At 40.1% G+C, this 288,358-nt stretch overlaps 1 protein-coding gene, 1 non-coding gene and 2 pseudogenes across 6 annotated transcripts; 3 read left to right on the top strand and 1 right to left on the bottom strand.

Moving 5' to 3' along the window:
• Nucleotides 1-57,342: 57,342 nt before the first annotated feature.
• LOC101597181 lies at nt 57,343-58,261 on the top strand (annotated as a pseudogene).
• Nucleotides 58,262-81,849: 23,588 nt separating this feature from the next.
• On the top strand, nt 81,850-197,945 carry Mbnl3 (muscleblind like splicing regulator 3). Of its 5 annotated transcripts, XM_045140031.1 has the most exons (9): nt 81,995-82,095; nt 82,994-83,193; nt 161,093-161,257; nt 177,760-177,951; nt 179,221-179,457; nt 182,210-182,360; nt 184,846-184,881; nt 187,466-187,560; nt 190,398-197,945. In XM_045140031.1, exons 3-9 carry the CDS (start codon nt 161,204-161,206, stop codon nt 190,407-190,409), a joined length of 777 nt encoding a protein of 258 aa, XP_044995966.1. In that variant the 5' UTR covers nt 81,995-82,095; nt 82,994-83,193; nt 161,093-161,203; the 3' UTR covers nt 190,410-197,945. The 5 variants fall into 5 exon arrangements, with proteins under 5 accessions (XP_044995967.1, XP_044995968.1, XP_044995966.1 ...); XM_045140032.1 differs by lacking the exon at nt 82,994-83,193 and having other exon boundaries at nt 81,850-82,095; XM_045140033.1 differs by lacking the exon at nt 82,994-83,193 and having other exon boundaries at nt 81,962-82,100.
• Nucleotides 197,946-218,203: 20,258 nt separating this feature from the next.
• LOC123456575 lies at nt 218,204-260,849 on the bottom strand (annotated as a pseudogene).
• LOC123456904 lies at nt 228,147-228,255 on the top strand. The gene has a single exon (XR_006634769.1). It is a non-coding gene; the product is annotated as a U6 spliceosomal RNA (small nuclear RNA).
• Nucleotides 260,850-288,358: the final 27,509 nt, after the last annotated feature.

Genomic DNA, 288,358 nt, shown 5'->3' with positions numbered 1-288,358 from the left:
CCTTGCGCTTGCCTCACCTTTGTGCATTTGGCTTAAGGGTTCTTAGGCTTCACAGGCAAGCACTTTAACCTCTAAGCCATTTATCTCTCCAGCCCTCTATCAGTATTTTTATAAAGTTTGCTTTTGGTATTGTACATAAAGTCTTATTTTGGAAATAATTTGAAGTATACAAAAATGCTGCTGAAATAAGAACAGGGTAAAGTACACCTATACCACATTTACTTAGATTAACATATATATTATTTTTTATTTATTCATTCATTAACTTGAGAGAGAGAGAGAGAGAGAGAAAGAGGCAGAGAGAGAGAGAGAGAATGAGTATGTCATGGCCTCCAGCCACAGCAAATGAATGAACCCCAGACGCATGGGCCACCTTGTGCATTGGATTACGTGGGTCCTGGGGAATCAAACATTGGTTATTAGGCTTTGCAAGCAAGCACCTTAACCAAGCCATCTCTCCAGCCCTAGACTAACTTCTTATTAACTCTTTACCTTATTTGTTTTATTTGCTTCTCTCCTTTCTCAGTTATTTGAGAGTAAATTATATGCATCATGCTTTTCACATTTAAAAATTTCAGTGTCGGGCTGGAGAGATGGCTTAGCGGTTAAGCACTCGCCTGTGAAGCCTAAGGACCCCGGTTTGAGGCTCAGTTCCCCAGGTCCCACGTTAGCCATATGCACAAGGGGGCGCACGTGTCTGGAGTTCGTTTGCAGAGGCTGGAAGCCCTGGCGCGCCCATTCTCTCTCTCCCTCTCCCTCTATCTGTCTTTCTCTCTCTGTCTCTGTCACTCTCAAATAAATTAATAAAATATTTAAAAAAAATTTCAGTGTCTGCTTTCTAAGCATGTAAATTGAACAAAAGGGCTTCACAATTTTTAATGACATATTACTTTTATCTAATCTGCCATCTATATATCCATACTGTCCATTTTTCTTTTGGCCTAAAAATGTCTTTATAGCATTTCCCATGTCCAGTACACAATTTTATCTAAGGTCAAGCATTGCACTTATCTGTCCTATTTCTTTGTAATCCTTTAATCTGGAACATTCCATAAGCTTTCGTCATTTTTGTGATGTTGACACTTTTGAACTTGCTTTTTAGGGGCTTTTTAGATGTTTCCTCATGATTAGATTTCAGCAATGCAATGCAAGCTGGCTTCTCAGGGCATCACAGCTGAAGGCCCTCATTGTGAATTTGCCCCTCATTAGTGAGGTTAATTTTGATCACCTGGCAAAATAGTTATCCAGTTTCCCCATCGTATAATTGCTCTTTTTTTCTTGGCAACTGATACTAGGCAGTCAATGAGGAAAAATTTTAGTAGCATGCACATATCCTCACCAAGATTTCCACCTGGATTGAACATCCATTTATTTTTGCTTTAGAAATCTCTATGATGATGCTGGCAAAATATTCATTTCAACCCCATCACTTCCTTTCCATTGACCATTCAGTATTCAGTATGTGGTCATCCATAATCAAGTACTTTTTCTTCTCATGTTATTTATGATTGATATGAGTTCATATCCATAATTCCTCACAATGTTTAATAAGTATTACTTAAGTATTTCAATGCTTGCCCTCCACACATTTGACCAGTGCAAGCACCTCCAAATTAGCTCCCATGCCTCTGAGGCCTGCCCCCATCACTTTTCAAGAATTTCACCCCCAATTCTCATCTGAAACTTCCTTTCCCTCACTCTGAATTCAACCAGCTGTCTGGACTGCCCTAGTTCATCCTGTTAGGTGGAGAACAGTGTTAACTTTATATTTTTTCTTCATTTATTTATTTATGTGAGAGCGACAGAGCGAGAAAGGCAGAGAGAGAGAGAGAGAGAGACAGAAGGGGCACACCAGGGCCTCCAGCCACTGCAAATGAACTCCAGACACACGTGCCCCCTTGTGCATCTGGCTAACGTGGGTCCTGAGAAATTGAGCCTCAAACCGGAGTCCTTAGGCTTCACAGGCAAGCACTTAACCGCTAAGCCATCTCTCCAGCCCCCAGTGTTAACTTTAAACAGACAGAGAGAGATTGAGCTGGGTGTAGTGGCACATACCTTTAATCCCAGCACTCAGAAGGCAGAAGGGGGAGGATCTCCATGAGTTTAAGGCCACCCTGAGACGCCATAGTGAATTCCAGGTCAGCCTGGGCTAGAGTGAGATTCTACCTTGAAAAAAAAAAAAAAAGAAAAGAAAGAAAATTCCAGGTCAGCTTGGGCTAGAGAGAAACCCTACTTTGAACCCCTCCCCCCAAATACTAATGGTTTTAAAAGTTTTTCAATATTTATTAGCGTGAATCCACTCCTTTATAATTGCTAAATCTGAAGCACCTTCTTGGAGAGTTACTAGGCTAAATGATTGTGTAACTTTTACTTCAAAGTATGTCTTATACCTTAGGTAGGCTTTTTTTGTTTATTTATTTATTTATTTGAAAGTGACAGAGAGAGAGGGAGAGAAAGAAACAGGTAGAGAGGGAATGAGCACGCCAGGGCTTCCAGCCACTGCAAACAAACCCCAGACACGTGCGCCCCCTTGTGCATCTGGCTAACGTGGGTCCTGGGGAATCGAGCCTTGAACCGGGGTCCCTAGGCTTCACAGGCAAGCGCTTAACCGCTAAGCCATCTCTCCAGCCCTTAGGTAGGCTTTTGAAAGGAATGCAGTTGCCCTGAACTGGTTGCAGTGTGATCTGCGGACAGAGTGTGAGAAAGCAGAACTGAATGAATGCTCTGTGATTCGCTGCTGTCTTGTCATCTTTCTTCCCAGGTGATGGAACTGAAGCTCAGACAAGGAAAGAGTGTCGCCCAAGATCATCAAGTTCGCCAATGACGTCATCTGCTTTCTATTTTCATGACATGTGTTATTTGCTATTTTTCCCTTCCCCAAGATCATAATCATATAGTAATCTATTATAATATATAGGGTGTTTGTGTATGTGCAGGTACATTAGCATCCACGTGTGTGTGGAGACCTGAGGACAACTTTTAGTGTCATCCTCAGGAATGCCATCTACTTTGGGGAGATAGGGTCTCTCATTGGCCTGGAATTCTCCAGGTAGGTTAGACTGGCTGGCAAGCTGGCTGCAGGGCTCCACCTGTATCTATCTCTCTAAAGCCACCATGCTGGGTTTTTTTTAAGAAAATATTTTTGTTTATTTATTTATTTGAGAGAGACAGAGAGAGAAAGAGAGAGAGAGAGAATGGGCACGCCAGGCTTCCAGCCTCTGCAAACGAACTCCAGACGCGTGCGCCCCCTTGTGCATCTGGCTAACGTGGGACCTGGGGAACGGAGCCTCGAACCGGGGTCCTTAGGCTTCACAGGCAAGCGCTTAACCGCTAAGCCATCTCTCCAGCCCATGCTGGGCTTTCTAACATGGATTCTGGGTGAACTCAGATCTTCATCTTGCATGGCAAACACTTTACTAAATGATCAATTGATTGATCTATTATCGATCTATCTGTCTGTCTATCTGTCTATCTATCTATCTATCTATCTATCTATCTATCTATCTATCTATCTGTCATCTATCGTTTGCAAGCAGAGAAGAGAGCCAGAATGAGTGGGCACACCAGGGCCTCCAGCTCCTGCAAACAAATTCCAGATACATGAAGCTCTTTATGCACCTGGTTTATGTGGGTACTGGGGAATTGAACCCAAGTTGTGAGGCTTTGCAGACAAAGTACCTTAACTGTTGCCCTTTTTTTCCAGCCTCTTTTTAGCACATATTAATTATACGAGGTAATGAGTTTCCATACACGCATAATAATGTGGTGGTATTTTTCAAAGATCTGAATAACAAAACCCCCTGTTAATTCTAAAGTACCTTAAAGACTATATGCATATTAATCGCTTACACACCTTGATCCAGTATGGGTGTCGTTGTCCACTGAGGGCTCTGTATTAAGCAAAACTTTTTTCCCTGCCCTCACCACCCAGTGAGCTAAATATTTTTAGTAACATTATTAATGATTTTTAAAGAGGAGGACAACCATTCAAGATCATTGTAGCCTTTGGAAAACATATGTCCACAGCCAGAATTTTAATTAGCTTAGCCCCACAGCAATTTGTCAATGACTTCAGCTTTTGTGTACCAAATAAGAGGCAGAAACTCAGCAAGCCTAAGCAACTTGTTTAAGATCTACGTGGACAGTGATAATGATCAACATTTGAGGCGAAGCCTGGCGTCTACATTCTTAACCCTGGAACTGGCTTCCTGTGGCTCACCTCTGCAGCGAGAGGAGGGGTCTCATAGGATACCCTTGAAATGACTGCATGTATTCGCTGAGAGAAAAGCAGCAGGCTGGAAAAAATGAGGGAAAAAAAATCCCACGTTACTGCCTTTGGCTGACACAGATGTTTGCAGCTGGCAGGGAGCCTGCAATGGAAGAGTTATTAAAGGCTGCAGTGTTTGCAAGCCTGTGGAAGTCTTTTTCCTGGAGGTGCTTGAGATAGATCATATAATCCCCGCCGTGTACTCCAGCAAAATGTATTTGCAACGAGGGATTCACCAATAACAGTTCTCAACTCTGGCTAGAAGAGCTCTCAGAGTATAGCAGGTGGCAACTTATGGGTTGTAGCAATCGCCTGTTGCTCGTCTATGGCCCATCTATATTTTCTGGCCATTGAATAAATCTTTCATCTCTCACATATCTGGACTCCTCTATGAAAAGTATCTAGATGGTATAATTGAAACCATTGTTCCTGGCTCTATCTTCCCCACCTGGGCATTTTCTCATTCAACATGGAGCGCAAGTTCAAAATGCTATTATTGAGGATTGACAGTCTTCTCGTGCTTAAGGTCAGTGTAAACCGGACTGTACAATCACCGAAGTTTACTTAGGCAAAAAAAAAATCAGAAACGATTTTGGGATAATTCTGCAGAATCCACTTCTACCTCTGAAATAGAAAATAAATTGTCCAGGGCTCTGCAGGATCAGAAAGACAAAACAAATGAGACTTCTGAAAAGTGCAATGGCATGATTAAATGAGGGATGGATTACAGAGACTTCTTATAAAAGAAATTGAAGTGGACATGAGTTTGAATAAGTATTAGCCAGGGGATAAACAGGGAGGGGATGGTAGATAGCATAATGATTACCTGGGAGATGTGAATGCCAAGAATAGAGAAGTATTCATTTGCTGCATCTGAGGTAGAAGTAAGCTAGCCGCGGGGTCACAGCAAGGAGGGGTAGGAAGTTTGCATTTCCCACAGGTACTTCCAATTGCACAGTGATCATGACACAGTAAAGTCCAGAAGAGAAAAGCAATGAGTAAATCCATTGTGCATTCAGTATTGGTAAGGGCAAATCATGCAGAAAGTGAACACAAAGGGGAAAATATCCTAAAATGTAGTCTTTAAATCCCACAATTTTCAGGGTGTTTGGAGGCTGTTAAATGCAACTTACTCTTGGAAGTTTAGTACAAACCTATGCAAGAGTTCAAAAGTACCATATTTTTTCAGAAAGCCCTATGTAGGATTTTTTTTAAATAAAATACACACAACATGAAATTGATCATTTTTAATGTTTTAAATGTATAGTAGTGTTAGGGATGCTCACGCTGGGAAGTAAAGCTCTAGATTTTTTTCTGTCTTGCAAATCTAAAGCAACTGCCATTAAACTCCTTTTCCCTTTCCCCCATGTGATGGTGATAGCTTGCCACTTTCCAATCTGCTTCTTAGAATTAGAATAATACAATACAATATGTACCTTTTGCCCTTTTTCTTTTTTTAAACATGTCTTTAATTTTTTTTGTTTATTTTTATTTATTTATTTGAGAGTGACAGACAGGGAAACAGGCAGAGAGAGAGAGAGAGAGGGAGAGAGAGAGAGAGAATGGGCACACCAGGGCCTCTAGCAAACGAACTCCAGAAGCGTGCGCCACCTTGTGCATCTGGCTTACTTGGGTCCTGGGAAATCGAGCCTCAAACTGGGGACTTTAGGTTTCACAGGCAAGCGCTTAATGGCTAAGCCATCTCTTCAGCTGCAATAGGTACCTTTTAATATACATTTTTGGTGACTGGCTCATTTCCCTCAATGCAATGTCCTCAAGGTTTCTCCATGCAACACACGAGAGGATTTCCCTCCTCACTTGTGTATGTGTGGATGTGTATGCATGTATTTGTACATGTGTGGGCACTCATGTGTGGGATGCCAATGCACTGTGTACACATGAGTGTGGAGGTCAGAGTTTGATGCTGGCTGCCTTTCCTACGTTGCTCTCCAGTTTATTCACTGAGGCAAGGTCTCTAATTTGAATCCAGAGCTCATTAATGTACCAAGTCTATCCAGCCCTCATGCCCTGGCTTTATAGGTTGGCCACTGTACCCAATCAACATTTACACAGGTGCTGGGGACCTGAACTCCAACCCTCACACTCACAAAGCAAGCACTTTATCCCTGGAACCATCTTTCCAGGCCCCTGCCTTCAATGATAAGGCTCAATAATATCCCATTGTATATATCTGCCACATCCTATTTCTCTGGTCCTCAGTGGTGCATCTACATCTTGGCTGTTGTAAATCGTGGCTGCAGTGGGCTGATAGGTCACTCATCAAAACAGTATCTTAAGTTTACTGCTCCACGTTGAAAAGAGGAGAAGATTATGCTCAAACAAAACAGATTTTAAAAATACGTTTCTCAGGCTAGAGAGATGGCTTAGCCGTAAAGCGCTTGCCTGTGAAGCCTAAGGACCCCAGTTCAAGGCTCGATTCCCCAGGACCCATGTAAGCCAGATGCACAAGGGGGCACATGCATCTGGAGTTCATTTGCAGTGAGTGGAGGCCCTGGCGTGCCCATTCTCTCTCTCTCTCTATCTGCCTCTTTCTCTCTCTGTCTGTTACTCTCAAATAAATAACTCAAATATATTTCTCATCAAATTCTTAATGATAAAGCAGTGGGATAACATAGTCTACATAGAACACAGGACTTTTGGCACTTCCTTTCTTCTACAGCAGTGATTGCCAAGCCTGATCAAGGAGGAGAATCCTATAGACATCTTATAGACAGATACTCCTCATTTGCATTGCCTGGCTGCTAAATCAGCAACTCCCAGGTTTGGAAGAGCTGTTTCATTTTCATCTCCATGCTTTGATTAGAATGGACCAGGTGAGTCATCAAGCAATCCACTTTGGCTATCCTGGTGCTCCGCAAGTGCTGCCAAGAAGTCTCTCTTCTTATCAGCCACGGGTATCATAATTTCATCTCTCCACGGTCCAAAGCATTTCTGGGGCCCCTTCCTGTTCAACACTCACCACTCTCGACTTCACTTTCAAAGACAACTGCCCATGGTTCTCTGCGGTCATCCTGGCCATATGTTATTGCTCCCATTATCACATCCTCTGTACCCTTTGTGTATCAGAGCTTCTAGGATTCTCAGGTTCTTCATTGAGGTGTGCTAATGGGCCACCCCTTTACTTCCAAGTGACATCTCACTTCCATTGACTGTGAGTTTGGTTTTAGAATCTCTCTCTCTCTTACACACACACACACACACACACACACACACACACACACAATCACAATCACAACCCGTGCCATTTTTGTTGCCTCATCTGGGAAATATATGCTGGCATAAATAAAGAGAGAGAGATTTAATATCCCTCTCATTATGCTTTAAATAATCAAATCCCTGGCCTCCACTCATCCATACCCAGCTACAGATGTTTTCTAAATTGTTACATGTTTGTCATCTTGTCCCTCTCCCTAAATGTTCCCAAACTAACAGGACATTAAAGGAGAAAATGCTTCTCCATAAAATTTGCTCATTTTACTATTTGTCCCCCTCCAGTCACAAACCCCCGGGAAGGGTCTTCATTGGTCATTTACATGATTAAAGACGGAAGAAAATGAGACACTTCGAAGAATAGAAGTGTTTTAATCACTTTCAATTTGAATCTCTTCTCACCACCTACCCCCTACCGACGTAATATAGCAACGATCACTACCTTCACCCTTTCTCTGACAGGAAGCTTCAGATTTCCCCTATGCAATGCAGTTGTTTTCACTTATTAAGGATGCCCGGAATATGCCAGATCATTAAGCCCAATGGGAATCCCTATTCTGGCTGAAATAGGAAGATCACCATGGATACATCTCTGCTGCACGTCAGGCTTGGCAACAGCTGTTGAGCCAAGCTTGGGAACCCTCTCAGACTGCTTATCCCACAAATTACATTAGGTAAAACCATACATGCCACATCTCGGTGTCATAAGAATCAGACATCTTCCAGTAGCTTTGTGTGAAAGCAGAATACTCAGCACTTGCCACGTGTTCTCATAATTAGAAATTCCCAATTAGAAATTCCCTAGCCGCTAATGACTACCTTTACTATCAAGTAGATGAATAGATTTCCTCTGTACTGGACCTTTCTCCAGAACTTCAGCCCAGGCCCGGGGGTTATTGGGTGGGAAATACCAGAAGACAGCTAAATGTCCTTGTTTCCATGCGTGTGTGTGTGTGTGTGTGTGTGTGTGTGTGTGTGTGTGTGTATGTTATGTATATAGGAAGCATCTGCCAAATGTATGTATGTATCTGCCTTACTCTATGATGTGCTGGGACCCACTTGCCTTCCAAAATAATGTGATGATTATGAAATCTGAGGTGACTTGACAGCTTACAAAGTATCAAGGGACCTCGGACGTGCCCTGTAGATTTGACAGCTCTGACTACATCCCCTCCCCCAAGAGGATCTCCAGCCTCAGGCTGCCTGATTTGTAAGCCTCACACTCATGCTGTACCCTGAGCAGCTTGAGCTCTGCTCAAAGTGACTTTGTCTTGTTTGTAAGGGAAGACATGTCACCAAGAAGGAAAAAGAGATTGAGGTCATCTCAGCCATACCGAGTGAGTGAACCTCTAATGCAGAATGAAGGTAAACTCTTAACAACTTACAGAGCTTGGCCTCAGACTTAATATGAAGGCACACTCTGAGCTCTTTGCAGTGAAGAGCATCTGTTATAGGCGCACTTCTTGTTGTGATGAAATAGTTCACAAAAGCACTTTGAGGAAGGAAGACCTGGGTTTTGGCTCAAAGTTTGGGAATGTAGCCCGTCATGGTGGGGAAGGCATGATGGAAGGAGAATGAGTCAGGGAGCAGAGACTGATGAGCGCTGCTGCTCGGCTCAACTTGTTACCTTTCTTTTCGTTTTGTATTTTCGAGGTAAGGCCTCACTCTGGCTCAGGCTGACCCAGAATTCACTATGGAGTCTCAGGGTGGCCTCGAACTCTTTGCAATCCTCTTACCTCTGCCTCCTGAGTGCTGGGATTAAAGGTGTGCTCAGCTACTTTTTACTTTTCATTCAGTCCAATACTCCAGTCCATGGAATGGTGCAGTGGGTCTCCCACTTCATTGAACCCAATCTAGAAAATCCCTCAGACATGCCCAGAGGTTTTCTCCTAGATGATTCTAGATCCTGTCAAGTTGATTAACCATTGCTGCACCCTACCCAAATTTTCTGATAGTAGTGTTCCCAGAGAAGGTCTTTCTAGAAAAAACACCATAGCTAGAGCTACCTTAAAGCAACTCTTTCCTGATAGCCAACTACCTGTGTAAATCCTTCTTCCTCCTCTTCTTCTCCTTCTTCTTCTCCTTCTTCTTCCTCTTCCTCCTCTTCTTCTCCTCCTCCTCCTTCTCATCCTCTTCCTCTTTCTTCTTCTTTTCTGTCTCTCATATTTTTGAGACAGGGTCTCATTTTAATCCAGGCTGACCTCGCTGAAGCAATATTCTTACTGTAGCCTCCAGAGTTCTGGCATTAAAGTGTGTGTCATCAAACCTGGCTTTGTCATATGCATTTTCCATGTCTTTAAAAATGACACAAAATTAAAAAGTTTCCAAGTAATCAAGATATATAATGTGGCATTATTTGTGTACCCAGGCCAAGAAAAAAAAAATAAGAAAGTGCTAAATACAATAAACCTTTAAACAAACAAATCTATAAATGGAAAGGCCAGTGAAGAATATACGTTAGCAGGGAAGTGAGAACTCTTCAGTAGTCTCTATGAATAATGCAATCGGAGGCTTACCCAAGTGAATTTTCCAGTGGTAACAAACGTGTAAGTTACAAAAGCTCCTGAGAGAATAATAAGATGTAAAAAAGCCCAACCTGTTATATAAAAACTTTAGCAGTTTCTCAATCTAATTATTGATTAGTTGATGAGAACAAACTCAGATTTTTGAGGCCTTAACAATGCAGAAATTGAGCTATGTATGGAGGTAGCATTGAGGTGTAAAGGAATTTCCCAGTTTCAAAGTCCAAAAAGTAAATATCACATGTTTTCTCTCATATGTGGAATTTAGATTTAACTACAAATGGCATGAAAGTAGGACTCTTTTTTTAGTATTTGTGTTAGTCCTTATTAAAACATCGGAAACCAAAAAAAAAAAAAGTTCTTTTATACGAATATCATACTAGTATAGTGTTATTGTATACCACATCCAAGTGTTTACATTCATGGTGTCACGGACTCAGTGGGGAGGGAAGGGAGCAGCGGGAAAGACACCAGGAATGTTTATTAAGAGACAAATATTTCAAGTGAGAATGACAAACATGTACACAGTGTCCTAACGATGCTCATTATTTTGGCACTAATGAAAATAATACTAAGAGACAAGGATCTGAGAAGTAGATCTAAACTTCATTTCAAAACACCTCAACAATTTTAACAAATGAATGGTTGCATATATTCCTTAATTTTTTTTAAAAGGCAGAGAAAACTTCTATGCATTTGATTATCAAGCTGCTTAGCTCAAATCTTCTGAGTCGAAGGAAGAGAAGTCCCCCAAACAGCAAGCACGTCCTGCATGAGGCTGTCACATCAAACCTCATGGCGCACACCAGGGACATTTTTACAAGGTTTTTAAACACTGAGATCAAAACCAAAAAGCTGAACCAAAGCACAAAGGATTAGACTCAAATAAGCATATTGCTCAATTTTCAGATATAGCATAAGAGACATGAGGAGGAGGGCAAGGAAGAAAAGAAGGAATGAAAATTCCAATCTTTGCATCTAACAGAAAGAGGGCATTTTACCTACAAATTTCTGTCCCCCACATTGGGATTCTGCAAAGCTAAGAACAGGGCTTGATTAAAGGGTAGGAGACATATGAACTCACACAGGGTTCCCATATCAAAAATGGCCCTTGCCGGGCATGGTGGCGCATGCCTTTAATCCCAGCACTCGGGTGGCAGAGGTAGGAGGATCGCCGTGAGTTCGAGGCCACCCTGAGACTCCGTAGTGAATTCCAGGTCAGCCTGGGCTAGAGTGAGACCCTACCTTGAAAAACCAAAAAATAACATAAAATAAAATAAAATAAAAAGAAAGAAAGAAAATGGCCCTGCCCTTGGTCTCATGTTCTGCTGTGTGTTTGTTGAAATTCTTAAGGATTTGTGAGCAACAGATCCCTGGTTTTCATTTCGTTACTGGAACCAAGAGGTTATGTGTCCAGTCCTGACTATGAAGCCAAGGATTTCTTTCTTTCTTTCTTTCTTTCTTTCTTTCTTTCTTTCTTTCTTTTTTTTTTTTTTGAGAACTATGGAAAAAAGAAGCAAAGCAGAAAAAATTTGACCTGATTTAAAATTTTTGTTTGTTTGTTTTTATTTATTTATTTGAGAGTGACAGAGAGAGAAAGAGGCAGCTAGACAGAGAGAATGGGCGCTCCAGGGCCTCCAGCCACTGCAAACAGACTCCAGACCTGTGCACCCCTCGTGCATCTGGCTAATGTGGTTCTTGGAGAGTCGAGCCTCAAACCAGGTTCCTTAGGCTTCATAGGCAAGTGCTTAACCACTAAGGCATTTCTCCAGCCCTGACCTGATTTTTAATAGTCTTAGAGAGGTAGCCAATATTTCAGTCTTCTGATTTCTGTACTACTTCATGAAGCTACTGGTCTATGCTTTAGAAAAGTCCTCTCACATTAAAGATATTATTGAGAGATTTCCTCATTCTCTCAATGTTAGAAGCTTTGTCATGTACAATTTTCTTTTTTATGATGCACACTTCAAATTCAAGTTTCAAATATTCTGGGGACTAAAAATTGAATATACAACCAAAGATTATCGATACATTCTTTAAAAGATATTTGGTATAGAATCCACAGTGGGAATGGAAATGATTGAAAACATCCTAGGACAAACAATTCAAGAATCTCTAAAGGAAATACCTGATGTGGTTGTCTTACAAGAAACACACAGCAAATTGTCCTTTCAACCACTGCTGAATTATAAGTAGTTTAAATATCAGTGTATTGTTTCACGGATCTCAAAAGCAAGAGGTGATGCCTTTCTAATTGCTCAAAAATTCTCGTTTGGTGTCCAAGAGCTTGAAATAGAGCCAGATAGGTAATCTTATCTTAGCTGAAGGCAATCATTTAACCAAATCATTAACAAGGTGCTTTAAATGATATGTACACATGGAGGGTAGTTCTCAGCCCAATCCTTTGAAAAACTACATTAAATTTGGCAAAGGGTGATGGACAACTAGAAGACTCCTTGGTGTCCTGTTGAATACCAAGATGGATCCAACCTCCTTGTCTGCCACTATCGTGGAATGAAAGATGTGGAGGTTCACACACTGCAAACGTAGCTGCAAAATGTATCAGCTATCTACAGGGGAATGTGTTTTTCTTTAAATTCAACCAGCAAAAAAAAAAAAAAATCACTCAAGATTGCATTCGATTTTAATTTTCTCCTCATCCTCCTCCTCTTTCTTCCTCTTCTGAGTGCATGTGTGTTGGCTGAGATATGAACAGTGACGCCTACCCGCACTGCCTGGCTTTCTTACAAGCTTTCTAGAAACCAAAACATGCCAAAGGCTAAGAAGGGAGGTGTCCCAAGTCCATTTTTTGAGGTGACACAGTAGCAGTCAAGTGGTCAGTAACAAGCGCCAGTGTTTTCTGTGATTTACCATGTTCTGATCGCTTAAGATGCAGGTAGTGGACTATTTGAGGTTCTGCACTATTATAGCTTCTGAATGTGTCAAGTTCCGTGAAAAAAAAAGAAATCTTTCTCTTCTTATGGTCTGATTGAGTAGCAGCTAGAGAGAATAGCAGCGGGACTCCCTTATAATTATTCATGATGGTAGAAATAATAGCCAACATGTATTTTGCGCTTTAACCCATGTCAAATACTGTATGCTTTATTTTTGTGGAACTGTGAAACCTGTCTTTACAAATAAGGAAGCCAACATTCAGAGAAGACACATTGTGACCAAGTGCCAGAGCCATATGAGAAAGCCAGTCTAACACCAGAGCCAGTCTTCCCTTGCCAGACTGCTTTACAGCTGTATTGCTTGTTAGCAAGTGGTTACCATGACTAGAAAGACAGAAGTACACTGTAGTTTGAACATGGTCTGTCCTCCAATTGATGTATGAATTTAATCCCCAAAGTCATATGTCAATGGTATGAAGACAGCAGAAATCTATGTTTACAGGTAGAGAGTCTTTGAGGAGCCATTAGGATTAGATAAAATCCTTACGATAGAGCCCCTATAATTGGATTTTGGTATATTTATAATTACAGTTAGAAAACTCATGTGTACATGTCTCGTCCCTGTTTCTTTCCATGCAATGCTCTCAGCTGCCGCAGGACTCTGATTACAAAAATAGCATCACACTGCAGGACACTGAGGAAGAAATCAAGCTGGAACCAACTGAAAGCCTCCTTTCTGCTAGGGCTGAGTAGTGCTGTGCAGGTTTCTCTGGGTGAAATGGCTTCATCAGTCTTTCCCAGCCATAGACCCTGAGAGCTACACAACCAAGGCCAGGAAAGATGTGCCTATGGTGCACTAGTGCATGAGTATGCCTGCTATAGGAATAACATTCGGATTGGACATGAGACTTGCTCCACAGGTGAGAACTCATGCCTGGTACTGTAAACATGGTCAAAAGCCCATGGCTAGAGTGGCCATAAAGCCTAGGGAGAGGGCTGGAGAGATGGCTTAGCGGTTAAGCGCTTGCCTGTGAAGCCTAAGGACCCCGGTTCGAGGCTCGCTTCCCCAGGTCCCACGTTAGCCAGATGCACAAGGGGGCACACACGTCTGGAGTTCGTTTGCAGAGGCTGGAAGCCCTGGCGCGCCCATTCTCTCTCTCTCTCTCCCTCTATCTGTCTTTCTCCCTGTGTCTGTCGCTCTCAAATAAATAAAAAATAAAAAAAAAAAAGAAAGCCTAGGGAGAAAGCCACTACTTTTGTTTGGCTACATAGATATGTTGTGCCCACCTAATTGCCTCCTCAGTATTTCTACTTGTGTCCATAGATTAGTGCTGCTATCACTTTGGGTCAGAGAAGATTTTTGCAACTTGACCGTAACTACTGAGAAGACTCAAAAATCATCAAAGTACTGAGAATAAGTGACTGCCGAGTGTCAAGAAGTAAATAAGAAAACTATATCACCTCCCTCAAAGCTCAGGGAACATTGTATATGAGGGGGCAGGAAGAATGTAACAGCCAAAGAGTGGAAAGGATTGCTTTGCAACACTGTCTTCCTGACACGTAGTTGCATTCATGACCTCATAGCAGCTGTTGTTACTGGCAACAGACCTATACAATATTGGGTCCATCAATATTCTGTCATAGCTGATTGAGCAGGGCAAAAAAGACATCAAAACAGAAGAAGGACTGGTTAGAAAGAAGAGGTTCCTTGAGGGGGATGAAAGGGGGACAAAGGAAGGTATTCAGAAGGAATTATGATCAAAATGCATTATGTGCGTTTGTGAAAATTGTCAACACAAATTTTAAGAATGGCCATCAGAGGCTGGAGAGATGGATTAGCAGTTAAGTGCTTGCCTGTGACGCCTAAGGACTCAATAGCTGCATTTTAATCTAGCTCCATAGAGATACTCATATAGTCTAGGTACTGCAGATCAATATTCTATATATACACATGATTTTCTGGACATGAAGTTTTTTATTCTTTTTGTTTCTATTTCTACACTGAATATTATGGTAATAGTTGGCACACAAAGAAATTGAGAATGTGGCCTTAAAATTGGTTCAGTTTTCCATAAACTCAGAGCCACAGCCATAGTGTGCGAATGAGAATATCAGGTTGGAGTGAAAAAGCCAAAGGCAGCAGATAAGGGAAATACATGTTTGCTGAAGAGTACAGAAACCTTAGTCACAATTGAAAAAGTTGGAAAGTATCCAGTAATTTATCTGTTTCTAAAAATTTTTAAACAATCTTTCTTTTGAGGCAAAAGTCATTTTTAATGGACAACTTCCATAATTATAGACAATAAACCATGATAATTCCCTCTCCCCTCACTTTCCCCTTCAAAACTCCACACTCCGTCATATTCCCTCCCCCTCTCAATTAGTCTCTCTTTCATTTTGATGTCATGATCTTCTCTTTCCATTATGCTGGTCTTGTGTAGGTAGTGCCAAGCACTGTGAGGTCATGAATATCCAGGCCATTTTGTCTCTGTAGGAGCACGTTATAAGGAGTCCTACTCTTCCTTTGGCTCTTACATTCTTTCCGCTACCTCTTCTGCAAAGGACCCTGAGCCTTGAAAGGTGTGATAGAGATGTTTCAGTGCTGAGCACTCCTCTGTCACTTCTTCTCAGCATGACAGTGCTTGTTGAGTCACCTCAGAGGTCACTGCCATCTGAAAAGAGAAGCTCATCTAAACAAGAGTGAGAGTAACATTAATATCTGGGTATGAACATTAAGAGAAGTGCTTACAGGGCAGTTTGGTGAGCATAATGTATACATTTAGCCAGATACCAGCAGGTGTTACACCTCTAGGGCTCATGACCTCCCGCCCATCATAGGTTTTCAGCATCAGGCATGTATTCCCTTTTGTGGAGTGGGCCTCCAGTCAAATTAGAGGGTGGTTGGTTTCCCCCATAACAGACATACCACTATTGCACCTGTGGCTCATTTTGCCTGGCTGGTACAACACAAGGCTTGAAGTATCCACTATTGGGTATCTTCCATTGAACTGCATGCAGTGTAGCTTTTTCCAGCTTTCTGTCAGCAGGGCTACATGGAGGAGATTTTCAGCTCAGCTCCAGCAGGATTTCTGAGTGACCTTGAAGCCCAACCATGTGGAGTCTTCATCAATAGGGTTTTCCCATCTATTCCTGGTGGGAAACCAAGAGCGGTGGATATGGCTGGTGATGTTTTGGAGGCATCAGGGACCTCCTTGGCCAACAACTCACTGGAAGGCACTGAAAATTTTCCCTTAACCATCTATGGCTTCTGGGTGTGTCATTGTCCAAAAAGGTAGGTTTCCATATGACTTATCCATACCTTCTTAGATTTTAATGGGCCTGACCCCACACTTCCTTTACTCAGTGTCTTCCCCTGGCCTCACTAAGGCCCTTCCACCTCCAATAATCCATTCTTACACCTATAGGTATACAGTGCCATCTCCTTAAGTCCTACCCTCTCCTCCCTCTGCTATGGCCCGCTTTGAGCTTGCTGTCCTCTGCCACAGAGTCCTATTCCAGTTCACATGCAAGTCCAAAAAGTGTTCTACATCCTTTGCCATCAGGGAAATGCAAATTAAAGCTACTTTGCAGGGCTGGAGAGATGGCATAGTACTTGAGACGCATGTCTGCAAAGCCTAAGGACTCAGGTTCCATTCTCCAGGTCCACATAAGCCAGATGTGTGTTGGTTGTTAACATATAGGAAGGCTACTGATTTCTGTGTGTTTATTGTATATTATGCTGCATTACTATAAGTGTTTATCAGCTCTAACAGTGTTCTGGTAGAGTTTTTAGGGTCCTTTATGTATTGAATCATATCACCTGAAAATAATGATAATTTTATTTCTTCCTTTCCAATTTGTTTCCCTTTTATGTGTGCCTCTTGCATTATTACTATGGCTAAGTCCTCCAGTACCACATTAAATAGAAGTGGATATAGGGGACACCCTTGTCTTGTTCCTGATTTTAATGGAAAAGCTTCAACACTTTTTCCATTTAGTATTATGTTGGCTGCAGATTTGCCATAAATATCCTTCATTACATTGAAATATGTTAATTGTATTTCCAGTTTCTGTAGGACTTTTATCATGAAGGGATGTTGGATTTTTTCACATGCTTTTTATTTATCTAATGATATGATCATGTGATTTTTGTCCTTTAGTCCACTTATTTAATGTATTATATTTATCAATTTGTGTATGTTGAACCATCCCTGAATTTCTGGGATAAAGCCTACTTGGTCTGGGTTAGTGATCTTTCTGATATATTCTTATATTATGTTTGCAAATATTTTGTTCAGAATTTTTGCATCCATATTCATAAGGGAGATTGGTCTGTGATTTTCTTTTGTTGTTCTGTCTTTGTCTAGTTTTGGCATCAGAGTGATGCTGGTTTCATAGAAGGAGTTTGGTATGATTCCTTCCTTATCTGTTTTATGGAAAAGTTTGAGAAGCATTGGTGTTAGTTCTTCCATGACTGTCAGGTAAAATTCACCAGTGAATCCATGTGGGCCTGGACATTTTTAGTTGGGATATTTTTTATAACTGCTTGGATCTCTGTAAATGTTATACGTCTATTTAACTGGTTAATCTCATCTTGATTTAATTTAGGTAGGTCATATAAATCAAGGAAATCGTCCATTTCTTTCAGATTTTCAAACTTAGTAGAGTATATGTTCTTAAAGTTTGCCCCTATGGTTTTCTGAATTTCTTTGGTATCTGTTGTAATGGTGCCTTTTTCATCTCCAGTTTTTTAAATTTGTATCTGTTCTCTCTTCTGGTCAGATTTGCTAAGGGTTTATCAATCTTATTTACCCTTTCAAAGAACCAACTCTTTGTTTCATTGATTCTTTGGATCATCTTTTTGATTTCTATTTCATTAACTTCTGCCCTAAATTTTTACACCAAATCTTTTATTATCATCATCAACAACAACAACATATTTTGTATGGATGCATCATAAGTTGATACCCTCTTTTCCCTCCTCTATACCTCCATTCTGTTGGGGATGCTCTTTCATGGGGTTGCAGGTATTCCCTATGGGGTTGTGGTTTATGTGTTGTGGGAGCAGAAGTCAGTTATTTTGGAAGGAAGGGAATATCTCGGGGCATGATAGCTCAACCTTTGGTTCTTACAATCTTTTCTGCCCCCTCTTTCGTGAAATTCCCTGAGATGTGGTGGGTGAGTTTTAGGCCTACTTCTGTTTTTTTTCCCATCTACTGGGTTTTGATTTTCCTTCCTCTTCTTTTTACAAGGCCTTAAAGTGAAGCATTAAGTTGTTTACTTATGACCTTTCTAGTTTCCTAATATAAGCACTTAATGCTATAAATTTCCCTCATATGACTGCCTTCATTGTGTCCCAAAGGTTTTGGTATGTTGTGTTCTCATTATTATTTGATTCTATGAATTTTTTGATTTCCTTCTTGATTTCTTCATTGACCCATTCATGATTTTATAGAGTATTGTTTAATTTCCATGATTTTGTGTTTGCTGTATAGCTTTTCATGCTATGGTTTTGTAGTTTAATCCCATTGTGATTAGAGAGTACAAGGAATTATTTCAATTTTCCTGTATTTGTTAAGATTTGTTTTGTGTCCTTATATAGTCTATTTTAGAGAATGTTTCATGTGGTGCTGAAAAGAATGTGTACTCTATAGCATCTGGACAAAATTTTCTATAGATATCTGTTAGGTCCATTTGTTCTATGACCTCATTTAATCCAGAAGCTTCTCTATTTATTTTTTGCCAGTATTACCTGTCAATTGATGAGAGTGGGGTGTTGAAGTCAGTCACCCATTACAATTGTGCTTGGTGCTATCTATAACCTTGATTCTAATAGTGCTTGTTTGATGAAATTGGGAGCCTCCATGTTAGGTGCATATATGTTTAGGCTTGTAATGTCCTCCTGTTGGAATTTTCCTTTAATCAATAGAAAGTGACCTTCTTTATCTTCCAAATAATGTTGGTTTGAAGTCTACCCTGTCAGATATTAGGATAGTGAAACATGCTTATTTTTTAGGTCCATTTCCTTGAAACACTATTTTCCAACATTTCTCCCTAAGATAGTGTCCATCTTTTGTGGAAAGGTGATTTTCTTGTAAGCAACATATAGAAGAATGCTGCCTTCTAACCCAGTGTGCAAACTTGTGTATTTTGGTTGGGGCACTGAGTCTACTGATATTAAATCTTATTATTGAAAGGTGTGTATTTATTCTTGCCATTCTTGTTTTGTAGTTCTTCCAGTTTTTCCTTTGCTCTCTTGTATTAACTATTATTTGAGTATGTTTTATTTTTTCCTGTTTCCTTATGTGTGTGCTTTTCTCTGTCTTCAGCATGGAAGATCCTTTCAAGTATTTCCTGTAGAGCTAGGTTGGTCATATATTCCATTAGCTTGTGTTTTTGGGGTGGGGGGTGTGGAATGTCCTCATTTCTCCATCAATTTGGATGGATAGCTTTGCTGGATAAAGTAGTCTTGGTTGACAGTTGTTGTCTTTCAGAACTTGGAATACATCATTCTAAGCCCTCCTAGCTTTTAAAGTTTGTATTGAATAATTTGCAGTTATCCTGATGGGCTTGCCTTTGTATATGACTTGACTTTTTGAACTGCTTTCAATATATTTTCTTTGCTTTGTGTATTTTGTAGTTTAATTTTAATATGACGGTGTGAGATTCTTTCCTGATTTTGTCTGTTTGGCATTCTATGGGCTTGCTGTGCCTGTATTGGCATCACTTTCCCTATTTGGGGGAAGTTTTCTTCTATGATTTTGTTGGAAATACCTGATATGCCTTTGGAATGCAATTCTTCTCCTTCCACTAATCCTGAATTCTTACCTTTGATCTCTTCATACTGTCCTAAATGTCTTGAAATTGCCATTCACACCTTCCTATTAGCTTGTCTTTCTCTTTGTTAGACTATATTAGATCTTCCACCAGGTTTTCTAGTTTAGATATTCTGTTCTCTCCTTCATCCATTCTACTGGTGAGACTTTCTACCGAGTTTTCTATTTGACTTACTCTGTTTTTCATTTATATTATTTCTGATTGTTTTTTTTTTTTCATTATTTCTATTTCCTTACCCATACATTGTATTGGTCTCCTTATTTTTTTAAGCTTGTTTCCTGTGTTCTCCTTCATTAGTTTGTTTTCTTCTTGGATTCCTTTGTTTTCTTTGATTCCTTTAATTTATGCTTTGATTTCTTTGAACACAGATATAATCTTTTTTTAATCCTTTTCAGGCATTTTGTCTAAAACAGTCTCAGTGCAAGTCATTTCTGGTGGATTTATAATTTTTTGTGGGATTGTATTGTCTTGATTTTTTATGTTTCTTGTATTATAATGCAGAGATTTTTGCATCATGAGTTAATTTGATGCTTGTGTTTTCTAATTATCTGAAGTGTTCTTAGCCATGTAATTTCAACTTTATATATCTTTAGGGTAGAAGTTTAAGGTGCCAAGTGTAGCCCTTATACTCCATGAGAAACACCAGAAGTAACCCTAGGTGTTGAGTTTGCCTTCTATTCAACTACTCTAGTTGACTGGGTGGAGCAATTTACTGGCAAATTCTAAAATCCAACTGAGAAATATACACATTCAATCAAAACCAGCACAGAGTATTTATGTAAAAGTGGAGATCCAAACCAACAGATAATCTACTAAAGCAAAAGTCCCTAAAGGTGTATATTGCCCCATGCTCTTAATCCTGTCAATTGGAAGGTTGAGATTTCTGTTCTTAAATGTGTTCACAATCAGCCTTAGTTGAGTCAGACCCTGTCCTCAATAATGACAGAAGAAAAATAAAAAGCCCTAAAAATAAAATAAAAAAAATCAAAGGCAACAATAGTCAACCCCCAAATACAGATTACCTGATAATGGTAAAAACCAAATGAGAGTAGGTAGCACAACCTGTCCTCACATGGAAAGAGAGATTAGCACTTCCAGTGCAGGCCTATGTACCAGCCTTTGTGTAAGCAGGTCCTGTTACCTTTCGGGACAGCTTCCAATCTCACCAATGCTCAGTGCCCACTTCAATCCCTCTCTCTTGTGCTGTGGATCTGGTATTCTCATCAGCTGTTCTGGATGCCATGCAGCTGGAAGAAGAGGGTGAAAAAATTCTCCAGTGGTTTGTGGCACTGGAGATTGGGGAGTGGGAGGCTGTGCAGGATGCCTGGAGTTGTGCCACAGCTGCTCAGCTGGTCCCTTTTGTGTTCTCCTTCAGCAGTTGCTCAACTTCTTGCTATCTTCCTCTTCAGGCTTCTTGACTTTACAAGAAGGCTTATGTGAGTAGAAAAATCTCTCCACATGATTTTTGATCCTGCAGCTCTGTGCTGACAAGGCAGGCAAGCAGGACAATGTGATGCGGACCAGGGCTGCTGGTGCTTTCGTGGGATTCTGGCCAGGTTCCTCCCTTCTAGAAGATGTGAGTCTCTCCTTCTGTCCTGTAGTTGATAATAGCTTATACACCTCTAGTTTTTGTAGAAGAGTGTATTTTGCTGTTTTTCTGCTTATTTCTCTCCCTCGTCTGCTTTGGTGTGTTCTGAATTATCCATTTCCCGAATCCTCTGCTGAAAATTCAGAGTACCTTACTCTAGGCACATCTCCTGCTTAGGGTTTTTTATTATAGTAATTTTCAAACATAATGCCTCCTCTTTAGTGTGCTTGGTTTCAGGTTTCATGATCTACATCATTATAACATCCATCTTAGCAACTAGTAGGATGCCTTTCAAAATGAAGGCAATTCAAAAATACTTTAATGTTTATGGGACATTGATAAGTTGTAAACTGAAATCTATAATGTACTTGGACAAATTCTAAAACTGTTAAATTAGTTAAACAAGGATATATATTTATTCATTAATCTTAGAGAAGAAAAAAATTTGTAGTGTTCCTAATGGAACCCTGGGCCTTATGTCTGGGACCAAAAAAAAAAAAAAAAATTATAACCCTGATCTATATCCTCATTCCAATAAATTTGTGTTCATGGCTGCAAATTTCCACAAGCTATATAAACACTGAGGAATCTGTACATAAATCCAGTTCAACAAGATGTATTTTTTAAAAATATGAGATAAACACCCATTAGAAATTAAAGTATGCTTGTAACTCAAAATATGATGATGATTTCTTAAAATGTGGCTTTATTTAGCAAGATGTCATTTGCAAGAATGTATGAAGGTAATCTATGTCCTATAAATATGTCAAAGTATGATGTTAACAGGATTTAGTATCATGAAATAAGATGAGACATAAATGACCCCTGCATTATGTTCACTGTACATCATGGGGCTAACATTGTTGGAATTGTTGAGGTATGTTAAGCAACATACATTGTTCTATAAATAATGTGTGTGTGTTTGCTTGTGTATATATGTGTGCAATATAATTTTAATGGGAATATGAAGGTATCTTTGGTATTTTCCTCATGAAATCACTTGTATTATATATATAAAGTAGTTATATTCTACCATAATGTTTTTCCTTTCATTCTAGAGAAATACAGTAAGTTATTCAAGAATACTGTTACTTTCATGAGTGCAATATATAGGACAAATTCAACAATAATGAAATCATAAAGTTTAGCCTTTTTATTGCCCATTATTGTTTGGAAGCATCAGGCTGTAATTTGGAGATCTAAAGTCTTTTGTGTCAAGAAGTGAAAATTTGCTATAGATAGACTGTAACAATTACAAAAAAGATTAGAATCCTTACTCTTCAAGTAGATCTGGCTCCTACCAGGGGTTACTAGGGGATCTTGGAACATGGACATATAAAAGTATGGAAGTCATGAAGTTTCCACTGGGAATTCAAGAGGAAAGTACAAGTTTCAGGAGCTCAGATCTATGAAGGCTGAAGTTATCTATTAAGTGAAATATTTTGAATCCAAGAGTCTGTTTACATTTCAAGTTGTGTAGTAAATTTTACAAGCAACCCAGGTGGCATGTATTAAAATTGTAACAGTACCTTCTATATCTGGAGTAAGAGATCAATAATTAATTTTTCATTTAAAATATACATAGAGTCTTTTCTTTGGAATAATAAACATATTTAAAGGAATCTTCAACCCATTCCTCAGAAAACATCTTTGTGCATAGCAGAGTTGGGTTCTTCAAAAGTTTGAAGGGACTGCTGAATTTAAATCACTACTACCAAGGGCAATAAGGTAATGCAGGTCTGAAAATTACATAAAACTTTGATGATTAGATGAAAACTTTAACTTGTAAGGAAGAAATATGGGATAGGTAAATTGTGAGAGTGAGATTGGTGGAGAGGGATATGAGAACTTGATAGGACAGGAGTGAGAGAAATGATAGTTGAATTCTCAGAGACAACTTCGGCTAGCTAGGTACAATGGGTAAAAAGCAAGTGCGAAATATAAAATGGAGATCAGCATTCCAAACCACACTTACCTGTTTTTCTTAAAACCTAATTTTACTCAGGGAACATGATAGAGAGAATACAGAAAGAATGGGAGAGTCAATGTGTGAGAGGAGATCTTTGAGACACTGACCTACAGTCATGAAGTGACTCATACGTTCATAACCTCATAGTGGTTGATGAATGTCATCACCTTTACAAATATTGCACAATATTGAGCCAAACAACATTTGGACATGGATGATGGAAGAAGGCTAACAGAAAAATGTATCAAAATAGAAGAAGTACTAATTGGAAAGAAGAGGGGTTTATTGGAGTGGGAGTGGGGGAGGGGGATGAAAGATGGTCATGGGAGGGGAAAATGGAGTTCTACTGAAGAATAATTTTCATAAAGTAATATTCGCCCTTTTAAGGTATACTTATATAACATCTAAATAAGCAAGTCATTATGAGGCAAGAACTATTTATAACATCTGGAACACATCCTAGAACATACCAGGCATTATGTGTTAAATGTAAAAAAAAAAAAAAAAAAAAAAGTCTGTTGCAGTTACCCTCTCATTGCTGGGACAAGCCCCCAAGCACAAGCAGCATATAGGAGGAAATGGTTTCTTTCAGGCTTACAGATTCCAGGAGAAGTTCCTAAATGGAAGAAGATGCTGGCTCACTTCCATACATCCATATCAGAGAGAGAAAAACCAACACCAGCAAGCACAACCATATACAGCTCAAACTTGCTCTTAACACACCTAGTAGAGCTGGACTCAAGATCCACCCCAAATGACATAGCTCCTCCAGCAGGGCTCTGCCTGTGGAAGATTTTAGGAAGTTTAATCTTATTCAAAAATCCCTGAGGATACAGGGAACAAACATTTGCATCCAAACCACCACAAAGTCATATTAAGGATTTTGCTTTTCTAATTTCAGTTAATTTTAATAGCATGCATTTTAACATACAATTTCAAGATCTTGTTATTTCAAGACATACACAGTCACTTCATTACTGTTAAGGGCTAAGATGCATAAGAATGTCCCATGCTTTTTTCTTTGCAAACAATTCCATCAGAAACCACATTTGGTTAATGTTGCAGTCAGGTTTGCATTGCTGGTAGAAATAACCCAACCAAGAGAAGCTTCTTGGGCAAAAGAGGTTTATTTTGGCTTATAGGCTCAAGGGGAAGCTCCATGATAGCAAGAGAAAATGATGGCATGAGCAGAGGGTGTACATCACTCCCTGGCCCACATAAGGTGGTCAATAGGAACAGGACACTGTGCCAACCACTGGCATGGGGACACTGGCTATGACACTTATAAGCCCGCCCCCAACAATTCACTCCCTCCAGGAGACGTTAATTCCCAAATCTCCATCAGCTGGGAACCTAGCACTCAGAACACCTAAGTTTATGGGTCAAACCACCACATTCTGCCCCTGGCACCCATAAACTGATAAACATCCATGATGTAAAATGCAATGCATTCAGTCCAACTTTAAAAGTCTCCATAGTTTTTTTTTAATTAATTTCAATGATGTTCATATATCCCCATAGTCCATGGTCTTTTAACTTAGCCACAATACCAAAAAAAAAAAATTCCCAAAAGCCCATAGTGGCACAGAATAAACATTCATACTGAAAAACATGGCATTGGGCATGGCAAAGAAATATTCAACCGATACAAGATTTAAAACAACCAGGGCAAACATCAAACTCTGTAGGTTCAAGTCCAACAACTCGAGTTAGTGACAAATCTCCAAGTCCGATAATTCTAAATAGCAACAAGTCTCTGGCATTCCAATTCCACCCCTCCAGCTAGGCTAATCGCAGTCCTGGAAAACTTCACTGGGGCCGGCAGCTCTCCTTGGTAGCCATCTTGTGGTCGCGGCATCTCCACTGGGTCTCCACTGCAAGCCACGGTTCATCCTCATGGCCCCATGGGGTCTCCATGCAGGCAACCAGCAAATCTGCTTCACACTGCCCATGGCCATTTCCAAAACATAAGACCGTGCTGCAAACTCAATGACCCTCTTTTTTTAACTGCATTTATTATACTCCATAATACCAGGTAGGGTACCAATTTGTTAATCCAAGGGGAAATAAAGCAGACTTTGAAGAACAGGACACTTCCTGGGCACTCCGGCCCCTCCAAAAAAGTCTACATTCTTCCTGTTGCCCCAGTGCAGGTCAGCTGTCCTAATCTCAATGGTTGTAATCTCTCAAACAATTTACAGGTGAACAGGCAGCAGTTTAGGCCCAAAGATTTCTTTTTTTTTTTTCTGTGCCATATCCCTCTGCTCATACCAGTTCATTTCTACACAACTTCTCATAACAGCAAGCTTCCCACACAAACTGCTAGCGCAGTCCAGGCACAACTCTTTCTCACCCTCATAAGCCAAACCTCACAGTCCATAGTTCTTACTGCATTCAGGTCTTTCAACTCTGACCAGAAGAGGCCATCAAGCTGTACTTATAGCACTGTAAGACATCTCCTAGACTAAGGCTTCAAATCCTTCCACATTCCTCTTGAAAATCAGCTCCAAAAGGCCAAAGCCACAAAGTCAGGAGTCTAGCAGCAATCCCACTTCTGGTGCCACTTTACTGTTGCAGTCAGGTTCACATTGTTGGTAGAAATTACCCACCCAAGAGCAGCTTCTGGGAAAAAAAGAGGTTTATTTTGGCTTACAGGCTCGAGGAGAAGCTCCATAGTGGCAGGGGAAAATGATGGCATGAGCAAAGGGTAGAGATCACACCCTGACCCACGTAAGGTGGACAACAGGAACAGGAGAGTGTGCCAAACACTGGCAAGGGGAAACTGGCTATAACACCCATAAGCCCGCCCCAACAATGCATTGCCTCCAGGAGACTTTAATTCCCAAATCTCCATCACCTGGGCACCTAGCATTCAGAACACCTAAGTTCATGGGGAACACTCGAATCAAACCACCACAGTTAGCTTTATATTATTTCCTTGCCACTTCCTCTCCTGAAGCAAATAGTTTCCCTTCATATATATTTGCCCATTTAGAATATAGGCTACCATATCTAAATGGATAAAAACTGTTTATCTTATGTTAAAGTTAGAACAGTGTGGAGTAGTAAAATAATTGATGCATGTTTTTGTTAAAGTCATGATTGCAAAAATAGACTCTGACTATTTGCCTTATCTTCCTAATGTGATTCAAAAGAGTTTGTTAATATCGTTTGGAAATAATAAACACAGAAAAACAATTTTGGAAAGTGTAACAATTGCACACTCATGCACATACACACAAGTCTAAAGCCATTCTGAAGTAGATAACAAGACCCTATTGAAAGACAGAAAAAGGATGGGAGGGGAAGGAAAGAAAGGAACAAAGGAACAAAACAAAGAATAATATTGGTTCAAATTAGTCGTCACAGGGCTGGAGAAATGGCTTAGTGGTTAACGCATTTGCCTGCAAAGCCAAAGGATCCCCATTTGATTCCCCAAGAACCATGTAAGCCAGATGCACAAGGGGGAGCATGTGTATGGAATTTGTTTGCAGAGGCTGGAGGTCCTGGTGTGCCCATTCTCTCTCTCTCTCTCTGTCTGTCGCTCTCACATAAATAAGTAAAAATAAACAAAAAATTAAATAAATAACTAAATAAAATATATTTTAAAAATTACTCATCCTGGGTTGTACCTTAAGAAACTGGAAAGAAGCCGGGTGTGTTGGCACACGCCTTTAATCCCAGCACTCGGGAGGCAGAGGTAGGAGGATCGCCATGAGTTCAAGGCCATCCTGAGACTACATAGTAAATTCCAGGTCAGCCTGAGCTAGAGTGAGACCCTACCTGGAAAAAAAACCAAACTGTAAAGGGAATACGTAGACAGAAAAAATAAATAATAATGATATGAGTGCCAAATGATGAAACAAAAAGAGAAGAATGGTGCATAAAAATGTATTTAATCAAAATCTGGCTCTTTGAATAAATACATTTGATAAATATCTAGCAACACCCATCAGGAAAATACTAAAAAAAGGCTAAAATTATTAGTATCAGTAGCTGTTGTGTAGCTGAGTACCAGTGAGCTTGCCTAGCACACTATTATTAAAATTAATATTAAGGATGAGAAAAATGATGTTACCATACACAGTACAGGTATTTGCAGCATAATAAACTATGAGCAGTTTTATAGTAAGATGTTTGTGCGTTAAAATGAAGTAAACCAACTTTTAAAAGCTACAAACTATCAAAATCATTTAAAAATTATTGATAGCCTTAATGTGTACTAAATATGTACTAAATAAATGGAAGTTGTAGTTTTAAACCTTTTCACAAAGAAAACTCAATGGGTTCACTCATGAATTTTATCAAACAGTTTAGGAAGGTATATACCAAATGCATACAATGTCTTCCATGAAATTGAAAATAGAAAGCAAAATATTTTTTTCAACTAATTCAACAAAACCAGAATTACCCTGATTACTCAAAGAAACACAAATGGCTAATATATGCTTGAAAAGTATTCAGATATTTTTGTCCATCTGAGAAATGCATATTAATGCTACTTTGAGAGTCCATTTGATACCAGTCAGAAAGACTAATGTTGAGAAAACAAATCAACAAATGATTGCAAGCATTGGAAGAAAGAGGAAGCCTTAATTGCAGTTGGTAGGAGTGTAAATTCATATTGTCACTATGAAAACCAGGGTGGATGTTTCTCAATACCACACAAATTGAACTACTATAATGTCCCAATAAAGGGCATCAATGTAAAAGGGGGAATAGTTGGGAAGAAGAAAAAGATTAGCAAGAATGTGAGGGAGCAAGAGAGGATGACAGATGGAGAATATGATCATATATACATGTATGAAAATGTCATAATGTGATCCATTATTATGTATAACTAATATATGTTAATAAAAACATTAAAAGTAGTAATGCATGACAGCCAAATGGGATTTATCCTGGGAACACAATAGGGTTTTAAAATTCAAAAATCAGTCCAAGTAATTCACCCAATAAGCAAACAAAAAAAGCCAAACTACTATAGGAGAATTTCCATATATGCATTAGGTTTTTTTTTTCCCAAAACCCAGCTTCCATTTTTTCCAACTCTCATTTTTGATTGAAAGAATAATCTAAGACTAGACGAGAACTTCTTCATCTTGACTAAAACATATATAACAATTGGCATTTAACATCAAAGTTCATGAAAAAGACGGCCTCATTTCTTCCTGATACCTGGATAAAGACGTGTTTTGTTCTCTCATCACTTCTATTAAGTACTGTACTGGAAGTCTATTAGGTGTAACAGCATAAAAAAATGGGATGAAATGCATGCATACTAGAAATAATGAAGGGGGTCAGATGTCATATCTTATGCCTTCAATCCCTGACTGAAGTAGAAGCACTTTTCTGACTTCAAGACCAGACTGAGCTATAGCTTTGTGTGTTCTGGGTCAGCCTGGACTACTAGAGTGAGACCTTGATTCAAAATAAGAAATAAAACGTGAGGTGTGTTAGCACACACCTTTAATGCTAGCGCTCAGGAGGCAGAGGGAGGAGGATCACCTTGAATTCAAGGCGACCTTGAGACTACAAAGTGAATTCCATGTCAGTCTGGCTAGAGTGAGACCCTACATCAAACAACAACAACAACAACAACAAAAAGATAGAAGACAGGTGTGGTCGTGCACACCTTTAATCCCAGCAGTCCAGAAGCAGAGGTAGGAGGATCACCGTGAGTTTGAGGCCACCCTGGGACTACATAGTGAATTCCAGGTCAGCCTGAGCTAGAGTGAGACCCTACCTTGAACCCCCCCCCAAGAAAATAGAAAGAAAGAGAGAAAAAAGAAAGAAAAGAAAAAAGCAAATAATAGAAAAAAGCAAATTATGCAGAAAATAAGCTGGAATCTACAGAATCTACTGGAACTAATGAGTGAGATGAGTAATTCTTCAGAATGAAATGTCAATATATAAAAACAATTATCTTTTTTTTAAAGGTAAGGAAAGAACCCAAGGCTTCACATATGCTAGCCTCTACTATTAAGCTACATTCCTAGCTCCTTGTCTTTCTATATATTATCAACAAATAGCATGAAATTTAACACTTAGAATACCATTAATAATAGCATCCAAACAGAAAATGAAAATAAATTTGAAAATGGCACTGTAAAATATTTGAGTAAAAATAAACTAAAAACACGGGCTGGAGACATGGCTTACTGGTTAAGCGCTTGCCTGTGAAGCCTAAGGACTCCGGTTCAAAGCTCAGTTCCCCAGGACCCATGTTACCCAGATGCACAAGGGGGCATACGTGTCTGGAGTTCATTTGGAGTGGCTGGAGGCCCTGGTGCACCCATTCTGTTGCTCTCAAATAAATAAAAATTAACAACAAAAAATTTTTTAAAAATAAATAAATAAACTAAAAACCTTGGTAGAGCCAGGTGTGGTGGCACACTCCTTTAACCCCAGCACTTGGGGGGCAGAGGTAGGAGGATAACTGTGAGTTTCAGTCCAGCCTGAGATTAAACAGTAATTTCCAGGTCAGCCTGGGCTAGAGCGCGACATTACCTCAAAAAAAAAAAAAAAGGGTAGACATAACTGTGGGCTAACTCCAGATTGCATGACCCATGCACCTCAACAAGGAGGGGCCAGGGGGAGGGGGAAGGACATGGATGAGCCTAACAATGGTACCAAATTGACTGTATGTATTTGCTGAGTACAAAACTAATTAATTTTAAAAAAATGAAAAGAAGGGTAGATATGTTCATGAGTTGGAAGACTCAATTTTGTTATCATGTCAAATTGCTCAAAATTAATTTTCAGATTTAATGTGACCCCAGGGCTTCAGTGGTTTTTCATAAACTGAATTACAATTCCCATGACATTGCAGATAACTTACAATGGCCAAAAAAAAAAAGTGGTTAGCTTACTTGTTTTAAAGTCTTAATATAAAACTATTATGATCAAGGGCAGGAGAGATGGTTTAGCGGTTAAGCGCTTGCCTGTGAAGCCTAAGGACCCCGGTTCGAGGCTCAATTCCCAAGGACCCATGATAGCCAGATGCACAAGGGGGCACATGCATCTGGAGTTTGTTTACAGAGGCTGGAAGCTCTGGTGCGCCCATTCTCTCTCTTTCTTTCTCTCTCTCTCCCACTCCTTCTCTCTGTTGCTCTCAAATAAATATACAAGCAAAAAAAATTAAAAAGTAACTATTATGATCAAAATAGTAGGGTATCGTTTTTTAAGTTTTATTTTTGTTTATTTATTAGAGACAGAGGGATAGGGGGTGAACCAGGACCTCTATTAACTACAAACAAACTCCAGACACATGCGCCACTATGTGCCTCTGGCTTATGTGGCACCTGGAGAATCGAACTTGCTTCCTTAGGCTTCACAGACATGCACCTTAACCTCTAAGCCATCTTTCCACCCCAACATCATTTTTATAGAGAATATATGGTACTGGCATAACTATATACAATTAAACCAACGGAACACAATAGCCTACAAATAAACCTACATATATGCTGCATTGATTGCCAGAGATGCAAATGTAATTCAGTGGGAAAAGTGAGGAGTTTCAACAAATAGAACTGGACCAACTGAGTATTTAACTTTTCTCTTTATCTTGCACCACACACAAAAATCAACTCAACATAGTTCATTGACGTGACTATGGAACCTAAAACTTTTGATCAACATGTGGGAGTGATTACTAAGGGCCTGGCACAGGCAAAGATTTTCCAGAAGCCAGTGGGCATGATGGCAGACCCCTTATTGATACTGGACCAACTCAGGTTTGCAGCCAGTCTGTGCTGCTTGGAGAAAGCCTTGCACAACAAACAAACAAGCAGAAACCCAACAGCCACAAAAAAGGTATGCATCACGAAATGACAAAGAGATAAACCAAACTTCATAAAAATTTGAAATTTGGGCTGGAGAGATGGCTTAGCGGTTAAGCGCTTGCCTGTGAAGCCTAAGGACCCCGGTTCGAGGCTAGGTTCCCCAGGTCCCACGTTAGCCAGATGCACAAGGGGGCGCACGCGTCTGGAGTTCGTTTGCAGAGGCTGGAAGCCCTGGCGCGCCCATTCTCTCTCTCTCCCTCTATCTGTCTTTCTCTCTGTGTCTGTCACTCTCAAATAAATAAATAAATAAAAATTTAAAAAAATTGAAACTTTTGCTTCTCAGAAAAAAAACAAAACCAGATTTAAAACAAAAACAAACAAACACGAGGATTAAAAACCACTGAAGAGATCTGGGGAGATGGCCCAGAATTTAAAGGCACTTCCTTGCGAACCTGCCAGACTGAATTCCATTCTTCAGTACCTGTGTAAAGACAGATGCACAAAATGGTGCGTGCATCTGGAGTTCGTTTGCAGCAGCAAGAGGCCCTGGAATACCCATACCTTCTCTCTCTTCACCCCACTCTCAGCTCACAAAAAAAATATTTTTAAAAAACAATCACTGAGTAGAAGGAAATACTTGCAAATGAAATTTTACCAAACTACATTCAGAATAATTACCTAGATCTGTCTGTCTATCCTTATTTCTACCTATATACATGAAATTCCACCAGGAGAAAAGAAAGATCCCAACCAAAAGATGAGCAAATGGAATGTAAGCAAGGCAAGTAAGTCATGATCATGAAAATATGTTCACCGTTGTTACCAATTAGGGAATTGTGAGTTAAAATCTCATGACAATACAGGAAACCTCAAAATTAAAAACACACACAAACACAAGGGAAAAGAAGAAAATTGAGTACAGAATAGAGGAAAGTGAAGGAAAAGAAGAGAACATAAGAGCAGGAAGCAGAAAAGCATAACAGGGGCTGGAGAGATGGCTTAGCGGTTAAGCGCTTGCCTGTGAAGCCTAAGGACCCCGGTTCGAGGCTCGGTTCCCCAGGTCCCACGTTAGCCAGATGCACAAGGGGGCGCACGCGTCTGGAGTTCGTTTGCAGTGGCTGGAAGCCCTGGTGCGCCCATTCTCTCTCTCTCCCTCTATCTGTCTTTCTCTCTGGGTCTGTCACTCTCAAATAAATAAATAAATAAATAATTAAAAAAAAAAAGAAAAGCATAACAGGTGAGGAGATCAAGAAGGCTGGCAAGGGTTGGAGAGACAGCTTAGCGGTTAAGGCCTTTGCCTGTAATGCCAAAGGACCTCAGTTCAATTCCCCAGGACCCACTTAAGCCAGATGCACAAGGTGGGCGCATGCATCTGGAGTTCGTTTGCAGTGACTGGAGTCCCTGGCATGCCCATTCTCTCTTAAATAAACAAATAATATATAATATAATATAATATTTTTTAAAACAAATAAAGAAGGCTGGCAAGAGGAGAGGAACAAGATCATTTGGGTCTTGGCAGCCTGTAGAGAGCAGTGAGCTCCAAGGCTCTCCATCCTCCTGTATAGTAGGATTTGCTGAACTCCTCCTAATCTCCCCATTGGGATTCCATTGTAAAATGATGGGTCCAAACCTTTGTTGAGATTCCCAGCACCCTCAACTGGGGATGGTGCTTCATGCCAGCATTCTCAGTACTCAAGAGGCTGAGATGGGAGGACTGCCATGAATTCGAAGCTAAGCTAACCTATGCTTACCTAGTGAGTTCCGTGCCAGGCTAAGCTACAGCGTAAGATTGTCTCAAAAAACAAAAACAAAAACAAAAACAAAACAACCACAACAGAAGAGTTTACAGCCTGTAGGGAGCGATATAAATCAATCCTTGTTGAGCAGTCATTTGTGCTTGTTAGTTTCCAAGACGAAATCAATTAGAATATAAACAAGGTATCAAATGCCTTCATTTGATTAGACAAAAAGCTAGATAAGCCTCCTGCTTGAATTAACAGTGCACATCTTAGATATATGTAACTCTTCTTCATTACACATCTTGATATTTTATTCTCTACGGTAGGACATTTCTCAATGAGACTTTAAAGGAGCAAAGAAATCCCATAAAGCTGAAAATAAAGGCAGAAAAATGCCTTGAATGTAGAAGGGATGTTTAATAGTTTTCTTTCCTTTGCTTGATCCTCCTTCAATAGGATAAATGTTGGATATCTTTCATTAATGGTCACCAAATTTCATTTTGGGCTTGTCCTTAAGCTGAGTTCTATGGTGGATAGCTACCCTTAGCTATTCTCTACACATGCCCATATCACATTTTTTTTTAAAAAAATACCCTTTTTTGGTTCCTTGGGCTTCACATATGCTAAGCAAGTCCTGGACTTTTTTTTTAAAAAAGTATTTATTATTTTTGTTTATTTATTTGAGAGTGACAGACAGAGAAAGAGGCAGATATATATATAGAGAGAGAGAATGGGCGCGCCAGGGCCTCCAGCCATTGCAGACGAACTCCAGACGCGTGCACCCCCTTGTGCATCTGGCTAACGTGGGTCCTGGGAAATCGAGCCTCGAACCGGGGTCCTTAGGCTTCACAGGCAAGCTCTTAACCGCTAAGCCATCTCTCCAGCCCAAGTCCTGGACTTCTGAGCCATAATTCAAATGAGCTTCGGGAATTAAAATTTGACGCAAACAGAATGCATCCCACGTATGCAGACCCATTTGATAAAGCAAACAGAACGGAATGAGACCAGCAGCCCTATTTGGTGTTGGATGACACAGATTGGCACATTTAGCAGGGAAGTAGCTCTCAGTATGAGAGTGCGTCCTGAGGTCCCGTTCAGATGGAAGCATTGCTTCAGCATTGGGCTTTCACTGTAATGTCTTCTTGGGCTCTCCTAAGTCAAACAGCTGCTCTCCCATTTACCCTAGCCTGGGAGAGGTTCAGAAGGCTGAGCCCTGGTAATATGACCCTCCTGTGATTTCATCCTCATGGATGTAACTTGAGTGTGGCTCTGGGAAGCTTCTGTGATAGTCTGCTCTTCACTCTGAGAGATCCATGCAGAAGCTCCCCAGACCTCTTGTGTGAGCAAATGCTTACAGTAACTTGCCGGCCAACCATCCCATGAATGAGCCTCAGCTCTGCTCTCTGGGAATGACAGCAAGAAGCCCTTGAGTCCTTGAGGCAGACACACATGCTCTAATGTTAGGCGAGCAGAGAAGGGCTCTCCTTGGATGGACTGGAGGGGTCTCCGTTGGCTCACTGCTACTCTCAGGTAGAAAGCTTTGGAAAAGCAGCAGACCTTACCCTTTGCACAAAAGGGAGACATTTCTGCGGCGACTTAGCTGAATATATATAGCTTTAAGAGTAATGAGCAAACAAACCCAAACTGTGGGTTAGTTACTTTTAAGTCCCTGGGATCAAAATGCCTGATAGAAACCAAATGAATGAGGACACGTTTGTTTTGGCTCATGGATTCAGAGACATTTCAGTCCATCATAGTGGACAAGGCATGGTGGCGGGGGTGACACTGTACCTGTGACAGGAAACAGAGCCTGTGAATGGCCAGAGTCAGGAGCAGGGATCCTCCTCAGTGGCCTCTCCCTAGGAGAGCTGCTTCTGTCAACTATGACTTACCTTCTGCAGTCTTGATGCCCTTTCGAATAGGGATGACACCTGAGGTCTGTCTATGCATTCAAACATGAATCTGTGGAAGGTAGTTCCAATTCAAGCCATAACCAGTGCCATAGTGATGAACAGCATTAAATTTGAAGCTAGCCTGTCTTGGCTCATACGGTTTATATGCCAACTGCTTGACCATGGGCAAGTCTCTTAGCTTGCCTGTGCCACCGTATCCTCATGTTCACGGCGGGAGCAGTAGTCATAAGTGAACATTTAGTAGCAGATTAACTAACACATTCAGAACTCAGTCTAGAGCCTCGACGTTCTTCTAAATCTTTATTAGAATGATCTTTGGTGACTTGTCCTGACTCTATGAACTTTCAAGGACAAATTGAGTACGCTCCTCCCCATACACACACGCATGCACGCACGCGCACGTGCGCACACACACACACACACACACACACGCATACACACACTCCTTCTTTTCACTCTGAGAAGACTTCAAGGCTTCAGGCTCATACTGGTTTCGTGAGCACAGGTCTGAGCGTGGAAAATGAACTGTCAGCTTACAGCAACACAGCTATGCTGTTCATCGCTGACACAGAGCAGTTCCCGTGGGCTGAAGCACAGGGCTCTGCATTTCTCTTCTAATGGAATGAGGTTACTGTAGCCCAGTCATAACACACTTAGATGGGACAGATTTATGGGATTGCTTACGTTGGGGAGGATATGAATCTTTTAATACACTTACATAAAACAATTGCCCTTTGAACCCCAGGCTACTAATTTAGTGAATTACTTTACTATTTCTAGATGCCCTGATAACAGAGGTTAATGGGATGACCACACAAATAGGCAAGAAGCAATGGAAGTGGGAACCTCAAATTCGCAAACCGGGACAAAATGGCCAGTTATCTAGACTCTATCTACCTCCAAGGCAGTTTTGCCTTTGCAATATTATGTAAAATAGTAAGTTTAATACTAGGTGAAGCACACTATTATGTAAAGAAGTAAGGATGTGCGTCAGCTGCACATCATAACAGGTTAAGAGATATCATCAAGGAGCAAGAAACCAAGCAACAATCTACAGAGCAGCAAGTGGGAACCTGGAAACCAACTGCTCTTTAGCAGCTAGTACACCAAGAGGGAAAGCAATGGCTGCAAATTGAGTCCCTGTTTCAGTACCAGGCTCTATATCCATCTGGAGATACAGTCTTTAATAACAGTCTAGACACCTATGCCATGCCATTGTGCAGACTCAAGAAGTGAGGTTCAGAATGATTATTCATTCTGCCCTGAGACTTTCTACTGCAAAACTGGACAAGGTCACTCTCTTAAATTATATTTGATGTAACCACTTGGATTCTAGTTCCTGCACTACATCTCTTCCCAAGTTAAAAAGGGAGGGGGGCTGGAGAGATGGCTTAGCAGTTAAGCACTTGCCTGTGAAGCCTAAGGACCCCAGTTCGAGGCTCAATTCCCCAGGACCCACGTTAGCCAGATGCACAAGGGGGCACATGCGTCTGGAGTTCATTTGCAGTGGCTGGAGGCCCTGGCATGCCCATTCTCTCCTCTCTCTCTCTCTCTCTCTCTCTCTTTCTCTCTCTCTGCTTCTTTCTCTCTCTGTCACTCTCAAATAAATAAGAATAAATAAACAAACAAAAAGGTACACCAATGCTCATCATGGAAGTTTAAATCTATGGGTGACTTCTTGGTAGAATCATAGTTCTGGAAATTTCACCACTGCCCAAAGATCTCTCTTAGAGTATATGAAGAGGAGTGCATGGAGATAAAGTGGAAAGAGAGACGCACAAGAGAAAAGGCATCAACAATACTGGGAAATTACTTGGCAACACATTGCTGCAGTGAAAAAACTGGAAATTGGATGACTGAGTTTATCCACATCTAAACCACTTATCTGGAACACATGTGCTCAATTAGCTACCACACAAGCAGGAATGTCAACCACTGACTATTTCATTTAGAGTACTTGAAATAATGGGAAAATTTGAATTTAAATACCAGTACTAGTGTGATCACTGCTATAGTCAATCTCCAGTTTGTCTGTGTTCGGTTTCCCTATTAAAAATGAGGAGAGGGCTGGAGAGATGGCTTAGCGGTTAAGCCTTTGCCTGTGAAGCCTAAGGACCCTGGTTCGAGGCTCGGTTCCCCAGGTCCCACGTTAGCCAGATGCACAAGGGGGCGCACGCGTCTGGAGTTCGTTTGCAGTGGCTGGTAGCCCTGGCGCGCCCATTCTCTCTCTCTCTGTCTGTCACTCTCAAATAAATAAATAAAAATAAACAAAATTTTTTTAAGCGGAGGATAGGCATGATTTCTGGAAAGATAGAATAAGGAGCTGCAGAAAAAGTGTAATTAAACTAGTGAAAAATTACATAAAGCAATTATTTATAGTCTCTGAAGGGACTGGAGAGAAGGCTCAGCAGTTAAAGGTGCTCGCGTGCAAAGCCTGACAGCCCAGGTTCAATTCCCAGCACCCATGTAAAGCCAGATGCACAACGTCTTTGGTTATTGTCCTAAGAACATACAACAAATAGAAAGATGTTCATTCAAGTACATTTACTAAATTTTGGTGAGAAGAAGAGCCTGGCCAGCTGCTTTTCTAGTTCTGAGCTAGGGTAACTGTAACCTAGGACACACGTCCGAGGGAAGGTTTCTTTTTTTTTTTATGGCCTTAGGCTGGCTTTGAACTCTTTTTATTTATTTATTTATTTATTTATTTATTTATTTATTTGAGAGCGACAGACACAGAGAGAAAGACAGATAGAGGGAGAGAGAGAATGGGCGCGCCAGGGCTTCCAGCCTCTGCAAACGAACTCCAGACGCGTGCGCCCCCTTGTGCATCTGGCTAACGTGGGACCTGGGGAACCGAGCCTCGAACCGGGGTCCTTAGGCTTCACAGGCAAGCGCTTAACCGCTAAGCCATCTCTCCAGCCCAAGGTTTCTTTTTTGTTTTAATTTTTATTAACATTTTCCACGATTATAAAATATATCCCATGGTAATTCCCTCCCTCCCCACTCCCACACTTTCCCATTTGAAATTCCATTCTCCATCATATAACCTCCCCATTACAATCATTGTAATTACATATATACAATATCAACCTATTAAGTATCCTCCTCCCTTCCTTTCTCTACCCTTTATGTCTCCTTTTTACCTTACTGGCCTCTGCTACTAAGTATTTTCATTCTCACGCAGAAGCCCAGTCATCTGTAGCTAGGATCTACATATGAGAGAGAACATGTGGCGCTTGGCTTTCTGGGCCTGGGTTACCTCACTTAGTATAATACTTTCCAGGTCCATCCATTTTTCTGCAAATTTCATAACTTCATTTTTCTTTACCGCTGAGTAGAACTCCATTGTATAAATGTGCCACATCTTCATTATCCACTCATCTAAGGTTTCTTTTCCTTCTTCTCCACAGTTTCCAGGCAGGGCTTCTGGTTTTTACCCTGGGAAGGGCTCAGGTGGAGGAACTTTGTCCCCTCCCACCATGTTGCCGAAGTTGCATTCCAAGCAGGTGTGGTGAAGAGGAATGCACCCCTTTTCCTCCATAAGACCCCACTTGTAAAATGGAGGCCTTACCTAGGTGAAAGAAGCCAAGAAAACAGGCCTGAATTCCTCCATCTTGGCTTGCTTTTGAGTCCAAGGCTGCATGCCAGGAACAAGCACAGGAGACCGGGATTGTCACCTCCTCTCAGGACAGTTTCCTAGGGCAGGATTGTCACTTCAGGAAAAGCTCATCCTCTGTCTCCAGTTCCAGAGCAGTAACATAGGGATTCTGCCCTGGAGAAAAGTCAGACTATAATAGTTAAGGACTCTGTAGCTTGACCTGAAGTAGTTAATATTATTCAGAATAGCCTGCAGAGGACATCCTGTGTAAGGGTGGTGTTGATTTAAAAAAAAAAGAGGAGAGCTGGGCATGGTGGCACATGCTTTAATCCCAGCACTCGGGAGGCAGAAGTAGGAGGATCGCAGTGAGTTCGAGACCACCCTGAGACTACATAATGAGTTCCAGGTCAGCCTGAGCTAGAGTGAAACCCTACCTTGGAAAACCAAAAAAAAAAAAAAAAAAAAAAGATCTCGGTATAGATCAGTTTAGAGAGGCTAAGCCAGGCCTGGTTGCAGTGGTCTATCATCCCAAAGCCGGATTTCAAGTTCAAAGCCAGCCTGGGCAACTTAGTGAGGTGTCCAAAAGTACGAGGAGAAAAGAAAGTCTGGGAACATGGCTCAGTGGTATGGTGCTTGCCTAGTGTGTGTATGGCCCTGGGCTCAATCTCCAGTATGAACATGGGGTGGGGCATATGCTAGTCACACTATGATCTGAGCTGCATAGCAACCCCACAATAGAAGCCTAGGAGGTCAATGCCAGGGAGAGCCATCTTAGCACTGTAGTCACCTCGGCTGAGTGGGGAAAGCTATGAACCGGTGATTAACTGCACCACTTATGAGCAATCACACAGGGAAGGAGCTTCTCAACATGGAACAGAAGTTTGACTGGTACAAGGGGCTTAAATATACCTCGGCCCAAATTACATAATAACCTACTCTGACCCAGCAGCCATCCCAAGAAACAAAATAGTCCTGAATATATAATACAGTCATCCCCAGAAATTCAGATACATCCTCAAAGCTGTGCCCTTTCCAAAATGATTTAAGAGGAAATCTTCAAGCTGGCAGTAGCACTGGGGAGGCAGAGATAGGAGAACGGCTGTGAGTTTGAGGCCAGCCTCAGACTATAGAGAGAGTTCTGGGACAGCCTAGGCCAGAGGGAGACCCTACCTCCAAAAAATAAAATATAGGGCTGGAGAGATGGCTTAGTGGTTAAGCGCTTGCCTGTGAAGCCTAAGGACCCTGGTTCGAGGCTCGGTTCCCCAGGTCCCACGTTAGCCAGATGCACAAGGGGGCGCACGCGTCTGGAGTTCGTTTGCAGAGGTTGGAAGCCCTGGCGCGCCCATTCTCTCTCTCTCCCTCTATCTGTCTTTCTCTCTGTGTCTGTCGCTCTCAAATAAATAAATAAAAAATTTAAAAAAAAGATACCCTGGAAGTTTCTCTCCGCTCCTCCACTTGTATTATTTGTATGTGACTCTTGTTTTAAAATTCACAGAATACCAAGAGGAAATCAAGAGCTTTGAAAACGAAATCATTTAATCCTTATATACATGTACAAGAATGTCAAAAATAAAAATAAAATTTAAAGACATAAAGACGTACCACTTAAGTACAGTTCATTATCTGTCATCAGGTTAAATAAATTCTTCAAGTGACTGATAAAGGGTGAAGATGTGGGTGGAATTTGAGGAAACATACATTCGTGGTGTATCTAGACATGTCATCCCAAAGGCTCATGTGATAAATGTTTAAGTCCCTTGAACCTGTAAGTGGCTATTGCTCACCCAGTGATGAGTACTGTGTAGGTCAGCTAATTTTTTTTTTTAATCTGATGTCAGAGGCTGCATGTTGTTGAGGAAACAATTTGCTGAATGAGTGAATTCACTAAACAAATAAGCAACTGACCTAGCAAACTATAAGAAAGTAGTAGGGGAACTACAAAAAGAGAAAGGGAACAATACCAGGAGTTTGGTATGCTGATCTATATGCGGAGTTGCCAAAAGAAGTTATTTAAACTAAGTGTCTTCAAAAACAATCACAACGTATGCAATGAAACACGAAGTTGTGATCTATACCCACGAGAGAAGATGGAAATGACTTTTGAAATGAATATGATACTGGCTTTAGTAGACTAAGATACTAAAGTCTCTACTATAGCTATATTCACAAAATTAACCAGTAAACCTTAGAAAAAAAAACTAAAGAAAAGGGTTGGAGAGATGGCTTAGAGGTTAAGCACTTGCCTGTGGAGCCTAAGGATCACGGTTCGAGGCTTGATTCCCCAGTACCCACGTATGCCAGGTGCACAAGAGGCCCTGACGCATCCATTCTCTGTCTCTGTCTGTCTGTCTGTCTGTCTCTCTCTCTCTCTCACTCGCTCTCTCTCCCTCTCCCTCTTTCTCTGTCTGTTGCTCTCAAATAAATAAATAATAAAACAAATGTACAAAATAGCTGAAGAAACACATGCTTAAAGAGTTAAAGGAGGTTATGTGGATAATGATTTGCAAGCAGAAAATATTAATAAAGATAGATTATTTTCAAAACCTAGGTGGAAATTCTGGAGCTAACAAAATAATTGGGATTACAAAAACAGTAGAGGAGCTCAGTGGTAGGTTTGAAATGGTAGAAAAATAGAATCAGTGAACTTGAGGACAAGTAATAGAAACTGGACAACTTGCAGGAGAGATAAAGAAAGAAGGCAAAAATGAATAGCTCTCTGGAGAAATCCGAGCCATCATTTCAGCATACCAAACTCCTGTTATTGTTCCCTTTCTCTTTTTGTAGTTCCTCTACTACTTTCTTTTTGTGCTGGTTGCTTATTTAACAGTTAGGATAAAAATATAGGCAGTCACAAGTCCTAATTTCCCCCAAACTGCTTCATAAAAGACTTAAGTGCATTTGTATGTTGTTCATAGATAGCATTGCCTCATAGATTTCTCAATTGTTCAGTTGATGGTGAAATCCATTAAAGGAATCATTAAGTTGCAGATTTCTGAAAGTTAGCATTTTGAGACCAACTTGACAAAATATAATTCACATTTTAAAACTTGAGGTAAGTCACAAACTTCTGTGCCCCAGAATTGCCTTATAAACTCCAAGAATTATCGTGTATATCACTTTTCCAGAAGTTATTTAATGTTTTAAACATACAGACTTGAGAAAACAATTAGAATGATAACAATCTAGTTTTAACTTTAAAAAAAAAGAAACACATTGCTGGGTGTGATGGTGCACACCTTTAAATCCAGCACTCGGAAGGCAGAGAGAGAAGAATCACTGTGAGTTTGAGGTCACCCTGACACTACATTGTGAATTCCAGGTCAGCCTGGACTAGAGTGAGACCTCGAAAAAACAAACAAACAAAAAAAAAAACAAGCAAGCAAGCACGCAAACAAACAAACAAACAAAAACAACACAAACAAACAAACGAACAAAGAAGACACCCCTAGGAAAAACATGATGGAAGGAAAGTATTATAGGTTCCTCCTAAATCACTTTAAGAGTCCTGTTTTCAAATGTGTGTTTGTCATTTGTATTTCTTTCTCTGAGAACTGCCTGTCCAGTTCTTTGCTCCATCCAGACAGTCAGCGCGTCTATTGCCAGAAGGTGCTACATGGGCGACTGGGGGAAAATGACCAATATCTGTAAAAGCAACTTATGGTCTAACCTACTTAGCAGCAAACAACCTGTTGTGATGCTCACACAAGTGCCATAGTGGTACACAGCCATGGTGGGAATCCAACTGCTCTTGATTTGGCTAGCTGATCCCCTCTGTGGAACGGGACCCATAGCTGGAGCTGGGAAACAAGTCAGAACCATATCCAAAAATGAGCCCGCTCTCCATTATCAAGCTTCCACCAATCGTGGGCTACAAGAGGGCCTACACCTATTAAATTCTCTCTTAAAAAGTAATGGTCATCCCATTTATCTGGTGCTAATTTTACTTTGTGTCAGAGAATCTGCTTCTCTTCTTCAGATAGACACAGATCCTAAGGAGAGGATCACTCTATCATACTTCAAAAGAGTCCCAGCTGAAACTAAAAATAATTGGTGAAATAAGCAAGAGTGCTGTTTTCTTGGTGAATCTGGTACCAGCACAAGGGTGAAGGAGATCGACAAAGAGAACAATCAACTCCTACCAAATCAGATACCCAGAGACACAGAGGCCCCCAAGACCTCATCACTGAAGCAGACCCAAAATGAACCTAGCATGGCTCAGGGAAATTTGTGGGAGATGGGGCAGAAAGAATGTCAGAGCCACACTTTGGGTTATTATGCACAGAGATATTTCCTCCTCCCCATAACTGTGGGTTAACCCCACAATGCAAGACCCATATACCTCAAGAAGGAGGGTCCCTGAGGAGAGGGAGGACAGGGAGGAGGCTAACAAGGATAACAACTTGACTGTATTCACTGAGTACAAAACTAATTTTTTTAAAAAAAAAGAGCCCCGTTTTCATAGACATCTAGAGACAGGATTGAGAGGATCTGTTGTTTTTAAGGAAGGCTACCTACAAGCTCTGTCCCTGAAATTGCTGACCAATGGCTTGTCATTTGCAGAAATGGAGTGAAAAACATTGTGCTCCATTTAGACATAAAAATCATTATTCTGCATCATATATGGACCACTATGTCCAGTTCTGGGGAAGATTCAGAAAAGCATTTCCTCAGAGATTTATATAAGAGCAAGAACAAAATGATATAAAACAGAAATGTCTCCCTCAGTATACAAAGAAAATTAGGGTATAAAAATTATATAAACTCAAGAATGGTATTGTGTTAAGTAGTTTATAGAGGACTATTGTGGAATGGTTACTTAATCCTACAAGATTAGTTCTCTAATGCCTCTTAAAACCCAGTAAAGGAAGTGACAGGTACATAAGCTTAAACTGGAGTAGCAAAAGAAATGACATTTGGCCTAGTGTATTAGTAAAAAAGGAAATGGACTAACTTACTTCTCTGTGACTATGAGCAAGTTACTTGTCTTCTCTGCTCTTCAGTTTTCCTACCTGTAAAGCGGAGAGAGTAACAATGCTGCAATGGTTAATCTTTGTGTGGGGATGGTTTGAGACAGTGTTAGTATATAGCCCAAACTGGCCTCAAACTCATAATTCTCCTCACTCAGCTTCAGAGCACTGGGATTGTAGGCATACAGTACCATGTCAAGCTTGCAATGGTTAATGCCTTTAAAAAAATATTTTATTGGGTTGGAGAGATGGATGAGCGGTTAAGACACTTGCCTGCAAAGCCTAAGGATCCATGTTTAACTCCTCAGATCCCATGTAAGCCAGATGCACAAAGTGATGCATGCACAAGGTCGCACATGTGCACAAGGTGGTGCACATGTCTGGAGTTTGATTGCAGTTGCTGGAGACCCTGGCATGCCAATTCTCTCTCTCTCTTTCATAAAAAGGCCAGTCTGTTGGGCTTGCCTTAAAAAAAATTATTAATTTACTTACTTGCAAGCAGACACACACACACACACACACACACACACACACAGAGAGAGAGAGAGAGAGAGAGAAAGAGACAGAGACAAAGACAGAGACAGAGAGAAAAAAATGGGTGTTCCAGGGCCTCAAGCCTCTGCAAACAAACTCCAGATACATGCACCATTCACGTAGGTACTGAGGAGTCAAACTCAGGTTGTTAGGCTTTGCAGGCAAGTGCCTTAACTGCTGAGCCATCTCTTCAGCCTGCAGTGGTTAATCTTGATGATCAAATTAATGGATTCCAAATTGCTTGGGAATTTACTAAAGCTTGATTCTGGGTGTATCTGTGAGGAAGTTTTCATGAGGGCCCTGAGCAATTGAATGGATTAGTCTGTTGAGGTCTAGTATGATAGAATTATTGGGAGGTGGTGACTCATAGGGCATGAGGCCTTCCTGGAGAAAGTAGGTCAGATGGGTCATAATCTGGGGGGTCTGTATCAAACCCTGACCTATTCCTTTATTCTCCTTCTCTCTGCTTTTTGTCAGCCAGGAAAGGAAGGGCAACAAAGAACCCTCACATGGTCCTGCTCCCATGATGTCCCCTCAAGTTCATGAGGCCAAGAAAACGTGGACTGAAGCTAAGAGGTAAAATAATCCCTCATCCCTGTGCTTGTTTCTGTGAGGTATGGTGCCACAGGAGTAAGAAAAGACATAAAATTAATGACCCCAATAGGGTAGCTAGAAGATCAAATGACTTCCTATTGCTACACAATGAGAAATATGGAGGTATTTATGAAAATGAAGTAATAAATTTAATAATGATGGTTGCACTTTTGCAGAGGCTATTAGGGCTCACACATATCATGTCAATCTTCCATGAAACACTTTAGTTAAGGTGATAGTAATCAGATTTTTCTCATTATGAAGCAACTGACATTCCCCTTTAGAGTCAACAAGATTCTAATTGAAGAGATACTGTAAAACTAGGCAAATACCCCACTACTCCACAAAATTTTAAACAATGGCTTTATTTGAATCTTGACTGGAGCAAGTATTACTCTAATAGCTGCAAATAATGATTTTTTTTTCTAATTCCATTATTGCTTCTACATTTGTTAGTTGGTACCTACTTTAAGAAGAATCTTAGGCTGGAGAGATGGCTCATAAGTTAAGGTGCTTACCTACAAAGCCTAACCACCTGGTTTCAATCCCCCAGTGCCCACGTAATGCCAAGTGCACAAAGTGGCACAAGCATCTGGAATTTGTCTGTAATGACTGGGGTTCACCCGGCACCTACTCTCTTTCTCTCTCTTCTCTCTCTCCTTGCAAATAAAGAAATAAATTTCAAAAATAATTTTTTAAGAAGAATCTTTCCTTTCTCTACTTTTATTTATCATATAATTACAGATTCTTGGATCCTTTGTTGTTATATTTTTGTGTGTTTGTGGTGGATGTACATACAGTATGTACATGATGCATGTATGTGTGCAGATGGCATGCACCCTCTATGCACATGTGAGAGGCTCCATTAGAACAATTGGGCCCCTTCAGTTTGAAAAGCTAGAAAACCAGGCTGGAGAGATGGCTTAGCAGTTAAGCGCTTGCCTGTGAAGCCTAAGAATCCCAGTTCAAGGCCTGTTTCCCCAGGACCCCCGTTAGCCAGATGCACAAGGGGGCGCACGCATCTGGAGTTCGTTTGCAGTGGCTGAAGGCCCTGGCGCGCCCATTCTCTGTCTCTCTCTATCTGCCTCTCTCTCTCTCTCTGTCACTCTCAAATAGATAAAAATAAAAAAAAAAAAAGAAAGAAAGAAAAGCTAGAAAAGCCGTTAATTTGTGCATTGTGTATAACCCCATATACATCTCCTCTATGGTTCTTTGGCTTTGTTCCTTGAGACACAATCTCTCACTTTTTTACTGAACCTGGAGCTGTCTTTTTCGGACTAGCTGACCAGGCAAGTCCCAGTGATTCACTGAGGTCCATCCTCCCTCGGAACCGGGCTTCCAGGCATGGCACATAGGATGCTTTGCATGAGGGCTGAGACTTGAACTCAGGTCGTAGTGCATGTACACACATGCTCTTACCAACTGAGCCACCTTCTCAGGCTCTCCTTACTCAGTGGGGTGTAATCACTAACTATCATTTACTTAGACGCTCAAATTACCCATGATTTAATCAAGCAGAAGCCTCTTAAAGACGACTCCTGTTTTCTTTTGACATTTCTCTATCGGGCTTTGCGCAGTCTTTTACTTTCTGGCACACCTGGATATTCAAGATTCAGAGTGCTCTTTTCCGGTCTTAATCTTGACATGAGATATTTCTCCAAAGAGCCATGATTTGTTTCAAAACCAAGATCAGGGTACTAGGCTCATTGCTACTAGACCCTTTCAGTTTAAACATTTATAAAAACAGATTGTACACACGTATATATTAATATATGCTCATGAACATCTAGATCTACATCTGTTTCTAGGGTGGTTTGTTTACTTAGAGACAGGGAGTTATATAGCCCACGTTAGCCTGGAACTACGGATTCTTCTGAGTGCTGGGATTACAAATTGGCACCACCACACCCAGTTTATGTGGCGCTGGGGATCAAAGAATTTGTGCATATTAACCAACCATTTTTCCAACTATGCTATATTCCTGGTATCTAACTTCACTCTAATGCTTGCAAATCCAGTACAGCACTTCCGGTTAGTTTCGTTTTCTTACTTTTTCTACTGGTAGCTCCCTTCTCTGACAATAAAATTCGGAATGTCTTTATTTTTTTAATGTTTCTCCGTCCATAGTGATAGATTTCTTTAAAAAATACTTCCCTTATTTATTTTGAAGGGGAGAGAGGGTGAAAAAGGGAGAGAGAGAGAGAGACAGAGAGAGAGAGAGAGAGAGAGAGAGAGAGAGAGAGAGAGAGAGGAAGGGAGAGAGAGAATGGCCACACCAGGGTCTCCTGGCACTGCAGACAAACTCCAGGCCCATACACCACTTTATGCAATGGGCTTTACGTGGAACTGGGGAATGAACCCCACGCTGACAGTCTTTGCAAGCAAGCACCTTTAACGTCTGAGCCCAGCCCGTGGATTTCTTTATCCACAATATTTTGGCTTATTTGGTCAATTATAGAATACAAAGAAAGTAATTTCAGTGTTGCTGACCCACTCTTTTGAGAAAAAGTATACCAACTAGAGTTCAATATTATTTTACAGGTTTTTTTTTTTTTCAACTATAGCCCAAGGTCAAATTATTCAACTACTGTGGTCCAAGGTTATTAGAGGGTTGGGAGGACCAGCAGTGGCCCAGCAGCCTAGCTTAGCAATGAAAGAACCCAAAAGTAGGGCTGCAACATTTGCCAGGGAAATTTGTGCCTACAAATGAGGACCAGAAGCCAAAGGGAGAAGGGAAACCAAAGACAAGTGGGTTGAAGAGGCAAATGGAAAAGGTGAAGAATTTCTGCCAGAGACAGAGAGTTCAAACCAAGCTGCTTCTCTGGCAGTGCAAGAAAAAAGAGACAACTCTGGTTGTAAAAGGTGTGTTTTCCTCAACTGTTTTGGAAATGCAAGCTTTTTTTTTAGTAGCTCCAGCTACTAAAAGCCAACGTTTTTATTTAAAGGGTGGAATCCTTTGCCAGTTGCTATCGTGTTTTTTGAGTTTAAGCCTTATTGTAACAAAAGAGAGAGGGGGAGATAGAGAGAGAGAGAAAAAGGAGGAAGAGGAAGAGGGAGGGGAGGGAGGAGAGGAGAGGGAGGCCCCAAGAATAGACGTTCAGAAGGAGAGGGAAGGACAGGAGAGAAGGGAGAGGGGTGTACGCACCTAGAATCAGCAAAGCCAAAAGAAACGCCTGAGACTTTAAGTTTGGGGAGCCTTTGATTATTTAGCATGTCAAGGCAACCTTGCATAGGTTTGGGGATGCAGGTTTGCATCCTCATCCACACCTACCACAAGGCCACTGAGAGTCGCAGCCATAGTTTCGTAGGGCCTGAACCGTCAAAGTGTTTCTATTCCTAGGTTGCTTTCCCATCAAATTGTTTCTTTAAAAGCACCTCTCTGTAACCTTGGCTCGACTCGTCAGAATTGTGTGCAAGTTGTGACACCTTTGCTTGTAGTAGTCTAGTTTTCCTAAGGACTCATTTAGGTGCAAGGAAAAGATAGCAATCTGCATAGGTAAAATACATGGGATGAAGCAATGTTCAGTAGGGCATGCAATGTAGCCACAGGCATTTGAAGGCACGAGTTGTTAATATCCTCATAAGGAGAACTCTCCTACTAATTTTGAGCTGTGAAGTCATTGCAAAAACTGCAGCTTCCAGATTTTCAGTTAGAAAGCCACCAAAGTAACTGTTTAGAAAATAATCACACCTACCTAGCTTTTTGGATTTTGGGGGTATATACATTAAAATTAGAATATAATATTCACAATGTTTGTGTACTGCTCCTTAAAATAACCAATAAAACCTTAAAGATGGAAAATAATTATTTGAGCACATTTTCCTTTTACACGCTTCAGGGCAATTATGCTATTCACTTAAGTAAAGAGCTCCTTTTATTTGGTCCTGTTAGTGTTTAGAGTCAGGAATACTCCCAAGCCTTTTAGGATTTCATTCATCTTTTTGGAAGCATATGAAACATTAACATTAAAGTTAGAAGTGTTCAAAAAGGAATATTGGGAGAAATGTTAGACATACTCCATTTCTAATCATCTTTGCTACCACGTTCCCACACACACACTGTAGGAAACAGATGGAGTTGGTTTCTAGTTTATATTTCCCGTGTGTTTTGTTTTGGCACAAATGAACAGATGCCTGAGATTTTCTTGTTTCCTATTTTCTTTTAAACAAAACGCACTACTGCAGATTGCTATACTTTTGGTACTTTTTTGGCCTGACCTTATAACCTAGAAATAACTCCACACCAGTTCTTAGAGAGAGAGTCTTCATTCTTCCTTTAAGAAAAATTATTATACATTCAAGTTTGGTGGCATATGTCTCTAAAGGCAGCATTGGGGTGGCTGAAGTAGGAGGATCAAGAGTTTGAGACCAACCTGACAAACATAACAAGGGCAAAACAAGCCTGGGCCTTGTGGTAAGATCCTGCCTCTCTCTCTCTTCCTCTCTCTCACACACACATATGCATACAGACAAACAAAAGAACAACCAAGCAACAAGAAAGCAAAAATAAAGCATTATTCTATAACACTGCATAGTACTACAATGTATGGATATACCACAATTAATCCCACACTGCAGTATTTTGCCATTACAAGCAATTCAGCAACAGATATCTTTGTTTGTTTGTTTTTTCCTTTGTTTGTTTTGTTTTTTTTTTTGAAGTAGGGTCTCACTGTAGCTCAGGCTGACCTGGAATTCACTCTGTAGTCTCAGGGTGGCCTTGAACTCATGGCTATCCTCCTACCTTTGCCTCCCGAGTACTGGGATTAAAGGCGTGTGCCACCATGCCCAACTAAATATCTTTGTTCATATCAAGTTTTGTATTGGTGAAGAGGACTCAAGGGAAAAGTCGGATTGTTAGGAAATGCTTATGTAGGTTCATTTCGTGCTGACAAATTCTCAAGTGTTGCACTGATCTTTCTGACTGGCAATGGATGTGAATACCTATTTACCTATCAATTCATTGCTAGAGTCTTTTGTTAGACTTTCCAGTCTTTGCTAATCTGGTACATGAGAAGTTATATCTCAGTGTTGTTTTACTTTGTATTCTACCTATCGTAAAGTAAACTGATTCTTTGCCAATGTTTAAGGGCCATTTCCATTTTCTTAGTGAATTGTCTAAGTTATTTTCTCGTTTAATTAGTTTTTGCATATTTACTAATTTTTTTCCAGTCTTAGGAGGAAAGCTTTAATTATTTTGCCATTAAATTTCATGTTCACTGTGGGCTTTTCATAGATGTCCTTTTCAGCTTAAGGAAGTTCATTTTCATTCTCATTCTGTTGAGTGGCTTTATGTGAAACACTCAATTTTGTCAAATGCATTTTCTTTTTACATTGAGATGAATATGTCTTTTCTCTTTACTGTAGGAATAGGACATCCTACATTGGGTATATGTTGAATTAATTTTGTAATACTGATATATATCCTACTTACTCACAATGTTATAAGTAACACCTTCTATATGCTGCAGGACTGTTTGCTAGTAATTTGGTGAGGAGTTGCAGCTATGTTAATGGGAGATGTTAGTCTACTGTTTATTTCCTTGCGATGCTTTGTTTACCTTTTTTTATAAGGATAATACTGGTTCATAAAATAACCTGGGATATTTTCATCTGAGGTTTTTGAAAATTTGTTCAAAGTTAGTGCCGATTTTTCTTGAGAAATTCCACTAGTGAAGCCATTTATGAGCCCAATGAACATGGGCTTGTTCTTACTTTTTTAAAATTTTAAAAATTTTTTTATATGAGAGCGACAGACACAGAGAGAAAGACAGATAGAGGGAGAGAGAGAGAATGGGCACGCCAGGGCTTCCAGCCTCTGCAAACGAACTCCAGACGCGTGTGCCCCCTTGTGCATCTGGCTAACGTGGGACCGGGGGAACTGAGCCTCGAACCGGGGTCCTTAGGCTTCACAGGCAAGCGCTTAACCGCTAAGCCATCTCTCCAGCCCTGTTCTTATTTTTTAAATAATCTTTATTGGTAACTTTAATATACAAATTTCAAATCAGTCACATTCTCATTGGGTTATTCTCTATTGTTTTATATTGGCATTTCAAATCTATTTACTATATGTGTATTCAGATTCTATATTCCTTGTTTGAGTTAGCTTCTCTGCTTGTGTCTTATAAGAGTTTGTCCATTGCATCTACTTTACAATTGTTCATACCATCCCTTTACAATCGTTTTTATTTTGTGAGGTTGTTAGCAATATCCTTCTTTGTTTTGTTTATTTTACAGTGCTGGAAATGGGGTCGTAGGTCTGCATGCCTATTTCCAGACCACAATATTCTTCTTCTAATGATGGTGTTAATAAAATGAACCTTTTTCTCTTGAGCAATGTACCTGTGGCTTCATGAGTAAAACAGCCATGCCATTTCTGGAAGACAGCATTTCACAACCTCCCTCCCCTTCCTCTGGCTCTTACATTCTTTCACTCTCTCTTTGACAGTGTTCCCTGAGACTTGGAAGGGGTGACATAAATGTCCAGTTGAGGGATGAGTACTCAACAGTCACTTATTCTTCACACTTTGACAAGTTGTGACAAGTTGTTTGACAGAATTTTGTAATTAATTTTTGACATTATTTCATTGTAACCTAAGAACAGATTTTATAAAATTTCTTTTGTTAATTGATGCAAGTGTTTCTATTAACTTGGAGTTTTAGAAGTAGGAGAAAATATAACTAGCTGAACTTTAAATTCAATAATATCTGAAATGTATTTCTTGCTAAAAATATGTCATATACAGAAAAATCATCTTTCTTGGGCAATGTAGACATAGACACTACTGAGTACAATAGAACATTTCTACAGTGGTTGAAGATTTTGCAATGGTCAAAAGCTATTATTTGCATATTGGTATTAGTGTCAGAGACTAAATTCAAACACCAGCCATACCATTACTATATAATCTTGGCTTGTTAACTGAACTTCATGTCCTAGTTCAGATTGCCATATACCACTATGTTGTGTGAAACATTTTTTCCCGGGGAGATGCAAACACACATTTATTCACCCCAGCTAGGGCACAAGCAATAGCCCAAAGTACTATTGCACCAACATGAGTTTAGTGAACCAATGAGTTTATTGGGGCTACATACACAGCAAAGGAAGGGGATGCTTACAGGAGCAGTGGGTGACTCAAATGCAGCTACATCACTGAAAAGCACACATGACAACTGGAAGCTGTATCATCTTAGTCAAAGAGTCTCTAGCACACAACATGACTTATATGTAGCTTGATAGGGCAAATGGGAAAGTCTTCCCCCAAACAGTTGTTTCACCTTTGCATAACCTTAGCAGGGTCTTGTAACCTTTCCCTCAGATTTTGTAACCTCTTTACTCCCGCCTACCTTCAGGAGGGAGTATTCAATTCCTACACAACAGTGGTCAGTCTAACCCTAAACAGTTTTTTACTATACCAATATCCTTGGGTAGTGGTTGTGTGACCTTTTAAGTTTCAGTTATCACAGACTTGATGACTTCTTGACTCTCTCCTCCCTTCCAAAGGAAGTATTTTAATTCAGAGGAATTTGTTATATAACAAGCTAATTATTATTTTTTCACATGTCAGCTTAAAACATATTGAAGTTTTGCATGGTTGTCATGATTACTAAACAAGATGAAATGTCTAGAATGATTGGAACCTGATATATAGGAAGGAATAAGTGTACAATGTTAGCTAAGGTCAGCATATAAATATATTGGCATTTCACTAGACCATGAGTTGCTTGGACAGATATTGGTCATTTTCCCCCAGTCGCCCATGTAACACCTTCTGGCACTAGACGTGCTGTCTGTGGACTGACTCTCTTCCAGCTTCCAGCCATGTCACTCCATGTTATGTGCCAACAGCATATGGTGTCTTCAGCAGTAGGGTCTTACCACTAACCTTGGGTGGGTCATCAAGTACTCTGACAGAAATTTGTCATTCTTTTACTAAACCTTGTAGGTCTCTCTGATCAAAAGCTCATTGTGGATGATAGTCACCTGCTGGTACTGGGAGTTACAGGTCAGTGCCTATGAAGAGAAGGAAGAAAAAGATAAGCAATGTAAAAGAGATAGAGAGGAAAGGGAGAGAGAGAGAGAGAGAAGCAGTAGATTAAGGTCAGTCTTCATCATACCCTCTCCAGGGCCTTGTGATTAAGGTGTTCCCTCTAAGGGCCTGGTGAAGGTTCAACCATTTAATATGTCATTTAGGATGTATTGGGTCCCACACCCCCTTCCTTACCCTCCCTCCCTCCCAACCCTCCCTATTGTCTGGTCCTTGAGATGTTTATTAGGTATGCCAGCATGTCGGGTAGATTCAGGTTAGGAGCTATAGATGAGTGAGACTATGCAGCGGTTATCTTTCTGTGATTAGGTAAATTCACTGAGAATGATCTGTTCCAGGTTCTACCATTTTTCTTCAAATTTCATTGTGTCATTTTCCCTTACTGTTGTGTAGAATTCCATCATGTAAATATACCACATCTTAGTTATCCTTTCATATAATGATGGATATCTTGGTTGATTCCAACTCTTAGCTACTACAAATTGAGCAGCTATAAACATGGGTGTGCAAATCTCTCTGAACTGAGGTGTGGAGCTTTTAGGCTACATGTCCAGTAAGGGAATAACTGGGTCTGTTGATAACTCTATATTCAACTTTTTTAGACAAGTGCAATAGTGGCACACAGCCATGGTGGGAAACCAACTGCTCTTGATTTGGCTAACTGATCCACCCAGTGGAACGAAACCCATAGCTGGAGCTGGGAAACAAGTCAGAACCATATCCAAAAATGAACCCACTCTCCATTATCAAGCTACCACCAATCGTGGGCTACAAGAGGGCCTATGTTTATCAAATTCTTTCTTAAAAAATAATGGTTATCCCATTTATCTGGTGCAAACTTTACTGTCTGTCAGAGAATCTGCTTCTCTTTTTCAGATAGACACAGATCCTAAGGAGAGAACCACCCTATCATACTTCAAAAGGGCCCCAGCTGAAACTAAGAATAATTGGCAAAACAAGCAAGAGTGCTGTTTTCTTGGTAAACCTGGTACCAGCAGAAGGGTGAAGCAGATAGATACGGAGAACAATCAACCCCTACCAAATCAGATATCCAGAGACACAGAGTCTCCCAAGACCTCATCACAGAAGCAGACCTAAAATGAACCCAACATTGCTCAGGGAAATTTGTGGAAGAGGGGGTGGAAAGAATATCAGAGTCACACCTTGGGTCATGACATGCAGAGACATTTCCTCCTGCCTCTAACTGATGGCTAACCCCACAATGCATGACCCATATACCCCAACAAGGAGGGTCCCTGGGGATGGGGGAACACAGGGAAGAGGCTAACAATGGTACCAACTTGACTGTATTCACTGAGTATAAAACTAATAAAAAAAATAGTGATGTTGATTGGAATGTTTGAAGATGCTTCAGGGAAGAATTCTGAATAACAAGTAAATATGTCAAATAAAAAGTGTTAAAAATAAAATAAATAAATAAAAAGGTATTGGAGCTTGGGAAGTATTTCATAAGCTATTTTTCATCTCTATTCCCTTATAGAGTTATCAAAGGAAAGTTGTAGAAAACTGGGCTCAAAAGGTAAACCATCCCAGAAGATGTGGTATTATTGTTGACCATATTGCCTGAATTTCACTTGTTTTGCATTTGCTTGCTTCTCTGAATAAACAAAACTTCAGCAACTTGAGACTTTTAGTTGGCTGACTTCTGATTGAGGTTTTTTTCCTATTATTGATCACAGAATTGTCTTCAAGTAGAATAATAATCTCTTGGTCTTCCAAGTATTATTTTTAAAGGTAAAGTAAAATATGAAACTTAATCAGGTAATTTCAGGGTCTGTGAGAGATTCTGTACATGACTCTTTAAAGATCACTTTCTTTTAATTTATTTTGTTTTATTTATTTATTTATTTTAAAAATTTTTTTGGTTCATTTTTTAATTATTTATTTGAGAGCAACAGACAGAGCAAGAAAGGCAGGTAGAGAGAGAGAGAGAGAGAGAGAATGGGCGCTCCAGGGCCTCCAGCCACTGCAAACAAACTCCAGATGTGTGTGCCCCCTTGTGCATCTGGCTAAGGTGGGTCCTGGGGAATGGAGCCTCAAACCGGGGTCCTGAGGCTTCACAGGCAAGCGCTTAACTGCTAAGCCGTCTCTCCAGCCCCTATTTTTCAAGTTTTTATAATTAACAACATCCATGATTGTAAACAATATCCCATGTTAATTCCCTCCCTCCCTCCACTTTCCCCTTTGAAACTCTACTCTTCATCATATCCCCTCCCCCGTTCAATCAGTCTCTCTTTTATTTTGATGTCTTTCTTATAAAAACAGTCTACCAGTGAAATATTCAAATGACCTAAAACTAAAGGTCTTAGTTCATTAATTTAGCTTCTGTTGGGTAAGCGTTTTTGGTGTTAATTACCAATATAAGGAGAACAGAAAGTCTATTGAGAGTAATTTTCATATACCAAGTTCCTCTTTCACTGCATCCAAATGCAGTCCCATTTTTGTGGGTTTTTATGTTTTCATAATAGCATCCTTTGACCTTAAGATAGGAAAGGTGAATCCTTAGGAAAATTCAAGTCAAGTTGTTTTATTTTAAAATCTGCATTCACCTTTCTACTCTTTGAATATAATCAGAGCTGTCCATTGCTCTCATCTCCATCCTATTAAAACCTTCTTCATATTTTCCATGTACACTAAAAGATAGGACAAAATACAGTGCGTTTAATGTGTATTTTGTATATTTATATAATATATGTATAAATATTATATAAATGCTTATATATAATATATATTTTATATATAATATATAATATATGTATATGTGTTTATGTAAATACATCCTACTGTTTATTTCTTTCTGAGATAGGATTTCACTGTTCATCCCAGGCTTGCATCAAACTCATGATCTTCCAACTTGTGCCTCCCAAGGGCTGAGAGTACAGAAATATGGCCCCACCTCTGGCTCTACTTCTTGACTGTGCACTTTGGGCTCCACAAAAATCTATCCACATACTTTATTTCCTTATCACAATTGCCTTTTCATGTGGTGCTGGGGATAAGAACATAAGGCCTTGGGCATGCAGCACACATGTTCTAGCATTGAGTTGCACCCATGAGCCCTTCCTGCTCACAGTAACTTGGTAAAGTCAAGGATTTATCCCCATTGTTGGTTTTAGAAACATGAATGCCTAGATTTTCAAACATCCACTTTAAATTAAGTTTCTGTTCAACACTATTCAAGTACCATTTCATTGTTTTAGTGAAACTATGTGCATTACCTTTGAGGTCTGGCCAATTATTTTCAAGGGGAATCTTCTTCTTTATAAAATACCTGCAGAACCTATTATGACTCTCAGCAGCGCCAAGATGTTGTCTTCTAAGTGCAGATTTTGTTTGTGTAAAATATACATAGGCTACAAAAGCCAAGTCTGAAGCACAATTGGAGGTGGGGTAACCATCAAGCTAGGCAAATGCTGTTTCTTTCTTTCCGTCAATAACAAGATATAGATCTGAAGAAATAATGCGCTTTTAAAAAATATATCTTATGCACTTATATGAAAGAAAGAGAAAGAGAGAACTGGCATGCTAGGGCCTCCAGCCACTGCAAACCAACTCCAGGTGCATCTGGCTTTACATGGATACTGGAAAATCAAACTCAGGTCCTTAGGCTTGGATTGGACTGAGGAATCTCAAAGTTAGGCAGATTGCTTGAAAACATTTACATGGAAAAATTCTGGTTGTATGTAGATTATTACTGCTGTGACAGGGACAGTTACGGAAGTTAGGATTGAACAACACATGGAATCTGTGGCCTTCAACCCCATTTTGATATAGGTGGTCATGGTGTGAAAGCGACTGTGAACAATAGTCCAACAACAGAAGCACACTGAAAGACACAGATTGGGATCCAAGAGAATTCAAAGAAAATTAATAGAAAAGTCACTTCATAAACAGCTTTTAAAAAAATATGCCCTCCAGAAGGTCCTCTACTACAAGTCTACCAAACTGGACCAGGAAGGAATAACAAGCCAGTGCATGGACCTTTTTTGTTTATTTCAAAATATTTTGATTTATTTGCAAGGAGAGAGAATGAATGGGAGCACCAGGGCCTCTAGCCACTGCAAACAAGCTCCAGACACATGCACCACTTTGTGCATCTGGCTTTCTGTGGGTCCTGGAGAATTAAATTCAAGTCCTCAGGCTCTGCAGGCAAGTGCCTTAACCACTGAGCTATCTCTCAAGCTCCCATAAGTAGTTTTAATAAAATTTATGCACTGTGTCAAAATGAGGAACTCTTTTGACTTTCATTGACACTTCAGCAAAACAGTGATAGAGGTAACACCATGGAATCATTCCAGAGTATATTCTAAAGGTAGTTCTAAAATGCTTTATAGTGACAATCCATTCTGTGTTTTTCTCCCTTCACCATCACAGTCAAAACGGAGATGGTGGTCAAAGAAATCATATTGGGGATGATTAAGGTATAATTACAGCTTTAAGAGAACTTTCTTCTTTTCCATTGAAATGTAGTAGGTCTTAGTGCATGCAACATGCACAGTACGAAGAGAGGAATCTTCAATGCATTACCAAAGATTTACCTTTCACATTCTTGTGCAGAAACCCCAATGCTTCTCCTTGTCTGAAAAGAACAAATGTCTAGAAATTGTTCTTATGTTGGTTTCATAGAAGCTACAAACCTACGTCTATCACCACAATGTTTTTCCATTGCATTGTGCAATATCATAATCATCCGGTGTAGTCCTTGGGCCATTGTGCAGTAAAGGAGTATGCAAAGACTTCTCCACAATCATATGTGCTTTCTTTTTTTTTTAAAAAAAAAAAAAAAACTGATTCATTACAGTGCGCCGGAAGGAGAGTCTGTAGGCGCTTCTGGAGTTATGGCGACGGTGGATATCCGAGATAATCTGCTGGGAATCTCTTGGGTTGACAGCTCTTGGATCCCTATTTTGAACAGTGGTAGTGTCCTGGATTACTTTTCAGAAAGAAGCAATCCCTTTTATGACAGAACATGTAATAATGAAGTGGTCAAAATGCAGAGGCTAACATTAGAACACTTGAATCCGATGGTTGGAATTGAATACATCCTTTTGCATGCACAAGAGCCCATTCTTTTCATCATTTGAAAGCAACAAAGGCAGTCCCCTGCTCAAGTTATCCCACTGGCTGATTACTATATCATTGCTGGCGTGATCTATCAGGCACCAGACTTGGGATCAGTTATAAACTCCAGGGTGCTTACTGCAGTACATGGCATTCAATCAGCTTTTGAGGAAGCTATGTCATACTGTCGATACCATCCTTCCAAAGGATATTGGTGGCACTTCAAAGATCATGAAGAGCAAGATAAAGCCAAACCTAAACCCAAAAGGAAAGAAGAACCAAGCTCTATTTTCCAGAGACAGCGTGTGAATGCTTTACTGGTAGACCTCAGACAAAAATTTCCACCCAAATTTGTGCAGCAAAAGTCTGGAGAAAAGGCTGTTCCAGTAGATCAGACAAAAAAAGAAGCAGAGCCTATACCAGAAACTGTGAAATCTGAGGAGAAAGAGACCACAAAGAATATCCAACAGACAGACTGTGAGCACTAAAGGTCCCCCTGAGAAACGAATGAGAATTCAGTGAGGATTGACGGAAAAGAAGCCTGCAAGACTCCTCTTGTCAATTATAATACCTCAGTACTGCGATAGGCTCTTGAGCCTTAAAACACTATCAACCCTCCTTCGTTTGTAATGTGCTTGTGCTTTAAGAAAGGACATTAACCCTATCATGCCTTCTATGTGAATGTTTCTTACAGGTCTTTTGTAACCTTGTCTCTACTGGACTTGGGCAGTAACCCTAACTTACCAAGTGTACCAGTATGTATCATTAAAGACAAAAATAAAGGTAAAAAAATACTAACTATTTATTATTAAAGAGAGAGAGAGAAGGAAAGAGAATATACATGCCAGAGCCTCCTTCCACTGAAAATGAAAACCAGGTGCATGTGTCACTTTGTACATCTGGCTTTAGGTTTGTACTGGAGAATCAAACCCGTGCAGTCAGGTTTTACAAGTAAGCACCTTTACCTGCTGAACCATATCTCCAATCTACATGTGCTTTCTTAAGGGACCTAAAGAACTCTGCATAGTGATGGGGCTAGCCAGAGGGTTCTCCCTTAATGCTTGCTTTAACAGTTATCTTTTATAGCTTTAGTCTAAGACTTAGTCATTCATTACACATTATCATAAATGATTGATGTAAATTATACTGCCTTTCCTCATATTTTTCTTCTTGATCTGTATTTTCTATATCTCTTGAAAGAAAAAGAATTTTTAATAAAAACAGTATTTAGATAACCCAGAAGCTTGGCATGGTAGTACACACTGTTAATCCAGAACTGGGGAGGCAGAGATAGGAGGATTGCTGTGAGTTTGAGGCCAGCTTGGGACTATAGAGAGAGTTCCAGGACAGCCTAGGCCAGAGTGAGACCCTACCTAAAAATAAATAAAATATAAAAAAGATAGCTGGAAGTTTCTCTCCCACCTCCACTTGTATTATTTGTATGTAATTCTTGTTTTAAAATTCATAGAATACCAACAGGAAATCAAGAGCTTTGAAAACTAAACCATTTAATCCTTATATACATGTACAAGAATGTCAAAAATAAAAAAATTAAAGACATAAAAACATACCATTTCAGTACATTTCATTAACTGTCACTAGGTTAAATAAATTCCTCAAATGACTGATAAAGGGTGAAGATGTGGGTGGAATTTGAGGAAACATAACAGTCATGGTATATCTAGACATGTCTTCCCAAAGGCTCGTGTATTCAACGTTTCTAGCCCCACTGGTAACACTGAGAACTGATGGATTAATTCATAGCAGAATGGACCAGTCTGGAGTTTGGGCCTCATTGGAGGAGATAGGTCACTAAGGGCATGTTTTGAAAGGGTATCCCTTGTCCTGACCCTTGTTACAAATCCATTTCTGTTACTGTCTCTGCTTCATGGTCACCATGAGGCAAGCAGCTTTGCTTCACCATGCAGAGCTGCCACCAGAATATTTTTGCCTCAACACAGGCCCACAGCAATGTGTAGATAACAATAGCCTGAAATTTCTAAAATCATGAGCGAGAATAAATCCTTCCTCCTTTAAAGTATTTATTTCAGTTATTTTTTTCATAGCAACACAAAGTCACTAATGCACCTACAATGTCCCCAAGGTCTGTTCTCCAATATAGTTGCCTAAATCTTCAGACATAGTGGAAAGAATCTCAAGTCACTAAGAACTGCTTTACATAAGCCACACGAAGCCACCAGTGATTGGGGAAAAGAAAGTATTCTGTAGCTTAAATTGGCTGACTGTGGATATGGTGTAGATTAGCCTAAAATGGGTTGCATTTATCAATGGAGTTCTATTTCATATATGAACTGTCTTTAAAGGGGTGAAAGATTTTGCTTAGAACATATAGTGATACAGGCTGGTAAAGAAATGTACATATCATTTTTTTTCTTCTCTGCCTTAAAAACAAGTACAAAAAAAAAAAAAGAAATAGAAAAATGGACCCTGGACTAATGGTGCTTGCCTTTAGTCCCAGAGCTCAGGAGGCTGAGGTAAGAGGATCATAGTGAGTTTGAGGCCAGCCCGGGGCTGCAGAGTGAGTTTCAAGTCTGCCTGAGCTAAAGAAAGATGCCACCTCAAATAAATTTTAAAAAAAATTAAAATTAAAAAGACCAAAAAATGTGTTTTAGGGCTGGAGAGATGGCTTAGTGTTTAAGGCACTTGCCTGCAAAGCCAAAAGACCCAGATTCAATTCCCCAGGACCTACATAAAGCCAGATGCACAAGGTGGTACATGCGTCTGTAGTTTGTTTGCAGCAGCTAGAGGCCCCAGCATACCCTTTCTCTCTAACTCTCTCTCTCTCTCCCTCCCTCTCTCTCTCTCTCTCTCTCTCTCTCTCTTTCTTCCTCCCTCCCTCCCTCCTACCCTCTTTCCCTCTCTCTCAAACAAATAAATGAAAAATAAAATATTTAAAAAATGTGTTTTAGAACATAGGATGAAGAGGGCAATGATGACTAAAACCTCAGATAGTATAAAAATATAATGGATTGAAACCACGCTCCTGTAATTTCTTATGTCTTCTATAAATGTATCTGCTCTCAAACCTTCTGTAATTCTGTCTCATGTAACTCTCCTGTCTCCTGTAATTTCTAATGTCGTCTATAGCACATATCTGTTCTCATATCTCCTGTAATTTTCATATCTCATGCAATTCTCATGTCTCCTGTAATTTCTCAAGTCTTCTGTAACACATATCTGTTCTCAAAATTGCTGTAATTCTCATGTCTCATGTAATTATGTTGTCTCCTGTAATTTCTCATGTCTTCTGTAACATGTATTGGTTCTCAGAACTTTACAAAAGTAGTTTCATTTCTCATTTTTTTCTTCTCCAATGACAGATATGTAATCCAGAGCCTCTGGCATGTTCAGCACATGCTCTAACACTGAGCCATACTTTCAGTTCCCTGGATTTGCTTTTAATTGGAGCAGGAAAGTTTTAATTCAGCCCCTTTGAGAGCTCTTAGTAGATAACTGCTGAAAGAACTTTCATGTGCCAATATTTTAAAATTAATTTATTTTTTATTAACTTCCATAATTATGAACAATATCCCATGGTAACACCCTCCGCTCACACTTTCCCCTTTGCAACTTCACTCTCCATCATATCCTCTCCTATCAGTCTCTCTTTTATTTGGATGTCATGATCTTTTCCTCCTCTTATGATGGTCTTGTGTAGGTAGTGTCAGGCACTGTGAGGTCATGGATATCCAGGCCATTTTGTGTCTGGAGGAGCACGTTGTAAGGAGTCCTACCCTTCCTTTGGCTCTTACATTCTTTCAGCCACCTCTTCTGCAATGGACCCTGAACCTTGGAAGGTTTGATACAGATATTGCAGTGCTGCGTACTCCTCTGTCTCATGTGCCCATTTTTCCCTTTCTATAAAAGTAATTAATGCAAATTACCTAGTTCTATATTTTAAGAAAGTGAGTTTAATTTCTCAACCATTCTTCTACAAAATGTTGTTTGTAGCCCCTTAATATCCATTGTTTATGTTGATCATCATTTCCACAGACAATTGCCTACAGAAAGTAGTACATTGGTAGAATTCATAATTTTTCATGGTGAGAAAAAAACAAGAGACTACAAGAATATACATAGATCATTTTCCCTTTGTGTGATAAAATCCTGGAGTAAATGTTAAGGAAATAAAGGGTATACACATTTTACCTTGTGCTTATGTCTACCTTTTATTCTATTATAATTATAATTATAATTATTATTATTATTAAACATTGTTTGTATGGCTACATCACATGTTGGTACCCTCTTTTACCTTATCCCTACCCCCATTCCACTAGGAACTCTTCTCAGGAGGGTTGCAGGTATTCCCCATGGGGTTGTGAATTATGCATTGTGGGAGCAGCAGTCAGTTATTTTTTGGGGGGGGTTGAATGCCTCTGGGCATGATGTCTCAATCTGATGTTTTTAGAATATTTCTGCTCCATCTTCCTCAAAATTCCCTGAGCCATGGCGGATGAGTTTTAAGTATACTTCAGTGATGAGCTCTTAGGAGCCTCTGGATATCTGCTTTGGTAGGTGTTGAGTATCCTCAGGGTCTGTCTCCTTTGCCCTGGTACTGATTATCAGGTTCAGCATGGAAGCAGCTCTTTTGCTCTTCTCCCCAGTTCCTCTATGATTTCAGCTGTGGCTGGGCTGAAGTGTGAGAGGTAGTTTATCTCCTTGGGTCTCACTAACTTCTGAAAACGAGCAGATTCTCCAATGGAGAGTGAAGTCAGCATAGTTTAAATGGGATAAGCATTATTAATTTAGGGAGAATTTGATATATATAACACCTTTTAAGCCAAAGACTAGTGAGAACTTGGCACTGGAGAACATAATATTTGTCTTCATAGGATTCTGACCTGGTTCCCAATTCCAGATATGGGTTCCTTTACACTGAGCAGATCTCCTAGCCAATCAGAAAGCTATTGGTTACCCACCAAGGCTGTGTGCCACTACTGACTTGTGTTGTACATCTTGTCATGGTGTTTAGTTCTGAGTAACTTAGACCGCTAGTTGCTCAGACTGTTGTTGGCCACTTTCCCCAGTAGCTCATGTAGCGCTTTCCAGCACTAGACAGGCTAACTGTCTGGGGACTGGTTGTCTTCTGGATTCCAGCCAGGTCTCTCCATGCTCTGTCAGCAGCATATGGTATCTTCTGCAATAGGGTCTTACCTTTAGCCTCAGGTGGGTAATCAAATGCTTTGACAGAAGCCTGTTTTGTTCTCTCCGATCAACAGCTCATTGTGGGTAGAAACCCATTTCTAGTCCTGGGAGTTACAGGCCAGAGGAGAAAAAATTAAGGTTAGACTCATCCCGCCCTCTCCAGGGACATTTTCAGGTGCTCCCCCTTACTCCTGTTGAGGGTTATATCTTTTCATCTATCTCCAGGGATAAAAGTTGTTATGGTACCAGTTCATTTTGGATTCAGTTTTGTGTTTGTTTTACCCCACCTTCCCTTTCCCCTTCCCCAAACCCTTTCATTTCTATTGTCTGGGACTTGAGTTACCTATCAGGTATGTCAGAAACTGGAGCTTCTCCAGGTTAGGAACTGCAGATAAGTGAGACCATGCGGCATTTGTCTTTCTGTGATTGTGTGAGTTCACTGAGTATGATCTGTTCCAAGTCTGTCCATTTTTCTACAAATTTCATTGTATAGTTTTGTCTTACTGCTGAGTAGAATTCCATTGTGTAAGTGTACCACAACTTCGTTATCCATTCATCTGGCATCTGGATTGATTCTAGCTCTTAACTATAATGAATTGAGCAGCTATAAACATGATTGAGCAAATGTCTCTATAGTGAAGCATGGACAATTTAGGATAAATGCTCAGTAAGGGAATGACTGTGTCTGTTGGTAGATCTATGTTCATCCTTTTCAGGAATCTCCATGTTGGTTTCCATTATGGTTGTATGAGTTTACATTCCCAACAGTGGGTGAAGGTCCCCCTTTATCCACATTCTCGCCAGTGGTTTTTTTGTTGTTAGATTTTTATTTATTTATTTATTTGCAAGTAGAGAGTAAAAAAGATAGAGAGAAGAGAGGCAAACAGAGAGAGAATGGGCACACCAGCGCCTGTAGCCACTGCAAATGAACACACACATTTTCCCCTTGTGCATCTGTCTTATGTGGGTCCTGGAGAATCGAACCTAGGTCCTTTGGCTTCACAGACAAATGACTTAACTGTTAAGCCAACTCTCCAGCCCTGTTGTTAGATTTTTTTAATGATTGCCATCATTACTGGAATAAGATGGAATCTCATTGCTGTTTTAATTTGCATTTCCCTAATGGTTTGGCATGTTGAATATTTCCTAAAGTGTCTGTTATCCATTTGTATTTCTTCTTCTGAGAACTCCCTATTCAGTTCTCTGTCCAATTTTTGGAGTGGGTTGTTTGATTGTTTATTTCATTTTTTGAGATCTTTGTAGATTCTAGATATTAAGCTTCTGTCTGTGGTATAGCCGGTGAAGATTTTCTCCCATTCAGTGGGTATTCTACTGGCTCTGCTTATGCTATGTTTATCTGTGCCAAAGCTTTTTTGCTTCATGTGATCCCATTGGTTGAGTGATTGTTTAATTTCCTGGGCTACTGGGATTTTTTTGATCAGGAAGTCTTTCCCCACTCCTATATCATGGAGAGTTCCTATTTTTTTCATACGGTAGAAGAGCTTCAGGTCTTATATTGATGTCTTTAATCCGCTTGGAGTTGAATTTTGTGTGTGGTGAGATGAGTGGGCCTAGTTTTCATTTTTCTACATATGGTGATCCAATTTGTCCAGCAACATTTGTTGAAGATGTTTTATTGGCACCTTCGTCAAAGAACAAGTAGCTGTATTTACTTGACCTAAGGTCCAGGTCTTCAATTCTGTTCCATTGGTTTATGTTTCTGTTTTTATGCCAGTACCATGCTGTTTTTGTTACTATGGGTTTGCAATATAGCTTTAGATTGGGTATAATTATACCTCCAGAGATGTTTCTTTTGCTGAGGATTATGTTTGGATATCTGAGGTCTGCTGCAATTCCATATGAATTTTGAATTTTTTCCTATCTCTGTGAAGAAAGATGCTGGGATTTTTATTAGCATTGCATAAAATCTGTATATTGCTTTTGGTAGAATTGCCATTTTCACAATATTAATTCTGCCTATCAAGGAGGATGGGAGGTCTTTTTATCTTCTCAAGTCCTCCTTGATTTCTTTCTTGAGTATTTTTAATGTTTTTATTATATAAGGTCATTCACATTATTGGTTAGTGTTATTCCAAAGTATTTAATTTTTTGTTGTTATTGAAAATGGGACAGCCTCGCTGATTTCTTTCTCTGTATATTTGTCCTTTGCATGTAGAAAGGCTACTGATTTTTTGTGTTGATTTTGTATCCTGCAAATTTACTGAAGGAATTAATCAGCTTTAGAAGTTTTGACTTTGAGATTTTTTGGTCACTTATATATAGGATCATGTCATGTGCAAATAGGGCTAATTTGACTACTTCCTTTCCAATTTGTATCCCTTTTATTTTCTTCTCCTGTCTTATTGCTTAGGCTAGGACTTCTAGTACTATGTTGAAGAGCAGTGGTGAGGGTTGGCACCCCTGTCTTGTTCCTGATCTCAGTGGGAACTCCTTGAGTCTTTCTCCATTAAGTATTATTTGGGCTTTTGGTGATGTATGTATAGTTTTTATTTTGTTAAAATATAAACTATACATGCCTATCCTCTCCAGAATTTTGATGATGAAGTGCTGTTATATTTTGTCAAAGGCTTTCTCTGCATCTATTGAAATGGTAATGTGGTTCTTGTGATTCAGTTTGTTGATGTGGTATATTATGCTGACCAATTTTAGTATGTTGAACTACTCGTACATCCCTGGAATGAATCCTGCTTGATCCAGGCAGATAATGCATTTGATGTGTTGTTGAATATGGTTTGTGAGGATTTTGTTCAGAATCCCTGCATCTAAGTTCATCAGGGATGTAGGCCTATAGTTTTATTTTCTTTTTGTACCACTATGTGCACCTGGCTTACGTGGGACATGAAGAATTGAACCTGGGTCCTTAGGCTTTGCAGGCATGCACCTTAAGTGCTGAGCCATATCTCCAGCCCAGATTCCCTGTTTTCTGATCATGAGAAACATATTTTAGAAAAATTGGTTTCAGTTCTTCAATGAAGATTTGATAGAATTCAGACAAGAAGCCATCTCATCCTGGACTTCTCTTTTGGGGGAGGTTTTTTATTACCTTTTCAATCTCAGTGAATGTGATAGGTTTGTTTAGGAGATTAATATGCTCTGAGTTTAGTTTTGGTAGGTGGTATGTGTCTGGCAATTCACCCATTTCTTACAGATCATCCAATTTTGTGTAATAGAGGTTTGGGAAGCATGCCCTGATGATTCTTTCAATTTCATTGATGTCTGTTGTGACCTTTCCTTTTTAATTTCTGATTTTGTTAACTTGAGACTTCTTTTTTTGTTTGATCAAATTGTCCAAGTGTTTATCAATCTTGTTTATTTTTTTTCAAAGAACCAACTCTTTGCTTCATTGATTTTTTAAATTGTTTTCTTAGTTTCCAATTCATTAATTTCTGCTCAGATCTCGATTATTTGTTTGTAGCCAGAGCTCTTAGGGTTGGATTCTTTTTGTTTTTCCAATGCCATTAGATGAGTGATCAGGTTATTGATTTAGGATCTCTCTGTCTTTGTAATGAAGGCATTTAGCACTATGAATTTTCCCCTTAGGGCTGCCTTCATTATGTCCCATAAGTTTTGGAAGGTTGTGTTTTCATTATCATTCAATTCTTGAAATTGTACAATTTATTTTTTATTTCATCCATAACCTATTCATTGTTTGAAGTGTGTTGTTCAGTTTCTAGTGGCTGAGTTTCTGATGTGTCTCTTGTTAATTTATAGCTTTAAAGCATTGCAATCTGATTATGATGTAGGAAATTAAGTCAATTTTCCTGAATTTATGGAGGTATGCTTTATGACCTAATATATGATCTATTTTGTAGAAGGTTCAATGGGCTACTGAGAAGAATGTGTATTTTGTAGAACTGTGGTGGAATGTTCTTTAGATATCCATTAAACCTAGTTGGTCTATGGTGTTGTTGAGCTTTATTGCTGATTTTCTGCTTGTATGATCTTTCTAACGATGATAGTAGGCTATTGAAGTCCCCAACTATGATGGTGTTGGTTTTTGTTTCTGTTTGGTTTACAAGTATGTTTTGTTTTATATACTGTGATGTACCTGTATTTGCTACATATAGATTTATGAATGTGATGTCTTCATGTTGAGTCATTCCTTTGATGAGTAAAAATTAGAAGTCTTCTTTGTCCTTTTTGATTACTGTTGGTTAAAGCCTAGTTTATCAGATATTAATGTAGTAACACTTGCTTGTTTCTTACTTCCATTTGCTTGGGATATCATTTGCCATCCTTTCAACCATAAGGCAGTGTCTGCCTTTAGTGGTGAGGTGGGTTTCTTAAAGACAGTAGGTAGAAGGGTCCATTTTTCTGATCCACCCTGTTAACTTGTATCTTTCGATGGGTGCATTAAGGCCATTAATATTTAAGGTTATAACTGTGAGGTTCGATTTCATCCCTGCCATGATGGGGTGTTTTATGAGGTTGTTGCTTTCTTGTGTTTTGTACTTGAGCCTGATCTAGTTTTGGTTATTGTGATCTTCTTCTTGGAGGCTCTTGAGATTGGTTGTTTGCCTCTTCTGTGTGGATTATTCTCTGAAGTATTCTCTGTAGGTTTGACTTTGTGGTTATATAAGCATAGAGTTGATTGTTTCTTTGATATTGCAGTGATGAGCACTCCTGTCACTTCTTTCCAGCACCATGATGCCTTCTGAATCATCCCAAGGTCACTGCCATCTGAAAAGAAAAGGTTCTCTACCTAAAATGAGAATACCATTAATATATGGTTATGAACATTAAGGGAAGTGCATACTGGGGAGTTTAATGAGCATAGTATATACATTTAGCCAGACATCAGGAGATGTTACACCCCTAGGGCTCATGACTATCCCTATTGTAGGTTTTCAGTATCAGGGATGTATTCCCTCCCGTGGAATGGGCCACAAGTCCAATTAGAGAGCAGTTGGTTTCCCCCATAACAATCATGCCACTATTGTACCCATTGGCTCATTTGGCCTAGCTGGCCAAATTTAAAGCTTGCAGTGTCCACTATTGATTATCTCCACTGGTTATTTTTCTTTCTCCCATTGAATTTCATATAGCATAGCTTTTTCCAGCTTTTTGTCATCTGGTCTACAAGGAAGAGGTCCTCAGCTCAGCTCCAGCAGGATTTCTCAGTGACGTTGCAGCCCAAGTATGTGGAGTCTTCAACTATAGGGTCTTACCATCTATTCCTGGTGGGAAACCAAGAGCGTCATCAATGGCCGGAAATGATTTGGGGGCATCAGGGACATCCCTGTCAACATCTCACTGGAAGGTATCCCGTTCCTGGCACTGAAATCTTTCTAGTAACAATCTAGGTCTTCTAGGTGTTCCATTGTCTAAAAATGTAGGTTTCCATATGACTTATTTATATCCTCTTAGATTTTGATTAGCCCTTCCTCCAGCTTTCCCTTACTCAGTCTCTTCCCCTGACCTCATAGCCCTTTTCTTCCCCATTAATTTGTTCTTCTACTTATATATATACAATACCATTATATTAAGTCCCTACACCCTCCCTTTCTATTCCCTTTGTATCCCCTTTCTAGCTTACTGGCCTCTGCTACTGAGTTTTATTCCTACTCACATAGAAGTCCAAGCATTTGTAGCTAGGATCCACATATGAGAGAGAACATGTGATGTTTGGCTTTCTGGGTGGGCCTGAGTTACCTCACTAAGTATATCTATTCATTTTCCTTCAAGCTTCATAATTTCATTTTTCTTTACTGCTGAGTAGAACTCCATTGTATAAATGTGCCAGACATCTAGGCTGGTTCCATTTCCTAGCTATTGTGAACAGAGTGGCAATAAACATGCTTGAGAAAGTATCTCTAAGGCAGTGAGACAAATCCTTAGGATATATACCTAGGAGTACTATAGCTAGGTCATATGGTAATTGTCTTTTTAGCTGTCTCAAGAACCTCTACACTGACTTCCCCAATGGCTGGACCAGATTGCATTCCCACCAACGGTGTAGAAGGGTTTCCCTTTTTCTGCATCCTCACCAGCATTGATGGTAATTTGTTTGCATGATGGTAGTCATTCTGACAAGAGTAAGATGGAATCTCAATGTTGTTTTAATCTGCATTTCTCTGATGGCTAGGCATGTAGAAATTTTTTTTAGATGTTTATATGCCATCTGTATTTCTTCTTTTGAGAACTCTCTATTTAGTTCTATATCCCATTTTTTAATTGGGTTGTTTGAATTCTTATTATTTAGATTTTTGATGTATAGCTGGCAAAGATTTTTTCTCATTCTGTAGGTTGCCTCTTTGCTATATTCACAGTGTCCTTTGCTGTACAAAAGCTTTATAATTTCTTAAGGTCCTAGCAGTTGATCTGTGGTTTTATTTCCTAAGCATTTGGGGTTATATTCAGAAAGTCTTTGCCAAGACCAATATGTTGAAGGGTTTCCCCTACTTTTTCCTCTAGCAGTTTCAGAGTTTCAAAGCTGATATTAAGGCCTTTGATGCATTTGTACTTAATTCTTTTTGTTACCAAAGGGAAGAAGTTACATGTTTATCTTCATGATTATTCATTCTGAATAGACCCATTTTTACCTTTCAATGAAAGTGCTTAATGCAAATTGCCTATTTCCATTTTTAAGAAAATACCTTTAATCTCTGAGCCATCTCCTTAGCCCAGTTTTTCAAGGAAATTAATATTTATGGCTGATTCTTGATCCTGATTTACCAATCCTCCCTTCCCTCGGTGAGTAGGTACTATCATCGGCTTACTAGCAAAACAGAGTGACTACTATGTAATTACAGACTGTGTCTCAGTTACAATGTAGACTTGAGGTTCCTGGACCATGGCATCCTAGATATGAATGTTATTTACAGCTCTGTGTTCTGTTTCCAAGACTTCTGCTGTCTTTTTGGCACAACACTGTTGAGTGAAAGGGAAAGACTGATAGATTCAATTGCCAAGGCAGACAGAATGGGGACATGTAGTGCCAGGCTCATGGTGTAACTGGTGATCACACCTCACTGGAACCTTGCAACACTCCTTGTAATCCCAGCTGGGCCTCCCTTGAGCAGAGACAGCAATTATGTGTAGTGGTTTTCAGATGTAAACAAATGTTCACAGGGGATTGACTTATAATCAGCCAAGTCATTTCATTTATGGTTTGCATCAAGTTGGAATGAAGGGCTCTGATGAGAACATTCATTTACTGTCTCAGCAACTGTTTTTAGGACTCATGTACATTTCCTTCTCTTTGGAGATATGACTTACAGTATATTCAAGGCTCAGAAGGCACTTTAGAAATAGAGTACATCTTAGAAATAACTCCAAATTTCCTGCTGTACTTAGCTCAAGTACACCAGCGTGAATTTGGTCATTTTCCATTACTATTATTTCTTATGACTCTGTGCCATATGCCTGGAAAGGGACAGTGGAAAATTATATTTTATGGGAACATTGGAGGTACCATATTGTTATACTTCAGCAAATGCTTTAAATGATGAGAGACTAAAATTCAAAAAAAAAAAAAGGAAAAAAACGCTCTAAAGCTTTATATAGAAGTACTTGAGTACTAGAATACCATATCTTTTGGTCATGTGTTAGTTTAAAACCAAAACTGTTTAAAATAAGTATTTTTTAAAGGCCAGGGGCTGAGGAGATGGCTCAGTGGCTAAAAGTGATTGCTTTCACGGCCCAGGTTCAACTCACCAACCCCTGGCCAGAAACATTCCTTGGTAGCAGCAGCAACACACACACACACACACACACACACACACACACACACATGCTTTAAAAAAAATCTTTCGTTCTTTTTAATCTTTACTTATACTGAAGGAAATTTAGTAGTCTTGCGGTATTTTAGGTAGACAGCAGTCATTACAGCTAAAAACCTAGCATATTCTCTGATGAGCTCCATATTATTTCCTTTTCAGTGACCTCATATTCTGAGAAAACAAAACCTTCCATCACTTAAGCCAAGCTGTGAAAGTAGAGGGGCAAGTGTGAAAAATAAGATCCAGAAAATACCAAGGGAGTTTGGAACATTATGACCCTCCATATATACTGGTCCCATTCAAAGGTGTAAGATCACTCACTCTATTGAAGATCATGGGCAGTATTTGAATTTTAAAAGGCAGAGGAAAGGCTAGGAGCTTTGGAGTGTGAAAAGAAGCGAGTAAACTACTGAAGAAGAGGTGGACAAGCTAGTTTGGCAAACAGGATAATGGGGAAGAAGAAATCAAATAAGGCAAGCAGTCTGTGGCTAAAGGTTAAGCCATGAGTCAGAATAGGGAGAGGTCAGAGGAAATTTTCTGGGGAATCCAAGACAGTGAGAAGTCCTGGCTCCATGGAAGAGATGGAAATCATGTTAGCGACCTGGGATTTGGGTGTGGGCTAAGCCTCGCCTCTTTCTCAGTGGCTTCACAGCCTTGATAGACTTGATCTTACCTATTGAATAAAGCACTCCATATGTAACAGCACTTCACTTTATGCTTTGTAAATATTAATTCCTGTAAGCCTTATAATAATTCTTCAAAGTAGCTATTATTATAGGCCTCATTTCTTAAAATTTTTTGTTTACTTTTTATTTATTTGAGAACATCAGACAGAGAAAAAGAGGCAGATAGAGAGAGAATGGACACGCCAGGGCCTCCAGCCACTGCAGACGTACTCCAGATGTGTGTGCCCCCTTGTGCCTCTGGCTAACGTGGGTCCTGGGGAATCAAGCCTCGAACTGGGGTCCTTAGGCTTCACAGGCAAGCGCTTAACTGCTAAGCCATCTCTCCAGCCCAATAGGCCTCATTTTTATTTGATTTCACTTTTTGGTGTGCTGGAGATACAACTGACAGCTTTAAATATACTAGGAAAGTGCTCTACTACTGACCATCACTATCCAAGGTAGTGATTCAGGTGTACCAAAGGGAACTGAGGGAGGAACAGAAAACCAAGATAAGCTAAAAGCCACACAAGACGCAGGAGCCCGGAGCCAGGAGCAAACCAAGTAGTTCGAACCCATGTATGCTAGACTATGCTACATATTTCTCAGCTTATCTGGTGATCAATTATCCATTTATATAAAAAATTCTTTTGGTCCTATTATGAGGAACACATGTGATATGGTCAGTAAAAATCCTGGCACAGAGCTGGGAAGATGGTTCAGCGGTTAAAGGCCCTTGCTTGCAAAGCCTGATGGCCTGTGTTTGATTCCCCATTATCCACGTAAAACCAGATGCACCAAGTGGTGCAAATGCCTGTAGTTCCTTTCTGGTGGCAGGAGAACGATGTGTCCATTCTCTTCCAAATACATAAATAAAAAGCTGGGCATGAAGAGGTTACTTATTATTACAATTTACTCTCCTATTAGTATGTCCGCGGTTTCCTAGTCCTTGGACTCGATACTGCCTGGATACGTTCCTGAATATATGCTGCCTCTCCTCCTGGAGCTTCCGTGCTTGCTTCTGTCTCTCGCTGTCACACTACCCCAGCTGCTTTGCCAAGACTGACTTAGCGCATAGGAGGCTCGGGCTGCCAGTGCCTATAGAGCAGGCAGCCTCCAGATGCTAGCTCCTACTCATGAGTACTTACTGAGCCAGACTTAGTAGTAGCTAAGGCAGGATAGCCATGTCCCTGCAGCAATGAGAGGATTTGGCTTCATATAGGCATAGAGTCACTCAGTAAACAATCTATGACTGACTGTATGCCTAGCCCTGTTCTGGGTGATATCACACACACACACACACACACACACACACACACACACACACACACACACATACACACACGCCTGCACACACCACAGGGGACAAAATAAAATAGGATAAAGAAATCAGGGAAGATAGTAACAGTACAGGAACTTTATGATCCATCCGGGAGACCTGCACAGCCATGCCTGCCTATAGCTTTCATCCCCAGGAGTCCCAAGGCTGCCTCCAGATGTCCTGTCCTTTTTCCTCCCCTCATAGCATCATTTAGCCATCCCTCATATGCTGGCTGCAGAGTCCAGTTCCCAGAAGCTGAGTAATCTGATGAAAGTAATCTCTGCTAAAGTGTTCATCCAGCTAACGGGTTAATGTGTTACTCTTCCTGGGTAATTTGTTCATTTCTAAGAGGGTTTTTTGAAGACATTAAGGCATGATGGCAGGAAATTTCAGGTCTTTTTACAGCCTGCAGTGAAAGAGAGTGGCCCTACCTGACCTGGGCTGTCAGAATTAGCCTCTTACTGGTTGCAGTGGCCTTTTGCAAAGATTTCCCAGTGCCCAAGCCACTTCACTGCCTTTGGATTTTATATATTGCATCCAAGTTTGGATAAAGATGAAACTGCATGATACCCCTTTCTTGTATTTGCAATGACTTCCATGGACCCCTGTAGGAAAACGCCTGACCACAAGAGAAGCTGAGCAATAGGCCTTTAGCACCTGGGCAACAGCAGATAGCACTCCTGGGCTGGTGGGCAGCATTACAAATGCTTTTCGTATGACATCTCATTGAATTCTCACCCCACACCCAAGGAAGTAGGCACTATCATCAGCCCATGTTTCCAACAAAGGACTGAGGCACAGAGAGGCCAAGTCACTTGTGCCAAGTCATACTGCTATTAAGTGAACTCACAGAGCATGACTTCTGATCATTGCGCTATCCCAATCATCATCTCAGGGTCAAAGCCCCTTTCACTACATACCATTAGCAGATAGACCAGGTATTCCATGGCCCAAAGAGACCCACCATTAAGGAACCTCTCTTTATTGCATATCTAGGGTAAAATAGATTACGTTTGGCAGGATAGAGACATGATGCTGATCCGACACTCTGAGTGACCATTGGAGCCTGGGCTGCTTTGAAACTCGTACCATTCCCTTCCTTTTGATGCTGCAACAGATTGACAGGGGACCTCCCTTGGCACTCTTCTTCTCCCATGCCACTATATTCCAAAAGGAGAAGGAATGCCTGGACCTGGTGGCTACCCAGAAGGTTTGCTCAGGAGCAGATGAAGTGTGATTGAACCTGTCTCCCAAAAGTAAAAGGAGGATTCACTAAGGAAACCTTCCAGTATGACATAGCCAGGTTGATCTCCTTGCCAGCCAGCTAGTTCACTGTGCCTCTCCCTCAGGCCCATCGAGCACCCACTAAGCACCACATTAAGGAAACAACAACAAGAAAAGCCTGAAAACTGTACCAGTCTGTCATATTTAATCCCACAATATATCCTTCAAGGGTAATACCAGTATTGTTTTCATTTCTGAGGAAATTAAGAGAAAGAGAAGTAATTTGCCCAGTCACTGAAATACTAATAAATGTTTCCTAGTTTCTCATTCTCTCTGCATTTGTGCAATACCAATCAATTTTGTCCCAAGTTTGGAAATTAGCAACATCCTTTCATTCTGACATGACATTCACAATGATATGAATGTAAAGTAGAATGATATCACTCAGGTTTTGGCATGATACTTGATGGTTAGAGCATGTCTTAATATGATTTAAACATAGCTATTTAAAAATGCAAAATTAGAATAACCAGTTTTCTGTACAAGCAAATGTAAACCCGTCATATTTATGTTCATTATTCTTGCTGTAATGATAAACTCAAAGATATGGACTGTTATCCACAAGACATAGGTTAGGTTCTTCAAGAAGGTTTTGGGGCTGGAGAGATGGCGTAGCGGTTAAGCGCTTGCCTGTGAAGCCTAAGGACCCCGGTTCGAGGCTTGGTTCCCCAGGTCCCACGTTAGCCAGATGCACAAGGGGGCGCACGCGTCTGGAGTTCGTTTGCAGAGGCTGGAAGCCCTGGCGCGCCCATTCTCTCTCTCTCCCTCTAGCTGTCTTTCTCTCTATGTCTGTCGCTCTCAAATAAATAAATAAAAAATGAACAAAAAAAATTTTTGGAAAAAGAAGGTTTTGATTTAGCATTGCCCACACACAAATAATTAAAACACAATTCAATTAGGGTAACTTTTATAAAAGAATTTAAAAATAATGAACTTGGCTAAAATTCATCATGTAAATGAACAAAAGCAATGTTTTTTATAATATATTTTATTTTTATTTATTTATTTATTTATTTATTTATTTATTTATTTGACAGAGAAAGAGGGAGAAAGAATGGGTAGGCCAGCACATCCAGCCCTGCAAATGAACTCCAGATGCGTGCACCCTCTTGTGCATCTGGCTAACATGGGTCCTGGAGAATCAAACCTAGGTCCTTTGGCTTTGCAGGCAAACGCCTTAACCACTAAGCCATCCCTCCAGCCCAAAAGCAATGTTTTATTCAAGAGAAAAATCAAATGATATGCATTCCCATCCCATGTTTTACTCATTAAGAAAAGAGGCACAAAAAGAACTGAGAGTGATAAATGGGGGGGGGGGGTAAAATAAAAGGCACGATAGGAAAGATAGTTAGAATAGGGAAAAACTGAATAAAGATACAAAAAGGCCAGGAAAAGATGGGCATGGTGGCACATGTCTTTAATTCCAGCACTCTAGAGGCAGAGGTAGGAGGATCGCTGAGAGTTTGAGGCCACCCTGAGACTCCATAGTGAATTCCAGGTCAGCCTGAGCTAGAGTGAGACCCTACCTCAAAAAAAAAAGTGCCAGAGAAATATTCATAGAAGTGAAAGAACAGACCTTAACAATGTTAGGAACATGAAAAAGAAATGGCAAAATGGCAGAGAAGTAGACATTAATCATATCACTTTATTAATTCTCTAATTTAATAGTATCTTATTAGATTACCCAAAAATTAAAAAATAATTAGCATAATATCCCCAAATTAATTTAAAAAATAATCTTGATCTTTCCTGATCATTACCCTATCAGCATATTATAACCTTTAATTAATCTTATTTTACTAATATTCAAATGCATGACTCTTCCTGGGTGATTTGTTCATTTGGGTTTCTTGAAGACATTAAGGAATGTTGGCAGGAAATTTCAGGTACTGCAATTTTAATTACAATATTCATACAATTTCATTACATCAGTGTATGCTAAATAGCTTGAACATTTTCCTTTTGCTGATATCTAGGTTGTTTGAAAGGATTTCAAAAATATTTTATTTATTTATTTGAGAGAGAGAGATAAAGAGAAAGCATGCCAGGACCTCTAGCCAATGCAAACAAACCCCAGATGCATGCACTACCTTGTGCATCTGGCTTACGTGGCTACTGGGGAATCAAACTTGGTTTCTTAGGCTTTGCAGGCAAGCACCTTAACCCCTAAGATATCTCTCCAAATATTTTTGAATGCAGTGCCCTCCCCCTCTCTCTCCCTCTCTCTCTCTCTCTCTCTCTCTCTCTCTCTCTCTTCCTCTCTCTCTCTCTCTCTCTCTCTCGCTCTCTATCCCAGGCTGCCTTTGATCTCCTGGCTATCCAACTGCTCTACACTCCTGAGTGTTGGAATTTCAGCCATGAGTTACCAAGTCCAATGAAAGTTTTTTTTTTTTTAATATTCCAACTAAGGTTGCTGAATTTTTTCTTCTGAATTATTGCCTCATGATGATTCCTAGGATTTGAATCCTGGTTTTAAGACTATGGGAATTTTTTTTTATTTTTTAATTTTTTTTTATTTGAAAGCGACAGACACAGAGAGAAAGACAGATAGAGGGAGAGAGAGAATGGGCACGCCAGGGCTTCCAGCCTCTGCAAACGAACTCCAGACGCGTGCGCCCCCTTGTGCATCTGGCTTACGTGGGACCTGGGGAACTGAGCCTCGAACAGGGGTCCTTAGGCTTCACAGGCAAGTGCTTAACCGCTAAGCCATCTCTCCAGCCCGGCTATGGGAATTTTGATAATTGACTCAGTTTGCAATACCTACAGAAACTGGAATAAGCCAGAACCTCCAGGACCTGTATAGTACTGGGTTTCATGAATTGCTAATTTTGCCAACTGTATTAGTGTTAAATGGTATCTCTGAATGTTTCTTTGAGTGCTATGATGATCTTCAATCATTTGAACTTTCTGTATAGAATAAAAGTTGTACAGACATAAATTTACATATGATACACCAAGCATCTCCACAATTTGATATTTGTTTCAAGACAAATTTTACATTGTTGCACTAGGTATGACTCATCTTCTTTTGTAGTGTTTCATATTGTGTTTTTAAAGCCTCATAGTTGAGTTAAATCATGTTATATCCAGAGTTTTGAGCTTTCTTTAAATATTTAAATTTTTTAGCAAGACAGAGAGTTAGAGAGAGAGAGAGAGAATGGGCCTCAGCCACTGCAGTCAAACTCCAGAGGCTTGCACCACCTGGTGGGTATGTGCGACCTTGTCCTTGCCTCATCTTTGCGGTTCTGGCTGACTTGGAATCTAAAGAGTCAAACATGGGTCTTTAGGCTTCATGGGCAAGCGCCTTAACTGTTAAGCCATCTCTCCAGCCCTAAAAGTTTAGTTTTTAGTAGAAATATTACATATGGCTGTTGATAAAAACTTATTTTAATTTTTCTCCATGTTTACAACTAATTACCATAGATGATTTTATTAAACAATACTTTTCCCAGAATGTAGTTGTATTTGGTTCGTCAAAGATTTGATCCATATATTGAATAGGGTTGTGTCCCTGGTCTGTGTTATTTTGTGTATTAATCTATATTTTTGGTTTTCATCAGAGTTTTATTGGTTAAATTTGTGATAGTTTATAACATATTATGATATCTATAGGATTTTCTACTTTTATTTCCATAAGAAAGTCATCTAAATTTGTAACTACAAATTAATGTTTTAAGTTTTACAGTAATCTTCATTTGAATTGTCTTAAATTATAAGCCAATCTGCAGGGCTGGAAAGATTGCTTAGTGGTTAAGGAGTTTGCTTGTGAAGGCTAAGGATCCAGAGTCAATTCCATAGTACCCAAGTAAGGCCAGCTGCACAAGAGGGTGCATGTGTCTAGAGTTTATTTGCAGTGGCCATCTTTGGGATTTATTAAGATGATCGTATTGTTTTTCAATAATACTGATACTTTCATTGAAATTATCATTATATTTTTGGAAAAATCTATCAAGACAAAATTATTTAAGTACTTGTAGTTTAACTGTTGCATTTTGGTCAAAGTCCTCTCACCAATGGGTGACAGTATGGCATACTAGGCAAAGTAACTGTCTAAATTATAATTCAATCAGACCTCATAACAGCTTTATTCTGCATTGTGTGTTAAAATCTTGGGTCTGTCACAAGACAAAGCGGACTGAGTGAGAATCTTCCTGTGCTACTTAGTACGTTCTTGATCTGCTAAGGTGCACTTTGCCTGTTGTTAACATGAGGACATACTAATACTACTTTATAGGAATTGTTGTGAGAATTAAATAAGCTGACACATTCCAAATGTGTTGCGCCACATTAAATGCTTAAAAGTATAATTAGCTATTCCTAAGCTAGAATAGATATTACTTTTTTATTAACATTCTTACCTTTTGTTTATCTTATATTTTATATCATTTTCATCTGTATCATTCTTAGCACATTTTTCTCAGAGGATAATTTCGAAAAATGTACCATATTTTTCAGTAATCAAGAGTAATTCCCTCTAATATATTCTTCAAAGGCTTTGGGGAAAATTGCTTTGTAAATTCATCAGGTCCCAGTGTGTTTTGGAAGACACGATTCTTTAATATTTATCTTGTCTTCTGTATTTATTAAAGTATACCCAGAAAATTTTGATAATTTTATCAAACAGAAAAGTGCTCAGACTGCAGAAATTTTGTTTATGATCCAAGAAGTGTTGATCAACTTATTATCTATGCTTGTAATTATTTCAGCATTCTGCTAGTTGCTGGATTGCCTTATTTTTTCTTTTGTAAGTAATATAGTACACACTATTTCACAAAGGCGTTACCTTGGAAGCCAACATTCATTTAATTGTCCAAACTTAAGAAAAAAAAAAAAAAGAAGTTCTGCTTTTTTCTGTTTCTTTACTTGGAAGCTTTGTGTGAACCCCAAACTCCAAATTCCCAACTCTGAATGAAAAAAGGCTTTTCAGGAAAGAATGAATAATGAATAATGCCAATGGCTCTTGAACTAACCCTCAATGGCTAGAAGCTGCTTTCTGAAATGACCACAAGTGTTAGTGTGGAGCTGCAGCATGAACAGCCTCCTTAGAGCATAGCAGTAGCAAACAGTACTATAGTGGATAGTACAAGGCTGCTGAGAATAATTCCATGGATTCAAACCAAGAAGGAGGTGCCTTGTTTGTTATAGCATGGTCTTGCCCCATGTCCAATAACACAGGTTAATTTTCGTTCTGAGAGAATAATAAGTGATTATGTGGTTTAGCAGAGGAAAAACAGAAGCGATTCTAATAGACTATAATGAAAGCTTCAAAAAGTCCTTAAAAACATGGTGCACTGATACGTGAGGGATTGTAACTTTTCACCTATCCAGCATCTTTTCTGTGTGTAGTATGTGTGGTATCAATGGTGCTGGCAGTGGTGGTGATGGTGGTGTGTGCATGCAGATGCCTTTGCAAGCACAGGGAAGCCCACACATAAATTTGAACGTCTCTCCTTTATCGCTCATCCACATATTTCCTTGAGCCAGAGTCTTTTTCTGAACATGGAAGTGTGGTTTTCATGAGCGCCAGTGATTCTTCGATCTCTGCTCCTCACAGGACCAGGACCTCCAAAGTACAAGATGGCCCCCGGCTATTTCACGTGGGACCTGGAGAATCTAAACCAGAGGCAGTCTCAGACCCTCCTGTGACATTTGCTTGGTGATTGATTACAATAAACCTCCTGTTACTAGATCATTACACAACTGTAAGAATTCTTTCCTGTATCAAAGTTAATTACATTGTATCAGAACATACTACTTGAGAGGTTAATACACTTTGGCCCAGAAGCTTGGCTTTCCATTTTTATGTACACGTCCATTTCAAGCTTTAAGACACAGTCAGAATCTGTGAAGAATGTTCTCGAGGTATGATTAAAAGTTTGTTTACACACCTTCATTTGACTGGCTAGGGAAGAAGAACAAGACTGCAACATTTAAATTCAAGTGTTGCAATTCACTGCCCTTTGAAGACCTGTCAGGATAATGGTTTTGAGAAGATCCTAAAATGTTATGGAAGGAACAGGTATGTGTATTGCAAGACTATAATGTACCCACATAATGTAAATATTGAGAAGCTATAATGAGCATATATTTTGTTAAGAACTCATCCAGTCTATGAGTACGTATACAACCCCGTTTTTTCTTGTTGTTGCCCCCACCTCAGTTCCAAGGAGAAAGGAGGAGCAAATATTGGGTAATACTAACCACTGTAAACTGTAAAGTAATTCTGAGGTGAATCCACCCCAGAGAGCAAATGAATCCTTTAAAATGTTGAGGGGAGGGGAACAGCAATTTCCCACTGACTTTAAAAATACTCCCTAGTGGTTCAGGTACCATGGAATTTCCCACTCTTTACTGATAGAGGTCATACCACCATGGCTAAATGGAAGACAGTAGTTTACCAGGCTAAAATTTGTTTGTCAGGTTCCCTTCCCTCCACTGTGGGAAAGAGAATAATAGAGCCTCATTTGCACTTTTCACTGGCCACAAAATGTTGAAGCTCTGCATCCCAAGGAGGAGCAAATTGACTGAGGTATGTCTTATTTATCATAAAACAGTTCCTTCAGTCACTGTCACACAATAAAGCCGGGCCAATTTGGGGTGGTTTTAGGGAAACCCTGAATGTCTCACAGGAGATGTGGATTGCAATAGTGGACAGAGGTAAGGGAACTAGTGTTGCCCAAGGCTAGTATAAAATGGGGCTCCTTTGTTGACACCCTGCAATAATAGTTCCTCATTTGTTGGATCATTGCGTATAAAGTTATGCAATTCAGCCTAGCCTTCAGCCTCCTGGGCTAGCCAACACCTCTTACCTTTAGCTGTGGTAGTTACCTGACTGTCAAGGTCACTTCCTATATGTCAGACAAATTTGACTTTTACAGCAATGTAGGGAAATTGGCAAGTATGAAAGGAGATGGGGGAAGGGGATAAATGGTTAGGAACTTGTTGGGTAACTAGAATGTCCTGCTCTGTTTCACTTGTATGAGGATTCTTTCCATAACCACATAGTGTTAGACACCGTGCCTGCACATAGTCCTGCAAACTTAAACAATTCATGCTATAAACTCCACTGGGGATTTCCTCGACTCTGTGAAGGGCTGTTTTGTGTCTAGTCTTTTCCTCTCAATCATTACTATCCTACTCCTATTGTCTTACATTTAAGGGTTGATTTCTCGCCTAAAATTAGCTGGAGAATTCCATTTGGATGAGTCCAGCAGAATTAAACAGTAAAATTAGCCCGAGAATCATGCCACATCTCAAGTTAACCACTGCTTGAATAACTCCTGTAATGCCATTGCACTTTTCTGTAGAGTACGTAGACCTCAGTCCTCAGGTGAAGCAGTTGATTGCATGCAGGAAAGCAGCCACGAATTGCTATGAGGTTGTCACTGATGATCTTGCATATGCGTGTGTTATCAACTACAATTGTCCTCATAAAATTGAATAAGAGCACGCGTGTATTATTGTGGGGTTCCAATTAAGGGACAGCTGGTGCTCCTATTACACTTGCATTAAATCGAAACTTGTAATTTAGCTGTCCAGATGCACACTTTTAAATCAAAATATAAAATTGCATTTGCTTTGTCCATTTTCCATTCACAAGTAGCTGGAATCTCACCTCAGGCTCCTCTACCCTTGAAGCAGGGTAAGCATTTCCTCTGATCCACATTTTTCTCTCTGAAGTTCTTAGAAGATTGGGGGGGCGGGAGGCATTGATGGAAAGGAAGAGACCCGGGAAGGCAGATAGTGAGTATTTATCCTTTAGTGAGTAGATAAATGTATTGACTAAGGTCAGGTTTGAATTACCTATTTCACCTCACCTGTCTCTGAAGTGTCTAGAAACCTCTCCAGCTGTGAGCTACAGTGCATTTCTCAACGGGCACTTCAGTTCCTGAAGCTCTCGAAACTTTACAGCCGCCCCCTCCCATCGGGGTGTGTACATGCTCCGTTTGTTTCGCTTTTGTATAGGCCCAGCGTTATGATCCCCCCCCACCCCTTGTTTTAATAGTGCAACGACAAAGGACCTCCGCGGCAGGGGCTGGGTTGCAGGGTTTGGGGGCGAGGCGCCACACCCCCTGAGAATAAAGCCCGCGCTGGGGCGCTCCGCAAACCGTGCTCGAATGAACGAATCACACAAAGACTATATTGCGCGAGGAAACAGCGCCCTACAGGAAGAAAGTGCCCGCACTCGGAGCGTGAGCCCGAGCGCGACTTTTTGGCGGTCTTTGCGAGCTGCCGGAGGGAGGCGGAGGACCGAGGAGTCCCGGGCTGGGAACGGCAATCCCAGCAGCAGCACGCGCCCCAGTTCCCGCGCCTTTCGCCCGCCGGGGAGAGCCCAGGGGGCCAGGTGAGGTGAGCGGGCGCCGGCGGTGGGTGGCGGCTCCGCGGGGGGCGCCAGGCGCTACCTGGCCCGGCCGGCCGGGGCGGGGCCCGAGCGGAGCCGAGGCGCGCGGGGCCCGAGGACCGCGGACGACCGGCTGGGGGGCGCGCGGCTCGGCTGCCCGGCGGAGTTTCCGCGCGAGTTGCCCGGGGATTTTTTTTTTTTTTTTTTTTTTTTTTGGCGCCTAAAGCGCGCCCGCCTCCCCCGCCGCCCGCCCGCCATCGGTCAGCGCCGCGTCCTCGGCGTGTCAGGCGCGGCTCAGCCAGAGAGCCCCGGGTTCAAGGCCACCCGGCGCAACGGAACGGACTTCGCGGGGGGGGGGGGCACATGTGACGGAGGGACAGGGCCTCTCCCCCCCCCACCCCCGGGGGAATGGAAGGCACGCCTTTGCCCTCGGGCCGGGCGGGGTTGGGTCCTGGGTTGCCATGGCAACCGCTAGCCTCGGCGGGAGCCCCGTGCCCGCCCTGCCCGGCCCGCCGCGGGGCTGCGAGGGAGCTTGGGGCGCTCCGAGGTGTGCTCCAAGTGGACTGAACCAAGACGATGGCAGCGGGGGGGGGGAGGGCAGCCCGGCTCCGTGTCCCTTCCCCAACGCCCCCCGCAGACCGGCCCCCGCCAAAGTGCAGGCAGGAAAAATATTCCTTCCCCCCCTTAGCCTGTTGCAATAAGCCAGGGGGGCCCGGGAGGTGTGCACAGGGAGAAGGGGAGCTGAGCGATTGTCGCCTCCGTCCTGAAGTCCCCAAGTGCGTGTTTCTAGACTTGGCATCTTATACCCCACTGAGGCTGACTTGGAGCCGGGTAGCACGTCCCAGCCCTGAAGTTATGTAGGTGGGGCGGGCTTTAATTTGCTTATATCTAATGATTTCAGGAACCTCACTTTAAAATGGCGGCATTCAGTAGACACCCCTGCTAAAGGCTCTCCCGGCACTGGGGCCACCTCCAGCAGCTGCGCTTTTGCTTCTACCGCTAACAGATGGCACGTGCCACTGTCGCTGCCGCTGGCTGCCCCTACCTCGGCCGCTGAGAGCAGGGCCCCTTAGCCTCTGGGGTTTGCGCTAGCATCGGAAGGTAAGGCTGGAGATGAGTTTGGGTCTGTGAGATTGGCTGCCTAGCGAGGACGCAGAGGAAAACCACTACCTTTGAAACTTTCCTTCCCAAAATGGTAAATAGGAAGGAAATGAAACCTGCAACTTGTTGCGATATGCTTTAGAGTTTTAATTCTCTTCCTCCTTCTTTGCTTCTTTTCTTCCTTCTTCAACCCCCCCAACACACACACACACACACACACACACACACACACACTTTTTCATTTAATGGAACTTGCATGGCAGGTCATCTGCAATGCTTTCAGCAACTGATCGTTCCATTTCCATGCGATATCCGGAGCAGAGTCACAGCTTCCTTGCAGAACCACATCTCTTCATGTCTTGGGTCAACACCATCTTTGGGCAGCTTGCTTTTTTACCACCAGGGCTGAAGGGCATGAGGGTAGAGCATTGCAGGAGAGTATTACAAATGATAACTTCCGTTTTGAACCCCCACGCAATATGCTTTTATGGTCAGGAACTGAAATTAAAGCAAGGCTAGTAATGAATTTTGACACGTAGGTGAGTCATTTGTGTAGTTTAAGGATGATTATGGTCTACCTGCTTGTGTTTTATAGAGCACTACTTATTGATTGGTAGACATAGATACAAATATTTACTGTTGTTCGAATTAAAGCAATATGTTTTGGGGGTTCTTTTCTTTTAGATGTTCTTAAGTTGCTGTTTGTAAACTGGGATCGGATCCTCACAGCCTCTCCATATGTGTGTATAGACTTTCTGAAGAAGCATCAATTAAAATAAACCTATTGCAAGATTTGATTTTGAAGTGATTGGTAATTTATCATTGTGTTGGCTTCTTGGTTTAATTAGTAAATTTTTGGATGATGACTGACATAATGGTTGAAAACCAGACTGTTGATATAGCCATATAAATGACTAGACATCGATGCTTAATCTAATTCATCTATTTCCCCCTTCTGATGAAAGGCATATGGACAATGAAGCTTGCCTGAGACCTTGACTTTTTCCTGATTTTAATCACATTTTCACTTTAGCCAATGCGAATTTAGTCCTTAAGTGTCTATAAAGCAAGTAATTCATTAGCAATACTTTGGAGGAATCTGCTGCTATTAACAAAACTTCTCCAAACAGCCTAAATCGACGTTTCTGTATAGCCTGTGTGATCTTATAGTCTAGTCCCATCTACTTTTTACTTTTCCAAGTGCAGTATCAACTACCTGGTTGTCACAAGGTCCTCTGACCAAGCTTAACACTTATCTGGAAAGGAGGGAGTATATTTTGCACTAACAGGTGCTGCAGTCTACCCAGAAACAAAGAACAACTGCTTACAGTGGAATCTACTGTGCACTTAAATTTCCCATGCATCTTCAAGTTATTGTTCAGGGAAGCATGTGGAGCAATATATACTTGCATTAAATTTTGCAATAGGAGGATGATGGCAGGAAACCTCTGTAGTTCTTAGTAACATAGACTGAGACCCCAGCTCCGTAAATTCTGCCTCTGTGTGAGTTACCTTGGAGCTAACTGACTTTGCAACAAAATGCATCATGTTTGAAAATTGAAAATATTGAACCTTGGGTCCAGAAGAGAGAAGGTAAACTGGTGTGAGAGAAGGGGGACATTTTTGCAGTTATCATTCTGCTGTGTGACATAGGTGTCAGATTGGAAATATGAAAATGTAAGTGAGAGGGTTTGTCAGTAAAAACTTTTTTTCAGGGAGAACCCATAGAGTGCTGGGGTAGAGGCGGTGACTGTATGTTTTGCTCTATTTCTAAAAGCTACTTCGTTTCTCTGATTTTCTTTGCTGCTTTAAGCATGCACAGTGACTCCTAAGCCTATTATAAAACTATTTTTCCCCTCCACTGTCCACCACAGGCATTTCATAACAGCTGATGTTTTAAATATTTTATTTTTATTTATTTATTTGAGAGAGAAAGAGGGAAAGAGAGAGAGAGAGAGAATGGGTGCACCAGGGCCTCCAGCCACTGCAAATGAACTCCAGAGGCATGTGCCACCATGTGCTTCTGGCTTATGTTGTCCTGGGGAATTGACCGTGGCTCATTTGGCTTTGGAGGCAAGCGCATTAACCATTAAGCCATCTCTCCAGCCCCACCACCGCTGATTTTTTAAGGAGAATAAAACTTTCTGGGTGACTGAGATAGTAGAATCACTATGAATTCAAGGCCAGCCTGGGGCTGCAGAATGAGTTCCAAATCTGCCTGGACTATAATGAGAACCTGTCTCAAAACAAACAAACAAACAAAACCCCTATGATTATGAATTAGTGGCCAAAGTAGCTCTGGGATTATTTTGCCCACGTCTTATTATACTTAAATAATGTTCTGTGCAGGTAGCCATTTAATAAATATTATGCATAAAAGAAAAATGGAATGTGTCTAAGCTCACAGAGGAACAGATTTTATGTATAGCTTTTAATATAAGCAGAAAGCCTTTTTGTACACTTGTAAGAACCTAAAAAATGTAAAGTAGATTAGAATACATGTTTCCTTAATTACATTCTGTTTGTCACAAATGGGTTCACTTGCTTCTCATTGTACTTCTATGAACTTGTGTTAAGTCATCCTTTTAACAAGTAGGTGTATCATTATATATCCAGCTTGACACTATGAAAAAGTGAAAAGCAGCTTGGGGATAAAAATGGTTTTGTCTGTTGAGTGGCTGTACAATGGCACGCATGTTGGAACAGTGACAGTCTCTTGGCTGTTGTAGAGAGGTTGATAATACAGTTTGAAGTACAGTGCTCTTCTCTACCAAGCTGTCTTTGCGTGTGAGGGAAGAGGGGAGGGAAGAGAGTGAGAAGCCTTCAAGTGACGAAGATTTTCATTCATAAATTTGTACACTTAACCATGCTTCTAGTGCCAAAAGAATTAGGAATGTGGTAAAAATTTCTGTTTGGAAATAAAAGATAATGTGGTTGGATGACAAACAGGGACTGGGGAAAAACAGAGAATACGTTACACTACATGTTTGACAAGTAACTTCATACTGTAATTAATAAGTAAGTAATGGCCACTGCCTTGTTAAAATGATCATGTGTCTGAAATAGATGGCAGGCTTCATTCACATTTGCTTCATCTTCATCTGGATGCTTCCATGTTGTTTTTGTTAGTTTGAGACAGCATTTTCCTACGTAGCCCAAGGTAGCCTAGATCTTGTGATCCACTGCCTTTAGCTTTGAGAGCTGGGATTTCAGGCATGTATCACAACATCTAACTGCTGCATTATTCTATGACAGTGTCTACTGGATTGAGCAGATAGGTTTTCACTGTTATAAATGTGTGCAATATCAAGAAAATAGAAATTTAAAAATGATGTTGCTTTGTGAGATTTGTCGGCCTCTCCCCAGGTGTGATAAGCCTCTGAATTTCAAAAATGAGCTTCAGATAAAATGAGATGAATATTTCCCTTCCAAGTTTTTGTCTGTGAGCAAGTAGTTTAATTGCCAACTAACCAACAGCAATCATAAATCATGTCCAAGCAGAAAGCAATTAGATATATATTAATGTGGACTTTCAGATCTAAAGGGAACCAGAAGGTGACATAGTATCCCACTCTTCCTGGATGCTTTAATATGTCTTCAAGAGGACCATATGACAGTGTTGGAAAGACAACTTTGAGAATTAGGATAAATAAGTTATAAATTACCTTCTCAAATGTTACTGACAGAAAAGGGAAGGTGGAAAGAATTTCTAAAAAAAAAAAAAAATTAAAGGCACAGTAGAAAGCCACCATTTTCTTTTTCTTGGTATAAAATTGAATAACATGGAATTTAAAAGATTGATGAGAAAACATTAAAACCAAGCAGTGGGATCTTATTTTTATTTCAGAAATAAAGGTACTCCCAAATTGTCTTGGAACATACACACAAGTACACACATGTACTGCAGTGCACAAATTAGTGGCCAGTCAAGAATGATTTTTACAGTCATGTACTGATTTCTCTTCTTTGAAAGAATAAGACAAAAATGTCAATGTCAATTATTACCATATATTCCCGACCAACAGTGAACTAAATAAGATTGACTGATAAGTGATGTCTCTGAGACTCAGAAAAAGAGCCAGAGCTCTGAATGTTTAACTCCAGGTAGTTACCATTCAGACAAATGATGTCTTAGTTAGAAGTAAAGAAGCAAGAATGAAATGAGGCCTGATTTAAGAATGTGTGTGCATACACACACACACACACACACACACACACACACACACACACACAGTCTACCTTTCTGTGTGCGTAGTGATTTTCAAGAATTATAGTCATCCCAGAATTATTTAATAAAATGTCTCAAATTCCTATACTCTAACGATTCTGCTACTTCAGCATAAGTTGCTGGGACGACAAGAATTCACCTCCATGCCCAGCATCCCAGAACTCTTCATAAAAGCCATGAAAGCATGAGTTAAGGAAAGAAGGAACCTGATTAGAGATTTAAGACTCAATTAATCATGCATGTTAAAAAGATGTTGTCCACTCTTAAGTCCTTCTTGCATCAGCTTTAAGTTGGCTCATAAGCAGTAGTTGTGTTATGCCCATATAATGAGTAGATCTGTAAAGCCAGAAAGAAAGCGTCCTCATTTGAGAAAAGGCAGTTTATTAGAACTCCTTGGGCAATGGGAGCATCTTAGAGACAGTGTTCTGAATCTGACTTTCCATTTTGGGTTCTTAAAATTGGCTTAAATTTGGCCCCATTAGATTTTCAGAATTCTGAGCCTGTAGATAGTGCCTGCCACTGGAGTGGAAATTTGGTAAATTTGAGGCAAGTTTCCTCCGGTGTTCGTCAATGTACCAGCGGTCTTTGATTGGCAGGCTACTGGATCTCTGTGCCCCATGGGCCCAATGTCTACTATTCTCAGTAAATGTTTGGTAATGACAAAAACAGATCAATCTTTTTAACTTGTTCCTGTATTTTATTAATACTCTTCCTGTGATTTAAGGCATCATTATTTCTATTTTTTTTTGACCAAAAATGAACAACAAATCATCCATCCTAGGTTGACTGTGTAGCTGAGGGCCACAGTAACAACTCAAAATAAAATGGGGGGTGCTGGGAGATGGCTTAGTGGTTAAGGCCCTTGTCTGAAAAGCCAAAGGACCTAGGTTCAAGTCCCCAGGACCCACATAAGCCAGATGCACAAGGTGGCACATGCATCTGGAGTTCGTTTGCAGCATCTGGAAGCCCTGGTGCAACCATTCTCTCTCTGTCTGCTTCTCTCTCTCTCTCCTCTCTCTCAAATAACTAAAAATAAAACAAAATAAAATGGGGGATGATAATTCAATAGCAGATTTAGGGCCAAGTCCTTGAAGACTGACCAGAAAACCTACTGCTACTTAATCTGTCTCCTGAAGTTGCAGTCAGTGTTTTTCCCCAGGGAAATCATCATCAACATGAAGTTAAGAATGCAGAGCTCTTTAAACTGGCTCACCAGATTAAAACAAAAGAACAAAAGAAATACTGTAACTCAAGTGCCTCCTCTCACGTGTAGTTTAGAAAATGAAGAAAGCATGAATGAGACCCAGAAAGGATACTGGAAGCGGTCTCTGTATCAGTCAGGCACTGATTGCCCATTTACAAGTTGGAGTTGCATGGATTTCTATTTACCAGGATAGAAGTGTGAATAGTGCTTCTTTTCACTGTATCTAGAAAGCAAAGCTCACGCAGTGGGAGAGACACGAGCTGCCATTTCGGATCCTCTACAATTATCTTCTGTACCCACAAGAACCATTGGTTTTAAGGTACAGCTCTTGTAGTTTCTCCTTATGTGTCAGTATGAAGAAACTGAACAGGAGAGTGGATTGGAGAGTGGTGTGGTGATTCGAAAACAATTGGAGAGCTTGCATTTCACTTTTTGTTTTGTTGTTTTCAACATTTACACGTGAAAACCAAACAAAACATAACAAAAAAGTCGTGTGATATTAGTTAGGGCATATATATTGTAATATCATTCCTGAGTTGTTTGCTTTACAAATAGGATGAGTTTGTTGCTTTCTCAAGACTAGATTCCTGATGTAGAGAAATAACATAACAGTGAAAGGTGACTAGTGGGGGGGGGGGGAGAATAGGGGATGGGTGAGGGGACAAGAAGGAGAAATAGGAGAGGTGACTATATTCAAGGTACATTGTATACATGTATGAAAATACCACAATGAAATCCATCAGCTTTTACAACTAGTGTGTTCTAATGAGATATTTTTTAAAAGAAGGCAAAAATAACAGGATTAGCTGGGTGTGGTGGCACACGCCTTTAATCCCAGCACTCGGGAGGCAAAGGTAGGAGGATTGCCATAAGTTCGAGGCCACCCTGAGACTAAAGAGTGATTTCCAGGTCAGCCTGAGCTAGAGTGAGACCCTACCTCAAAAAAGCAAAAAAATATAACAGGATTGGAATCATGTATTATAGAGTAGTTCTTCTTAGCTCTATTTAAGTTATATAGCTAAATAGATATAGTTAGTATATATAGTCATATATATATATAGTTAGTTTATATAGTCATATATATATACATACACATATAGTTAGTTAGGTCCTGTTAGTTACTAACAGGACCTGTAGCATGGAGGTGTGGCTCACATTTCCTCCCATACCCAAGTGAAGAGTTTGGAAAAATAGGTGCAGTCAGTTGTGTGATTGTGGATAGAGTTTTGTTAAAGGGTGCACTGATGTTTCTAAAAATTCTTGCTATTTGTGATTGATGAGAATTCTAAAGAAGATGAGGGAAGAAGTGGTTTTCTGGAAAACTCTCCATTCATGTATATCAGCATTCCCTTTCCAAGTATTTGGACAGTACAAAGGGAAAACTTACTGGCTCATCCAAAAGTATGAAGTGAAACATAGTGGACTATTATACAGTTGCGTTTTATGTCTAAAGGCTTCAAAACATATAAAATCTTTAAGGGGGTACTGGAGTGCTGAGCTTGTGTAATTTGATCTGATTTATGAATGCCTGTAGCAGTGGCCTCAGCTGTGCTTGTATCAATAAGCTCTCAAGGGTGTGTAGGGGCTGGACTCAAATTGGCATGCTCCATAAGGGAGTGTAATTTTGGAGAAAATTAGGATTTGGGTAGGGCATTTGACCAACTTTTTTAATATTCTAAGTCTAATTACACCAGCTATACTAACTAACTCTATGATGCCTACCCTAATATGCTTTTTTATGTATTTTATATTCTATTAATACAGTATGTCTATACTTTATTATGTAGAAGGCCTCTTTCTAAAAGAGATGAACTTGGGTTTGTGGGGGAACTCATTTGGATATACGGAGAGACTGTAGCAACAATAGAGCAAACGGGTTTACTTTCTTACTCCTTTCTTCAAAACTTTTTTTTTTTTTTCTGATTGAGAAGTTGACAGGCTAAAAAACCTGTGACCTAGTGCTTGATACTTCACAGTGCTGGAATGTGTTTCGTGAGAAGTGTCATAACTGTTCCTCATTCTCCTTCTCCTCCTCATCTACAGTGTGATTCAGTTAGAAACCTCTCACACATGCATATGCTATAGTGAAAGGGCACAAGTTATTTTGCAGGATGATGATAGTGATGATTTCAATGATGGTGATGGCCATGGTACCCGACAGAATGTGGAACTATGACAAATAGCTTTTTTGGATACTATATCCTGCAATTTATAATACTTTCTGAGGAGAGGCATGAAAATGGTGGTTCCTAGCGATCATCCTAAGTTAACAAGGCAGACCTAGACTCACTTGGGTCTGATTCTTAGTACTTTCAGGAATGGGACATGTTATTCTGGAATTCATTTAAATGTAGCCAAGTGTATGGAAGTACGCCAAGTGCATAATTTTTTTTGGAAAAGTTGCCTTTTTTCACATTTAAGTATAAATCATAGCATAGCCCACCCCATTATTGTCTTATGTCTATCCCCAAAGAAATCTCCATAGCATTTTAAGCCATCTAAGAAAACAATTGAGATAGGAGTGCTCAGAAACAGTGACAAGCAATGACAGGAAATGCTGGTTGCACTGGTCTCCTTCATAACTTAGTGAGGCCCCAGCTGGCTGATTTGCTTTCAGCTTCCTGCTTGAAGGCTATTTGGGTCAAGAGTAGCTGTGTTTTCCATATAGAGATCCTTTTTTTTTTCTTTATTCTGTAAGACCACAATAAATCTGTCACTGGACTGCATGCTTTGTATATTTTATGGACTGTATCATGTGGTTTGAGTTTAATTTGGAAAGCAGTGCTTTTACAATCAAGATTTTACCCCGACACGTGCAGCTTTGGGGTCTGGGATTGCACAGGCCTTCAAAAGTTTATGGCTTTATTTACACGATAGTGATTGCCGAGGAGGGCATTTCCTGCCAGTTAATGACTGGCTGGGAGGACCAACAGTCCAAATCCAGGAAGAGAGGACCATTCATTAAATGCCATGAAGGGGCCAGTCCACCTTTTTCATGAAGTGGTGGAGAGAAAGTGAAACCACATTGCGCCCTTTGAAGAGTGCAGGGCAGGGAGGGCAGAGCTGGGTAGCTATGGAGGTAGGGCCTCATGACATGGAGAATGAAGCCTCTCTTCCTGACAGGAGCATAATAATTCTCTTGCATAGGTTGCCAAACCAGGTCTTGGGTGGGGACAGTATTTCCTTTAGGTTGATGCCCCACTGGACACAGTTCCTGTAAAGCTGAGGTCCCCTGACTTTCTCAGCTCAGAGGTGACTACTTTTAAAACCTATAAAACCATATGATTGAGTTTCCTACTTGGTTGAATTACTGATTATGAGTAGAGTACACAGAAACTTGGACAGGAATGCACGAATGGTGTATTTTCCAAGGTCACTCTAGCAGTATACACACATTGTATTTTAATCCCCTGATATAATTAAGGGAAGTAATATATAAGAAGTGTGCTTTACCTTTAGTGGGAGTGCCTTGGAGGGCTGTAATATAAACCGTTTAACCCATGACATCCCCAGGAAACAGTTTTGTTTCCCCCTGTAATTTTTGCCTGCTGTAAACCAGCTGAGGTGTGAAGAACTTGACATTGATTTAGAGCAAAAACAGAATTAAGACCATGGCTTGGTTCACAACCAGGAATCCCTGACTTCCTGGCCCGCCCTTCACTTCTCTGATTTGCCAAATAGTTCAGTGTTTATAAAGATAACCATCTGTTCTGAGTTCTTTGGGTAGGTATGTCCGTGTGATACTTCCTCCCCCCACCAGAACTTGGCTTAGTCTTTTGCCTTGAAATCTTCATTTCTTTTATATCTTCCAAACTTGGTAGGGGGTGGCCTGGAGCTCTAAAATACAGGCAGTCACTGAAGGCCAGACACCTGGATTTCTTCATGAGATTGAGTAATCGGTCACATGCAAAACAAACCAAATATTAAATTTCAATTTTGAGTCTGGCAAGTGTCACTATAGGCTTTTGAAATATTCAGTAATCCAGGGATTGCTGCTCATTACCAGTGCCCCAAAGTGAAAAGGCTTTCTGAAGTTTCAAATGCTCTACAAATAAACAGTATACCCATTATAGTTGTTATTAGTACATGGTACCTCAAGCAGATTTATAAACACAGAGGTAACAGGAGAACTAAAAAGTATTTATCAAGACATGACTCTAGGTTTTGAATACTTTTGAGAATGACTGTCATGATACACTAAAATTTTTCAACCTTGGATCAAGACACTATTGTTATGAACAAACTTATCTGGACGAAAAGCCAACAGGTTTTCCTAAATGAATGTGCTATTGGTCTGAATATTAACAGTCATTCCAAATTAGCAACACAGCTGTATTTAAATAATGATACAAAAACTATAAATGTAGCTTTTTCTTTAAGTTCAATACTCCTTCCATTTTCCTGACATTAATTTGCTTAGCAAATCTTCACTGTATAGGTAGTCTTAAAAATATCTTTTAAAGGAGAATGGTGGGAGGGGGTTATGATCATGATATTTTGTCTTATGTGTACAGAGGTTATCATTAAGTTAAATAAATAAAAATATATTTCAACGTGATTTAGGTTCATTTACTGCTGTGTGAATTACTCGTGTCAAACTCGAATGTGAATATTCACCTCATTATATTTGGATCTAGCCGCATTACTGTTGCAGTCATGTCTGCATTGCTGGTAGAACTTACCCAACTAAGAGTAGATTGTGGGGGAAAAAAGAGGTTTATTTTGGCTTACAAGCTTGAGGGGGAAGCTCCATGATGGCATGAGCAGAGGGTGGACATCATCCCCTTGCCAACATAAGGTGGACCATAGCAACAGGAGAGTGTGCCAAACACTGGCTATAATACCCATAATCCTGTTCCCAACAATACACTCCATTAATTCCAAAATCTCCATCAGCTGGGAACTTGGCATTCATAACATCTAAGTTTATGGGGGACACCCGAATCAAACTACCACATTCCGCCCTTGGCCCCCATAAACTGATATCCATACATGATGTAAAATACAATGTATTGAGTCCAACTTTAAAAGTCCCCATAGTTTTTATCAATTCCAATGATGTTCATACATCCCCATAGTCCAAGGTCTTTTAACTGGGCCACAATACCAAAAAGTCCCCCCAAAACCCATAATAGCACAGAATAAACATTCACACTGCAAAAGATGGCATTGGGCATAGCAAAGAAACATTCATCCAATGCAAGATTTAAAACAATCAGGGCAAGCATCAAACTCTGTAACTTCAAGTCCAACAACTCTAGCCAATGATAAGTCTCCAAGTCCGATAATTCTAACCAGTAACAGGTCTCTGGCATTCCATTCTGCCCTTCCAGCTAGGCTACTCACAGTCCTGGAAAACTTCATCTGGGGCCAGCAGCTTTTCTTGGCAACCATCTCGTGGTCCTGGCATCTCCACTGGGTCTTCACTGAGATGCACAGTTCATCCTCATGGACCCATGGGCTCTCCATGCAGGCAACCAGCAAACCTGCTTCACACTGCCTATGGCCATTTCCAAAACACAAGACCGTGTTGCAAACTCAATGACCCTCTTTCCTGCATTTCTTATACTCCACAATACCAGGTAAGGTGCCAATTTGTTAATCCAGAGGGAGATAAAGCAGACTTTGAAGAACAGGACACTCCTTGAGCACTCAGGCTTCTATAAAAGTGTCTACATTCTTCCTTTCACCTTAGCACAAGTCAGCTGACCCAGTCTCAAAGGTTGTAATCTCTCAATTGCAGCTGAATGGGCAACAGTTCACCCACAGATTTTTCTTTCTGTGCCATATCCCCCTGCTCACACCAGTTCATTTCTGTGTAAAGCAACCCTCCCAAACTTCTCAGGACACAGGTATAAGAGCAAGCTTTTCACACAAACTGCTACTCCAGTCCAGGCAAAACTCTTTCTCACCCTCATTAGCCAAACCTCACAGTCCATAGTTCTTACTACATTAAGGTCTTTCCACTCTGTCCAGAATAGTCCATCAAGCTGTACTTACATCACTGCAAGGCATCTCTTAGGCCAAGGTTTCAAATCCTTCCACATTCCTCTTGAAAATCAGCTCCAAAAGGCCAAAGCCATATAGTCAGGTGTCTAGCAGCAACCCCACTCTCGGTACAACTTTACTGTTGCAGTCAGGTCCGCATTCTGGTAGAAATCACCCAACCAAGAGCAGCATGTGGGAAAAATTAGGTTTACTTTGGCTTACAGTCTCAAGGGGGAAGCTCCATGATGGCAGGGAAAACAATGACATAAGCAGAGGGTGGACATCACCCCTTGGCCTACATAAGGTGGACCATAGCAACAGGAGAGTGTGTCAAACACTGGCAAGGGGATACTGGCTATAACACCCATAAGCTGGCCCCCAACAATACACTCCCTCCAGGAGGCATTAATTCCCAAATTTTCATCAGCTGGGAACCTAGCATTCATAACACCTAAGTTTATGGGGGACACCTGAATCAAACCACCACAATTAATGTCCTGTTAGAAAAGCCTGTTTGAGCTATCATTGCAGTTATTCAGTGTCAAGCAACTTACTGGCACATAATAATACATTTAGTAGGTCATAATTAGCATTTCTTTGAAACAACATTGCATCAAATATGCAGTAAAAAAATATTGGAAGTTTAGACAATCTGGGGTAGACATTTCAAATCTATACCTACATGTATTGAGTGAAGATATAAAGTGTATTTATGACTATTTGGTGCTGTCAAAAATTTTAAAATCAGGGCTGTAGAGATTGCTTAGCAGTTAAGTACTTGCCTGTGAAGCCTAAGGACCCCAGTTTAAGGCTCGATTCCCCAGGACCCACGTTAGCCAGATGCACAAGGGAGCGCACGCGTCTGGAGTTCGTTTGCAGTAGTTCGAGGCCCTGGTGCACCCATTTTCTCTCTCTCTGTCTCTCTGCGTCTTTTCTCTCTCTGCCTGTAGCGCTCAAATAAATAAATACAAATGAATGAAAATTTGGTTAAAAAATTAAAAATCAGCCAGGTGTGGGGGTGCACACCTTTAATCACTCTGGAGGCAGAGAGAGGTGGGAGGATCACTGAGAATTCGAGGCCACCCTGAGACTACATAGTGAATTCCAGGTTAGCCTGAGCGAGAATGAGACCTTACCACAAAAAAAAAAAAAAAAAGAAAACAAAGTTAAAAGGCAATGGCTTAGTGAATATTAATTCCATTTGGTCCAGAAACTTTTTCCGTGTTATTTTTTTGTGAGGAAAGTGATAAAGGGATGCAGGGGTCTTTGGTGCTGGCATGCCAAGTGATGGTGGTTAAGTGCCTTGATGGTTTTATATCTGTTTTCAAGCACATAGAATAGTCCTTGGAACAATTACTCAAGAAAAGAAGACAGTAACCACACCGCCTTTCCAATAATTGAACCCAACAATAAAAAATAAAAATGTACTCCCCACACCAGATACGACATTAAATCCATTAGGAGATTAGAATCATCTTTAGACGTCTGGACAGACTATGAACATTCCTTTGAATCAAATCATTGTTGGGAAGAAAATATTGTCTTTGGGAGTATTAGTGAAGTTCCAGTATGAACATTAGGATCTTGTCTTCACCCTCCCTTCATCCCCAGCCATATTCCTTCCCACGACAACTACAACCGTTTCCACTCTGGATGTATGGAATTCATTCCTAAAGGCTTCTTCCTGTGGTTATCCTTCAGAGCCTTAAAACAGCTCTGCTTTCTTAGCTCTGAGGACTTGAGATGCAATTAGATGTTTTTTCATAGATATTTAATTATTAAACCTAAGTTACTGCTCTGGAAATAAAGCCATCTATGCACTGATTAATTAGTGACTCAACTCTGGGATTGTATATGAGTTTGTAGCTCCCTCCTCAGAAACACCACATTTAAAAATGAGTTAGGGGCTGGAGAGATGGCTTAGTGGTTAGGCGCTTGCCTCTGAAGCCTAAGGACCCTGGTTCAAGGCTCCATTCCCCAGGACCCACGTTAGCCAGATGCACAAGGGGGCGCACAAGTCTGGAGTTCGTTTGCAGTGGCTGGAGGCCCTGGCGTGCCCAATCTCTCTCTCTCTCTCTCTTTCTCTCTCTCTCTCTCTCTGCCTCTTTCTCCCTCTGTTGCTCTCAAATAAATAAATAAAACTAAACAAAAAAATTTAAAAAATGAGTTAGAATAGAAAGTGATATGTATAGCTAAAGATTGTGTGATTAACAATTTATTCAGTGAGATATGAAATAAATTAATAAACATAATAGAGCTACACCATCACAAAAATAAACAATCCCCAAGCCGTTATATGCGTTATTCTATCCATGCTGATAAAAGATTTTAAATGTTGATGGCTGAGATTGCGTGTGTTTTCAGAATCTGGGAGTGATAGGACCTGAAACACTGTTTAACTGTTTCTAATTCTGTTTGTTAAAGCTGTTTAGAAGGCAAAATTACTAATGTTTGAGGGTCTTAGGCTTCTTTTGCCTATAGCATCTATTTCACTCTAATCAGCATGTACAGAGTAAGTTGAATAAGGAAGTGGAGTCAAGTGTGAGTTATCCAGAAGTTTCAGTTGGCAGCAAGCATGTAGTAGGTCGTGTATTTTAGGCAAGCAAAATTAGTCATTGTTTTGGGGTGTCAACTCAATTTTTCCTTTTAGCCTTCTGGGGCTTTCTTTCATTATGGGCTGCTTGGCAAATTAATGGTGAGAAGCAAAAGGTATGTCAGAGGGTATGCTAAAAGCCAGCTATCATTCTTTTCATGAACTTGTCTAGCTTTTCTCAGTCTGTTTGGGAAACTGTACTGTGGTGATGTTTTGAGATATACCTTCCAAATTATGCACAAAACTTTAAGGTATATACAGAACTCAAATCCTTTGACAGATAAATTTATTTTGTTTCTTATGAATGGAGATTGCCCTCAGGATCCAATGTGACTTTTTTTCTAGAATGGAGGAGAAAGAAGGGAAGGGAAGGGAAGGGAAGGAAAGGAAAGGAAATGGGGAGGCAAAACTTACTACTTTTATTGGCTCATCCTTTAGACCACATTTCTCATTTTTATGGACTATACTGGCTAAAAGAAAGTTCAGGTGTCAGGACTGCTGTTAATGGAGATTTTGAAAACTGTTGTGAGAGGATTATCACTTGGTCCCAGGAATTGCAGCCAGCAATAATTGACCATGAGGAAAAGACAAGCTTGATCATCTCAGTTCATGGCCAGGAGCCCTTGCCCACATCATTCTTCATGTTGGCTAATAACTCAAACAAAACACACACACACACACACACACACACACACACACACACACACACACACACGAAAACCGCTCTTGAAATAAAAGGGTTGCTTTTCAGCAAAACTGAAAATTTGCTTCCTTAGATCCCTCTAGTGGGAATCTGGTGAAGTATGTTTGTAGACTTGGGAGAGTTCCTTTCGGCTCTCTAGAGCAGGACATTCTTGGAGAATAGGAAGTTAGGAAAGGAAATCAGTAATCATTGCTTCTGGGTTGCTCCAGATCCTTCTCTGACTTGCTTGGTGTGAATTCTGGTATACAGTTGAACCATGCAAGACGTTGGCAGCATAGGCTCCCCCTCCCTTCTGAGCGAGGCAGGCTCAGGCATGATGATATTGCAGTACTTGGGTGGCAGCAAAGCCAGTGCTTACAACCACCTTCACCTCCAGGAATGTATTAGACTTTTAAATCAATCTCAATATCTGTATGCAGCAGTTTATATATAGGAATAAAATTTGAACTCCCATTTTCACACCCAATAAAAATGTCCTATAATAGGTGTTTATTTAGAGTCAGCTGACATTTATTGAACAATTACTGCGTGCCAGATGCTCTACTAGGTACTTTCATTTTGTTATGACAAAATTTCCTTTAAGTAATGAAATATAATTTGTTCTAGCCAGCCTGGTCCCCTCTTTGGCATCAAATAATCATCAAGCTAAAAATGGCACACTCAAGTCTTTGCTTACCTTGTACATATACCCTCCTGTACACAGAAGAATTCTTTATTCTTCTACTCATTTTCTCTTCATGATTTCCGGACTGTCTCATAGCCCACCGATCACGTTTCCCATAAGCGAAGACATTTATCTCCTTATAAGTCAACACAAAGCTAATCTCTTATCCATCCTGATATATTCCATGGCTGGTTCAGCTAGTCGGTAGATGGTTTTCTATTATGACAGAAGAAGCAAAGAGGCTTGAGAGGAGCGGAAGCACAGGATGTCCTGAGTGTAAAATGATGTGAACTTGTCCAGAATGTAAAGAAAACTACCAAGGCCAGACAGTGACAGTCAGTTGTTCACCCCTAGGTGTGGCTGGGGCAGCACAAAGTCAGCAACAGAAGAGGGACCTTTGGTGCCACTTAAACAGAGTGCAATGAAAGTTGCTCGAAGAGAGCCATCCAAAATACTATGGGAATTATGAAGCTAAAAGGTATCCATTTGGAAATTTAAAAGGTCCTTGGTCACCTTTGGGGAAACAATTCAGTTTATAGTGAGTTAAGGAGTAAATGGAAAATTTGAGACTGGAAGTGGAAATGATAACTTTCTTGAGATATTTTCATGACAAAAAAAAAAATTAACTGCAGGAAAAGGTGGCTTTCACTGGGTGTAGAGTAAATGTGGCTTAGACGTATTCACTGGCTGGTGAGAAGGAGGCATAAAGCACAATCTATATATTCAGTGGCTACCCTACTTCCCCAACACCTCTGTAAAGATGAATAGTGTGATTTTTGTGCAGTCTGATTAAGTCATCCATAGCAAACTCTGGTGAGCCCAAGTTTGAGGCCCTGGAGTTTGGGGTTTTTTTTGTTGTTGTTGTTGCCCTTAAGGTATAGTATTAAACTTATACATGTGCTGGAATAAGTTTGATCCCAGTTCCTTCCAGAAATGCCAAAGAACTCAGCTACAACAACAGGTAAGGTTGTTTTTAAATGGCTTCAGGAACAAGACAGCACTACCTTGGACTGATGTGTGTGCGTTGTGTCGGTTTTCCACCTCTGGCTTGGTGACAATGAAAGAAGAGTAGGAATAGATTCAGGTCCAGCCTGTGGCCTGTGGTCTCTGTATCCCAGGATAATTGTGAATGTGGCCCAACACTTTTAGAAATGGCAAAGCCATATTGTAGTCAAAAGTTTGGACACCCATGCATGTAGTCTTGCATGTACCTATCAACAGTCACTTGCTAGTCATTTTAGACTAGGTTTCAGTGAGAGAAATTGACCATTTTCCTATCTTCTCTGTTACATTTTCCAGCTTCAGTTTTTCATGGATTTTATATTTCAGTATGTACTTAAAAAAAAATAGACTCTAGAGCCGGGCGTGATGGCACACACCTTTAATCCCAGCACTCGGGAGGCAGAAGTAGGAGGATTGCTGAGAGTTTGAGGCCACCCTGAGAATACATAGTGAATTCCAGGTCAGCCTGAGCCAGAGTGAGACCCTACCTCGAAAAACCAAAAAAAAAAAAAAAAATAGACTATAGGTTCAGATTCAGTTCCTCTCATGTTAATCTCCCTCCCCATGATCTTGTAAAAGAATATATGTTCCCTCCCCTCCCCACTTCCTTTCCCTTCTCAGAAGTAGATACACAGTATCTTTACCTTAGACCTTGAATTTAATGTCTCAATTGGATCTAGTCAAAGAGAAAGTGTTGCTTCTTTGGGTCTCCACAAATTTCTTCTTACTCCAAAGAGAAAAATTATGCACATTTGTTTTACTCATTGACAAACTTAAACATTTTGTATTTGTTGGTTTAATGTTTTCTTGACTGTCTTAAGTAGTTTGGGCCTCTAATTTGTTATGTAGGTGACATTGACCTTGAATGTTTGACTCCTCTGCTTCCTCCTCGCAAGTGCTGGATCACAGGTGAGAACTGCCACACCCAGCGAACTTAAATCTTTGAAGTTATAAATGAACTAATGATGGGAAGCAGTGTTTCATAAAGTGTGTTGCCCCATGTTGCAGAGAGTGACGCTTGCCTAGGTGGAATACCTGAGAACTGATGGTTGAAATGAATACCACATCCTGAGGATCAAAGTGTATTATAGCCATATTTTTAAAGTGTATATGTGTATGTCCTTTAAAATTTCACCTTTTGGATATTTATACTGTTCTTCAAGCTACTGTATAAACATTACTTGCTGATAAGGATATAAGACTGTCGTCAAAATAGTTTAATGACATCTTCATGCCAAGAGGACACAAAATCCACAGCAACTTCAGTTCAAAGATTCCCTCACACCAGGAAAAAATATGTGGAAAATATACTTCTAAAATGACTACAGGAGTTTTGCTTTGAATGTCTTGTTTAAGATCTTTGGTTTAAATTTCTTCTCCTCTGTCCTTCCTTCCTCTTCTAGTCTCTCCTTTCTTTGTCTTTTATTCTTTTCTCCTGATGATCAAACCTAGAGCTTTCCCTTATTAGGTATTTGCTGTACCTCATTTAAATTTTTTTCTTATCATTGCACACCAGAGAACATGGATTTTTATACCATCCTAAATAGAGAAGCAAACTAAATTATCTCATAGCTGAATGGTTTTTTCAAGTGACAAAACTGAGTAGATAATAACTATGAAATAATAGTATGTATGGGCTTATTAAGATTGGGATCAAAGCTTTGCAGCAGTTTGCTTATTAATTGGTAGTGGTCACGGAAGGAAAGTTCATATAATTCATTTAAGTTAAGGCTATTTATTATTTTGAGGAAATATATGTGATAGTCAAGTGTTGTTTTTTGTTTTTATTTCTGAGGTAGGGTCTTGCTCTAGCCCAGGCTGACCTGAAATTCACTCTGTAGTCTCAGGGTGGCCTCGAGCTCACAGCGATCCTCCTACCTCTGCATCGTGAGTGCTGGGATTAAAGGTGTCTGTCGCCACTCCTGGCTTTTTGTTTTGTTTTGTTTTGTTTGGGTTATAATCAAGTTTGGAAGTCTCTGTATCTTTGATTGACTTTGGCTGATATCTCTTTGAAGGCCTTATTCCGTGTTACCAATGGATAGTACCTTGTAGTAATCTCAGCCTCTCTTCCAGGGTTTGCTCTCACATTTCTTTTCTTTTTTTTTAATTTCTCATTATTATGTTTAATTACTAGATTCAATAAAAATTGAATTGATACAAAGATGGTTTTACATTCTTAGAAGCTTATTGCTCAGTAACTTATATAATTATGAAGATTTACACAACAAAATGAAAATAAGTAAAATTGAAAACAAAGAGAAAATGTATTTTCCCAAATATCTTATTGCATTTTCTTTAGAAAGGCATGTAGATACATGCATGTGCACATTTGATTAATACTGTAATAAATACCAAAGAAATGACAAATTGTTTATTGAGCTTGAAGTGGAAAAATTCCAGCAAAGAAGACAAAAGTGAGTGAAGAGAGAGCATTTCCAAACATACCTCTCTTAAAATGACTTTTCAGTAAAAGCCTTAGCCTCCATGTCTGGCCAGCTGCTCTATGTTGAGAGGAACATTTACTATGACATGCCAAATACATTGTCTTCTTTAAAAGTAGGGAAATCTGGGGCTGGAGAGATGACTTAGCAGTTAAGGTGTTTGCCTGCAAAGCCAAAGGACCCAGGTTTGATTCCCCAGGACCCACATAAGCCAGATGCACACGTATTTGTCTGAAGTTTGTTTGCAGAGGCCGGAGGTCATGGAATGTCCAATCTCTCTCTTGCTTCCTCCCTCCCTTTCTCTATTCCTCCCTCTCTCTTTCAAATAAATAAATAAAAATAAAATATAAAAATATTCTTTTAAAGTAGGGAAATCTGCTTTTATAGAACTTTGAGAGGTGCTCCTCACTTCTCCTGATGGAACTCTGGTCAATTCCTCTCATGACCAGAACTCCATGTTGCTTCAGAGTCATGCTTATGCTTACACTTGTCACTGGGGACAGCATCAGTGTTCCCAAGTATCTTTGTTGACCTTTAAAGGTCTATGTTCTCTTTTCTAGCTAAGGGTTTGATTCTTCTAACATTCACAGTGAGGATTCTAGTCTGTCTATATATTGAGGAGTTGCCACAAAGGGGGAGTGGTCATTTACCTGACCCCAGTCAAGAAGCTACTCAGCTTCACACACCAAAAGCAAGTCTTTTTCCAGGAAGAAAAGACAGGCACACATTTATGTTTGCCTTCTGCAAACAAGCTTTTTTATAGGGGATCAATCCTGGCATCTTGCCAAAGCACTCTTTCCCTCTGAACTCAGTAAACCTATAACCTTGGGAAATTGCCTCAATAATAAAACACGTTAGTCACTATGTCTTTTTTGTTGTTGTTTAAAAAGCATATTTGTAGGGCTGGAGAGATGGCTTAGTGGTTAAGCACTTGCCTGTGAAGCCTAAGGACCTGGTTCAAGGCTCGTTCCCCCAGGACCCACGTTAGCCACATGCACAAGGGGGCGCATGCGTCTGGAGTTCGTTTGCAGTGGCTGGAGGCCCTGGTGCGCCCATTCTCTCTCTCTCTCTCTGCCTCTTTATCTCTCTGTTGGTCACTCTCAAATAAATAAATAAATAATTTTAAAAGCATATTTGTAGACTATCTATCTGTAATGGACTTGTAATAGGACATCCTAAGTGCAGAGTAATTTTCCCTCTCTCTTATGACAAGTACACATTGAGTTATACACAAAAAGATTTCTAACTTATACCTCAACCAAGGTTCCATCCATCTTAGCTTGTGTGTGTGTGGGTGTGTGTGTGTAGTCATACTTGTAGTTTGTAGTAGTAGTAGTGGCTGGGAATCCTTTTGATTTTTCCTTTATAGTAAGTGACTTAAAATATATCAGTTAATCAAACCATTTTATTTAAATGTAATATTAATTGATGACTAGTTTTTAGTTTCAGTGTGACTCTAACTCCTAAACAATTCACTAGGGAGAAAAAGAAAAGAAAATAAAAAGTCTAGATATAAGAAAGTAGCAGGAAGAAGTGATGTCATTTTACAGTTATTTTGTATACAAACTGAGTTTCCCTTACTTGAAATGCTTGAGACCAAAAGTGTTTTACACTTAAGATTAATTTTGTGCATTTTGAGTTGTTTGCATATACATAATGAGATATGTTTGGGAATGGACCCAAATCTAAACACAAAATTCATTTCTGTTTCATATATATCCTGTACACATTCCTGGAAAATAATTTTATATTTAAAAAAAAAAACAAACAATTTAATGCACAAGACAGACAATTTGTTAAATTTTCAGAATGCCTTAGTTTTGGCCAAACATGGTGGCACACATCTTTAATCCTAGCACTCTGGAGCCAGAGGTAGGAGGATCACTGAGTTCGAGGGCAACCTAAGACTGCTTAGTAAATTGCAGGTCAACCTAGTCTAGAGTGAGACCTCATGTTGAAGAGCCAAATATGTCTTAGTTTTGGAGCTTTTGGATTCCACATTTTCAGATTAGCAATGCTTAACCTGTAGTAACAGCTACTTACTCTGTGCTAGAGGCACTTTGGTATGCAGTTTACATATTATCACAGTTAGCCTTCATAACACTCTATCGGCTTGGCATTCTTATTTATTTCCTTAGTACAGAGGAGGAATCCTGGGCTATGAAAGCATAGATACTATGCATGGAGACATCCTGATAATCATCAGAAGCATCAGTGCTTGGACTTAATGTTCCAATCTCCAAGGCTATGCTTATAGCCCCCATGGTTACATTATATAGGTATACAAATGTTTGGGAAACTTGAATTTGCTACATATATTTCACATGTGAGACACCTAGGACTGAGCACTGAATAAAGATAGGAAACACTTGGAAGAACAGAGAGAAATTTTGCAGTTTGCTTCTGAGCTCCACAATTACTGACAGACATGGAGGAAGAAAAGCATCTTGCAATTAACAGTACACTTTTGGAGGATAATTATGCTTGATACAATATTGTCAGGAATAGCATCCCAAGTGTTTCAGACTTTAATAATTTATATAATGGTGAAGTTTCAAATTACTTAAAAATGACAGTTACTGATGTTTTTATAAGAATATTTTATTAGGAATTTTAAAATAATTTTAATATATTTTTATTTACTTATTTATTTGTGTGTGTGAGAGAAGGAGATAGATATATATAGAGAGAATGGATGCACCAGGGCCTCTAGCCACTGCAAACGAACTCCAGGCTCATGTGCCACCTTGTCATCTGATTTATGTGGGTATTGGGGAATCGAACCTGGGTCCTTAAGCTTTGCAGACAAGCACCTTAACCACTAAGCCATCTCTCCAGCCCCTATTTAGGAAATTTCAATGAAAAAAGGCGACTGCATAGAGCTTATCCATGTCATGTTTTAAATCACAGGTTAGCCTGATGTGGTGACTGACCCCTATAATCACAGCACTAGAGAAGCTGAGGAAGGAGAATCATTATAAATCCAACCTGAGATAGATATTGACTTCAAAGTCAGTCTGGGCTACATAGGAGATCATGAATCAAAACAATAAAAAATAGCAGGGCTAGAGAGAGGGCCAATGATAAAGGCACTTGCTTGCAAATCCTGCCAGTCCTGGTTCCATTCCTCAGTAGCCACATAAAGCCAGATACAAAAAATGCACCTATATCTGAAGTTTGTTTGAAGTGACAAGATGTCCTAGTGTGCCCATTCTCTCTTTCTCTCTCTCTCCTCTCTCTGTATCCTTCTCTTTCTCTCTCTCTCTCACACACTCTCTCTCAAATTAATACATAAAATTGTTTTCAAAATAAAACCAATAAAAATAAAAATAGGTCATAGATTGATTTTTCTCTGATATTTGACCTTCTGATGACTTTTGTATTTTAATTCTCCTTTCCGTTTGATTATTTTTGTTTTCCTGTATTTCTTGCTCATTCAGAAACTGCTACTAAACATATATTATAAGTCAGCCCTGCTTCTAAGTTCTGAGATATAACCCTGAACCAATATTCAAATGAATATCAGTATGAAGGCAAGGGGCATAGGTGATTTTTGTATATGTTCAACATCACAAAACATTTTTACATTTAATCATTTTTTCATGGCCTTCGTTACCCTAATCTTACTGTATTAAAATTTTATTGACTTTCATAGCAAAAGATTTGGAAATCATCCAAATGTCAATCAACTGGTTACTGGGTATGCAAAAATATGGTATGCTCACGCAATATTAATCAAGAATAGAAAGAAACGACATACCACTGCAAGCTGTAACATGAATGAGGCAGCCACGAAAAGTCACTTACTGGATGATTCCACTTATATGGAATATGCAGAAAGGCAAATCCATGAATGGAGAAAGCCCCTTAGTGCTTGCGAGGTGACAGCTGAAGTGTACGGGGTTTCTCTGGAGAGTGGAGGAAAACTGTAGAACTGATAGGAATGACAACTGAAACAATCTGTAAAGACATAGTAAAACCTTGGAGTTACTATGTTTTATGCTTCCAATTATATGCTACATGCAGTCCATCTCAAAACTCATTAAAGGTTTTAATACAATATGTTGAAAGTTAGGTTATCTACTTTTGAGAATTACAAAAGCTAAATGGAGGAAATTGTTGGTATAGTTTTAAAGCAAGGTAGTGTATTGGAACCGCTTTGTGCTCCTACTTATTCTATGATCTTTGAGTGAGAAATGTGATTTCTCAGCTGAACTCCCACATTGACTATCTCCATTCCCAGCGCTGCTGCTGGATACTTTGCCATGTTGCCTTACATGTGCACCAAACCTTGAGCTGGCTTTCGATGTAGCATATATGTACTATTCCATTGATTTAGCGAGTGTTTGATGAGAACTTATTAACATGAGGAATTGAGCCAGGCGCTGGAGATGAATGTGATATACCCTCATGGTCAGGCAGATAGCTAACTATGCAGCAGTTCCACTAGCATGATGAGCATTGTGTTGGGCATGGATTGGCATCCAGTGTGGAGCTTTGCCCTATGTATAAGAGCACATCCAATAACAAAACAATTTACTTAGTCAGTGGAGATAAAGTGGATTGCTAAATATACCAGACACCCATGCTTTTTGTTGTATTTTTGTTTGTTTTGATTTTTTTTTTTTCACAGTAGATTCTGACTCTAGCCTAGACAGATTTAGAATTACTCGGTAGTCCCAGTCTGGTCTCTAACTCACAATAATCCCCCACACCTCTTCCTCCTGAGTGCTGGGATTAAAGGTGTGGGCCAGTCATGCCAGGCTCCAAATGCCGATGCTTTTAACATCCAATCTAAGATACAACGCAATTACATGTTTTATTTGTAAATACAAGTTAAGTAGAGATACTACCAATTTGATCCCAACTTTTCTGGTCTATAATCTTAAGCCAATTTACTTAATCTATGTGTCACCAGTTTCCTCATCTGTAAAGAAGGGTAATAATGTAACCTGCCTTACATGGTTATTTTGAGCAGTAAATAAATTACTATATGTACGAATGTTTAAAATGGTATCTGGCATGTAATAAAAACAGTGTGCCCATTTGCTGTTGCTTTTGATTCCACTAAAATTTCATGCTTTGTTAGTTTATTCTTCAAAATCATTACATAGTCATCGCCAAATTGCATTCAGATTCTCAAGTACCTGTACTTGGAAGTGAAAAGCCAGCTTTCACATCCCTGTTTGCTCCATAGAGTTTTCGAGGTCGTATTCCTATCTCCTATCAGTGACATTGATGAGGTCTGTATAACTCATATATTGTCCCGTGTCCAAGGATCAGTGCTTGTAAAATGTTTGATGCACAATTAAAAAGACAGAAGAAATAAAGAATAAATAAATTATAAATAAAGATTTATACTTCTTAGCTGGATTGATGCCATTCTTTTTGCCAGCCTTATGATTTAGGCATGCACATTTTTTCAAGCTCACCAATGACATCATTGTCCATGATGTCTAGGAGCCAAAATTTGGAGTGAATTTAGTACATCTATTGTGATAATTTTTTTGACATTTAGGAGTTTTAAATGACCCAAAATGGCATACACAAAGATCAGTAGAATAATAATGAATTAATGTTGTGCTACTGGTTTTGTCTGTGTGTGGGTTATTGCTCCTCTTTCACGTTTCTGTATTGTTTGACATTTGTTATTTCCAGTACAATGATGGTACAGTCATTTGAGACTTGAGCACAAGTGACAATGGTGAAAATGACAAGAAGGAGTAAAGGATGTGGTTTGACCCTGACAGTGGAAACCTCTGGGAACATAATGCTACACTAAGTGCAGCTTAGTCCAGATTCCTAACATTTTCCATGCTCCTTAGCCTTTATGCACCAAGTTGTTAACAATATCCTTATGGTGTGCTGGCCCATACCTATAATCCCAGCACTCAGGAAGCTAAGGCTGGCAGATTGTCACGCGTGAAAGGCCAACCTTGTCTATGTAGTGAGTTCAAAACCAGCCTGGGTTACAGAGTAAGACTGAGTCTTAAAAAAAAACCCAACATTACCAGCATCATCTTTAAATCATCATGTGACTTTTGAAAGCAAATGAAAGCATTTTAATGTTATGCTGACCAGGAAACTTCCTCAGCATCAACAGTTTCTTATGTGTGAGATCATTATTAATGCTCAACTAGAAGTTCTCTGAAATAGGGACAAAATTAAGAAGAACACTTCAAGTACAAAAGCAGTTGAGTTTGGTTTAGAAACCTACCAGCTAATAGTACTTATAACTTGCTATTATTTTCTTTAGAATTCCTCATGTGCTGGGTGACTAACTCTCCAGAGATTTTTACTAGGATAAACAAACAGAAGCAGCAATAGCCAGTTCTCTTATATTCCTCAGTTATTATTATGCCTTTTTAGTCATATTTTAGAGTTAAGATCTCTCTTCCTCCCTCCCCCCACACCTTCTCTCTCTCTCTCTCTCTCTCTCTCTCTCTCTGTCTGTCTCTCTTCTCCTTCCTTAACTATTTCCCCTCCCTCTCCTTTTCTCTCTTTTCCTCTCTGTCCTCTTTCTCTTGATCTCCCTCTCTCTCTTTTTCCTAGGTTTTCCCATTGATGGATCCCTGAAAAAAAAAAAAAAAAAAAAAACTCTTCTTTTCCTCATTGACTCAGATTCAACTAAACTCTTGGATATCCATCCACATTGTGCCTGCGATGTTGAGGGATTTCAGTGTGCAGTGTACACGAGCAAGTACTTCGTACAACTTCCCAGGGTCAAGGGTGATTCTCCAGGAGAACGCTTCACTATTAGGATGTAGCATTCCAATGCTTATTGACGTACTTCCTGAGAAGTTGGGTAGACAGAAGAGAATTCTTTCTTCTGCTCACCTTCAGAACACTCCCATAACTCAGCAACAGGAATGGCAACAGCCCCGATCTGCCAAGGACTGTTCTATAAATGTTTAACAATTTGAACAACAATTTTTGCTGAAGTCAACCTCTTGTATCAATACCTGTGTCATTGGATCTCTGGAACCTTAGGAGCTAGTTATTGGGTCAGTTTCCTCTGATTTCTTCAGACATGTCAGTTGGGATTCTCTAAGAAGTGCTATGTTCTATAAAGAGACAGATTTCTACTTCCAGATCTTCTTCTACCAGGCAGGCACTGTAGGATTCATGAGGGCCATATCCTAAAACTTTCAAATTGGAGTCAGAGATGAGACTCCAAAGGTCCCCTCAAGAGCACTCAACATCCGCCATTAGACACAAGTCTAACACATTTGATTGAATACCTTACCCAGAGCAAGTGTTCGCTACATTTTTTTTTTTCTGATTGATTCTTGCTTTGCAAAACACAGACAATTTAATTGGTATGTTTTGAGGGCCAACAGCAGAGACAGGTGCACACTAAAGTCATAGCCCATGAAAAAGTGAGAAAGAAGACAAAAAGACCTTAAAAACTACACACAAAAATTCAATCAGCCTTTGGAGGTGACTACCAAACAAATCCTTCACACAAACTGCTTCTTTCTAACCATGACCTCAATTTTCAGGAAGAGCTTAACTTTTCTCAGTATCTGATATCTAGGGAGAAAAACAAAAGCATTTCAGACAGATTTCTCTCCAGGTTGATAAAAAGAGGCAAATGTTAATGGATAGGGGTCTTTTGGACTTGTATTGAATCCCCTCCTTGTCTGGCATTTTCCAGTCAATAAGAAGTTACTGTACTAAAACATTAATATGAACTTTTGGCTTCTATAGTTTCTGATGAGTCTGAAATATTAATAAAAATTACTGGTCATAGAAATTTGAGTATTGAGAAAATTATTTTGAAACCATAACCAGCATTATGGCATGGTACAGATTGACTGTCCCTTTAAAATACTTGGGGCAAGAAGTATTTTTGTTTTAGGATTATTTATGTATATATTATGAGATATTGGGGGTGGAACTCAGGTTTATGCACAAAATCCATGTATGTTTCTCACATATATCTGGTACACATAAGCTGAAGGTAATTTTACATAATATCTTTAATAAATTTGTCCACAAAACATGCAATTTTTCACTTGTGGCATCATATTGGTGCTATGCCTTTGATTTGGGGCCATTTTGGAGTTTGAAGAATAAAGGTGAATAAAGTTCAGTTTACCAGAGAAAGTTATTTGAAATATCAGTTTGCTTAGGCGAGTTTTTATTTGCGTATGAAGACTTGCAGATGCTCCGTGTATGTGTGAAGGCTCACAATACCCTGGCTTATAAGTAGAGGAAAATACAATTGAAAATTCCACTTGCCTGTGTTTAAGGGATAACCACACACATTTACAGAATAGCTTTCAAAGTTAAGCTCACTTTTTTGTATCCATGGTGTGATGAGCAACAGAAATGATAATTTATTCAACTCTTACTACCATAACAAAATAAATACATGGGATCTTATATAGTGTGCTTTAAATAGTTTTCTGTGTGTATGTATGTGTATGTGTGTGTGTGTGTATATATATATATGTATATATATATATATATATGTATATATATATATATATATGTATGTATGTATATATATTTTACTAGAGGGAAGCATTTAGGGAGGTTTCATATTAGAATCCAATATTTATGCTAAAACATTTGTGAAAACTTACTTTGTCTTTAGCACTAAAAAGTCTGGTTTGGTCCTGATTTTCATAATTATTTCCTTCTCTTTTCTCTTGAATCTTCCTTTATCAGATAAGCTTCCATCTGCTTTTAGAAAACGGGATTTCTATTGCATCAGGTGGTTTTAAAACATGTTCTTCTTGCCTCTGCTGAGCATAATAAGTATATTTGGGTAGCAAATACAATAGGACATCTTTTATGTGATTCCATCTTTAGTTGACACAGCACCATTCCACAATCACTAATGGTCTTCCTGATTTTCTGTTGTCTCGTTTAATTTAGCAAAGAAATGGCATATGGAATTAACACTTTTTCCAGGGATTCATGTCTCATTTCTGAGTTTCTGCTAGATGTGAAATCAGAAGTCCCTCCATTATTTACTGCTATCTTTTCAACCTTTGCAATTGTGAAGAGCAGATTTTTCCAGTTTTAACCTAGCATTATAAGACATTTAACTTTGAATTTACACTGAAAATCATATTTTGTTTCATCACAGTGGTATCTGCCAATACAATTCCTCAAACACAGTGAAATATTTAGTGGAACTATCTGAACCCCACAGTCAGTAAGAATTCTGTCTGTGTGTGATTTTTTTACAAAATAAACTAGGAATTTTGGGACTGGGAAGATAGTTCCATCAATCAACTACTTGCCTCTCCGTTTGATCGATGGGAAATGCCTGATGTGTTGGCATGCACCTCCAATACCAGAACTTGACAAGCAGAGGCAGGTGGATCCTTGGAACTGCCTGGCCAGCTAGTCTAACCAAAAGACAGTGTGTCTGAAGGATGACACCTACAATTGTCTTCTGTATACCACATGCATCTGAACATGCATGCACACCTACGCCCTCATGCTTATACACACATGTGAACATGCATATACACATGCACGCATACCACACAAGGAGCAATCTGATTTTTACACAGAGATGAAATACAAGAAAATATTGCCAGTTATTTAGTAAGGAGTGAAAGATGTCATTTGATTTTCTGTATAGTTTACTAAGGCACAAATGGACCACTGCTGTTTTGAAAAGATTTCTACTAGAAGTCGTTTTTAGTAATGATGGTGTCAAAATCCTCCAGTATTTTTGTTAATTGAATCTATTTTACAAGTTTACTGATTTCACACAGTAGTGTGCTTTATGTTGCACCAAAGTGATAAAGAAGGACTGAACAGACAGCTTAGCAGTTAAGGCAGTTGCCTGCAAAGCCAAAGGACCCAGGTTCAATTCCTCAGGACTCACATAAGCCAGATGCATGAGGTAGCGCATGCGTCTGGAGTTTGTTTGTCGCTAGAGGCCCTGGTGTGGCCATTCTTTCACTCTATCTGCTCCCCCCTCAAATAAATAAAAGTAAATTGTTTTAAGTTTAAAAAAAATGGTAAAGAAATGCTGGCCTTGATGTCTTCCTTTTTTTGTTATGGTTCTGGACATGAGATCCAGAGCTTTGATGCTAGGAATTATCTCTACAACTGAGCTACATCCTCACTCCTTGTTTTTGTGAGGCAGAATCTCACTAAATCTCCCAGGCTGACCTTAAACTTGTTATGTAGTCCAGGCTGGACTCAAACTTTCTATGTGGTCCATGCTGACTTCCAAACTTATGTCTTCTGCCTACCAGTTATGCATCTGGCTTATGTGAGTCCTGAGGAATTGAACCTGGGTCCTTTGGCTTTGCAGGCAACTGCCTTAACTGCTAAGCTGTCTGTTCAGTCCTTCTTTATCACTTTGGTGCAACATAAAGTACACCAGTTATACTGTTTCTGTGTTAACCAACTGAGCATTATAGTAGTTTAATAATGAGTTAATGTTCATGGGAAAAATAAACCTGAATCGCTTGTGTACTTTATTTAGTTGCTTGGTATTTTATGATGCAGATTTCTTGTTTGTTTTTTTTTTAAATTTTTATTTATTTATTTATTTGAGAGCGACAGAGACAGAGAGAAAGACAGATAGAAGGAGAGAGAGAGAATGGGCGCACCAGGGCTTCCAGCCTCTGCAAACGAACTCCAGACGCATGTGCCCCCTTGTGCATCTGGCTAACGTGGGACCTGGGGAACCGAGGCTCAAACTGGGGTCCTTAGGCTTCACAGGCAAGCGCTTAACCACTAAGCCGTCTCTCCAGCCCAGATTTCTTGTTTTTTTTTTTTTATGTAAGGTTCTGAAAATCAAATTCTTAGTTTCATGTATGCTAGGCAACCTCTGTATTATGGAACGATACACCCAGCTCTCTCATTTGTTCTTACATTGTGTCTACAAAGAGCCTTATTTTTAATTAGCTACTATGCTTGCAATTCTGTTTTCTGCCACTAAGTGGTGCTACGAGGTGGTAAGGAAATTGTGACTACTTGGGCCCCTGTCTGGGTAGCAATGAGAATATGTTTAAAGTACACAAGTGATTCAGATTTATTTTTTCCATGAACATTAACTCATTATTAAATTAGTAAAATGCTCAGTTGGTTAACACAGAGACAGAATCCTACATACTAAAAAAAATATATTAAATCACATTTGTATACAAAATTGTACATGAACACAAACAAATGTTATCTTGTCATAGTTTTTAAGTGTGAGATTATCCTGAAAACATTATAAATCGCACACGAATTAATGCATTTCCTCTCTAATACTGTATTAAAACTTACCGGGCTAACAGGAAGTATAACTCAGTGGTGAAGACCTTTCCTAGCATGCAAAAGGCCCTGGGTTCAATCTCCAGCCTTGCAAAAATAGATAAAATAAAAATCCCTGGTCCCTGTCATCTTAACTTTGTGTGTTGATTTTGAAGACTGTGCTCTAGCTTTCCATCCAATGTGACAGAAACCCAGTGCGGGTGTGGGTGGAGGGGCACATTGTCTAGCAAACCAGTCCAGCACATTACTAGTGAGCTCTACCTCTGAGAAAGCCATCAATGTGTTGAGCAAAAGGTATCTCTCTATAGATTTCACCTATGGAACCTTCTGGAAAAATACAAAACAAGTGATCCACTTGTCTTTATTTGTCTTGTTCATTTCCAGGGTATTTGCATTTTGCAGTTACGGAAAGACTTTGATGGCGTCTGAGAAAATACATAGCGTATCATTTACTATTTGATGTATTCATTGGAGAACAATGGGATGAGCCTTACCGGGTTCACATTTCCACATTGAACAAAATGAGCTCAGGCCATTCATTCATTTCAGAAGCACTTCATGTTTACTTTTCATGCCACACGATTGTAAGTCTTATAAATGTTATCGGTTTCAATCGGCAAAACAACTTTGTGTGATAGATACTACTATTGACATTGACGAGGAAAATGAAGCACAGATTATTTCAGCAGCTTGCTCAAGGTCTTTGCATTAGAAGGCAAGAGTTGGGTGTTATGAACAAGGCTTTCTGACTCTCCAATTTTATGCTTAACCATGGAGCTGTGCTGAGATCTCTTTAATGGGTTTCAAAAACTTGAGGATATTTAATTTTTCTCTTTTGTTCCCAGCTATCACAAGTTTCCATTCTTGCACTTTATTTACTTATTTTAAAAATAATATTTCTTTAAAAGGTCTGGAAAAGATACTCTTTAATGCCTGGAAAGGTACTGCTGTCCTTTATCACTTTGGCCACTTGAAGACTATACGTTGCTTTTGAGTACTTAGGACGTCTGCCTATGTATCTAACCGACCTAGCTAACATCTGAGGTTTTTTTCCAGACTCTAAGGACACTGTTACATCAGCTTTGTGTTCTGTCCCTAGAGGAGCTGTTTGCTTTTTTCCATTGTAGGTCCTTTGCAATCTCTCAAACTGACTTTATTCAAATGTTCACTTTGGCTAAAATCAATTTAAACACCATTTTTGTACATTAATACTGTAGTTTAACAAAGAACATAGTTAAGATGTTTTCCTGACACTGCAGGGTAGTTAGTAGTGGTCAGAAAAGTGGTGAGAGTTCAGGTCAGTGGCCATAAAAGTACTTGCAAAGTACTAACTAAGCTACTGTGAAGACAAGACAATGTGAACAGTAGCTGTAATGACTGTGCACCCCAGGACCAGAATTCTGGTCAGGCAGCTGTTTGGGGAAGGGACACCCTCCTCAAGATGGGGTGCAGGTTTCTGCAGCTGGAAAGGGAGAGTATGGATGGTTGGAACCTTGGGTGTGGGTGCTATTTTGCCTCTAAGCAGCATCCATCCCATTTTATTCTCCATGGAGGTGAGAACTGGTGCCAAATCCACACAATAATCTCAGATGAGTTTTACAGCAAAGCTGATGGGAAAGAAGGCAGCAGAATTATAGCAGACTCCTTCAGAGGAAAGAGTGTGATTTCTGTCTTTTTGAGAAAGTGTATTCTATAATTCTGTTGGGCATTAAAATACAAACTTAGCCTTAGTGTTTCATATTTACAAAATGGCTCAAGGCAAAATTATTTTTTTGTAAACATTTTTACCTATACAGAGCTGAGAATTTGGAGTTTTATTTAATAACTAGTACCAAATATTGCCGATTTTATTATTTGTGGAACTTTCTATTTAGTATTTATTGAGACTCCCATGTACTGTGTTGGGGGACATAATACCAAATATTATGGCTCAAGCAAAATCTAATTCAAATTAGTGTCTTTCTTGGCTACAGTTATTGAATCTAGGGCAGTTTGGATGGAATGGTGATGGGGGATGTCATGTCATGTTGTACTATCGGCAGGAGTATTCGAGGTGGAAAGTATTCCAGCAATGAAGGCTTTGGAAGCGTTCTTTGAGAGAGGAAACTTGGACATATGGAAACATCCCTTGCATGTTTGCTGAAGAGACAGAATTGCAGCTCGGGAGATAATGGCAAGATGTCTGGAGCAGATGGTTAAAGAATGAGGCGGTTCCTAATGATGGTATAGTTTGGCCGAATCATGAGTGACTTTCTGGATCTAAACACAAGCTTTATAATAAAACGATGGGAGGTATATAACATGTGTATTTCCTTGCATTACGACATTTGTCCACTAAGATTTTCTTTTGAAAATTTTGTTGGAATTTTGAAAAGAGAATGGAATAAATGAGAGGGCTCTGACATTTGCATGTTTGTACCTTCAGCATCTGGTTATGTGCTACTTTGAGTTGGTCCTTATCAAATATTTGCTTAGTGAATGAATTTATAACAGATTAATTATGAGTAAGTACTGTACATAGGCATTCAGGGACTGGATACAAGTCTTTGATGTGAATGATCGAGCAGAAACGGTCAGACTAGTTTTGGTCCTCCAGGATTACTTCAACTCTAGAATTCTTCAAATCTCCATCCCTCACTAAATAAGTCTTGTCCAGCAATTTCATATGTGAGAGCCGCTTGGCTTCCGGCCGCCTGAACGTTTACAGTGAAGCAAGTACTTAGTACCACGCAGTAGTACTTAGTAACTCCACCCCTATTAGAACTTTGAGGAGTCAAGCCCACATTTAGTCAGTGTGAATTGAGAACCTTAACAATCCTTGGTGGGATTATGCGGCTCTTTTAAATAGAATACAGGCAATTTTTGTTCCCTTTATCTATTTATTCAGTGACATGGCTGTTGACTTTGATCTTTGAAAACATCCAGTACTTGATGATGCAGATCTACTTATTTCCTCATCTGTGATGTGCACACGTGATTCTAAATTGGCGAATGCAACACGGTAGCTGCAGAATTGGATTCCATCGCTTTGGTGCAGATAGCTTACTCTGTAATGCAGATGCTTTAACGCACAAATGATCTCCTCTTGCTCCTCTCCTTCCTTTTATGGCCTGGTCATTTTAGCTGAATTGATGGTTTTCTTTTCTTCAAGACACTTTTTTGATCTATAGGCATCTTCTTATTTGCCATCTAGATCGGCACTGAATTGATATACAGAACTGTCTTGCTGGCTTGGCTTCAGCAATTTCTTTGAGATGTATTTGCAAATCCTTGCATTCTTTGAGGCTCTTCCTCAGAATTTGTCCTCAAATGTTAGAATCTTTTATTTTGCCTTTTTTTCAGAATTTGCATACCAGGTTTTGATAGAGTCCACATACAAGTTCGAAACAGAAACAGTTGAATTTTGAAAGTATTGGCTGACAACAACCTTGTTGTAGTATTATGGCTCTATAGTTTTTTCATAATTTCTAAAGCTCGGTTCAAAGTTTTTACTTTAATTTGGATAGCTATTTTGGAATCAATAAATTGTGTTATTGAGAGATTTACTATGTGGAGAGGCTTTTATGCTTCTCCTCTCCAGCTGGGCTCCAGATTTCTGAACCACATGTTCTCTCTCTCTCTTTTGGTTTTCAAGGTAGGGTCTCTCCCTAGCCTAGGCTGACCTGGAATTCACTATGTAGTTTCAGGCTGGCCTCTAACTCACAGTGATCCCCCTATTTTCTAAGTGATGGGATTAAAGGTGTGCGCCACCATATTCCCTTGATTGGGTGGTTTCTAAACCCAATATATAAGTCATGTTCAAACTCTTTGTCAGATACATATCAGAAGATAACTCCTCCAAACTATATGCAATTCAGGATTCTCTGGGCTCTGTGGAAAGGGAGTGATGGGCTTTTATATTGTGATTGCAGGAAGCTGGGAAGAAAATTTCTGAGAAATTTAAATGTTGGACAACTGAATACAACTATATAGAAATCTAGACCTAGTGTTTGCAAGAAAGATAGATTTCATTTTTAAGGTAAACATTAACATTGCTCCTTAATTGTATATACTTCATAAAGTAGTGGGGATAAGTGAATAAGACAGCATCTGACACACAATAAGAATTCTAAAATGGTTGACTATTATTAACAACTGCGAATGAAGATTAGTTAAAAAGATACTGGTTTTGAATACATCATAGAATGTATTCACCAGGGAAAATATATCCTCTTCATTTTGTATTTTATTGGTTGTCTTGTGCACACTAAGCTTACTCTTAGAATTTTTACTCACTGTAATTCCTAGTAACCCAGTTGACTAGAAATTAATGTAGAGGATATTTTGTATGGAACCACTTTATCCTGACCAGAGGGTAGCAAGGGGGAAAAAAAAAATCAACTCTCCAACAGAAAAAGGAAAAAGAGATTTTTTTTTTAAATGCAAGTATTTGTTTAATAGTGGAAATGTGCCAGATCTTAAAAGTTGTAGCCACAGATTGTGGCCAGATGGATCAGATAGTTAAAGGATAAACTGAATCCAAGTCTAACAGCTTTTTGAAAGTACAGAAGATCAAGTACGCCTGATATTAAAACACAGTCCGAACCTTGGACAACCTACTGTAGAAAGGCAATTGGGTCAAAACGATGTGTGCAAAGGTCTTGTTTTATAAATGGAAAGAGAGTGTCAGGAAAGTTGCATGGAAATGACTGGAAGATCCAGACTCACTGGGGTCAGTACGTTTTTGAAACCTCAGAAGCTAGTGCAAGCTGCTGCAGGTGTCTTTTCTGGTGTTGGAAGATTTCAGTTCTCAGTGAAAGAAACCAAATAAACCAGGACCATTGGGTTTAATTTTTAGTATTCTGTCCACACATATAAACAGAGATTGCCAAGATATAAGGTATGATGAAATGGCACTGTGAGCTCTTCCAGACATTTCAGCCATGAAGATGACCCCCTCTGAACCTTTATTCAAGGTGGAAGTAATCAGTGGGTGGCTTTGTCCCTCACTGGACTTGATAATTCTGCTATGAGCTCATTCACGATTCTTTGGAGTGTTTTCAATATTTGATATGTACTTGATCATCCCCTTCCCTTGTCTAAACTTGCATTCTGGATTGAACTAGCCTGCCTTGCAAAAGTAGACACTGAATTTATTTCCCTGTTTGTTGAGGTAGACTAGATTTGAAATTGATAGATTTCATAGAATTGAACTTTTTTAAACCTCTTTTTCCTTTTGTCCTGTCTGTCTGAATCCTCCCTTCCTTTCCCCCTTTCTGGCCAGGTGACTATTATGATTAGATTATAGCCATACACCCTTCTTTAGTGTTACATTTATTGACTACTTGTCTACAGTTCAATTATGAGATGTTTAATGGTCAGAATATTTAAAGACCTTCTAAATATTTCTATAAAGAATAAACTGGGTTTTTTTTAACCATTGTAGCATAAATGACTCTGGAATGCAAAGAAAAAAATTGAAGATAGGAATATAGCTTAAGATTCAGTCTGGAATCCCAATATTTCACTGTACACTATTTTCTAAAGCAGCCAGCTTTCGAAGGAACTCTAAACAATTGATTTATAGATCCATCTATCAGTCATATATTATATAAATGTGAAAGAATGTTTCTAGAAGTGGTGATTTCACACACAAAGGGTTCCTCTATATACTGTCATAGAGAATTCAATTTCCCAGAAATTTCCCTTCAAGCCTACTAAAAGTTTGGCATTGGGTTTTGCAATCAGAATATATTTGGGACTTCCCCATTATTTATTTTCAAATACAATATATTTTCCTCTGTTGTTTTACTAGTTTTATAAGTACTTGTATTAAAGAGTGGATACTAATTATTGAGAGCAAAAATCTAAGCTTATTGGCTATAATGGCATGATGAATTCAGTTAAGGATGCCTATTGCTACAGGAAAGATAGGTGTCTTTATGCTGCTAAGTCATTCAGATGCTGCCTCTCTGACATGTAGTCATTTTATATGACTCACATATTTGACCAGAGAGATACTTTGATAGATGTAGCTCAGTGGTAGAGTACCTGCTTAACATATGGGAAAACCTGGCTTTAATCCCTGGTACATCAAAAGTGAGTTAGTGAAGGACTAGGTTTGTGTAAGAGCTTGGGGTGGACATAAGGAATAAACAGTGAATATTGAACTCACTCTTATCAAGAAGTGCACTGGCCCCCAAATTCATTTTTATTTTTTTATTTTTTTTAAATTTTTTATTTTATTTTTATTTATTTATTTGAGAGCGACAGACACAGAGAGAAAGACAGATAGAGGGAGAGAGAGAGAATGGGCGCGCCAGGGCTTCCAGCCTCTGTAAACGAACTCCAGACGCGTGTGCCCCCTTGTGCATCTGGCTAACGTGGGACCTGGGGAACCGAGCCTCGAACCAGGGTCCTTAGGCTTCACAGGCAAGTGTTTAAACCGCTAAGCCATCTCTCCAGCCCCCCAAATTCATTTTAATACATACTTGGGAGGCATACAACTGCTTTCAGTCCACTGTAATATGTGTTTAAACCATATAGCAAGAATTTACAGGATATTACTATATCCAAAACATTCTTATCTACATTTAGCTCCTGGCATGATCATGCATACCACGACACATGCGTGAAGGTCAGAGGAAAAGTTTGAGGTGACTACTCTCCACCATCTTAGAGACAGGGTCCCTGGATGCTACAAACAAGCTTCTAGCTGTCATACTAGCTGGCCTACACCCTTTGGTTCTCCTGGATCTGCCTCCCATTACTGGAGGTCTTAGGTTCACAGATGCATGTAGCGCTTTCCATATGGCTTTACGTGGGTGCTGGGGAATTCAACCTGGTCTATGCAAGTAAGCTCCCTTACCCACTGAGCCATCTCCCCAACCCTAACATTTTGACCACATTTTAAAAAGGAGTTTTCATTACTAACCATAAGATTGAAAAGAATTGACTTAATTTAGACCCCAGAAATGAAGTTACATATCCTTAATGACACGTTTTCAAGGGCAGATAGTTGTTTTTATTTTACGTTTTTATGGCCACTGAGTCTCTACTATGCTTAGAGATGCTGGGAGAGGCTTCTATTTCTATACCAAATGGACACTTCTTAGGTCACTGCAAGACCTTTGGAGACCACCCACATGTTATTTCTGTTCTCTGGAATGAACCTGCCCTCTGCCCTGTATGCTCACCAGACCCACAATCAATCTTGTATTCCTGCAGGCTGCGCCTCCTCTCTTCTACCTCTATCCAGTTCGTTCTCATTTTGTCATGCCCAGCTGTACTTTCTCCATCTGGAAACCTCCCTTGAATACTCAAGTCCTTTATGACATTCTCTTTTCAACCCTCTCCGTGAATTTACTACTAGTGTTTCTGCCTGTTTTGATTCTTATTTGTCTGCCTGGTTTGCTTTTATTTCATATGCATTTCCTCTCCTTCCCACTGCAGAAGGAGTGAGTGAAAGTTCCTCTAATTCCCCAGAGGCATAGGACACAGGTGTGCAAATCATCACTGAACAATAAGTGATTGATGATTGACATTTTCACGCATTAATGCTTTTTAAAAACCATTTGTTATTTTTCCCCTTTTTAAAAAATTTATTTATTTGCGTGTGTGTGTGTGTGCATGTGAGCATGCATGCGTGTGTTGCTACTACAAATAAATGCCAGACGTGTGTACCACTTTATGTGGGTGCTGAGGAACTGGAACTCAAACCAGCAGGATTTTCAAGCAAGTGACTTGAAGCACTGAGCCATCTATCTAGTCCCCCAGACACTCATTCTTTCTTTCTTTTTTTTCAATGAAAAATTCCATAATTGTAAACAATATCCCACGGTAATTCTCTCCCTCCCCACACTTTCCCCTTTGAAACTCCACTCTCCTTTATATCCCCTCCCCCTTTCAATAAGTCTCTCTTTTATTTTGATAGCATCATCTTTTCCTCCTATTATGATGGTCTTGTATAGGTAGTGTCAGACACTGTGAGGTCATGGATATCCAGGCCATTTTGTGTCTGGTGGAGCACATTGTAAGGAATCCTACCCTTCCTTTGGCTCTTACATTCTTTCTGCCTCCTCTTCTGCAATGGACCCTGAGCCATGGAAGGTGTTATTGAGATATTTAAGTGCTGAGCACTCCTCTGTAACCTCTCAGCATCATGGTACCTTCTGAGTCATCCCAAGGTTACTGCCATCTGAAAAGAGAAGGTTTTCTAACCAAAAGTGAGAGTAGCATTAACATATGGGTATGAACATTAAGAGATGTGCTTACTTGGCAGTTTGGTGAGCATAGTATATACATTTAGCCAGATACCAGCAGGTATTATACCCCTAGAGTTCATGACTACCTCTGTTGTGGGTTTTCAGTATCAGGGATGTATTCCCTCTCATGGAGCTGGCCTCCAGTCCAATTACAGAGAAGCTGGTTTCCCCCATAACAAACGTGCCACTATTGCACCCATTGGCTTATTAGGCCTAGCTGGACAAATTTAAGGCTTACAATGTCCACTGTTGAATATCTTCACTGGTGATTTCTCTCTCTCCCATTGAACTGCATGCAGTGTGGCTTTCTTCAGCTGTCAGCTGGTCTACATGGAAGAGGTTTTCAGCTCAGCTCCAGCAGGATTTCTCAGTAACCTTGCAGCCCAAGTATGTGGAGTCTTCAGCGATAGGGTCTTACCATCTATTCCTGGTGGGAAGCCAAGGACATCAGCAATGGCCTGTAATGTTTTGGAGGTATCAGTGACCTCCCTGGCCAACAACTCACTGGAAGATATCCCATCCCTGACATTGAAAATTTTCTAGTAACAATTTATGGCTTCTCAGTGTTCCATTGTCCAAAAAAGTAGGCTTCCATATGATTATTTATATCCTCTTAGATTTTGATTAGCTCTCTCTCCACCTTTCCTTTACTCAATCTCTTCCCCTGACCTTACTTTAGGCCTTTTCACTCCCATTAATCTGTTCTGCTACTTACATATATTATTTTTATTTATTTATTTGAGAGAGAGAGAGAGAGAGAGAGAATGAGAGAGAGAGAGAGAATATGTATACCACGACCTCCATAAGCTGCAAACAAACTCCAGATATGTGCACCACCTGTGCATCTAGCCCATGTGGGTCCTGGGGATTTGAACTTGGGTCCTTTGGCTTTGGAGGCAAATGCCTTAACCCCTAAGCAATCTCTCCAACCTCACATTAATGTTTTTAAAGGCCTCCTTCACTCTGACAATAAATATCTTATCAATTGATAAAATGGTAGGTATATTTTTTTCATCTACCACCCCATACCCTCTCTTCACATGCTGTCCCCTACTTGATTACGTGGCTTAGAGGACAGGGATTATGTCGTGTCTATCTGTATTTATCAGCATCTACTTCCATTTCTAGTGGTTTATGAACTTTTTTGAGTAACTGCCAGTACAACCATCAGGCAAATAGAAAATTCAGTCAGTCTTATGATTCATTTCAAACATTGAAGCATTATAGGACTAAAGTTGCTGCATGTGTTAAGTTCCATGTGTGTTCATGTTTAAGTATAGCTTTGGCTGGATAATATCTTAATGGCACTGAGATTCTGTCCTATGCACATAAACAAGCCTTAACCAGTGTTAATTGGTAGGATCTAGTTTTAAAGTTGTTTTGTAGCAAACTAGGTTGGTTTAAAACATATCACCAAGTTAACAGAATTCTGTATATTATTGAAAATATATGCAACATTACAAAAACATGAACTCCTTTGGCAAGCCTAGGGACACCCTTGCCACAGTGATTATGAAAAGTAACCATTGGCCCTATTTCTTTTCTTTCCATGGTCATGTGTGTGAACTGCTTTGTAAAACAGAATAACTTGTCTTACCTGCTTTTTGAAAAAAAAAAAAAAAGCATGTGAATTTTATTGTCCCAGGTGTATTGTGGAAAAAAAAAAAAAACAACAAAGCTTCAAAATATCTTTGATGCAAAAGTCCTGCACATAGGTGAAATATTCAATTTATAGTCCATATTTTTTTCTGAATAGAAAACTGGGCTTTTCTACTGTAAATCTGTGTTCTCCATCTGCAGTGCTGCACACATCCCATATGCCCTAAAGATCATGTGGTGGTGGGCTACCAACCCAAACAAAGGAGGGGTCTGGACCTGAAGCAAATTTGAAGGCTTTTTAAATCTTGTCAGCCTGCCAACTCAACCAGTGTGTGGCAGGTGTGGCAGATGTTTGTAAAGCCAAAATAAATGGCCACAAGAAAGGCAGAGGTAATACAGATGTTAAGGAAAGCTTAAAATGGAAAGAAAGAAGACATTATTTTCATTATTCATTCGAGAGTTTGACAAATGCAATTAAATGAATGCCTCCTCATCTGTTGACTTGCATGCCAAATAGTATCTTTTTGACCTTCTGGACCAACTAGGTATTGGCCACATTTCTATGTTATATATGGGGCTATGGAGACTGAGGAGAAGAACGGAGAGGATGAGGAAAGTGCAGGAAAACTGAGGCAAAGTAGTTCCTGGCAGTGAGCTGCAAAAGCTCTCGAATAAGTTCCATCAGATTAGTAGAAAATAGTTCTTTTTGCTTTTGTTTTTCAAGGATTCTGTGAGAAAAGATAGGAAACCTTCCAAAAACATAACCTACATTTTTCATAGGCTGCACTTAATAATGATTCGAGTGTCTATTGCAATTTTGAGTACTTACATTATGTCTTACTTAGGAGTCTTATAGTCAAGCATTAATTTGAAGGGTAGGATTATAAGGACATATTCAACTTTACTGGTCACTAGATTCAAACCCTAAGATACTCAATATTGAATCAACTTTCTTAGCATGATACAACTGAAGAGCTAATATTTAATTACTATGCTATTTTAATATCCTTCAAACTGGGCATGTTCAGGAGCACAGCACACTCAAACTTCTGATGACAAGATAAGGGCCAGCAAAGCTGAGTAAGCCATGATCTCTATGGGAAGGGAGTTTGTACTCCAGCAGAGTAAAGTCAAATGGTGCTGTCAAGTAGAATATGGAACAAATTGATCCATACCAGTAGAAAGACCCAGTATTTTTGGTATGTATGCTCTGGAGTCAGAAGACATGGCTTAAACCATTACTTGATCAACTACAAGCCACACGAAGTCATACAAGTTCATCACTTAACCTTTCTTCTCCTCCTCCTCTATTTCTCCATCTATAAGAGGAGAACAGTAAAATCTTCTCGAAGAGGAATCCAGGTAGCAACAAAAGCTAGGCTGATTAAGTCTAAGATATCTCTTGGTGACTCACTTCTATGTAATCATGTTTGAGTGTGGGTTTAACAGTATTGAGCCATAGTACTTGGTGTTCTATTCATGGCCAATCTGAGGTTTGTGTGGAAGTCAAAATGCCTAGTGTCTATGTTCAGTCTTTCAGACTCTAATAATCCTCCCACATCTCTATGTCTCTCGCTGATTTCCCTATCCAAAATATACACAGGAAGTCCCACAAGAGCAGGGTCATTATCACTATCTACAACAGCGTCTGCCTGGTACACAGTAAATATTGAATAAATGTTGGTTCAGCACAACTCAGGGATCTTATGAAAGTGATGATATACACCAGGCAAGAATGGAATTTTGAGAAGAAACCATAAGTATGCTACAAAAATGACTGGCTTTCCTTGTTTGAGATTCCTTAGGGAGATAAGAAAAGCCACCCCCTCATTTCTTTGTTAGGATCTGTGTACAAGACGGTGCCTAAAGACATTGCCTGGGTTTATGGCTTAACTGCACATAGCTTAGTAATGTCAAATAAGTAATTTAACATCTATGGGTTTAATTTCCTTCATCAGAATATTTAAGTTGTCACTCGTGTTTTAGAGGATTTTGAGATAGACTGAGCAGGGTTCAGGATTCCATTCTCAGTGCTCCAACAACCAAAACCACCACCACAACCACAACAAAGGAATGGGGCATTTTAAAGTGATCCAAAGATCAGTACAATACAAGCATGTGTAAACTGCTAAGACAATAAAATACTAATAAACCCAGTGATGGTAAAGTGTCTGATTGTGTATCTGTGGAGTATGCATCATAAAACAGCAAAACTACATTGTTATAAGTGTAACGTAAGGCAGTGAAACTCAAGTTGTGCTGTCCCAAATACAACATTGTTCCTAAGAATACAAGGAAAGTCTGTCTAGGATACTTAGTCTTGCAAGAAGGGCTACCTGAAGGAACCTCTCCCAATTTTCACACCATCTCATTTTGCATTTGTACCTCATTTCCTCTCAGCCAGTCCCCCAGATATTTCCACTCTGAAGGAAGACATGTGCTGGCTAGAACTACATTGACAGATTGGCCAGTGTCCCAAGGTTACAGGCCAAAAAATAAAATTTTTTTAAAAGCCCTGTTAGCTAAAATGCATGGCCAGAGGCTAGTTCCTGTTTGCATTTTTCATTTGTTAAAAAGGTCAAATGTTTTTTTAAAGAGTTCACAATTCAAATTTATTATCTTTTTCTATGCTTGATCTTCCTCTGTAGCAAAGTCTCTCTTCGGATTGTCAGTGTTTTTTGTTTTTTGTTTTTTTTCTAATTTCACATGTGTTTGGGCTGCCCTAACCCTATCTAATTCAGTTGTAGGATTAAGTTTGGACACAAGCTTACAAAATCCCAAAGCGTACTCTTTCAATGTACTTTCCATAATGTACTAAGCCAGTTACCATATGCAAACTAACTTCCTCTTGAAATTGAACTTAGTAACAGACATCATTGAGAAAATTTCATGGGTAAAGAGAATCTAAGAAAGCTTGCTGGAGCCGATCTCATTCCCAATCAGAGCTTCTTTGTCCTTTTGGTTATCATGCCTCTTCAGACTTTTTAAAAAGTACAATACCCCTATAGGGACATAATTCATACACTACCCAATGTATTCCTTTCAACTGTATGATTCACTAAATGGGTTGGAGCATATTTTACAACTGTGCAAAACAGCACCACTATTTAATTCCAGAACATTTCCATCACTCCCAAAGAACATGCCGTAGCTATTAGACAGTTTTCCCTCTGTCTCTGTGGTTTTGGTTTACTTTGAATATATATGACATAAGTGCAATCATATAACACGTAACTTTTGATATCTGACTCATTTCTTTTACTACAGTATCTTTAAGGTCCATTCATGTTAGAACATGTATCACTATTTCATGAGTTGCACAATAATTTTCCATTGTGTGGACGTAGTACATTTTATTTATCCATGGATCTGTTGATGGACACAGCTTATTTCCACATTTTGGCTTTGACAATAATCCTTCTGTAAATATTAGAACATTTTGAAACTTGTTTTAAATTATTTCAGATATATCCTGAGGAGTGGAAATGCTAGGTCATATGGTAAATGTTTAACATTTTGAGGAATTGTCAGAAGGTTTTACATAGCAACTGCACTGTTTTATATCCCTATTTCCAATGTATGAAGAGTCCAATCTTTCTTTTTTATTATAACCATACTAGACGTTGGGAAGCAGTATCAAATAGTGGTTTTGATTTATATTTTCCCACCATGCTGGTTTGAAAATTAATACTTTTTCTAGAGATCATTTGTCTGACAACCTTAACCTCGTGGGTCTTTGTCAAACATTGTAACAGAGCACAAGGAGCAGTTGTGGAACTTCTGCATGGAAGCCTGCATCTTGCTCCTTAGGCCCTTAAGCTGTAACTTGCTGTGACTCAACAGACACAATTGGTCATTCGATTTTCCAGAAGGGAACTAGAAAATTCACTACAGTAGATAGTGCAGCAATAAGAGGAGTGACAGCAATCAAAGTGACATCAATGACTTCACATTTTTAACCAGAGACCAATTTATGTTCAATATTGTTTAAGAAGCAAAGCTAATTGTAATACATTTTATAATGATCGCCATAAAGAATGATTCAGAGAAAAATGTGTTTTGCTCTCAAGTAGATAAGCTTGCTTGAACTCTCTAGTCATTTGATTTTCTAATGCCATTGAAAAATGGGTTTATTACATGTCCTCTTGAACACAGACAAGAAACAGATTCTATAAAATTATTGAGAATATTATTCCAAAAATGAAATGAAATATTCTTAAGAGCTTATTTTCCGCTTTTGGACAACATTATCAACTAGTGGCTTTGTCTGCTACTCAGAGCTTACGGTTTGCCTTAGTGCTATTTTGGTATGTGTGCATGGCATATTGCAGGAAGTTAGCCTTGCATGGATTGTCTCAGCTGAATTGCTTGACACTTGATGCTGGTTCAACTGCAAACCTTCAAGCTGCATCATGCTTAATGTATTGCTGACCCATGTTTTCTGTGTCACTCATTTGTGTACGCTGACATCTTAGGAACTGTCCTAATCTCCTTTCACAAAGACTAAGAAATATAGCCAGGAAAAACAATCCACATCTTCTTAAAAGATTTTTTTTTTTTAAATCTGGAGCACATTTTATATTTTCATCCTCCATCCTACTTCATATGCAGTGAGTCTCCAGTTAGGTATGTCATGACTCTTGTGTGTTCCCAATGCACAGGTTATCTTTTAGAATAAGTTAAATGTTCTTAGCGGTTCATATGTTCTGACTTTTTTTTTTTTACATTTTTTAAAAATTATTTATTTATTTATTTGAGAGCGACAGACACAGAGAGAAAGACAGATAGAGGGAGAGAGAGAGAATGGGCGCGCCAGGGCTTCCAGCCTCTGCAAACGAACTCCAGATGCGTGCGCCCCCTTGTGCATCTGGCTAATGTGGGACCTGGGGAACCGAGCCTCGAACTGGGGTCCTTAGGCTTCACAGGCAAGCGCTTAACCGCTAAGCCATCTCTCCAGCCCTGTTCTGACTTTTGAGGCCAAATAATTGAGGCTTTAATTTAGAGATGTGCCTTTAGCACCCTCTGAAAGCTCAAGACACCTAAGTGGATTGTGACTGTATGCAGGGCTATCATTTTAAGCAAGTGGCATTTTATGCATAGTGAACACACAATTTCTACCCTGAACAGATCAAAATAAACAAAATTTTTTAAAAGTGCCCAGTTTTGCACACATCTTTAATCCCAGCACTCAGGAAGCAGAGGTAGGAGGATTGCCAAGGGTTCGAGGCCACTATGAGACTACATAGTGAATTCCAGGTCAGCTTTCAGCCTGGGTTAGAGTGAGACCCTATCTTAAAAAAAAAAAAAAAAAAAAAAAAAAAAAAAAAAAGCCCAGCTTACTACTACACCAGTAAACCTAAGCAGTTGTTTCTTTTTACTCTGAAAAGTTTTCAGCTGGGAAATACCCTTTTTATTGACAATAGCTGACTGTACTGTGTTGCATTGTCACCAGGTAGATGCTTCCTGTTGGACACAGGCTCTGGGTATTTTCTTTCCAAATTCTAAAGTTGGAAACGGAAGCATTGGAGTGTTTTAGCTAATTTCATTTATTTTTTTCTTGCAGGTTCTGAAAAGTGCCTTTTCTGAAAACTCTGCTGCTTGGATTCTACTCTCTTTCCAGCCCTCTCCCCCATGTGCCCTCCCCCGCTCCTGCCCCTCCAAAACCTGCTGTGCTTCTAGTTCGCTGTCAGCGATCCTCGTCCATTGAGGGTTTTTTTTTTTTTTCTCTGATTCTCAGTTTTCTCAGTCATTTTTCCTCCCCTTGATTTTGCAGCAAAACTTTTTTTTAGGTTGTAACATCCCGCCCCAACCTTATTCTTTCGCGTGAAGAAATAGGGAGAGCAACCTTACCCTCCCCGATCTGAGACCATTCCACACATTGAAGGGCAGCCAGCAACATATGCTTTTTGTAAGAATAATTGAAAACATCAACTAGACAGCACAGAATTCTTTTGAAAGTCTGCCAGTTATTTGAAGCAAATTCAGCCAAGGAACAGAATAAAACATTCAAAACCTTAACCTTTCCAGTTGCCTTCTTAGGATTTGGTCTCTAATTTGATTTTTACTTATTCTGCTACAACCTTGATTTCATAAGTGGCTTTTTGTGTTTGACTAAATCAGATTTGATTTTATTTAGTGAGAACCTAAGTGCTAACAAATAGACATTCCACCAAAACAACCTGCTCTCTTTTCACATTTGCCTCGATTCTCTTCTACTCCTTAAACCATCCAGTCATATTGTCCGAAAGAGGGTGCAGTTGATTGCTATCTTGCTTTCAGTATGACGGCTGTCAATGTGGCCTTAATTCGCGATACCAAGTGGCTGACATTAGAAGTCTGTAGAGAATTTCAGAGAGGAACTTGCTCTCGGGCTGACGCAGAGTGCAGGTTTGCCCATCCGCCAAGAGTTTGCCATGTGGAAAATGGCCGTGTGGTGGCCTGTTTTGATTCTCTAAAGGTGAGTGCCATCTGAATGCACATGATGACTTAAATGTGTTGATTTCTAGCCTTTTGGAAAGATAATGTGCTGGGCAAAGAGTCCAATTAAGAACAGCCTAAAATTGGTAAGTTTGGTTTCGAGACAAGTTCAAAACATTCTGTTTGCAGAACTTAGCCAGTTGAAAGCTCCCTCTAGCAAAGACCGCTTATCAAGATGAATATACTTAAAGAATAACAACTCAAGAATTTCTGTGGGAGGGCAGGATTGTATCCTTTCTGTAGTTTAGCTCTCTCTCTTTTTTTTTTTTAATTGAGACAACGGCTATCTCTAGTCCTGCTGGCTTGGAACTCACTGTGTAAACCAGGCTGACCTCAAGTTTGCAGCAATCCTTCTGCCTCTGTCACCACACGCAGCTAGTTTGCCTTTTTGTACAGGTTTTAACTACTGGATGTGACTTAGATATTTAATAGAATGATCCCAATCTTCATATACAACCTAGAGAAGCCCTTTTGTGATTGACAGTGGGACTTATTGTCCATGTGCCATGATATAAGTTTTCATGGGCCAGTCAGCTTTCAGAGGGTAAGTGAAGTCAGACTGAGGGAACATAGGATAAAACCTTACCGTTTGGGGAGATTTTGGCATTTGGAAGATTTTCAATCAAAGTATATCTTGAGCCTTTCACTTACATTGCTATAAAACTAAGTTCACTTAGCTTTCCTCTTGAGTCCCTGATTGATCAGTTTCATATTTGCGAGTACAGTTATGAGAAAAATCCCACCTCCAAGGCTGTCAAGCTTAAGTGGAAACAGAATGTAAGTACAGGTGACATGTCATAAAGTATAGGATGAATATGATTATACTAACAAGAGAATGTTTCCACCTTCATGTTTTATTCATATTTATCCTTACAATTAGGGTAAGAATGTATAAATTAAAGCATAGAATCAAAAAGTTTTCATGAATTCTTGGCTTAATTAATAAATGGGCTGTGAGGTATTTGAGATGATTTTTTTTAAAGTATGTCAAAATGAAGTAGCTTAACAAGAACCTTCTAAATTGCTTGGTATTGTTTTATCTTCATTATGACCTATTTTACCTCATTAATGGTCTCATATATGGATGCCATTTGCTCTTAGAGATATATTCCTTCATCTGGTAGTTTCCTCAAAATGACATACTGTGGGGTGACGATTCCTTGGATATGCTTGGAACAAAAAGGTGTCTCAGACTTCAGAGTTTTTTAGGCTTTGGAATATTTTCATGTACATAATGAGGTATTTTAGACATAAAACCCAAGTCAAAACATGAAGTTCACTTATGTTTCATATATAACTTGTGCACATAATCTGATGGTAATTTTATGTACTGTTTTTATCAAATCGACCTTTTGTCTGTGACCTGTCACATGAAACAAGTTGTGGAATTTTCCACTGGTTGTATAATGTTGGTGTTCAGAAAGCTTTGGATTTTGGAGCATTATGGGTTTTCAGGTTAGGGATGCTCAACATGTACCTAAGTAGTTACTTTGACTTTTTTCATGTTTACTAGTTTTAATTGCTGACCATTGTCATTCAGTAATGGAGACAGATTATGGCCACAAAAGGTTCTTACTAACATTGGAAATGTCTAAATTGCTTTTATCTGGAGCATATACAACTAAAAACTTGTTTTCTGTATTTTGGACTCATTCATGTTTCATCTGCAATTCTTTTCTATGTATTGCCTCGGTGTACTACTAGAGGATTGGGCAGTGCCTTGAACTAAAAAGCACACCAAGCTAGTTGGGAGAAAATGAGTGACAGTTTTTACATAGTGCACATAGGCACGAAGGTTTTGTATGTGCTCTTTCTGAAGAGTTGGGGCCCCAGCCCTTCTAGTGTATGTATCTAACCTTGGGGTCCTTAACCTCCAAAACTATGGGTAGCCTTGTCATTAATATATGGGATTATACCTTTTCTACCTAAATTCCACAATTACTGTGCAGATTCTAAAGAAATAATACAAATGAAATACCCTGTGCTACTATCAATGTGAATTAAGTATAAGATTATCTTCTTCCTGTTAACATAGTTTTATTTTAGGAGCTATTCAAAAAGGTTCTATTTGGGCCGGAGAGATGGCTTAGCCATTAAGGCATTTGCCTGCAAGCCAAAGGACCCAGGTTTGATTCCCCAAGACCCATGTTAGCCAGACGCACAAGGGGGCGCACATGTCTGGAGTTCGTTTGCAGTGGCTGGAGGCCCTGGCATGCTCATTCTCTCCCTCTCCCCCCCCCCCTCTCTGCCTCTCTGCCTCTCACTTGCTCTCTCAAAATGGATAAATAAAATTTAAAAAAGGTTCTATTTAGCTACAAACTCATGGCTCAAAGGACATGCCCAAATCTAATTGCCATGGGTGTAATATTCTAAGCTAACTATCACTGTTCCTGTTTTATACTCCGATACAGAATTCCTTGCCAACTATAGGTTCTGTCTTTCTCTAGGCAACATGGAACATGGGAGGAGATGTGTTATGCCCCTCGTCATTTATATTCTTTAGGTCAGTGTTCCTTTTAAGGACAAAAGAGGAGTGCTTTGAATAATGTGAAAGGCAATTGTTTATAAAACTCACACTTCACAGTGAAGCTTGGAAAATGCTTAATTCAAAGACTAAATAGATAATGGCTAGCAAAAAGAAATACATCACTTAATTATTTAAATAAGCTGTATACTCACTGGATCTATTGTTTTTAAAATGACTTGTACATTATGCTGCTATCTTGTTGACCAGACACACCAGATGAAGATGATTTGCATTATCCCTACATTTTCAAAAATTTCATGAAAACCTTAATATTTCAAATATACAAAGCCCTTTGCATAATTATTTCATTTTCATTGAGCTAGCATATTCATCAGAATTATACTGCTGCACAAAAGCTTTACAATTCTGTCTTACCCATAATATATATGAAAGCTACATTGAGTTGAGTGTAATTACCCTAAGTAGATTGTTCTACTGCCACATATACAATACACAAAGAACATACCTCAATGGTTATGGTAGCATTTGTTGCCCCTCTTGAGTTTGTATAATTGAAATACCACCATTTAAACTCATGTCTGTACCACTTTTTTTTCCTGAGTGGTTTAATAATCAAAGCAATCATTTGATGAGTTTTGGGCTGAAGCTTTGATTTTGATTGTTGTTGTTGGGAGGATTCCATTAGCACTAGCTACTCTACTAGATGATGGTTCCCTGCCTTCATAATAGCTGCAGTAGACACAATGTTCTATACCTATCTCATAATGAGAGAATGTCACACAAATAGGAAGGGTGAGCCAGATGACTGATTGTGCATTTTACTGAAGTGCTGTGCCCATACTCCATGCATATACTGAAGATTTCACTGTCTCCAAATCAAAATCTATAACAGTGAATCCTACAGTCATTTTCAGCTACAAAGAAGGGTCTCATGTCATGGTACAAAGTGAGTTTTGACTCAATTGCTTTTTTCTTGGCATCATTTATTTTCAAAGTATCAGGCAATTCATTCTGTGATGATTTTTTGGCATTATACTTTGCTATTGATCTAGGTTGGCACTTTTAGTGAATGTTCTTTGGACTGAACAAGAGATCATTGCCTTTAAAATGAAATCAACCTTAGTGATTATTTTCATAGCCAACTTATTCAGCCTCAACAGTATTAGGCATGTGTTGAACGTTCCACTCCATCCTTGAAGCAGTGTGTGATGCCATCCACCTGTTATCTATGAAGCCTAGAAACACTGTCATTATTTCATTATGACAGATAACACCTGCCATGTCTGCCCACTATACTTACCTCTTTGGGTACTTTTATAGCAGTTACTTCCTAATTAAGACCATTGCAAAATCAGAGAATAGTCAACATGTATGTACCTAGAAGATGAGGCCTGGGAGAGAAATATACATAAAACAACCATAAAACATAAATGTCTTCAAACATCACATGTGATGATGTGCATAATAATGCTATGACAACTGAAATGTTTTATATAGACATATAAATATGACTTTATTCTTGCAGGTAGTAATTAATCCTAAAACCTGTATCTTTTACATTGACTAGTCACTGCAGTGTTCACTAGTTTCAAACTTGAGGATTTGAGGCATTAGGTCACCACTCAGTGGTTGAATGCATGCCTAGCATGGGCAAGGGCTGGGGTTCAATCATCACCATCACATAAAAAACTCCCTTTTTCTTTTTCTTTTTTTTTTGGTGCAGTGGGGTGTGTGTGTGTGTGTGTGTGTGTGTGTGTGTGTGTGTGTGTATGTGTAAGTCAGAGGACAACATTGTTTACTAACCTTCCACCTCTTTGGAATTAGGGTCTCAGGTTGTTCACTGTTCCTTTCACCAGTCTACTTGGCCCCCAAGCTTCCAGTAGATTCTCCTGTCTCTTCCCCTTTTTGCCCATTTGCATGGCTAGGATCACCAACACCTGCCACAGCACCTGGCTTTTTTTTTTTTTTAAATATTTTTTTTTGTTCATTTTGTTATTTATTTGAGAGCGACAGACACAGGGAGAAAGACAGATAGAGGGAGAGAGAGAGAATGGGCGCTCCAGGGCTTCCAGCCACTGCAAACGAACTCCAGACGCGTGCGCCCCCTTGTGCATCTGGTTAACGTGGGACCTGGGGAACCGAGCCTCGAACCGGGGTCCTTAGGCTTCACAGGCAAGTGCTTAACCGCTAAGCCATCTCTCCAGCCCAGCACCTGGCTTTTTATGTGGGTTCTAGAGTTCCAAACTTGTGTACTCATGTTTGCACAGCAAGTGCTCTATCCATTGGGCCATCTTCTCAGCCCCTCAAAGAGACTATGTTTGATTACTTGTTCATTTCTTTTGCTAAGGTATGGCTTACAAGAACAAAAATCATGGCACCATAACCTCAAGGATCACCCAATTACACAGACTGGCCATTTTAAGCCCCATCAGAGGGTCTGCCTGCACAATAACAACACCGAAGCAATACAGGTCATCCTGAGAATCAAACAAAATAACATTGTACTTAAGGATTTCAATCTTGTTTGATACTGCCCTGGAAAGGAAGCATCTTTAACTAATAAAAAGTCTTTGTCTTTTAATATTATTTATTTTATATATTTATTTATTAGGAGGGGGGAAGAGAGAGAGAGAGACCAAGTGTGGGGAAAAGAGAGACAATGGGCACATCAGGACCTCTTACTGCTGCAAACACACTCCAGATGCATGTGCCACTTCGTGCAGCTGGCTTTACAAGAGTGCTGGAGATTTGAACCTGGGCCAAACCCAGGCCAGCAGGCTTTGCAAACAAGCACCTCTAACCATTGAGCAATTTCCCCAGCCCAAAGTCAGCCTTCTTTGGACATTTCAAAATTTTTTGAAAGAAAAAAGGGCCAAGGATAAACATTTGAATAATCAAGTTCACTTTTTTCTAATTTTGTGTTGTGTAATAACTTTAGACGTATAGGAAGGTTACAAACGCAGTGGAAGCTGTGTCTGTATATGTTCCACCTAGACTCCCCTAATGTCAACAACTTACATACCAAGCATAACACAGTTATCAAAACCAGGAATTTAACACTATGTAAGGCTCCTCCCTAAGTGAGTGTCCTTTGTTCTAGGACTTAGACTCCTCCAGTCTGACAACTCAGTCTGTCCTTGTCTTTCAAGGCCAACAAGAGTCATTCTACAGAGTAATTAACCAGTTGTCATCCAAAATATAATGGTCACAGACATTAAGGAGAAATTTGATGAAATTCAAAAATAAGATCCTTAGTTCAGTCGAGTCTCATGCCAGTGTTGGTTTCTTGGTTTTGGTAATTGAATTATGTTTATATGAGTTTTTAACAGTAAGAGAATTTGGGTAATATGTATACTGGGAGGCAAGAAACTATTTTTGCCACTTTTCTGGAAGTCAACAAATTTTTACAGAATATATTTGAAGGGTAGTGGGAATTGAACCCAAGGCCTTTTGCATATTATCCACACATTTTACCACCAAGCCGTATCCCTGGTCCTTCAAAATAAAATAGTTCTGAATTAATTTTTTTTTTGGGGGGGGTTGAGGTAGGGTCTCACTCTGGCCCAGGCTGACCTGGAATTCACTATGTAGTCTAAGGGTGGCCTCAAACTCTCACTGATCCTCTTACCTCTGCCTCCTGAGTGCTGGGATTAAAGGCAGGCACCACCACACCTGGCTTGAATTAATTTTTTAACTCTTGCCCAGATTGCCGGTCCTTTAAGGCTCAGGACTACACAGAGTATATTTTTCTTTTCTTATTTTCTTCTTCCTTTAAAAGTGCGTGGGTACAGTATTAGCACAATTCCCTAGCTAGCTAGGGTAGTATTTGTCACCTGTTGCCTAGAAATATTTTAGTAGCTGTTCAGCCTGAGAACAGGTCATTTTTAAAAAAAAAATAACTTAGACTCTAACTCAGCCTACTTAAAATATTGTTTTATAGACTTGAGCTGTGGCTCAAGTTCATTTTTCTTCCACCTTGTAGCCAAGTAACAAATGGACAACTGATGAGAGAGTATTCAGGATTGGGCCAGGGATATAATTCCCCAACTATAATTTGATTGTAACATTCTGTAAGTAGGAGAAATTTGAAAATATGAAACTTCAAAACTGCACATTACATGTCAGTCCTTTCCTTGGGAAGAAAACCTTCCATGTTTGGGTACTATATAAATAATTCTGTTTCTATTAGCATATCTGTGTGAAGCCATTAAAACTATTTCCATTTCTCAAGAAATTTCGGTGAAATGTGGACACCGAGTTCTTCTATGTATCTGGAAGTAACAATTTTTCTAAGAACATAATTGTGTTCCAGGAACCTCAATTACTTTATCCTCATTTTGCCCTAAAAGCTGAACATGTTTCATTCTTGAAAGTCACTGTTTTCCTCAGCCTCATGAGTCATTTGATTTTGGACTACTATTTTGGAGGAATATTCTTAAGCCATCTGCTATTCTTTCATGATTTCTAAATACTTTTCCATTTTATCGTTTTTTCCACTGTGTAATCAATCTTCAGGATTTTTAAATTTTGCGCATCTGTAGTTGTTGCCGTATAATCCAGATTTCTTGAGAAGGGGTTCTCACTGAACCTGGAGCTCACTGATACAGTTAGATTAGCTAGCCAGCAAGCCCAGGTATTCTCCTGTGTCCACCTCCTCAGTACTGGGATTACAGGGGTGTGATATCCTGCCCAGCTTTCACATGGCTGCTGGGATCCAAATTGTTTGCACAGCAAGTTCTTCAGCCACTGAGCCATTTCCTCAGCTCTGAAGTTCATGTTTTGCTCACTGGAAATTGGTAGAAAAAAAATAACTTTTGCAGGCTGGAGAAATGGCTCAGCAGTTAAAGGTGTTGCTATTCAAGTCCCTAGTACCAATGTGAAGCCAGATGCACAAAGTGGTTTATACATATGGAGTTTGCATTGGGAGGAGGCACTGTCATTCTCTCTCTCTTTGTCTCTCTGCTTGCAAATAAATAAATAAAAATCTTTTTAAAAATAATCTTTGCACGTACCTATATCTTTCTGAGTAAAAAAATGCACAATGAAAACTCTTTTTCAGCAATGAAAAATTATCTATATGTTTGAGAATATAGAGCCCACAGTAAAATATTAGTGTTAAAAATACAATGAATTCCCTAAATCAAGACATACTGTGTAGTTTCCTGGCCAAAAAAAAAAAAAGGTAACAGCAATGATCGAATTTCTCAGCATGCAGAGTTGCTCATGTTTCCCTCTCTTTTGCCGTACTGAGGGTGGAATCCAGGGTTTTGTGAGGCTAGTCTAGAACTCTCGCACTGACCTATACTCCCAGGCCTTGTTTTCTTTTGACTTTGTCTCATGACAGTGTCTCAATATGTGGCCCAGCCCAGCCTTCAACTTCTAATTCTCCTGCCTCAGTCTTCCTAGTGTTGGGATTATAGGTGTGTAGTACCATGGTGGACTTAAAAAAAAAAAAAACAACTTTGCTTCTCTATGGTCTTATACTCTACCCAGCTTTTTTTTATGTGTTGAAATACATTGTGTAGACAGCATTGTACTAGCAGTAACCTTTTACTCAAAGATCACATTGTCTTAGACTACGTTGTCACATTACCTTAGAATGTTTGTTCATGCACTTGTTTGTGGAAGATAATAACACTAAAGAAATGATTGGAGGATGTTTAATATCTTCATGAATAGTGTATACTTGTTTTAAGATATCACAAATGCCTTATCCCAGAAGTTGCTTTTATGTTGTTCAGCTTTACACTTGTTACTTAAGTGAATTTTTTCTAGCTTTTGTAAAAATATAGTATAGGGCTGGAGAGATGGCTTAGCAGTTAAGGCGTTTGCCTGCAAAGCCAAAGGATCCTGGTTCGATTCTCCAGCTCCCACATAAGTCAGATGCACAAGGAGGCACATGCATCTGGAATTTGTTTGCAGTAGCTGAAGACCCTGGTGTGCCCATTCTCTCCTTCTCTCTCATATAAATAAATGAATAAATAAATTATATATATATGTATATGTATATGTATGTATATGGTATAGCCACTATGTAGTGATTAATGGAATAGAAGTCATGACCTTTAGAAGAGTGTGCACCTCCACCTATGATGACTCCAACAACTCTAATTTCAACCAGTGGATCAAAACATATGGAATGGTGGTGGCGCACGCCTTTAATCCTAGCACTTGGAAGACAGAGGTAGGAGGATCGCCATGAGTTTGAGGACACCCTGAGACTCCATAGTGAATTCCAGGTCAGTCTGGGCTAGAGTGACACCCTACCTTGAAAAAAAAACCAACCAAAAAACAAATAAACAAACAAACAAAAAACACACAATGAAATAAAGCAAACGTAGAAGTAGGATGGGATTTAATAGGAAGAAGGAAGGTTTTAGTGGGAGTGGAAGGGAGAAGACAGATGGAAAGTAGGGGTCAAAATGCATTGTATACTCTTATCAAATCTAGCATCTAGATTTGTGCAGTTTCTTGGCTACTTCATTTATATTAGCCGCTCAGGCAAACTCAGAGAGCTGGAGATGCAACTCAGTGATACAATGCTTGCCTCACATATACGAGTCCCTGGGTTTCATCTCCATCACAGGAAAAAAGAAGTGTGACAAATTTGATCATAAATGAGCTGATAGCAGTTAAAACAATGGTCATTTTCATTCTGCCAGCACACTGTTGGGGGAAGGATTTCACCTTGAAACATTGTCTTATTTATCAAGGAAGCCTGAGAAACAATTCTTATAAATGCCATTCTCTTTGGTGAATGACAATGTAACTCTTGAAGTATTTGGAATGAACATGGTATCAGCAAGTTGTATAAATGTAGGAAATGTTTGGACTATCAGTTCCAGGCAGGGCACATAATGTGTCCTTGAGTAAATCAGGGGGATCCTACAAAAGCAACAAGACACACTTTGTAGGTTGTGGTTTTTCTGCAAGGAATTTTTAGAAATATCAGGGATCATTTAATTCTGAAAGATCTGTTAAATTCTTTGCCAATTCTATATACATCCAATTCCTAAAGAATGATTTGTTCAACAAACATCTATTGAAACTTATTATTTGCTAAACACTGGACCCGGTCAGTATATGCAGAACACAAAGTTAGGGGAGACATGGTTCCTGCCTGATCTATTGGGGCGAGGTTACTCTGTCATGTGTCATAAACCACATACAAACTTACAGTTTAAAGAGTCCAGAGAAGGGCAGGGACTGGGATTACATCGAGGGGTTAAAGATGCAGTCACAGAAGAAGTAGTCTTTGAAGTAGTCTTTGAAGAAGGAGTAGAGAGATCATCCTGCCAAAGAAGATAAAGAGAGCAAAGATAATATGGGAAAACTGGTATGTTTGGGAAGTTGAGTGTTAATTCCAGCAGGCTGAGGCCCAGAGCTTGATTTGCAAAGGAATGGGTATAAATGTCAGTCAGGGTGGCTGGGGGATGTGGTTCAAAGTTAGATTGCTTGTGTAGCATGTTCAAGGGCCTGGATTCCATCCCCAGCACCAAAAGCAACTAATGATGAATTTTTGACATGATTTTGTATCTCAGAACACTAGCCATTTTTCAGCAGTAAGGGGTGCAGTAAGAAAAAAAAAACCAGCAAGGTGGATGAGACCCAGTGAAAACAATAGGGTTGTTGATCAGTATTCTGTTATACCCTGTGAATCTTATGTTCAACTTGACATTAGATTGCTTGGATTTAATTTCAGTTACTGGGTCTTAAAAGTAAAGTTTCAGCTAGATGTGACGGTTCATACCTTTAGTCCTAGCTCTTGGGGAAGTTGAGGTAGGAGGGTCGCCATGAGTGCCAGGCCACCCTAGGCTACAAACAGAGTTCCAGGTCATCCTGGACTACATAGAGTAAGATCCTGACTCAAAAATGGGAGGTTTTAGGCCCGGCATGGTGGCACACACCTTTAATCCCAGCAATCAGGAGGCAGAGGTAGGAGGAGTGCCATGAGTTCAAGCCACCCTGAGACTACAGAGTGAATTCCAGGTCAGCCTGGACTAGAGTGAGATCTTACCTCAAAAAAAAAAAAAAAAAAAGGGAGGTTTCAATTTCAAAGACTTAAGACACAAATATTTGATGATGCCCAAATTAGCTTACTAGTGATTTGAAAATAATATTAAATGGTAGCCCCTCAACACAATATTTAGGCTCTAAAAGTTTGGATTGGGCAGGTGGAGCACACTTGTAATCCCAGCACTTGGGAGACTGAGGTAGGAAGATAATGAGTTAGAGGACAATATAGGCTACCTAGGGAGACTCCAAAACCATTAATCTGAGAGCCCGGAGGAGATCTTCTCCTCTCTCTCTCTTTCCCTTGCCAGTTTTTCACTATCATATCTTTTTTTTTATACCTAGCATATGTAACATGTTCTTTCCGATTTTTCACTTACTGAAAAATAAGTCCATTAAATCACCCAGAGACAGAATAAATATGAGATTAAGTGAAAATTGCCCAGGAAGCTCTCACTCCACACTGTACTTCTACCCCAGTGTAGTTTTTAATGAATGAAAATTGCACACACATTTTTGCCAGCATTCTTTACTCAATCATATTGCTGATTTTTACAAATGTAAATTTAGCCTTCAGAATAAGAATGTGGATACTTGCCAAATGTTATGTTTTGTGTGTTGTTGCCTATTTCCCTAAATGGTTACTATAAATCTTCTTTTTATATAGTGTGATATTATCATAATATTCAAGAATAAATTTTGCCTTAGAATGTTTGAAATTGAGTTTTATAACAGGTATAACATCAAGGTATTTTTAGAAGCATGGTTAGTCCTAATAAGATTATTCTGATTCAAGTACAAGGACATATTGTATAGAAAAAGATTTTGCAAAAAAAGTGACTACCTACACTAATAAAAACATGTATTTCAAGTTCAATCACTAACTTCTTGTGAACACACAGTGATATTTTGAAATACCACATTCTGAGCTTAGAAGGCAAAGTAAAATTCTAATAGAGAACTCAGTATATTATAGTCCCAGAAATCTCCCTTCAAAAGAAATTTAAAAATGGTCTCAAAGTGGGATTTTAAGGAAATATCTTGGCTATGAATTGTGCCTTAGAAATTTTAAAGTGAGCTCCCTCTCTTATGTTTTTCCTGTCTTTATGTCTGTTCCTGGATATTGATGGTTGGATTTCAGAATGGATGATTTATAGGCCTTGTGCAATCCTCAGTAGCCAATCACTCTGCTTAGGCAGCTGGTTCTGCTTTCAAAAGGTAACGTGGGCATGGTGGTGCATGCCTGGAATCTTAGCACATTGGAGGTGGAGCCAGGAGCATCAGGTGTTCAAGTTCATCTTTGGCTCCGTAGCAAGTTCAACATAAGCCTGGCATACATGAGACCCTACCTCAAAACCCAAAAACAAATGCACAAATTTTGTGTGTGCATGTGTGCGTGTGTGTTTGAATGTGTGTACATGCAGAGGCCAAAGAACCACCGCAAGTGATATCATCAAGAACAATTGAGACAGGATCACTGGTTGGCCTGTAGCTCACCATAAAGGCTAGGTTGGCTGGCCAGTGAGCTCCAGAGATCCGCCTATCTCAGCCTTCCATCACTGGGATTCTAAGCGCATGCCAAAACAACTGGCATGTTTTGTGTGGGTTCTGGGGATGGAGCTGAGGTCCTCATGCTGGTGAGGTAAGTACTTCACTCACTGAGCTACCCCTTCTACCTCCAGGGTGTTTCCTTTGATCAGGCAGAAAGGAAAATTACAATGCAATACTGTAGTTGCCAGAAAGATCTGAATTACTTTGGGCAAAACTACTAGTCAAGAGTTACAAATTTTTGATGTAATTATTTCCAACATCCCATTCACCAGTATCAGGCTTTCTCTTTCGTGTTCCTGTAAAGATTTTATTGAGAAATTACCTTTCTTGTAAGTCATTTCCAAGGAGGAATGCAGTTGCAGAATTCACAGTAGAGCAGGTCAGCAAGGGAAAGGTCTAATTGTATGTCTGAATTTGGGTATTGCAGTCCACTAAACTTCTGAAAGCAGACATGTTAATATATTGCAAGCATTCTGGTACTGGAAAGTAGAGATTTCAGTTTAAACTACGCTTCCAGTGAGACTTATATTTGTCATTTGTACATGAATCCTGTCATCTTGTACCTCATAAGCTCAGTACAGTTATGTGTCAGTCTAAAGTAAAAGTGAAAGAAGAAATTAACGTAGTGCAGCTGAGACTAAACTTAATATCGTAGGAAAGAAAGAATTAAATTCCTTGAAGCTTTGTAACCAGGTGTTTGTTTTCTTCATTTTGAAAAGGAGATGTCTGAGGATGTAGCTCAGTGGAAGCATAAATAAAGTTCTGGGTTCTTCTCCCATCGCCATGTAGAGGTGTGGGAGACAAAAGAGGAAAGTGGTGTGCGTGTGTGTGTGTGTGTGTGTGTGTGTGTGTGTGTGTTGCCTTGCTGCAGGCTGCAACTGTTGAATTTTGTATCCAATGCTTGCTTTGAGGGTTAGGAATCTACTGATACCTCAGCTTATGATTATCCATGTTCAAACACTGTGGTGAGCATTGGGTTGTTTGTTCATTTGATGTGAAAAGCATATTATCCCTTTTAGCATATTTTTTCTAGATATATTTCTGAGGGGTGAAGAAAAGGGGTAATGTTTTCAAATGATTGGAGTGAAGGTGTGAATTTATGGGAGAGTTGTGGGGAATTTATTCCTTTCCATTTGGGTACCTAGCAAACATTTAGAAAAACACTCAGAAGAAGCTTATAGAGCAAATGTGCTCACCATGTAAATAGAGCTCTCAAAGGCTTACTTGCCATTAGAACTAACAGTCCTACTTGTGTAAACAGAAAATGGATTTACTTCCTAGGAGCACTAGCATAGCTTTTGAGAAGCCCAATCTTTCATTTTAGTGATCTAGATTGGCCTTCATTTACATGACTGCTAACAATGATACTGATGTCAGAGGCATGGAATTTAAATCTCTTCTCTATGGCCCTTTAGAGACAGAATTATCAATGACATAAGAAAATGCTCAGTAAATAGCTGAATCCGTCATTTGATAGATAGAACAGTATTGTTTGAGAGCAGAGGTTCGCAGAAGGGTGGTGACAGACCAGCCTCATCTGGACATTTGCTAGAAATGTATGTTCTTGTGACATGTCCCACACCTGCTGAATCACTCAGGTGTGTGTGGTGGGGAGAGGGAGTGGCCCACTGTGTTTTGAGAAACCCTTCTAGATATTCTGATGAACAGGAAGGTGTGAAAGCTGTTAGTTTAGAAAACACCCTAAAAATTCAAGGTGATGCTTCACATCTTCAGAATTCTCAGTACTGTGTGTTCCCTCTGTACCTGTCTTTTTCTTCCACTTGCTCAGATTACCTCTTTATTTAGGTTACTGTAGTCACCTTTGGTGTAAGAGAAATGACTTCTGTTCTAGAAGACTTATATATCCTTAGGAAACCTATTATATTTCTTGCTATACAGAAAGCAAAAAAATAATAGCAACCAGAGTGTGATATGCTTCGCTTTTTCATACAATAAAAATGATTTTGAATATTGTATTTATCATGATTATGAAGTGAATTTTTGTTGTGCTAACTTTTGGGGGTTTTGTTTGTTTTTCTGAGGTTCTAGAAATAGAACCCAGGGCCTTGTGCGAGCTACCACTGAGGTAAATTCCAGCCTTTGCTATGCTAATCATAATAAAACAAGCTTATGACAATCAAAGAGTGTCTTTTGGTTAGACTAGTCCTTTGTCTAGGTGCGAAAGTAGAAAGTAGTAAAGAAGTGAAAAATTATTTTCTCAAGATGATGTATGAGGATAACCTCTATACTTTTACCTGCTAATGTGTGGGAAAAGCAACTGTATAATTCTAATAAGAGAGAAGTCCTCGGTTTTTTTAACATTATATTATTATGTAATTATGTTATTTATATAATCAAGAACTATGCATAGCATAATGTATTACTTCTAGGGGCAAGTTAAAATGATACAGAATAGATATAATTTGTTAAACAGTTTATAGCTAATTGTCAGCAGGTGTTTTTAGTTTTTTTCTTTAAAATATTTTTATTTATTTATTTGCAAGCAAGGGAGAGAGACAGAAACACAGACAGAATGGGTATACCAGGACCTGTAGCTATTGCAAACAAACTCCAGATACTTGTGCCACCTTGGGTATCTGGCTTTATGTGGGTACTGGGAAATTGAGCTCAGGTCATTAGGCTTTGTAGGCAAGTGCCTTAACTGCTGAGTCATTTATCCAGCCATGTTTTTAGCTTTATTGAAAAAAAAAATGGTAAAAAAATAAATGTAATGCTTTGTCAGTTGGTATTATTTTATTTCCAAAGCATACTAAATTTTACTCTGTTCCTGTATTCTTTTAAAGAACCTATAAAGTATATAAAGCCAGGAATAGAGAAGTAAGTTAACAGAATTTGAAAATAATATTCCATGATCTAAAGGTAATTAGAATCTACAGTCGTGGGATTTAGCATTCGTTCTAGTAGACTGCATACATATTCAAACTTATTCTTCCTTTGTCTAGGAAAAGTATTAAATTAGTCATCAGAGTATGAATAGTTTGTGTTAGTTAGATTTCTATTGCTGTGACAAAGTGCTTTAGAGAGATCACCTTAAAGGGAAAGAGAGGTGCATTTTGGCCCATGGCTTCAAAAGTCCAGGGTCTCTGGCCCTGCTGCTTTTAGACTGGTAGTTTGTGATGAAACATTACTGCAGTATTTCATGGAGAGAGAGAAGGAGAAACAGAGACTAGCTTAGCTTCAGGGGCACATTCCTAATGATGTTACTCCTTTCACTGGCCTAGCATCCTGACGTTTCCAATAGTGTCACAATCTGGGGTAGAAAGGCCCTTTGGGGGACATCCCAGATACAAATAAAAACAGTTTGGACCTCGTTCCAAACAATTTATTGACATGAAGAGATTTGTTACTGGTATTGTTTTTCTTATCATATTTTCTTGAAAGGTGTAAGTATATCTCTTTGGATTCTGCAATTGTTCAATCACTTATGATAAGAACCAGATTCCTGACTGTCATCAGCAAACTGTCTGTAACATGTTATGTTCCATATGCTGTAGAACAACCTAAATGTTAAATTGTGACATTGGTGTCTGTACGATATTGACATGTCTATTTTATATGATACAGCCACCTACTCATTTGTATTTGAAAATCTACTCTGTGATCATTTCAGTGACACCTTCATTGAGACTTTCGCTTTCGGTTGGGATGTTCTTTTGTGACATGGCGTGTGTACTTGACATGAGTTGTTTGCCATTGTTCATAGAGGGATGAAATGCTTCAGAGAGGACACTTTGAACCATTTTGTTTTTTCGAACAAGGTTGGACTTTTGTCCTCATCTGGAGTCTTTCTTGACTGTGATAATGTTCACTATACAGCACTCAAGTGCTAGTGATCAGAGTCAGCCTGCTTCACAGTGGCAATAGTGGGTTTTTATGGTTCTTCCCTTAAGGTGCTAATGGCAGTCACCAAGTGTACAGGGTGGCTTTTTGCTCCGATCCTATTGCCTTCTCTACTGGTTCTCTATCTCCATAGGGTTTTGATGAGCTGTTCTTTTTGCCAGGTCATGGCTGCTTGTGCTTAAGTTCCTATGACCCAACTCCTGATAATTTAGCATTGCTTCTTCCAAACCAACTGTCAAAATGCTACTCTTCAAGCACTTAATAGAAATTTCTGTTGGGAGAGGTCATAATTATGCTAATTTTCATACTTAAAGACAGAAGAAAGATTTGTTGCTTCATGTTTCTTTTTCTTTCGTTTCTTTTGTTGTTGTTTTGTTTTTCAAGTTAGGGTCTCACTCTAGCCCAGGCTGACCTGGAATTCACTATGGTCGTCTCTGGGTAGCCTCAAATTCATGACAATTCTCCTACTTCTGCCTCCCAGGTGCTGGGATTAAAGGTGTGCACCACCATGCCTGGATTCATTTTCTTGTTAAATTAACTTTTAAGTTAGCATATGAAGTAATGTATCTCATTATGGTATTTTCATACATATACATATACATCATTATACTTTGCTCTTAATCACCCTCAACATCCCTCATCTGCCTCCCTCCTGGTCCTCTTCCTCCCCTTCCATATTCTTGCACATGACATTTGTTCCACTAATCTCTCTTGTTCTACCTTCCCATCTCTCTTTAGATCTCTACCTCCCTTATCATGGTTCCCTTCTCAAAGGAAGAAATGCAAATGGTCATTAATTATTTGAAACAATGGTCAACATCCTTATTCATCAAAGACATGAAAATTAAAGTAGCCTTAGATTCCATCTTACCCCAGTTAGAATGATTATTATCAAGAAAACAAATGAGGGCTGGAGAGAAGGCTTAGCAGTTAAAAGCACTTTCTTGCAAAACCTGACAGCCTGGGTCCAATTCCCAAGTACTCACATAAAGCCAGATATACAAATTGTGCATTTGTCTGGAGTTCAGTTGCAGTGGCAGGAGACCCTGGCATTTCCACTTTCTCTCTCTCCTTGCAAATAAATAATCAATAGAAATACTTATGAAAGAAGAAAACAAATGACAAGAAATGCTAGCAAAAATGTGAAAGAAGAGAAATTCTTATACCTGTTGACATGAAATTTAATTTCTGAAGCCACTGTGGAAATCAGTATGGGAGGTTTCTTAACAAACTAATAGTAGAACTACAGGGCAACCCAGCTATAGTACTCCTGGGTATATACCCAAAAGCTTCTAACTCAGCATACTACAGCAATACTTGAACATCCATGTCAATTACTGTACCATAGGAAGACTATTTTTAAAACTCATTTACATTGTCTATTTGTTTTGTTTTCAATTTACCAAGATCCTTGGTACTTATCAAATATCCCACTTGTATGTATGTATAGTAAATCATTTCTGAACATACCTACTAGTTAATGTTCAGTCTTTGCTATGGAGGGAATGTGGAGGCTCAGACAGTAAAACTGTTTGAACTAATTCATCAGTTTAGCTCTACCAAAGTGTTCAAAGCAACTAAGTATCATAGTCTTCAGTGTCTGATCCCTTGCTCCAAAGGGCTTAGATCAAAGTGCAAGCTATGCTTTTTAGTTCTATCAGCTTGCACATGCTTCTTTAGCTCTCTGTATTTCAGTTTCCTTGTTTGTGAAGAGTCAAGGAGATAATGCATATCTAGCATTTTGACCAGTGCCTGGTACGCGGTAAATACATAATGCAGTTAGCTTCTAATACTCAGGTAGACAGACTGTAGGAAAATGTAAACTGCTGGATGTGGTCATACAGCTTTAGATTGGGGGGCAGAGGCAGAAGGATCATGAGTCAGAGTCCAGGATGGGGCTGCATTAGAAAGTTTGAAGGCAGACTGGGCTTAAATAGTGAGACAAAAAAAAAAAAAAAACTGCAGATGAGATCATACAGTTCTATAAATCCTTCAAATGACTTTTGTTATAATAATATTAATGGAAAATGTGATTTTTACAAAGGACTCAGTCCAGGCTCTAAATGAGTGTTGACACTTATCAGATGGCAAGTAACATAACCTGTCTGTACAAGATTCATTCGGCACACATAAATACTATGAAGGAGTTACCATGTGAGGGTCATTTAAGCTTACATGATAGAGTCTGTTATATAAACTCAATATAAAACATGAAGCTTATAAGACCAAATAGATATTCCAGTTATCTTTAGTAGAAATATTCAGATGAAAGACTGACACACTGATGTTTTACACCATCAAGCGTATTTTACTATAATTTGTGAAATTGTTTCTAGAATGAAATTTGCTTTGCTTTATATCATAGAGGTAAAGTCTTACTTCATTTTTTCAGAAAGACATGTCTTTGAATTTTATCCCGATTTTGGGTGAAGGCACAGTGGAGCTAGATTAGCTTTGCTGTAGTTTGTTGTCCCTCCTTAAAACAAGGATTCCATTCATTAGAGAGCACAAATTAGACTATCACCATGGCATGTAGAAATCTTTTTGTGCCTAATTTTAAAAGAACATCATATCCTTGCAAGTGTTCTAGTCTTCCAATATGCCTTGTTCCAGCTGCTTCAGTTGACTTGGGGAGTAAAATGGGTAGATGTTAGAAATAGCTAATTAACTCTCTCTGGTCTGCTTTGCTTTATTTATTTATTTTTTCCTTATTTGGGATTCAGAGCTAGGAGGCATCCTTTGCAGTGGTCATATTTCAACTTCTCTGTAAGGACATGAGACATTTATGGGTGAAGGACTGATTTATTTTAAAACAGAAAACCTCCTTTAATCTCTTTATTTTACTTAAACTAATCCCTGTTCTAGTTACATTGCTTGTAGATGGCCTTGCTTAGGTCTTTGAGTACTAGAAACAGTTTCTTCATCGTCAAATATTAACTGCCCAATGAAAGCAGCATGCGAGTTTAATGAGATTGCTGTATTTACTGAATTAGGGCTAGAGAGGACCATTGGAAATCACGTAGTTCTGAAAAGTAATTGCAGTAATTTCATTTAGAATTTTTGTCAATTCAGTTCATATCTCTGAGATCCAGTTTGGATGAAACTTACTAGTATGTTTAGGCCAAGCAGAATAAATTTTTATTTTTGTAAAAGATTTTCTATCAACAGATGCTTCTTTACGTGTCTACAGAATGATAAAGGCATCAACAGCACATATACAGTAAAGTGGCCAAATTTTCAGATGTATTTCAGATGGTTTTAAAATGCCCACTTATTTAAATGCATACTACGGTTGGAGTTTTATTTGAGAGTTGTATGTCATTCTAAACTATGTAGACTTTTAGTAAAAGTTAACACAAAGGGTTCAATAAGGGTGTTTGTTACTATGATCATTGTGGTGTGTGTGTGAGTGTGTGTACTCACCAGCAAATTGTAATATGGTATCACTCATTAATTTGATGACACCCTGTACAGAAACATTTTGATATCATGACTTTACATTTCTTTATGTTACAGAAGCCATATTTAGCACAAGGGCAACTGATTGTGATCTTCAGTGTCCCTAATTTCTAAATGTGGTGACAAATCTGTATTTGGGTCTGTCCCTTATAAAACTTCTGGATGGATGGATATGTGGCTGGATTTCAAGATATAATTGCTGTGTTTCTTCATAGCAGCAAAGTGAGCCCTGCAATGCTAACTTGTTTAAATATGAACAACAATTAGCACCTTGCTCGTAGTGTGTGCTTCTTACATGTTTGGAAGATATTTGCCTAAGTTAAACCCTAAGTGAAACTTTCCTTTTACTTAGAGACTGAATATTTAACTTTGCCAAAACGAAACCCCATAGTTTAAACCTAGCACTTAATTAAAACATAACTTTGAAAATTGCCAAATGCCTTCCTACTTCCTAAGTTTTTAAAATATTTTTATTTTTATTTATTTATTTATTTGACAGAGAAAGAGGGAGAGAGAGAGAGAAAGATGGGCACACCAGGGCCTCCAGCCACTGCAAACAAACTCCAGATACATGCACCCCCTTGGGCATCTGGCTAATGTAGGTTCTGGGGAATCGAACCTGGATCCTTTGGCTTTCCAGGCAAGCGCCTTAACCACTAAGCTATCCCTCCAACCCCTAAGTTTTAATATAGTTAAAATTAACTTGGAACTGGGCACGGTGGCACACGCCTTTAATCCCAGGACTCGGGAGACAAAAGGATCACCACTAATTCAAGGCCACCTGAGATGAGATAGTGAATTCCATGTCAGCTGAGCTAGAGTGAGACCCTACCTCAAAAAACCAAAACAAAAAAAAAAAAAAGAAAAGAAAAAGAAATCACTTGAGTCCCTTAAGTCATGGAAAAACTGCAATAACTGGTGTGGTTTCAAGGGAAAGATGTCCCAGTGTAGAAAAGCCAATTTGACAGGGGTAGCTTGAAATTCCTATTCCAAAAGTTGGCTCAGTGAAGCCTTCAAACAAAAGAAAGGCCCAGTATCCATGACAAAATTCTGATAGAGCTTAGAGCTTTGGAGAGGAGTGTTGGGAAGATGATAGTGGTTTGTTATTTTGCAGCAATCTTAGGGAGACATGTTTATCTTGTCAGCTTTGGGAAGATCAGTTATAGGCAAAAATATTGCAAATGGAAGGAGTGGTACTTTGGAGATTTAGGAGTGAAATTGAAATTAAAGTGTGAAGAAAAGCTTCCCTGACCCATACGGTGTCATGAGCTCTGATTTGAACTTCAGTTTCTTTACCTGTAGCATTAGGGAAATGAACTAGATCAGTATGTTCATCAGTGCGCTGTATAGGAGAGACAGTGGTGGGCATTTGATGTAAGAGGGGGGAAAACAATATTGTAAATGCTGCCTTAGCAAGAGTGAGCAGACTGCTTCACTGAAGGCCATATGAAACCTTTGTATGTGAAATCTTTGTATATACACTTGTGCATTTTGCTGAGGCAGGAATGCAACATATCATTTTCCTCAACCTTTTGAGCTGGAGACCTGGTTTTTTAAAACTTTTAAAAATTATTATTATTAGCAATATATTTTATATGGATACATCGTGTGTTTTTCCTCATCCCTGCCCACATTCCATTGGGGACTCTCCTCAGTGGGTTTGCAGGTTTTCCCTATGAGGTTGTGGTTTATGCGTTGTGAGAGTAGCAGCCAGTTATTTTTCGGGGGAGGGAATGCCTCTGGGTATGATGTCTCAAACAGACCTAGTTTTCAATAATGTTGTTTTAAAGCTAATGGTCTGTAGCACACACTCTGGCAAGTGCTAAACTAAAAGATTTCCCTGTGCCTTTTAAGTTTTATCATTTAATGTTTCTACAGTATGTCTATAGACATACAAAATTTCCTAGTATAGTATAATTTCATTAACTCTGACCTCACTAATTCTGAATCTTTGATAAATCCAATGAGTCCTCATTCTTTTTAAAAATATTTCATTAATTTATTTACTAGAGGGAGAGAGGGAAATGGAGGCAAATAGAGAAAATGGGCGTGCCAGGTCCTCCAGCCACTGCAAATGAACTCCAGATGCATTCACCACCTTGTGCATCTGATTTTATGTGGGTACTGGGGAAATTGAAGTCCTTTGGCTTTGCAGGCAAACGCCTTAACTGATAAGCCATCTCTCCAGCCCAAAAATCTTCATTCTTAATGAATAAAATTACATGAAATCAGGACTGGATCAAGTAATTGATTCTTAAATGCTCATGATTGTCTATTCTGTATATATGTGTGTGTATGTATGTATGTGTGTGTGTGTGTGTGTGTGTGTATGTATTCAGTTATGTGGGCCCATTAATGGATTGCCATTTATGTGAAAGTTATTAGTCACGCTCCTTGACTTCTCTCTATTTTTTTTAATTTTTATTATTTATTTATTTGAGAGTGACAGACACAGAGAGAAAGACAGATAGAGGGAGAGAGAGAGAATGGGCGCGCCAGGGCTTCCAGCCTCCGCAAACGAACTCCAGATGCGTGCGCCCTCTTGTGCATCTGGCTAACGTGGGACCTGGGGAACCGAGCCTCGAACCAGGGTCCTTAGGCTTCACAGGCAAGTGCTTAACCGCTAAGCCATCTCTCCAGCCCGACTTCTCTCTATTATTTAGTAGTAGTAATCAAGCATTCAATGAAAGAGACATCTATGCAAACAGTGGCTATTCATCTGTGTGTTTTGAATATGTACCTACACAAATCTTATGTGTGTGTACGGTAGTAGGATTCTGAGCAGTCATTTTCCTGGGAATTAATGAATGACTTTTGCCCAAATTTGAGTAGTCCACAGACAACGATAAAGAACAACAAAAGGTTAACCTTACCCATTTAAACCTCTCCCCTAGCCTTCAAATAAAACTTAAAAAAAAAGTGTCATCTTCACATAGTACTTAACCTGTGCTTTAAAAAAAACCTGTTGCATAAGTTTGGAGTCAGGGGTAGAGTCCTTGTTTGACCTGCAGGAAGCCCAGATTCCATTCCTAGCGCTGTAAAATAAATAAACCAATGAATAAATAAATGTATACATAAAAAGTCTGTCACACATCATGCTCCTCCTCATTCTAACCTACAGGGGGCGCTCCAGCAAGCATTGAAGTTATTTAATTATACAAATAGATAAGTGTGCAGTTTAGCCCCTGTGGGTGGGAAGGTAGAGTGGCTGACAGGGTGATTGGTGTGAAGCTTGTGTTGGGAGGAGCTATGGAGTGAACAAATTGCCTTGTCCAACAGTCAACTTCCTTCAGTTCCTTGCAGCTGGTCAGGTAAGCTGAGACTTAGTGTTCCTTTGGAGTGGCTGGTCTGCGGATCCTGGGCTCATCAGTTAAGTGGAGGGAACTTCTCAGGACTTTATGGTGAAAGGGGTTATAAATGGTTTGGAGGTTTTGACTTTATTTAGCTCAACTTACCAGCCTAGAACAGAGAAGGAGAGAGTAGCTAGATAAAATACAGTATGGGGCATACTTAAAAAAAAAAAGTATTCCTTTCTTCTCTGAGCTTCAAATTTGAGAGCTTTGTATATTTATTTGATTAATCTAACATCCCTAGGTAGAATTAGAAGCAGGAGCCGGGAAGAAAGGATGCAAGCAGCTGGTGTTCTTTTTATCCTGACTTCCTAATTGCTGTAGTAGATGCTGAATGGGGTGTCCAGACAAAGGAGGTGGAGGGACTGTAGTGCAGAAGATTTCACTTATGGGGGGGAGAGAGAGAGAGAGAGAGAGAGAGGGAGGGAGGGAGAGAGAAACCTTTATGTTGTTTCATTACAAAGTCAGTTTAGTCCCTACCGAGGTGGTTGCATGGTTTTACATGTGATTTTTTCCTTGGAATAATAAATTCAATTTTTCTGTATTTAATGGCATTTTATGTTAGCTGTCTTGAGCCGCCCTAAAGTCAGCTTCTGTAAACACTTAGCATCAGGAATGCCTTCTGACTTTTGATAACTTGGCAGCAATGCGTTTCATTCTCTTTGGGGTTTAGTTTGATTCTGGCTGTTTTATAAATAGATATGATTCATTCACAATGAGTTTAGTACTGACTACACATTCAGCTATTTTTTCCCATAGTAATTGAAGATATTTCATTAGTACAAGGATAGGAAACAAATGTGTATGTGAGGTGGAGGAGATGGAAGGAGATGAGGAGATTGGTGAGGCAGGCTTGCCTTGCGCGTGAATAGCAAGCAGGAGTTTTACTGTGACTTGCGCTTCCAAAATTTTCAAAGAAAAAATTTCAGTTCATGATTGCTCAAAAAAAAAACCAAAAAAAAAAAAAAACCAAAAAACCAAAGTTTAATGTGAACAAAGCTGAACTTGGGTAGAGTATTTTTCTGGTACGTCGGTATATACAGAAGAGAGCCACAAGAAGGCTCCACTTGCTCTGATTTTTTTTTTTTTTTCCTTTTTTTCCTAAAGCCATGTATTCCACCTTTGTCTAAGTAGCTTCAGGGAATTTGACCTGCAGCTTGTTCTGAGAAATTCTGGGTAGGGGTGGAGCAGGTAGAGGAGCAGTTGTAAACTGAGTCTGGAAATGCCGGTCTCCCCTTGGGCAGCCCAGGTGCTGATTAGATATAGATCTGCTGCTGGATCTTTTTTTTTTTCCCTTAATTCAGCCAGTGGCATCTTATACTCTGGGGAATAGAGACCCCTGGAATTAGAACTAGGGTGTGTCTGTGTCCCCCATGATTTGTGTCCCTTCCAGTTCCATCATACTAAATTACCAGGATATTCTAGCCAAGAGAGTCACATATTCCTCAGGGTTTATAATCATAGCCAAAAAAAAAAAAAGTCATAGATCAGCTATGTTTTAGACTTACATGGGATAATAGTTCAACAGACTACGGTGTCGCTACTGCTTAACAGGCACAGACAGGTCCCTGGGAGTGAAAGTTGAGGAAAATAGAGTTTTACCTTGAGAGAGGCTCATAGCCTAATAGGGGAGGCGGGCATGCAGATAATTGGTTGATGCATTTATTGATACGTGTAATGGCTATACTGGGTTCCAGTTGGAGACACAAATAAGGGAGAGATAAGGTGGTATGGAGGCTGAGAAACGGCTTCAGGAAAATCTTTACAGAGAGAATCATTTGACCTGAGACTCTATATTGGGTAATGAGAGCCTGGAAACTTGACTTCCGTGCTTACTAAGGACAAAATTAGCGCAGCCTCTTGGCATTCACTTTTTTTTTCTCTGACAGATAGAAGTGTACAAGATGGTCCTTCAAATCAGGTTTGGCCATAAATTGTTGCAATCCTGGGAATCAAATTATCTTGGAGGGCTAAACTAGAACAACAGACAATTGTTGAACCTAATCTTCTCTCCATCCTTTGGAGGTCGCAACTTAAAAGCTCTCTGGAGACAGATAGGCAAAAAAAAAAAAAAAAAATTCTGATGTTCTCCCAGCTTCTTGCATAGTCATACATGATAGATAGCTGGTTAACGCTGAAACCATCACTGCCCTGGTATGTGCCTGTGGGTTGTGTCAAGAAAGTAGGGTTCCAACAAAGGGAACACAGTGTTGACTACAACATTAAGTAACATTTAGTTGGCCCACTCCATGGTGGTCTGTCTTCAGCCTCATTAAATTTTGCCTTCAGGGCTGGAGAGATGGCTTAGCGGTTAAGCGCTTGCCTGTGAAGCCTAAAGACCCCGGTTCGAGGCTCGGTTCCCCAGGTCCCATGTTAGCCAGATGCACAAGGGGGCACACGCGTCTGGAGTTCGTTTGCAGAGGCTGGAAGCCCTGGCGCGCCCATTCTCTCTCTCTCCCTCTATCTGTCTTTATCTCTGTGTCTGTCGCTCTCAAATAAATAAATAATTAATTAAAAAAATTTTGCCTTCAGTATATTCAGGAGATATGTATCAAAACTTTTGCCTCAGATGTCTTACCTGCATCTCATATTTAAAATCTTTATTTTACTTAAAATCTTTGGGTATGCACAAGTTGAAGGATAATCTTTGTGCAGTATCTCAGTACTGATTGGCAGTCCAGTGTTTGGGGGAGAATATGTTGCAGATTGTCTCTATTATGAAAAAGACAGAACTCTGAGAGAATGAAAAGGAGGAATTTGTGATTAATGTGCTGAGATCTGGCTAAGACGCAACTTGGATTGAAGTGTGACTCGCCTTTTGCCTTTCCAGGATTTTCCTAGTTCCAATAGGGCCTGCATGGTTGCAGGAAGCAGACATTCTAAAGTGCTAATGATCTGTAATTCTAAACTCAAGCTGTCTTATCTTCTGAGAAGCCATGCCTATGAGCATAATGGTGTTACAATGGGACATCATTGATCAGATTTTTTTTAAATTAACATATGATTATTAAATGGAATAACCATATTTTTCTTCCTGAACAAAGTATCTGTATGGTGGTGTTTAACATTTTAACTTTTAACTCTTAATGGTCTGACAGATTGGTAAGATTATGTCTTTGAAAAGGTAAGCTAGGTATAATTACATTTGGGAGAGGGTATTTTGGTACACCCCCCACATCCATAACTCCAAATGTATTTGAAGAAGCAAGTCATTCTGTAAACAGCTGTTTTTGTTAAGATACTGTGACTGACAAAGGGTAGTTTTCAGTTTCCTGGGGTCCTTTTCTGTTTTTGATGGATAGTACAGCTTTCTCATGAACATAAAAAGTCCTTTTCACAGGGGTTTTCTACCACCAAGTACATGGTAAGTCCTGTTATCTGACAGACTCTGACTCTCATAACTCTTAAGACTTAGGTAGGGTTTGAATTGTTACAATGCTACTTTTCTCTCTCAGTCAAAGGCTTTTTATTCACTTCTGAAAAGCCTGAAGGTACGAAAAAGGCAATAGATTGAATTTGGGAGGTTTTATAAATGCTCTGCAACTTTCTCCTTTGTCTGTTATCAACTTTTTGATGTAGATGTAATTCACAAATGTCATTGGCCATTCCCTCCCCCTGCTGTTTTTTGGTTGCATTTTCAAAGACAGTAGGTGGGAAAAGGTGGCTGGAAGACTCATCAGTGCACTTATTTCAGCAGAGAACCACTTTCCTATTGAATCACTTTGCTATTTCCTTAACTCAATAACATAGTGAAAGACCAGATGGGAATGACATGTTTTTAAGGCCAAAAGAAAGTGGAAAGAAAAGGAAATTGAGGAAAGCATAAGTGAGTTTGCTCTTCTATTCAATTCTGTGTGCATATTAGATGGGTGGGGAGAGATTGATTTACATGTCTTGGCTAGCCTTAGTGGCTGTTTCTAGGATATAGCAAGTTCTGCACTAAGGATCAACTGTCATAGGTTTAGCACATGGAGAGTCCTTTATGGCATGGCCCAGTCACTTTACACTAACACATGGCAACTCTGGCCCTCTGGTACTACATCAGAACACAAAAGACTAAGGAGACAAGCAAATGATTTTATATATATACATACATATATATATATATAATCAAATTATATATATAAATAAATATATATATTTTTGATATTTTTTTATTCGAGAGAGAGAATGGGCATGCCAGGGCTTCCAGCCACTGCAAATGAACTCCAGTTGCATGTGCCCCCTTATGCATTTGGTTTACGTGGGTCCTGGAGAATCGAACAGGGATCCTTTGGCTTTGCAGGCAAACACCTTAACCACTAAGCCATCACTCCAGCCCGCAACTGATTGCTTTTTTCAGACCCAAGATAATTTGGGTGCTAATATGGATTCACGGTGGTAGGGTAGGTCACATTGTGGCCCACGCAGCATGCTTAGCTGACCTAGGGACCTCATGGAAACCTTTCTAGTCCATAGTCATTGGCTTTCTAAAGCACAGGAATACTGTGGAATATCTACTCTGTAAGGACATTCCTTTCTCCATCCACACCCCGTCATGTTCTATATTCTTTGCTAGACCCTGTATCCCTCCAAGGATGAAAAGCAAGAGTTACCAAATGTCAAAAATAACACTTGTATCTTCCACCGTGCCAATTAAATGATTTTAGGCTATAACTAAATCTAGGCTTTTTGAAGAATGCATCCTATCTAGAGGTTTATTATCACCAAGTGTTCCGCATATAAATACATTATCCTGAGTTCTGAAGTCAGCTTAAAAAAATATGCAAGCCTTGGTTTTGTTTTGTAACAGTATATTGCACAGCATAGATATTAAATTACTTGGTCTCCTCATCTACTGTTTTTATAGAAAATGCAGATTTTTTTATTATATAAGCTTTCTTTCACATAAGCAGCAGTCTGTGGTAAGGTGGTATTGCTATGCATTTGCATTGTTATAGAATCAAATTATGGATTGTGTCATTCAAAAAAGAATGCTTTATAAATCAAGTAAAATCTCATAACTAAGATGAATAAGTCCCTTTAAATCTCATGCTGCCTCATATCCCATGCATTAGCTTTATAGCCCAACTTGATGCAATTTTTAAAGTGTAATTCTCTTTTTTTTTCTATTTCTGTGAACTGTTTTTCCTTTGTAAAAATATCATTAGTTTCTCAAAAACAAAACTTAAAAAAGTTCCTATTTGGAATGGTCAGTGATGTAAAATCACAAAGGCATGTTCAATTGTTTTTTTTTTTTTATCTCTGGGTTGGCAAAAAGATGTACCAAATACACTGTGTTCTGCCCTTTGTTTCTGCTTTTTCTTGATTACAGTAAATCTAAATGATGTTAAGATTGTATAAATTTCAATAAATGTTAAACTCCCAATTATTCTTTTTCTTTTCTCTTTTAAAAATAATCTACTGTTTGGAATGCCTGAATATAAAAGACAGTATTTATGGACTTTTATTTTCCCCTTTTGCAGAGAGGTTACAAATTGTATTCTACAGTTACATATATTAATTGTCTTAATACGCTATCTAGGCTTTGCTATCCTAAGGCCATGCTGCTCAGCAGCTGCCTAATTTCTTTTCTCACTAATGCTATGTAATTGCCCCAAACCATAGGGGTTGATGCAATGGCCCTGAATGTGAGTATGCAGCAAGATGAAAGATAGACAAAGGTCAGTAGTAAGGTATTTAGACCTGGTTAGGAGGCAAGATCACCAAATGCAGCTGCAGCTGGTGATGGAAAAGATTGAAATTCCGAAAAGAGGTCAGAGGTAGGTAGAGATTTAAGATTTGGACAATTGCAGGGCTGCATAAAATGTTGGAACAACTCCCTTTCTCCAGGGAAAGAGATGAGAGAAGAGAGTGTAGGATTTAAGCTCGAGCCTTGGGGAAATCTTTACTGTTGGGATGTGGGAGGAGGAACAGAAAACCTAAAGTAAAAGCATAAGCTAGCATGCCTGGTTGTAGCAGTCACCAAGTGCTATGCATCCTCCAGACTGTGGATTTTGAGCCAGATAATCTCAGTTATATGAGTGGAGGATAGAGGGTCGAGGCACTGTAATTCCAGTGACTGTTCTTGCCTTCATGAAAGATATGGCAGATGTAAAATGACTTTTATGGTTTTCCCTTGGGATACCCTCATGGAGAAAAGACCCTCATGATTGTGAGTTTAAACACACATGAAGATCTCCTTACAGTCATTACATGTGTGGAAGTTATATAGCTTTTCCTAGGCTACTTGTAAAATTCAGAAGGATTAACTTCTTAGTGTTTCCAATTCTTACTACCTATAAATACTTTTCTTGGGACTTGGAGATACATAAAGGTACATTTGAAGTGAAGACATTATAAAATCTTATAAATCACTTTAATTTGATTTAAAATAAATTGATCAGTAGAGTAAAAACTTGACAGAAAACGCTAAGTCTATCCTTCATTTTTTTTCACACTATGTTTTAAATGTCACGTAGCCTTTTGCCAATAGTGCCTTTGGACCCCAGTGCTCTAATATGGCTAACAGGTAAAGTAGCGTAGCTGAATGGGGAAAATGACTTTGATGTTGGGTAGCCCAGTAGGATGACTATGATTGACAGCAATTAATTGCACGTTTCAAAGTAGCTACATGAATAGCATTTGAAATGATCCCAGTACAAGGAACTGATAAGTGCATAGGGTGGTAAATTAATTATCCTCACGTGATCATTGTACATTTTTTATAGGCAGTGAAATATCACGCTCTACACTATGAATATGTACAATGAGTATGTCATTAAAAAGAATATATTCATATATCTTACAGTTAATGAGGACCTTCCTCCCAAAAAGAGCAGATACAATGCATTTAAGTTGGCATTATATGTAGCTCTATTTATTTATTTATTTTATTTTTTTAATTTATTTATTTGAGAGCGACAGACACAGAGAGAAAGACAGATAGAGGGAGAGAGAGAGAATGGGCGCACCAGGGCTTCCAGCCTCTGCAAACGAACTCCAGACGCGTGCGCCCCCTTGTGCATCTGGCTAACGTGGGACCTGGGGAACCGAGCCTCGAACCGGGGTCCTTAGGCTTCACAGGCAAGCGCTTAACCGCTAAGCCATCTCTCCAGCCCCTATAAGTAGCTCTATAAAATTTTGAAAGACACACCTTGATTCTCGGTGAAACGGTAGAACGTTTTCATTGAAAGATAACTCAATATGGAGGTGATTGCATATGCCATTTAAGCATCATACATAAGGAAAATGCCTAGCACGTGGTGAATGAAAACACTTGGTGAACTAACACATTTTTCTTCTAGGAATTCAGGGGACTTAGCAACTTGCACTCATGAGTCAAGAAAGAAAGAGAGAAAAGAAAAAAACTAAAAGTTTCTCTTTTGCTTTTCTCTCTTCTTCCTCCCTCTACTAACCTCATGGACTGTAAGGAATCATAGCATCTGTGGGAAAATGTTTTACTCACGATTGTGCTTATCTTCAAGGGGTTATGGTGGATTTACTAACCCAAACGTGATAGTCATTAGTTGCTGCATGTAGTGCTCACATTAACATACAATAATAGGTCATATTATGACATTGTAATAAACAACTTTTCCAGGGCATGCTCTGCTACCACATAATCAGCAGCTGTGTCAGCAAGTTTAGGTGACATCAAAGGCATGCAGGTGTTTTTTGAGATAGAATCTCCCCTCTGTAGTCCACACTGGCCTCAGATTTATGGCAATCTTCCTGCCTCTGCTTCCCAAGTGCTGGGATTACAGACATAAGCCACCATGTTTGGACTCCAAGGCATATGGAACTTATATATTATCCTGCACTGAAAGTGCAAGAATCAGCAACAAAACATTGAAATAAGAAGTCAAAATGCTTTGGTCAAGTAGCCATGTGACGTAAGGCTATTGCTTCCAGAACCTAAATAGCAACTGAACAGCCAGTTCTCGGAAATTATTCTTTGATTAACAGAATGCTAGTGGATTTGGGGATATTTTTCACATTATATGGGTATGGGAAAAAATAGAGCCTAATCTGTCCCGATTAGTGGGGTCCAGAATTTATATACTTGAAATTTGTGATTATTAAATACCTTTCCTAACTTGCCTTAATTACTTATACATGTGGATCCAAATCCCAAGTCTTATTTAAAACAGATGTGATTGTACATTTCATGCTGGATGATTTCAATGTGAATTTGTAATTTATATTTTAGTTTGATGATATACTATTTCCAATATTTTATGTTCTAAATATAATTTGAAGTTTATCAAAGTAGAACAGAGCAGAGTGACTCAGAGGACCTCTGGAAGAAGACCAGATGAGTTTTTTTTTAAAAAATATTTTATTTATTTATTTATGAGAAAGAGACAGATAGATAGAAAGAGAGAATAGGCATGCCAGAGCCTCTAGCCACTGCATACGAACTCCAGACACAGGTGCCCCCTTATGCAGCTGGCTGACGTGGGTCCTGGGGAATTGAATCCGGGTCCTTAGGCTTCACAGGTAAATGCTGTAACTGCTAAGCCATTTCCCCACTCCCCAGATTAGTTTTTACACTAATTCTCATTTGAGCAGTGTCCATAGGCAAGTCACTTAACCTCTTCGTCTCACTTTCCTCACCACCTGAAAGATGAAGTCTAAGAAAAGCCACTATGCAAAGTTTCCACGACAAGTAAATGAGCTCCTTCATGTACCGTATCTTTGACAGTCACTTGCACAGGATAAAAGTTGAATAAGTTAGCTTTTTATTATTTCCTTTACTGTACTACAATTTGAGAAGCGCTAATAGAAAATTTGTCTCACTCTTCCCTATTAGGGTCGGTGCACTCGAGAGAACTGCAAGTACCTTCACCCACCTCCACACTTAAAAACGCAGCTGGAAATTAATGGGAGGAACAATCTGATTCAACAGAAGACTGCCGCAGCCATGTTTGCCCAGCAGATGCAGCTTATGCTCCAAAATGCTCAAATGTCATCTCTTGTAAGTCATCGTTGCAGCCGTTGAAGACTGCCCGTGTGTGTGTGTGGGGGGGGATTTTCTGTTTATTTGTTTGTTTGTCTGCTCTGGTGCTGGATGCTGCCCAAGTGCAGTACTGCCTGAGTTATGCCCACAACTCCATATATTTTTTCAAGGCATATGTGTTTATGTTGGAATGCCATTGCAGAGCCTTTGGGCAGTGAGTTACTGCAAGATTTAGGATACACCTCATATCCTAACTACCACTTCAGATATGTTCATCTGAAGGGAGCAATCAGATATGTAGAATTGAAACCCTGGTTGCATTTGAGTATCAAAAGGGGGGAGAGGGCTGGAGGGATGGCTTAGCGGTTAAGGTGTTCGCCTGCAAAGCCAAAGGACCCAGGTTCAATGCATCTGGTGTTCGTTTGCAGTGCCTGGAAGCCCTGGCGTGCCCCATTCTCTCACTAGCTCTCCCTCTTTCTCTGTCAAATAAATAAATAAAATATTTTTTAAAAGGGGGGGAGAGAAAAGCATTTTAAGATGAGTGGTTTGATTATTGTGACATGGAAACATTTAAATTCTAGGATAGTAACTCAAACAAAATTCTCTTCTTTGATAGTTTTGTTGTAGCTCTTTGTTTTTGAGATGAGATCTTGACATAGCCTTAAGCTTAACAGTCTCCTGCCTCAGCCTCCCAAGTACTGCGATTAAAAGTATTCACCATTTGTAGAGAAAGGAAGAGGGGAGGATACTTAATAGGTTGATATTGTATATATGTAATTACAATGATTGTAATGGGGAGGTAATATGATGGAGAATGGAATTTCAAATGGGAAAGTGTGGGGGTGGGGAGGGAGGGAATTACCATGGGATATATTTTATAATCATGGAAAATGTTAATAAAAATTAAAAAAAAAAGTATTCACCACTTAAGCCGGGCGTGGTGGCACACACCTTTCATCCCAGCACTAGGGAGGCAGAGGTAGGAGGATCACTGTGAGTTCGAGGCTACCCTGAGACTGCATAGTGAATTCCAGGTCAGCCTGGGCTACAGTGAGAGCCTACCTCGAAAAAAAAAAGTATTTGCCACCATTCCTGGCTATGTTATTACCTTTCTTTTACCATAGTAGATATGCCAGAACCAAGAAGTTTGCATTGACATGTTATTATTATGTAAACTTGGCTTCATTCATACTACAGAGGTTTTTTGTTAACGTACCTTTTAAAAAATTTTTATTTATTTATTTGTGAGTGACAGAGAGAGAAAGAGGCAGACAGAGAGAGAGAGAATGGGTGTGCCAGGGCCTCCAGCCACTGCAAACGAACTCCAGAAGCGTGCACCCCTTGTGCATCTGGCTTACGTGGGTCCTGGAGAATCGAGCCTCGAACTGGGGTCCTTAGGCTTCACAGGCAAGTGCTTAACCGCTAAGCCATCTCTCCAGCCCATAACATACCTTTTTTTTTATTCCAGTGTCCAAACAAGGATGCCATGGTGCATTTAGTTGAATTTGGTTTCCTTTTTTCCTATTGCTTCTGACCATTTTGCAGTTGCCTGTTTCCCATGAACTTGACATTCTTTGGGAATGCTTACCACCGTCTGATGCTAGTTAGACCTTAACCTACTTAAAGAGTTTCCCTTTGCAGACATTAATAAGATTACAGTTGTCATTCTAGACAAGCACCTAGTGTTTTGTGGATCAGTGAGTGGATAGTTTAAAGGCAGTTAAGCTCCACTTATTAATATAATGTTATTGAAAGTTAAACGTGTCTTGACTCCTTAAAATTGAAAATTGCATTTGAATCTGGCACCTCTCCAGGATAATTGAAAACTATCCCCACTCTGCTACAGTTCTTGGGGACTAAAATTGACTTCAGTGGTATCTCATTCAAATTCCAACTAGCATAATTCCTTTAAACCATTAACAAGATCAGTTTGAAAGGGCTGTGTTACCTTTGTTACCCATTTATCAGTGACTGTGTCATAAACACACTGAAAGCTGGGAGTTGTACTTAATTTGCAGATGCAGTGAAAATATGAGAGTAGGCCAAGCGTGGTGGCGCACGCCTTTAATCCCAGCACTCGGGAGGCAGAGGTAGGAGGATCACCGTGAGTTCGAGGCCACCCTGAGACTCCATAGTGAATTCCAGGTCAGCCTGGGCCAGAGGGAGACCCTACCTCGAAAAGCCAATGTATATGGGAGTAGGATGGTATGATCTCAGAAAAGCCTATCTCATTACAAAGCTGATTCTCAGAACTCAAGGAGCAATGGGTTGATATAGCATCCTTTAGCTAACGTATTTGTGTACATAAGTGCCTCAACAGGCAGGAGGGGTATTGAGTCATTGGCATTTTGTTCCATGATACTCTTTTGCAGAATGTCTAGACAGCTTAGGTAAGATAAAGACACTTTGTGTTTTACAATATTAGTTTGTCCAAAACATTTGCCTTCGAACTTAATACTGATTAACTAACTATATGTCTAAACCAATTGATTGACCTTCAGCAATACTTTATACAAACTCTTTATTGAAACTCTTTCCTTTGCTTTCACAAGCTGAAGAATTATAGTTCCTTCCCCCCTCTATATGGAAGTAGGGAAGAGAAAGACTTATATACTGGGAATAATGTTCACAAAGAAATGAAAAACCTTTGTGAATCCAAAAAATGTGAGTAAACGGGGAATTAACCAATGGGACTCTTAAATTACTTTCCCACCTTATTGAGGTACAATTGGCAAAAGTGCACATTTTCACAAGTAAAAATGTGGTGATGTCACACATAATATATATTTGCATCATTGGAAAACGAGACATTGTGAATTAGCCTGAAGAACATTATGCCAAGCAAAATAGGTCAGATTGAGAAAGGCAAATACCACACAATTTCACTTGTATGTGGAACCTCCAAAACTCATGGGAAAAGAGAATTTCTAACTAGGGGGATGAAACTGTAGGGAGAGCTAACTAGAAACTACCACTCTCAGGCTATCATAGGACTGAGCAAGGAATGGAGCAAGATTTTGCTGTGCAACACCTGAGCCCACCCTCTACTACATCATATTTTTTCAAAGGTCAAAGGTCAGCTTTGTCAAGTCACATGGTCTGTCTCATGGATTAGGCAGCCAGCATAGGGTAAGACAGGGATAAAAGGGAAGCTAACCATGTTCCTTCTATTCAAGCAGTGAGAGTCTCTTCATGCCAAGTCTCAGTCCTCCATACTTCATGGATCATGCTGGATCACACTGGAAGAACAGGGAAGGGCTTTTGTTCATTTTTTTTTAAATTTTGATGTATTTATTTGAGAGTGACAGAGAGAGAGAGAGAGAGGCAAATAGAGAGAGAGAGAGAGAGAGAGAGAGAATGGGTGCGCCAGGGCCTCCAGCCACTGCAAACGAACTCCAGACGCGTGCGCCCCCTTGTGCATCTGGCTAACGTGGGACCTGGGGAACCGAGCCTCGAACCGGGGTCCTTAGGCTTCACAGGCAAGCGCTTAACTGCTAAGCCATCTCTCCAGTCCGGGCTTTTTAAAACTCAAATAACAAACGTGTTGAGTTTTGGAGCCTCTCAATGTGGGCTTCCTAGTTTGACTTTCCATGTTTTGGATCATGGGACCCCCTTTCTCTTTTTCCTTCAATGAGGGTAATTTCAGATTTTGAGCTGCAGAAGGTAACTGGTAGGACACACAGGAGTGTCAATTATTTTATGGCATCTTACGAGATATGAGGCACTGCATAGAAAACCCTGGGGAACAATTAGAAAAATGCTCTTCTACCTTGTAGATCATTTAATGATAGCTGTTGAGAGGTGATCAGTTGATAGAGGATTAATTTCGGCAGCCCTCCTGTGCATAAAACTATAACCCTGAGATGGCTGATAAGCTCCTCCTCCCTGCCCCAGAGAGTTGCTTTGTAGACGTGATGTAATTAAGCTAGTGTGAGCAGTTTTACATGGAATTTACCCTCTCATTTGGAAGGAATCTCTTTATTATAGATCCTGATCTTGATATTATTATGGAGTTAATGTATAATTTTACTTAATTTCCATGGCACCCACTCTCTCCCAAGCAGCTCTTTATCTCTTAATCACCTCCCTAACTAATAACTTGAAACTTGTCCTTAGAACAGTCAAACTTTTGTTTAAAATTTTCTAGTCTTTGTATTTGTATGATTGCACATTAATAACCATTTGTATCTCTGGATTGAACTCCAGGTCTTTCCACAAAGCATACTTTGATTTGTTTCTAGGATACCAAAAGAGCACATCTGCCTTTGCAAAATTGAATACAGCCTGCATATTATAAGTCCCTAGATAAAGGGAATGTCAACCTAAATGGGATGGGAGCTACAGAACATATTCTCTTGTAACTGAACAATGCATAAAAACCACACCTAGTCAATTTGGGTGGAATGCTTGCTGTAGCAGGAGTTGGTTCAGTGTGTTTAACAGGTCTGCATTGATATTTGCTAATATAAAATTCTGCCTCTGAGACCTTTTTGTTGGCTTTATTAAGGAAGTTTAGCAAGCCAAACAAAAGGTATGGCTCCCTAGCATCATTGTTTCAGTGCAGTTCAAAGAGATTTTTTTTTTCTGGTGATAACAGGAATGAAAATTTATACACACATATATAATTATGTATATATATATGTATATGTATATGTGTATATATATATATATATATATATATATATACACACACACACACACACACATACATTGTGTGTGTGTGTGTGTGTGTGTGTGTTTTCAAGGACTTCCCTTGGCATAGTCAGGCAGTAAACATGACACTGTAGAAGAATAGTAGGCAAAGCAGACATACCAGATTCCTCGCAAGCAAAGCCAAAATTTTTAAATCTGCTTTACAACTAAGAATTTAAATGACGGGCAGAATGATTCTTACTACTAGATGTGATGTATATTCATATAAAGTAGATACGATGTTATAAGGCTCTGAACATATTTTTCTTGAGACATTTTGTATATCTAGACCTGCACAGACCTGGGAAAGTCCGATAGCTCCTCTTTGCATATGGTGATTCACATGAAAGCAAGTCCTGGCAGATAGGTCAACTTGATCCACTAGAGTATATTCACCCTGTGGTTCAGCTATATGCTTTTTGTAGCTTACAATGTCTCGAGTAATGGAGTCTTAACCACAAATGCCCTCAACCACCCCATGGCTTTTATTTTAAATCTCAGATTGACGCATCTGAGTCTACCTGAAGTCATACCCATATTTAATATTATTTTTGCAGTTCTACTTGCCAAGTATTGTTCTTAAAAACAGGATTTTATGTTTATTTGTCATTAATATAGTAAGAAATGAAGGAGATGATGTAATACCAGGACCAAGGCAAAAAAGCAATCAAAAAGCACAAATATGGCTGTGCATGTTGACTCACACCTTTCATCTTAGCACTTGAGAAGCTGAGATAGGAGGATCACCATGAGTTCGAGGCCACCATGAGACTACAGAGTGAAGTCTAGGACAGCTTGGGCTAGAATGAGACCCTACCTTGAAAAACCAAAAACAAATAAATAAATAAATAAAAGGACAAGACGGTAGGAGGAAAGGATATATACTAATCTACTACATTCTAATATTTCTAGATTCCAATGTTTTAAAGGGTTTTATTCTTTACATTAGCAAACATTTATTTACTTTTTAATTTTTAGAAATAAGTAGTTGAATTTAAATTATTTAAGATTTGATTAATGCATTATTCTGTGCACTAAAATTGATAATTTTAAAACAAATAATAGGATTGGAGAGGTGGCTAAGTAGTTAAGGCACTTGCCTACAAAGCCTGACGACCCAAGTTTGATTCTCCAGTACCCACATAAAGCCAAATGCACAAAGTAGTGCATGTATGTGGAGTTCATTTGCAGTGGCTGGAGGCCCTGGCATTCATTCCCATTCTCTCTCTCTCTCTCTCTCTCTCTCTCTCTTTCTCTCTCTCTCTCTCTGTGTGTGTGTGTGTGTGTGTGTGTGTGTGTGTATCTGCTTGCAAATAAATAAATAATTTTTAAAAAGAAATAACAGAAATTAAAATAAATTTTAATTGACATTAAATGTATTATAAAATGATATTTGCAAATTTTTTAAGTCAATAGAAGATAGGCATTACGCAACTATAAAGTTAATGTCCTCTTAAATAATTATGATTATTATTATTATTATGTGAAATGCCACAGTGCCTGAAGTTGACCAAATCACATCACAGGAATTCCTGGAGTGCTATTATGCTATGAGCCTATAATTTCATGTGTATTATACTACATTGTGTAATAGATAATTATTTTGCTTTTAGATGCAAAAACTGAAGATTCATATTATTTATTTGTTTAACAACCATTGTTCCAAGAGGTAGACTTAACATTGAGATTAGTGAAGAATGAGGGTTCTTTGTTTGTATGGTCTTTCTCAAATGTCCTGAGAGGGGCTCTAGCCATGTGTTTAAAAGTTATTTGCAGGCTGCAGGGATGGCTTAGCAGTTAAGGCATTTGCCTACAAAGCCAAAGGACCCAGGTTCGATTCCCCAGGACCCATGTTAGCCAGATGCCCAAGGGGGCACATGCATCTGGAGTTCGTTTGCAGTGACTGGAGGCCCTGGCGAGCCCATTCTCTCTCTCTTCCTCTGTCAAACAAATGGATAAACAAAAAAAAAGTTATTTGCAAAATTTGCAAAAGGTGGCCTGGAGAGATGGTTCAGCAGTTACAGGTGCTGGCCTGGAAGGCCTGATAATCCAGGTTTGATTCCCCAGTACCCATGCAAAGTCAGATGCACAAAGTAGAACGTATGTCTGGTGTTCTTTTGCAGCAACAGAAGGCTCTGGGACAGATATTTATATTCTCTCTCTCTTGCTCTCTCCCCCTGTCAATCTCCCTCCCCTACACACGCACATACACACACACACACACACACACACACACACACACACTTATTTATTTGAAATTGTATAATGAAATTGTGTGGGTTATGTCCAGAGAACTAGCTTTTCTCTCCATTGAGTGACTTAAGCTGCAGGCTTCACAAACCCTCAATTGCAATCACAGGTCCAAAGTAGTAATGTAGATCCTTTCCCGTCACTTTGTATGCCACACATCTTAGAGCTCCTTTTATATTACAGTGAACTATATACAACAGGCTTGCTGCTGTGCTGCTACTTTGTTAATAAAGAGCAGTATGAGATCTGTTTGTTTTAAAAGTTCAATGAAAATGTGACACAATTTGCAGCTAAGCGGAGGGTGTTTATATGTGGCATCCTTTACAGTGCCCAGCTTTCTTTGATAGTAACAAATCTCAACATCCTCCCTTTCTCTTCAATATTCTCATGGGATACATTAAGCGTAATCTCTTCTTGGCCAGTTCTGTGTCCTTCCTCCTCTGGGGCTGGTTAGCTCTGTTGGCTAGAGCTTGATACTAATGAGATCATGTGGGCCTGCTCACATCACTGTTCATGGTTATAGTCTATGCTACCAGCAGCTGCCTCAGAATTGCTTGCTGGTGGTCACATATAAAGTAAAAGCTAGGATTTTGGAGTGTGCTGTGAGAATCTTTTCCCTAGTGGATGATAAACAAAGCATCAAAACTAATGCTTGACAATCTTATCTATAAAGGATAGTCTTTCTTATCAGAATTATTCTTTTACATAGGCTTATATAGTTCAGAAGTTTGCTGAGAGAACTATCAGGAGACCTTATGTGAAAACCTGTGATGCCAAGATAATTTTGAATTTGTCCCACTACCATTCCTAATTTCCCTAATAACTTTTAAGGAATTGCTCAATATTAATTTATGTAGTCTTGTTCTTAACCCTCTAATGGATGCCAGACACTTTAGCCATGGGACGCCTGGAACCAGTTTTCAATAAGAAGTTTCATATTTTACCACATGATCCCATTTATATATAGAAGCAGAGAAAGCTGTTTTCACAGAGTTAGAGAATAGAAGATACTGGTTACCAGAGACTGGAAGAGTAGAGAAGAAAAGGTATGAAAGGAAGTGAGTTAGTGGATACAAAAGTAAAATTAGATGGAAGGGATAAGGTCTGGTGTCTCAATTCACAGGAGGGTGACAATATTGACAGTCGTGTAATACATATTTTAAAATAGCCAAAGCCAGGCGTGGTGGCGCACGCCTTTAATCCCAGCACTCGGGAGGCAGAGGTAGGAGGATCGCCGAGAGTTGGAGGCCACCCTGAGACTCCATAGTGAATTCCAGGTCAGCCTGAGCCAGAGTGAGACCCTACCTCGAAAAACCAAAAAAAAAAAAAATAATAAAAAAATAAATAAAAATAAAATAGCCAAAATAGGGATGGAGAGATGGCTTAGCAGTTAAGGCGTTTGCTTGCAAAGCCAAAGGGTCTCAATTTGACTCCCCAGGACCCACATAAGCCAGATGCACAAGGGGGCGCATGTGTCTGGAGTTTATTTGCAGTGACTGGAGGCCCTGGAACACCCATTCTCCCTCTCTTGTCTGCCTCTTTCTCTCTCGCGCTCTCTCAAGTTAATTAATTAATTAACTTTAAAAAAATTTAAATAGGCAAAACAGTGGGTTTCAAATGTCACAAAAAGTGATCATTGTTTAAGATGATGAATATACACATTACTCTGAACTGATCATTGTATAATATGTGCATGGATTATGTATACATAATGCATAGCATAATTCAATGGCATAGCACAAATTTATTTATGTATATGTTGTGCAGGCAGGCAGCATATTGTGCCCTATAAATATGTCTAGTTATGTGTCATTTTTTTAAAAAGAAGTGACATATTTTGATCTACAGTATTACAAAACCATTTTTGAGAACTCTACATTGGGTATCTTTTAGTATGACTCAAAATTAAGAATACATACATATATGTGAGACAACATGTATATGTGGAGATATATATATATTACCCCATGGTTTTCATATTGTTTGATTTAACATAGCACATATTTATCAGAAAAAAAGAACCTTCAGGGGTACCCTTTTACCTAAAATCTTCCTAAATTCATTTTTCTCTGCCACTAGTTTTGAAACTACTTTTGTTGCACTGTGATTTTTGAGTGTTTTAAGCAGTGAAAAAATGGTTTAAAAATCTTTATTTAACTTAGTAAAAGTTTATTGTGTTATATATTTTTCACCAGCCGTTAAATGTATAAAGAGTAAACAAAAACTATGAATATGAACCAGTTGAAGACTATGATCCAACACTAGTGAGATACTAGATGCATATTTTTGTCACCCTTAATTTTTGATTTGTACCAAAGCCACCATATTTTTATAGCTTTGAAATTTACTTTTTTTTCTTTTTTTCTCAATTTTTATTAACATCTTCCATGATTATAAAAAATATCCCATGGTAATACTCTCCCTCCCCCAACTTTCCCCTTTGAAATTCCATTCTCCATTATATCCCTTCCCCAACAATTTTTTCTGTACTATAATTATCTTTCTCATAGCAATGCAAGTATTTTTGTCTGGATTTTTGTTGTTTTAGTGGTTATATTATTGTCCAAAATCTGATCATTATAACTCTTAGTGCCTATTTATATTGTATTTTCCTTGATATGTTTATAAATACCTGTGAGTTACTTGATCTTCTGAGTTCTTCCTATATTCCCCATCCCCAAACCTGCAGAGTGTTTTGTACTAAACTACAATAGAGTAACTCCTTGATTTTTTTTTTTAAAGTACTTCATTGAGGTATAATGGACACACAAAACAGTTATAGATTCAATATATACAAACTGGCATGCTGGGAATGAACACACACCTGTGAAATCACCACAATCTCTAACTTTAAAATAGATTTTATTCTTCTACTAGAATACTGAATTGGTATTCTTAATTCATTGTGATCGCTAACATGATTTTTAGATCCACTCCTCTTTGTACCTCAAAACACCCTTGCTTATGAGGTCTCAAGCTGCCTGTTTACAGAAGTAGTCCCTCCTTGTCTTCCTATATTGGTCTGTGTTTAGGCACTCCATGAACAAGCTGAGCCCTGTGTTACTAGTTCTGCTTCCACCAAAAATGGGCAGATGTGAACCATGGCTTGTACTTTCTTTTGTGCATTTCTTTGCACCTCATACACACAACAGGCTGCTGTTCACTTGCTTACCTGCCTCCTTTTATTTTAAATAAATAATTTTTAAAAAAATTATTTTATTTATTTGAGAGAGAGAGGCAGATAGAGAGAATGGGCATGCCACGGCCTCTAGCCATTGCAAACGAACTCCAGATGCATGTGCAACCTTGTGATTCTGGCTTACGTGAGTCCCAGGGAATTGAACCTAGGTCCTTTGACTTCACAGACAAATGCCTTAACTGCTAAGCCATCTCTCCAGCCCTACCTACCCAATTTTAATGTTTCTTCTTACCTAAAAGATATCTATGATTTTTAAGGTCAGAGAATCCAAGTGTAGAAGAGGATACTTATTCACTTTTGACCCGTGGACTTTTTTCCTTAGTTCACTCTAGGGCCACAGTGACTTATTGTTCATTAAAAGTGAGATCAGGGCTGGAGAGATGACTTAGTGGTTAAGACACTTATATGCAAAACCTAATGACCAGAGTTCGATTCCCCAGCACCCATGTAAAGTCAAATGCAAAAAGTGGTGCATGTGTCTGGAGTTCACTTGCAGTGGCAGGTGATCCTGGCACACCCATACTCATCCTCTCTCTCTCTCTCTCTATCTGTCTCTCTCAAATAAATAATATTTTTAGACTAATCAGTATATAAACACTACTGTCAGTTTCCATTTGATGATAAAAGTAACTATAAGCCAGGCATGGGCTTGGTGGCACACACCTTTAAACCCAGCACTCAGGAGGCAGATGTGGTAGGAGGATGGCCATGAGTTCAAAACCACCCTGAGACTACATAGTGAATTCCAGGTCAGCCTATCTCAAAATACTAAAAAAATAAAAAATAAAAAAATAACTATAAATTATATGGCCCTTCTGAAGACTGCCTTTTGGTCATTTCTTTCCTTGCAGAATGTCACTCAGCATGAGGGAAAGCACCAAGTAAAAACTGAATACATGTGCTCTATCTGAACTGTTAGTGAAGTCTGATAGTAACTGAAATCGTACCTTTCAACGTTCTTTGAAATCAAGGAGAGATTGGCTGGAGAGATAGTTTAGTAGTTAAGGTGTTTGCCTGGAAGCCTAAGGACAACCGTACAATTCCCCAGGACCAAGTAAGCCAGATATACAAGGGGGCGCATGTGTCCGGAGTTCATTTGCAGTGACTGGAGGCCCTGGTGTGCTCATTCTCTCTTTTGCTCTACCTCTTCCTCTCTCTCTCAAATAAATGAAAAAAATAAAATATGAAAATATGAAAGAAATAAAACTGATGATGGTGAAAGGGGCTTGCTTCCTTTTACACTGTAATAAATTCTTTCATTTAAATGGTTAAGGGAAGGTATCAACTACTATTAAAATTTGAGTGATAATTTTTGGGTACTAAATTTTATATATATATATTTTAATTTTATTTATTTATTTATTTGAGAGCGACAGACACAGAGAGAAAGACAGATAGAGGGAGAGAGAGAGAATGGGCGCGCCAGGGCTGGGTACTAAATTTTAATTAGCATATTGCTACCAAATATTTATCCTTCTGTAAGAGAAAATGCTTAGTCATCTATTTCTATGCAAGAGCTCAAAAAAAAAAAAAGAAAGTCTCTATTGTTCTATGGCCTTCAGGCCAGGACATCATCAAAATTACTCAAAATATCTTGCTTTCATCCATCAATAATTATAACTTATTACAGATATTATTAAGATAATGACAAGTAGATTAATTTTGTTGGGGAGAAACAGCAAGGGATTTAGCACAACATCAAATTTCCATTTCTTTACACTACCTTGATGAATAACCCATTGTAGGTGATAGTTTACACACATTCAAGGAGTATAATCTAGACATTTTCTTGGATAGTAATTTTTCCTTTTTCCATTAAAACTTTTAAAATTAAAACAATATTTGTCCTCATATTTATTAGGTATAGCACAATAATTTGATAGTAGCATACAATGCGAATTATAAAATGGAGGTAATTAGCGTGTTCATCTCCTCAGACATCATTTCCATGTGTTGGGAACCTCGGGGCTGTCATGAGTTTGCTGAAGACTATAGTGGCCTTCTGTCAGACACACCCGTTCACAGCATTCAAGATATAAAATCAACTAGCAGATGGAGAAAGAAGCCGTGTCTCCCACTGAATTACATTCTTTTTGAAACAAAATTATTCATTTATTTTAGAGAGATAGAGGCAGACAGAAAGAGGGAGAGAACTAGCGCACCAGGGCCTCTAGCCCCTGCAAACAAACTTCAGACACATGTGCTGCCTTGTATTTCTGGCGTTAGGTGGGTACTGAGGAATTTAACTCAAGTCTTTAGGCTTTGCGGGCCAGCACCTTAACAGCTGAAGCAACTCTCCATCCCCTGAATTACTTTCTTATTCAAAGGCACTTCAGGATCCTTTAAGATCAATATGTGGGATAGAGAGATAGCTTAGTGGCTAAGGCACTTGCCTACAAAGCCTAAGGACCCAGGTTCAATTCCCCTGTACCCACATAAATCCAGATGCACAAAGTGGCACATGGATCTGGAGTTCATTTGCAGTGGCTGGAGAACCCAGAGTGCCCATTCTCTCTCCCTCCATATCTGCCTCTACCTCTCAAATAAATAAAACTAAAATATTAATAAAAATATTAATATGTTAAGTCTTGTAAAATTCTACCTTTATATGAGTCTAGCCACTGTCTCCCCATTGTTAATCACTAAGTAGTATCTGTAAACAACTGCTAAAGAATGCTTATACTCGAGAGAAAAGAAGCCTCTATATTATCTTTGTAATGCAGGTTTACCAATGAGCACAGGGAAATCTGTGGATAGACATTAAAATAAAAATGTAGCTGGTTTGTGTGTTCTTACTAGAGCCTTAAGTTTCTTAACCAGTATGTGGATTAGAACCCTGCACCAGGGCTGAGTGTTATGGGCTTCTTGAGCTTCCTAAGCTCTCTGGCAGCATTTTATGCATACATGAGGTTTTTCTGTGGACAGGATCTGCAAACTTATCTGACTCTCAGATAAGTCCCAGACTCAAAAAAGATCATGAGCCGCCATTCTAAAGACATCTCACTAATTTTTAGGAGGCATTTCTTGCATGCCTGTTAGTTTTTAGGGTCCGTGTACAACCCCTAGAAGTCTTAGAAATTCCCTATTTAGGAGGAAATACTACTAGAGACAGAGGGCAAATTAATTGTCAGGCAATGATTTTATTCATTAAAGTCTGTTGTCTTCACCATTCTTTGTAATTGCAAGAATCAGAATAATGAAAATCTGCACCTCTAGCTCTGGGGAAGAAAAGCTTTCTCGGAGTTTTAAATATTTAGCAAATAATTTATTTAAGCTCAGATTTAAATATCTGAGGCAATTTAAATGTCTCTCTGCTATTCCAGGCTATACAGAGAAAGAAACCAGAATCAATATATTCAAGCTTTTTTCACAGGGATGGAGATGTGTGTGGTTCAGTGCTAGAATGTGTGCTTAGCATTCCGAAGCCCTGGGTTCCATCCCCAGCACCAAAAGACAACCTTTTTGTTTAAAATAAGGATTAACCCACAGATAGATTCCTGTTAACTACATTGACACAAAAGGTTGTAATACAGATAGGAGCTGGATTAAGCTGCTTATTAAAGCCCAGTGTGTATGCTTGCAGGCTGCTTGACTTAACCCAAGTGTTAGTCAAAGCTAATCCTTTGAATGTTCAAATTCATGAAATGGAGTAGTTACCCTGGAGCAGAGGTGGTGGGGGGGGAATCGTAATGTTTATTCGAAAAAAAATAAGCATGTCAGGAGGCCCTGCCTCTGTGGCAGGGCCGTGAATGGAAGCCCTTGCTTCTCAATCAAGGATGAAATTCATACTCAAGGAGAAAAGGATCTGAAAAGTTACAATGTTAATCCTAAAGTCTAAAGACAACTCAGCATCTTAAAAAATCTAAACATTTTCTGCATGCCCGTTACATTTTTATATATGCTATTTGCAGCTTTTTATTTTTCATACACTTGAAACATATAACAGACCTAAGTAGACTTAGATGTGTTTAAGAAAAAGCAGAGTGAACCAGAAACACTGTCCTGGCACATAACTCTGAAAAAGGGGGGGGATAAAAGAAATTAGGGTTACCATAAAAAGAAAGTATTCCTTTTATGCATGTTAGGCTTAAGTATTAATTGAGCATTAATTAAATTAATTAATATTAATTGGCTAATGATTAATTACTTCTTAATTTGAAAAAAATTTCACTCACCTCTGTCTTTGTTTCAGCTCTAGAGGTAAAATAATGTAATAATCATTCTTTTCTACTTTTGTAAAAGGCACAAGCACAGAGTATCTAGCAGCATGAGAAGGTGACTTAAAGTGAGAAAGTTCCACCAATGTCTGAGAGAAAACAAAACAAAATAGAGTGGAGTTTCCCTTTCACCTCAGAGATTCTTGCTGATTTTGACATGGGCATGAATCATAGTTAGTAAGACCTCCCTGGTCACGTCCACTAATTGCTGGAGATGAGGAAAACTTGGACAGGTTCCTAAGAGCTTTGCCATCACATGACCTCACGGAACTTAGGTAGCCCTAGACCATCTGTCCTCAAACCTGAAAGCCCCTCCCAAACTACTCCATCATCTTTCTTTACACCGGATGTTGCCCTTTCCTCTCAAGTGCCTTCTCCACTCTCCTGAGTCGTCCCAGTTCTTTCTGCCCTTTTGAGCACACCAATCAGGTCATTGGCTCAATCCGCCTAAGTGCTGAAGGGGAACCCTTCCATCTCATTCAGTTTTGCCTTATAGCAGAAATTTCTCTAGCAGTGCCATGCTGATAACATTTTCAGGTATGTGTGAAAGGCGAGGTAGAGAGGATAGGCTAAGCCTTCCATACTCCATAGATTTCTAGTCTCCCAGCATTTAGAGGAGTTCCTAGGAATGTGAGATAGCAAGTGTCAGCACAGCTTGGTAATGCAGAGCATTCATGATTCTGCCAGTTAAACAAGTAAAAAGGAGGCTGGAGAGATGGCTTAGCAGTTAAGGCGGTTGCCTGCAAAGCCAAAGGACCTTGGTTCAATTCCCCGGGACCCACGTAAGCCAGATGCACAAGGTGGTACATGCATCTGGAGTTCATTTGCAGTGGCTGGAGGCCCATTCCCCCGCTCTCAAATAAATAAATACGTAACTTTAAAAAAAAAGAAATGAACAATGGAATTTCAAAGGGGAAAGTGCAGAGGGGGGGAGGGTATTACCATGGGATAATTTTTATACTCATGGAAAATGTTAATAAAAATTGTGGAAAGATAAAAAAAAAGAAATGAAAAGAATGCAAGAAAGAATATGGGCAGTTAGTAATACACAGTGACACTCCACTGATTAATATCTTATTAAGTCACTATTAAAATATACATTTAACATGTATTATTCATTCATTAAGCTATTAAACTTTATTCTTAAAGCTTATTAATTATATCCACCAGTGAGTCAGGAAGTGTTCTGGACCAAAGAAGAGTATCAACAAAATTGTAACCACATCAAGAAGAGTAGAAAAGATGCTCAAAATGTGGAACAAATGGGAAACAGTACAGAAAAGTGATAAATTATAAGGTAACAGATAAGAAAGGCAGTGCACACACCGATCTCTTTGAATCCAGGACTTTTAAAGATAGACAAACCAGTAATAGCCACTGCATTTCTAAGGCTTTTCTTTACAAGTTATGCTCTAGATTATAGAGCACATAATCCTGTTATCTTATCTCTTTTTGCCTAGCAGGGATCCTTGTAGCATTTCTAGGGCCTCCTTTTGAACTACGAGTGTCATCTAGCCTTTAGATAAAGACAGGGCTGGCGCAAGTCTGAATCATTTGGGAAATAGGACATATAGGTCAAAAAATAATAAAAGATAATAACCATGCCATTATCATTTTAGATAGATGGTAAGACGTCGTCAAAGCACTCACTTTTTCTAATCTACCCTTTTCTCCTTCGATTCCTGGCTGCCTTCCATAAATGTCATTGGTCTAAGAAAACAAGCAAGGCCAGTGTTTGGTAGTACAGATGGGGTTCATGGACAGGCAGTCTTAGAACCAAGCTTTAGAGATGGGTGAAGAGGAGGGAGCTCCATATCCACATACAAAGGCCATGCCTAGGCAAAGAGGCGAGAGAGACTGTGCATGTATGTGTTGTCACTGGTGACGGAGATTTTAAGCAAAAGAGGAAATGATAGGGAAATCATACTGGGAGGAATGGGATTTAATTTGACCAATTCATTACAGTTAAAATCATGTGGGTTTTTTTTTTTTCTTATCAGTTTATCAGTAAAGTTGTTACTAAGTAGTAGGAGACAAAATACATAAATCAATTGGTTGTGGCTTAGGAAATGCTGATGTTTCTCTAAGAATGTCTTGTGTAAATAGTAGGAGGAATCTGTATACCAGTAACACTTTTTTCTCTCTCTCTTTTAACCATACAGACCAATTTTCCTATGAATCCATCACTTGCAGCTAATCCTGCCATGGCTTTCAGTCCTTACATACCTCACCCTGGGATGGGCCTGGTTCCTGCTGAGCTTTTACCAAATGCACCAGTTCTGGTTTCTGGAAATCCATCCCTCGCATTGCCAGGAATTACTGCTCCCAAACCGATTCGTACCGATAAACTGGAGGTATTTGTGAAGAAATACATAAATGCTTATAAGATAGCTCCTAACCTTGTGCATCAAGTACTGTTTTACAAGCGTCATTTGTTGGATGTGGTAAATAAGTGTACCCAAGTTTTTTAGCATGAGGAGTATAACTCAGAAAAATGTTAAACGTCTTACAACTGCAGTTAGACCTCATTATGAAGCACATGAATTCATGCGTACTGCAAATCAACCCTGACAATCAATGGGGTGACAGATGTCACAGCCAGATCTCTACCACATTTATGTCCAGCAAATCAATAGTGTGTTATTTGTACCCACACCGAAATAGTGCTCTGTTATAGGTGATCTGAGAAGGAATGTTCCCTGAATCTAAGCTCCAGCTTTACAGAATGGGATTCCTGGATTTGTTAATGACTGTACTTACTAGAATGGTAAACTGAAAACAAATTGAACCCAAGGCTGTATGACTATAGAAGGCATGCAGATTGTAAATGAGTTTCATATGTCTACACCTTTTCTCCACATTTAAAATGGTACACTACATAACAAATACACCCAAAGAATCTGAAAGAAATTTCAAGCAGTATTTTGATTTGTTGAAAACCTTTAGTTTTCCCTTAAGTGTTATTGTTTGTATATTGAAATAAATAGTCAATTTTTTAGTAAGTTCCATTAGCAGCAGTTAAATGTCTGGCCATGTCTTATAATGGAATTTGAAGATACATGTAACATAATCATGGCTGGCAAGTTGGCTATGTAAAACCACCAGTGCAAGGCTACATGATAGCCTTACCTCAGGCCTTTAAAAAAAATATTCTTAGCTGGGCATGGTGGCACACACCTTTGATCCCAGCACTTGGGAGGCCGAGATAGGAGGATCACCATGAGTTGGAGGCCACCCTGGGTCTATGTAGTGAATTCCAGGTCAGCCTGGACTAGAGACCCTACTTCGAAAAACAACAACAACAAAAAGAAGAATTATACTTGAGGCTATATATTAATTGCAGAATTAAAATTGGCTTTTATAAAACTTTAAAGTACTTTGTATTAATGTAAGGCAAACAGACACCTTTTGCTTTGGGAAGAATAAAATTTTTCTTTGGAATAGCAGTTGCGAGCGTTCATATCTTACAGTCAATATGGCTTCATAGGCCTCTTCATCTTCTAGATAGTTCCTAAGTCAATGTCGAGTTGTATATATCACTCTCATATCTCCTAGTAAGGCAGATGAAGGCCAGTCACCTTGTGATCATGAGCGCTATGCGTGTGTGTGTGTCTCTTTTGAAGGTCTGCCGTGAATTCCAGCGTGGAAACTGCACTCGTGGGGAGAGTGATTGCCGCTATGCTCATCCTACAGACGTGTCCATGATTGAAGTGACTGACAACACTGTGACCGTCTGCATGGATTACATTAAAGGCCGATGCTCCCGGGAGAAATGCAAGTACTTTCATCCTCCTGCACACTTGCAGGCCAAGCTCAAGGCAGCTCATCACCAGATGAACCATTCGGCTGGCACTGCCATGGTAAGAGCAGGCTGGGCCGTGGGCTGTGTTTCGGGATAAGTCATCCATTCACGCAATGCCCAGTTTGTCTAACAGCCTAGGTTTAGATAGTCATGAGCAGATCTTAATATGAACAGTCATAATCACGAGCTACGAAAGACAGGACCAATTTGTTCCACTTTATTTACTAAGATTTTCTAAGGATAATTGCTTAAAAGCTTTACTAATGATCTTAACCCACTGTACACTCTCTTCGATTTTTTTTCAGAGAAAGGGTAAATTATATGACTTAAGCAGTAAATTATTTTCAGTGCTTTTTAGTCTTACCTCTCCTGAGTGCCTGTGAAAGGCACAATATTAACTGTCTTCTATGAGCTCCTTTCGAAGGCATTTTGTTACTCTTGTTTTTCAGTGCCTTTTGAAAACATGGTACTTGAAAGATGAGGTATTAGGCAGTCCCTAATTTCCCAGAGGTCAAAGTTACTTTTCCTGTCTGGGGATACGGTCCAGGCCAAGGAGAAGATGAAGGCAGAAAGCCAGCTATAGCTGCAGGGAGATTTCAACATGACTGGAAGGACTGCCTTACTGAATCAAATTTTGGTCGGTTCTGCATAATAATATCAAAAGGTAGCGAGTATGAAAAATAATTGCATAACGCTTCACTCTAATAAGTTGAGAACTCAGAATTATAAGGCTGTCATAACTATGGATAAGTTTAATGTGTTGATCTATAGCAAATAGTTTGAGAAGACTAAATAAAGGCGGACTTCATGAAGAAGTTTATTCTTTTCACATTGGCACGTGGAATATAAATACATTGTAAAAGGATGATTTTTTTTTGTCCTGTTCATGTATTTAGCTCAGGTTGACTTTGCTAAGAGCAAATTAAGAACTTACATAAATAATATTTAACCTGGGTGTGGTGGCTTGTGCTTGTGATTCTAGCATTTGGGAGGCAAATTTCCATGAGTTTGAGGCCAGCCTGAGCAACAATGTAAGACATCTTGCCTCAAACATCACCACCACAGTTTAATACCTCTTTGGCAACTTAGTGAGTTTTTATTGAGGCTGTTGAAGACCTAGCCAGTGTTGCTGAGGGAAATATTTAATAATAATACCAGCACTAGCCAAACACAGCTGGCAATGAACCTAGGAAAATAAATCCCGATAGTGAACAAGCTGTATCAACCGCCTTGATGCCAATCTGGGTTTTGCCCTAATTTGGAGTTCCCTGAGCAACACAACCAGAGAAAAAGACACATCCTCCACTTATACCAAATGGAAACCTTTAAGTAGCTTGATAAGCCTTCTAATATCCAACTCTGTTAAAATCTTTAGTCATTTCCTTTCATGTCAGTGGTGACCAAAAGACATTCCAAATGATACATTACATCTTTCAGTTTAGGGTTTCGTCATGACCTGTGCTGTTTGATCCTCTCAAATAAAGTTGGGCTTTTTTTTTTTTAATCTCTAGTGCTACTTGGTATATTGTCATTCATATGTTTCAGGAGATAAAAGTAAACTAAGAAAGAGCAGGTCACTTACATGGTTGTCATAAACTCTCTTTTTGACACAGGGGAAAGTAGTCACTCAGCACAAGTGTCCTTGCCTCTTTAAGAATTTCAAGCATGCTTCATTGTTGTTGCTAGGACATGTTAAAGTGACATGTAATTTGCTGAGGGTGAAAAATACATAAGAAGTAATATTGGGCTGGAGAAATGGCTTAGCGGTTAAGGCATTTCCCTCTGTAGCTGAAGGATCTTGGTTCAGTTCCCCAGGACCCACATAAGCCAGCTGTACAAGGGGGCACATGCATCTGGAGTTCATTTACAGTGGCTGGAGGCCCTGGCATGCCCATTCTCTCTCTGTCTCTTTCTCTCTCTCTCTTCTCTCTCTCCTTGCAAATAAATAAACAAAAACATTCATAATTTTAAAAATATTTTTTAAAAAAGCCGGCATGGTGGTGCATACCTTAAAAAAAAAGAAATAATATTAAATTCTCCAAAGAACCTAATCTAGGGTCACTTTTGAGTATTATAATCGTGGTAGGATTGTGAAATAACTGTAGACATGAAAAAAAGGTTAAAATGCTGGTATGTTTTAGTAGTTAACCTTTCAGATATTTAACAAAGTATATATCGCATACTATAATGCATAGTGTGCTTCTCTAAATGAAAATTGCATATATTTGTCTTAAGCATATATGTCACCAAAGTGAGATAGATGGGAGGGTTGGAATGATTCATTCATTTCCACACAGGTGAGTTGGGAAACATAGAGTCGTAGGATTTGAATCTGAGATCTTTGTCTAAATTAGATTTTGTTTTATTTGCCACACCAATGTCTATTTTATCCCAGATGTAGCATTTATCTCCTCCTAGATCTACACTGGAATGCTAACTGGCAGAAATCTTTCCTGTCATCTTTGTATTCTTTACTAGATGAGTTCCCCTGAGATGTTAATTATAAATGATGACTGACTGTTACAGTGTTCTATCACATCCCGTCCAAATGTGGTCTAAATTAGGGAAGTTAAAAGGCCTTTTACCCCTTGTATTTCTGTCTTGATCTAACGTCATCCATGGCTAACCTTTGCAATTAGTTGCCTCGCTAGGTGTTCACTGTTTATTGAAGTTTTTCCTCAAAAAAAAAAAAAAAAGTTTTACCCTTGTGGAAGAGTCACAGGCTGTTCCTTACATAATGGGCCCTTCCATGGCTCGAGTACATTATTACTTTTCATGACACTAGTGGTTAACCCATCCCTCTCCCACAGGCTCTGCAGCCTGGTGCACTTCAACTGATATCAAAGAGATCAGCCCTTGAAAAGACCAACAGTGCCACCCCGGTCTTTAATCCCAGTGTTTTCCACTGCCAACAGGCTCTGGCTAACATGCAGCTCCCACAGCCTACATTCATCCCTACAGGTAAGAACACGGCTCTGGGATTCATGACTTTAGTGGTGTGGGTGTGTGTTCATGCAATGCAGCTTCTCAAGGGCTTTCATTGAAGGACTATTCACATATATTTTGATTACAAATCAAATAAAGCAATTACTTGTAATGTGCTCTGTCTGGAGCAACTTATATGATTTTGGAAATGCTTGACATTGAGCTAGGAAAAAAATATTAACATTTTTAATTTTATGTTTCTTTTTTTAAATTTTTTTGGTTTATTTTTATTTATTTATTTGAGAGCGACAGACAGAGAAAGAGGCAGAGAGAGAGAGAGAGAGAGAGAGAGAGAGAGAGAGAGAGAGAGAGAGAGAATGGGTGCACCAGGGCTTCTAGCCACTGCAGATGAATTCCAGATGTGTGTGCCCCCTTGTGCATCTGGCTAACGTAGGTCCTGGGGAATCGAGCCTCGAACAGGGGTTCTTAGGCTTCACAGGCAAGCGCTTAACTGCTAAGCCATCTCTCCAGCCCTTAGCGTTTCTTATTGTTTGCTTCTTGTGTTTGATTCACTTGGTGGGAGCATAGCTAAGCATCAGGTATTGCTTTAACAGACAGCAGTCAGTTGTTAAAAATTCCAGCTTCAGCATTAGAAGGTTCTGTTGTCTATAAATATGATATACCAAAGGTATTCTAAAAATTCTAAAAATACAATACTGTTAAGTTTAAGGAAAATATAGTGTGGCCACAGTGTAGCATATATGAAACACACAGCTTTAGCCTGTAACTCATGAGGCAGTTAATATAAAATACGTTTATAAAATGTAAAAGACAGTTACTATAAAATACATTATTACCTTTTCTAATACTTTATAACATATTTTATGCCACACCTTCTTTTAAACTATGTTTAATAGCATAATTATTTTGTACCAAATTAGGGAGAAAACTTGAAACCAGAATTTTGTTCAAATAAATACTATGAATAAGTGGAAACAATTTTCTTTCAACACCATATGAATGACCATATAATATCTTAGGAGCAATTTGAAATACTAATCATTGGGAGTATAACAAAAAAAAATACCAGAATTCTGAACATCCCAGTTTCAAAACTATTATTGTATGAGAATAAGGAGTTGTGGGATATAGCTAAGAGATAGAGAGCTTGCCCTGAGTTCAAGTCCTAACACTGCAAAAAGTAAATAAAACCAAAATAAAGCCTTTACTAAGTGAAGGTAACATTTGCATCAAAATCAATGTAGAAAGCACTATTAATTTATAAACATGCTTTTAATATTGTATACTTGTAATTTGGAAAAATAATTAATAATTAACTAATTAATTTTTAAGGGAGCCATTGAAATAAGTCATTAGTCACTGACTACAGCAATTATTCTTACTTGTTACACAACTGTACATATTTATGTAATAGTTTCTGAGGTAGAATAGAGAATTCTTTGGCATATGTTACTTTTCAAATAATAACTGCTCACATCTCATGATTTGGAATTCACCCAAATACTAACAAAAAAGTATGTAATGCCCACAAGTAAAAGAAATAACAAGGATGAGTTGAAGTAACTTTAATTTCTGGCTTTTCTTACTTCAAGCATCATGGCAATTTTCCTGAACAGCACATTACTTCACTCAGGCTACTTCCCGTTTTTCTTACAGGTAGAGAATAAATTTGGTAGCCCAGAAGGTCTATCCAGGGTAGTTGAATGTGAAAAAATTTGCATTGTTCATTCTAATTTATATCAGTCCTTCTCCTTACTATATTTACAAGTTATATTTTTTCTGTGCAAATTTTGCCAATATAAAATCTGTATTTATCTGATCATGGTGGCACATGTCTGTGATCTCAAATTTTAAGAAGCTGGGGCAGGGAGATGTTTGTGAATTAGAGATCACCCTGGACTCTATAGTGAGCCCTCATCTCAAAACACAACCAAAAACATAAATTTAGAAGGGAAAAGATTCCCAAATTTTTCTTCCCCTTAATTGATAACAAAATTAAAAACCTATTTAGCTGATCTCCTTCCATAATGGAAAGGCTATGGCCATATGATCATATTCTGCCCTTCCATTTCAGTGAGGTAGAGGAAACATTGTTAGTTGATTACTTCTCTAAATAGAAAAATGAGCAGCATGTACCAAATCCTACATCATGTTTTTAAATGGCTATGTTTAGTAAATGAAAATTCTATTTTTTATGATAAAATTATTTATGAAGTATTTGCCAAGAATTCATAGACATGTAGTTTAAGTGAAGTTATTCTTTTTATAAGAAACTGAAGGTTATTTTTTTTTGTACTTAAGAATCTAAGAATTGCTTTGAGTCCCTGAGTCTGGGGTCTTAAAGCTAATCTGTAATTATAAGCATGGGAGATTACTGGTTTGCATGTGCTGATTGGTATTGCAAAAATTATCTTTCTTGTTAAAATTCACTTCTGTCTGTAAAGCCTTAATAATAAAATATCTTTTCTTTACTTTCCACGCTTTTCTGCATGGTGTACAGGGCCAATACTGTGCATGGCACCCACTTCAACTTTTGGTAGGTTTTGTACAAAAATTCTCAACTTTTTCTATTCTGAAATGTGATTTTCTGCTTTGACTGTGAGAGGTTCATGACTGAATAAGGTGAATAGACATTTTCTGAGTATTCACAGTTTAATACAGTGTTTTGTGCTCCATGTCCTTCTGGAATCAAAATAGTCCTACTTTCTCAAGTTCTAATTGTTTGCCACTGTGGCCAAATTCTAGTCTGTCCATTTCTCTGTTTCTACCCTAAAAAATAGTAGCTGAAGCCAGGTGTGGTAGCACATGCCTTTAGTCCCAGCATTTGGGAGGTAGAAGTAGGTGGATCACTGGGAGTTCGAGGCCATCCTGAGATGACAAAGTGAATTCCAGGTCAGCCTGAGCTAGCGCGAGACCCTACCTCGAAAAACCAAACAAAAAAAAAATAGCTGAAAGATTTAAATTTTTTGCTGCAATATGAAACTGAGCAGTTTTAATATTTTATAGCTATTAGTTTAAAAGTAAAAAAAAATATTTTTTTTTGTTTTTCAAAGTAGGGTCTCACTCTAGTTCAGGCTAAGCTAGAATTCACTATGTAGTCTCAGGGTGGCCTTGAACACATGGTGATCCTCCTACCTCTGCCTCCTGAGTGCTGGTATTAGTCCAGCTTAAAAGTAAAAATATTTTAAGTGTGTAATTCATATACCACAATGAAACAATTCCTCCTCCAAAAAATTACCCATATGCTCTAAACCATCCAATGATCAGATGTTGAGAAAGCATGACTCAGGAAACCTAGAGCATTCTGCAGTATTCTTAGGTAAACATTCTAGTATCCTAGGATAGAGCTCCATCTGCACAGAAACTAGGGACAACAGAATCCACTTCAAAAGTGATCTGAGGGGGTGATGTAATGTTTTAACAGTTATATACATATCCTTTATTTAGCCACCAACAAAATGTGGTAGCCATCACTAAATCATTTGGTTTATCACTAATACTATAGAGAATGAGAAAGTCACTGGGCAGTTCACACTTGCATAGTCCTAGTGGGTACCATGCAAAAAATGCATATTTGTATAATTCAGGGAAGACATACCCTAACCCTTTCCACATCACAATGTCATGTCAATTCAATTTGTCTCATTCATTTTGAGAATGTGCAATAGCCTGTCCTCCACCCCACTGATGGATTAGTTACGGATCCCAGAGGGCCTGACCAGGCTTATTAAAGGGGAAAATCAAAACCATGATCGTGTAGAAACCCCACAAGCACAACAAGATGTGAACACTGGCTACAAAGATGAGGACTGTGAGGGCTTAGCTGTCCCCTTGGGGAATTTGCTTTGCTGCCGATACTAACAGGGACATTCTCTGAATATGAGTAGAAGAACAGACTTGCACAAGCTTGAGAAACGTGTCTATGTGTTCACATCTTGTGACCTGTTTCTGGAAGATTCTTCCTGGCCCTGGCCCTGGCCGAGCTCTGCTGGGGAATGTGACTGCATGCTCTAGTGCTGCTGCCTGCACGGGTGCTGCTCTTCCAAAGGGGGCTGAGGCTGGTGGGGGGAGACATGGGTGTTTTGGAGTTGGGTGCAAGACAGCAAGAGAGGCCTTAGAACCTAAGGGACCAGAGATGGATAGAAGGGGGAACTATGGAGTTTCTGTTAACCACCATTTGATGGGACAGTATTAGGTTCTCTGACATTCCATGTGTTGATTTTCCTCCCAGCCATTTCCTTTTTCAGTAGACCTTGAAAAAATATCTGAATTCAATTGATGTAGACATGATGTTATTTTATATGTATGCTTCTCATTCACACATTTCCATTCACATATTAATCCCATGATAGGCTTTCCAAAATAAGCTGGAAATTAGCAAAGCATCTCAAAGCTTCCAAATGAAACAGACTCTCAAAGGCAAAGAAAGATATCCTGAAAGAGACTTTGCAGCCGCAAGGCATTGTAGCGCTAATATTTGCTATGAAGACAGGATTTATTATGAAATACTCCATGCATTTGGTAATAGCCAGATTTTCCAAGGGACCTACCAAAGGTGAACTTCAAATTCTGCACACACAGTCCATCGTCTTCTTAGTATCTGCTCCTCTCCCACATACCCACCAGCAGAACTAGCCCTTGGTGCATGCAGCTCAGGTAAGTATGCATGACAATAGGGTTTGCACCTGCAAATCTAGTGACAACACTCAAGTCAGAGTGAGCCCAAGCTCCAACTCACAATGCACTAACCCCCAGTGCAACCCAGTGTCATACTAATAATAAATTACATTTCACTTGCACTTGCTGAAAACTTAGCCTTTTGAATCAAACGACAATGGTATGAAGCTCAAAAGTTAATGAAATGTTAGAATGGTTCTGTGTTCCTTAATGGTAACTATAATTGGCTTTCCCCTTTTCTCTTTTTAAATTTTCCTCCCTTCCATCATGCTGTGTTGCTTTGCACTGACTCTGATTGCATGTTGCATCCCGGTGTATCCATCATGATGATGTCACATGGCTTGTTGCTGGGATACCGCGTACGCCCCATTCCATCGTCTGTGTCATGGTTGTGTAAATGCTCCATCCTCCCGTGTGTCGCTTCCATGATTTCCTACTGAAAGTGCCCATGATGCACAGTGCCACACCTACTGCTGTGTCCGCAGCAACAACACCTGCTACCAGCGTTCCCTTCGTTCCAACAACTACAGGCAATCAGGTTTGGTCATTTATTTCACCTGTTCAACCCGAGAGCATTACATAGTGTTGGTAAGGCACGAGCGTATGCTTTTGGGATTGGTGACTCATTGCTTAGTATGCTTACATGTTTCTTAACCAGTCATCACATTTGAAAGTTTTATTTTTCTATGCATTCGAGGGTAGTGCATGTAAGTTACAATCTATCCCAGGGCCAACAGCAGCATGTCACTCATGTTTAGTTGATGAGCAGATGTCATTCTTATTATTCTATATCCAGTTATTGCTACCACACCAATCCTCAAATGCATATGCTATAGTAAATAGTTCTTAAATGCTTCCTCATTGGTCAAGAGGAGAATTTGTTTTCATTTATTGCCATTTTTTCTGATTGTATTTGAGCTTTGACAGAGTACACTCATCACTGATACTTTCAGTTCTCCCGGAAAGGAAGCAAGATACCACATTTCTTTACAAGGCATAGATGCCCTTATCATTACTCAGGGGTTACATAAGAAATTCCTTCTCATGCAGACATTAGATGGGCCTGTGTTGTTTTGATTTTTGTTGGTTTCCAGTATTTTCAGCTAGAGTCATAGGCAACTGAATCAGTTTTTAGGAAGTCTTAAAATTGTAAGGCAAAATTATGCCATTCTGCCTTATTAGAGCTCTAAGCATGCCCACAGGCTGCGAGATCCACTGCTGTTTACATTCCCAACATGGAAACCATGAAGCCCACAAGCTGTTCCTTCATTGGAGAACAAATCATATTCGAGTCCGTGCTTTATGCAATTGACTCAGTGGAAATAGTGAACATGCTTTGCATTTTTCTGTGAAATTGATCATTGTTTATTAATGTACTGCACACCCAAGCAATGGACACAAGAAACAGAATTCTCCCAAGAATCTAAGTTAGAATCTTTTTCAATCAAATTTTCTTTCTTTCTTTATTTGCAAGCAGAGAGACAGAGAAAAAGAGAGTATGGGCGCACCAGGGCCACTAGCCTCTGTAAACAAACTCCAGATGCATGAGCCACTTTGTGCATCTGGCTTTCCTTGGGTACTGGGGAATCAAACCAGGTCATTAGGCTTTGCAGGCAAGCTCCTTTACCTCTGAGCGATCTCTCCAGCCCAATTTAAAATCTTGTTTACTATTATAGATACCCCAACTACCAGTAGATGAACTGAATAGGAGCATGTTTATTTCACGGTTTTAGAAATTTCCAGCAAAACAGTAAATTCTCACAGAAAATATTTGTAAATTATATCTGGTATTTACATAATTATGTTGGCTAAGATTTTGGTAGATATTTGCACTAAGAGACATTGCTTATAACTTAGAGTTTGATTTACGTATTCTAAATTTCTAAATTGAATGTGACCACAAGTAGATGGTTTTCTTATGTGGAAATGACAGCTGGTCCTCTATTTTCCCAGTGAGCTTACAAAGGCATCAGTGTTTATTTTTAAAGAAACGTGATTTTTGTAGCCAAAACACAGCTCACTTTTGAAATTTAATTTCTTGACATTCTTATAGCTTCATTTTTATTGAAGTGAAACAGAAAAAAAATTGGGTCAGGATTTGACTGACATGGTTATTGAACAGACTGTGTGTTATAATTCTATGGCAGCGCAGAAAATGGTGCGGTTTTGGTCTGCAAATTGTGTTGCTGCCCGTGTAAGTCAGGCAGAATTGCTCCAACTGTCTTGCAGTTTGAATGGCGTAATTAATTAGTATTTTCATTCAAATCATATTTTTAACGTTTTTGTTATTGTTGGATTCCCACATTCCTTTACCATTAACCTCTTTTTTTTTGCCTGGTCCAGAGGGCATAGTAGTGTACACTTCATTTGGTCAGGCATTCACTGGAAGTGTGTGTGTCTTTTGAAACCACATAAGAAGCTGCATATCTGAATTGCACTCATCCAGGGTGGAAAGTTTGAAAGTCTCCCACCTGCGTGGTGCCTTTGTGTTGAAGGAGGCAGCAGACATATTTGTTGCTGGACTTGTCCCCTAACTGAGGGTGCCTAGTCTGAACACTGTTAGATAAAGCCAATAGCTAACTGTACAATAGATAAATAGGTACCATAAATCACAAGGAAAGCTTTTAAAAGACATCATTGGGTACATGGAATATTTGAAGAAATTAGAAATTGTAATAGTTTTTAGGGGTGCCATTTACTTATAGTGTCAACTTGGAGTTTTCCCTAGCCTTGAGAATGTAGATTTTGCCAACACTTATTTCTCACAGGCTGGTGTCCATCAATCAAGGTAAATAAAATTCATGAAACTAACTTTCACACAAAAGATGTTTGGGAAGAATGATTGTTATTTTTATTTGCTTGACTCCATTAGAGAATGTAGAAATCTTTAACAAGTATTGAAATTTTCTTCAAAGGTCAAAACTGCTCTTTTATAAACGGCATAGCTTACCCAAGATATTTTTGCAAGGCTAGAAGATATGTAGATTAAAATGGAAAGTTTGAATCATAATGTCACTTTTATGAAATGTTGGGAGCAAACATGTTTTCTCAATATTTGACTGTGGGAGGAAGTGAGCTGATAGCTGGGTGGTCTGGGAAAAGTTTTGAGAATGTATAGATAATGCCTTCAACACTGGTGAGCGTCTCTAAGGCATAGGGCCGTTCTCTGTGTTGATTGTCATAGCTGTGTGGGTCTTTAGTGATTATGACATTGGCACCATTTCACAGACAGGATCGCAAATTAGGAATGGGGAATAACTTCTTTGGGCTTACTCACATAAAGGGAATCAAAAACTAATTTTCCAACTCCTAGTTCAGTAACTCTTTGATAATTCTTACTTATTGTCTTGCTTTTTTTTTTTTTTTCCATTTCAGTTGAAATTCTGAGCAGCAGAGTTACGGAGTATCAGAATCTCTCCACGAGAACCTCCATATGGCCTTTCTATATATATTCTCATATGGCCTCTTCTACCAACACAACAATAAGCCTGGTACATTCAATATATTAGTCAAAACAAACATACCAGACAACATATTCAAGTAAAAACAAAGCATTCGGAATCAATGGAAATGTTAAAGCAAATAGAAATTCACTATGAGTTACCTTATAGAAATATTGACCTTATAGGAATTATCATGTAGAACATAAATCATGCAATTTTGTGATTTATCAGATCCATCTTATATGAATTATTAGACTGAACATAACCATAAAATTTTGAGATTTTTTTTCCAATAACCATTATGCTAACTGAATTTCCACAATGTACTGTAGGCTTACTGTACATTCTTGGTAGATAAATGTCTGTTTTTGAAGTGTTACTTTACTATTTTGTTTACAGGATAGACCATTGGGTTGATTTAGAATGTACCATATCCAGTACCATTTTCCTCATTGTTGTATTGTATTGTATTAGCTTGTGTTCTGTTTAGTTTTGACATGCTATAATGTTTTCCTGTATATGTGTGGTGTTTGATTTCAACTACAATGTCATTAGTGGGGAAAAGAAGTATATGTGCTTAACAAACATGACAGGTTCATGTTAACATGCACTCTTTAAAATGTTTCTGTAAGTTTCTTACAGCCTACATACATCTAAAAGGCCTCACTTTTGAATGTGCACAAAACCTGCTCAGAAACATGCATGTTTATTGTTTTAACTTGTAGTTCTGATCTTGAATAATCAATAATGTTACTAAATTTTTGCAAGAGAAAAGTAATGACTTATACAAGGTAGGGAACTTCTTAAAACATAATCTCTAATCACTCCTCTTAAATAACTTGAAAAACAGGTATTCACTTTCTAATGAATTTCTCAGCCTTTATGAAATTATGTAAATTATCCATTCCATTTGTGTGTGTGTGTGTGTCGCAGGAATTCCTATCTCCTAGGTTGAGTGTCTAAAATTGAGCCATTTGTTATCCATGTTCAGCTGAGGAACTGGTAGTTGGTAGCTAGCTTAAAGGTATGCTAATTGCAGGTTATAAAGCAAGCAGAGAGATAGGGGCATAGAGAGAGTTTTTATATACTGGCAGAAAGTGTGTAAAACTATTGCAATGTAACCTTTTGCACAAGTGCCATTTTCCAAATGCAAATTGCTTATGCTCTTTAGAATGGTTGAATAATAAGTAAGATGCAGTCTAGCAAAAGTCAGTTAGGGTGAAAGAGAATTGTTTCCAAATGAGGCCTTTCCTCCCCAAATGGGCATACTTTCCTGTTGATCACAGAGGGAGCCTGAGTACAGGTTTGGAGAAATAGCAGGGGGTAAGGGGCAGGGAGTCATTTAAAATGACTGTTTGATTTATGCAAAGAACTAAGCAAGATTCCCACAGTTGTCTTTCACTTCATTTCAACTGTGTTTCCAATTTGACTAAATGCTTCTGTGAAGGAGCAAGCATTCACAATATATAGCAAGTGTTTCCCTGCCCAAACATGAACCTGTAAAGTCTTTTATCCCATAACCAAACCTCCTTTTTGTTTGTTTGGATTCATTTACTTTATATGTGTTTTAAAAATTATAATAGGTTTTTGGTTAGTATATGGGATACCTAATTCCAACAGAAGTGATCTTAATCACTGACCCTTATGAAATAATATTTTACTTGTGAAATTAATTGATTCCTGTGGCCTATAACATCCCTCTCTCCACTCTGCTCAGTTATTACTATTATTATACAGTGGAGGAAATGTGATGTTTTACACCAACTTAAGTTGATTTAATATTCTGTACTAAATATATATTCACTAATTGAAAAGGAAAAAATCATCAAATTATAAATATATGCATATATGTATATATATATATAAAAACACACAAATGTCATTTTTTCTCATTCATCAAATTTGCAATCAAAGAAACTCATTGGAACACCTTAAGCCAAGTGACAGGATCACACTGCAGAGCAGTGGAGTTGGCAGACTTTTTCACAGTTGACAAAACCTACACAAGGCGGAAACCAATTGTTCCTCCTTTTTGCATCTTGATTTGGAACATTTGACATTTGAGACTATATCAAACCACATCAGATCAACTCAGAATATCAGAGAACAAGATTACCTCTGGTTGTTAGTATCCTGTTAAGCTTTCAGTATAAATCCTGGTCAACTGTGACATCTAACCTGTCTTGTTAATATTGTGCCACTATCCTCTGCTAAGTGTTGGCCTGGAGTCAAAAATCCAGTTGGCTTTTTATCTGTGGGCTTTTTGGACCACTTAATTTCTGATTCTTAAAATCTTGGCATTGCTACCGAGGAAAGTAGAATATGCCTTTTTGAAATGTCTTGTGTATGGAACTGAGTTTTGCTAGTCAGTGCCTGTGTGTCTCCAGAAAGACAGATCTGATTACATATATCCAGGAGCAATGCGCCTGCGCTAGTCTGGATGTCATTCTTAATGGATATGGCAGTGTTTTGTACAAAATTAACCTGATTTTGTAGTTTGACATTTTGATGCAGTGTACTGTCTCATAATCTTTTTTAACTTTTGGCTAAGATATACATAGACCATAAACCTAAATCACAGCTGCCCCCATGTTGCTCTAAGCACTGGAAGATATTAAAATGACTTATTTTTAGGAAGAGACACAGTGAGGGACATTCAGGGTAGTTGTACTGTTTAGTGCCACGATTGTCTATATTGTTGGCATTCTAAAAGTTGCTATATAAATGGATTTAAAGAAAGCAAGCTCAAAGCCCTAAAGTTTTGATCAAATTCAACAGAGTTTTGAGGAAAATGCAAGTTTGAAATAGCACTCTTTAAACGAGTTGTGCAATGACTTATTCAGATTATCTTATTGAAGAAGACAAGATTGAGTGATAAGTCATTCGACTATAAATTTCCATTTTAAGAGACAAGTCACAAAGTTAATCAGTGACTCTAAACAAAAATTTACTAGATCATTTGTAAATAAAAAAATTCTAATCACTTGTGATTCATAGTGAGCATTTTATAATCTTTGTATTTTACAATGGCCTCTATTTTTATTTATCCAAAATTACTTTTTATCCATTTTCTTAGCCATTCGCAAACCTCTCAAGACTCCTAAAATTTGGATAAAGTGAGTCATATATATAGAAAAGCAGTCTAAAGTTATCTTTTAAGAGGGTTTTAGTAGATTCAATTTTTACAAATACCACTATGTAACCAGAACAAGTATATTTTAAATAGGGTTTAAAATTAAATTAAAATAAATGGATTCATAAAATTGCTATTTAAATACAGCATTTACTTTTGCGATTGGAGCATGATTCTATAACCAGCTGTTGCATTTGATTTCACTTTTCTAGATTAATCTTTAATTTGTAGCTAATCATGAAAGCCATCTTGTCCCTATGCCATCAATCTTCATCCATTCTGGAACATGCTAAAGCACTTTGATCTTGCCATGAGTGTTGTCCCACACCACTAGGCTGTGTCCACTAATGGGAACCTTCAGCTCACTTCCTCTCCAGTTTGGGAAAAAGCCAATTCTCCCTCTGCTGTCAGCAGGAACAAATGAAATTAGTCTTTTCAACTTGAATTGGCATTTAATGGCATGACCGATAATCATAGTGATGTCTGAAGACCAGACACCATTTACATTGCATTTTATAAAATGAGCAAGAAAGCTCTTGTGCTATTCGGAATGTTATTTACTAACCTCGCCCTTGGAGAGTGTTGATGAGAATGCACTTAGCTAGAACACAGCCCACATTTTCTGAGATCTTTTCATCTGGAGGATAGGCTGTGGTGCACAGACTGGTAAGAAACTGCAGTTACCATTCAATTTCTTTTCTTTTTTTTTTTTGTACATTTCACTGAACACTGAAATCAAAATAAGTCATTTCTTAGGGAAATCTGATTTCCTCATTCTGATTAATAGATTTAGTATGATCGTGGCCTCATTTTACCAGTGCCTGTCAACGGTAATAGAAAAATCACATCAAAAAGTGTGTAGCATTTTTTGCAAGTTGAGTTGATAGCCTAATCAAACTGTAAATAAAACTACAAATACTGATTCTGGGCACCAACTCATTAACTGGTGCCATGTTTCCATTTTTTCTTATTGCCACTTTTTAAGGTTTTTACTTTATTACTTTTATATATAATTTTGAAGGACAGTTAGAGAATGTTTAAGTTTTTATTAAATATATTCAGAACATCTAGATAGGTTGTAAACTGACACTCTAGCAAAAAAGATATAGACTTCAGCTCATAATACACTCGATAACTCACAGTTTAAGAACAAATTTAACTTTATACGCAAACAATAATTGTCAACCAATTATATTTAGTTGTTGCTTTGGCAACAGAACTACAACATGGCTACCTTTAGAAGTGAATGTGTGTGAAAGTGACAGTATGAGCAAATCACATATACAGCTCAAAACTCAGAAAACATGACTTTTTGGAGCCCTAAGTTCCATGTGAAAGTTGAATTTGTGTCCTCTGGCGACTTTTTGGTTTACAACATTGGATTCTAAGAGTTAGGCTTTCTAGGTTATAGAATTTGTTGTGTGGATAGGGCTATTCCACAGTATTTTGAGGTCAAAACACAACCATTACATATGTGAAATATTACCTGATGCTTTTTCATAACTTTATTCAAAATGACCTATTCATGTGGTATCTATATCTGCAAAAAAATATCCTGTTTTGGAATTACATTCACAAGTCTATGTGAGGATTGAAGCATAGCTAAACATTTTGAAAGGAATTTATATTTATGAAATCATGCATAAGGATACCATGGCATGCCCCCTATCAGTGCTTAAAGAGACATACGCTGCAGTTATCTGATTGTCTCAGTTAGGGTGCGAATGTGTGAGACACACCTTTTTTGCACTTATGTACATAGTCCATGAAAGCAATCCTTGAAGCTTTTTTTTTTTAAATAGAAGAAGTCTGTGATGATAGTGGAAACGTTAGTAAGAGCGATTTCTGTGGCTTTGAAGGAAGATAGGGTACTGTGTTGCTATAAGACTTAACCAAAGCAAAGTAGCAACCGTTTGAAAGATGTCTTTTGCCTGTTCAGTGTGTCCAGTATAAGAAAACATGCTCCTGGCACTACTGTAGACATGGCTTTACTTGTTTTCTACCAGTTTAGAGGAGGCTGTCCTCTAACCTCCCTTTACCAGGTTACGACTTCAGCCTCCCCGTGTTTTGTTTGAACTAAGCAGAAGAGAAGAGAACCAGCCACCAAACACTCACCTAACCTTATAGCTCAAAGAGAATGTCCACTCCACACCTAGAGATAGCCATGGAATTTTCTTGTGGCCCCCAGGCAAGGAAGCCTAGCAAAAGGTGGAAATTGGGAAGATGAAGGGATGGATCACCATTGGTACTTTGATTCCTTCCATCCTTTGAGGTTTGTGGCTCTTGCCCTGAAAAAAAAAAAAAAGAGCTCATCCCGGGGCTAGGGTAGTTGGTAATGGGTTACTGCTACCCACTTACTAGCTCTCACAGAGATGAAAAATAGGCCTGCTACTACAGTTCAGTGGTAGAGCACTTGCCTAGATGAATGAGGTTCTGGGTCCCATCCCCAGCACTGCAAAAGGAAAAGGAAAAGAAAGAGAGTGAAAGACAGATCGAATAATAAACCAAAGCCAGAAAGCAATCCAAGCCTTATGGTTACCCATTAGCTCAGGGCCAGTTGGCTAGAAATTTCTTTTCTGTTCCCTCCACTTATAATCTCTTAGAGTCAGCATGTGACAAACAGATTTACAACCTAAGAAGCATTTCCACTTATATAAAATGTAAATTTTCATTCATCTTATAATTAGGAATGCCCAACCTAATTATACATTTTAACCAATATTTTTATGTTATTATTTCCTTAGGAATCTGTAAGCCACAAAAATATTTTCATAGGGTCAATAGAGATGAGAATTTTGTGAATATATGGTGCTGGGGATGGAGCCCAGGGCCTTGTACATGCTAGGCAAGTGTTTTACCACTTAGCTACGTCCCCAGCCCAGATAAGATAGTAAGTTAAGAAGAACTAATTCTAAAATAGTAGGAAAAGAGTAAGAATGACCCTTGAAACATCACAAAAGATGCCCAATGAATTTATGGCATGAAATGAATGCCTTATAGCCACATGGTCACACTTTGAAGTTTAAGTGTAGTGCCTATGTTTAAATCAGTAAAACAAATGAGAGAATTAACTATAACAAATATATGTAACTGAAACAAATAAATAAAAACGATCTCTGTTAGGATTCAGTTTACCCAATTAATAATTTCCAACCCATCTACTTGTCTCAGAGAAATTTTGTTTCTATAGAACCCATCCAGTTATAGTATAGCTAAAGTTAAAAATGTATTACTCTGAAATAAGTTTCCACTCTTTGCAGACCTTGCAAAAGTCCTCACTAGTCACCTTCTACTTCAAGTTACTTTTGAAATACCTCTGTAATAACTAAAAGAAACCCAACTAGTAAGTGGGCTTTTTTCTCCCAAACATACAATCTTAACATGTATATGTCATCAAACTGCATGGTTCAAAAGCTTTATTTCTGTGTACAGATGGTATTTGTTAATGATGGAAACCAAATTATTTTGTTGCTATGTTTTTTTGTGTCTAGCAGTTGAGGGAATGATATGGTTCTCATTTCATTAGACTCTGGGGATGCCCTTTTCAAGATAAGTTTGCTTTCATTATTGAAGTTGTTGATTTCATTATTGGAAAATGAACCGTTTGCTCCCATGCTCCCAAATTACAATGATCTAAATTAGGTCTTTTTTCCACAAGGGGTCTCACTATGTTGCTCAAAGTAATCCAGAACTCATAGCCTTAAAATCCTCCTACCTTACGCTCCCAAGTAGCTGGGTCTAAAGATGTATGCCACCATGTCCAACTACAAATTAGGACTTTTTATTAGAATATGCTGTTTATACAAACTAATGCATTTCTTTGTGACATTTTCATAAATGTGCTTTGGTCATATCCCTCTATTGTTCTATCTTGCCCCCTTTCATTGGTCTCCTTGCATTTCCAATTTACATTCCTCATATTAGGGAAAGAAAGTGCGATTTGTATAACTGATTCTGGCTTCTTTCTGTTAACATGATGATGTAGGGCATCTCAAAATATACTTTTTTAAAAAAGACATAACTTCATGCATTCATGTAACAGCAATGTGGAATGTAGAAAATGGAAACATTTGTCTTGGAGAGAAAAAAATGGGTATTTCAAAATGCCTATAAGAAAATTATTAGTCCCATGAAACAATTATGGATTTACATGATGATCAAGATATAGAAATACTACTTTCCCATCTAAATATAGTAATGCATTCCCTCAACTGCAGATGATTTAACCTTTTTCAAGTTATAGTGCTGTAGTGCCTGGTTGTGTTTAGAAGTCTGCATTATGTAACTCATTTTAGTATACTACTCTTATGTTTATTTTTTGTTCTTTTAATAAAGTTTAGAAATTCCCTTGTTGCGTGTTTTTTATGAATCCATATTCACACAAAGTTCACAAAACGGCTATTCATGTTCTATTATATTGATCCTGACATTAATGACCCTGATATAAATTTTAAGTTGATGAATTGGCTCCATGTTATAATTGTGCCTTGAGTAAAATTTAGTTGCAAATACCTTCAGTATTTTAAATCAGGTACATACATACATCCATTGTGTTACACGCATCATTCCCATAAGATTGAAATTAGTAACCCAGGAATTTTAGTAAAAAAATATATAGAAAAAATATTAAGCTCAAGCTTCCTGGTTTATGTTGTGCCTCAGAAACCCGAGGGCAGATTCTAAAATACATGATTAGAAGTTTGTATGTACCCGCTATTTATTTCCACCCACACCTTCAGTGTATCATATACCAGTGTTGGCAAGTTTGTCCTTTGCATGGTGGGCACCAATTGTTTCATGACAATGAGATGCATGGATTTGTCCATTTAAAAGTTTTGTCACAGGCTGGAGAGATGGCTTAGCAGTTAAGCGCTTGCCTGTGAAGCCTAAGGACCCTGGTTCGAGGCTCGATTCCCCAGGACACACGTTAGCCAGATGCACAAGGGGGTGCACGCGTCTGGAGTTCGTTTGCAGTGGCTGGAGGCCTTGCTGCGCCCATTCTCTCTCTCTCTCTATCTGCCTCTTTCTCTCTGTCTGTCTCTCAAATAAATAAATAAAAATAACCAAAAAAATTTTTTAAGTATTTAAAAAGAGTTTTGTCACTGAAGCTTGTTCTCTGCAACAAATGGCGCAGGAATGAAAAGATAACGATTTCTGGTTTATTTTTTATTTTATTTATTTTTTTATTTTTTTATTTATGTTTTTATTTTTTTATTTTTTTTTTTTTTTTGGTTTTTCGAGGTAGGGTCTCACTGTGGTCCAGGCTGGTTTAATTTTTTTTAAGAAAACAAATGGAGCATAGTAATGCTTTTTTCTGACAGATTTCTATGGACATCAAGAGTTCTAACCTGAAACTTCTCTGCACTGAGCCTTCTGCTATAGTTGGGCTACTGAACAATGAGGTGAAGAGAGTTTCAATCAGAAGTTGTGGCAGAGTAAATTATTATTCACCTGCCTATGACAATGACAAGGGCCAACGATGAAGTTGGGTCCTTACCTGATGCCAGCTTGACCATATCATTCTCCCCTGCCTTTCATGCCCTACTTTACTATTTCAAATGTGATTTCCACTTAGGCATTTTTATAAATTTTTATTTATTTGTTTGAGAGTGACAGAGAGAAGGAGGCAGAGAGATACAGAGAGAGAATGGGTGCGCCAGGGCTTCCAGCCAATGCAAATGAACTCCAGATGTGTGCGCCCTCGTGTGCATCTGGCTAACGTGGGTCCTGGGGAATCGAGCCTTGAACCGGGGTCCTTAGGCTTCACAGGCAAGCGCCTAACCACTAAGCCATCTCTCCAGCCCCACTTGGGCATTTTTGATAAGCCAGCCTTATTCCATGCCTTTGCTGTGTTGTATGTGTATCTGTGAGTCTGACAATCCCAACACCAAAACCAATCCAGTATATAAACACTTACAAGAGCTTTGTGGCCTCTTGTAAATTCAGGTTATGCCATTCTCTTTGAAGCTGCTGAATGATAGCTATTAAATCAATATAGCCATCCCCATGGTCAAAACGATGGCTTGAAGTTTCTATTGGTCAGAAGGAAGTTGACCCACAGGAAAATCAGATGTTAACCAAACTTTCCCCAGAACTTTTCAATTTCTTTCCATAGTATCCTTTGGGGGACTTCCTTCCTTCATCTCTCACGATAAACTGTCATCTTCTAAAAGCCCCATAGGTACAATTTACCTGGCCTGTGTCCTGTGGTACTTCTAAAATCTTCCCCTTCACAACGGTCCTGTCGGACATCTCAGGCTTTGGAGAGCTGCTCAGAATGAAGATCTAAGAGAAAACTTTGTCTAAAGTTAAAGAATGGCAGCGCTTAATATGAATGTACTGCCTTTCCTTGGGGCCAAGGCGTTCTGTTTAGAAAAGTACGACTCTCCAGTTGTCTACTGTCAGTAGCATGCATAGATAAAAAAGAAACAGGGCTGGAGAGATGGTTTAGCGGTTAAGCGCTTGCCTGTGAAGCCTAAGGACCCTGGTTCGAGGCTCGGTTCCCCAGGTCCCATGTTAGCCAGATGCACAAGGGGGCGCACGCGTCTGGAGTTCGTTTGCAGAGGCTGGAAGCCCTGGCACGCCCATGCGCTCTCTCTCTCCCTCTATCTGTCTTTCTCTCTGTGTCTGTCGCTCTCAAATAAATAAATAAAAAATGAACAAAAAATATTAAAAAAAAAGAAGCGTGTGTGTGTCTAAAACAAGCGATAGGCATTGAATCTTTGAATCTCAGCAGTCAACTGAGTGGGATAGTCATTTTTCACCCCAACAAGGCCAAATGGTGAAGGTTCTTGTGGTTTTGCAAGCAAAGTTCTCATACAAATATGAACCCAAAATACTGACAAGGTAGTGAAAATCTGAAAATTCCAGGGAGTAAAATCCAGTCATGACCGACTCCTGTAAAGAGCATGTCACAATGAGTGACCTTATATGAGATGATATTTCCAGAATATTCTAGCGCTTATACTTATGACCATTAAACAGATGAACACATGTACTCTTAGGTTTTGATCCATATACTCCACTTTAATTATTTTACTTGGCTCTTTCCTGTAATGGAAATTGACATTTGACTGAGTCCTCAGATTTTCATTTTTAGTACATAACTTAAACTTCTCACATAGGCAGGGAGGCAGGGGTTATCTGGAAATTTAAAAGCATGATAAAAGGGGTAGCCGCCTGGGCATAGGATCAATTTTGTGAGAGAGACACAAAACCTGATTCTCAATCACATAAACATGCCCAAAGCAAAAGCCCAGCATATTAGAATTCTCAAGTGGATGCAGAAACCAGTGTAAGTACGAAAGACATTCTTGTCAGAGGAGCCAGCGTTTGTGTGTTGTGCATGGCCACATGGCACATGGCAGTGAAAAGTACAACAGACACACATAAAAAATGGTGGGGTGGGCTGGAGAGATGGCTTAGCAGTTAGGCGCTTGCATGTGAAGCCTAAGGCCCCCGGTTCGAGGCTCAATTCCCCAGGACCCACGTTAGCCAGATGCACAAGGGGGCGCACGCGTCTGGAGTTTGTTTGCTGTGGCTGGAGGCCCTGGCGCTCCCATTTTTTCTCTCTCTCTCTCTCTCTCTGCCTCTTTCTCTGTCTGTTGCTCTCAAGTAAATAAATAAAAAGAAACAAAAAAATCTTTAAAAAAATGGTGGGGTTTCCTGACAAGAAGGAGGGAGTGGTTTCCCTCTGTGTGATGTAATGCTTTGCCTTCTTGGACAATTGCAAAGAGAGTTTGTGGAAAAGGAAAAAACCATAGGGTAGCAATTGATAAACAGCAGAAACAGCATCTGCTAAAACAGATGGCCTATTCATGAACGGCTGGACTTGAGGGAATACAGAAGGAAACTGAGGCATGTACACAGTCTGCATATTTATGGAGAGCGTATGGCTGCAGAAGATGCTGATCCCCCCATTGACAATCATTGTAGCTCTCAAGAAGGTGGACAAGGTTATGACCCAGGTGGGGACTTTGCCTCTAACCTTGATGACTTGAAGAGTTAAAAGATTATTTCTTGGGCTGGAGAGATGGCTTAGCGGTTAAGCTCTTGCCTGTGAAGCCTAAGGACCCCGGTTCGAGGCTCAATTCCCCAGGACCCACGTTAGCCAGATGCACAAGGGGGCACACGCGTCTGGAGTTTGTTTGCTGTGGCTGGAGGCCCTGGCGCTCCCATTTTTTCTCTCTCTCTCTCTCTCTCTGCCTCTTTCTCTGTCTGTTGCTCTCAAGTAAATAAATAAAAAGAAACAAAAAAATCTTTAAAAAAATGGTGGGGTTTCCTGACAAGAAGGAGGGAGTGGTTTCCCTCTGTGTGATGTAATGCTTTGCCTTCTTGGACAATTGCAAAGAGAGTTTGTGGAAAAGGAAAAAACCATAGGGTAGCAATTGATAAACAGCAGAAACAGCATCTGCTAAAACAGATGGCCTATTCATGAACGGCTGGACTTGAGGGAATACAGAAGGAAACTGAGGCATGTACACAGTCTGCATATTTATGGAGAGCGTATGGCTGCAGAAGATGCTGATCCCCCCATTGACAATCATTGTAGCTCTCAAGAAGGTGGACAAGGTTATGACCCAGGTGGGGACTTTGCCTCTAACCTTGATGACTTGAAGAGTTAAAAGATTATTTCTTGGGCTGGAGAGATGGCTTAGCGGTTAAGCTCTTGCCTGTGAAGCCTAAGGACCCCGGTTCGAGGCTCAGTTCCCCAGGTCCCACGTTAGCCAGATGCACAAGGGGGCGCACGCGTCTGGAGTTCGTTTGCAGAGGCTGGAAGCCCTGGCGCACCCATTCTCCCTCTCTCCCTCTATCTGTCTTTCTCTCTGTGTCTGTTGCTCTCAAATAAATAAATAAATAATTTAAAAAAAAAGATTATTTCTTAGAAAACCTGGCAGTTAAGAAAGAACTGTATCTGTGTTAATTGCATGAGTATATTGTAAGTGGGTCATGATGTGCCTTTGTTAACCAATAAATGTGATTGTGGTTCATTTTATGTGTTTCAGTTCTTTTTAATTTTTAGTAACAAAGTCTCAAATGAAAGAAATCCTATTATGGGAGGTTATACTAGGACAGCCCAAATTCTAAGGAGTCCAGGAAATCAATAGTCATTATCTGGGACTCTAGGAAGGGGCTGCCAAGAAATGAGCCATTTGCGGCTGGCCTAGAAGTCAACACTGATAATTACAAGTGGGCATTTCCCATAAACAACCACCACCGGGTTCAGAAACGATTATAATAAGCAACCTCCTTTTCCTGATGGATGCCATAAAAATATTCTAGCCATAAAGATGCTTGGCCTTTGGAAAGCTATTGTGATGAGACTATAGACCCAGAAAATAATCATTAACATCAAAAAAATCATTAACGTCATTCTGGAAAAATACCTAAAGAATATGGCCAATATGCAGCCATAGTCAATATTGTCCTCTATACTTCTGATCCTGAAGAAATGTCTTCATGGTGCAAAAAATGTACCACTCTAGATATTATCAGATTGGTCACAAAAAAGTCACTCCTGTAAAAACTTTAGGAATTAATGGATTAAAAACACCTAAATAGTAGTTTAAAAATCATGGTTTTGGGCTGGAGAGATGGCTTAGCGGTTAAGCGCTTGCCTGTGAAGCCTAAGGACCCCGGTTCGAGGCTCGGTTCCCCAGGTCCCACGTTAGCCAGATGCACAAGGAGGCGCATGCGTCTGGAGTTCGTTTGCAGAGGCTGGAAGCCCTGGCGCGCCCATTCTCTCTCTCTCCCTCTATCTGTCTTCTCTCTGTGTCTATTGCTCTGAAATAAAAAAAAAAAAAAGAACCTCTTTCTTTAAAAAAAAAAAAAATCATGGTTTTTTGGGCCATTCAGGGTAGTGCCATTTTACCCTTCTTTCAAATCCTTCTGCTTTCCATATTGCCGACATTATCTTCCTCGAGTCAAAAAGTGTCTCTTACTTCCCTAATTGAAAATGTTCCATAACCTCTCAATGCTATAATCTTTCCCAAAACTCTTTGCAAAATATACACTCTCACTGTTGTAGTCAGCTTCTTGTTGCTGGACAAACACTCGACCAAAGGCAACTTATAGGAGGAAAGTGCTTATGTCAGGCTTAAAAATTCCAAGGGAACACACCATCAATTGTGGAAGAATCTGGCTCCTTTCCATAGATCCAAGCAGAGAGACATCAGATAGCTGGCAAACAACAAAAAGCACGAACAGCCAGAGCGCCAAAGTGCTCTCTGGACTCAGTGACATATCTCTTTGGGAGCAGGGCTCCCCTATCCAGAGATTCAAGTTAACAGCTCAATCTTAATAAAACATCTGGACTTTGGGGTCATACATTCAAACCACCACATTGACATTGCCATATATCTTAAAATAATGTATTTTATTTTATTTATTTGCAAGCAGAAAGAGAGAGAAACAGAAAGTAAGTATGGGTGCACCAGGGCCTCCAGCCACTGCAAGTGAATGCCAGATACATGCTCTACTTTGTGTATCTGACTTTACATGTGTACTGAAGAACCAAATCCAGATCATTAGGCTCTGCAGGCAAGACCTTAACTGCTAAGCCATCTCCCTAGCCCCAGACATTACAACATTTTGCCAAAAAGTGCTTTAAAACTTTTCATTGACAACCTCCATTCCTATACGCAATGTTACCTGGTCATAATCCCCTCCCACTATTTTCTTCTCTTGCCATCGCTCTTCCACTGAGCCCCTTCTTTTTTACAACTATTCCCACTTCTATTTTTATGTCATCTATGTTTTCCCTTCTCTATCATGTATGATGACACATTGATGAGCCCAATAGTTGGTAGATCTTGTGCAGGTAACTATAGCCTCTGTGAGGTTAAGAATACAATTAGCAGTTGTCCAGAAGGCAGCATTAAATAGCACTCCTCCCCATCCTTTAGTTCCTGCATTGTTTCCACCACCTCTTCTGCAACGGTACCTGAGGCTTGAAGGGGTAGGTAGGTGGGTCTTTTAGTGCAAGTAAGTGGCTAACGTGGGTCCTGGGGAATCGAGCTTCGAACTGGGGTCCTTAGGCTTCACAGGCAAGCGCTTAACCATTAAGCCATCTCTCCATCCCAGTTAGTATCTTTTGTGTGACTGTATTTCCAACATTATATCATAGTGATGGAATAAACGTAACCCAAACCAAAATTACTGAAAAATGGGCAAAGAGTTGAACAGATATTTCACCGAAGAAGCTATACAAATGGACAATACACAATGAAAAAAAAGTTGAGCATCATTAGGTACTGGGGAAATCAAAGCCACAAATAGTACAATTACTTTGGTATCCACAAAAATGACTAAAATGAAACAAAGGAAAATAAAATGTTGATGGAGATGTGAAAATGGTAACATATGCATCTTCTGGTATTATGCATAAGCATTGTGGAAGCCATTTGGTTGTTCCTCAAAACATTAAACAGAATTAACATAGGAATCATCAACTCTACTCTGGAGTAATGTACTCAGAAAATTTTAACTCAGAGTCTCAGATGTTTCTGTTCATAGTATAAGTACTCATAATATGGATTATGGAAACAACCAAAGAATCCATTGATAAATGCGTGTACTATATGTCCTAAGACAAAGGATATAAATGGCATATAAATACATTGGAATTTTATTCGTCATTTATTTGTGTGTGTTTGTGTAGGGTGTATATGGATGTATGGAGTTCAGAGAACAACCTCAGGGTATTGATCTTCTCCTTCCATCTTGTTTGAGACAGATCTTTCTTGTAGTTCACCATTGGGAAGACCAGGACTACCTGGCTTGGGAGCTTTGGAATTATCCTGAAATCCCCTCCCGTTGGCATGGACACATTGGGATTACAGAAGTATGCACCAATTTGTACCCAGCTTCATGTGGGTGCTGGGGAGCCCAACTTTGGTCAGAAGGCTTAAACAAGAAACACCTTGAAGCACTAAGCTATTTCCCCACCCTCTTACTTATCCTTTACAGAGACAAACTCCTTTTGCATTAAACAATACCTATGCATCTTTAGGAAATAAGTGAAATCATCATGTCACAGGACAAACATTAGGTGGCTCCATATATGTGAGATTCCAAGATTAGTTAAATTCATAAAAATAGAAAGTAGACGGCTGGGGAGTTGATACAGTGTGCAAAGTACTTGCTGTGCAAGCATGAGGAGCTGAGCTCAATCCCCAGAACCCACCCTAAAATCATGGCTGTGTGCCTGTAATACCAGAACTGGGGAGGCAGAAACGGTGATTCCCTTGTGACCATTGGCTAGCTTATCTAGTTGAATTTTTGAGCTCTAGGTTCAGCAATAGACCCTTTCTCAAAAATAAAGTGGAGAGTAACTGAGGAGACCTTCAGCATTGACCTCTGACCTCCACATACACCCCACACACATATGCATGCACACACACATGAAAAAAAACCCAGAATGTTAGGTCTCAGGGATCAAAATAGGGGAACACTGCAGAATTAGGGTTTGTTTGGGACAATGTTATGAGATGAATAATGTTCTAGAAGTGGGTTGTGGTGATGGCTGCATAAGGTGTAAGCTAATACTACTATACCATATATGTCAATGGTCAAGGTGTTATGTAAATCTCACCATAACCAAAAAAAAACAAAAAACAGAAATATCTGGCCCCACAACATCTATACTAATTGTAGACACAAGACTCTCACTTTTAAGTCTGGGAGGCATAATTCCTCTGGATCAACCTCCCTCCTACAACCCAGCCATTGCCTTTAGAGTTCCTGCCACATTCCCTGGAGCACTGGGAAGGCACAAGACATTCAACAAATAACAAAAGGTTTCAGATTGAAAAGCCGGGCGTGGTGGCGCACGCCTTTAATCCCAGCACTTGGAAGGCAGAGGTAGGAGGATCGCCGTGAGTTCAAGGCCACCCTGAGACTACAGAGTGAATTCCAGGTCATCCTTAGCCAGAGTGAGACCCTACCTCAAAAAAAAAAAAAAAAAAAAAAAGGTTTCAGATTGAACCTTACCCTTCTGTTTTGTCTTCTGGATCTCTCAAAAGGTTTTGACAAGCAGGGGTGTGGTGGTGCACGCCTTTAATCCCAGCACTCAGGAGCAGAGGTAGGAGGATCACCATGAGTTTGAGGCCACCCTGAGAATACAGAGTGAATTCCAGTTCAGCCTGAGCTAGAGTGAAACCCTACCTCTGGGAGGAAAAAAAAAAAAAAAAAAAAGATGCTTTGTCAAACTGCTCTCTTCCAATTTTTCTTTTCTTCTTTCCTTAAGTCATTACTTATAGTCCGTCCTCATCTCTGGATATGCATTTTAATTCTCTAAATAAGGCAATGCTTGAAAAACAAGCAAACAAATTGTAGTAGCAAACAGGATGGTATTTGGCCTCTTGTGACTTGCTCAAAAGTAGAGAAGAGGGCTGGAGAGATGGCGTAGCGGTTAAGCGCTTGCCTGTGAAGCCTAAGGACCCCAGTTCAAGACTCGGTTCTCCAGGTCCCACGTTAGCCAGATGCACAAGGGGGTGCACGCGTCTGGAGTTCGTTTGCAGAGGCTGGAAGCCCTGGCGCGCCCATTCTCTCTCTCTCCCTCTATCTGTCTTTCTCTCTGTGTCTGTCGCTCTCAAATAAATAAATAAATAAAATTTTTTTAAAAAAAGTAGAGAAGACCAAGAATAATGGCTTGTTTTTTTTTTTTTTTTTTTTTTTTTTTTTGTCTTTTGTTTTTCGAGGTAGGGTCTCTCTCTGGCCCAGACTGACCTGGAATTCACTATGGAGTCTCAGGGTGGACTTCAACTTATGGTGATCCTCCTACCTCTGCTTCCTGAGTGCTGATTAAAGGCGTGTACCACTACACTTTAATGATATGAGAAGGGAAAATACCTATAGCACTGAGGTAAATAAAATCACAGATGTGGTCAGTAAATGATTCCTAGTGTAAGAAACATAGGCCAGGCAGGACACTGCACATTATAAGACTTCAGGATCTATTTGTCAAAGTGCTTCTAGCAATAAACGACAGGCATCAAAGCAGAGTTAGCTTAAAGAGAACAGACATCCGCGTGTAGCTAAGTTATAGAGCTTTGACATACCATGTGTGATGGCCTGGGTTACATCCCCAGCCAGGAAAACAAATGGCATCTTTTAAATCAAATGCTTGAAAGAACCATGGGTGGTTTGGCTTTAAGCCCAGCTGTGTGCTGGTGGTCATACTGTGAGGAGAGGATCTATATCTCTCCTTTCCCCAGCTGGAAATTCTGTCACGTAGGAAGGCCCATCCTTACACCATTAATAACTGAGAAACAATGCAGAAGACAGTTGGTTGTCCCTAATAGTTCCAGCTTAGTGGCTTGGGCTGATTTGTTATTCTACTTTTGGCCACATACTTAAAACAGCTTGGGCCACATGCCCATTCCTGAAACTGCGAGATGGAACATTCAGATTAGATGAGTTTAAGTTTATGTGTATGTTCTGAACTAGAGACCTCCCCATTCAGACCTCCTCGCTGGAGATAAGACGAGGAGGCAAATGAAGGGATGAGAAAAAGGAGGAAGGGAAAAGAGGGAGAGAGCTCTCAAGAGCTAGTTTCTCAAAAGAAAATATACAGCACTTTTCCAAGAACCACCAGGTATGTTGAGCAGACACCATGGAAACTCTATTCCCCTGATTAATGGCCTGACCAGTTTACAAAAGCTTGAGGTTTTTCTTTTCTTTTTTCTTTGGAGGTGGGTGTATGTGTGCACAGCCATGTGCATGCTAGAGTATATCTGTGGAGGTCAGAGAACAACTTTTGGTAGCCCCTTTGCCTTCCACATTGAGGCCAAGTCTCTTCACCAGGATATCTGGCCTGAGATCCCTTGGACCATTCTCTTGTCTCCACCTTCCTTCTCATCCTAAAGCACACTAAGCTTACAGATGTTCATGTTACAGCATTTGGCTCTTTGATGAGGGCGCTGGGGATCTAAATTAATGCTTGTGTGGTGAGATTGTGGGGATCCACTGAGCCATCTCCCCAGCCCACAAAAGCTTTTTAAAAAAAATTAACACGCTCAACTATATGAGATAGAGATGAAGATGCACTTATGATCTTTACAGAAAGAAACAATCTAAATTCATGAAACTGAAGAGTACATAATTTTAAGGGCTAGATTTTACAGAGGTCTTAATGTTGCTGCCCATGGTCTCACATCTCCAGGTAAATGATACATTTGACTGCATCCAAAACATGAAGTTCCAAAGTCAAATATCAGTGGGTAAACCAGATGAACTAAATAAGCCTATTTGGAAACGCAAAAGATGGAGACAACATGTAAAGGCTATCAATAAATAGCCTAACAATTTTTAAAAATTATTTTATTTTATTTATTTATTTATTTGAGAGAGATAAGTAGAAAGAGAGAGAGAAACACACACACAGAGAGAAAGAGAGAAAATTGGCACACCAGGGCCTATAGCCACAGCAAATGAATTCCACATGCATCTCCCAGATGCATGTGCCACCTTGCCTTACGTGGGTCCTGGGGAATTGAACCAAGGTCCTTTGGCTTTGGAGGCAAGCGCCTTAACTGCTAAGCCATCTCTGCAGCCCCCTATCAAATTTTGTATCATGCATTTGAAGAGCAAGAACTCTCTACCTGGCAATGAAGTGAGGTCTTGGTAGCTTAGCTGCATGTACTCTGTTCTGTTCTCTGAAAGTACTTCTTCCCGCCACTCCCTACTTGACTTTTGCTAAAAGGGGCATTGCAGAAGTTTCCCCTTCTGGGTGCTCCACCATTTCAGCAACTCCCTTCCTGTAGATAGGAGCTCACAGGCTTGGAGACTGCCTTAGGGGTTGGAAGATCACATGCTATTTTGGTGGCCCAGATTAGAGTTTCCCAAGCAATACAACTTTCTTACCAATGTAATAGGTATTCCACTTTGTTTTAAACTTAGTTCCATAAAGCCAACAACAACCAAAAAAAAAAACCAAAAAAACAAAACAAAACAAACAAACAAAAAAAAACCTGTGGCTTACCCATCATGAAAGTCTCTTTCTTTTATAGAAGGACACAGATCATCTACGGCTGGTGTGACATACATCACTTCCTCCTAGCACTCTGACCTGTTAGCCCCAGGGTATAACCCTTCTCCTAGTAGTTTGAGATGGTTGATAAAGCGCAGCTATCCCATTAACATTGCAGGAAGTAGAATGAGGAAAGGTGAAGAAGGACATGCTTCCAGCCTTCTAAAAGGATTTCACAGCAGGTCTACAGAATCTGTTGCCTATGGATTTCTTAATATTGTATTCATTTATTTTTTTGAGAGAGAGGCAGATAGAGAGAGAAAAGACTATACCATATTCCAGAACCTCCCTTACTATAAACCATGTCCATGCCTTTTTTTTTTGCTTATTTTATTTATTTATTTGAAAGTGTCAGAGAGAGAGAAAGAGAGAGAGAGAGAGAGAGAATGGGTGTGCCAGGGCCTCTAGCCACTGCAAACAAATGACAGATGCGTGCACCACCTTGTGCATCTGGCTTTATGTGGGGACTGGGGAATTGAACTTGGGTGTTCTGACTTTTCTGGCAAGTGCCTTAACCACTGAACCATCTCTCCAGGCCCTGTTGCCTATATCTTATAGAGCAGAATTTAAAGGCATGGACATGCAGGCTGGAGAGATGGCTTAGCAGTTAAGCACTTGCCTGTGAAGCCTAAGGACTGTGGTTTGAGGCTCGGTTCCCCAGGACCCATGTTAGCCAGATGAACAAGGGGACACAAACGTCTGGAGTTCATTTGCAGTGGCTGGAAGCCCTGACAAACCCATTCTCTCTCTCTCTTTCTCTCTTTATCTCTCTCTGACACTTTCAAATAAATAAATAAAATAAGCAAAAAAAAAAAAAAGGCATGGACATGGTTTATAGTAAGGGAGGTTCTGGAATATGGTATAGTCTTTTCTTCTAAATGGCCATATGCCTAGGCATAAATTGGCTGTTAGTCAAGGAGAAAAAAACAACTGTGGGGATAGACAACTAGAATTCTATTGTAACTAATTTCATGTATGCTCCATTTTTCTGGTGTAATAATTGACAAAAGAGATGCTGTCAAGTCATAGTCTTAACTCTTCATCCTAGACTAACAGGTAAAGGGTTTAGAAATCTTCCCAGCCTCTTGTGTTCCTCACATGATGGAGCTGCTGCATTCATGACCTCACAGTGGCTATCAATTACCCACGCAAGGCCTGCACAACATGGATGGTGAAGGAGGGTTAGAAAAGACATTAAGGGGGCTGGAGAGATGGCTTAATGGTTAAGCGCTTGCATGTGAAGCCTAAGGACCCTGGTTCGAGGCTCAATTCCCACAAAGTGGCACATGCATCTGGAGTTCATTTGCAGGGCCTGGGGGCCCTTGTGCACCCATTCTCTCTCTCTCCCTCTTTCTCTCTCTGTCTGTCACTCTCAAATAAATAAATAAAAATAAACAAAGCAGATATTAAGGTAGCAGAGAGACTACTCGGAAAGAAAAGGGGTTCATTCAAAGAGGGATGGGGAAGGGAGATAAGAGGAGATAATAGGAGTGGATTATGAAAAAATAATTACATACATGTATGCAAACTATCACAAAATGTTTTTAATAATGGCTTTTGGGGGCTGGGGAGATTGCTTAGTATTTAAAGGCACTTACCTGCAAAAGCTGCCAAATTTCCCAACTGTGTGCACACATAAGTACGACACACACAGAGAGAGAAAGAGAGAGAGAGAGAAATCTTTAAAATGACTTTTAGGCTGAGGTGATGGCTCAGCAGGTAAGAGCCTTCCTGAGTCGTTTCCTCAGGACCAATGTAAACAGCTGGGGGTGGCCATACCCATCTCTAACCCTAGTCCTGTGGGAGTGAGTGGAAACAGGAGAATTTTACTGTGGCTCCTGAAACCAGTAGCACAACATTCAGAGAGCTGCTCTCTGTCAAGAAAATACATGAATTACCATTAGAGGAAAGACACCCAAAGCTCTCCTCTAGCCTCTACAAGCCTCCTTAGAACACACCTACACACACACCTACACACACACACACACTGCATGCAACATAAAGTGATTTTCTCGGTTTCTGTACTGGTTATTACAAACTTAGATTCAAGTGGGAAGACGCAGATGATCTGAAGTATTGGCTTTCCCAGACTTAAGCTAGCTTTGTACTGGGGCAAACCATTTGGGCTTCTTTTGTTGGTGCTGTGTGACAAAGTGACTTGCTATGCATCCCAGACTGGCCTTGAGCCCAGGATCTTCCTGATTCAATTTTGAGTAGTGGGATGATAGGCCTTTACACTACCCTCTGTAAGCTTTAGGCTACTGCTGTTAGTTTGTTGTTGCAGTACCAGGGATTGAACCCAGGACCTTATACATGCTGTGCGAGCACTGTACCCCACAACTACACATCAAGCCCATCCCCATTTTGGCTCCCCCACTGCATGTTTCACAACATGAGTCAAATTCTGAATTGCTGATAAAAAAGCATAAAGGGCCACTTAGCAAAACTGTACTTTATTTCCCCTCAAAGATGGGTTAATTTCAATCATAGCATTTCCTCTTTGTCATAGGCTATTAGTAAAGAACATGAAACCGATGCACTCCAACGGGCTAACACACTTCTAATCTTAACAAGTTAGACCTTTGTCCTTCAACTTAAGGCTATCAAATGACTTATGTGCCTGTAGGCCGTCTCAGCATGTCCTGGGCAGAAAAAAAGAATGAAGCAACAAAACGATTTCAGCATAATTCAACCCAATTATTTCCATTAAAAAGTATTTCCTAGGAAGGAATGAATTAATAGAGTTCTATGAGAAGGTGGAGAGGCAAAACTATGGTACCTGCTACAATTTGCCACTTCTGGGAGCCACTATTGATACACATTTGTTTGCCCTTTATTGAAAATAGTGATATGGGTCAGTGTTCTCACTCAGTAATAGCTTGCCCTCTGGATATTGCACAGCCCTGTTCCTAGTCTGGTCTTGTGATCCACAAGCTAAAAAACACAACTGGTCATCGTGTCACATACTAGTATAAAAGATAAAATGTGTTTGGGACAAGATATCTGGAATGAAAATTCCATCCAGAAAGTTCCCACTGCCGGGCGTGGTGGCACACACCTTTAATCCCAGCACTCGGGAGGCAGAGGTAGGAGGATCACCGTGAGTTCAAGGCCACCCTGAGACTACAGAGTGAATTCCAGGTCAGCCTGGGCTAGAGTGAGACCCTACCTCAAAAAAAAAAAAAAAAAGTTCCCACAAGGAAAACACACATCTGTCATTGGTGAAAAGCTTAAAGGTAACCTTGCTAAACAGGAATAACAAGGACTTCCTGCCCTGACAGTGGAGGAAGTTCCTTAGTGGACCAAATTAGTAGTTCCTCTCTTATTTATCTTCCTTCATTTAAATAAAATGTGTCCTGTGAGGGGATCCTTGTCATTTATCTGTGGAGGTAGGCCCTGGAAAGAAGATCTCAGGACTGTACATTTTCCTAGCATTTCCTGTTAGACACCCAGGATTCGCTTAAGGACCTGTTGCTGGCTTTGTCAATGGAGTTCTTTCAAGAACATAAATATGTTTCCAGTTAATTTTGTGTGCAAACAACCAAAGCCAAAGGCCTTGACAAAACATGGTATTTAAATCCGAAGTGAGGGAAGGTCTTTAATCCCAGCACTCCAAATGCAGAAGTAGGACTATCACTGTGAGTTCGAGGCCAGCCTGGCACCACAGAGTGAATTCCAGGTCAGCATGATCTAGAGTGAGACCTGAGGGCTGGAGTGATGGCTTAGTGGTTAAGCACTTGCCTGTGAAGCCTAGGGATGCCGGCTCAAGGCTCAATTCCCCAGGACCCACATAAGCCAGATGCGCAAGGGGGCACATGCGTCTGGAGTTCATTTGCAGTGGCTGGAGGCCCTGGTGCACCCATTCTCTCTCTCTCTCTCTCTCTCTCTCTCTCTCTCTCTCTCTCTGTCTGCCTAACTCCTTCTCTCCTGTCTGTCTGTCACTCATAAATAAATAAAAATAAATAAAGAAATGTATTAAAAATTTTAAATATCCATGTTTTGATCTTTTATTTGCACCCAAACCCTAAAATACCCTTGGTTAATAAGACCACTCATAACCAGATCTCTGCCAAGTACCAGAAAAAGGCTAAGACAACCCATTTTGCCATGGAAGTCTATTTTTGGCATTAATAATACCCTAATCAGGTTGAGATCAAAAGCAGTTTTTTCTTATCATCAATGGCATAAATCTCCAAACATGGGACCACCAGTCAATTTTTACCATATACTGTAGGTAGAAAGCATTTATTTTAATAACGTTGTGCAGTGCTTTTCTGTGTCTGTTTTCAGACTTGCTCTGTTCTAAGTTCCATGTAATTCTTCTCTCATATAAACCATACTTATAATTAATCATTACTTATAATTAATAATAATAAATCAAGACTCATACTGGGATGTGAGTCCTTTAAGATGTGATTAAAGTGTTTAGAGGGTGATACCTTTTTCCAAGAAGCCCACCAGAGTGAATGACTTTGGGGAATGGACAGGTTCTCCTGCAAGCAGGTAGTTATAAAGCACAATAATCCAGTGGTTGGCCTCTTTGCACACTTCAACTTCCCCTTGCACTTCTCTGCTACTGCATGAGGCCCTTGCAAGAAGCCAGGAAGATATGAGAGTTGTGCTCCTGGACTCAATAACTGTGAACTAAATACACTTCTTTAGGCTTCTCTTTGCCCAGGCAAAGCATCCAACATCAACAATGTAAGGTGGGTTAGAGATACATTACCACTGGTGCTTCTGCAAGGAACTCTTCCCAGCTCTTCCCTATTCCCAAGCTGGCAGGTCCTTCCTTCATCTTGGAGCAATCACCTTCTGCCTGCTGTAAAGGCAGCTATGACCCCCATTCTTTAAGTAGAACTCTGGGCTGATTTGAATTAGGTGTGCCCCATAACCTCATGTGTTTTGAACGTTGGGTTTCCAGCTCATGGCAATTTGAGAGGTAGCACCTTGCTGAAGGAGGTGAGTTTGGGGGCATGGATTTAGGGGTGTTATAGCAAGCTCCCCTTTGCCAGGTGAAAGATCCAACATCTAGAATCTAAGGTTGATCACAGATACATTGCCACTGGCTTCTACAAGGGACTGGTCCCAGTGCTTTCCTATGGCCAAGCTGACAGGTCCTTTGTAGGTTCAGCTCACTCTTGTACTACTATTTTCCACCTGCTGTTGGCAAGGAGGGGATGTCCAGCCTCTGCTCTACCATCTTTTCCCTGTCATCGTGACACTTCCTCTCTAGTCTATAAGCCAAAAATAAATCCTTTCCTCCCATCAGCTGCTTCTGGTCAGGTGCTTTGTCTCAGCAATGAGAAGGGAACTACAACAAACAAAGTGCATTTGTAGATTTAAGATGCTATAAAGAAAATGAGAGGCAAATGGGCTTTGGGTCCCTGCAATACAACTCTCTCCCGCCGTCTCTTTTCAGGAAGAAACTAACTGAGACTATGGGTTCCTTTTTGGAATAGATGCAAGCAAAAATAGAAGGAGAATAAACACAGCATCTAAACAAATGACCATTGCCTCAGTGACAACATAATACAATCCTAAGAACTCGTATTGTTCAGCATAGACTATGGTCCAGCTTTATGGGCTTGACATATATTAATCATTTTGGCCTCATAATTGGATCTAGTAGTATCGTTATTATCTCTATTTTATGGATGAAGGAACTTACACACGGAGATGTTATAACCCAGTAGTAAAAGTTCATAGCTACTAAGTAACAAAGCCAGTATTCAAATAGGTAATTTGGCTTCAGGGACTGCATCCAAGGTCAATGCCGCTCAGTAGAATAAGTCATCTCCTTATCTATACAGGTGTTTCAAATCCTACTGTTTTCTAGACTTAGATGATTGTCATATATTTAAGTAAAATCACAATAATATGTCAACATTATTTAGAAATGAACATTTAATAACCTGAATACTTTCTCCTTCTCTACCTCCTCCTATGCTTGAGGGAGCTGGAGGAGCTAGTTTTGTCAATGAGCCACCACAAGGGCAGATCATTTTCTTCATGTCCATCTCGTAGACATATGTCCTTCTCTAATACATACTGCTATCATACAGCAATGTTTCAAGCCAAACTACTCTACAGCATAGTTGGCCTGGATCATGGCGTTCAACCTATTGTGGCTTAGGTTACTTTATTCCAAGGTTTAGCTGCTTTCAGGACTTTTAGCATAGACTCTATCAACTTTATTCAGGAAAGCACTGGGGGTAGGAAGGGTAGGGGCTGATATCTTCAGAAAGGGCCTAGGGCACTAGACAAGGTGGTGCATGCCTTTAATCCCAGCATCCAGGAGACTAAGGTAGAAGGATTACAGTGAGTTCAAGGCCAGCCTGGGGCTACAGAGTGAGTTCCAGGACAGCCTGAGTGGGGAGTAAGGCCTTCCTTCAGGGGAAAAAATAGCCTATGGGAGTGGTGGTGACTAAGAGGAACAAAGACTATAGGCCAGGCCCATGCAATGGAGGAGAAAGAGGAAAAGAAGGAGGAGGGAGGGGGGAAAGAATAAGAAGGAATAGGTGACTTAATATCCTTAGGTGGACCTAAGAAAGTGTTTTGAGTTATAGGGGAAGCTATTCTGTGGTTTGAGTATAAACTATCCCCCATATGCTCATGTGTTTGAAAACTTGCTTCCCAGACAGTGACATTGTTTGGGAAAATTATGGAACCATTGGAAGGTGGAGTCTTGCTAGAGGAGGTAAGTCATTGGGTGGGAGGCCTGAGGTTTTATAACGCAGCCACATGTGTGGTTCACATCTGCTTCCTGGCTATAGATACAATGTGACCACCCAGCCTCCTGTTCCTATTGTCACGCCTTCCTGATAGAATGTGTCTCCTCAGAACTCTAAGCCATAATAAACCACTTCCCCCCATAAAATCGGGTATTTTTTCATAGCAATAAGAAAGTAACTAATACAGGCTACCTAGTAGATCTGGCCCTCCATTCCAGGTTGGAAAGGGATCAGTCAGAGTCCGTTGTGTATTTATCCTACATGCACATATGTTCTAGAAGGTAGGAAATTGGTTTCAAACCAAAGTCACAAAGGATGAAACGTAACCTTCTCAAGGGTGTCTTCCCCAGTAGAATTTATAGTTTCAAGTCTTCCATTTTTAAAAAAAAAAAAGCTCTGAATCCCAACATGTTCTTTCATTTTTTGCCCATCTCTCCTCTCTTGCAAATTTCCTGAAGAAGTTGTTTGTGCTTGCTGTCTCCAGTGAATTACCATTTGCTCACATTTCAACCTACTTCTCTATCTTCCTCCCCATCTCACCATAAAACTTCCTCATCAAAGACATCGGTGGCATTGTTGACTTTTGCACTTAAAAGTCTTCCTTTGGCTTAACAGAAAGTTCTTAGGGACAAGACCAAAAACAGAATCCACTGGTAAAAAACAACTCGATAAATTGGCTTTGATTTAAATGAAAAACTTCTCTACGACATTGACATCGGAATGAAAAGACAAAGCAGAGACAGAGAGAGAATATCTTTAGATCTCATCCTGGAGATGCACAAATACCTATAATATATAAAGAGTACTTAAAACTCTGTAAGGCCAGTAGCTGGATCCCTTTTTGAAATCATCTCCCCATAATCCCTTACTACACACAGGACCAGACATCTGAATTAGTGCTGCTTTCACTTCTGGTCAGACAAGCATCTTTTTGTAGTTGGTGGTAACTATGGGGGAGACTCAGGATTCATCCAAGTGCTGAAAAGTGAGTTAAGTGCTTAGCACCAAATAAGACATTTTTGCCAAACCATGAAGGCTCAGGGATCGGTACAGAAGTGACTGAAAGAACGTGAAAACCAGCCGGGCGTGGTAGTGCCTGCCTTTAATTCCAGCACTCACTCAGATGGCAGTTCTAGGAGGATCACCATGAGTTCAAGGCCACCAAAAAATTAATAAATAAAAATTAATAAAAGAATGAACCAGAGGATGAAGAGGAGTGAGTTCTTTGGAATGCTGCCACCTAGACATGAAGTGGCCATATATTCAAGCTCTCTGCTGTTACCTACATAATATTAAAAATATTAGGTCCTTAAACATGTCATCTTGGGTGATGGAGGAAGGCTTAAAAGCTCACCAAACTAGAAGAAGAACTAGCTAGAAAAGAATGGTTTGTTTGGGAGAGGTATGGGGGTGGGTGAAAAAGAAAACAGCAGAAAGGGATCATGATAAACTGTTACATACATGCATGAAAATCACTAATAAAAGGTATTACTATTTGAAAGTGTAAGAAGCAGGTGTATACACAGAAAGGTGGCTCACATTCAAGATTCAAATTTGTTTTAAAAAACATTCTGCTGGGCGGGGTGGCATACACCTTTAATCCCAGCACTCAGGAAGCAGAGGCAGGAGGATCACTATGAGTTCAAGGCCTCCCTGAGACTGCATAGTGAGTTCCAGGTCAGCCTGGGCTAGAGCAAGACTCTACCTCAAAAAAATCAAAAAACAAATTTTTTTAAAATTCTGTACTAGATTCTAGACTTTGGATTTTAGTTTTAAAAGTGGTTGTGCAATCCATAGAAATGATCACAGTAAATATGGTTGTAACATAAAGACCTTAGAAGAATCTAATTACGCCAGCAGTTGTTAAGATACTGGTAGAGTCGTCGCATAAATGCTTCTCAGGAAAACTTTTCCTTCAGTCTGGCTCTTCCAGACAGGTCCTTTGTGGTCATTAGGGACAGTTCTTGAATGAACTTTTCTATTGCTTCTGAGAAGCTGAACCGGATTGGGCTCCCACAGCAACCCTATGACACTGTGGCCAATGGGCTCCAAAGGTCCTTCGGAATAAACAGTAATGGCCAGATACTCCGTATACATGCCTCCAGAGGGATGATGCCAATTTGCTCATTGCTCAGAGTGTAAAACACATACATGCACCTATGAAGGAGAAAGATCATCTGCTGGTCTGCAGACAACCACATCTGGGCCCGGGTCTGATTGCTGGACCATTTTGTCCAACTTCTGATAGTGTCCCAGGTTCTCCAAAACGCTCTCACCATAACCACTTGCCATGATCAAATGAACCCTGGCCCAATCTTGAGATGTCAATCTTCCCTGCAGCTGGACTAGGGCTTCCAGGGCCAAAGTCAGATTCTTCCTTCTTTTGTATCTGTTGATGGAGAGGAACAGGAGTTTTGTCCCTTTGGGGACTAGGTCTATAGCAGATACCATGACTAAAAGCAGCTTATGAGAGGACAGAGTTTATTTCAGGCTTACAGGCATTTGTTTTAATATTCATTTATTCATTTGAGAGAGACAGAGGCATAGAGAAAGAGAGAAAGAATGGGCACACCAGGTCGTCCAGCCACTGCAAACAAACTCCAGAAGCACGCACCACCTTGTATATCTAGCTTACTTGGGTGCTGGGGAATTCAACCTGGGTCCTTAAACTTCGCAGGCATGTGCCAGGCTTACAGTTTTGAGAGGAAGTGTCATCATGACAGGGAAAGTATGGCAGGTGAGATAGCCAGTGTCACATCTGCATATATTTGCAGCAGAGCAAGAGCAGTCTGAGTAATGCAGCTCTACACATCCAGTGGGCTGGATTAATAAACCTCAAGGGGGCTGGAGAGATGGCTTAGTGGTTAAGGCACTTGCCTGTGATCCCTAGTGACCCATGTTTGATCTCTCTCCAGATCCCACGTAAGCCAGACACACAAAGGTAAGGCAAGCACTAGGTCGCACATGTCCACTAGGTGGCACAAGCATCTGGAGTTGGATTGCAGTGGCTGAGGCCCTTGTGTTGTGCCAATACTCTCTCTCTCTCTCCCCCCTTCATCTCTTCTAAAAACATTTTAAAAATAAATCTCAAGGCATGCCCTTCAGTGGCACACCTCCTCTAATAAGACTCCACCCACTGGGGACCAAGGAGGAGGCTTAATCACAAATATTTGAGGCTATCTGGAACGTTCTATATTTAACCCATCACAGGGTCATCAAGATAGTCAGAAAGAACTAAATCAAAATTCAGAGACAGAATGTCAGGGTTAATGTGAGAAAGGGACTCAAAGTGTTCCTTAACCAGCTTGCCATGCCTGTGGTGGATTTCTCCAGCTACTCTTCTGGGACCTGGTAGAGCTGTTTAAGAAGAGAAGCTCCTGGGCTGGAGAGATGGCTTAGTGGTTAAGCGCTTGCCTGTGAAGCCTAAGGACCCCGGTTCGAGGCTCGGTTCCCCAGGTCCCACGTTAGCCAGATGCACAAGGGGGCGCACGCGTCTGGAGTTCGTTTGCAGAGGCTGGAAGCCCTGGCGCGCCCATTCTCTCTCTCTCCCTCTATCTGTCTTTCTCTCTGTGTCTGTTGCTCTCAAATAAATTTAAAAAAAATTAAAAATAAACAAATAAATAAATAAATAATAGTAAAACACTAGGATGGCTAGGCATGGAGGCACATGCTTTTAATCCCAGCACTCAGGCAGAGGTATGAGGATCACTGTGAATTTGAGGTCAGCCTGAGACTACATAGTGAATTCGAGGACAGTCTGAGCTGACCCTACCTTGAAAAACAAACAAATTAAAAAAAAGATAAAACCTTGGGTCTAGGCAGACACTGAGCTAAGCAAAATCATAGGCAGGTGACTGCTCAATCCAACCACAGCCTCAGCAAAAGCACAGATAGCGATCTGACCACTCGTCTTTGGGCGGTGTTTTGTGAAACAGAATAAGCCTACTAGGCCGACTTCAAAGGCTGGAGGATGGCTTCAGGATATAAACTGAACACTTAAAGCTTCAAGGTCTGGTGGTTGCCTCTTGAACAAGGGAATTAACCAAAAATCAACCTCTAGTAACATTAAAATTTTGTTGAGTGTAAAAAAAAAAAAAAAAACTCAGTAAGATAATAGACCTTTTTTTTTTATTTTTTGACAACTTCCATAATTGTAGACAATAACCTATGGTAATTCCCTCTCTCCCCCCACCTACCCCTTTGAAACTCCACTCTCCATCATATCCCCGCCCCCTCTCAATCAGTCTCTTTTATTTTGATGTCATGATCTTTTCTTCCTATTATGATGGTCTTATGTAGATAGTGTCAGGCACTGTGAGGCCATTTTGTGTCTGGAGGAGCACATTGTAAGGAGTCCTACCCTTCCTTTGGCTCTTACATTCTTTCCACCGCTTCTTCCACAATGGACCCTGACTCTTGGAAGGTGTGATTGAGATGTTGCAGTGCTGAGCACTCCCCTGTCACTTCTCAGCACCATGACGCCTTCTGAGTCATCCCAAGGTCACTGCCATCTGAAAAGAGAAGGTTCTCTAACCAAAAGTGAGAGCAGCATTAATATAAGGGTATGAACATTAAGAGAAGTGCTTACTGGGCAGTTTGGTGAGCATAGTATATACATGTAGCCAGACAGCAGCAGACGTTACATCCCTAGGGCTCATGACTACCCCTGTTGTAGGTTTTCAGTATCAGGGATGGATTCCCTCCCATGGAGCGGGCCTCCAGTCCAATTAGAGTGCTGTTGGTTTTCCCCATAACAGACTGACTTTTAAATATACTTTTAAAATTTTTTTTATTTATATATTTGAGAGTGACAGACACAGAGAGAAAGACAGATAGAGGGAGAGAGAGAGAATGGGCGCGCCAGGGCTTCCAGCCTCTGCAAACGAACTCCAGACGCGTGCGCCCCCTTGTGCATCTGGCTAACGTGGGACCTGGGGAACCGAGCCTCGAACCGGGGTCCTTAGGCTTCACAGGCAAGCGCTTAACCGCTAAGCCATCTCTCCAGCCCCAGACTGATTTTTAAATGAGCAAAGTATAAATATACTTCACTTGAGGATACACAGCAAATAAGCAGGTTCAATAGAGGTAGCCACTATGCTAACAGAAATTAAAACCGCAATGTGATACTTCTATTTACTTATTAGAATAGCTTAAAATACTGATTGTACTAAATGCTGGTGAAAATAAGAAGTAGAAATTTCATACATTGCTGGTATAAATGCAAAAACAGAATAATTTTGGACTGGTTTAGTCTGTTTTTTTTAAAATTTTTTATTTATTTATTTGAGAGCGACAGACACAGAGAGAAAGACAGATAGAGGGAGAGAGGGAATGGGCGCGCCAGGGCTTCCAGCCTCTGCAAACGAACTCCAGACGCGTGCGCCCCCTTGTGCATCTGGCTAACGTGGGACCTGGGGAACCGAGCCTCGAACCGGGGTCCTTAGGCTTCACGGGCAAGCACTTAACCGCTAAGCCATCTCTCCAGCCCTGGTTTAGTCTGTTTGTTATAAGGTTGAACACTATATATGTTACTGTCTAGCCAATCCACTCCTAGATATTTATGTCAGAAAAAAATCTGTTCAAATTGTATTTGAATGGTAATAGTGCTTTTGCTAAAAGTCTCCATAAAGTAGATACAACCCAAATGTCCACAACAATTGCTGAATGGATTAAAGGTTGGCACAGCCACACAGTAGAACATTACTCATCAAGAAACAGAAACAAATTATCAATGCACTTCACAAGACTGAAGGTCAGTTACATTCTTACAAGTTAAAGAAGCCAGACTTGAAAGGCTACACATGGCATGGCTAAATAGATACATAATTCGGGAAAAGGAAACCGCTATGGCAATAGGAAGAGATCAGGGGTTGTCAAGGGTAGATGAGGGGCTGACGAAAAAGGGGAACTGGACGTGGAGCATTATGAAGCGCTTCTGTCTGTTTCTTAATTGTGGTACTGGTATTTACACGACTACATTTTTTTTTTCCAGGTAAGCTCTCACTCTAGCACAGGCTAACCTGGAATTCAGTATGGAGTCTCAGGGTGGCCTTGAACTCATGGCGATCCTCCTACCTCTGCCTCCCCAGTGGTGGGATTAAAGGCGTGAGCCACCACGCCAGGCTCCATGACTGCATTTTAAAAACACATTGGCGGGCTGGAGAGATGGGTTAGTGGTTAAGCGCTTGCCTGTGAAGCCTAAGGACCCCCATTTGAGGCTCAATTCCCCAAGACCCACGTTAGCCAGATACACAAGGGAGTGCACGCATCTGGAGTTCATTTGCAGTGGCTGGAGGCCCTGGCACACTCATATTCCCTCTCTCTCTCTCTCTCTCTCTCTCTCTCTCTCTCTCTCTCTCGGCCTCTTTCTCTCTCTGTCGCTCTCAAATAAATAAAAATGAACACAAAATTTTTAAAAATTATTATCTACTGGGTATGCTAAAACTAGTATTAAACTTTTAAGTAGATTATTATAACCAACATCATTTGTTACTTTTCACATTAACTTATTATTCTATTGTATTGAAAACTATAAATTTGTCCCATACTTGTAGACAATATTATATCCCTAATGGAATTTGGTGTTCTAGGGCATAAACCTAGCAAGACCATTTATGGGTAAAACATTATGTGAAGTGTCATCCTAATGACAGTGTCAAATTAGTATTCAACGAGATAGTAGCAATTTATATTACCAGTACTACTGTAAAATGTTCTTGGGGCTAAAGAGATGGCTCAACAGTTAAGGCACTTGCCTGCAAAGCTTAATGACCCAAGTTTGATTCCCCAGTTCCCATGTAAAGCCATATGCCCAAAGTGGAGCAGTCATTTTGAGTTCATTTGTTGGAGGCCCTGGTGCTTCCCCCATTCTCTCTGTCTGTCTCCTGCTTCTGGCTTTCAAATAAGTAAATATGTATGTATGTATATATATATATATATATTTAAATTCATACTGATCCATGTCCTAAAATTTGGGACTATTTAATAGTTCATTAGTAGTTCAAGAAATGAAATTAGCCTAGGTGTGGTGGCTCATGCCTAATACCCTAGTAATCAGGAAGCTTAGGCAAGAGGAGTGTAAAGAGTTTGAGGCCAGCCAGGCATGGTGGTGCACGCCTTTAATCCCAGCACTCGGGAGGCAGAGGTAGGAGGATTACCACGAGTTTGAGGCCACCCTGAGGCTACATAGTGAATTCCAGGTCAGCCTGAGCTTAAGTGAGACCCTACCTCAAAAAGCAAAAAAAACAAAAAACAAAAAACACAAGAATTTGAGGACACCCTTGTTTACATAGTTCCAGGTCCGATTGGGCTACAGAGTGAGAGCATGTCTCAAAACAATCCAACAGGACTGGAGATATGGCTTAGCAGTTAAGTTGCTTGCTGGCAAGACCAAAGGATCCAGGTTCGATTCCCCAGTACCCACATAGGTCAGATGCACAAGGTGGCACACGTGTCTGGAGTTTGTTTGCAGTGGCTGGAGGCCCTGACATGTCCATTCTCTCTCTCTCTCTTCCTCTCTTTCTCTCTTTCCCTCCTTGCAAATAAATAAATAAAAATATTTTAAAAACAAATAAAAACAAGTAGTGGAGCTAGTTATCCATATGTAAAATGAAAGAAAGTCATCACCTCATACACTACGGCTAAATAAAACATATGCAGTAAGGACCTAAATATGAAACAACTCAAACTGAAAAGAATAAAATCAAAATCATCTTGCAATTCCCATGTTATATATTTTACATAGAAAACCAAAAAGAGACAGGCATGGTGGCATGTGCCTTTAATCCCAGCACTCGGGAGGCACACGTAGGAGGATTGTCATGAGTTTGAGGCCACCCTGAGACTACAGAGTGATTTCCAGGTCAGCCTGAGCTAGAGTGAGACCCTATCTCAAAAAAGCAAAAAAAAAAAAAAAAGAGAGAACATAAGTCAAATCATTGCAAATAGGGCTCATGATAGGATGAAAACAAAAATGTAATTCCATGAATACAGTCCCCTTTACTAAAACCTACAACTCAGTAGTTGGTAGTGTATTTGCTAAGCAGCACAACTATTGCTACCATCTAATTTTAGAATAGTTTTGTTATGCTGGAAAGAAACTCTGTATACATTAGTAGTCACTTCCTGTTAGACCCAGTTCCCAGACCCGAATAACCACTAAGCCAATTGCTGACCACATGGATTTGTCTGTTCCTGACATTTCTCATAAATGGCATCGCCATGTAGCAGATGGTATTTTATGACTAGATTCTTTAACTTGCCATAAGTTCTTGAAGTTAATCTATATTGCAGCATTTATCTACCCTTTATTTTTTATGGTTATATAATACTGCAATGTGTGGTTATACCATATTATATTTATCTAGCAGTTGAAAGATTTTGCAGTTTCTTCACTTTGTGTATTATGAATAATGCTGTTAGTAAACACTTGTGTACAGATTTCTGTGTGGGGACAGGTTTAATTTTTAATTTTTAATTTTTTTTTATTTATTTGAGAGAGAGAGAGAGAATGGGCAGGATAGGGTCTTCAGCCGCTGCAACGGAACTCCAAACGCCTGGACCAACTTGTGTATCTGGCTTAAATGAGTCCTGAGAAATTGAACCTGGATCCTTTGACTTCACAGGCAAATACCTTAACCACTAAGCCATCTCTCCAGCCCTCATTTTTAAAAAATAGATAAATGGGAGTGAGAATGAGTACTAATGAGGTGACTGTACACTTAACCATTTAAAGGCTTCCAGACGGTTTTGTCAAAGTAGCTGCATTCATTTACAAACTGTGGTGGTTTGAATGAAATGTCCGCCATAGACCATGTGTTTTGAACACTTGGTCCCCAGCTAGTCACAATTAGGGAGGTGGAGCCTGGCTGGAGGAGGTGTGTCACTGGGGGAAGACACTGTGTATTATTATTCAAGACCACTGGGTGCTCAGAGGAGACTCCTGCTGCTACTTCCCAACTGATGTGACAAGATGTGATGGCCAACCTTGGTCTGCCATGCTTCCCATCCATGATGAAACTTCCTCTAGAGATGGCAAGCCAAAATAAACCCATCAGCTGCTTTTGCTCCTGTGTTTTGTGCCAGTAACAAGAAGTTAACTATAACAGGTGGTCACTAGCCAAGTAAGAAATTTCAAATTTCTCCAGATCCTTGTGACTACTTGCTATTGTATTTTATAAAATATTATGATCAAATCAGGCATGGTGCCACATGCCTACAATCCCAGCACTAGAGAGACTAAAACAAGAGGATCATGAGTTTGAGGCCAGCTTGAACTGCATAGTCAGTTCAAGACCAGCCTGGGCTACCTAGTAAGATGCTCTCTAAAAGCAAACCATAATAATCATTGTATCCCATTGTGATTTTGACCTGCTTTTCTCTAATGGCTAATTATTAGAAGCTTATGTCCTTATGTGTGTGGTTATTTTGATTGCTATAATCCTTTAAAGACAAATGTGCCATAACAATGACTCATACACACTGCACATGTGCATTAACTGTGTGTGTAGGACACTGGTCCTTTATACAGATAGACTAATTTGCTTCTCTACTCCTATTGTGATGGCTTTTATAGCTCAATGGTACTGCTATGGATATTTATGTTCAGGAATGGTCCCTTGCTCTTTTACTATTTTCATTTTTTGGTTATTTTAATTTATTTATTTGAGAGTGACATACAGAGAGTGAAAGAGGCAGATAGAGAGAGAGAGAATGGGCACACGAGGGCTTCCAGCCACTGCAAACGAACTCCAGACGCGTGTGCCCCCTTGTGCATCTGGCTAACATGGGTCCTGGGGAATGGAGCCTCGAACCAGGGTCCTAAGTCTTCACAGGCAAGCGCTTAAACGTGAAGCCATCTCTGTAGCACTTCCTTTGCTCTTTGGTAAATACCTAGACGTGGCATGGCTGGATTATATGGTAGGTAAGTTTTTATGTGAGAAACTACACTGTTTTCAGTTGGTGAGAGATCCCACTGATAATCAAGGTAATGAATTGAGATCCAGGGGCTCTACATCCTTAACATGACGGTCCTGTAAGTCTTTGATTTTACTCATTGTAATGAGTGTGCAGTCATATGTTTCATACTTGGATTTCCTTGTTGAAAAATGATTTGGAACACCTTTTGTGTGCTTATTGACAATTCTATCCCTTATTTTTCATAGGTTTAAATATTTTTCTGCATATTCTATTATAATGGAACTGTGTTTTCATGGATTTCAAACATAAATCCATTGTAAACACTTAAAAGGTCAAGAAAATGGCATTTGTGAGCCATACTGGTCAGATATTTTGTAGAATGTTCCTAAAGTTGGGCTTGTCAGTTATTTAGTTGTGGTTAGATTGGGTTCACAGAGTTTGGGACAGAAGATCACAGAAGTAAAGTGTCATTCTCATTATATCATGCTCAGAGTTCCTGCTTCCAACATGACTCATCACTGATGATGTTGACCTTGGCCACCCGACAAAAGTAGTACTTCCTGAGTAATACGGAAATATCCGCCTTCCTCTCTCCATATTCTACTCTTTGAAAGCAAATCATAGAATAAAGCCCACACTCAACAGGGGAAAAGGAGGAATAAGCACAGCTACTGGAGGACATCTATGATCTATGTGAATTATTTATTATCCTTTAATATGAAAACCGTGCCATTTTCTTCCTTCCTCTGTTGCTCTCTCCTTTACTTCATTCCTTTCTCCTCTCATTTGTTTATTCAGTTTTTATATGAGTGTGAACTCATGGATATTGATTTTACAGTTTGGATTATAATCTAATTTTGCATTCCGCTTTAAAATTGCAAAAAAGTCAAGCAAAGACATAAATGTAGAAAATCTCTTTTAAAGAAATATATGTCACTTAAGCCGGGCGTGGTGGCGCACGCCTTTAATCCCAGCACTCGGGAGGCAGAGGTAGGAGGATCGCTGTGAGTTTGAGGCCACCCTGAGATTCCATAGTGAATTCCAGGTCAGCCTGGGCTAGAGTGAGACCCTACCTCGAAAAAATGAAATAAATAAATAAATAAAAGAAATATATGTCACAAAGATTTTGTTAAAACTTTTCTGCTGGTTTTTTTTTTTTTTACTTTCAGGTTTTATGTATTTTATTTGTCTTTGATCCATTTCAAGGAAATGTTTGTGTATGGAAAGAGGAAAAGATTGAGGTTCAATATTTCTCTCAGTTGTTGAGGGGATCAGCCTTTCCCAATACCCCTTTAGCCCAGAAATTCATCAAAACTGGCTTTTAGGGCTGGAGAGATGGCTTAGTGGTTAAGGCACTTTCCTGCAAAGCCAAAGGACCCAGGTTTGACTCCCCAGGACCCACATAAGCACAAGGGGGCAAACCCATCTGGAGTTCATTTGCAATGGCTGGAGGCCCTAGCATGCCCATTCTTTCTCTCTCTCTCTCAAATAAATAATAAAAATAAAATATATTTTTTTAAATCTGGCTCTTGGGCTGGAGAGATAGCTTAATGTTTAAGGTGCATGTCTGTGAAGCCTGAGGACCTATGTTCAATTCTCCAGGTCCCATGTAAGCCAGATGCACATAGTAGCATATGGATCTGGAGTTCATTTGCAGTGGATAGAAGCCCTGGCATGCCTATTCCCACTCCCCCCCACTCTGACTGTAATAAATAAGTAAAAATAAAATCCTTAAAAAAACTGGCTCTTAAATAATGTTTCTCAGAGTCACTCAATGCCATAATGTTGGGTCATTTTATTTGTTTAACAATTACTCTATTGATGGTCATCTTCAGTATTCTCAATATTTAGTTTAAATTGTCATATCTAGTGCTTACTTCGGCAGCACTTATATACTAAAATTGGAACAATACAGAGATTAGCGTGGCCCCTGTGAAAGGATGATGATACACAAATTCGTGGAGCGTTCCATAGATTTTTTCTTCCTTCTCTTCTTGGGCACTGACCTGTAACTCCCTGTACCAGCAGGTGGCTATCATCCACAATGAGCTTTTGATCAGAGAGACCTACAAGGTTTTCTAAAAGAATGACAGATTTCTGTCAGAGTACTTGATGACCCACCAAAGTTTAATGGTAAGACCCTACTGCTGAAGACACCATATGCAGTTGACACGTAAAATGGAATGACATGGCTGGAAGCTGGAAAAGAATCAGTCCCCAGACAGTCAGCACGTCTAGTGCCAGAAGGTGCTACATTGGAGACTGGAGGAAAATGACCAGTATCTGTCCAAACAATTCATGGTCTAACCTACTTAGCAGCAAATAACCTGTTGTGATGCTCACACAAGTGCAATAGTGGCACACAGCCATGGTGGGGAACCAACTGCTCTTGATTTGGCTAATTGATCCCCTCAGTGGTACGGGACCCATAGCTGGATCTGGGAAACAAGTCAGAACCATATCCAAACATAAGCCCACTCTCCATTATCAAGCTACCATCAATCGTGGGATACAAGAGGGCCTACACCTATTAAATTCTCTATTAAAAAGTAAGGGTCATTCCATTTGTCTGGTGCTAAATTTACTCTCCACTGGAGAATCTGCTTCTCTTTTTCAGATAGATGCAGATCCTAAGGAGAGATCCACCCCATCATGCCTCAAAAGGGCCCCAAATGAAACTAAGAACAATGGGCGAAACAAGCAAGAGTGCTGTTTTCTTGGTGAACCGGCTTCCAGCACAAAGGTGAAGGAGATCAACACAGAGAACAATCAACTCCTACCAAATCATATATCCAGAGACACAGAGGCCCCCAACACCTCATCACTGAAGCAGACCCAAAATGAACCCAAAATGGCTCAGGGAAATTTTGCGGAAGTGGGGGGGGAGAATATCAGAGCCACACGTTGGGTCATGATATGCAGAGACATTTCTCCTACCCATAACTGTGGGCTAACTCCACAATGCATGACCCATATACCTCAACAAGGAGGGGCCAGGGGGAGGGGGGAGAACATGGACGAGCCTAACAATAGCATCACTTTGAATGTATTCACTGAGTACAAAACTAATTAATAAAAGAAAAATAAATTAATTTAAAAAATAAAATAAAATGTCACATCTATATGTATGAAGAGCATGCATGTATCTATCTTACTGTCTATATCTTTGCACATTCATGCAAGTGTTTCTTTAAGGAAATTTCTTACATGAGGCAGTGCTGATCTTTCTGCAAAAATAAAGAGCAGCACATACAGAAAGTGAATTCAACAATGTTGTTTTGTCACATTTTTAAAATTTACATTTTAATTTATTTTTATTAGATATGGACATATTTAGTGTGTAAACAACATATGTTGCTATCATCCTTTCCCACCTCCCTGCCCCTTTTCTGAAGAGGCCCTCCTCATTAAGGATGCAGGTCAACCCCGTGGGGATTGTGGGTCATGCATTATGGGGGCAGCAGTCAGTTATGGGGGAGAGGCAAAGTCTCTGTGCAAAATGACCCAACTTGTGGCTCTATTTAAATTGTTTTTTAGGGAGCTGGAGAGATGGCTTAGTGATTAAGCACATGCCTGTGATGCCTGAGGACCCCGGTTCGAGGCTCGATTCCCCAGGACCACATTAGCCAGATGCACAAGGGGGTGAATGTGTCTGGAGTTCTTTGCAGTGGCTAGAAGCTCTGGCGCACCCATTCTCTCTCTCTCTCTCCCTCTTGCTCTCTGTGTGTGGCTCTCAAATGAATAAATACAAATAAACAAAATATATTTAAATTGTTTTTTTTTTTTTTAATTTGAGAGACAAAAAGAAGTATCTAGACAGAGAGGAAGGGTACTCGCATCAGGGCCTCTAGCCACTGTAGATGAATGCCAGACCAATGTGTCACCTTGGTACATCTTTCTTGGGAATCTAACCTGGATCCTCCAGCTTCACAGGCAAGTGCCTTAACTGCTAAGACACTTCTCCAGCCTTTCAATTATATTTGTATTAACATACCAAGAATTAGACTGCATTATGGTGTTTTTCAAACAAGTTTCATGTCTTCCCATCCCTCTGTATCAATGCCTCCTCCTCCTCCTTGTGCCCTGCCCCAACTTAAGCCTTATTTTTGCTTTCATACATGTTTGCTTTTGTCCTTTCCCCAACTCTAATCACCTCTTGCTCTTTTCTCATGGTCTCCTATCTACATTCATAGCCTGTACTCAGTCTCCCATCTCTTTATTTGCATACATAACAAACATTAATACTTAGCATCCACATGCGAGAGAACATGCCATTTCTTTTTTTTTCTTTCTTTCTTGGCTTGGGTGATCTTACTTAGTATGATGTTTTTTTCCGATTCCATTCCCCCCCCCCTTTTTTCTCTTGCAAATTTTATAACCTAATTTTTTAAAGATATTTTTATACAATATATTTATTTTATTTTTATTTATTTATTTGACAGCAACAGACAGAGAAAGAGGTAGAGAGAGGGAAAATGGGCACGCCAGGGCCTCCAGCCACTGCAAACAAACACCAGACGCGTGCGCCCCCTTATGCATCTGGCTAACGTGGGTCCTGGGGAACTGAGCCTCGAACCGGGGTCGTTAGGCTTCACAGGCAAGCACTTAACCACTAAGCCATCTCTCCAGCCTGAGATTCCTAATTGTAAAGGACCACCTGCCAGAAATAAGGATGAAGACTTGAGGACCGTAAAGACTTTCCACAAGGTTTCTAGATGGAGAAAATAATGGGGACCATGGTGGCAAGCAGTCCGAACATCCTACACTGAGGTTCTGTTACAGGGAGTTTAGTAGAAATGTTTCTGTGAGGGCATGGAGTGGTGCCACTAAATGATCACCTGAATCAGTTCATTGTCAGTCTGTCCTTCAGGGCTGTAAAGGAAAACATGAAGTTGAAGGTAAGTTTGTGGGAGAGGGCTGGAGTGGAGAACAGGAGCTTAGATGTTGTAGTCACCCCTGTTTTAAGTTTTCAGTATCAGGGATGTATTACCCCCCCCATGGAGTGGGCCTCCAGTCCAATTAGAGGGCAGTTGGTTTCCACCATAATAGATGTGCCACTATTGCACCTGTTGGCTCATTTGTCCTGGCTGGCCAAATATAAGGCTTGCAGTGTCCACTGTTAATTTCTCTCTCTCCCACTGAACTGGATGCAGCATGGCTTCTTCCAGCTTTCTGTCAGCTGGTCTACATGGAGGAGGTTATCAGCTCAGTTCCAGCAGGATTTCTCAGTGGCCTTGCAGAACAAGTATGTGGAGTCATTAGCAATAGGGTCTTACCGTCTATTCCTGGACCAGCCATGTTTTTTTTTAAATTTTTGTTTATTTTTATTTATTTATTTGAGAGCGATAGACAGAGAAAGAGGCAGAGAGAGAGAGAGAGAGAGAGAGAGGGAAAATGGGCGCTCCAGGGCCTCCAGCCCCTGCAAACGAACTCCAGACGCGTGCGCCCCCTTGTGCATCTGGCTAACGTGGGTCCTGGGGAATGGAGCCTCGAACCAGAGTCCTTAGGCTTCACAGGCAAGCGCTTAACCGCTAAGCCATCTCTCCAGCCCCCAGCCATGTGTTTTGATTGGTCTCTGAGTGGCTTGGAGCTCCCCACATAACCAAGACTATCTAGCCAAGGAGTTCAAGTGATCTGCTTTTCTCCACCTCCCCAGTTCAGGATTTGCAAGCCTGCACCACCACATCCATATTTTTTTCTTTTGATTTTTCGAGGTAGGGTCTCGCTGTAGCCCAGGCTAACCTGAAATTCACTATGTAGTCTCAAGGGTCCTGAAACTCATGGGGAATCCTCCTACCTCTGCCTCCCAAGCACTGGGATTAAAGGCGTGCACCACCACGCCCAGCTCCACTCCCATACTTTGAATGTGAATTTTGAGGACTGGAAGGCAAACACTTCATCTATCGAGCAAGCTCTTCATCTCCAAGTTGTGGTCTCTTGATTCCTAGCCAAGCCATATTTGGCCAAGAAATCTGCAATTACTTAGAGGCAGTAATTGTCCTCCAACTTTGGGGAGTGAAAAATTGACCCAGAAATAGAATAAAAGCATCAGGAGGGCTGGAGAGATGGCTTAGCAGTTAAGCGTTTGCCTGTGAAGCCTAAGGACCCCGGTTCGAGGCTCGGTTCCCCAGGTCCCACCTTAGCCAGATGCACAAGGGGGCGCACGCGTCTGGAGTTCATTTGCAGAGGCTGGAAGCCCTGGCGTGCCCATTCTCTCTCTCTCCTTCTATCTATCTTTCTCTCTGTGTCTGTTGCTCTCAAATAAATAAATAAAATTAAAATAAAAAAATAAAAAATAACCTCCTGGGGTATAGTAGTTAAAAGAGGCTGGGAAGCAGAGAAGATATAGTTTTAGAAGCCAAAATCTCATGGCCACAAAACCATATATCCCTGAGATTATCTTAAGCCTTTGACTGTTCCTGAATCTATGCTAGGTATAAAGAGTCCCATCTTACTTACAAGGACTTAGAAAATTATTGTTACGCTATTCTTGTAGACCATATATTTATTTTGAGATGCAAAATCACAGTATCCATATAAACACATTTAACTATGAATATTTGGCCTACAACTTTTGAGAAGATTTTTATCACCCTAACCCCTATCCCCTTTGGACTTTAATACTTGTGAGCGGGATTTAATAAAAACTATTTCTTGAGTGAAATTTTCCCACAACAATCTGTGTTATCTTTAGTTTTTAAGAACGAAAACAATAACGGGATTTTAATATAACTTCTTCTGGAGCAAAAGGTGCAAGATTAAAGGAGCCAGGCTTGAGTGAAACCAATAAAAATATCTATTTGTAGCATATCGGATAGACTTTTTTCTAATAAAGTAGTAGGTTTCCTTTCATCTTTTTCATAATGCAATAGTCTCCGAACGCCTCTCCTCTACTCCCGAATCCCTGACCTCATTTAAACCATTCACCCTCAGTATTCAGCCCTTTGACTTACATATTTACTATTTGTCCTCTTAAGCCTTTTTCCGCTCCCTCATGGTGCCCTCTGACCTTCTGTGTCTCTACTGATCCTTACTTCAGTCTGCATACCAACCTAGAAATTTGAAGTTAGCATCAGCACACAAGAGAGAACATGTGGCATTTGTCTTCCTGAGCCTGAGTTGTCACACTCAATATAATATTTTCCATGTCCATCCGTTTTCCTATAAATTTCATTGTTTCATTTTACAGCTGCATACAATGCCATTGTGTGTACCACAGTCTTCATTGTCCATTCATCTGTTGATTATCATCTAGGCTTTCTATTTCTTAGCTATTGAGAATAGAGCAGCAACAAACATGGATGAGCAAATGTCCCTATAGTAAAGTATAAAATCCTTAGGGTGAGTGCTTAAGAGTGATATAGCTTGGTCATATAGTACTTCTATTTTAGGTTTTTAAGAAATCTTCACGCTGGTTTCCATATTGGCTGCATCAGTTTCCACTCTCCTCAACAGTGAATGAGGGTTCCTGTCTCTCCTCACCCTCAACACCATTTGTTATCATTTTATATTAGATGTTTTGATTCTAACTGGAATGAATAAGAATCACAAAGTACTTTGAATTTGAATTTCCTTGATGTCTGATGACATGAAACACTTTGTATATGTTCATGGGCCATTTGTATCTCTTCTTCTGAAAGCTGTCTGCTCAGATCCATGGCCTATGTTTATTGTGTTTTTATTTAAATTTTTAGTTCTCTGAGTTTTTGTATATTCTAGATATTAATCCTCTGTCAGATAAATGGCTTGCAAAGATATTCCACCACTCTGTAGGTTGCCTCTGGACTCAGTTGACAGCTTCCTTAGCTGTAAAAAAGCTTTTTCATTTCATGAGGTCCCATTTGTTGATTGTCTTATTTCCTGGTCAACCTGAACTTTATTCAGAAAGTCCTTCCCTATGACTATATCTTGAAGTATTCTCCCTCACTTTTCCCATATTTTGGTGTTTCAGGTCTTACATTGAAGTCCTTGATCCATTTGAAATTGATTTTGTACAGAGAGAGATAGATAAGTGGTTAGTTTCAATCTTTTACAAATAGATATCCAGTTTTACCACCACAATTTGTCTTATTTTTCCCAGTGTTTATTTTTGGCACCTTTATCTCAAATTAGACTGTAGTTACCTGGACTTATAACTGAATCTTTCTATTTAATTCCATTCATTTACCTATCTGCTCTTGTGCGAATATGATGCTGTTTTCATTATTGCCTCTGTAGTATAACTTGAAACAGATTTGGTGATATATCAGCATTATTCTTTTTGCTAAGGATGGTTTTGGCTGATTGGGGACTTTTGTGTTCCCATATGAGTTTTAAGATTGTATTTTCTATTTATGTAAATAATGGTACTGGGATTGGGGTTGCATTGAATCTGCACATGGCTTTTGGTAAGATGGCCATTTTCATGATGTTAAGTCTTTCCATACATGAACATGAGAAATTGTTCCATCTTCTTCAATTTCATGTCTTCTTCAGTTTCTCTTCAGTGTTTTAAATTTTTCATGTTCAAGATATTTCACTTCATTGTATATTTTGAGATATTTAAATTTGTAGCTATTATGAATGGGACTATTTTATTAATTTCTTTTTAAGTAATGTTGGCATTGGCATATAAGAAGACTATTAAGCAGGGTGGGGAGATTGCTCAGTTAAAGATTAAGGGTGCCTGCTTGCAAAGCCTACAGGCCTGGGTTGGTGTCCCTAGTACCCACATAAAGGCAGATGAATAATGTGGCATATGCATCTAGAGTTTGTTTGCAGTGGTAAGAGGACCTAGTATGCCCATTCTCTCTCTGTTTGTCTCTCCCCTCCTTTCTCTCCTTACAAATAAATAAAATATAAACATTACTTAAAAAGAGAGTAATCCAATCATTTTATGTCAATTGTGTATCATGCACTTTGCGAAAAGTATGCATCAATTCTAGGAGCTTTCTGGTAGAGTCTTTAGGGTCTCATATATAGAATAATATCATCTGAAAATAAAGATGATTTGCCTTTTTCCTTTCCTATGTGCATCCCTTGTAATGATTTCTCTTGTCTTATCACTCTAGCTAAGATTTCAAGCACCATATTGGATAGCAGTGGAGAGAGTGGAACCTCTTCTCTTCTTCCAGATCTTAGTGAGGGAATGCTTCAGGTTTTCTCCCATTTAGTATGATATGGCCTAGAGCTTTGTAATATATTCCCTTTATTATCTTGAGGTATTTTTCCTACATCCCTAGCTTTTCCAGTCTTTAATTGTAAAGGGATGTTGGATTTGTGAAAGGCCTTCTCTGAATTTATTGAGATACTCAAGTAGCTTCTGTTCCTGAGTCTATTTATGTGATGGATTACATTTATAGATGTATATATGTTTAACAATCCCTGCATCTCTGAAATAAAGCCAGCTGAATCAAAGTAGATGATCTTTGTGTTTTTTGTTTGTTTTGAAGTAGCATCTCACACTAGACCAGCCTTGTCTGGAATTCTGTCATGAACCCATTCAGACACGGACAATTTTTGACTCGATTTTTTTTAATTTAATGGTTCAATCTCATTTCTTATTATAGAGTGTAAATAGAAATGCTTAAATTATTTATCTCATCTAAATTTGGCAAGTCATATGCATTTAGAAATTCATCCATTTTAGGTTTTCAAATTTGGTGGGAAACAGGTTTCTGAAGTATTTCCTTATGATTGTCTTAATTTCATTATTATCAGTTGAAATGTCTCCTTTTTCATCTCTAATATTATTAAGTAGGGTCTTCTCTATATTTGTTTTCATTAATTACAATCTTGTTTAACTTTTCAAAGAACCACCTAGTTGTTTCATCAATACTTTTTTTCATTTCTATTTCATTGTTTTCTGCCCCAATCTTTTTTTTTAATTTACATGTTCATGACACATACACTAATTTTCTATTAAATTTTATTGTTCTTTATGTATGTGGTGGGGGGACTAGGCACAACAGGACCTCCAGGCACTGCAAATGCACTCCAGATGGCTTTTTTGGGTTTATTTTTCTTTTAAAGCATCTCATTTTACTTATTTTATTTGCTTACTTCTTTGGTGTTTTCAAGGCAGAATATCTATCTGTCTGTCTGTCTATCTCTCTCTCTCTCTCTCCCTCCCTCCCTCCCTCCCTCCCTCTAGACCAGGCTGGCCTTGAACTCACAGGGATCCTCTTATGTCCCTCCACCACTCACTCCTGAGTGCTGTGATTAAAGGCCTGTGCCACTACACCAGTCTCTGGGGTTCATTTATTTTTTAAACTATTTTTTAAATTATTTATTTATTTATTTGACAGCGACAGACACAGAGAGAAAGACAGATAGAGCGAGAGAGAGAGAATGGGCGCACCAGGGCTTCCAGCCTCTGCAAACGAACTCCAGACGCGTGCGCCCCCTTGTGCATCTGGCTAACGTGGGACCTGGGGAACCGAGCCTCGAACCGGGGTCCTTAGGCTTCACAGGCAAGCGCTTAACCACTAAGCCATCTCTCCAGCCCATGTCCCAATCTTAATTATGTCTTTTCATCTGATACTCCAGGGTTGAGTTTGTTCTTGTTTTGCCAATGCCTTCAGACCCATCATTAAGTTATTTATTTGATAATTGAGATCGGTCTGTTTTTGTAGTATGGGCATTTAGAGCCATAAACTTCCCTCTTGGAACTGCCTTCATTATCCCCCATAAATTTTGGTATTTTGTTTTTTCATTTCTAGGAATTTTTTATTTCATTTTTAATTTCTTCAATAACCTATTCAATACTGTGTTGCTTAATTTCCAGCAGTTTGTGTATTTTCAGTAGTTTTCCATGTGGTTAATTTGCAGCTTTATTGCATTGTAGTCAGATATAATATAAGTTATTTCAATTTTCCTGAAGTTTCTGAATCTTGTTTCATTTCTTAATATGTGATCTATTTTATAGAAAGTTCCATGAATGGCTGAAAAGAATGTATATTTGGTAGTACTTGGAAAGAATGTTGTGTAGATGTCACTTAGGTACATGGGATCTAAGGTATCAATCAACTCCAATGTTTCTCTACTTATTTTTTTTTTAATTTTTTTTTATTTATTTGAGAGCAACAGACTCAGAGAGAAAGACAGATAGAGGGAGAGAGAGAACGGGCGCGCCAGGACTCCCAGCCACTGCAAACGAACTCCAGACGCGTGCGCCCCCTTGTGCATCTGGCTAACGTGGGACCTGGGGAACCGAGCCTCGAACCGGGGTCCTTAGGCTTCACAGGCAAGCGCTTAACCGCTAAGCCATCTCTCCAGCCCTCTCTACTTATTTTTATCCAGATGATGTGTCTATTGGTGAAAATAGGGTGTTGAAGTCATCCACTATGACTGTTGGGATTCATCTCTGACTTTATATCAAGTAGAATAGGTTTTAAAAAATTAGATGCACTTGTGTTGATAAATATATATTTAGAGGTATAATGTGTTCTTGATGGATTGTTCTTTTAGTCAGTATGAAGTGATCTTCTTTATGTCTTCTGATTAATGTTGAAGTCTATGTTTTCAGGCATCAGTGTCTGTCTAACGGTCAGGTAAGTTTCATTTTAAAATAATATTTTATTTATTTGTTTGCAAACAGAGGGACAGAGAGATAAATGTGCACCAGGGCCTCTAGCCACTGCAAATGATGCATGTGCCACTTTGTGCATCTGGCTTTTTTCTGGGTACTGAGGAAGTGCACCCATGTCAAATTAACATGGCACAGGGCACCACTTCTGATGGCAAAACTTTCTGCAGCCCATGGAGGGAAAAGGAAAGGGGCTTGAGTAAAACTGTGTGCCTGAAGTGATAAGGCATGGTCCCACTATCTCCAACGTCTAGAGAAGGAAAGAAAGGATGGCTTAGGGGAACAACATACCCAAACTAAGGTGGCGAGGATTTCCCAGCTCAAAAGCCCAGGGAGGGGAAGAAAATGGCCCTGATGAGCTGTATATGCCAGTACTCACATCATCCAGGTCTGAAATGATGCTTTATTGTTCCCAGAAAATTGTCAGCATTAAATTCAGTGGGTAGATCTTACTACTCAGTAAATATGCAGAATTGAAATTAATAGGCATTTAGGTGTTCAAGTACCATGTGATTTACCTATTTGTAAGACTATGAGCAAAGATTCAACAGGAGCCACTGGCTTGATTTCTACTCAACGGCTGTCACACTAATTCTGGACTATTTTTTATTTTACATTTTATTTATTTGAGAGAGAGATAGAGATAGAGAGAGAGAGAGAGAGAGGCATAGAGAGAGAGAGAGAAAATGGGCATACCAGGGCTTCCAGCCACTGCAAATGAACGCCAGATGTGTGTGCCACCGTGTGCATCTAGCTTATGTGGGTCCTGGGATTTGAACCTAAGTCTTTTGACTTTGCAGGCAAGTGCCTTCACCACTAAACCATCTCTCCAGTCCTTTAGTTTTCTTTTTCTTTCTACCATGCTAGGGTTTTAACTCATACCCTAACTCCTCAGTTACTCCTATTATGTCTCACAGTGATATATCTCATGGTATGCCTAGTCTTCTGGATTTTTCCATTTGTTTCGACTTGATTCTCTGGGCTTTGGTTCCCTGATAGTTTCAGCAGGATACCCAAATGCTTGCTTAGTTCCTCTAGAAAGCCCACACACACAACAGCCTTCTCCATGCAGCTGGTCCTAGTCCCCTATAGGTACACAGGGAGGAGATTAGTGTGAGGCTTAAATATTCAGATGGCTCAGGAGCCGCACAAAGTGAGACTAAGGAAGGAAATACATCTGGGATGGAAACTGTTGGGCTTATCCACTATCCCATCAAAACTTCCAGTCCAAAAGATCACTTTGTACAATGGACATGAACCTAGAGTGGGCAAAATTCTATCAGCCACTTGTTCCTCCTAGACTAGATTAGAGCCTCAGCTTAGCTACTCCATCCATCAGTTCTCAATTAGAGTCTGGGTCATTTGATCTTGGGAAGCTAAGAGGAACCAAGGCACTGTTCCTTCTAATGGATCCACAAGGTACTTGGGTAGAGTACAGAAAGGCAGGATTTTTGTCTTTTTCTATCTCCTCTGTCATCAGTCATCCTATCAATGGACCCAGATTTCACCATGATGGAAACAAAGGGCCTGCTTTTTCCAAGAAAGGCTTAAATGTGTTTCCAAGCAATCTGCTGTATTTCTCACTGGTGGTTGAGATTTAAGGAGAGAAAAAATTGCAGTAGTGTTGATGACAATGATTTTGCTTAGTGCTTTTTTTCCCCTTCTTTGGCTTTGAAACGTGAATCAAATACATCCTCTAAGTAAAGGGGAATTGTAATCATGCTGTTTAGTGCAAATTTTTACTGCTATGGTAACTGTATAAACACATTGATAATGGATATTTTTAAAAAACATTTTTGAGATGTATTGGGATTGAGTTTTATAGCTATGACTAAAACACATGGGGAAAATATTTAACAAAAATGTAGTTGCCAGGCTTGAGAGATGGCTTAGCGGTAAAGACACTTGCCTGCAAAGCCAAAGGACCCAGGTTCAACTCCCCAGGACCCATGTCAACCAGATGCACAAGGTGGTACATGTGTTTGGAGTTTGTCTGCAGTGGCTGGAGGCCCAACATGCCCATTCTCTATCTGCCCCTTTTGCCCTCTCTCTGTCTCAAATAAATAAATGAAAATAAAATACGTTTTAAAAACTGTAGTTGTCAGCAGTTTTATACATAAAGATAAGTGGTCTAGTAAACAGTACCCATCAAAGGATTCTGACTTTAGCTGACAGCAGGACCCAAAACTTAAGAACTGATGCTCCCAGATGGCTGGGGGCTTAGGGAAGGGACAAAGATACAAGGGGTAATCTCTGCCAGATACAGTCAGCAGGCAGTCTCACATCAAAGGAAAAGTTGTTGTAAGTACAAGGAATAGGATTAAGAAGAGAGGAAAGCTGGATCCCCAAGTGTACTCTAGTCAAAGACTCAGAAACCTTTCTTTGGTGATGGTTCTGCAAATCAGCATAAACAAGAAGGGAAGGAAAATTCTTAATATAATGTGTCGGGTCAAATAGTTCTACCCAAAGGTGGGGAAAGCAAGTAGTTTATCTAGTTACACCTCTGCCAACTAAATTTCAGAATCATTTAACTGAACTTGATAGTCACTATTTGTGTAATTCAGCAATATGTGCCAGACCTGGTTTCAGGTGCTCTGTTTACTTAATGTCTCGTTCTCATAGTCTGATGAGGTATTGTCACATGAGTTCTTTTTTGTTATTTGTTTATTTTTATTGATTTATTTGAGAGTGACAAACAGAGAGAAGGAGGGAGGGAGGGAGAGAGAGAGAGAGAATGTGCACGCCGGGGCCTCCAGCCACTGCAAACGAACTCCAGATGCATGCGCCCCCTTGTGCATCTGGCCAACGTGGGTCCTGGGGAATCAAACCTCAAACCGGGGTCCTTAGGCTTCATAGGCAAGCACTTAACTGCTAAGCCATCTCTCCAGCCCTCACATGAGTTCAAAATGTCATTTGAGGTCTCCATCGCTCATACCTCCAAGAGGAAATTGACCCCCAAACTCAGTACTAATGAAGGCTGAAAGTTGAATTCATACTTTTTGTGTCTCTAGAGGATTTCTCAGCCTCTGGGTTCCCACATCTCCTTATGTGGTCTCTGACCCCACAATTGCAACCTCCAGATAATGTCCAACATACACATGTGCACATATCCACAGTGTGCAGCTCTTACGTGAGACGTGAGCATCTTTGTTGCAACTTTGATAATCATGAGGATGGGTCTGCATGGCACACAGCATCTTACTGGCTCACTTCTCCCCTCCTCAACAACTTCTCCTTTCTTTCCTGAGCCCTTAGGAGCTCAAAACTCATCCTGTGCATCCTATTTCAGGGCTGTCTAACTCTGATCTCTACCTTTGCTGAGCCAACTCCATCAGTGCTCTCAGCAGAGAAAAACAGCTTCCCACCTATAAAGATGTACCTTCCTTAGAAATTAGTTGAAAAGCCGGGTGTGGTGGCATAAGCCTTTAATTCCAGCACTTGGGAGGCGGAGGTAGCAAGACTGCCATGAGTTCGAGGCCACCCTGAGACGCCATAGTGAATTCCAGGTCAGCCTGGGCTAGAGTGAGACCCTACCTCGAAAAACCAAAAAAAAAAAAAAAAGTTGTAATTATTAATTCAAAATAAAGCTGGAGCCAGGCGTGGTGGCACATGCCTTTAATCCCAGCACTCGGGAGGCAGAGGTAGGAGGATCGCCATGAGTTTGAGGCCATCCTGAGACTCTATAGTGAATTCCAGGTCAGCCTGGGCTAGAGTGAGAGCCTACCTCGAAAAATTTAAAAAAAAAAAACCAAAATAAATAAATAAATAAATAAATAAATCTGGGCGTGGTGGCACAAGCCTATAATGCCAGCATTCAGGAGGTTGAGGCAGAAGGCTCATGAACATAAGGCCAACCTGAGCCATGCAGTGAGTTCTAGGACTGCCTGGACTGTTGACATCAAGTGAAAACAAAAGAACAGAAATCATCAAAATCAAATCATCTAAACATAGCTGATGAAGTTTTGATTCACAGGGTAATGGATTTGGCCAGGACTTACATAACTAGACAGGGACGGCATCGTGATTGGGAACAGGTCTGCCTGGATCCAAACCTGCGCTACTTCCACTTGACAGAAATCGCTCCTCCTCACTTACAGGGAGAGTGGAAGGCCAGGCGTCTCTGCTCACCGCTGACTTTCTATTTGACATTTGGATATTGACTTTCACTTTGCTCAGTTTTCTGCCTCATTGCTCCCAACACATGTAAACACAAAACAGAGGGAGCAAGCCATGGACAAATCTCGCGCCCTGCGATTTCTCCCACCCTCACCGTCCCGTCTTTCTCAAGAGAACTACTTCTCAATTAGGGACTTTTGCTTCTCAGGAAACATATGGCTGTGTCTACAGACATTTTTGGTTGATACAACTAGGGGAATGTGAATAGCATCGAGTGAACCAGAGAAGGATTTGCTATCCATGCTGCACAGAACAGTTCCCCACAGTAAGGATGCATATGAAACCAAATATTCTCGGTGCCAAGGTTGAGTGCCCTGGCTCTGCAGAGTGAATTTATTGCTCTGCAGGGTTTCCTTCTTGCCTGTTTCACATGCTCTGTTTTATGTTTCATCGGCACTGTTGATAAACAACTGTCACTGATCCAGAGGCCGCTGCCACTTCCAACTTGCAAATCTCCATCCCCTTGGAAATGTGTTGCTTCCGGGAATATTATCTCATGGTTTTACTGAAGCAGACCCCTTACTGTTCTTCAAAATGAAGTCACATGGTCACCTCTCCCCCACCTCTCTCTCTCTCTCTCTCTCTCTCTCTCTCTCTCTCTCTCTCTCTCTCTGTGTGTGTGTGTGTGTGTGTAGCAAACAAGCACCTTTAACCACTGAGCCATTTCTCTAGCCCCCATTTTTAGGTGTTTTGATATAACAACGAGTGCAGATTAAGACAGTAGTATTTGGGTCATAGGGAGAGAAACATTTCAATTGCAGGGCTGGGAAACAGTGTAAAGATGGAGATGCTAAACCACTAAGGCGGGGGGAGGAACGTCTCACTAAAGAACATAAATTTAAGCCTGGAGAGATGGCTTAGCAGTTAAGGCATTTGTCTGCAAAGCCAAAGGACCCAGGTTCAGCTCCCCAGGACCCACATAAGCCAGATGCACAAGGTGACGCATGCATTTGGAGTTTGTTTGCAGTGGCTAGAGGCCCTGGTGTGCCCATTCTCTCTCTCCTCTCTCTGCCTCTTTCTCTATTTCTCTCAAATAAATAAATAAAAATAAAAATAAATTTTATTTTATTTATTTGGTTTTTCGAGGCAGGGTCTCACTCAAGCCCAGGCTGACCTGGAATTCACTCTGTAGTCTCATGGTGGCCTCGAACTCACGGCAATCCTCCTACCTCTGCCTCCCGAGTGCTGGGATTAAAGGCGTGCGCCGCCATGCCCGGCTCAAAAATAAATTTTAAAACGAACACAAATGTAGGGGTGCTGGGGAGATGGCTTACTGAGTAGGAAGCATGAAGACCTGAGTTCAACACCCAGGACCCAAGTAAAAAAAAAAAAAAAAAAAAGCCAAACATGGTGGTATGTGCTTGTAATCCCAGCACCAGAAAGGTGGAGATGAGCAGATCATTGAGGTTCACTGGCCAGCCTGTCTAGTCTACTTTTTAAAAAAATTTTTATTTATATATTTGAGAGTGACAGACACAGAGAGAAAGACAGATAGAGGGAGAGAGAGGGAATGGGCATGCCAATGTCACCAGCCACCTCAAACGATTTCCAGATGTGTGCGCCCCCCTTGTGCATCTGGCTAACGTGGGACATGGGGAACCGAGCCTCGAACCGGGGTCCTTAGGCTTCACAGGCAAACGCTTAACTGCTAAGCCATCTCTCCAGCCCTCTAGTCTACTTTTTGAGTTCTAGATCAATGGGACACACTGTGTCAAAGATGGGGAACAATGGTTTCTGAAGAACAGTCTCTGAGATTGTCCTCTGGCCTTCGCATGTGCTGCACCCACCTGCATGCACACACATGCCTACCCACATGTGCAGAGAACACAAAGCTACCTTCTATAGGGTCACAGCCAGAAAGGATCGATTTGCCTTCTATAGAACAGTATCTTCGTGAATGCCAAAGTATACACAACATAGCTCGTTTTCCAAACAATGTTTGAAATATTTTATTGAACTTGGAAATTAACTAGGAAGCATGACAATACTAACACTTGCACAATTATGACCGTCATCTCTCTGAGTTACACTCTGAGAGTTCACGTGACTCTGACACTGGAAACATCATCCAGGTGCACACATCCTTTTCCATGCAGCACGCGAATCTGAAAGTCGGTGACAAGCTGACAGACATGAATGCTAACCATGCCCTTAAGTCATGTCAGAATCTGTGGTGGCTGGAACAAGATGTCTCGCGTAAACTCATGTGCTTTGGATTCTTGGTCCTCAGCTGATGGCACTTGGGGAGACGGAGCCTTGCTACAGAGGTGTGTTGTTGGGCTGGTCTTAGGAGTGTGATAGCCAGCTCCCTTTTCCCAGAGCTTGGCTCCCTTTCCTGCTGCTATTTGCTATTGCTGTAGCAAGGAGGTGCTACCTAACTTCTGTTGGCGCCATGCTTTCCCCTGTCATCGTAAAGTTAAAAGCTTGTCTCCCATCAGCTGCTTTTGGCTGGGTGCCTTATCTCAGCGATTAGAAGGTAACTACAACAGAATCCAATCAAAGGATTCAGGCAATCACTTGGAGAATGCGGATGGAAACCACCTCCCCATAGAACGAGGTGTTTTACTAAAGTGTGTATGTAACTTGGACTTCCAGAAGACTGGCTGGAGGAGGTGTCACTTGGGGGGCAGATCCTGGGGTCCAGCCCTCAGGTGTGTTTGGAGGCTGATGTGAATGCCAGCTCATAGGCGTGCAGAGCAGTCTGAGCTCTGAGGGTGAGGGGCTCCTCTTGCTGTTGGTTCATATTTGCCTCTTTGGGTTTTTTGCTGGCTGCTTGGTTGTTTCTCTCTGCTGCAGTGTATAGACACAGCTTCTTTCACCACTGATGGAACTTCCCCCTGGATTAATTTTCTCTGTTTATTTTTATTTATTTGAGAGCAACAGAGAGAGAGAGAGAGGGAGAGAATGGGCACGCCAGGGCCTCCAGCCACTGCAAACGAACTCCAGACGCGTGCGCCCCCTTGTGCATCTGGCTAACGTGGGTCCTGGGGAATCGAGCCTCAAACTGGGGTCCTTAGGCTTCACAGGCGAGTGCTTGACTGCTAACCCATCTCTCCAGCCCTCTCCTGGATCTTTAAGTCTGAAATAAATCCTTTTCTCCTCTAAACTGTGATGGGTTTGGATATTCATCCCAGCAACGTGAACCTGTTGACCACACTATCCAAGTGATTCCTTCTGAGCTAAGACAATGTCCTTGTTTGAGAATTTTTCTTCCGAAGTGGCTTACAGATGTGGGAATGGAAGCTCTGAAGCCATCACCAAGTATGGATACTATTCCCTTGCTATGTATAGGAGACTTCTTCCCATAAGCCTCAACAAGGGGATGTCCGCGTGTGAAGGATCACTGAGGTACAGAAGCATCGTCCTTCTTTTTGAACCCTAATGGCATACACTCTAGGAGGAGATTTGGTCATTTCAAGTCATTTTCGGAGCCTAGCTAGGGGAAAATCAACTATTCCAATTTTATGCCACTTACTAAATATTTATTATATGCCAGACATTGTGCTAAGAATGGTTTGTGCAGTTGGAGTAGAGAAGCGATAAACAAAACAGAATCCCTGGGCGCTGGGAGTTTTATATAGCAGCGGGGGGCTGAGAGAGATAGTGTAGCTTGAACTAACCCAGACAGGAAGAATTCAAAGCTGACAGTAGTAATAGGAACACATGTTTTCCCTCCCACATCTCCTAGTCATCATTAAGGCTTCTGAGAAATCTTCATCTTGATTCACCCTATGTACTTTGTGCTCATAGGATACACTTGGCATCCTCCCACCATGACACGGCCACAGTGTGTGGTCTCCATTTCCATAAAATATTGACTTATAAAGAGGAGGAACTTCTTATTTCTGTATCCTCAAAGTCTATCAGTGCCTAGAATCTGAAATATGCTTAATTTTTTTTTTTATGAGTGGATACAAGAATGAATTAATGTGTTCTGGAGAACAGAGGAAAGATAGGGCACTTCTAAGTGCCGAGTACATAAAAGTTTGTATCAAGGATATAGCATACACTGGTTCTTAACCAAACATGGTTGTGCACATGTATAACACTGTAACTTGAAAGGCTGAGGTAGGAACATTGAAAGTTCAAGGTCAGTCTAACCCACATACTGAAACCATATCTTTAAAAAAAAAAAAACCCATAGGATTGAAACCTCTTAAAGATGATGTGATATGGACACAAGTAACGGCACAGAAAGCAGACCAAACTAGGTCAAAATACTTTTAAAAAATAATACTCTGGGCCAGAGATATGACTCCATAGTAGAGCACTTGCCTAGTATTACCAGAGCCTGGGTTTGAGTACAGCACTGAAAAAAAAAATCTTTGGGAAACAGTAATACTTTGAAAGAGCTATTTCTTCTATTTTGACTAAATAATTAATACTTCACTTATTTCCCCACCATATACATTTGATAATGGTATATTGTCTATGCTTAGGATCACTGTCAATAAAGGGTTGAAAAAATAGAACAAAATGTGTTTTGAGGCATTGGGCTGCAGTGAGTAAGAAAGTAGAAAAATGGAGGAAGGTCCTAGTCTCTTGTCCACATGTTGACAGGAGACACTGAAGCAAAAAGCACAGCAGTCATAGTGAATTCAGGAGATGGAGATGCAGGTTTAGGGAGGCTATGGTAAGGGAACTGATTGGGCATAGCACAGAAAAGGAGAAAAAAAAATAGGATTGAAAACATATGCCGGCCTGAGTCTCTTACCACATGCATGTATGGGAAAATTCCATGTGGCCAGAGTGTGGTAAATAAAACATTTATAGCAGTCTCACAGAGATAAGAGAATTCTAGCTACATAAGGAAGAAGGAATCTGTTGAACATGCAGGAAATTCAGCAGGGATCAAAAAAGCAGCATAGCTCAGTATTGCAGCCAAGAAAGCCCCACATAAATTCTACAATAGATCTGCATTAGCAGACCTTAGAAACAAGACGTAAAGTGTCATGATAAACTGGCAGTAACATCACTGCTACCAGTTAAGTAGAAAAATACTGTTGAGAGGCTTGTACTTTAATAGTGCCGTGACATTTCGGAATCAGAAAACAAAAATGTGATTCTTATGACATCACAAGGGAATCTAAAAGGAAACACACAATGTATTTAAAAATGCCAAGATGACGACAAAGAACATCTGTGGGACAGGGTCAAGCAATCCAACATGTCCTTCACAAGTCCCCAAAAGAAGTGACAGGACAAGTTAGAAAGTGTATTTGAAGAAATAAGAGCCATTTTTTTTATTAATTAGTTTTGTATTCAGCAAATACAGTCAGTTTGGTATCATTATTAGGCTCATCCATGACCTACCCCCTCCCCTTGGCCCCTCTTTGTTGAGGTATATGGATCATACATTGTGGAGTTAGCTCACAGTTATGGGTAGGACAAATGTCTCTGCATATCATGACCCAACATATGGCTCTGACATTCTTTCTGCCCCCTCTTCTGTAAAGTTTCCCTGAGCCATGTTGGGTTCATTTTTGGTCTGTTTCAGAAGAGCCATTTTTTTTTAATTTGATGAAAATTATAAACTCATCAATCCAAGAATCTCAATGAACTCACTTAGGGCAAACGTTAAGCATACAACACAAAGGTAGACCATAATTCAATTGTTGGAAGGCCATGATTAAAGGGAAAAAAATCTCCATATTAGCCGGAGAAGAAAAAGATATGTATTATACAGGGATCATAGGTATGACTGCGAGCTTCTCAGCAGAAACACTACAAACCAAAAAGAAAAACCTAACTTTAAATTTCCAAATATCCCCCAAGAATATATTCTTCAAGAATGAAGGTGAAATGAAGGTTATGTCCTAACAAATAACAGATGTATTTCATGCTAAGGGGCCCAGAATCATGGAAGTATTAAGGGAAGTCTTTCTGCTTAAAGAAAGTTATACCAGAGCCGGGTGTGGTAGCACATGCCGTTAATCCCAGCACCTGGGAGGCAGAGGTAGGAGGATCACCGTGAGTTCGAGGCCACCCTGAGACTACATAGTGAAGTCCAGGTCAGCCTGGGCCAGAGTAAGAACCTACCTCAAAAAAACAAAAAAAAAAAGAAAGAAAGAAAAGAAAAGAAAGTTATACCAGATAGAAGTTGTGATTTAAAACAAAAACATGAACTTGTCCCGAATGGTAAATACACAGATACTTGAATTTTTCTCATTTTAAATATGAATTATTTTTTTTTACATTTTATATGTATAGATTACACTTTGATTACCTATGCCCCTCATTACCCTCCTTTGTCCCCTCCGTCTTATGTATTCCTTTTTTGCTCTTGTCTCTTACTGGTGGCTATGTTCCAGAAGAGAATGACTCCCCATCTGTGTCCATCGTTAGCTATTATTAGCTCTTTAGGGATGGGAGTGGCCTGGAAAGCCCCTCCCTTATCTACAACAGAATGGTCACTGGCCGTACCATGTGCAGGTCATGTGCAGATGACCGTAGATGCTGTGGGTTCATGAAGGCAGTGATCTTGTCACGTCTGGACAAAAGTTCCACAGCACTTGTCCTCAGCCTCCAGCCCTTACATTCTTTTTTTTTTTTTTTTTTGTTTTTTCGAGGTAGGGTCTCACTCTGGTCCAGGCTGACCTGGAATTAACTCTGTAGTCTCAGGGTGGCCTTGAACTCATGGTGATCCTCCTACCTCTGCCTCCCGAGTGCTGGGATTAAAGGCGTGCGCCACCACGCCCGGCTTCAGCCCTTACATTCTTGCAAGGGTCCTCCAGTGTTCCCTGAGCCCTGGAGGGGGTGATGTGTATGTCACCTTTAAGGCAAGTACTCACCCATCACTTATTCTTAGCACGTCACTCGTTATAGTTCTCTGCATTAACAGCCTGAATTTTTCTCATTTTTAATTTTCTTTTTTTTTTTTTTTTGGTTTTTCAAGGTAGGGTCTCACTCTGGTCCAGGTTGACCTGGAATTCACTATGGAGTCTCAGGGTGGCCTTGAACTCTCGATGATCCTCCCACCTCTGCCTCCCAAGTGCTGGGATTAAAGGCGTGCGCCACCACAGCCGGCATCATTTTTAATTTTTTTAAAAAAGATAATTAGGGCTGGAGAGATGGCTTAGTGGTTAAGACGTTTGCCTGCAACGCCAAAGGACCCAGGTTTGATTCCCCAGGACCCATGTAAGCCAGATGCACAAGGGGACATGTGTGTCTGGAGTTCATTTACAGTAGCTGGAGGCCCTGGCGTGCCCGTTCTCTCTCTCACTCTCTCTCTGAAATAAATAAATAAATAAATAAAATAGATCTTTTAAAAGATAATTAGCTTTACATCAAAAACAGTAACAGCATATTATGTTGTCTACAAATATGTAGCTATAAAATTTTTGTCAATAATAGTGTAAAAGGTAAGAGAAATGGGAGTATATCACTCAAATGTCCTGATGTTCTATGCAAATTGATGAACCATCATTTTAAAGTATATTCAGTTAAAGATGTGTATGTTAAATCATAGGCCAACTCAAAGACCAAAACAAAGGGGTACATATAGCAAGCCTATATGATGCTTTTGAGCAGATTAATAGGAAACAGTCACTATAGATCATGGCTAAGAAGTGAATTTCACTCTAATGGTGTTATGGTGATTTTCCATCCAAAACCTAATCATAGTCCACATGGAATTTCTTAAAGCATTTTTCTTGCTGATAATGAATCCTTAATAAAAAGTCCTTAATGCATCATTGTACCCAAACCTCCATTAGAAATGAAGAGGAAAATAGTGTTAAATAATAATACATCCCCTCCAGAAAAAAAAAAAAAAACCCTCCAGGGCTGGAGGCATGGCTTAGCGGTTCAGGTGTTTGCCAGCAAAGCCAAAGGATCCAGGTTCAATTCCCCAGGACCCATGCCAGCCAGATGCACAAGGGGGTGCACACATCTGGAATTCATTTGCAGTGTCTGGAGGCTCTGGTGTGCTCTCTTGCTCTCTCTCTCTCTCTCTCTCTCTCTCTCTCTCTCAAATAAATAAATAAAAACTTCCAAACAGTTCCCCAGCCTGAGCCTCTCTTCTGAATTCTCAGACTCATGTGTCCAATGACCCATTCAATATTTCTACTTGAACCTCAAACTTTAACTCAAACCCAGCTTTTTATTGTAACAGAGTTTTTTTTTGTCAAATAAATTCGACCATACACATGGTTTCTTTCTGAGGTGACACAAATGTTCTGATTTGACTACAGTTGCAGTTACAAAACTCTGCAAATGTACTAAAAGCCTTTAATTTGGGGGAAGTGATAGCAAGAGGGTAAGGTGCTCAAGGCCAGCCTCAACTATATAGTGAGTCCAAGGCCAGCCTAGTCTACCTGAGATCCTGTCTGTAAAAATCAAAGCTAAAATAAAAGTTATTAAGCTATACATTAAAATACACTTAGATGAATTGTGAGGTATAAGTCTAGCTTCTTACACTTGCTGAAATGTTTTCAAGTTTTATCCCTGTTACAGCATTTATCGATACCTCATTCATTTTATAGCTGTATAATATCCAACTGTATGTATATGCTAAATCTTGTTTGTTCATTCAATAGAGGATAGACATTTTGTGGTCACTTTAGTAGGCTAGGTCTGCTCCAGGTTACTCCGTCATATGAAATATCAACTTTCAAATATAGCAACTGCATTGACCTGAATTGCTTTATTTTGAGTACAAGTGCCAAGAAAGAGTGGCCCTACAACTTGTTGACACAGGTAAACAATTAATGTCTGCCAGCATGCCAGTGCGCATGCATAAACTGACAATTCATTTTATGCCGATAATGATGCCTACCCATATATCAATTCATATTAGCAGTACCAGACAAATAAGTTTATTGATCGCACCACATACAAGTCCCTCACCTAGAACTCTAAAAGAAGGGCCCCAAGCCCAAAATTTTGCAGGCACATTCATCAATCACTCAGCCAGTTGACATGAGCCCCAGAAACTTGCTTCAGAGAAGGATTTTTGTCTCTGTCCCCAGGCTCCCACTTGAGAACAGTTGCCTATGGCTCTGGAGCCCACTTCAAAGTGACATTCAAGGTAGCCTGCCACTGAAACCGACACTGCACAGCTATGTGCCCAGACAGTATGTGCATGCAATTCCTATAGACGTTTCCTTATATCTGTATCAGCTGTGGGGAGAGTCTATAGTTCTCTTCCCCTGCCTCTGACTTCTGAACAGCCTCTCAGATCTGCAGCCTCTGGAGTACTTTCTTAGACAGTCTTTAACACACATACATGCACAATCTCAGAATTAATATTGGAAATTAGGGTCAGAATAAGAGTTCAAATACCTGTCAAGTAAAATCAGTATGACTTGGCAAATTGCTGCTGATGAAACTGTTATAGATTGTGGATCAGTACATTCTAACATTGTGGAAAGACCAGCTCCCTCTCCCGGGAGTGCATGTTCTCAATTCTCCCTGGAGCCAGGTTTTGTTTGTTTTTGCTTTGCTTCTGAGGGACAGGATCTCACTAACTAACCTAGGTTAACCTCAAACTCATAACCCTCTTCCCTTGGCCTACACAACGCTCAGAACATAAAGTATGTGCCACCATATCTGCTTTTCTGGCTCTTTTTTTTTTTTTAATGATTCACTTCTGTATTCAACTGTTCCCTCATCAGAAAGGTCCTCACTAAACACCTTGTCTACAGCAGTGGGAACAAAATGTATAGACTCCCAGAGGTTTCTGTACGCCTGCTCTACTTGGGAATGGTTATTGTTTTCTTCACCCTTCTCAAAGAAAAAGATGAGCAAATGCCAGTGAACAGGCATGGCTTAAAGCTTGGTCAGATGTTCTTGAAAGATGATATTGTGAAGCTATTAGAACGTCATTTTGTTCTTAGATCATTGCTGCCATTGAAACTTCCCAATTGTCCCATCTCCCTGTATCTGTCCTTTTTGGACTTCCCAACCAAGGACAGGAAAAGAACTACAGATTCCCCCCGGGGAAGCAGAACAAGGCTGAATGGAAGAGTCTTTGACTTCTGTTAAGATCCTTCGAGTTCGTTGGAAGGAACTTTGAGGGTGGGCTGGAAAAATAAGTAGAGCAGTTAAATGCCTGGTAAACTAACAGGAAACCATGTTCATGTGACCAGAAAGAATGTTCTTCATTCTAAGGAATATTTTATCCTGGTGACCAAAGGGCATTTCCAGAGGCTTCTTTCCAAGATCTGGGGAGCTAAATTAAAGTTCAAGTAACATAGAGCTTGGAATAATTCTTCAGTGTTTCCTTCTTTTTGTCCTCCTCTCTCTGGACAGAGTAGATACAGGGAAAAGATTCTTTTGTGGAGGGGAGGGTCTATTGATTGCTGTTGTTCTCTTCCCTTACCATGACTGAGTTGGGAAGAAGCTTCTAGAGTCTCTGTGCCAGAGCCGCCCTCATGGGAGGGTGCTCTTCTTTTGAGTGCCAGACAGTACAAACGAATCTGCTAGAACACATCATTGTTTGACCATTTGTATTAGATCTTGGACAAATTATCTACCCTCCACCCGTACATTGTCACTAAGAGCCCAGTAAATCCTGACGCGCTGTGCAACATTAGCTGGGGCCAGGGCAGCTGTCCACTGCTAATGAAAGGCTCATTGGGCTTTCATGTCTGTCATAACTCAGAGTGGGTCCAATACTCTTAACAGGCACACACATGCTTGTTTGATTTCTTTTTTGTTTGTTTGTCTTATTTTTTGTAGGGTCTCACTCAAACCCAGGCTGATCTGGCGTTCACTGTGTAGTCTCAGGGTGGCCTTGAACTCATGGTGACCCTCCTACCTCTGCCTCCCGAGTGCTGGGATTAAAGGCGTGTGCCAGCATGCCTGGCTTGTTTGATTTCTTTTATTTTAGTTTTTGTTTGTTTGTTTATTTGAGAGCAACAGACAGAGAGAGAATGGGCGCGCCAGGGCCTCCAGCCACTGCAAAGGAACTCCAGACGCGTGCGCCCCCTTGTGCAACTGGCTAATGTGGGTCCTGGGGAATCAAGCCTCGAACCAGGGTCCTTAGGCTTCACAGGCAAACGCTTAACCGCTAAGCCATCTCTCCAGCCCATTGTTTGATTTCTTCTTGGGCCGATTGCTCTATCCATTCTGGGAATGTAAGTAAGCAATCAGCAGAGGAGAACACCCTTCCCTATACTCTAGGAACTGCCTCATATGAGTGAGGATCTGCCTTGGCGAGGAGATGACCACCTGTATAGTGGGCACTGAGGACCATCAGAAGAGCTGCCACTACAAAATAACCCCGCATCCCCCTGGTGCTGATCATTCAGTCTCTAACGCCCCCACTGAGAAGGGAAGAAAGGGCTCCCTAGGCTGTGATTGGGGCAGGCAGCCCTGCGGGAAAGCCTTGGGCTCCCACCGCAAACTGCCTGGCTGTTGGCATGCACCAGTTTTGACAACTGAGTGCTGCCTCACAATTGCTTGCCTCCACTATTGTCTGAGAGCAAAGTGCCCTTCCCATGGTGGTGACTCGAATGCTGGCAAGAGCCCTTGACACTTGCTCCACGCTCAGCCAATTTTTTTTAAGCCAACTCACTCTCGTGGTTACCAGGGCAACGTCCTGTGACAACTTTTGGGCATTTTGGGAATTCACAGGCTCTTCTGATTGATCCCTGTGATTTTCACTTAATTTGCATGACCAATCAGGACCTATCTATATAAACCCTGCACTTGACACTTTAGAGGGCCAAACTCCACAGAAAGTGAAGGGGGAGGCTGAATCTGCCCTCCAGAGTCGTTTGTGCTCAGGCCAGAACTGTTTGTATCTCTGGGAAACCTAATTCAACCCCTCTTGACTGTTCCACTGAAGTCTGTCGAGAGCTTTAATACACCTTGGTGTCCTCCTAGCTGACGACTGGCCACCACCAAGTCAGAACTGTAACTGCCACCTTTGTGTCCTTTTGGTCAGCATCCCTTTGCCACTGAAAGTCCATTTTCTGCTTGACTTGAATTCCTGCGTAAATGATGTACTCCTTGTTGATTCACCCTTCACTGTCCATCTATCCATTCCATTCTTTTTTGAGGGGGGTTTTCAAGGTAGGATTATTCAAGCCCAAGCTGACCTGCAATTCACTATGTAGTTTCAGGGTGGCCTGGACATTATGGCAATCCTCCTACCTCTACTTCCCAAGTGCTAGGATTAAAGACATGCACCACCAAGTCCACTCAATCCATTCCATTCTTTAGCTGCAGAGACAGGAACCTAGAAGAAAGGTCTATGACCATGTCACATTTTCAAATGCAGTCCCACCAGTATTTTCAGCATTCAGTCCAAGATGTAGAAAGAGGACTGGTGAGATTGCTTAATGGTTAAGGTGTTTGCCTGAAAAGCCTAATGACCAAGGTTTGATTCCCTAGTGTCTACCCACAAGCTGGATGCACAAAATGGCAGATACATCTGGAGTTTGCTTGCAGCAGCCAGAATTCCTGACATGGCTATTCTCTCATCTCCCCCTGCCCCATCTCCTTGCAAATAAAAAAAATTAAAAAAAAATATTTTTAAGGGCTGGAGAGATGACTTAGTGGTTAAGGTATTTGCCTGCAAAACCTAAGGTCCCAGATTCAATTTCTCAGTACCCACATAAAGCCAGATGCACAAAGTGGTGTATGCATCTTGACGTACCCATTCTCTTTGTCTATATGTGTTCTCTCTCCTTCTCTCTCTCTGAAATAATTTTTTTGAAAAATCAAGAAACATTTTAGCTGGGTGTGGTGGCACACGCCTTTAATCCCAGCACTTGGGAGGCAGAGGTAGGAGGATCACCATGAGTTCGAGGCCACCCTGAGACTACATAGTGAATTCCAGGTCAGCCTAAGTTGGAGTGAGACCCTACCTCAAAAACAACAACAAAAATTTAAGGTAGAAGCAGGTTGCTTCTTGCTAAGACAACTTCCTTGAGCAGTATAATGTTTTTTTAAATAATTTGTTTATTTGAATTAACCTAAAATATTAGATACCATCATGAAATTTTCTTTTTTCATATTTTGATTTGTTTATGAGAGAGAATGAGTATGGGAGCGCTAGGGCCCCTTGCCACTGCAAACAAACTCCAGATGCATGTGCCACTTTGTGCCTCTGGCTTTCCGTAGGTACTCGGGAGTCGAAATCCAGGCCAGCAGAGTTTGCAAGCAAGTGCCTTTAACTGCTGAGCCATTTCCCCAGGCCTTCATTATGCTCTTATTGCTAGGGGATGGATTCTCCTCTCTCCTCTACCCGCTCTTGTCCTCCCTTGTGTTCCCCCTGCTTTCTTTTTCTTTTTTTTTTTTTTTTTTTGGTTTTTCGAGGTAGGGTCTCACTGTAGCCCAGGCTGACCTAGAATTCACTCTGTAGTCTCAGGGTGGCCTCGAACTCACGGCTATCCTCCCACCTCTGCCTCCCGAGTGCTGGGATTAAAGGTGTGCGCCACCACGCCCGGCTCCCCCTCCTTTCTGATTCCATGTCACATGTGTCCCTTTGCTATCCCCACTTCTCATATCATATATATATATATATATATATATATAATTTTTTTTTTAATTTGAGGGAGAGAAAGAGAATGGGCATACCAGGGCTTTCAGCCACTGCAAATGAACTCCCGTCATATGCGCCCCCTTGTGCATCTGGATTGTGTGGGTCCCGGGAAATCGAACCTGGGTCCTTTGGCTTCACAAGCAAACACCTTAACTGCTAAGCCATCTCTCCAGCCTGATATATTTTTGTTCTATGTATATAGATGAGGATGAATGTAGGTAAAGCCTAAAGAGTGAGAAGGGTACTAAAAAAAAACAGTATGATTGTAAAGAATATAAGTGTTGTCTTTTTACTTGTTGACAACAAGAACGTTTTAAGATGGGGTCTTGCTATATAGTCCAGACTGGCCTCAAAGTTACCATTCTGCTGCCTCAGTAGCCACCAATATTCAAGACGTTCAGCACCAAAACCCACCCACTTTTTAATGTTTTTTTTTTATTTTATATAAATTATAAGAGGCTAGTCTTTTAAAAACACTGTATTTTATTTTTGAAAATATTTTATTATTTATTTATCTGAGAGAGAGAAAGACACAGGAAGAGAGAATAAGAATGGGGATTCGCCTGTCTATGTCTCCTCAGTGCTGGAATCACAGGCACATGCCACCAAACCAAGCTTTTATACATGGGTACTGAGAATCTGAATTCAGGGCCTTTGTGTTTGTGTGGCAAGTACTTTACATATTAAGCCATCTCTTCAGCCCCAGTGATTGCCCATTTCTAACCACTAACCCATTGTTAAGCACATTAAGATCACCTAAGTTTGTACAAAGGATTTTTCACTTTACCAACTAGTTTTACTTTCAGCCTACACAAATCCTGTTTTCCCATTCTCCCTGCTTTTACCCTTTCACACTCCAGCTCTATCCAGCATGATTCCCAAATGAACTGGACCCTTGAGTGTTGTCAAGGCTGGGAATTATTCACTACTGAGGGTGATGTTTTGTGAGTCTTCATACAATGGTTTCTTACAATCTCTTCAGGGAGGAGGTTTGTGCCTTTCAAAGCCTTCGGCATAGAGAAGCCATCAGACCTTTCCTCTTGCTAATACTGAACATCCTTACTGGCCAAGTTTTCATGCACCATCATGCTAAAAACATCCTGCTCATTGAAAATGAGGAGAGGAAATGAAGAGAAGAAAAGAGATGAACTGGGAGTCTGCCCCACTACCTGGAACTTTCCTACTGTACCCATGTTCCTAGATGACAAGGACCATGTAGACAGCAGTGAGAATATTTTAGTTCATCAAGACAGAGAATTAATAAGGAAATGCATGATCACTTCTTATTTCTTTGTGAAAGCTGGCTGCAAGAAAGTTCATCTTTGAAAATGGACTCAGGAAACATTCTGGAAGAGAGACGGAAGTTAAGAAGTTATTCTTCTGTGAAATCTTTGGACATACAAAGGATGGTCTTTTGGGTTGTACCATAAATCTACCCAGGCCAACATGTGACTTCTGCATGATTTTTGGAGAAACAGTTCTATTCATGTGTTCTTTTCAAGTTGCCCAGAAATATTCAATTTAAGTTGCCAACTCCTCTTCGGGTAATAGCAGTAAAAAGTTGCCTACATTTCTTGACTAGTGGTTTCATTCCCCTATTTCCAAAGCCAGCAGTGGTTGATCAAGTGTTTATCTTACTGTGTCACTTTGACTTTTTTACTTTGTCACTATACTTTTTGTTATGATATTTTAATTTTTTATTTACTTATTTGAGAGAGAGATACAGAGATGTACACACACAGAAAAAGAGAGAGAATGGGCACACCAGGCCTCCAGCCATGGCAAACGAATTCTAGACACGTGTGCCACCTTGTGCTCTGGCTTAAGTGGATTTCGGGGAATTGAACCTGCGTCCTTTGACATTCCAGGCAAGTACCTTAGCCACTCAGCCATCCCTCCAGCTCTCTTTTATGATATTTTAAAGATCTCTTAGTATTACACTGGATAATCCAGAATAATCTCGTTTTAAAGTTCTTAATGTATTCATACTCACAATGTCCCTTTTTTTAAAATAAACTAACATTCATGGATTCTATTTATTAGGACAAGGATAGGGTAAGGGCTATATATTTTTCTACCATACCAACACAAGAATACTTAATCTCCACAGCCTTTTCTAATGATCTCAATAATGTATAATCTCTTTTTTATGTTTTATTGTGCACTAGTGAGTACCACCACTGTATTTAGAATATCTTATGCTTTAATTCACCCATATCTAATATTTGCATATCTGTATATTCATTTCTCCATTCAAGTAAAAGTAATTGTCTTGCAAATCTGTTCTGTCCTAGTTACAATGCTAGGTACTGGGCAAAGGTTATTATCCTTGCCTTAGAGAAGCTCACATACTAAGCAAGATAAATATACATAATGAAACATGGAATTATTTTTAAGATACCCAGATAGAAAACATATACAGGTTTTAGGTTCAAGGGAGACTATGATGGTTAATACTGGCTGTCAACCGAATTTGGAATCACCTAGGCAACAAAAGTCTGGGCATGTCTGTGAGGAAGTTTCTATGGAATCAATTGCTGTGGGAAAACCTACTGCAAATGTGGGCAGCACCATTCCACGTATTGAGGTCCTGGGTGAATAAACAGGAACTGAGTACCAGCATTCATCTCTCTCTCTCTGCTTCTAGACAATAGACATAATGTGACCAGCTACCCACACTCCAGCTGCCGTGGTTTCCATCCCATTATGAGCTATACCCCTTTGAACTATAAGTCTAAATAGAACCTTATTTCCCTAAGCTGCTTTGGTTAGGCATTTTGTCACAGTAACTAGGCAAGTAACTTAAGGAGAGCATAGTTACGTTCATTGAGACCGTGACTTTAAGCACATACTTTTCATCTGCATGAATCAGTGTTTTATTTTTGTTTTGTTTTGTATTTATTTATTTATGTATTTGAGAGCGACAGACACAGAGAGAAAGACAGATAGAGGGAGAGAGAGAATGGGCGCGCCAGGGCTTCCAGCCTCTGCAAACGAACTCCAGACGCGTGTGCCCCCTTGTGCATCCAGCTAACGTGGGACCTGGGGAACCGAGCCTAGAACCGGGGTCCTTAGGCTTCACAGGCAAGCGCTTAACCACTAAGCCATCTCTCCAACCCGAATCAGTGTTTTATAAGCACAAAGGCAGACCAGGGAGGACATTTCGAGTAAAGGAACAGTCAATGCACATGTTTTTTTTCTTTAGCTGCTCTGTGTGTACCTTAAGGTCAGGGGTTCTGTCTTAGCTCTCTTCTGTGTATCAGGTGGGATTTAGCACAATATGGGAATACAGAAGACACTGAATGGAAATTAGTAAATCAATGAGTTCTGAAGGTGACAGCAGTTCTTCTAACCATGATAGAGTAAATGGCAACAGATTTGACCTTTCACATAAGTAACTGTAAACTTGGACAAAATATATGAAAGCACTCTTGTCAAACATTGAGCAACAAAAAGTGAAGGACCGTGATTCCTTAGAGATAGAAAATAAACAAAGTGGGTCTCTGGCTTAGAGAGAGGAAGGCCAAGCAGAGGCATGGTAGCCCTGCTGAGTTAAGAAGACAAAGATGCGGGCCCACTGAGGCCAATACAGAGCTCCAGAGAAAGGGGAATTCTGCAAAGCAAAGGCTCCAGAAAGTTGCCTGCGATCTTCTTGAGTCTTTCCAACAGAGCTGTGCAGGAATTGGTTGCAGTTACATAAGGACAGCCAAGAACAATTACACAGAACTGACTTCTGTATATTTGCCAGAACTGGCATCGACCAGAAGACATTGAAATTCGGATCTGTTAAAGAAGAGAAGGCACATGGGCGAAGTGGGACACTCCTTAGAGAAGGAAGAAGCGAGGCATGCATAGTGACCGCAACTATAGCCCTCGTCCAAAGGGCATGTATACTAGATCCACCTGGGAGAAACTTCAAAATAAGACCCCGGGGCTGGGGTTCGAGCTCACTATAGAGCACTGGAGCATTGCGAGGCCCTGGGATCCATCTCTAGCAATGAAAACAAGATCCCACATGGGGCAGATGATGTTTTACTCTCTACGTGAGGATAACAAATTCACCCCAGCTCTTAGCTATATCCTTGATAGCTAGCATCCAATGTACAATTAATCACATGAAAACAAGCAGTGAGATATGATCCAAAGCCAGGAAGTATTCAGTTCACATAGTCTCAGAAATATTTTTTTATTAGTTTTGTATTCAGCAAATACAGTCAGTTTGGTACCATTATTAGGATCTTCCGTGACCTACCCCCTCACCATTGGCCCCTCCTTGTTGAGGTATATGGGTTGTGCTTTGTGGAGTTAGCCCACAGTTATTGGTACAATAAATGTCTCTGCACATCATGACCCAACATGTGGCTCTGACATTCTTTTTTTTTTTATTTTTTGTTCATTTTTTATTTATTTATTTGAGAGCGACAGACACAGAGAGAAAGACAGATAGAGGAGAGAGAGAGAATGGGCGCGCCAGGGCTTCCAGCCTCTGCAAACCAACTCCAGATGCGTGCGCCCCCTTGTGCATCTGGCTAACGTGGGACCTGGGGAACCGAGCCTCGAACCGGGGTCCTTAGGCTTCACAGGCAAGCACTTAACCGCTAGGCCATCTCTCCAGCCCGGCTCTGACATTCTTTCCGCCCCCTCTTCCACAAAATTTCCCTGAGCCATGTTGGGTTCATTTTTGGTCTGCTTCAGTGATGAGGTGTTGGGGGCCTCTGGGGCTCTGGCTCTCTGATTTGGTAGGAGGTGATTTTTCTCTGTGTTGGTCTCCTTCCCCCTTGTGCTGGTATCCAGTTCACCAAGAAAACAGCACCCTTGCTTGTTTCGCCAATTTTCCTTAGTTTCAGCCGGGACCCTTTTGAGGTATGATGGGGTGGCTCTCTCCTTAGGATCTGCATCTTTCTTTCCCCAGGATTTGCAGTGCAGCTAGGCTGTTGCCATCTTGGCTGGAAGTCCCTCTCAGAAATAATTTTAAAGAAACTATTACAAGTATATTGAAATACTGAAAAGAAAACATAAACAGAGAGAGGAGAGAAAAGAAGATAGGAGAAAAGGCAAACCAAAGAGCAATGCCAGGGAGAGGTAGAGGGAGAATCCCTGGGCCTTCCTACCAATGCATTGGTTCAGCAGTGAGTCACTGACAACTTCCTCTTACGAGAAATCCAGAAAAGAAACCAAAGATTCCTGAGCCCTGAAGCGAATGTGAAACCAGGCTCGCTGAAGCCCTGTCACTGGAATCTCTGTCTTTGGCCCAGCACCAGGGGAGCAGGAAAAGATCCTCACACTTCCAGTTTCTCGGAGGGGATGGAGTCAGTTCGCATACGCAGTACCCCAACATTACTGAAGGAGTTCACTAGTGGATTGTGTCTCCTCTTGCCAGTCTTAGAGTGTTAATAGGTGGAGCATGATCTAACTTAAATATAGGAGGACAGAAATGATGGGTTGGCTAGTAGATGCCAGAGCTCCTTTGCCCTGTTCAACACAAGGTGAGCAAATGAAGCCTTTATCCGCTCAGCTTCCTTTTAAAAAGGATGGAGATTTATGCATGTGCATATGCATGCACATATTTTTCTTTCTTTATTTTTTATTTTGAGATTGAATCTCATGTAACCTAGGCTGGCCTCATACTTACTATGGAGGGGCTGGAGAGGTAACTAAGCAGTTAAGGCACTTGCCTACAAAGTCAAATGACCCAGGTTCAATTCTCCAGGAGCCATGTAAGCCAGATGCATAAGGTGGCACATGCTTCTGGAGTTTGTTTGCAATGGCTGGAGGCCCTGGTATGCCAATTCCTTCTCTTTCTCTCTCTCTCTCCAATAAATACATAAAATATTTTTTTAAAAAAAACTTACTATGAGCCAGGCATGGTGGTACATGCCTTTAATCCCAGCATTCGGGAGGCAGAGGTAGGAGGCCATAAATTCAAGGCCACCCTGAGACTACATACTGAATTTTAGGTCAGCCTGGGCTAGAGTGAGACCCTACTTCAAAACACACACACACAAAAAAAAACCCCACTTAACTATGGAGCCAAGGAGGACCTTGAATTCCTAATCTTCCCATCACTACTTCCTGAATGCTGGGATTAAAGGTGTACACCACCACATTCAGTTTATTAGAGTTTTATGCATGCATTCCATGCCTCAACTTCCAGAGTTTCTCAGAGTCCTGACATCTGTCTTACTACTCTAGAAGCTCCAAAGGGTCTGGGTAGTGTAGCCACCTGGGGAAGAATGGAGACAGCAGCTTGGACGCAATGACATCATGCCTCCAGTCCAGTCACAAAATCAGGGTGTTTTGTATGGAACCACAATACTCCACGAATAGCTAAAGCAATCTTGAGTAAGAAGGAGAAAGCTGGAGGCATCATTTTTCTGAATTCTAACACATATTACAAAGTTTCAGTTATCAACTTGGTATTGTAGAATATAGGCAGACCAATCAATGAGTGGGATGGAATACAGAGTCTAGAAATAAATCAATATATGCACAGGGCTTTTGCAGTCAGGTTTGCATTGCTGGCAAAAATCACCTGACCAAGAGCAGCTTGTGGGGAATAGAAGGGGCATTTTTACTTACAGACTCAAGGGGAAGATGGTCCATGATGGCAAGGGAAGCAATGGCATGAGCAGAGGGTTGGACATCACCCCCTGGCCAACATAAGTTGGGCAATAGCAACAGGAGAGTGTGCCAAACACTGGCAAGGGGGAACTGGCAATAACACCCATAAGCCCACCCCCAGCGATACACTGCCTCCAGGAGGTGTTAATTCCCAAATCTCCAACAGCTGGGAATCTAGCATTCAGAACACCTAAGTTTATGGGGGACACCTGAATCAAACCTCACATTCTTCCCCTGGCCCCCATAAACTGATAACCATCCATGATGTAATATGAAATGCATTCAGTCCAACTTTAAGTCTCCCTATTTTTTATCAGTTATAATGATGTTCAAATATCTCCATAATCCAAGGTCTTTTAACTGAGCCATAACACCAAAAAAAAAAAAATCATAAGGGCACAGAATAAACACACTGCAAAATATGGCATTGGACATAGCCAAGAAATAACTCAAACAATACATGATTTAAACAGGGAAAAAATCAAACTCTTTAGCTCCAAGTCCAGTAACTCTAGCCAGTGACAAGTCTCCAAGTTCAATAACTCTAACCAGCAACAAGTCTCTGGAGTTCCAATTCTGCCCCTCCAGCTAGGCTACTCACAGTCCTGCAAAACATCATCTGGGGCCATCAGCTCTCCCTGGCAGCCATCTCGTGGTCCTGGCATCTCCACTGGGTCTCCACTGCAATCCACAGTTCATCCTCATGGCTCCATGGGGTCTCCATGCAGGCAATGAGCAAACCTGCTTCACACTGTCCATGGCCATTTCCAAAACACAAGTCCGTGTTGCAAATTCAACGACCCTCTCTTTCCTGCACTTCTTATATTCAACAATACCAGATAGGGTGCCAATTTGTTAATCCAGGGGGAATAAAGTAGACTTTGAAGAACAGGAAAATCCTTCAGCATTCTGGCCCCTTCAAAAGACTACATTCTTTCTGTTGTTCCAATGTAGGTTAGCTGGCCCAGTCTCAATGGTTGTAATATCTCAATTGCAGCTGAACAGGCAGCAATTTCAGCCCAAAGATTTCATTTTTCATGTGCCATATCCCTCTGCTCACAGCAGTCCATTTCTACACAATGCAACCCTGCACAAATTCTCAAGACATGGGTGTAACAGCAAGCCTCTCACACAGTCTGCTTCTAGCCCAGTCCAAACAAAGCTCTTTCTCACCCTAGTAAGGCAAACCTCACAGTCCATAGTTCTCACTGCATTCAGGTCTTTCAACTCTGACCAGAATATTCCATCAAGCTGTACTTACAGCACTGCAAGGCATCTCTTAGGCCAACGTTTCAAATCCTTCCTCATTCCTCTTGAAAATCAGCTTCAAAAGGCCAAAGCCACACAGTCAGGTGTCTAGCAGCAATCCTACTCCTCTGGTACCAAACTTTACTTTTGCAGTCAGGTTCGCATTCTGGCAGAAATAACCTGAACAAGAGCAGCTTGTGAGGAAAAATGGCTTACTTTTGCTTACAGACTCAAGGAGCAGAAGCTCCATTATGGCAGGGGAAAATGATGACTTGAGCAGAGGGTGGACATCACCCTCTGGCTAATATAAGGTGGACAATAGCAACAGGAGAGTGTGCCAAACACTGGCAAGGAGACACTGGCTATAACATCCATAAGCCCGCCCCAACAATACACTGCCTCCAGGAGGCATTAATTCCCAAATCTCCATCATCTGGGAACCTAGCATTCAGAACACCTAAGTTTATGGGGGACCCGTGAATCAAACAACCACAAGGACCCTGATCTTCAAGAAAGTGCCAAGAATACAGGGCAAGAAAGAATTATCTCTTTAAGTTGTGTGAGACTATTCTGGTGACATTTTTTTTTTTTGGTTGTTTGTTTTAAATATATTTATTTTTATTTTTGAGAAAGAGAAAGAATGGGCTTGCCAGGACCTCCAGCCACTGCAAATGAACTCCAGATGCATGCACCCCCTTGTGCATCTGGCTTACATGGGTTCTGGAGAATCAAACTGGGATCCTTCGGCTTTGGTAAGCAAATGCCTTAACCAGTAAGCAATCTCTCCTTCCTTGGAGACATGTTTTTAAATGGACTTCACTATGTAGTCCAGACGGACCTTGAACTTGTGCTCCTCCTGCCTCAGCCCTACAGTGCTGGAATTACTGGTGTACGCTACCAAGCCTGGTTTTAAGACTCATTTTTTCTTTACATTTTTATTATATTTTCCTTTATTTAAACACAAAACCCAGTCACAGCATTGAGATTACCTTAAAGTTATGTGATGTCTTTCCAAACCAATTACCTTTGAATGTATCTTCAGTCACTGAAAATGAACCAACACTTTCCACAGGCAGACTCAGACACTCTTTTGTTACTTCACATCCAATTTACTTACCATGTTAATTACTTTTCTCATTGCTGTGACAATATACCTGACAAAAAGCAATTTAAGGGAGAAGTTGTTTATTTCAGGTCACAGTCCATTATGGTGGGGAAGACATGGTGGCACAGGTATTAGGCAATTGGTCACATTGCATCTCCTGTCAAGAAGAAGATAGAGATGAACACAGGTGCTCAGCTTATTTCTGCTTTTTATTCAGTCCATATGGAATCCAGTCCATGGAATGGTGCTAGCCACATTCAGGATGAGTTTTTCCTACTCATTTAAATCTCTCTGGAAACACTCTCACAGGCACACCCAGACATGAGTCTCCTCAGTGATTCCAAATCCAGCAACGCTCACAATGAAAATTAGCTCCCACACATACAAGTTGAGAATTATGTATAGGAGTTAGTTTTCTTGTAAGGCAATAATTTTGTTAATTATTCTGAATAAATATTACTCTTTTATTTTCCAATATTTCTTTTTCTGACCTATTCATCAATATCATTTGAAGTAACATTAATATATCTAGCCACGATAAAAGATATTGAGCTGGAGAGATGGCTTAGAAGTTAAGGCACTTTCCTGCAAAGCTTAAGGACCCATGTTCAACTCTCCAGATCCCACTTAAGCTAGACACACAAGGTGACACAAGTGTGCAAGGTTTCACACACACACAAGGTGGCCCACACATCTGGAATTCAATTACAGTGGCTGTAGGCCCCGGCACACCAATTCTCTCTCTCTCTCTCTCTCTCTCTCTCTCTCTCTCTCTCTCTCTCCCTCTCTCTCTCTCTCTCATTCTCTCACATATTAAAAAAAAGGCCAAAGCTGGAGAGATGGCTTAGCAGTTAGGTACTTTCCTGTGAAGCCCAAGAACCCAAGTTTGATTCTCCAGATCCCACATAAGCCACATGCACTTGGTGAGGAATACATAAGGAGTTCATTTGCAACGGCTAGAGGCCCTGGTATGCCCATTCTCTCTCCCTCTTTCTCTCTCCCTCACTTTCTAATAAATATATAAAAATAAAATAAAATAAAATTTAAAAGGCCAGTCTGTTTGGCCTGCTTCAAAAAATATTGTAAATTCAAACAATTCAATATTATACATAATCAGAAATTTCCATTTGTAAGAATAAAACTGTGTTTAATACTTTATAGAAAAATAACAGTTTTTTTGTAGACAAATGTAGAAAATTCTTGGTATGCTTTATGAGAATTTGAATATTATAAATAGATGAAGATGTTTTTCAAATCTAATACTACATATTCTGAACCACATGCTAGTTACAACTATTTTTTGTCAAGATGCCATTTTTATTCAACATATAGCATTGTCTTTTTAGAAATTATCTAGGTAATGTCTCATTTAAACTTTTTTTTTTCTTTTGCTTTTTTGAGGTAGGGTCTCACTCTAGCTCAGGCTGACCTGGAATTCACTCTGTAGTCTCAGGGTGGCCTCGAACTCATGCAATCCTTCCACTTCTGCCTCCTGAATGCTGGGATTAAAGGTGTGTGCCACCACACCCGGCTTATTTATACATTTTATTTCTCAAGAGGTGACTAAGATGACTACTTCTTCACAGACTTGATAACCCTTGTCACGATGGTTTATACCCATTCAAGTTTGTCTTTTTTTTTTTTTTTTAACAAAGTGGCTCTCCAGATACATGTGAGGAGTTGGTTAGAGTTTGCCCAGGGTGGAAGCATGAGGATTGAGCAAGAGCTAACAGTGTTTACACAAGCACTAGGTTAAGGCTGGAACCCGGTGGGAAAATGGTAAAGTTACATATTTTGAGAAGCTAAGTTATCAAAATCAATTACCAAGACAAAGCTCAAAAGTAGAGACTTGCAGTTCTGAAGAGAGTCACTGAAGAGATAGAGCTAGATTCTAAAACGGAGCCTCCAGCATAGGAACTAAGATAGAACAACAAAATGAAACACAGGGCAGACTTCCCGCTAATGAACCAGACAGTTTCAGTTCTTTTTGTTTGTCTATGTGCTTTCTGAGTCCGTAGGAATGACCCAAGTCATTTGTGTGGTTTTTTTTTTGGGGGGGGGGTTGTAAAATTTACAAACGTAAAAGTTTAAGTTAATTGGTAATTAAAAAATGTTTGAGCTGGGCGTGGTGGCGTACACCTTTAATCCCAGCCCTCGGGAGGCAAAGGGAGGAGGATCGCCATGAGTTCGAGGCCACCCTGAGACTACAAAGTGATTCCCAGGTCTGCCTGAGCTAGAGTAAAACTCTACCTCAAAAAAAAAAAAAAAGAAGAAAGTTTGAGTTCATTGGGATTATAACTTTCTATTTCAACTTCTTCTTCCATCGCACTTCTGTCATTGGTGATGTGAGAGCAGCTGTAGGAAGTATTAGGATCCCAGGGACATACTTGGATCCAGTGTAATCCCTTGGCAAAGCTTTTAAAAATGATTGGTTCATTTATCTTCACACACATGTGTGTTGCATGTACCTGCAGGTCCACTCACACATGAAGATCTTGTCCAGACATAAATGCCTGCCTGGCTTTACATGAGTGGCTGTGAAATTGAATTCAGGTTGGCAGGCTTTATAAGCATATGCCTTTAAGTACTTAGCCATCTCCCCACATCCCCAGAGAAATTTTGAATGATGTCAAATGATACAAAGAAGGGGGTAAACCTATTAAAATCTAGACTACTAGGACACAATTCTGAGGATGTTGTCAGGATTTATAGCTATGTGAGACATGAGTTTGCCTACCTAAAGGGACAAAGGCAGTGATCATTAGAAAGAAGACTCTAGGGGAAGATTGCAAGATTGTACAGAGACAAGGGCTCTCTGTTCAATGTATGTCCCAGTTATGGCCATGGAGGCAAAGGGTTTGGAACTAAATGAAATAACCGGAATAAGGTCATGAGGAATCTTAATGAGGAAGCTGAGGTATTACTGGGGCTGGAGAGATGGCTTAGTGGTTAAGGCACTTGCCTGTGAAGCCTAAGGACCCATGTTTGACTCTCCAGATCCCAAGTTAGCCAGACACACAAAGGTGAGGCAAGCACAAGGTGGCACATGCCCACTAGGTGGTGCAAGCATCTGGAGTTTGATTGCAGTGGCTGAGGCCCTGGCATGCTAATTCTCTATCTTTCATGCTCTCTAAAAGTCTGGGGAGATGACTCAGCAGTTCAAGGCACTTGCTTGCAAACCCTACCTGCCCAGGTTTAATCTCCATATGCACAAAGGGGTGAGTGAGTCTGGAGTTTATGTTCAAGGGCAGGAGGCCCCAATGCACCCATTCTCATTTCTCTCTCTCTCTCACTCACTCTCTCCTAACAACTAAATAAACATAAGGAACTTTCCTACAGATAAATGTCTATTTTCCGGTTAAGATGAGTATCAGGGACTGATATTTTTTCTCACCTGAGGTTAAAAAAAAGGTGAAACAATACTTTTTTAATCATTGGATATAAGGCAATGAAGAATAGTAATCCCTTCAGGATGGGAAATAAAGAAGTGACTTCAGTTATTGTCCAGCTGATGCAATGCCTGAGCTGATAATCAGAGAGGGCTGAGGAGGTTAGAATTCTCAGAATACCAGAGTAGAGATGGCTGTGTAGAGAGAGTTCATGACATTTACAGAGAATTCCTCGTAAGTATTAAGTATTACTAACACTGTGGATAGAATAAAGAGACAGCCTATAGAATAGGAGACAATTATTTCAAGCTATACATCTGACAGAGGATTAATATTTAGGAATCACAAAGAACTTATAAAAATTTAATAATAAGAAATCAAGCAAACCAATAAAAAATGAGCAATGGAATTGATAGAGAATATTCAAGGTAAGAAATACAAATGGCCAATCAGCATGTAAAAACATGTTATACCTCCTTAGCCATCAGGGAAATGCAAATAGAACTATTTTGAGCTAGGCACTATTTTAATCCCAGAACATGGGAGGACGAGATAGGAGGATCACTGTGAGTCCAAGGGCATCCTGGGGCTACATAGTGAATTCCAGGTCTAGACTAAAGTGAGACCCTACTTTGGAAAAAAAAAAAAACAACAACAAAGAAAAAAAAAACTAATTTGAGATTCCACCTTACTTCTGTCAGAATAGCTATCATCAAGAAATCAAATGACACTAAGCGCTGGTGAGAATGTGGGGAACGAGCAACTCTGCTTCATTGTTGGTGGGAATATAAACTGGTACAGCCATTTTGGAAATCAGTCTGGAGGTACCTGAACAGGTGAAAATACCTTACCATGTGACCCAGTGCTACCACTCCTTGGCATATACCCTAAGGACTCTACTCATTACTGTAGAGATACGTGCTCATCCATGTTTATTGCTGCTCTATTCACAATAGCTGGAAAATGGAACCAGCCTAGATGCCCTTCGCCTGATGAATAAATACTGAAGGTGTGATATGTTTACACAATGGAGTTTTATTCAGCTATAAAGAAAAAGTGAAATGATAACATTTGCAGGGAAATAGACGGATCTGTAAAAGATTGTACTAAATGAGGTTTATCAGGCTCAGAAAATCATGCTGTCCCTCATATGTGGATCTTTGCTTCAAATGTTTCAATTTGTACATGAGTTGAAATAAAAGTCAGTAGTGGAGGGCAGAAAACTAGGGCGCGGCTATGAGGGCAGGAAGAGAGCAGACGTCTTAAGGGGAGGGTAGAGAAGAGAGGCTAATGGGGGCTGGAGAGATGGCTTAGCGGTTAAGCGCTTGCCTATGAAGACTAAGGACCCCGGTTCGAGGCTCGGTTCCCCAGGTCCCACGTTAGCCAGATGCACAAGGGGGCGCACGCGTCTGGAGTTCGTTTGCAGAGGCTGGAAGCCCTGGCACGCCCATTCTCTCTCTCTCCCTCTACCTGTCTTTCTCCCTATGTCTGTTGCTCTCAAATAAAAAAAAATTAAAATTAAAATTTAAGATTTATGAATAAACCACATAGGAGCCTACTTGTGTGAGTTTGGGCAGAGATACCTTGTCAAGGAGGATTATTTTATACCCAGAAGACATAGTTTGTTATTAGAAAAATTAACTGCCAGAGGTGGGTTACCTTCCAGTGAGTTGTTGGTCAGGGAGGCCCCTTATGCACAAAAGCATTACAGGTTATTGCCAAGGCTCTTGGTTGTCAACCAGAACTAAATAGTAAGGCCCTATTGCTGAAGACTAAACATACTTGCATATCAGGTCACTGAGGTAAGCCAGCTGGAAGCCTCCTGCCTGTCGACTAGCTGTCAAGATACTGGAAAGACCTATGCAACGTGTTGGGAGAGAAAATTCATCAACAGTCTTTATCAGACATAGAAGCTGCAAGGTTTATGGCTGGCTAGCCAGGCCAAATGTACTAAGTGGTGCAATGGTGGCAAGTATGCTATGAGGAAACCAACTGCTCTCTGATTGGACTTGAGGCTCACTCCGTGGTGAGAATGCCTATCTGGTACGGAAAACCCAGTGAAAAGTCTATGGGAGGTCATAAGCCATAAGGGGGAACTATAGCTGCTGTCGGGCTAAATGGATATATTATACCTACAAAACTGCCCTCTAAATATTTATGTTCATGCCCGTATATTAATGATTTGCTCTGCAGATTTCAGTGACCACTGGGGTGACTCAAAACTCACCAGAATGCTGAGAAGTGACAGTGGAGTGCTCAGCACTAAATAAATCTCTTTTCTACCCTCCAAGACTGAGGGGCCACTGTGGAAGTCGTGACAGAAGGTGGAAGAGTGTTTACAATAGTATCTTCCAGACCCAAAGTGACCCTGATGTTCACAACCTCACAGCAGATGATGCTCCTTACACAAGGTCTGCATAATAGAATACAAAATGATGTGGCATCAAAATAGAAGAGAGACAAATTGGAAAGGAGGGATTCAGTGGAGGGGCAGCTTGAGAGGAGGAAACAGAGGAGGGTAGAAGGGGATTATGATTGTGTTATATTGTTTGTATTTATGGAAGTGGTCAAGAAAAAGGTTTTAAAAGTATAGCTAAGCAAGGCAGGCAAAGAAATGATCTGATGTTGGGGAAAAAAAAGTACCACTCAGAAGGATCGGAAGGAAATGAGCTTAGCGTTCATATGGGGCCAAGAGTATTTGCTGTATCCATCCAGCCAGATGAAGTTATTCCAGGGCACTGGAAAAAGTATTCTGGAAGTTTGTGCCTCAGTTGTGATGAATAATTAACCCCATACTGAACACTCTTGCTGACCTGCCAGACTTGGACGGATCAAACTTTTCCCAAAGAACCACATTCCAAACAAATGTCAATACTATTGAAAAGAATATAAAACTAGATAGCACAAGACGGGGTAAAAGTCACAATGCCTGGTATCCAGTGAAATATTACCATGCATACACGAAAGCACAACGTATCATAAGGGGAATGAATGCATTGGAATGGGCAGAAAATGGCATTAAGATAGTTTTACGACTGTTTCATATATTCATGAAATTGAGCCAAGACAAAAGATAGGAAAAACACCAAAGTTGATCTTCAAGAGAAGAAAATTACAATGTTTAAGATGAAGGATACACTAAATGGATTTAATGATAAAGTGAACATTGTGGAAGAGATTAGTGAAGGTAAAGTCATGCTGATAGAATACACACACACACACACACACACACACACACACACACAAACACAGAAAAGAGTTGTAGTGATCTTGAGGAAATGCTATATGGTCTAATGTGCATGCAATCATACACTCCAAGGTCAAGAGGGAGGTTAGTAAAAGATTTGATGAAGTAATGACTGAAAGGTCTCCAGATGTGATTTAAATTATAAAGGGATATACCCAAATCCAATTGTGTGGCTCCTCTTTCTCCACCTTGTTTGAGACAGGGTCTTTCTGGCTGTTTAATTGCTACTAATGCCAGACTCACTGGCTCATGAGCTTTCGGATTCTACTGAATCTGTCTCCCATTGCCTTTGGTGTATGGGAATTACAGATGAGTGTGGCACTTTGCCTCCAGCTTTTGCACGGATTCTGGGCATGGAAACTCTAGTCAGTGGGCCTGTAGAGCAAGCACCTTTAACCACTGAGCAGTCTCGCTAGCCCAGAATCTCTCACTTTTGTAGCTTTCCTTTTTTATTTTTATTTTTGATCATTTCATACATGTATATAATGTATTTTCATCCTATTTACCCTCATTACCTTCTCTTGGCTCACCCCACTCCCATGGACTTCTTTCTTCATCCCAACTAGTCTTCTTTCTACTTTCATATTATTTTTGTGACCCTCCTGAGTTTAATTAGGGTTGTTGACATAAATATGATTAGGACCATTTACTGAAGCACAGACAAGTTACCAATGGCTGCACCACTGAAGAAAATATCTTCCCCTTCCCCAACAACCATTAACTGCCAATAGCTCCTAAGAGAGGGGTCAAGCCTCTTGATCCCCTTCCCTATCCAGGATGGAATGTTCAAGGGCCCAATTTTGTGCAGGTTAAAAGTAACCAGAAGGGCTAGAGAGATGGCTTAGTGGTTAAGGCGCTTGCCTGCAATGCCAAAGGATCCTGGTTCGATTCTCCAGGACCCACATAAGCCACATGCACAAGGAAGTGCATGTGTCAGGAGTTCATTTGCAGCGGCTGGAGGCCCTGGTGTGCCCATTCTTTCTCTCTCTCTCTCCCTTTCACCTTCCCCCTCTCTCTCTCTAATAAATAAATAAAATATATTTTTTAAAGTAGCCAAAGGGGAAAAATAATAAAGGAAATAAGAAAAACAATGTTCAGAGGAAGAAATATAGACATAACAGCATAAATAAGAAGACAATGGACTAACAGTTGGAAAATAAATCCACCCACCTTCAACCACAGCACTTTGGAAAATGAGACAGGAGGGTTATAAATTCCAGGCAAAGTTGGGCTACATATTAAGACCATGTATCCCCCAAAATAAAACAAATAAATCAGGGAGCTTGTACTTAGTGGAATTTCTAGGTGCCCAATGATGTGAGGCATGTCAAAAAAAAAAAATACTGCTGGGCTGGAGAGATGGATTAGCAGTTAAGGAACTTATCTGCAAAGCCAAAGGACCCAGGTTCAATTCCCCAGAACCCATATGAGCCAGATGCACAAGGTGGCACATGTGCCTGGAATTCGTTGACAGCCGCTGAAAGCACTATGCTCCCATTCTCTCTCTCTTCTCCATTGGCCACTCTCACTCTCTCTTTCTCAAATAAATCGTTTTTTAAAGCCTTGCTATGGTATAGGATAGCTTGTTACATCTAGTCCCTGACACTGCCCAAAGGAGGCATAGCACCAGGCAGGCTACTTTGAATTTCACCACATACTCAATTGGATGTGTTACTCTGGCCCATGTTCTGAGTAACGCCAGGGTAGGGGCACCGAACAAGAGAAATTACTGCAAAATATCTGGGCTGCTATGGAAACTGCTCTGCCACTTGGGCCATATGAGCCAGCTGATCTAATAGGTACTTAGAGTGCCAGAAACAGCTACAGATGTTGTTTGGAGCCATTAGCCAGCCCCATGGGTGAATCATAATGTATGTCGCCCCTACATTTTTGAAGCCAGGGCTGAGAAGATGACTCAGTAGTTAAAGGCACTTGCTTACAAAGCTTGCTGGCCAGGGTTCAATTCCCAAGCCACCCATGTAAGCCTACACAAGAAGTGATGCAAGCTTCTGGCATTCCTTTATGGTCACAGAAGGCCCTGGGGTGCACACACACACACACACACACACACACACACACACGCAAATAGATAGATGAAATAAATAAATGATTTTGAAGAAAAGGCCTGCCGTGTTTTGCAGATGAGACCATTCTGTTGAGAAACAACTCTTGGCCTGCTACTGGGCATTTGTACAGAGTAAACACTTAATATGAGACACAGTGACACCATGTGATCTGGGTGTTATCTGACCCCAAACCCAGAAATTTAAATATACATAGACACGCATTATCATTATATTGAAAGGGTATGTCCATAATGATCTAAAACAGGCCCTGGGCTGGAGAGATGGCTTAGCAGTTAAGCTCTTGCCTGTGAAGCCTAGGACCCCGGTTCGAGGCTCGGTTCCCCAGGTCCCACGTTAGCCAGATGCACAAGGGGGCGCACGCGTCTGGAGTTCGTTTGCAGTGGCTGGAGGCCCTGGTGCGCCCATTGTCTCTCTCTCCCTCTATCTGTCTTTCTCCCTGTCTCTGTCACTCTCAAATAAATAAATAAATAAATGAACAAAAAATAAAACAGGCCCTGACAGCACAATTAAGTCATAGGAGAAAGTGGCCCAATGGCTCAGAGTCGTCATTTCTGCTACACTGCCTTCTGTCTTCCTGACTTCACGGAAAATTCCATCATCAGCCAAGTCTGCATGTGGTTCTGAACCTGACTGTGAACAGAAGTAGCATGTTAGCTCCTCTCTGGGAAATCCCTGAAGGGGAAGGATGAAAGGAAACCCTCCAGTGGGCAAAATGGCGAGGAAGACAGCTCATAGTGCTTAGGAGAAATGTCCAGATGTACGATTATATCTTGATCCATGTGCTATGACCTAGGATTTGCATGGAGGAAGAGAGGCTTGGAAGGGATGTGATTAGAAAATTGGTTAAAAAATATAGTTGGAAAGCAGGACGGGGACAAATCTCTTATGAATGGCGAGTGCCATGGAAGTTTTTGTGTCCCATATGAATGCTCATCAAAGCATAGCATTAACACAGGAAGCTTTTAGAAATTAAGTAGAGCCGGGCGTGGTGGCGCGCGCCTTTAATCCCAGCACTCGGGAGGCAGAGGTAGGAGGACCGCCGTGAGTTCGAGGCCACCCTGAGACTACAGAGTGAATTCCAGGTCAGCCTGGACCAGAGTGAGATCCTACCTCATAAAAACAAAAAGAAAAGAAAGAAAGAAAGAAAGAAAGAAAGAAAGAAAGAAAGAAAGAAAGAAAGAAAGAAAGAAGCAAGGAAGGAAGGAAGGAAATAAAACAAATTAAGTCGATAAGATGCCCCATTCTGTAGATACCAGGCAGCCTTTTCCCCAAGACAAAGGAGCCATGGGCATGAAGATAGAGGTTGTGCATGGACTCAGTGGCTTCTGCGTAGCAAGGCCAAGCTGGCTACGGTCACTGCTAGGTACCAAATCTGCCAGCAGTCTAGACCAATATGGAGCCATTGAGGTGGCACCATTGTCCTAGGAACAGTGTTTGTCCTTCCAGAATAATTACTCTGAGTAAGGACTTACCTTCCTAGCACAAAATGTGTCCACAAAACATGGTCATCTATAAACTCACAGGATGATGCATGCAATGTCATGTTATTTCAGAGGGTTTTTTTTGTGGTTTTTTTGTTTTTTTTTTTTTGTTTTTTGAGGTAGGGTTTCACTCTAGCCCAGGCTGACCTGGAATTCACTCTGTAGTCTCAGGCTGGCCTCGAACTCACGGCGATCCTCCTACCTGTGCCTCCTGAGTGCTGGGATTAAAGGCATGCGCCACCACGCCCAGCTCATCATGATATTTTGTACAGGCAGTATTCCTGTTGACCAAGGAACTCACTTCACCTCAAAAAAAAGTACTGTAAGCCGGGTGTGGTGGTGCACACTTTTGATCTCAGCACTCGGGAGGCAGAGGTCAGAGGATTGTTTGCATTCAAGGCCACCTGAGACTAATTCCAGATCAGCCTCCTGGGATACAGCAAGACCCTGCCTTGAAAAACCAACAAAAAAAAAAGGTATAAAAAGGCACTGTAATGGGCCAGTGCTCATGGAATTCCTAATCCTCCCATGTTGTCCATGATCCTAAAGAAGCCGGATTAGTAGAATCACGAAATGGCCTTTGAAGACCTCAGCATGCCCGCTAGGTGGTAATACCCTGTAGGGCTAGGGTGAAATGCTGCAAAGGGTGGCATGTGCCCTGAGTCAGCATCTAAGATATGCTGTCATTTCTCCCTCAGCCAGTAGCTTCACTGGCTCAGGGGACAGAAGCGGAAATAGCCCCACTCCCCATTATTCCTGCTGACGCATTAGCTGTATCTATCCTTCCTCTTCCCATAATCTAATCTTATGCTCTGCCAGTCTAGAAGTCATAGTTTCAAAAAAAGAAAAGAGCATGCTTCTGCTAGGAGATGCAAGAATGAGGTTTTTTTTTTTAATATTTATTTATTTGTGAGGGAGAAAGAGGGAGAGTATGCCTGGGCCTTTTGCCACTGCAGATGAACTCCAGACATATGTGCCACCCTGTGCATTTGGCATTATGTGAGTACTTGGGTATCAAATCCAAGCCAGCAGACTTTGAGAGCAAGCACCTTTAACCACTGAGCTATCTCTCCAGCCCACAACAGTAATTTTATTGAACTAATCAGTGAGGCTCACTGATTTCTTTCAAGAAAGAAAAAGGGGAAGGAGGGAAGGTAGGAAGGGGAAAACAAAGAAAGAAAAAAAAGGGGAAGAAAAAGAAAGAAAGGATAAGAGGGAGAGAGAAAGAAGAAATAAAAGAAAAACTAGGCATGGTGACACACACCTTTAATCCCAGCACTTGGAAGGCAGAGGTAAGAGTTCGAGGCCACCCTGAGACTACAGAGTGAATTCCAGGTCAGTCTGGGCTAGAGCGAGGCTCTACCTTGGGAAAAAAAATAATAATGAAAGAAAAATGTCACTGATATAAATATTTCCTTACTTCCAAATGATGCATATGCCCAATGACCTAATAAGTAACTCAACAGGCCCAAGGCTAGATAATCCCTGAGGCCCTTGCGAAGAGAAAAAAACATGTCACTTACTGAGTTTCTGGTATGTGCCAGGCTGTTTACCAAGCAAAGGCCAATGGGAAAGAAATAGCGCTGTGTGGGAGGAGGCAGAGAACAAGAGGAGAAAGCCAGATGGAGGGTACTCCAACAACGGTGACCACTGTATCCTGGTAGAAAGCAGACCTTGAATACTTTGTGAACATAAAGGGAAGTTAGCAGGGGAGGGAATGGTTTAGCTTGGCTTTGAATAGGGCTGGCCAAGCTGCTTGGGCACTGATGTGCTCTTGACAATTTGAAGGGCTCTTGAACTGCTCCCCTCTTCAGGCTGCTTTTAAAGAGTCCTTTTGTTTGAAGGCCTTTTTCATTAGTATGAAGTTATACTCATTTCCTATAGATGTTTCTCAGCTGTCAAGAGCTCTCCAGAACCTTCTGGAAGGCCCTTGGGACAAAGGGAGCTGTGGGATGCAGAGACCAGGTGCTCTGACTCCCATGAGTGGATAGAATAGAAACGTAGCCACTGAATAGGGTTTAGGGTCACTCGTGCTTGTGTCCCTAGGGAACATCTGCAGGGAGAAATAAGCCCTGACCTAATTTTCAGCTCAGCTTCATCTCTCATTCGAGGGGCGAAAACCGATGGGGGACTGCGGAAAACTTGTAGAGGCAATTTCTGGGGGAATCACATTTAGTGGAAAGTTACACTGAAAACAGACCAGCTGAAGATTGAAAGCATTTGAACGTTCCTGTGGAGTGTGTGAGCAGCAAATAAGACTGGCAGTTCAGAGCCTGCCTGGAACAGCCCAAACCTGCCACTGAGTCTGGTCCATGACTTTGCTTTGACTTAAAGCCTAGGCTTTGACGATTGGAGAAGAATAATCCTTGAATCGCCAACACCATGCCCCCCCTGCTTTTTTTGAAATAAGATACTCCAGACTGACCTGGTATATGCTATGTAGTCTCAGGCTGGTCTCAAATTCATAATGCTCCTCCTACCTCTGCTTCCAAAGTGCCGGAATGAAAGGCATGCACTACCACACCAGGTTGAATTGCCCATTTCTAAGACTGCTCCATTTCCACTCCTGTGGTGGTTTGATTCAGGTGTCCCCCATAAACTTGGGTGTTCTGAATGCTAGGTTCCCAGATGATGGAGATTTGGGAATTAATGCCTCCTGGAGGCAGCGTATTGTCGGGGGCAGCCTTATGGGTATTATAGCCAGTGTCTCCTTGCCAGTGTTTGGCATACCCTCCTGTTGCTATTGGTCACCTTATGTTGGCCAGAGGGTGATGTCCACCCTCTGCTCATGCCATCATTTTCCCTGCCATCATGGAGTGTCCCCTTGAGTGTGTGTGTGTGTGTGTGTGTGTGTGTGTGTGTGTTAGAATCAATGAAAGCCTTTCAGGCTTTGATAACACATGAATCTACAAGACTATGCTGAACATAGGGAAAGAGAATCAACTTGGCTCACTAACCATGCTGGGAAAGCAGTAGGAAATCAATTTACATTACAAATAAAATCAGGGCCTGAAGAGACGGCTCACCTAAAGCCTGGGAGCTTGGGTTTGATTCCCCAGTACCCACATAAACCAGATGGAGTTTGTTTTCAGCAGCACAAGGCCTTGGCAAACCCATACTCACAATCTGTCTGTCTCTTTCTCTCTCTGTCTCTCTCATATAAGTAAATAATAAATAAAAATATCTTTTTAAAAAATAAATAAAACCCTACAACAGGTAACAGGTAGGCAGGGAAGAAAATGTCCCTATGAGAGGGTCTGCAGCTGGCAACTCTGGTGAGAATTAAGGTGGGGGAAAGTCAACTTAGAGAAGAGGCTCTTCCTACCCTGAGTACTTTACAAACAGGAGCTTGCACCTGTAATAGACAAAGTGGCCCAGGTGGATCTACAGCTTTTAGTTAGCAACTGTTTGCAACATCCTAAAGTGAAAATAATCAATGAAAACTCCCCTACCCTCAGCAGTGAAGCCCTCAACTGTGCCTGGGCCCGGTTGCAAAGCTCCCAGACACTGCCATCTAGTGGCAGCACACAGACACTTGCAGGAGCTGCCGGCCTCCTGGAGAAACACGGGCCACATATTGGATGCAAGAAGCACGAAAACCAGAGAGAAGGCCAAAACAAGAGCCGCAAAAGCACACACAGCTATTCACGGAGCTACGTGAACCTTTTATTGAAAATGGAAAAGGAAGTAAGGGAAAGGGGTAAGGACTTAGTCACTCATTCTAGACCAGTACTTCAAACATAGTTTGAGGGGACAGTGGCGGAGGATACTTCTGGACTATCTTATGGGGTTTTTTGTTCGCTCGTTCTCAACTTCTTTCCTCTCCTACCCTCTTTCCTCTAACCAGTGTGTCCCTTCTCCTTTTACCTCTCTATATCCAATTCCCATGAAACCAAAACAAAAAAAAAAAATGCGGACAAAACAGCAAGGACGGGGCTGGAGAGATGGCTTAGCAGTTAAGACGTTTGCCTGCAAAACCAAAGGAGCCAGGTTCAACTCCCCAGGACCCACGTTAGCCAGATGCACAAGGGGGCACACACATCTGGAGTTCATCTGCAGTGGCTGGAGGCCGTGGTGTACCCATTCTCTCTCTGTCTGCCTCTCTCTCAAGTAAATAAATAAAAATAAAGTTTTAAAAAAAACAGCAAGAACAAAAGATCTTCATGAAGTTACAAATATGCGTCAGGAGCTACAGGGGACCAAACAGTCCTTTTATAAGAACAAGTTATTTCCAGGTTTCTGGGCATATCTGTATCAAAATAGTAATATGAATGATTTTTTTTTTTGGCGGACTTTTTCTTGTCCCCAAGCTTCAGGCTTACATTTCCAACTTCCTATCGGGTTATGTCTGTTTTCGTGTCTTCCTGAATGTTCAAAGTTAAAAATTTCCAAAACTCTCCTCTTGCTCTTCCTCTCCCCCAACTTATCTTCGGTCTTGCCCCTTTATTTCTATGTCTGTCCCTTTAACTCTCTCAAAAGAAAGCCAGACTCCACATCTCTCTTCCTCACCCACAAGATGCTCTGATTCTCCCTGGCACTGTTGGTGAGACTTCTTTTAAACCTAACAATTTTTTATTGGGAACTTTAATATATGAGCATATTGCAAATTGGTCTTGTTCCCATCTAGTTATACTTTCATGCCCCCTGGCCCATGCTCCATTCCATTGAGGGCCCTCCTCAGTAGGGTTATTAGCAATGATCAGTAATGCATAGTCAGTCCCTGGGGGGGGGGGGCAGGGGCAATGCCTCACAGTACACCTTCCCAGCCTGTCGCTACTACATTCTCGCCTTGGAGGGCATGGTAGAAGTGTAAAGACTTTGGCAGCCTTTTATTTTCTGCTCTGATGAGTTTTGATTCTCCTCAGTGTCTATCGCCATCTCCCTGGAGGAGGCTGTCAGGCTAGCAGTGAGCGCAGCACTTACACTTAATCTGTCACCCCCTCTGCAATGTTTTCTGGGTCCTGGCAGTGTGATGGAGCCATCTGTTTCAAGCTAGACAGTTGGCTTTCTTGTCTTGTCATTCTGGTGGATCTTGCGTATGTCTCCCTGGTGTTCGCTGCCATCTATAAAAAAGTAGGTTCTGTAGCCAAGAATGAAAGCAGCATAAATCAAAGGAGATAAATATTGACATTTAGAAGATTTTTTGATAGGCATAACCTCTCATTTTAGCCAAAAAACAGTGAAAGCTTTCCTCGTGGGTCTATGACCTTTCAACCCTTAGGCTTCTGACTTGTTTCTCAGTACTAAGCATGAGTTCCCTCCCACTGATCAGGCCTCATATCCAACCAGAGAGCAGGTGATCCAGAACTTATGTGCCACTATTGACTGGCTGGGTACATCTTGCCTGGCTGGTTGATTTTGTAGCTTGCAGGATCCACCGCTTGTTCACATCTCTAGTGGCCTTTATCCCCCAGTGGCTCACTTGGCACTTTCCAGTCCTAGAAGGGCTAAGCAGCAGGAAGCTGCCATCCATCTCAGTTCCAGCATGATGTCTCAATGTCCTGAGACCCACAGCCTGTGGTATCTGCTAGGTAACCAAGTGCTTTGATAATGGCCTGCATTGTTTGGAGGCCTCATGAGCCTCCCTGACTAACAGCTCACTATGGAAGGGCGGGGGGTGACCCATTTCTGGCACTTGGATTTACCTGCAACAGCCTGTGGGTTTAGAGTAAAACTTTCTCCACCCCTGCAGGGTATTCCCCCATTCCCCCAAACTAATTCTCACTTTCTCACTCTCATCTCTCCCTTTATAAGAGTTATATGTTTTCATTCACTTGCAAAGAGATAGGTTTCCAGGGCTTACAGCCACTACAAATGAACTCCAGATGCCTGTGCCTACTTGTAGCATCTGGCTAACGTGGGACCTGGGGAATTGAGCCTTGAACCAGGGTCCTTAGGCTTCACAGGCAAGTGCTTAACCACTAAGCCATCTCTTCAGCCTCCCATGCCAGCATTATTTGGTTCTTTAACTGCTGAGCCAGTATCTCAGCTCCTTTATGTATGTATACCAATCATACTCCAATAAAGCTATTAAAAATCTTAAAAAAAAAGAGATAGGTTTCAATAATACTAACTTGTGCCTCCTTTAGTATTGTGTATCTGCCCCTTCCCTTCCCTCCCCGAGCCCATATATGCTGTACCCATGTACTCCACGTATTTTGTCCTTCCATTTGCCTGTCTAACTTCTCCTCACTGCAAGCCTAATTCTAGCTTCCTTACCAGTACTACTACAGTTTATAAGCAAATCAAACTATTCCATGTTAGGATCTACATATGACAGAGAACAAGCAGGGGTTGTTGTATGCCTGAGCCTGGGGAACCTTCCTTCATATAGATTTTTTTCTATGTCCATCTATTTTCTTGCCAATTTCATTAGAGATCTCTTTCAAATGATCACACGTTGATAAATTCTAGCTATGCATATTTATGGGTCACAGTTATGCTCTGATTTGGATTTGACATGGAATGATCTAGTCACATCAAAAAACTCATTCGGGCTGGAGAGATGGCTTAGCGGTTAAGTGCTTGCCTGTGAAGCCTAAGGACCCGGGTTCGAGGCTTGGTTCCCCAGGTCCCACGTTAGCCAGATGCACAAGGGGGCGCACATGTCTGGAGTTCGTTTGCAGAGGCTGGAAGCCCTGGCGCACCCACTCTCTCTCTCTCCCTCTATCTGTCTTTCTCTGTGTCTGTCACTCTCAAATACATAAATAAAAAATTTAAAAAATATTAAAAAATATTAAAAAAAAAAACTCATTCATTGGGCTGGAGAGATGGCTTAGCGGTTAAGCGCTTGCCTGTGAAGCCTAAGGACCCCGGTTCGAGGCTCGGTTCCCCAGGTCCCACGTTAGCCAGATGCACAAGGGGGCGCACGCATCTGGAGTTCGTTAGCAGAGGCTGGAAGCCCTGGCGCGCCCATTCTCTCTCTCTCCCTCTACCTGTCTTTCTCTCTGTGTCTGTCGCTCTCAAATAAATAAATAAATAAAATTAAAAAAAAACTCATTCATTACCTCCAACATTTGACATCTTCTATGATGAGAGTGTTCAGAACCCACCATCCCAGTGGCATTGAGAAGTTCAGGGCACAACCAAATACATATCTGTCTTCACCACACTCCAACAGATCTGAAAAAGAAAAATCAAACACATTCCCTCCCATCTTACTGAGGCTTCACATCCCCTGATTAGCACCTTGTCCTTAACCCATCCCTAACCTCCGCGTGTAGGAGTTCAATCATTTGAGATTTGCTATACAAGTGGAATTAGGCACTATTTATCTTTCTGACCTGGCTAATTTCACTCAATATCACATTCTCTAATGAAATCCATACTATACCAAATGATAGGCTTTCTCCTTCCTAAGACTGAATACTATTTCATGGTCCGTATCTGCATTTCTTTCATCCACTCATCAGTTTCCACATCTTGGCTCTTACAAGTGCTGCTGTAATAACCATGGGTGTGTGCATATATCTTTACCATAATGACTTCACCTCCTTTGTACGTATATCCAGTAGTGATATTACTGAATTTTGTGACAGTTGTGGTAGTTTGAATGCATGTTCATCATACTCAGGTTTTTTTTTTTAAATTTTTTTGTTTTGTTTTATTTATTTATTTAAGAGAGAGAAAAGGGGCACATCAGAGCCTCTAGCATGTGCCACCATGTGCATCTGGCTTTTGTGGGCCCTGGGGAGTCAAACCTGGGTCCTTAGGCTTTGCTGGCATGTGCCTTAACTGCTAAACCATCTCTCCAGCCCTCGGGGGCTTTATTAAAGCTTGTAACTTGGGTCTTCAGCAGCCTGGCTGGAGGAGGTGTCACTGTGGGGAGGCTGGTCCTGGGGTCTGTCCCAAAGATGTGTTTGGAAGCTGATCTGAATTCCAGCCCACAGGTATGCAGAGAGGGATTTGAGCTCTGGGAGGTACTGCTGCTGCTGGTGGTTCTGTACTTGTTGCTTTTCGATGTTTCTGGCTGCTGGTGGTGGTCTCTCTCTCTCTCTCTCTCTCTCTCTCTCTCTCTCTCTCTCCCCCCTTGGAATTTTGAATGGGAGCCAGCTTCTTCCACTATTGATGGAAGTTTCCCTTAGATCCATAAGCAGAAATAAATCCCGGCTCTCCTTTAAAGTGTGTCTAGTTTGTTGAGCCAGGCATGGTGTCGCAGGCCTTTAATCCCAGCACTCAGGAGGCAGAGGTAGGAGGATCGCTGAGAGTTTGAGTCCACCCTGAGATTATGTAGTGAATTCCAGGTCAGCCTGGACCAGAGTGAGACCCTACCTTGAAAACCAAAAAAAAAAAGCGTGTCTAGTTTGGATATTCATTCCAGCAATATGAAACTGACTGATGCAATAGTTCCATCTTTACCTTTTTTTCAGGAACCTCCATATTGTTTTCCATGATGGTTCTACTTATTTACATTTCCCTGGAGAGCATACAAAGGCTTTTTCTCCTTATCTGTACCTGCACTTGTGTACTTGTTTTCTCATTGTCAGGGAAGTGAGGTAGGATGTTACTGTGGTTTTAATTTGCATCTCCCCAATGATTCATGATGTCAAGCATCTCCTCCATGGGCTTGTTAATCACTGTATGTATGTCTGTCTTCTTTTCAGAACTGACTATTCCAGTCCAGCTCTTTGCCCTTCTCTTGATCATATTATTCGTTTTCTTCCTATAGAGTTATTTGGCGTCCTTCCATACTTTGGTTATTTTTCCATTGTTAGATCTATAACTTCTTTCTTTCCTCTGTTGGCTCCATTGTTTTACAGAGCCTTTTTGTTTAATGTAATGCCATTTTCTATTTTGTACACATCAAAATGGTTCTTCAAAGGTGAGGGTTAAATAAAGACATTTTTCAGATAAAGAAAGACTAAGAGAATTCTTTGTTAGGAATGCCTTATAAGAAATAGTAAAGGTGCCGGGCGTGGTGGCGCACGCCTTTAATCCCAGCACTCGGGAGGCAGAGGTAAGAGGATCGCCATGAGTTCGAGGCCACCCTGAGACTACATAGTGAATTCCAGGTCAGCCTGAGCCAGAGTGAGACCCTACCTCGAAAATCAAACAAACAAAAAAAAAATAGTAAAGGAGGGCTGGAGAAATGGCTTAGCAGTTAAGGCATTGGCCTGAAAAGTCAAAAGGCCCAGCTTGATTAGCCAGGACCTATGTAAGCCAGATGCACAAGGTGGCATATGCGTCTGGAGTGCCTTTGTAGTAGCTAGGGGCCCTGGCACACCCATTTTCTCCTTCTCTTTCTCTCTCTCACTCTCTCTCAAATAAATAAATTTAATAAAAAAGAAATAGTAAAGGACAGGTGTGTTGGCACAAGCCTTTAATCCCAGCACTTGGGAGGCAGAGGTAGGAGGATGGCTGTGAATTTGAGGCCAGCCTGAAACTACATAGTAAATTCTAGGTCAGCCTGGGCTAGAGTGAGATCCTACCTTGAAAAAACAAAATAAATAAATAAATAAAATACAGCCAGGTGTGGCGGTGCATGCCTTTAATCCCAGCGCTCAGGGAGGCAGAAGTTGAAGGATCCCTGTGAGTTCCACGCCAGCCTGATACTACACAGTGAATTTCCAGGTCAGCCTGGGTTAGAGACCCTACTTTGAAGAAAACAAATGTAAAGGATATCCTTAGGACTGAAAGAATATGGTTTCAGATTTAAATCTATAGGGAGAAACAATGAGTACCAAAAACAGTAGGTTAACATAAAAGACCTTATCTATGTATTTTTTCTAATTTCTATAAAAGTCATAAGATTTTACCAAGAAGTAATTAAAACACATATATCTCTTTTCTTCTGGGGTAGTACCAATTTATTTAACACGGGTTTTTTGATCTCATCCCAAGTACAAATATTTTGCTTTATACAAAGATTCAATGATATGAAATTTGTGCTTTCATTCTCCATGCAACCGATACAAGGAGAACACATATGCTCAGAAATAATTATATATGTGAGGCACATCAGCATACATTAATTGTATAAAGTAATTGGTCTCATTGTGGCATTTCAATACATGTATACAATGTACTTGGATCATATTTAGCCTTCTCACTACCTCTCTTATCCTTTTTCTCCTTCTCTATCCCCAGTAGGTCCCCCTTTTACTTTCATGCCTATTTTCCTGATCAGATTCCATATGTGAGAGAAAACATGTGATATTTGTCTTTGTGACCCTAGTTTATTTCACTTAATGTGATGATCTTCAGTTCCATCAATTTTCCTGAAAATAAAATAATTTTATTCTTATTTTTATTTTATTTTTTAATTTTTATTTATTTTTATTTTATCTATAAAGAATGAAATCATGAGCCGGGCGTGATGGCACACATCTTTAATCAAAGCACTCAGGAGGCAGAGGTAGGAGGATCGCCATGAGTTCAAGGCCACCCTGAGACTCCACAGTGAATTCCAGGTCAGCCTGGGCTAGTGTGAGACCCTACCTTGAAAAACCAAAAAAAGTTAATTATGTGTGTATACAATATTTCCTTTATTCATTCACCTGTTGATGGATACTTAGGCTAATTCTATAACATGGTTATCATAAACAGTGCAGCAACAAACATGTATAGGCAGATCTCACTATCTGTTGCGGTGCGGTTTGCATTGCTGGTAAAAATCACACAACCAAGAGCAGCTTCTGGGAAAAAGAGGTTTATTTTGGCTTACAGGCTCGAGGGGAAACTCCACGATGGCAGGGGAAAACAATGACATGAACAGAGGGTGGACATCACCCCCTGGCCCACATAAGATGGACAACAGGAACAGGAGAGTGTGCCAAACACTGGCAGGGGAAACTGGCTATAAAACCCATAAGCCCGCCCCCAACAATACACTCCCTCCAGGAGACGTTAATTCCCAAATCTCCATCAGCTGGGAATCCAGCATTCAGAACACCTTAGTTTATAGGGGATACCTGAATCAAATTGCCAAAAAAAAAAAAATTGCCACACTGTCCTATACTCTACACCCAAAAAATGATATAGAGAGGTCATTTAGTATTTCTATTTTTAGTATTTTTGCACATGAAAACACACATAACTTATAATACATGAGCTATGTGATAACAAAAACACAGAAAAATGTGGAAGAATGACAGTGGAGCTGTATTGACAAATATTTTTCTAGAACCAAATTAATATCAATCAAAAGTAGAATGTCATAAATTAAAATATGACAATCAGATTTCCTAAAGGAACCACTAGCAAACCAACTAAAATACATTGTTAAAATCAACAGGAAAATTAAAATACTACACTAAAAATTATATATTTAAATTAAAAGGAAAGTAGGGGGCTGGAGAGATGGCTTAGTGGTTAAGCGCTTGCCTGTGAAGCCTAAGGACCCTGGTTCGAGGCTCGATTCCCCAGGACCCCACGTTAGCCAGATGCACAAGGGGGCACACGCATCTGGAGTTTGTTTGCAGTGGCTGGAGGCCCTGGCGTGCCCATTATCTTTCTTTCTCTCTCTCCCTCTTTCTCTCTCTGTCTGTTGCGCTCAAATAAATAAATAAAGATTTTAAAAAATTATTTAAAAAAAGGAAAGTAGGGAAGTGCAGAGAAATATCAAAAAGACAAGAGTCACAAAAAACCCTGCAAAATGGCAAATGTAAATCTAACCACGTCAATAATTATATCAAGTGGAAATTACTTAAACATTCCACTCAAATGCCAGGCACTGTCAAGTTGGACACAAAAGGAGGAACCAATGGTGCGCTGTCTATAGAAAAGATGTGTTAGTCATCTAAGTGCTGGGAATAAGTGACTGTTGAATACTGAGCCCTAAGTGGGGCATTTATCATCCCCTCCAAGGCTCAAGGAGCATTGTGAAAAGAACGGAAAAGCCAGAGAGGGCTGCCTTAGGGTTGTAAAGAGCTATTCAGGATGCTGTAGGCAAAGAGTTATCACTAAACAACCAACAGTGGACCCTGCCAGCTCCACAACTGACCAGCTGGGCAAAATGTGTACACTAGTACAATAGTGGCATGTCTTTTACAGGGGTAACCAACCGCTCTCTGGATTTGAAGCCTGATCCACAAGAAAGAATTCATGCCCGGTACTGAAAACTTAATCAAAAGTTTCTGGCTGCGAAGGGAGGAGGATACTTAATAGGTTGATATTGTATATATGTAATTACAATGATTGTAATGGGGAGGTAATATGATGGAGAATGGAATTTCAAATGGGAAAGTGTGGGGGTGGGGAGGGAGGGAATTACCATGGGATATATTTTATAATCATGAAAAATGTTAATAAAAATTTAAAAAAAATTATTTATAAGGATAGAGAGAGGGAGAGAGAGAGAGAAAGGCATGACAAGGATTCTGGCCATTGCAAACAAACTCCATATGCATGCTCCACTTTGTACATCTAACTTGAAGTGGGTACTGGGGAATCAAACTCAGGCCAGCAGGCTTTGCAAAAGAGCACCTTTAACCTCTGAGCCATTTTCCCAGTCCTATTTATTTGGTTCCTTTTTCAATTCCAATTTCTGAAAATGCAAACTCTTCAGAAAGGAGAAGGAATGAAGGGAGAATGCTGAAGAGTCCCATGCTCTCCGTGGTCAGCATACAGAGACTGCTACAACTTCATCCCAGGCCAGCAGCAGAACCTGCCAAATTTGTCCATGTGGTACTGGTTTTCATAGGCATGGACAATGCAAGAATGAATAGTCATGAAATATGTCTCCATGGTTCCAGAGAGCTACTGAGGCCTAGCAATGTATGGGAAGTTTCAAGTCTGTGCAAGGAGGACTTGAGAGGATGCCATGAAGTTGAAAAGGTGACCCAACCCCTAAGTTGGAGTGGAGACCTCAAGATACTGGAAATTCTAGGACCCCGGGATGTCCATCAAGGAAAGCATCAAAGGCAAAGAGGGCCCAAGAGAGAATCTATGTGCACGGCAGGCAGCAGGCAGAGCAGACAGGGCTATCAAAGACCTTTGGAGCCCACGTGATTTCATAATGATTCCCACATACTATACACGGAACTTGGAGTTTGGTTTTTGCCCTGCTAGGTTTTTGACTTGTTTTGGTCTAATCTTTCCTTGCTACCCCTTCATTCTTTCCTTCTGAAATGGGAATGTTTACTCTGTGTCATTATATGTTGTAAGGATGTAATTTATCTTTTGATTTCATAATTAGGTCACACCTAAAAAACTGTCTTGATCTTTCAAGGTTGGACTTTTAAGCAGTGTGCACCTGTTCCGTGGAAGCTTCTGAAGTTGGACTGAAGACATTTTGCATCATGAGCCTTTGGCGGGGAGGAGTGGGTAGAGGCAGAATGTTAACAGCTTCAATATAAAATGTTCCTCATAAAAAAAATAAAAAGTTTCTGGCTGCGAAAGGAGGAGGATACTTAATAGGTTGATATTGTATATATGTAATTACAATGATTGTGATGGGGAGGTAATATGATGGAGAATGGAATTTCAAATGGGAGAGTGTGGGGGTGGGGAGGGAGGGAATTACCATGGGATATATTTTATAATCATGGAAAATGTTAATAAAAATTTTAAAAAAAATAAAAGAAAAAAGAAAAAAAAGTTTCTGGCTGGGAAGGTTTGGGGTGGGGGACGAAGGGAGTTGCTACTTGGCCAAATGAATATGCTGTACCCATCAAAGTGACCTCTAAGCATGAATCTTTATGCCCACAGATGAGAACTGCTCTCACTTTGT

This window comes from Jaculus jaculus, chromosome X (assembly GCF_020740685.1).
Source record: "Jaculus jaculus isolate mJacJac1 chromosome X, mJacJac1.mat.Y.cur, whole genome shotgun sequence".
Taxonomy (NCBI): Eukaryota; Metazoa; Chordata; class Mammalia; order Rodentia; family Dipodidae; genus Jaculus; species Jaculus jaculus.
Note: the sequence above shows the minus strand (reverse complement) of the source record. Positions and strands in the feature narration are given on the sequence as shown.

Bases quoted from the DNA above. Each gene is read 5' to 3' on its own strand.
- Mbnl3 (XM_045140030.1), top strand. From the start codon at position 129,380: ATGACGGCTGTCAATGTGGCCTTAATTCGCGATACCAAGTGGCTGACA. The intron at 161,258-177,759 runs GTAAGTCATCGT...TTAACCATACAG, and splicing joins ATGCTCAAATGTCATCTCTT to ACCAATTTTCCTATGAATCC. The intron at 184,882-187,465 runs GTAGGTTTTGTA...TCCTACTGAAAG, and splicing joins GGCACCCACTTCAACTTTTG to TGCCCATGATGCACAGTGCC.